The following is a 234,816-nucleotide window of genomic DNA, read 5'->3' as shown; positions in this document are numbered from 1 at the left end:
TAATGACCTGTGGTGAATCTGCTAAAAATGCCAAGGGTTGAATCACTGCAGTAGGAGCAGATTGAGTGGTAGGAATTGGCTGGTTTTGCAGAGATTAAAAAATAATATAAAACATCATGTTGAAAAAGATTTCTTTCAATCAGGCATCTGCAGCACAGACTCAGAAATGTGCGATTTCTCTCAGTTTACACAGTCACCAGTGTTTTATACAAAACATAATCCATGGATTTGATTGTTCAATAAATTACTGAGGTTAAGAATCCAGTAGATTTCAGAAATAAGTGTACATCAATTGTTATGGTCCCTATTTTGAATTGGTTTGTTTGGGCATGTGTAGCCATGCTCTGTGATCTTCTACAAGTAGGATATGCACAACTTAAAAGTACTAAGCAAGTGCTCATTGACTTACACAAAAATAGCTTGGATTTAATGACCTCTTAGGTGAAGGATTAATACACTCACTGCTCCAGATACGGCACCCAGGGTCTTTGCTGCCCAGCTAGGCATCAGTCATGAGGAGGAGGGCAGGGTGGTCCCACAGCTCCCCGCAATGGATGCACAGGGCTGCTGAGCTGCCACCTACCACCAGATCCACTGACACTCATGACACTGGTGACTTGATCCAGTAGCTCCTGACTAGTCCCTGGGCTGACAAGCCTCCCTCTCTTTTTTAGTTTAGGATTATACACTTTTCCATGCTGGTGTTTTCCCTCTTGAGTCCTCGAGCTGCTAACAATCCTGTCTCACCAGTTCTAGCCCTACTTCTAATTTTTATTTTTCTCATCTCTGTACAGACTCACAGCTCATTTTCGGTAGTCTGAGTAGAGGTCGTGTAGCTGTGCCGTCAGAGCTGGCCCGTGGAATCTTGATACACAGACTGCTAAAGCCCTGGTGATGGGGGAAGCTTACAGCAGGGTACAGAAAGAAAGAGGCAGGGTTCATGATACATTATTAAGGTGATGGAAGAGAGTGAATTTGGAAAGGGTGTAAGATGCCATTCTTCAGGGCATGCACCAGCTAAACAGCAAAGTTAGGAAGAAACTGTCCTTATATATCAGTTCTTCCATGGCTGCTTACCTCGTGGATTCTGTGGAAATTTCCTTTTCAGCATCTAGTACCAATCACTATCAGAAACAGATGGCATTAAGTAGATGCTTGGGCTGCTCCTGTATTTGCAGCTCCTGCACTTGGTATAGATGCATGTATATGCAACCAACCCACTTTTACTTCATTTGTAGAAGGATATCTATCTGTTCACATTTCTATATCACAACTGATGTCCTTGGTGATGGTTGCTATGAAAGAATATTGGCACTTTAATCCAATGTCCCACTTATGGGGCTAGTGCACAGTGGTCCTCTTGCTTTAGATTTATATTTTCTACTTTAGGAGCTTTAGATTTCTTTCAGTACCAAGGCTCTTTGCCTAGTGAGTGGTTATCAGTCACCTTAGCATTGGCAGGAGCTAATTTTTATCTTTCTTATTTATTATGCTGACTTTCCCTTTAGAGCTTGTCTCTCTTGTATTTGAAAAATACACAGAACTGATTTCTGTCTTAAAAAATCACATAGCTCAAACTTTTTTTTGTAAAGAAAAATGTCAAGAAAGTATGTTTTTGTTACTTAGAAAAATGATTCAATCATTAAAGGTGTGAATTTGTAATAGTTAAAGCTATCTATAATTTGTATTATTTGCAATAGTTTGTGTTACTTGTAATAGTTAAAGCTACCTTCCAGGTGGAATAACTATGGGTGATGAACAAATTATGCCTATGAGAAGCCCACTGACTGGCTCAAGTTAACTGTGGCTCTCATCCAGGGAACCCCCTTGTTTCTCAAGAAGCGGGTTTCAGAAGTACTCTTTATTTGTAAATGATTTTCACTTTCCTCTTTGCCTCCCTACAAACAGGAGTTATTATTTATTATCATCAGATTGATATAAAAGTAATGAAGGCAATACCTTCATGCAAATCAGGGTAGACTCTCGCTGTGAACCCTGGGAAACTCCAGGCTAGAACAAGCCTCACACAACATTGCTGAGTGTGATTAGGAAGGTGTGGTTTATGTATCATACAGGTGATGCTAAGGACTAAAAATCCTGTGGGCTTTTTTATTTCCTTGAGCACTGCCTTCAGATCAGCAGCCTTTGCACTATGAGGTAGCTGGGACATCTGGATACCTTGGATGAAACTGCTAAATAGATGTGGATAGGCATATTGAGGAAATTAAGAGGATAAGCTCTTTGGAAACTAGGACAAATGGGTATGGTCTGGTAACTAGAACTGAAGATTGTTTGAAGGCGGTGTTTTGGGGCAAGGACTATGAGTAGGCATGGAGGTTCGGGTTGCTGAGGCTCCTAATGTGAACTGAAAATCCAAGGGAGAGAGGGGTTCAGTTGCAGAAGAAGGAACCTGAGACTTCAAGCTTACGTTGCTGCTCCATCTTTCATCTTGCAACTTCATGGCAGGGATCCAGCATGGGAAGCAAGGAGAGAGAAAGCATTTCCCTATTCATAGCAGCTCCACATACCTTGAAAACAGGTAAGTGTATGTAGGAGCTTAACATTTGAAGGATACTCAAGGTACTGCTATCCTCCTCCCTGTGCTGTGCCTGTCACCCAGTTGCACTGGAACAACGGTTTGGTCACAATGTAAACTGGATTATGAACTGAACTACTGTTCAAAAAACACTAAGTTTTTTTTTCCTGAATTCAAATCAGTTCCCTGATGTGCTTCTCGGCATGGTACATCATCACACAGGGGTAAGAGAAAATGCCTATGCTAGCATCACTGCTGAATTTATCATAATATTAAACTATGGTGTGAGAAACCATGTGAGGTATGGAATATGCTATAGAACTGAATTCTGGTAGTCATTGTTTTTAAGGACCTTACAATAAAATACCTTCTTCTGTAAGACATACAAGAGAACTGAGAACACAATATTGTGACCAAAAGTCTTGGTTTTCCCTCATCAGAAACAATGTGCTATAAGTTTGCAAGATGGGCACCATATCACCTGCCAGCATTGTCCCCATTCCATGCAACATTTTGTGGTGAAGACAGAGACTCACTATTTGAGTAGCAAATACTGCCCACACAGCTGATCTCTGCTGACTGCTTTTGCAACCTAATACATTGCAGACTGTTGCTAATGTAATTGCAGAAGAAGTCTCTATTTGAGTTGGCAGCTGGTGATGGTGGTGAATGATTCCTCCTAATAAAAGTAGATTCCAAATACTATAGATAGAAACCAAATAATATAGATAGATAAACATCTCAAAGATGGTAAACATTCAACATGTCTGAAAATTGCCAACTAAGTAAACAAGAGACCTAGATAAATGAGCGTGTTCACCAGAGGCAGAAATCATCTGTCACTTTTGATAGCCACTGCTTAGCTAATCAGCATCCAGGCTATGCTCAGCACATGTACTATCTTCTTCTGGCAGGGAGGAAGAAAGGAAGGACCTAGAAAACAAGAATGGGGAAGAGGGTGAAGTTGTTGTGTGTGAAATGAAGCAGAGGGTTGTAGGCATGCTAGGGGAAAGAAAAGAGTGATCCATAAAAAGCCAAGTTGTTTGTGCTCTCCTAATCATAGAATAAGTGCTGCATTTCTAATGCCATAGAGAATTCAGGAATGACGCCAGGTCCCAGATGCTTCAGGGAGATCTATTTTATTCAATGACCTGTTCCCACAGCCTGTGTGAATCACACTCCGTTCCCAGCTGGAACAAAGCTACTCAGAAATCCAGCTCTCTACACCACAGCAGGCACTGCTAGCTTTATAGCTACACAGAGCTGGAATTAATTGTTTTGCAACATCTGTGTGGAGTAATGGGGGTGGAAAGGAACGGATACCATGGCTTGTTATCTTTTCTCTTCTGTTTTTAGTTTATTTAAATTCTCAAGTGGACCTGAAATTCCAGAAATAGTGTTATTAACGCCTGTAACAAATACAAGATACGCTATCTTGTCAGGTTTGCTCTCCTCAACTTTTGGTCTACTTACCTACATTTATAATTGCAATGAATAAGCCAAAAACTGAGACAAGAAACTGGGCAACCATGTCACACTTTAATGAGCAGAAACTGTTTTAGATACCATATCACTTACAAAACTTCAGCCTGAATATGTGAGTGTTGCCTCAAAATGTTCTTCCAGCTGACTGCCAAAGACTTTTTTGTATTAAATGAGACCCCCAGCGCTTGATTGATTTTTTCATAAATTTCAATCCTGACTTTTTTGTGGTTCATGTAGTATTGCTGTTATCATCCAAGCCTGCGTCTGTAGTCCAAAATAGTCATAGCTTGTCTGTACTATTTCTTTTGTTTTAAATGTTTGTTTTCATGAATCTTATACATGAAAAAAGAAAATTCCTTAATTTTGTTTCTAAACTTTCAGGAATTATTAAAATGCAAAGACATTGAAAAATGTAAATTATTCACAAGTAATTTATTCTTTGTTTTTCTTTCAGTCTTGACAACAAAATTAGGTAACATATCTACTGTAACACTTTGAGGTTCTTGCTGCAATCTGCGAGGAATGTTTCAGTTAGAAGTAACTGTTTTTATTAGTATGGCAAAAGAGATAAAAATGATGGATTTGTAAGAGCTTAGTTTTATAAAATTTGCTTCAAATTCAGTAATTAATTTGCCAATATTCTCTAAAGACATTTAAATGCCTTTTTCCTTAAAATAATGTATTGTTCAAAGGTTAGAATTTCAATTTTGGAGATGTTGATGAAGTAAGCCTCATAATTCAACTCGCTAGTTAAAATAATACCAACCAGGAACTGATGCTGTTCTTCTTAAGCTTCTACCACTGTAAGTATGTGCAATAAGAAATAGCAATGCTTTGCCTCTCAGGGTCAGAATGTAGGTGTTTTTACAATATTAATCACAGAATTTATTGCATATCAAACTGTTATTGGTGCATTTTGAGATGCCACGACATCTTTCAGACATGTTGGTTTGTGCACGTATAATGAATTGCTTGTCCGAGAGCATGGCTCCTACACTCCACTGCAATACTCACAACAATAAGAAGGAAGAAAGATAATTTGCTACCTTTATACAAATGTTCTCAGCTAAAAAAGTATCCAGCATACATAAAGCATATTCCTTTTTTAAAAAAAGCCAGTTTCAGATAGTTGAAGAAATCTGCATAACTCAGCTATAGTCAGGCTTGTGTAGCAAGCGCAGCTGGACTCCAGACACTGACTCATTCTCCCGTTACCACTAACCAGCTTTTTTTCCAACAGGCTCTCTTCTGCCAATAAATCTTCCAGCTTCCCATAATGTACTGTCAGGCTGAGGTCATGTCAATGTAGACATAAAAACTAAATCTATGTCCACGCCCATAAGGAGGAAAATAAGGCAAGAAATTTGGAACTAACTAGCACTAATAAAAGCAAAAAAACAACTGGGAAACATACAGACAACTTTATAACTTCTTTGTACAGATCACAGTGAAAATATCCTGCATCTGTGTTTACCAGACCACCTTCTGTAAGTCTTCTGTATTTCTGTTGCAAGCAGGAGACGAAAGCAATTTATACTTAAGAAAAGCTACCCTTAGTTAAAAGCAACAAGGCAACAAAATTTGACTTTGCAAGATGTTACAGCCAGACTATAGGGAAAAAACCCCTATGTTTTGGTAAATATAAGAAAATAAACAGTGGTTTCTACCAGCCCCAGTCTTACTGTCATATCTGAATAAATAATAATTGATCTGAAGGACTGTTTGCAACATCTTGCTGCAAATTTCTGATACGTTATATGTTCCACATACTTATAACCACAGCATGTGGGCTTTACTAAGTTTTGGCACAACCAGATCTCCCTTTTACTTCAAGTTTACTCCAGAAAATTTGGATTTGAGTTTAACTGAAAGAACCTAAGATCCACTCTTTCCTAAACCAGGTATCTTAGACCAATTTTAGTTGTACAGATCCATATAGTGGATGAAATTCTATGGGCTTGTCGTATGTAGGCAGTTTAAATATATTTCCTTCTGGCTTTAAATCTATTAGAAAACAAAGCAGAAAAAGTGTATCATAGAGCATATTTTATTTTTTCTAATTGTGTGACCAGTCTCTTTCTGTAGGCCACCAGCAAGCACCTTACAGTCAACCCATCATCAGTAGACCACAATTTAAAATAAACAGTTGTTACTGATGGAAAATGATCTGTCAATCACAAAAACAATATAGAAATTGTACTGTTGAATTTCCAGATTTATCTAATTTTCTAAGGAGTTTTTACAGATATCCAAAGATTCTACCCAACTGACTTCTTAGTCCTATGCAGCATGGGAAAGATAATATCCCAAAGTAAAAATGTGGCTGACAAACCAGCTAGTAGAGAGTCCCAACAGCAAAACCAAATTGATATAAAAATTTGGTTGGTTTTGCAAAATCTCAGCGAGGCATTTTTTTCAGTCTTTTTGAAGTTCAAAAATGTCAGAGAAAATGAGTTTCTGACATTTTCTTTGGCTGCTACTGAAAACTCATCTATATTCAGGCTATTACACTTGAACTTTGAAGAGTCTGTCATAGCAACCTTAAAAAAAAGTTAATGAGTCCAACTTTAGCTTAGTGAGGGAGACAGGAACCTTGTAAGTGAATGCAGGTATTTTTATACCAGGCTCTGAGGAAAATGCTCAATAAAAATCAGAGAAGTAAAACACTATGAAGAAGGGTAAATGAAACAGGAAATTATGCTAGTCTTTTGCCTCCGAAGCCAATAATCTGTAAGAGCAAATGTATTTGTAATGATCTGAAATGTCATTACCTCCTCACTCTTCTCTTTATATATCACAGAATTATCAGAAAAGCCCTTTGTCGAATGTGTTCCTTTGAATCTCAGTACTGCACCAGGAGGTGCAGCTGTGCCGCTGTTGCCTACTTGGCCTATGCCTACATTAGGAGGGGCAGAGGGCTGCGAGGTGGGAGCTCTGCTCCTCTTCCCAGGGCAGTCTGAACTCCTTGGATGGCAAGGCTGAGATGGAGCCAGAATGAAGAACAGGGTCTAGATCACTTCAGCTGTGACTGCTGAATGGGGAAATGGCTGGCGATGCAGAATAAGCAGGTTAGTAAGTCTGATGCTGGTGAAAAGAAGTGTGGGAAGAAATGGGGCTGGCTGTGGGGCTGTGAGTGAGGGAAAGAAGTGAACTGTGGTGGCATTATGCAGGACACCAGTCTGGCTGGGGATGAGCTTACTACTATTACTCCAACTACTGAATTACTGCTACCTACAAGTGAGGGATGTCCACAAATCTGGAGCTGGGGAATCTGTGCAGGCAGTACCACAAGTGCTGCCTATTCAGGAGACAGAATGGGGGAAGGAATTACAGGGGGGACAGGGAAAATGAGCATCACGAGTTCCTTGGGCCCAGAAACTGTCAGAGTGGACTGAGATGTTGTAAGTGAACTGGGATAGCAGATGAGGAGACTGAGGAGGTAGGGATGGCAGCCTAACCAGCATCCTGGACACCTCGAACTGTCCCTCCCTTTTTGATACCGCCTGCTCTGTACTCCCCTCCTACAGCTTTGGCCTTCTCAGTGCCCTGTGTAGAATTTGCAGGCTGCTGTGGGCATACAAAGCCAAACCTAGATGTTCCCAGGCCTGTAAATAAATTAACTCTTGGCTCTGTTCCCTGAGAGTGTCAGCTGCTGCCTCCTGCAAGGCAATGAGATCGGTTGGCATTGGACGAAGAGGTGTAGAAAACTGATGTAGAAAATTCTCTGTTTGCCTCTGTGCAAAAGGTCCCTGAGAGATGATACAGTGGACTTTTAAACCCTAAGTGACGGTTACTGTCACAGAAGAGCATATTTCCAATTATCTGATTTTCTCATTGTCCTTCTCATTCCATTAGATCTTCAACTAATTGGACTTTTTAATCAAAACCAAACATGTTTTTTCTTTTATTACTCCTCTGGTATATTTAGCTTTTTCTACTAACAAATACAGTATTATGTAGTACCTACTTGTACACCATACAGGGTTTTGTTCTATGTAGTTTCTTGTACTAGCCTCACCTCTCTACTGTGTGAATAACTTCTACGGATACATGCAATATTATGAATTTGTTCCCCATGGTTGGTTCTTTCTCTCATACCCTTACATGAAGGTGAACTGTATGTGAAGTTTAGTGCTTTGTTGCTGCGTGCTATTGTTTTATTTTAAAAGTATTTACATCTGTTTAAACAATTTGTATTTATGATAGAGAAGGAAGGCAAAGAAATTCTTGCACTTGAAATGAAAGCATGGAAAACTGCCTCCCCAAGCCTCTGTCATCATTCACCTTGTTAGCAAGACGCTTTATTCCCAAGGAACAGAATTCTTGACCTTAATCTTAGGTAGTCCTTTGGCCATGGAAGTGTGTTTGTCATAAAAAGTAAGAGAAAGACTTTGCATTCAATAGAGAGCCAGGAAAGGGAACAAAGAAAAGACAGAAACTTTTTTTTTTAATTAAGAAAATATCAGACAAATTTGTTGGAATACAACAAACAGTTCAAACTAAAGCATGCAGACTAAACCACCCTGAGACCTCTTTGTCCTATGTGACCCCTCAGCTGTGGACTTTGTAGAAAAAATGTCCTGTGTTGCCTTGGCACTTCCAGTCTTCAGAATAGTTGAAAAAAATCTCTGAAGTAGTAGGTGATTGTAAACTACAGCAGCTCTAACACATGTGAATTCTCTTATTCTAAAATAAGTCTTGGCTGGCTCTCTGAAATGGAAAATTCAGTATTTTTGATGTGCAACTGACCATTTTGCTGCAGCTAAACTATGCTCATTTTGGTTTATTTCCCTGACCTCTAGAATCTGCACGTAGGTGCCCACTGCTTGGTAGCTTTCCTCGCAAGGTGAAGGCATACAAGTGTGTGCACTCTCTACTATGCAATCGAAAGAGGGAAGAATCGGGAGAGTATCAGGCTGCCAGAGGACAGCAAGAACAAAGAGCAAAGAGAAATGCTGGTTTTTACCTGTGATGACTGCCATTGTAACCGTTGTACCTGCCTGCCTGATCTTTGCTTTGTTCTACTTTCAAAGTCTACTTTTGCCTGAAGTCTGGTCTTTCTCCCACTAGCATGGAGTATCAAGTTATCACAGAGATCATCATATTCATCATAAATTGGCAAGGCACTCAACACCTCCACATATACTCAATGATCAATATATAATTACATATCTGCCGTCATCTGTACCCATATTTAAGTGTATACAGTTGTCATGGTTTAACCCCAGCCAGCAACTAGGCACTACCCAGCGGCTCACTCACTCCCCCCACAGCAGAATGGGGGAGAGAATTGGAAGAGTAAAAGTGAGAAAGCTCATGGGTTGAGATAAAGATAGTTTAACAGGTAAAGCAAAAGCCACGCAGGCAAGCAAAGCAAAACAAGGAATTCATTCACTGCTTCCCATCGGCAGGCAGGTGTTCAGCCATCTCCAGGAAAGCAGGGCTCCATCACATGCAACAGTTACTTGGGAAGACAAATGCCATAACACCAAACATCCCCCCTTCCTTCTTCTTCCCCCAGCTTTTTATTGCTGAGCATGACATCATATGGTATGGAATATCCCTTTGGTCAGTTGGGGTCAGCTGTCCCGGCTGTGTCCCCTCCCAACTTCTTGTGCACCCCCAGCCCACTCTCTGGCGGGGCGGTGTGAGGAGCAGAAAAAGCCTTGACTCTGTGTAAGCACTGCTCAGCAGTAACTAAAACATCCCTGTATTATCCAAATCCAAAACATAGTCCCATACAAGCTAATACAGAAAAAATTAACTCTACCCCAGCCAAAACCAGCACAACAGTTCATTGAGAAGGCAGAACTGCAAACTGCAGGCACTGAAGTGTGTAGGTGTTTTACACTCTGAGGCTACATTCTGCTTCCAGTGACACCAATGCAGTTCTAGACAAGAGTTGCTGGGGAGAGGAGCCTTTATTTGAACTTCTCACTGTTACTTTTTAATAAACTAGTCGGTGTTGCTTCTTTAGCTCAAATTCCACAAAGCCTCAGCCAAAGGAAATGCTAGAACAAGACAAAAGTAATATAAAGACACAATACTAAGAACTAAGACAAAGTAATATATTTAGTTTCCAGTAGGAAGGTGGCTCAAGAATTAGCTAGTATGTTAATTGTCTTGATCTCCTATGTCTTGCTCAGGCAAATTCCAATTAATTTGGAATTTTGCTTGCATAAGGAATGTAGGGTTTATGTCTAATTCCTTACACTGGTATCAATTCATAATCGGGAACAGGACCTAGTATTACGTACAAGGGAGACTCTTTTCCCCTAACTTGCAAAAATGCTTATGTTTCACTCTTACTTACATTTGAAAAAGACCACAAAACCCAAACCCAGAAAACAAACAAACAAAAACCCAAAACAAACTTGAGGTAAACAAATGTGAAATAAATCAGCTACCCACGCACCTAAATTTAGGCAGGCTGGATGTCCTTTCGGAGGCCAGCAGGATACCTACCTCTTTCCAAGTATTCCATGGGAAACTATTCTTTTAAAAGAAGAGCTTAAAAGGTAGATGCAGGTTTAGTGGCTAGATTAGGCAGACCAGATCCCACTCTGGTGTTTATTTTGGGGGTTTTCACTTGTAATGGTGAAAGTGCTTTTGGTAAGTCTAACACAGAGATTTATGAGCAATTGGAAGGCAGCTGGCCACTTACATTTAGGTTGGAATTTTGCAGACTGTTTTACACAGCGACTGGGTATTTGAAAACTCAGTGTCAGTACTGAACAGGACATTTTTTCATGATCAGTCATAGGCTTAATATGGGAAATCTGCCTGGCCAAGTCTGTATTATTCAACAGCCCTAAATAAACACCAAAAAGGCTGAAGAAAATCCTTAAACTGCAGTGGGTTTCTTTTAATAGAGATAAAATAATATTTTGGAATTTTCAGACAATAAGAGATTCTCCTTGTAAAAAAAAATTTAAATCTTCCTTGCATTATTCTGAATCCTGACAATTAATTTTTTATATGATTAAAATAAAAAGATAAAAAATCCTAGATACATAGCTATGTCTAGTTTTTATGTCGGATAGCAATAATTCTGGGGTTAAAGAAATTTTTCAATTACCTACAGATTACTTGATAAAAAAGGATCCTATCCTTTACTGCTATGCAGGTAGAAATTTGATTAATCTCAAGAGAGTGTTAGAAATGCAGAAAATCTTAAATGTTATATGTAATAAATGCATTTTTTTCTTGTAAATTACTTTAGTGGTAATCATTTCCAAGGAACGAAAACATCAGTATCTATACAGATAAGCAGAGTGAAAAACTTCTTTCTGTGTTTCAGAACCTCAGAATTTAAATATGGTAAAGATAGACATTAGACTAGGAAGAAGAAGGAGATCCTTGTGCAGCAGAATACATTCAGTCTACAAATTAATTCTAATAGTCCTGATGCTCGATAGTTCAAATCTTGCCGTCTGTTTGTTTGGTGAGGGTGGAGCAGTGGCTGAGCTCAAGCTATATTTACGCTGATCAGCCAGGATGTTTGTGTTAACTGGCTGGTTGCTGCTGCTCCACACACAAAAGAGGCTGAGTTCTGCTTTCCCATGGTAGGAATTTGAATCTCTCTTTTTCCTTTACCCAGGCTCTGATTTCTCAAATTTGTGAGTACTTCTTATCTTTGATACTTCAACGCCTCTCTCTAACATTGATTGAATGCTCAAAAGTTATCAGAGGAAGATTAACAAGAGGGAAAAAATAAAAACAGGTCAAAAAATCCCCAAGCCCCAGCATGGCAGGCAAAATTATTTAAAGCACATGGAACACCTTGTAACAGAGTACAAGAGCGGCATCCTTTTGGAGAAGCCTAGCACAGGGACAGAGGCAGATTCTTCCTTGATATGTAGCCTGAAAAATGATGCTAAGGGATCGAAAATATGATATATAACAGAACAAGGATGCAGTAAGCATATTCACTACAGCAGCCTAAGCATACTGAAGAAGATGCACGCAGTGAGAGACAGAGGTGGATGATAGACCTACCTGTCAGGATAAATTTAAGAAGATTGTGAAGAATTTTCTAGATTTCCTCCGCCTGCGTACTAAAGTCTTGGACAGGGGACTTGGGGAATAAGTCCAGGATCCAAAAGCCCTGTACGAGTGGAGTCAGAGAGACTTAGAGTGTCACAACGGATGTGACCGTCGTCATTCCCCACTTAAATAAATGAACACTGAGAGACTGAGAGTGTACTCCAACTAAAATAGCCCCCTGAACCTCTCTTCGCTGCATGATTCACGCTTTACTCACTTCGGAGCCTGTAGGAACTTAAAGGCCAGCTCAGAACATTTACCCTGCTATTTATAGTAAGGACAGAGGTATCTGTGCATCATGGTCAGAAAAAAATCTCAATATAACCTGGATGGCAAATATTTAAAGAAGTAATAAAAAGCATGGTGCGGAGAACTGTAAAACAAACATACAAAGAGAAGTTGGGCTAGCAATGACACAAATATACACTATAAGAAAAGTGTAAACCTGCCAAGATCAAAAGCCAGATCAGTAAAGGAATGGAGTTAAATGATGGCAAAATCTATAAATAAATGTTTTGAATAAACAAAAGTTAAAAAAATCAAGAATATTTTAAGAGGTGAAAACATCAAGAAAGCAAGTTATGAAGACAATATATATAAAGACTGAGTTACACGAGAATTCAATCAGGCTGATGATACATGCAGTAAATAAGATTGTGGGTAAATTAACAATAAGAGCTGAAAGGGAGCTGGAAGCAGAGAAGGGACATTTTGTGCTAATCCCTGCCATCCACAGAGATCCAAACATCCCCAACATGATGGATGAACAGGGTACCTTGAAAGAGAGACTAGATATTGGCACCACTTTGTTTACCCTCCTATTAGCAGTGGTAGTCATGCAAGTAGAGAAGAACTGGGCCCTGACAGATTAGCATCAGGCACTCGGCTAGTTAGTATAACAAAAGTGGGAGCAGAAACTGTGCAATGATACATATTTAATGCAAATAAGGAATTTGGGTTTTGTTAATTAGGTAGCAGAACAGGTGGGGGTATGATGGATTGGACTGTGTTTGGATGGGATGGTGGGGACAGTTTGACAGCTGACCATATGGATGTTGTTGTAAAACATTTGTGAGGTGGGTTGTTGCAACATCAATGATTCTTTAAAAAAATACTTTAAAAATCAGTCCCTACTGGTAATGTTACTGTGGAATTGATGCAAATATACATGGAAAAAAGTAACCAAAATACTTATTGAAAGTATTAATACAGTATTGAAATAGGTTTCAGTAAATAAGTCAGTAAGAAAGTTTGGGTTATGAGATTGTTTGAATTGTGGTTTCGGGAGTTTTCCACTAAGATGATATCTTTTCACTTCTTTATCTGTTTTCTTTTCCCAGTAAAAGGATTTTTGTGTGAAAGGGCTGACAATCCCCTCGTAAGGTTTTGCATTGTAAGATTTATTTGAGTCTAGTAATACAGATGTTAATTTTGCTTCCTCAATTTCTGCTGAAGTAATCATATGACTTTTTGCAATAATGTTAGTGTTAATGGTTAATTGAAATAAAAAACAAAAGAAACAGGTTAGGGCTTCATCTAATTTCAGACAATTTGGGGATCGTTATTCAGCATTAGAGGAAAAGAAACTAGTAGTGAATCAAACAAACAAACAAAAAAGGCAGATGTAGACATAACTGCTGTCCTGTAAAAAATCAGCAGGACATGGTTCAAGAGAAGAAATGGTGATGGGCAGCTAACTGCATACCATGGTTTCTGAAAGTGTGGTACTGCTTATGTGCCAAACCCTAAACATTAATTGAAATGAAATGAAAACTATTGCTGGTTTCTGTGTAGTGCTCCTCAGCACTGTTGCACTTCTCCCCCTCGGGTCCAGGCTGGTACAGCACTCAAAGCAAATGTGCGAGCTCTTACCTTACTCCTTGACCTCCCCTGGACGGTGCACTGACAGGCTCAGTCAGACCTCCTGGGTATTACACTGGTCAGTCAAAGGCAAAAGCTCGGCCTTCTTGCAGCTACTAGGTGGATTTTGGCAGATTCACTCCTACTCCTGAGCAACTCATGTAGCAGCCAGGTAGAGAAGGGAAGAAACTGTGCAGGTATGAGCACAGGCTAGTCAAAGAAAGTTGCTTTGGGTTAAAGTTGCTTTATATATATATATATATATATATAAAGATATAAAGTAGCTTTGGGTTAAATATAAAAATATCATATAAATATAAAAAAAGTTACTGACAGCCTGTTTTTTCCTGGAAAACTACAGAGCAGCCCTGGAGAGTGAAACCTGATTTTCTATCCTGTTAAACTGTTCAAATGGTCCCTCAGCAGAGGTTTGCCCCAGACTGAAGAGCACGCTTCACAGCTGGAGAATTAGCATGAGCATAGGAGTATTCTCCATAGGCAATTTGGCTGTGGCCACCTTGTTTTGAAGGGTTTTGAAGGTTCAATGTCAGCTGAACTCAGACCATGTTTAATCTACTAGTACAAAGGCAGGCTGCATTTTTGGGCTGGCTTCCAGCAGCAGTGTTAAAGCTGCAATCAGATTACTTGGCAATGTTTTAGGTGTTGCCCATGAACATGAGAGTAGTATGTGTCCTGGTCTATGATTGCCTCATTGCTCTTAAGAACTTGCCAGCCTAAGTTACTGATTTTCCTCACTTGGTGGGCATAAACTGTATTTCACTTCTGATTTTCCATCCCTTTACACTCTGAATTTGTTGCAAGATCATTAAAAAACTTTTCTGGTTGGGGAAAATTAGCAAATAAGTGGCATTCTGAGGCAGGGACACAAAACAGACCATACCCTCAGCTGCAGCAAAATGGTCAACCCAGTGGCAAAAATGGCAAATCCTGCAGTTATCTTGGAAAAATGATAAAATTATACAGCTGTAGAAAGGTGCAGAGTTTATGGGATCATGGATTTAAAAGGAAGTTCCTCAGTATTTGAATACCATGCTGAATATCTCACTTTCAAACCAGCTTAACAGCATCGCGAACCTCAGTGATATTGTGATCCTTGGTTTTGGGTACTGGAGTTGTGTAAGATTCAGATGATATTGCTGTCGCTAACGTGAACAGGGGACAACAGTAGAAGATTGATGAAAAACAGTAGTTGTGCCAGTCTTGAGGACAGAGAATTTTGCTGAACAAAACAAAAATAAAATCACTTCCAGTTTAATATCAGGACTGTAGAATATCATGATGAAGATAGTTAACAGATTCAGGCCAGTTTCATAGAAAATGGGAAAAGATAAGGAAGAATGTGGCTGTGGATCCTCAAGCTCTTGAAAATAATGTAGGAAGGGGAGAGCAAGAATGGAGTTTAGAGGTGCTTGTCATTTCACTGACTTTGGTAGGATAGCAGGATAACAAACCATTAGAGAAAACAGGAAAATTGTATATTCTGGAGAAATTAAATTCAGTCGTGTGATAAATGACTCAACCCCAAATAGGATTGCAATTAAAGTTTACAATTTATTAAACGAATAGAGGCAAGCAAACAGCGGTGGGTGCGCCGGGAGTCTCTGCTCCACCAAGACGCACACCGTACAGTTCTTGTTCTCGGTTTATATTTCTCCTGCTGCTACATATTCATAGGAAAGGTTGGTCTTTGTAAATGAATTAGGTCCCCCCCCCCATATGTGACGTGTAGCATGATTTGGGTGGAGAGACGAGTGCTATTGTCATATTTGTTTAGCATGACCTCTATAATCTTCATTAGCATATTCAGGGGTGTGAGTTGTATTATGCATTTCACCGGTAATGAAGCAAAGGTCAGTTATCGGACACAAAGCCTTTTCAAAGAAACAAAGGACCTCTCACATTCCTGTTATTTTACTGTCTTTGCTGACCACAAGCAGGGCTGTCCTGCCTCCACAGGGCCCCCTCCTTATCTGCACCCTGTGTTAGCCGGGTGAGTCTCCACTCCCCCGGGTCGCACAAGAGATAGCAAGGGCAGTCTTAATGGTTCTCTGTGCACAGGAATCCCACCTCATTATCCAAATTCCACATTATCCACCCCGTGACTATAGTCACTCGGATCGAAATCCAAATCACACTCGCATAAAATCGCTTTTGGGGGTATCCCTCACATTAGACTTCTTTTGCTTAATACTATGCGGTTAGCAACAAAACCAGTTTTGGAATATTTGTCAGGCAACCCTTGCAAGATACAAGAACTATATACATTAACCACTCTGTGTTTCTTAGGCTTATGGGAACTATATACATTAACCACTCTGTGTTTCTTAGGCTTATGGGAACTATATACATTAACCACTCTGTGTTTCTTAGGCTTATGGTTAACAAGGGTATGTAGGACAGAAAGTCACATTTCATCATGCGGCCCTAGCATTGTTCCATATTGACACGAATCAGATGAACACATTTCACAAGTCGTGAAATTGGCAAAGACAACAGTAGTGCCTCGGGAATCAGTAAAAAAATTGATCAACTGCATCAAGTCCCATGTTGTGGTAAAACAGAGAGGCCGAGAATCGCTGTCACCTTCCACCGCGTTGGCAGGAAGGGCACAGGCAACACTGGCTGTGTGGGAGGACACCTCGGGTAGACCCTTTGGAGGCAGCGTCGCGGGTGCTCGGCTACACGGGGTTTATGCACCGCGGGTGTGCGGCCAGGCCCTCCGTGGCGGCGGCCACCTGATGCCAGCTGCGGCCCGGTGCTACCGACAGACTTGGCCTGGCACGGCTCTCCCCTCATGGGGGAGCTGCTCATGACTCCGCTTTGGCCCTCGGGGAGCCCCATTACCACAGTGCTGTGAACATGGAAGGTGCCGGGGGGCAGGCAGGTGGTGGAAGCGACCGCCACCCGGACACCCGCAGCCGGAAATTCAAAAACTCTGAATAAAACTCTGAATGTTCTGCTAAGAATGCAGAATAACATCTTGCTTACCTGACTGTTGTCTTTGCCAAGTACTTGGCATCTCAGAGAATCGGGTCTGAAGTAGCTGTGGCGTTTGAGAGTTCTCACGTTTGGTTTTTTTCCCTCTTTTCTTTTCACACTCTTATTAGAACTAAGGACACACTCATTTTGTGGAGGGAGGAGGTGGTTTTGTCAGATTCTTGTCTTTCCCTGCAATATGCTGTATGCTTACCCAGGGAAGTGATGGAGTCACCATCCCTGGAGATATTTAAGACATGTAGACGTGGTGCTTTGGGTCATGGTTTAGTGGTGGACTTGGCAGTGTTAGGTTTACGGTTGGACTCGATGATCTTAAAGGTCTTTTCTAACCTAAATGATTCTATGATTCTATGAAAAAAGAGGAAGGGTATTTGTTTCATTTGGTGGCATTATTGTTAAACATCTTCAGTCATGAAAACGACGAACTGACAGAGAGTTAGTTACAGCATATCAAGCCCTGTCACAAAAAACAGACAAAAAGACCCATTTAACCAGTGTAGGTACCTGTGCACGATGTGCCGTGCACCACTGAGCTCCCTCCGGGGCTGGAGAGGCCGCCCCAACCCGCCCACATGTAGCCGGAGCCGCCATGCTGGTTGTGGGCACCTTTCCCTGGGACTCCGCACTCTTCGCTGTCGGCAGCCAATTGTTGCGCGGGAGGCGTGGCCCAGGTAGGCGGGGCTGGGCGTGAGTCGCGGCGGAGCGGCGGGGCGGGGCGGAAGTGGGCGGGACTGGCTGTGCGCGGGAAGCTGGGGCGCTGGGCCGGAGCGCGGCAGCAGGTGGGGGCTTCCGCGTGATCGCGGCGGGCAGGGGTAGTTGCCATGGGAACCAGGGGGTTGGTCACTCCGGGAGTGGGCCGGAGGCAGCCCCGGGGCGGCTCGGTGGCGGGCGGGCCCTGTCTGTCCCCACGGCCGGTGTCCGCCGCCTTCCCGCCACTCCTTCCGCCCCCCTCCCCCCCCCCCCCCCCCCCGCCTCCCTCGTGGTTGAGCGCCCGTGTCGCCCCCAGGCCCGCCGGCGGGGGAGATGGAGTTCTCCAGCGCCCGAGCGAGGCTGAAGCAGGCGCGGCTGGCGGGGGACCGGCGGGAGCTGTACCCTCACAGCCTGCAGTTCTACCTGGAGCCCCCCACGGAAAACATCTCGCTGGTGGAGTTCGAGAGCTTTGCCATCGACCGCCTGAAGCGTGAGTAGCGTCCCCGGCCGTCCCCGGCCCCCCGAAGCTTTTGATTCTTCCTGTCGTGAACGTGTGCGTTTTTGGCGGGCTGAGGTGCTCTCTTTGCCTGTTACTAATGTGAACTGGCTGCCTGCTCATGCTGAAATGAACCCCCTGTAAAGGAAAAAGTGTTGCTTTAGGTATTTCAGAGAGCTGTGACTGATTTTATAATGAGCGTTTGGTGTATAGCAGCCAGGACTGTATAGTTTTGGCTTACACTGGTGTTTTTTACGAGCATGTTTCACTTTCTGGGTGTTGCGACATATTTGACGTCTCTCAGTATAGCGATTCAGATAGCTGTGGCTGGAAGCAAGGGTGCCCCTGAACTCCTGAAAACCATTGAATCCGAGGCTTCCGTCATGAGGAGCAGCTGAGGGAGCTGGGGTTGTTTAGCCTGGAGAAGAGGAGGCTGAGGGGAGACCTTATCACTCTCTACAACTACCTGAAAGGAGGTTGCAGAGAGGTGGGTGTTGGTCTCTTCTCCCAAGTGACTAGTGACAGGACAAGAGGAAATGGCCTCAAGTTGCGCCAGGGGAGATTCAGACTGGATATTAGGAAAAAGTTCTTTACTGAGAGAGTGGTAACACAGTGGAATAGACTGCCCAGGGAGGTAGTGGAGTCACCCTCCCTGGAGGTATTCAAGGAGCGTGTGGACATGGCATTGTGGGATGTGGCTTGATGGGCATGGTGTTGCGTGGTGTGGGTGGTTTTTTGTGTGGGGTGGTTGTTTTTTGGTTTTGTGGTTTGTGGTGTTTGGTGTTTTTTTTTTTTTTTGGTAATGGTTGGACTTGATGATCTTACAGGTCTTTTCCAACCTTAATGATTCTGTGATTACAGTGGAAACCAGTCATAGAATCATAGAATCGTTTAGGTTGGAAAAGACCTTTAAGATCATTAAGTCCAACCGTTAACCTAACACTGCAAAATCCACCACCAAACCATGTCTCTAAGTGCCTCATCCACACGTCTTTTAAATACCTCCAGGGATGGTAACTCAACCACCTCCCTGGGCAGCCTGTTCCAATGCCTGACAACCCCTTCAGTGAAGAAATTTTTCCTACTATCCAATCTAAACTTCTGCTGTCGCAACTTGAGGCCATTTCCTCTTGTCCTATCACTTGTCACTTGGGAGAAGAGACCAGCACCCACCTCTCTACAACCTCCTTTCCTCCTTTCAGGTAGTTGTAGAGAGTGATAAGGTCTCCCCTGAGCCTCTTCACCAGGCTAAACTGTTCAGGGACCGATCCATCAGAGTTAGCTGTCTCCCTTTCCTTGTTGACTGTATGGATCCCAGAGTTGCACAAACTGTTCCGGACTTGTGGGCCACACCTTATCCTCCATATTTCATACCCCTTTGCTCCCCATACCACTAAAAACAATTCCCGTGGCCTTATCTCAGTTTGTGCATTTCCCAAGACACGATACAGTTAGATTTCTTTTCAATATGTTGTCTCTAACATGGACTTTTTTTTTTTTCCCCCCAGTGCTCAAAGTAGTTGAAAACCTTGGTGTGAGCTATGTAAGAAGTAGTGATTTATACAAAACTAAGCTGGAGGCTGAGTTCCGGAAACTCAAGTTTCCCTACAAAGTGAGTAAAAATGAAAAAAGGGATCTCTCTTGCACTTTATTTTCTTTACAACATTCAAGAATTCTGAAGAAAAGTAGAGGTGATGAAATACTATTCCTAAAACTTAAATTCTGTCGTTTTGTCAAGAGATGTAGTTTTCCTTTGAGAGTATAGGTTTCTTTCTTTAGGACAACCCTCTTCTTTAATAGTCTTGCATTTATTGTCTGAAAGGTGAGTATTAATACACCGTTGAACAGCAATGATAAATTAATTGTGGATTTTTAATCTGGGAGAGACTGTTTCTCTGAAATAGTAATAATATGTTCTGTAGGCTTTGGCTGAGGATGATTATGAGGCAAGAAGAAAAGACCATATCTCTCATTTCATACTACGCCTTGCTTACTGTCAGTCGTAAGTACTTTTTGGATTATGCTGTACTCCTATTATTAATTTTAAATGTATACAGATACTACATTGCTTTATTACAGACATTACAGATATTTTAGAGTTGCATGGCTACTAAATAGAGAGGTAGGCTCAAACAGAGGTTTTTCTTACTAGGAACCTGATTTCAACTGTGATGAAAAGGGATACTCAGGATCAAAGTTAATATCCAGATTTTTTAATAATTAAAAAAAAAGTGTAAACTTTTTGGTTTTATGCACAGAACGTTGCTTTGATTCTCTTCATTTTGACATTTCTTTTGAGATTAAAGCACACCAGTATTGTCAGGCATTCACATTGATTGATAATTTAATTTAGATTAATTTAATTGCTGCATATGCTTAAACTGTTGATTACTGACCAAAGACCTGACTATGTAAATAAGCTTTATATTATTGTCTAAAGAGAGAGCCTTCTTTCTGGCAAACTAAAAATACCATCTGAGTTTGAGGTTTCCTCTGCTGACTCTGCTTTTCTTCCAAATTCATTGCCGAGAATAGTTGCACTGCAATTTTTTTGTTGTGTGACATCTCAAGCACAAAGTTGGTCCTGTCAAGTGTATCCCTTTTTTGCTTCAGCTGTAGTTTTTGGATGAAATTATAGAGGTTGTCAGTGCTTTATGTTTGTTAGCAGCTTTGTTACGCATCCCTGTGAACTCGTGACTCCTTGCCATTGCAGTCTTTTTTAGAATTAAAACTGGCAAATATGAAGTGTGTACGGTTTTGAAGTGTTAATTCAATTGCACTTGAAGTTGACGTATAGTTTGTTCAAATTGGGTGAGTGTGATAGAATACATACTATGATACCGTGATAGCTGACATGACTGAAGTGCTGCTATGGATGGATACAGATTCTTAACTAAAAACAGATTGGGAAGGTGAGTAGGAGGGATTGTGCTCTAGGCTAAGGTACGGAGCTGGAATGGATGGGGCTTTTCCTTGGAATGGGTCATGAGACAGTTGAGAGTTTTGGGACAAGTGTTGGAGAGGAGTCCAAGGTTGCTAACAACATGGTAGGTGCCTGCTGCAGACCATCTGATCAGAATAGGAAGTAGCAGAGGCCTCAAAAGCCTCCAGGTGGAGGAAACCTCACCATGACAGGCCCTGGGTGACTTTAAACACCCTGAAATCTTCTGGATTATTCACATCCCATCATGTTGCCCTTTCACAAGACATCTGGGCTGTGCTGAAGACAGTTTGTTGATGAACGTGATCGATGAGCCAGCTAGATCTGTGATGAATGTCCAATGAGGAACAGGTTGTGGATGTGAAGGTTGATAGCAGCCTTCACTGCAGTGACTCTGATAGTAGAGATTAAAATCCTGAAAGAAGGGAGCAAGTTGAATAACAGAATTACAACTGAAATTCCTTCTACCTTTCTCTCTTCTACGTGTATTATTTGCGATTATGAATAACAAATGTAATATTGGTTTCTTTATAATGCTTATGTTTGCTGTGTATATTTTTGTAAACTCCCTTAGTCATAGTGGTCCTGCTGATTTTTACAAGAAAATATCTTGCTTTACCTATATTGTAAGTTTCTACCAAAAACCCCTAAAAGGAAGTGACCTTAAGTAGCCTGGGACTAAAAAGCCCCTGGAAACTTAATGTTACTTATTTTGCAGTTAGTGGCATTTTGAATAGTCAGTTTGGTTGCCATTATCCTTTTTTGTAAATCTTAAGCATTTAGTAGGCCCTGTAGCCACCCTGCTATCAAAACCTTGCCATGGAAACCCAATACAAGTTATTTAGATGGGACTGTTGCTGTTCTGTGGGAGATGAGACACTTTGAGGGTGTTGGTAGTGACACTTTTGAAGAAAGTTCTGCTGTTCTGGAAGGTAAAATTGTCTGGTGGCAAGAATCTGATCTGGAATTCACGAGGCATCTATTTTTGGTCTGTGGCTTCAGGAAAAATGAGTTTGGGTCAGATTCACAGAGGCAATACAAACCATGTAGCAAAAGCCTGAAGGTTAGGTATTTGGTTCAGGAGTGGAATTCACGAAGCTTTGTCCACTGTGCTGAGAAGGGAGGAAGGCATGTGTGAATGACAGTGGCCAGCATGCTGAGTGAAAGGCTGCCTCAGTCAGAAATAACCAAGCAGGGACTTGGCTAAACATCTGCCTTTGTCACTGATACCTTTCCCCCCCTTCCCTGCATCTCTCTAATGGCTCTGGAGTCTCCTGGAATTAATGATAGATGCAGATAATTGGACTCCTTTCTTTTTCTCTGCAAGCTATCTTTTTAAAAAGAAGATTCTTGTCTTTTGTATGAGAGCTTATTTGACTGCAGTGCCTCCTTAGAAATCAATGGGAGACATGATTCAAACCCCGTGTTTCAGGGAAGTATCTTAAGAATTAGGCTCTAGGCAAGGCAGAGGTGGGCAGCTGCTTGAAGGAGAATCACCATGCAGAAATGAGTACAAGCTATTCTGGGCCACAGAATCAGCAGGAAAGAGCCTGGCTTTGTAGTCTAGGGGGAAAGACCCCTTCTGAGGGAGGAGGGGCCTCGGATAGATCTCCAGGGCACTCTTTAAACTACTTGCAAATGTATTTTTGTGTTCCCATTTATATACAGATAGTTTGATGCAGTGTTTCAATAAAGCAGCTCGATAGTCAGTTTCCGCTTAAACTAGCTTTCTTGTTTCTTTGAAAAGGTGGACTTAGTGCTTACTTGTAAAATGGAAAATAGTATCTTAAGCACTGTGAGGTGACCCTGTACCCAGCATTCTTCATTCTCTCTTGAAAAGCAGCTATTTCAGGGATGAAATATTTCTGTGCTGTAAAACTGGCATGTTCACCAAAAGATAAAATTGGGAGGCAAACAGAATATACTGTTCTCTAAGTTTTTATCATATTAGGTCAGAAAAATAAGCTTGGCACAAATCATTAGGTTAATTGATGAAAGCTATTAAAGTAGGAGTGTTTGAAAAAGTGTACTTAAATAGACATAACTGCAAACTAGGTTGAATTCAGTTCCCTGTGGCCTGCTTGTTTACAGGCTTCCTGTGACACCGCCTTTTTAAGTTTCTAGTTGGCCAGCAGTGCCACCCAGGGGTACGAGTTTGCATCAACATTTTTTTCCTAGTCTGCATCAAACCTCGCTTATAAATTGGATTGTTTTGGTTTGGTTTTTACATGGTCTGAAGAGGCCAGCTCCACCATTCTTGTCAGTTAAATTTGTAATGTAGTCATCATCTCTTGACTGTCTTTATTCTGCCTTCTGAAATCCAAGACTTTAAAGCTTATTCCCATATAATGTTGCTAAGATATGATATGTACAGTCTTGAGTGAACAGTCTCATCCGTACCCTTCTTTCATGCCTCTTGTAATGTCACTTATATCTGTCAAGACCGGGAAGCAGAATGTTGTTGTTTCATTCACTTTCATGGCAAACACAGCTCTAAAGAGAATTTTACTTGCATGTTGGCCATGACCATGCATTTCTGCTTCTGTCTGTTTCATTTCTCTTCACCTTATCAGATTAGCTATGAAGAATCTTGAAAGTCACAGGAGCATAATCTTCACTTTTCTTACTTAAGATGGAAGAAATAAATCCTGCTTCCCCTCTGACAGTGAAAGCCTTTCTTCTATTCAGGAAACTTTCAAACATACTATTGTGCCCCCCCCCTTTTTTTTTTTTTTTGGTCTGTGTCATATATACAAAGACGTAAGTTCTTTATCAAACTTAGCAAGGCCTTTTCTCTACTTCCTGCCATTTTTTTTCTATATGATAAATTAGACTTGTGTGCTGAAATTGCTGCCTCTTACATTGACTAGCATTTGCTTTTGTGTGCTTTCTGTGCCCATGTGCCCTTGCTGTCTACCTTTTGAAACTTAAACTCTGAGGAATCTTCTGGTGTTGGTTGCCTAGTAAAAGAGAGCTCTGGCCCATGCGTAGGCTTTTCACAAGTTAACATTAAGTTGTCAGTAACTGAACTCTCATATTTAATTGTGAAATGTGCCCTACTAGTCTTAGGCTCCAGATTTAGGAGCATTTTCATGTCTTTCTAAAGTACTTCTATGTCAATGCTTCATAACAAATATGCTGGTCTTTCCTACCAGTCCTTGGGGGGTGAAAAGGATTTTGTTTTCGTGGTTTTTTGGTGTTTGTTTTTTGTGGGGTTTTTTGTTTGTTTAGTTTTGTTTTCCCTGAGTGCTGTTCCCTGATATGAAAGAGCCTGTTCTTTCATATTATTTTTCTAGTCTGGAATCTACTGATCTGATTTAAACTGTTAAGTATTCTGCACACAAAAATGTTAAGTGGCAAAAAACAAGGAGATGTTCCTAACATCTACACTTCAACTACCTGCAACTGTCTCATCTTCAGCAGCAGCTTGGTTAGCTATCTAATGACAGTGACATTGCTTTTCAGTTAAGCTTGTGGTCTTGATAATAAGTATTATTACTAATATGTGTCTGGAATGAGAGTTTACAATTTTTAAAAATTATAATAATGAGTATAAGACGTGATGTGTAAAATTTTCCTGAGACATAAAGAAAAAAATGAACATAAATAATGCCCTAATGATGATTTTCCTAGGAAAGTCGGTTTTAAAGTATATGCTAGACATAAACAGTAACGTAAGCCAGCTCATCAGCTAGGTTGTCAACTGTAGGAATAATCTAGGTAGATGTGTGTACTTGATTAGAAATAAAAGTCTTACTTTCTTGTTTTGGTAACTTAAGTGGGTAGGTGGGATTGCAGCCTTTGATCTAGTCTCCTGAAGGAAAGGAAGAACAGGAGACTGGAGACTGGCTTGATTTTTTTTTTTTTTTGCTTAGGGAAACAAATGCGATGTAAAGCTGATGAATTAGGAAGAGAGTAAAGAACAGGAGACTGGCTTGATTTTTTTTTTTTTTTTTTTTTTTTTTTTTTGCTTAGGGAAACAAATGCGATATAAAGCTGATGAATTAGGAAGAGAGTAAATTTGTCACATCCTAGGATTTGTTACTGTCCAAGATGATCACAGAAGAGTTGCAGAAGACCAGTCATAAAGGCATTAACTTCCATTTTAAGTTGCACAGATTATTATTACATCCCAAGCCCTGAAACTGTCCACAGTGTTATACTTTACTAAGCACCTTAACAGAGCCTTTCCACCTGGAATTATAATTTGAATAATAATTACTTTTCCTCAAGCCATATTTCAAGCAGAGGTTTTGTCCACAAAAGCACAAACAACTCTGTTGTAGTTCACTAGTCTCCTCTGGGAAAAGATGCTTAAATATTGTAAGGAGGACTTGTAAGACTATAGTATTTCTGTGCTCTATGAATTGTTATGGCAGTAGCCCCCAGCGTAGCTCTCGTACAACTGTTTAAAAGATGCCCTGTAAGAGCGAGATACAGTATCACCTGCATTCTGTGCTTGTATGTACAGGGTGGCTTGTGTTACTAGTATTCTGGTACCTACTTGCTATAGCTTTGAGTAATGTGCTGGTGCCTGGGAATCTGAGTGCTGGGATGTTAGCAATCCAGTATGCAAAGAGTAATATGAGTACTTAGAGTACTTAAAGACTGATTGCAGTGTTGTTTTTCTTTTGTTTTCTACTCACTTCTGTCCCTGTGTTCTTGTTTATCCTCCTACTTGCTCTCCTGCAGTTGCTAAACCCCTTTTGCTCTTTTGTCAAGTGTTAGATGTTCTATTTGTTTTCCTCACCCAAGTTCATTGTCATGTATTTTCCTTTTGCCTACTTCCAGGCTATTTTTTGCCTAGCATAGAGCACTGTTGTTATAGTATCTGAGATGCATGCATGTTCCTTCAGCTGGAGATACCCCAAAAGTGAGAATTGAAAGAAGTAGGCTTCATAATGTATTTGCCTCATCAGATTAATTGTGACGTTAATTGTACAATGAAGCAATACTGTGCCATACTGAAGAAAAAAAGCTGTCCGTTAAATACTGAAGGAGAATGTTATCTGCAGTTGGTTATTCTTACCTAAAACAAGACAGACATGGTGAGTACCATTTAAAAGAGAGTAACAGCTTTGATACCTACAGAGCAGTTTTTAGTGTTGAGATTGATTACCTCTGTTCTTCCAAAACATCTGCAGTCATGCTTCTTTGTGTATTGTTTCTTCAAAAGTCTTTTCTGATTGAGTGCTCCTTCCTGAAGGTTTCCTACCTTCTCTTCCAAGCTCCTCAGTTTGTGGATCCCATGCCAAAGTCAGCACTAAATTTAATGCTATGTTCACTAGGTTTGACATCTAGTTTATAAAGAAAGAGGGAATGCATAATCAGAAAACTTACTATGTGGGGCTTTTTTATCATTTCTTTGCAGTGAGGATCTCAGGCGTTGGTTTCTTCAACAAGAAATGGATCTCTTGCGATACCGCTTCCATGAACTGACCGACAGTTTAAGGCAGAAATTCCTGGAACATGTTAACTTATCTTTTGAAGCTGTAAGTATGTTACTTTCTGGATTTGTGTTAGCATGCGTCTGATGTTTTTTAAAATTCTTATTAAGATAATTTTAGTACTTCTGTTTAAAAAATGAAAAGTGCCCTTGTGGCTTTAAAAAACAACCACACAGAACTTCTGAACTTGGAGAATACTCATGCCACAGAAATGAGCATTAAGTGATGTCATTTTGTGCTGCAACAAGAGAAGTTCAGTCTGCTTCAGACACTTAACTGAAAAATGTGTAATTACAGAATAAGTTAACAAACAATATCATTCTAGTTCTTTACCAACTTATGAAAAACCTTAAAAATACCAAATCTGTGTAGACAAACAACTGTTGCTTTTGAGATGCTTTGGGGATAATACAAAAGAGTTCCTGCAGTTATATACTGCTTCATTTGTCTGAGTGGGTTAACGGAAAATGTCTATTGCGGTTTCTGCATTAATGATTTCAGTAAAATTTTGCATTGCGGCTATGAACTGTTTTGTTAGAAACGTCCAGCTTTGCCTGTAGCTCTCAGAGTAAACTTAAATTAATAAAAAATAATGTATAATCATCACTCTACTGAAAAAAACTTTCTCTTAAAATACTGCTTAATTAGAAGAACTTAAATATTCTAAAATATGTGGCTGACATGCATTAATTGTTGCTGGATTGGAAGAGCTGGCACCAGTGCATGTTGATGATGAAAGATGACTTGTGCAGTGTTGAGAATTAATTTGTCTAGCTAAAAGTAATGTGGGCTTTCCTGGGTCTTTGAGAGACTATTAGAAATGTCATTCTTTGGTTCAACAGACCTTTCAGCGAATGGTGTGTTTGTGGAGCTGTATTTCTGCTGCTTATTCCCCAGTCTCATATTGTCTTGTCACAGTTTCAGCATTCAGGCTTGTGTGAATGAATTAATGTTTACAGGTTTCTGGAAATACCTAGGAGTATGGCTTCATTCTGTGCTATTGAATGTGCCTTCAATATGTCAAAATGATTAAGAAGGTGTTACTTTTTTATGCTTGTTGAGGCAACAAAGCATCATTTCATTGAAAATCTACTGCCCTGCTTCTACTGTTTTTCCTCTTTCCAATTCTGGTGGGTATTTAAGCAAAGCTGATCCCTCCTTGCACTATCATGTATAAAATATAGGAATATTACTAAGGAATTCCATATGTATCTGAAATAGGTCTAAACTCCATGGTGCTATGTCGGGGGCCACTAAAAAATAAGGCCACTGTAAAAGCAGTATTCTTCTCTCAGTGTTGTATTTGTAAAAGGCTTTAAAAGGGAAACGATTAACTGTGCTATTCATACTTCTCTGTTAGAAATTACGATGTTTTCATGCCTTACTGTGCATAAAACAAGATGGAAATAAAACTTTGTGTTCTGCCTGTTAGAAAAGGGAATGGTCTCCAGGAAAAGGACAGAAGATCTGATATTACAATCCAGTGTCTCCTATTGAATTTTAATTCTTAAGATATCCTAAGAAAGTTAGTTAAATTACTTTAAAAAGAAGACAGGCGCCTTGCATTTTCTAGATAATGGTTCTGCGACTGAGAACTGGAATCTGAGATAGACCAGAGCTGCTGAAGTTCAGAACTTGGTGTACTCTGGTGTAGCTATGTCTCCAGTTAACAATTCTAAGAACCATTGTAAGAAGTGATTCTCAGTATTTAATAAAAGAACCGGTCAACTTTTTTGTGGAGAGGGGGAATAAGTAGATTGTCTTGTACAGTTTTGTCACAGTTGTTTTCATTTACAGCAACAACAAAATGAAGCTAAACACTGAGAATTCAGTAACTGTCACTTCTTTTCATGCTTGCTTACATGCATGGGAAAGTGAGACGTGTATTCTTATAATTTTTTGCATAGTTTTTGCAGACTAATTCCTGAGGGTTTTGTGAATTACGGATTGAGAATTACCGCTTTATAGAGTCAGGAAGTCTTCAGTCCCACTCAGGGATAATATTTAAGCAGCTGTTAAGATCTTCTTTGAAGACTGTAGCACCAAAGATCTTATTTAGCAACTTTTTGCAAAAAATGAAGTTGTTAACAACTCAAAGAAAAAATATCAGACTCTTCAAATTTTTTATATGACAGCTGTGAATAATTTGAAATGATAGTAGTTCTGGTCTCATGATTAAAGAGAATTTTTATCAAAGAACAAGAACTTTCTCAAAATAAAAATGGAAATGAAATTTAATGAAAATGAATGTTTTCACTTTTATAATAGGATTTCTTATGTCCTGTGACTGACATTTATATTGCTAATGGAGCAAAATGCATGGAAGGGGTTTGTTAAGTAAGTATATGCTCTGAGGAGCTGTACCTGATTATAAAGGTGCCCTTCGCTTGTAAAAGGGAGGCTCTAAACTGTTCAAAGTATTGAGATCAAAAATGATGACTTCAGCGTAAGGAATTTGTGTTTGAATATGCATAGGATTATGACCATTCAAAATTTTTGCAATGTTTGTGAAAATAGGCTTCTCTACATTTAGTATAAATTATGGAAGTTTGAAGCTTAGGTAAGTTCTTCCTTGAAATGTTTTTACAAAGCTGTCACTTCACTGAGTTAGTCCATTCTTAGTATTTCTGTGAGAAGCCTCTAGAACCTGGGCTTTCTGAAAAAACTGGAAGTTTGCTTTGAGTTTCTATCTGAGACACTTTTTTTGAACTACTAACAGGTAGATTGCATTTTAATCACTTGTAGGAAATAGCTTTGGCTAATGTGTTTTCTGACAAGTGTGCAAGATGCCTGGACTGGTGCTGCTCAGCCTGCTGGAACGTTGGTTCGGTGCTCAAAATTGTACACTGCTCTGAAATATTAGTGTTTATATTATCCTACCAATTTATGCCAGCATGGGCAAGAGGTAGAGCACGGGGTATTGAATAAAATGTCAAGAAAGGTAGAGGATAGAAGGAAAGCAGGAGTAACAGCAGGGGAGTGGGAACGATGAACCTCATTCTCACTCTCTTTTTTTTTTTGGTGTTGATGAGCTGTTAATTGTAACTGTACCATAGTGTGAAATGGCAGTCTCATTTGGTTCCTTTGTTGCAACTTCTGTACATTTTTAATTATTTACACTTGTATTTTAAACTCCAGTGTAGATGTTCGACTGTTACTGAGATTGGGACCCTACTGGAGCCTTTGACAAATGATATTCTTCCAGTTACTTGTAAATGATAGAAGGGAAAAAAGTTACATAAATGGCAGTGGTGTTTTCCTTTTCTTTAAGCATATGTTAGGTTGGGTAAGAAGAGGTTGTCAGGTCACTGGTGGCAAGGGCTGAGGTTGTGCCCAAGAGACTGATGAGGATTATTTGGAATTTTTCTCTTGTTACTTCTCAGTTTGAAAAACTCAATGGTCTCAACTTCTGAGAGGATGTATTCAACATCCCTGACAATAACTTGCTTCAGCTTTTGATTTTTGGCTACGGTTTGGGTCAGGAGTGAAGCTATTTTCCTTATTCCTTTTGGTTAAAGCATTCTGTGTAGTGTAATGAGTGTTGGGCTCTTAATCAGAATACAGAACCACAACTTTTTTTTTTTGGCAAAAGAAAGTGTTTTAATGAAGTGCTGTTTTGCTTGCAAAGAGTACAAAAATAATACAGGCTAGTGTACTTTGTAGTATCAGGGAGTAGCTGTCTTAATTAGTTCATTCCCATAATTTATTTTCTAATGCAGTCATTCATTTTCTAATGCAATACCAACACCTTTCAACTAAACAGCTTTAAAGCTGTTGGTATTGCATTAGAAAATAAATTATTTAAGATTTGTGCTTTTCAGATACTCTTAAACTTTTTTAGATGTAAGTCTTTTGCTCTTTTTGGTATCTTTTTAAAAATTAGAACAGAATTTTGAAGATGATTTCTATCTTAACAAAACCATTTACACACATTTCGTTCTTCCCCTTCAAAATTATTGTATTGAGAATTTAAACAATTCAGAATTTACCCCATGTTTCCTCAGGAAATAATCTGTAGTTGAGCCATGGTGTCAAAGGTGATGTTTACAATATAGCCTCCTTTCCAGTAAATAGAAAGACACTGAAGAAACTTAACTTTTAAACTTTACCTTTGGTAGTAGTTAGAACTTTTGGGGGCAAATAGAAATGATTTTGTATACACACACACTCACTCAGTCTATGATACATTATTTGGTAGAAGTCCCTTCCATGTGATTTCCTGAGAGTGGTTAGGTTTGACTGTGGAGTGATTAGGCTTGGCCTGGGAGCAGCATTTGTTACGTGACACTTTTACAATAACAACTCTTAGGAAATAGTATTTTGATAAAATATTATTATAGGTATTTACTAGCTCATTTAAGATGTAGTTTTCTTAGAGCAGTGTAATCTAATTGATAGCCAGTTGTGGGGTTGGTTCTCTTGATGTTACTTGTTCCCTGGGAAAATGGCAATTTGAACAGCATTTGCATCATGTTAGTTAAAATCCTGCTGTCTTGCAAAAAGGATCTAGATGTTCAGCGTAGAGCATTGGACTTAAAGGAACACTTTACTAAACTTTCTATTCAGTAATTCTGCAGTTTTCTTGTTCAGTAAAGCTTATGTTTATCCTTATTTGACACTTTAATTTCTGGACCTCATTCTGTAATCTTACCTGTCTTGACTTTTTATGTAATGCTTCATAGGTGGCTTGCTGTCAAGTGTCCACCAAATTTGGGGGAACTGCTTGAGGGAGAAGAGACTGGAAGACTGGTTAATGCATGCCTTACTGTTTGACAGAAATACTCTTGCCTCAAAACTAAGCTTACTTTTTTTAAAACACCACACATGAATCCTTGACTCATTCCTTTTTCACCTGGTCATACAAGTTAATGTTGTTTTAGCAGTATGTGGTTTGTCACCCTTTGAGTATATTCAGATGTGAGAGTTTCCTGCTTTTGATGTTCCCTTGTTGTGAAAGGAGTGCTACACTGCCATTCTTGACACTTTAATATAGGGCATTCAATATGAGAAGAAGATTCTGCTGTGTAATTGTCTCTTTTTTTTTTTTTTAAGCGAATAAGAAATACTTACTAATCTGTTCCCTGTTTCTAGAGCTTGCTTATTTTTAATCTCTACTTTAAGAGTATTTTCCCCTGATATGTTGAATGGTTTTCTATCAGGAACAGAAAATAGAATAATAATAGAAAATAATAAAAATAACAGGAGACTCATGGAATGGTTCTGAAGATCTTTCAGAACATCTATTCTATACTTTATGTACTTAAAAAAAAAAAAAAAAGTTTTTTAAGGGACAGTGCTGGCATCATCCAGATAAATACTGAAACTTTTTACGTATGGCATGTAATTTTCAGCTCCTGATGCACATTAAATAGTCTATGTGCAAAGTCAGTCACATAGGGAGCACAGGAAATCCTTAAGCAGCACTCAAGAGAAGTAAATGCTGACATTTAAGGTGACAGAGCCCATCAAAGAGAATATGCAAACACAGGTGTGCAGTTAAGATTTACATTAATTTAGGAGATTAAAGCATTAAAATCTTACTATAAATGAGTAATTACAGCAATGATACCTGACAGTTTCTGGCACTAAAATCCACTAATATAGATTTTTAAGATATTTAAAGGGAAAAATAGTGAATATTTTAAATATGGTAGTCATTGAAGAAAATATTTTAATCTCAAAGTAAGTTCTTCAGTGTATGAAGGAATTATATAAAGTAAATGGTTTTACAGGTAAGTGGCACTTGGGCTTTCACTAGAAAGTCATTTTTCTTTCTTGCCACAAGCTGTAAGTATCTGATGTTTTCCTGTGTTTAAGTTAGGAGTGCCTGATTTTATTTCTGCCAGATTGTGATACAAGACCTGTTTGGAGTCAGCTGGCATTATGCCCAAGCCACATTTTGTCATGTAACTTTATCAGTGAGATTGGTTGTCTGTGTGGTTTTCCGTATGCCCTGCTACGTATGCACCCCCTCATTCATCCCCCTGTTCCTACCCCAACCTTTTCATTTGTCCTTTTCCCTTTTTTCTTATAGCTGGTTATGCATGCCCATGTCAGAGGGCCTTGAGAAATGACCATACATACACTTTTTTGTTATAATGGTGCTTTTAGGCCTTCATAGTGTGAGGTAAATCCTAGTTTATTGATTGCTGTTCTGATAGCCTTTTTGACATAATCAGAATATTTATGGCAACTACCACAAGTTGTTGAAAAGCTTTCAATGCATCTGTAAGTTTGAGGAAAACTGCAAGATATCGGGGTCATTGGTGTTCCTAGAAATTCCTGAATTAAGGTGTTGAGTTTCCTATTGTTGTCATATTGGTCCTACAGGACCTAACAGTGGGGAAGTAATTAATCATGATGATGATGATAACCTGAAGCCATAAAAATGGAGTAAATTTATTCTTTCCTTCACTCTGTATGCTGGTTATCTTTTTCTTGCCTTTCAAGGCTGTGTCTATGTATGTCATATTGCACAGTAACTCCTAGATCTTAGGCTGGAATTTTTGCATGCTTCTGAAATATAAATAGGCACCTCTAATATATTCTGCTTCTTTTAGCAGTTGTTTGAAGATGACAGTTGTTTCATTTGCCTTGTGCATGAAGACTTCACAGCTTTGCTTGCAAAGTCCCCCACACCTGTACATCATGTCTCACAGTGTTGATCATCATTCTGCTGCTTCATTTTCCTTATAACTTTTTTTTCCTAATGTCAAACCTAACTTTACCTTCCAGTAAGGGTAGAAAGTCTGTTTCTTCTTGTTCTATCCACTAATTGAGAAAGGTGTTTGTTTTTTTTTTCTTCCTCTTTGTATTTGCCTTCTACATATAAGATGACCCTAATTTTGCTTTCTTGCTGTTACTTCTTTTAGCCTTTCTTTGTGTGTAGTGGTTTATTATTTCTGTGGGTGTCCTTTGCTATTTTTTAGTGAGGCAACATCTTTTTTTAGGTGCAGTGTCAGCTGGTCAGAATATTCCAGCTGAACCATTACCAATTCTAAGATGATATGGAAATTAAATTCATGTATTCTTTGCATTTTTCCCTCCCCCTCAATAGCATGATATAGCAACTCCCAAGCTGGAGATGGGGAGGTCTCATAACTGCTTTTCTCAGCGTTCCTGGTTAGTCAGCTCTTCCTCTGTTAGTACAGAACTGGCTTAGATGTAGAACCTTGGAAGTTCTCTGCTGAAATACAGTCTTCAGTTTTAGACCAGATTTTCTTGTCTGAGCCCTTTCTCCAGAGCCCTTGCAGTGTCCCCAGCCTCCTGGCATTTAAATATGTAATCTGCTCCATTTTAATGTACAAGCTAGTAACTAAAATGTTAAATTTTAGTTTAAAATTAGGTAATTATGGAACTTGGCTTAATACTTCCTTCTATTTTTGAGTTAAATTCTTCCATGTATGGCTTTTCCAGTTGGTTTTGCACCCGGGTTATAGGAGACTCAGTGGAACTGTTTGGTCATCTGCTCTTGAAATTGTCTTATGAGAGTGACTTTAAGGGCTTTTGACACAATATGACACCTGCTTTTCTTGCTATCCCTGAGGTCTGTTGCACTGTCATAAAGGCAGTGAGATTGACTTAATACAACTTATTTTTTGACAGACCCATGTGGGCTGTTACTTGTGTCCTGTGGTTTTTCCTAAGTGCTATCAGATGCTTTGTACCTTTCCAGGAACTTACCTTGATATACTGGAGTGTGGAGTGGAATAGAATGTAAAGTTTTATCCTAAATTTATTATTCAGTGGTGGTCTGGTCATCATCTTGACTGTTCTGATGTCCTGTGACCCTTCCTTCGTCTTATCTTCAGACTGTTCCTTGAAATAGACATATTTCCTCTTTGTTGCTTCCACAAGAAATGAAAATTAATAGTTATTATCGCTCTTTATCTGTGGTATGAGGATGATGTATAATTGAATTTAGATTCCCTGCAATGCTTCTGTTCTGTGTTACCTTTCTGCAGTGTGCAGAAGAAATAAACTTCAAAGTGTCGTATATTTCTTCTTGAATACATCTTTCTGTGTTGCTGTTTCCTCTCCACAGAGCATAAAAGATCCTGTTTAAATTACCGTAGAACTTCTTCATCTCTGAAAAGCCTCTTGAAATGTAAAAAATATTACGATTTTTTTTATAACTTCTAGGTTAGATACCTTATTTTGGGGTAACTGCCAGTTGTTGCAAAATTAACCATCTTACTTTTTTTTAATGCTGTTATAAAGCACATTATTTTATAAATAAAATGCTTTGGATCATAGTAATGGGGAAGGAACAGCGGATGGGAATAGTCAGTTGGGGGAGCTAACGCTCTGTAGTGCGTCTGCCAGCATTTGAGAGTAAAGAATAAGAACTGCAAAATAAATGGAAAGATCAAAATGCATTAGTGGAGTTATTTTTTTTTTTTTCCACAGTAGCTCTTTGATGTTGCAGTTGAAGTACTTTTTTAGCAGCTTTAAGCAGTAGAAATTAAACTACTTTAATTTCCATTTTTATGATCAGAGCACTCCTATGAGAGACTTTCTGATATCACTATTACGATTCTTCAAAAGCATTTGTCTCAGTAGTGGGGCAATTGTATAAATATTTGTAGTTTAGCTTCTTGAAAAAATACTTTATGGCTGTCTTTATTGGGTACGGAAGATCCTAAAGTCAGATTTGGATTAATGACAATGGGACTAGTTTGTGTTCTTAGTAAGGACAGATATAGGTGACAGAAAATACTCAATATTGTTTCTAGCCACTAAAAGGCCGTGACTGTAATTATCCATTTTGGTACCAGGTGTATAAACCAAAATGTTTTTCTGATTGGGTTTATGGCTTTGTGTTTCAGAAGCTTCAAATAATATTTCTTCCTTTCCCAAACAGGATAGGGAAAAATCTTTAAAAGTGGAAACTGTCTAGAGCCTAATTTTACTGCGTGGAAACATATGCTAAGCTAAAACAGTAACTATGTCCAAGTAGGCTGCAGTTTGCATTTGTGAAGGAAATGATTCTGAATTTTACCTTAGTTTCCTGCTACTTCAATCTTACATTTGTCGTTTTGCTTGAAAACCAATGATGCTTGTCTTACAGGTGACAGCAAAGGTCAGAAGTAATGGATGTCTAAGTGGGAAATAGTGCCTTATTGCCAAAGTAAGCTAAAAATACGTATTCTGTCACTTAGTTCCATGCTTAAAGTCATAATAGAAACAAAATTGTATGTGGAAAGGCTTAGGAGTAGGTTTTTTTTTTTTTTTTAAATGCTAGAGTTTGTTAAATAAGACAGTGAAACATGTATACCATTAGCACTTCAAAAACATAACAGGTTACTCTCATCCTAAAGTACTTAATTTCAGAGGAAGTAATAAATTTCTCAGTTTAATCATTCAAGTTTCAGAAGATAGATTTAAGTGAAGCCAAGTGGTGGCTTTGTCACAGAATTGACTGTTCCTATTTTAAAATTGTTTTTTGTTTCAGATAAAGGAAAAACCACATCATTGATATCTAGGTTTATGGCTACCTCTTGTAGTTGACTGTAGTTATGTATTAGGGGAATAAAACTGTAGGGAGACCTCTTTCCTCAGAAGTATTAGCAGCGTGGGGATCCAGTTCAACCAGCAGATAGTACGCTTTAGGCTGTTGTGCTGCAGTTCGAGGATTTGGTAGGCCAACTGGCAGGTCTGTTTGCAAAGTAATGTCTTTTGCAAAGTGGTCTTACTAACTGGCTACAACCCAAAATAATTGGGGTGATTGCAAAGCAACCTGAGTATTGTAGTGAGCTAACATTGTGAGGGATGGGTAGATGGGGTGAGGTTTGATTAAAACATTTAGACTTAAAATGTATTGTAGTATTCTCTTATAGACTCTTTTAATAAAGCTTGATTCACCCGAGAATGTAAGTACATCTCATAAATCAAAGAGGGAGGAGTGTTGGCTGGGAAGAGGGGAGAACAATGCACTTGCCATTTTTTTTGTGCACTCTCAGGATGGATGGGGAGGGGTCTTTATTTCCCCTTCTCTAACGGATCCTTGAACTAGAAGCATGACTGTATTATTAGTCATGGAGAAAACTTGCATTTTGCTTCAGAAATTCTGGTCGCATGTATTTATTTGCACATATGGTGTTGGTGATATTCTATAAAATGGAATTAAGTAATAAATGTGATTGAAGAATATATAGCTACTGGGGATGTCCCTTTTCACCTTCGTAAACATAATGAACAACAGTTTGTAAATTATGCAAAAAGCTAATTAAAAGTTTTAATTTGGTAATTATCTCAATTTGATTAGAAACAGATGCTGATTATCTGCAGAAATCTAAGTGGACCCTTAGAAGATAGCTTTTATTGCTTAAAATTGACTTATGAATCTAAAGTAAAACTAAAACACAAACTGTACAGTTGCTTGTGCCCCCTTTAGTGCACTAGAGCACTATGATTCTTATTAAATAGCTTTGTGTGGTTCATTATTTGAGTTAAATAAGACCTTTAGAGTCCACTGTAGGTTGAATCCTTCTGTACTGGGTGCTGTACACACTCTTCTGGTTTGAAGTACATTCTCTTCCTGCTTTGAAAAAGTTACGTGCTTTGAACGTAACACAGCTGAGAGGAAACAGTCCCGGAGGTTCCTGGAGTGTGTGGAAGGTAACTTCCTGACACAGCTGGTGAGTGAGCCTACCAGGGGAGGTGCCCTGCTTGACCTGCTGTTTACAAACAGAGAGGGTCTGGTGGGAAAAGTGATGGTCAGAGGCCATCTTGGGCTTAGCGACCAAGAAATGATAGAATTCTCAATTCTTGGCCAGGTAAGGAGGGGGGTCAGCAAAACCACTACAAAGGACTTCCAGAGGGCAGACTTTGGCCTGTTCAGGACACTGGTTGAGAGGGTCCCCTGGGAGGCAGTCCTGAAGGGCAAAGGGGTCCAGGAAGGCTGGACCTTCTTCAAGAAGGAAATCTTAAAGGCGCAGGAGCAGGCAGTCCCCATGTGCTGTAAGAAGAGCTGGCGGGGAAGACGACCGGCCTGGCTGAACAAGGAGCTTTTGCTGGGACTCAGGGAAAAAAAGGAGAGTTTATCACCTTTGGAAGAAGGGGCAGGCAAGTGAAGAAGAATACAAGGATCTCGTTAGGTCATGCAGAGAGGGAATTAGAAAGGCAGAAGCCCAGCTAGAGCTCAATCTGGCCGTGGTTGTAAGGGATAACAAAAAATGCTTCTATAAATACATTAACAACAAAAAGAGAGCCAAGGAGAATCTCCATCCTTTACTGGATGCGGGAGGGAACATCGTCATGAAGGATGAGGAAAAGGCTGAGGTACTTAATGCCTTCTTTGCCTCAGTCTTTAATAGCCAGACCAGGTATCCTCAGGGTATTCAGCTCCCTGATCTGGAAGACAAGGATGGAGAGCAAAATAAACTCCATGTGATCCAGGAGGAAGCAGTTAACGACCTGCTATGCCACCTGGACACTCACAAGTCTATGGGGCGTGATGCCATCCACCCAAGGGTGCTGAGGGAGCTGGTGGAGGAGCTTACCAAGCTGCTCTCGATCATTTATCAACAGTCCTGGTTAACAGGGGAGGTGTCGGACAACTGGAGGCTTGCCAATGTGACACCTATCTACAAGAAGGGCTGTAAGGAGGATCTGGGGAACTACAGGCCTGTCAGCCTGACCTGCTTGACCAACCTGATTTCCTTCTGTGACCAGGTGACCCGCCTAGTGGATGAGGGAAAGGCTGTGCGTGTTGTCTACCTGGACTTTAGTAAAGCCTTCGACACTGTCTCCCATAGTATTCTCCTGGAGAAGCTGGCGACTCGTGGCTCAGACAGGTGCACTCTTTGCTGGGTAAAAAACTGGCTGGATGGCCGAGCCCAGAGAGTTGTGGTGAATGGAGTGAAATCCAGTTGGCGGCCGGTCACAAGCGGAGTCCCCCAGGGCTCAGTTTTGGGGCTGGTCATGTTTAATATCTTTATCGATGATCTGGATGAGGGGATTGAGGGCTGCCTCGGCAAGTTTGCAGATGACACCAAGTTGGGAGGGAGTGTTGATCTGCTGGAGGGTAGGAAGGCTCTGCAGAGGGATCTGGACAGGCTGGATCGATGGGCCGAGGCCAATTGTATGAGGTTCAACAAGGCCGAGTGCCGGGTCCTGCACTTGGGTCACAACAACCCCATGCAACGCTACAGGCTTGGGGACGAGTGGCTGGAAAGCTCCCCTGCAGAAAAGGACCTGGGGGTGTTGGTCGACAGCCGGCTGAAGATGAGCCAGCAGTGTGCCCAGGTGGCCAAGAAGGCCAACGGCATCCTGGCCTGTATCAGAAATAGTGTGGCCAGCAGGAGTAGGGAGGTGATCGTGCCCCTGTACTCGGCTCTGGTAAGGCCGCACCTCGAATCCTGTGTTCAGTGTTGGGCCCCTCACTACAAGAAGGACATTGAGGTGCTGGAGCGTGTCCAGAGAAGGGCGACGAAGCTGGTGAGGGGTCTGGAGCACAAGTCTTATGAGGAGCGGCTGAGGGAGCTGGGGTTGTTCAGTCTGGAGCAGAGGAGGCTGAGGGGAGACCTTACCTCTCTCTACAATTCCCTGAAAGGGGGTTGCAGAGAGGTGGGTGCTGGTCTCTTCTCCCAAGTGATGAGTGACAGAACAAGAGGAAATGGCCTCAAGTTGCACCAGGGGAGGTTCAGGCTGGATATTAGGGAAAATTTCTTTACTGAGAGAGTGGTGAAGCATTGGAACAGGCTGCCCAGGGAAGTGGTTGAGTCACCATCCCTGGAGTTGTTCAAGGAACGTGTGGACGTGGCATTTTGGGACATGGTTCAGTGGGCATGGTGGTGTTAGTTGATGGTTGGACTTGATGATCTTACAGGTCTTTTCCAACCTTAGTGATTCTGTGAAATAAAAATTGCAAGAAAGGCTGCAATAAAAATGGGATGATGAATAAAAACGTTCTTCCTCCTAATCTAGCTGTAAACAACCAGGCAACATTTGCAATACAGTCTGAATCCTGAAGCAGATGTTCTGCTGTAACCCTGGATTTCTAAAGTAATATTAAATGGCAGCTGTACCAGAAATGCAGTGGAGAATAGATATCTTCTACACCATGTTCTTCAGATTATGGTGGAAGAGATGGGAGGGGTAGCCACACTACTTGTGTGATAATGTGCTCTAGCACTCAGTAGTTGAGCAGGTGACACGTGACTGCCATTTATCTAATGGCTTGGAAATGATGAAAGAATAGCAAGTCCTAACCTGGTCCTTGTAGATCCTCAGTTCTTAGCAATCGGCAATTTGGGATTCCTGGAAGAAACTTAGTATAGACAGGGAGAATGGGGTCATCAAGTGTCCTCTCTTTTTCTATAAATATTTTAGGCATTCTTTTGGGGCATAAGGGAAGAGAAAATTGGGAAATCAACAGTGTATTTTTAAAAATTATATCCGTATGTTATTCAAGAAGAAAATAAATTCTTTGAATAATCAAGGTGCTAAGTTCTTTTATAGTGGTTGAGGTTAAGAATGTTTCCAAAATGAGTTTATTCTATACATAGTGAATGCAGTAACTTTGGAAATGTTTATATTGTTCCTTAGTACAACAGCATAAAAGCTGATAGGATAGTTTGTGCCGGGTGTAATTACACTGCAAGTAGAATTTACTAGCTGCTGTTTTGGACGTAAGCTTCATAAAATGGTCTGTAAACACTGAAATACTCTTCTCTGCTCATCCTGTGATTGAATCTAGAGAAACATTGTTAACAAGTTTCTGTAAAATTGAGTCTGTTGTTAGCATCCTGATTTGTAAATGGAAGAAACTTGTTGCCATTTTTCTCATAAGGATCTTCTGTTAGCTCTTCAGTCATGTGTGACTCCGATACGTATGCGGTGATGGTTTTGGAATAATCTGTAGTAATTGTTTTGTTCAGCTTTCTTGATGTAGGGAAATGTTCATCAAGAATGTAGGAAACTAGACCTGTGTCACCAACTTCCTCTGTTATTAGGGTAACCATGAATTAGCTGCATAGTTGAGGAAGATCCATAAAATGTCCTTTCTGTGCCCACTCCTGATTTAATAAGATAAGAATACTAAGAGATTAATAATAATTCCAAGCGCAGCCCCTTATATTTTTAGGAATGCCAGCAATCTGAACTTGAGCTAAAATAGTAAGTTGTAGTACCATGGGAAACAGAAATTTCTTCTTAATTCGTAGAATCATAGAATCATTTACGTTGGAAAAGACCATTAAGATCAAGTCCAACCGTTAACCTAACACTGCTAAGTCCACCACTAAACCATGTCCCTAAGCACGTCATCCACGTGTCTTTTAAATACCTCCAGGGATGGTAACTCAACCACATCCTTGGGCAGCCTGTTCCAATGTCTGACAACCCTTTCAGTGAAGAAGTTTTTCCTACTATCCAATCTAAACTTCTGCTGGTGCAACTTGAGGCCATTTCCTCTTGTCCTATCACTTGTCACTTGGGAGAAGAGACCAACACCCACCTCTCTACAACCCCCTTTCAGGTGGTTGTAGAGAGTGATAAGGTCTCTCCTGAGCCCCCTCTTCTCCAGGCTAAACAACCCCAGTTCTCTCAGCCGCTCCTCATCAGACTTGTGCTCCAGACCCCTCACCAGCTTCGTCGCCCTTCTCTGGACACGCTCCAGCACCTCAGTGTCTTTCTTGTAGTGAGGGGCTCAAAACCGAACAGAGTATTCGAGGTGCGATCTCAACAGTGCTGAGTGCAGGGGCATGATCACGTCCCTACTCCTGCTGGCCACACTATTTCTGATACAGGCCAGGATGCTGTTGGCCTTCTTGGCCACCTGGGCAAGGTGTGCCTAGTCAAAATGGAATTGATAACCTTAAGAAACATTGTAATCAGATTTGTGAACAACAGATTTATGAGCCTTGAAGGTTTTATTTAAGGCTGTTCATGCTCTTAATTGGTAGCACAGCTGGGAATGATGTCCTTTCCTAATCAACCTAGTATTCATTAACCACTTGAATACGCTTTAAATTTCTAGTCTTAAATTTAATGGTATCTAGGTTAATACTTTTGTATTCTAGTTCTAGCTTAGTTTGTACTGTGCTGTGTGGCAATGGAGAAAAGTGACTATAAAATTATTGTTTTGTCTGTTTGATACTTAAATTTGCAATATAGCGCAGTATTGAGAGACTGACACCATCTCTTTTTGAGGAGGGTGTCGTGCCATTTGAGTACTGGCTGCTCAGTAACTAAAAGCAAGTTTTAAGAAGTTCACTTTCTAGGGACACCAGTGATGTGTGCACGTAAATGCCTGAAGCTGAGTCTTGGAAAGGGAAAGGACTCGTGCATTGAGTTCTTGTTTCTAAGTCTCCCAGTAAGGAACAGCAAAATTAAGTAGTTGTGCATGTATAGCAGTATAATATGTGCATGCATCTTTATCTCTTCATTAAAACAGAGTAGGTATATCAAATTTATTTTGAGGTTTCTGGACTGCCTTACTGCCAGTGTTTGTTTAACCAAGCCTTACATATTAAATTATTCATATTTTAATCTAAATTTATATGTCTTTGTGTTTCCAGGACAATTCTGTGATTAAATTCAATGAATAAACTGCACATAGAAAGCAAGAAAACTAGAAATAATGCAACTTGTCCCAAATCCTTACTGCCTTCCTTTCCTCTCATGCCTTCCCTTTTCATGTCTCGATTTTTCTGTCTCAAAAGCTTACAATGAAGCATTGACTTGTTTCTAGCAACGATACGTGACCCACTGTCACTGGAAAGGGAAGATCCTTTTCCTGGTGTTATTGTTCTTTGCTTGTGCCTTGGACTGACTTAGTGGTAAACAGTTTCAGTTTATTAAACTGGAAACAAACTAACGAGGCAAAACTAGTGAATCGTCTTCTGTGGGCTGAGTTGAATCAGTTCAGTGTGAGTCAGATGAGCACCAGATGACACCCTCAGAAGAATTCTGTGTGTTGTTTTTTTTTTTTTTTAATCTTTTGAACATCACAGTATTTTATGTGGCGAACATCACTGAGTGCTGTAAAAAGTTAAGCAGTCTGTTTATCTTTCCAGTCTTGATTAGAATCCTAGAAGCTGTATTTAATTGTGTCTAATTTTTTAATTATTACCGGAATGTGTTCTTGCGGGTGCCATTTTAGAGATGAAATTATTAAATGTACAAACCATAGTGTTCTTATTAAAATAATAATAAAAAAAAAGTCAGAAAGCTTTTCCAGCTTCCATGAATCAAGAAAAATTGGGATACATGTTTCATGATGCTCTGTATACAGAGGTACAGGCATGACTTAACTGAAAGCTTGAGTCTGAGCTTAGACTATAAGGACCTTATGATTATTGCACTGCATCTTCAGTCAATTTTATGTGAAAATAGTGAAATCCTTAATGCCAATGCAGGGTTATTTTTAATGTTCGAGTCTTTAGGGAAGCAGGTTTTAAATGCGTTCTAGAGTCATCTCCCAGCTTTAGTTAGGGGCTAAGGATATCCTTGTTTCTTTTTCTTCTCTCTCTATTAGCTAAAAACATGAAGGTAATGGGGATTTGGTGAAAAGACAAGGAGCAAAGTGTATGTAGGGCTGCTGAAGGTTTGCCTAACCTATAAGATACTTGAGGCTATAAGAAGTAAATTATTTAACAGCTTTATAAGTATTATTTATTTATATCATAAATATTGTTTTGCAAAAATATTTGTTAAAATACAATTATTAAAAAAAACATTAAAATGCATTAAAAATACAATTGCTGATGAAACTGTATCTTTGGTAACACTGTCCACAGGCTTATCCAAATCTTTAGTCATAGCCCATTAACCTATTTTTCTGGAGGTTTCACCAGGATCACTTTTACCCAAGAGCATTAAATTTTTTGCTAGTGAGATGCAAGAAAATCTAAAATCACTGTGACTTTACGTCTGAACAAAACTGATATAGTCAAATTTCTAGCAAAGAAGTATCTCGACAGCTTGTGAAGTTTGGAGTCGGTCAGTATAATTATTATTATTATTATTATTATAATAATAATTATTATTATTATTAAATGTAATACTGAATAAAATGGTTTTGTTGATGAAAATGAGCTAATTGTTTTTTGAAAAATAAGTAAGCAAGGAAACCTTGCCTTTCCCTCTTCTCATTCTCCCCCCACTATTGCAAGTCTGTCTGTAAAACAATCACTGGACTGTTTTAATGGCCTTCTCTAAAAAAAACAGTTTGACCTTTTTTTAATGAGATATCCTAGAAGAAATAATGCAATTGTAACCACTGTAGATATACAATATGTTGTACTGTTTTTACTTGAAGACAGTTCCACCGAGGGTTTGGAATGACATGGTATACTGGGCTCTAATTTCTATTGAGAAAGCATAAAACTGTTACATTTGAAAAATGGGAGTCACTATTTTGGAATTAAGATTAAAACTTTGGTCTATACTAGGTGAAAGACAAGCTTGCAAGCTGATGTGGTGACTTTATTTCTTGTTTAAATAAGTATAAATTTATCATCTGGAAGGAGTAGCAGGGTTTTGGTAGCACTGTGTGAAGTTTGTATATAGTTCCAGGGTGTCATGTTTGAAAAGCATGTGATAGCCTTTGCTTGGTTCCTGACTAGTCTCTAAAAGCTGTCTTGACTGCAGGCTTATATCACCTCTCCATAAGTATTAGAGGACATGTCCAGTTTATGTTGAGCAGTGTCACACAATGTGTTATACATTGGTGATATCTGTGACCATCTATGTTTTGGGAAGGTATTCTGTGTTCCTTAACATTTAATCCTTTTAGGTCAGGGACTACTTCCATTATACTTACCAAGAACATACTGTGCAAATATTTAAGACTGTTGTTGCATGTAGTTAAGTTACTAGGTATCATTGCTGGATTACTGCCAGCATGTATGATCTGTTTTATCACAGTGGATTATGATTTCAATTTGTTTTATTTACTACTTTTTTCAGGTTTTAAAGCCCGAGCTTAATCATGGTATAAAGCAGAACAATTTGATTTCAAATTTTGTTGTTAATTGTTTTCAGTTGAATAAAACCCCAAAAGGATTTATTGACTAGTAAAATCATTACAATATGCTAATTTTAAGTGTGGCTTTTCTCCTGTATTTGGTGTGTTACTAAGTAGTCAAAAAGCATATTTATGTCTATGTAATATTTAAGTTTTTGTATTACGAAGTGTAACATTGTCCATGATTTTTCAAGCTAGAAATTTTGTCTTAAATACTTCAAGTTGTTAAATTAGAGCATTGCTGCTTAACTTACCTGTTTCAAGAACTGGAAAAGCACTAACGTTTAGAGAACAGTAAGTATATGATTGTTCTTGCGCCTCAAAAAAAAGGAGAGAGAGAGAAATCCATGAATATAAGATGATACGTCATTTTTTTTAAAAGTCTGGATTTAAAAATGAGCTGAAACTGATGTTTTTATTAAAAATCTGACAAAATTGTTTAAGTCCTTACTAATTGCCATTGAGTCATCATGCTTTGTTTTAATGCATACAGTAAATCTAGATATGAGCAGGGATTGTCACAAGTTTTATTTTGGAGAGGTTGACTTTTAAAAAAGCGCGTTTTGTAGTTTTTGTGTTGATTTTTAAAATTATTATATTTTAAAATCTGTACTACTGCTTCAGAAGGAAGGTTATTTAACACTATTGACCACTAGTGTTTTGCTGGTTTCTGCTTAATTAATTATTAGTGATCACTTGCTGAATATGTAATTCTTTTTCCCTTGTCAACTAAAGTGATGATACATTTACAGATTAAGTAATCTTTTAGCTCATGTTGATTTAAAAAAAGCCATATTCTAAAGTATTTCAGCAGTTTTAAAACAAGCTCTTAATTTTAGATTAGTGAAGACGTGAAAAATGAATTGGCAAACGAGCTGTATACATCAACCCCTGGCCTCACTATAGCTAAAGTAAAAGAACAAATGTTCTATAAGGTAAGTAGAAATTGGTGAGTTCCACAGATTCGCATTCATTCTCTTTCAGTTAAACTTGGAGTTACTCATTTCAAGTTTACATAATATTATTGCTAACAGTTAATCAAAGTATCTAAATTAACTGAGACTAATGAGAGTTCCTCTTCGTATAAGGGTAGAGGGAGGGACTGGGAGAATGAAGGGAGCTTAAAACTACTATTAATGTCTTCTGTCCTTTTCTGCCATCCCTTGTCTTTTGCCACAAAAACGGTCTTAAGTTTTAATGTTTCCCAGACAAATGACTTAACTTGCCTGGCTGACAGACCGTTCAGGATGGAGACATCCTCAAACATCTGTTGCTGAAACTAGGTTTGGTCTGATTGTATTAGTCTGAAATTCTTTTTGCAAGAGAGCAAGGGGAGAGGAAAGAAGTATCCCCACTGATTCTTCTTTGGAGCGAAGTTGGTTGGGTTCCAGATCTGTTTCCAAGACCTTTTATATGTAGCTTACATGAATCAAATATTTCAAAACGCCTACAACAGAAGGCCAACAAAAGTCCATTTTCAAATACCAAATCAGTAAGTGATGCAAAGCTACATAATTGGGCTAATAATCATAGATACAAATTTTAAAGTAGCTTATTTTGCCTAGTTGCATGACTTTCTGTTAGTAAACAATATTTTTGTTTTGTTAGTAAACAATATAGTGGTCAGCTATTCAAAAGCCAACATTTAATTTCAAAATCTTTGTGTTTTGCTTAGATAGAGTTTTGTTAAAAGACACAGAATGACTTAAAGCTTTACTGGTCCATCTTGAATCTTAGGGTTGTAAACATTGTTACTGCATTATTTTGCTGTTCCACAGTGTGGGTTTTTCTTCATTCTCAGGTTGGACTTGCAGATGCTGTGGATCTATTTAGAGCCAGAAGAGTGTTTATTAAAGATGGCTTTGCATATGTGCCGTTTAAGGAGATTGATGTGATTGTTTTGAATAACTATAGAACAAAGTTATCTAAAGCACTGGCGGTAAGTCTGATAAAGTCTGATTTTTACAACTTTTATTACGTTGTTTAGTGACACTCTTGGACAGTAGCCTTTTTGATTTTTAAATTTATCTGCTTCTATCTGGAGAATACCAGAAACCCTATCAAAAGTGCTGACAGCACAAAAAAAAGTTCATTATGAGCTGAGAGTTCATTAATTTTAAATGGAATTTAGCATGTGTTGTGCACTGTAAAGAAATTTCTGCTAGAGGATTTTAAAATTGTTTTCCACATAGAGAGTAATGTGACTCTTCATTCAAAATGTTAGCCCCATACAGACAGCTGTTTTTTCTCTTCGTGTCGATCTTTTCTCCCACAATATTTTGCAATAATTTTTTGTTGAAACAAGTAAAATAGTGATTTGTGGTTTTTTTTGTTTGTTTGTTTATTAAAGTTCACCATCTTTTTAGAGTAAGGAATAAAAGAAGATAAGTGATTTCTGTCCTGTTCCAAAGCTCCTGATTGAAGTTGTGGGGTTTTGATTACTAATTTAGTTTGCTAAACCACATTTAATAATCTGTTTCAGCTAATTTTAGCCCTCGCAGTGCACTGCTGAGAGATGCTAGGAATATTATTAGAGTCTTTTGGAGATGAGGGCCAAAAATCCAGCATTTTTTATAGAGGTCAATCTAGCGTTATTCTGTTATACAAAACAGAGGCATAACTGGAGTGTGACACTTGGTAGCTGGATAATTAGTGTAGTTTTCACTGGAACAAAACTATAATAATCAATTACATTTCAGTGAAACTATAAAAATAAACTTTTAACTAAAAGATTGTACAAAAGGAATCTTTTTAACATGTAAAGATGGTAACAGTTGCTGTTCCACAACATAGAAATTAGGAGGATAATCTTTAGCGATTTTCCTCAGCCTTATCTGGAGTGAAGAGGCACATTTCAATAGAAGTTATTACGCAGTAGCACGCTTCCAGTACTGTTTGTGAAAAGTAGTTGTTGAAATGCTGTTTGGCCTAGGCTTAAGTTCTGCAAGTACAGCTGGTTTAGTATTGCTTGCTAATGCTTTTGTAGCACATGGATGTTTGCATGTGTCTGCTGTGTAGGAGAAATCAATCAAGACAAATGTGCTGAATTTCAGGCACTATCATAGTATAGAGGTATTCATGACTTTGCACAGAAGTTATGCATCATGGCCAAACTTAATTAAGAAGTAATAGAGCCTTAAACAGCATCACTGATTTGTTATTTAATTTGTCTCTTAATAAATGTATTTGGTAACATTACTGCTTTGGTAAGCATAACTTATGTGTGCTTTTGGGAGTATGTTTTGGTGTTTTTGCAGCATCTGGCTATTTACGCTTTGTTCTCAGCACTTTCTAATGAGCAATCCTTGTTTTATTAGAATTTGAGTATTACAGATCTTAATGGTGTGATAATCTGAATTTAGGCTTGAATGCTATTTCTAACGAAGGCATTTGTGTCTTCACAGGGTCACAAAATTAGGCTAAATACTTGTATCTTCTATGGGGTAGTTTGACTTTGTTCAATACTTCTGGCTTTGACAAGCTTCTAAGGGACAAAATACCCTGGATATAGATAGTGAAAAGACGGTCTTTGAGGCACATAGTTTTGAGAAATCTTTCTTACAGCTTTCGTTAGTGGTTCCATTCTTCAACGTTAAAGCAGCATGGTTTTCCAAGTGTGTGTTGTTTGTGTGGTGTTATTGATTATTTGTACTGTGATGCATGTTTTGCCTTTCAGAGGTTGTTTGATGCTACTCCAAGCAGTCGCATGCGCAGGTTTTGGAAGGAGTTGTCCCTATACAGAAATGATTTCATGGTGAAGGCCCACCCTGTCTTTTCCAAGGTGCTCTGGAGCTGTTACACTTTATGGGAGTGTGCTTGTGCTAATGCTACTCTTCATAAGTCTCCAAAGCATTGAATAATTTGGGTGGTTGCCTAGCCTTGTTACATTGCTCACTACATTGCAGGCTTATGTCGACACCGTCCTGCATGTTACAGGGTGATTCTAGCTGGGGTTATAAAGGAGGTATATAACAAGAGCGAATTGATGTGTTGATACTGAGCTTTGAGAGAACAGTAAATTATTCATAGTACTGACTTAAAAAAAAAGTTTTATGTTGACACTGGCATAAATTCAGTTTAGTCAGAGTTACGCTTTAATCACTAACTAGTCAAGCCCATGAAGCAGTCATATGTTTTGTTTCACCCTTTAAAAATAAGTTTGCTATCTCGACTGTGGCCATTCCTTGAGGCTCGATAACAGGGGGAGTTAATACTATTCAAGTCTTCTTGACAATTGCAAATGCAACTGAAGAAGTTCATTTTATGTGCAAAATCGATACTTCAAGGACCTTCTTTCTGTATTCTCTGACTCATTCGATAGTAAATAATTTCCTTTGTGCCATTAATGAGGATTAGACTGTAGAAGGCCTAAACATTTTCTGTAATTCATGTAAGTTGTAATATTAGCTCTACAATTGTTTTATAATCTAAAGCAAACTTTTGTTAATTCAAATTGCATTATATTTTATTCATGAGGGTTTCACTGTGTTTATGCTAATACACAAACATTTCTGCAGTAACGCTATGCTGTTTTTTGGTAATTGCAGTTGTAGGCATGTAGTGAACTTAGGTTGTGAAATTATTGGCAGTACTGGATCTCATTTTCTGAGGATAATTGTTTTAATTTTTGATTTCTTGAAATCAGAAGGCTCAGCTTAGTGTCGCAGTTCAGACCCGCAGAGCCACGTCAGAGCTGTGTTATACCCGGTACTGTGCAAAGGGGGATTGCTCCAGAGAAATCTGAAGCGGGACAAAAAGGGGAGAGGACAGAGGAGGCTGACGAATCATGGGCTGGGACTTCCCTTTATCAGCAGTGTCCTCAAATAATTGAGAAAGTGACTTAATATTACATTAGCAGTTGTCTGACTTGTTTGAACAGGAGTTTGCGTTGAACAGCAGTTTGCCTCCACAATTCCTGCCCTGTGTGGTTAACTGCAGCGGGCACAGGGCTGGACGTCTCCCACCTGCTGAAAGTGTTGCAGTGTTCAGTGTGAGCTTCCCTCTAATGTCTGATCCCCAGAAACGACGTAATTTCTGAAGACGCATTCAGGGTTTTTGAACTACGTTTCTCATAGTCCCATTTAGTATTTAGTGTCTGATATAAATACTGTTGTTGTGTGGTTGATCAGAAAATCCTTTATATAGAGATTATGGTTTTAGGTTGAGCACATAAAATTCTCTTCTTATTATTAAAATAAAATAACACCACGAGTCTTGACTAGACCTGTGCTGCAGACCATGTGCTGCATGCAGGTGCCAGGCGCTGGCAGCGGGGGACAGCAGTGCGGCCCCTGTGAGGAGAGGCCGGGGCTGCCCCGTGCCGGACACAGCTGGTTCCAGCCGGCTCCAACCCACCCACCGCAGGGCACGGCTGAGCCCCGCAGCCACGGTGGTGGCACCTCTGGGAAATGTATTTAAGAAAGGGCAAAAACACCCAACAGAGAGAGGAGGAGGGAACCAAAAGGAGTGAGAAGCAGCAGAGGGAACACCAAGGTCAGAGGTGCTGACCATGATGCAGATCTTCATGGCACCCATGAGGACCTCACACTGGAGCAAGTGGAGAGTTCCTGAAAGAACCGCAGCCTATGGAGAGCCCACGCTGAAGCGTATTTTTTTTGCCCTGAAGGACTGCAGCCCATGGGAAAGAGCCCATGCAGAGCAGGGGAAGCACGTGAGCGGGCAGGAGCTGCAGAGAGGAGCTGTTACGGACCAACCATCGCTGCCCCTGCCCTCAGCCCCCTGCGCTGCTCAGGGTGGGAGGTGGAAGAGTCTGGAGTGAAGGAGTAAAGTTCAGCTTGGGAGAGAGGGGAGGAAAGGCATTGTTTTAACATTTTTCTCTTTCTTACTACCTGAGTCTATTTTAATTAACAGTAAATTACATTACTTTTCATCAAGTCGAGTTTGTTTTGCCTGCAGTGGCAACTGGTAAGCAATCTCCCTGTCTCTATCATGAGCTGTGAGCTTTCTCATCCTATTTCCCCCCTGTCCCCTTGGGGAGGGGAAGTGAGCGAGCAGCTGGGTGGGAGTTTTGCCCTTACGTTGTGGTGGCTTAACCTTGGCTGTTCTTTTAATTTTCAGTCAAAAAGTTGTTGGTCTCTTCCCAAGTGACAAGTGACAGGACAAGAGGAAGTGGCCTCAAGTTGTGCCAGGGGAGGTTCAGGCTGGATATTAGGAAAAATTTCTTTACTGAGAGAGTGGTGAAACACTGGAATAAGCTGCCCAGGGAAGTGGTGGAGTCACCCTCACTGGAAGTGTTCAAGGAACATGTGGACGTGGCATTGAGGGACACGGTTTAATGGGCATGGTGGTGTTGGGCTGATGGTTGGACTTGATGATCTTACAGGTCTTTTCCAACCTTAGTGATTCTGTGATTCTGTGTGATTCTGTCTCTAGGCTTGTAGATCTGCTGAGGTTGGATACTGGAGGAAAGGAGGTTCAGCACTCTGGTTCCAGCTCATGCAGTTGTGTTAGCTTCTGTGTTTCCTGGGCTCCTCTGAAACAGCTTTTGGATAAATTCCAGAGGTGGGGGTAATAGATACTGAAGAACCTGACTCTGACTGGCATGCCTCCATTAGTGTCAGGTGTTCGCATCAACTAGATTGTATCATTACGTCATTCTTTTGAACGTTACAGTTCAGAAAATGTTTTGTCCTAAAGTTTTAGTGCTTGTTGAACGTTACATTTTAAAGCTGTAAGCAAATGCTTGAGAATGTGTGTAAATATTCTTGTGTAGCATGAAAGCTGTTATTGTGGGTTTGAAGAGTTTGTAATTACCGATGACAGCAAAACTGAACTTTCGATTCATAGTCTAATGGCGGTTTTCCAGTAGATTTGTCATACTTGTCTTTAAATCCAGACCCTTTTTCCCCCATGTTGAGCCTAGCAATTGAAGTAATAACTTGGCTGGTCTTTGCATTATAACTCTACTGCAAAAGGTGGCTTTTGTGAATATACTTTGTCAGTACATCATATAAGATCTAACTGTCTGCAAATTAAAATACTAACTGAAAATAACACAAGCTGGTACCATAAAAAGTCAAGATTCCAATGTTAATATGTACAATCCTGATCGTACGTGTTTCTTCTTAATTTAATGCCTACACTTTTTTACTTTGTAGTATGATCTTGTGTAATCTGATAAAATGCAAATCAAATTGTTGGGTTTTGAGGACTTAGCACAAAATGAAGATCTCACTGGTGTTTTCTAATTTTTTTGTATTTTTTTGTTTATTCCTTTCTCTATTTGGGATGTAATCTTCAAAATTGTTAGAAATGTGGATCAAGTAAGTTGCTTCTAGCTTTACTAATATTTGTAGTGATTTGTCTTTTGACATTAAATATTAGTCCAATATGCTATTTCAGTTGACTTATGCTGTATGTTCAAAGAACCTGCTAATTTGGGAAAAGTATCAGAATACATAGCACCACCTGCAAAACATTTTCTTCCTAAAACACCTACGTTTTCAAGCAGTGAAGCAGAAGGCTTTATGTAGTGGCATTAATGTTGAGAAAGTATGATTGATGATCGTCTTGTCACTTGAAATTCATTTCAGGTGTTGTGTTCCCAGTGTTAACTTAAAGTAATTCACTGTAACATAAATGGATGATTTTTATAATATGCACATACAAGGTTAGTAAGGTAATAACGTTGGCAGTGCAGGGTAAAATGTGATTACAGTGACTTTGTCCTCTGAATCTGTCAGATGAAAGTTTGCTGTGAGAGTTTTGCAGGGAAAGAGCTGGGCTTCATTTCTGAGTAGTATTACATTGCAAGGTCATTGTCTAAGGCACAGGCCTACTGAATAAAATGGTGGTATTTTGAGTGGGAGAAGCAAAATCAAGGGAAGTGACTTTGCATGCATGTTTGTGTGTCAGAGAGGACTCAAGCCTGTGTGTGGAATGGTTACCTGCAAGACAAGGAAACTCATTGGACTTTTCTTTGTGGGCCTGCCTTTTTGCCATGTCCCCTTAATTGTCCCTATTGACTATTTTCTGTCCCTAAATTGACTATTTTCTGAAATCCACCCTTCAGTGTTTTATCTCCTCTACTAATTGAAGTACATGTGTTTCTTTTAGAGACAACATAGGTTGTTAGCATAAAGTAATTATAAATAATATTAGGAGGCTAAATGAAATTTGACTGTATACAGTGTTTTGTCTTCCTATTTCTTCTATCTGCGTCTTGCATCTACTACAAAGTATAAGATTTTGTTAAGTACTAAATTTGCAGTGTAAACAATAGCTGTGGTCTCTGCATGGTCCTGTTCAGTTTGATTTAGATGGAAATACTTCCATCTTCCAATCAACATAGGTGTTTCATGACAGTAAAACTAACAAAGCAAGATTAACTTTTGACATGTTCCCCAAATTTCATAAAAAATTGGAATAGAATATATTAGCAGGAAGTACAGTTTTATTTCTATGTTGTGTGATAGATGCAATAACCTGGAAATCCGTCAGTTAATATAGCACCTGTTTAATGTCATGTGACAATTTATTAACATGCTGGTAACAGTAATTTGAGAATGATGCATTATAGTCAGTAAGAAAGAACTGTAATGGCATATGTGGTTGGTAAGTAAACAGAAGTCTATATTTCACAATGACACTGTGTTAGAAATTTGAGTTTTATCCTTATTATTTACTTAGGGCTTTCTGTGACCCATAGGCAGTTGCTAAGTGATAGCTCTAGTAGTATCTCTCTGGAGTTGGTTTACACCGGAGTTAATGACAACTTATCTCATCAACCGTGTTCTGGCTTTTTCTTGGAGAAAACTGGTTAAGTTTCTGGAAATTAACTGAAGTGAGCTAGCTGATGTTTACTGTGGACCACCAATGGAGCAGGACTCAGGTGATCCAGGGAGCCATCCAAACTATCAGTGATGATGTACCTAGTGTGTTTCTCAGCCTTCCAGTGTTTCACTGTACAATGAGACTGATTTGTGTATGCAGTTGTTTCCTGGGGTAACATGATTCATATATCTCAATAATGATAGCTGAATCCCTTCTGTGATAGTAGGGATGTGGATTTCCCACCCATCTGTACGTTAATAGAGGTTCATTATTGAGATCCACTTTCTAGTTTTATGTGTGGTTCAAGAGACACAATTAACCTACCACTGCCATGTACAGTAAATCATGAAATTCCCTTGAAATTAATATATTGAATCTTGCCTACAATGTTGCAGGATTCTGTAAAGGAGCATAAATCGTAGATGTGCTTTGTCTAAACCAATTCTTTCAAGTGATGTAGTTGCTTTTACAACAGAACAGTTATTCACTGGGTTTAATGAATGGATTCTTAAATTCATGACTGTTGAAAAGCAACATTACTGCCTCACTGACACATTTGAGCAAACATGGTCAAATGCTGACAGTTACGTTTTTATAACATTTCTAAAGAGCGTGCCCCTTTTATCCTAAGTTTCAAATTGTTTATGACTTAAACTTTGCAAGTATTTATGCTAAATTTGCAATTCCTGCAGAATATAAATAATAAGCATGTTCTTGCTTACCTCTTTGTCTAATTGTTCTGGTAACTCTCTTAATAATTTCTGTTAGAAAAATTAGAATTTCTTCTGTTTGAAACCTCTGCGGAGTACATGCCCTTGCTCAGTTATTAAAATCGGACTTTTTCTTGCTCCAACTCATCCTGTCTGCTAATCTCAAGCCTTGTGTGTTGAAAGAAATGTGTTCGTTCCCCTCCACTGGTGTTTCTTCATTACGCTTTTGAGTGGCCACCTTGCATTTGCTTTTTAAAGTGATTCTTTTCTGGCTTTGCTCCCTTGCTAAAAGCTATTTTGGAAGTAAAGGAGAGAGCAACTTTTTGAGAACTTTGCATTGTAATCCTCAAAAATGCTATATGATGGAAAAATCACAAACAATTCAAGAGTAAGTCCACCTGCATTCATCATGGTGATTTTTTCATCATCTATGTTGTCTGTAACCCTTGCTTCTCATGACCCTTGGTTAGATGTTAAATTCCGGCTAGCATATCACACGTTTTTATAAACCTACCCTACAAATATCCAAAAAGTTGCACCTTGTTTATAAATAGTAAATATTTCATAGCATAGCAAATATGAATGCTCATATGACCTGCTGTTGTGAGTAGTCACAGTGAAATCAGTAAGTCTTGCAGCTGTTGAAAGCAACATGTTCAGCAGTGAGTGTCAGATTAAGCATTCAGGAAAGAACTGGAGTCACGCAAGTTACCAAATTTATTTTGCAAGTTATTTTGGGACCTAAATTAAGCTGTAGTGTCTTAAGTTACAGTTACAGTTTGAATTAACAATTTGGATTACCAGCTAAAAAGGCTGCAACAAATATGGAATGCAGAAGGATTGGAAAAGAACATGTTTTAAAATGTTTAATATAAGTTTATGGAGCAGGTAAAAAGTAATAGGTCGAATTGCTAAAAATTGTGATGACTGCCTTTCCCATTGCATGAATATTTTTTTTTTTGCATACATTTCTCCTTGAGATATGGAGAGTGGCTATTTTTCTGAGTAAAGTTTTATGATACCCTAAGCCAGTGAATGGACATCACATACGTGATGTTAGCATGTTTTTGCCATTTCTACTGATGATAAAGATTAGCTGACTTTGGGGAAGGGCTAAATCTGAAACTCTTTTTTCAATCAGAAGGAAAAATGGATCGAAGTCAGACATGAAATAAATTGAACAACTGATAGTCGTATCAGATGACACTTAGTTAATTAATGTATAGAATCTTTCTAGAGGTTGGAGCACTTCTTTACGCAGCAAGTGTAAGAATAAAGTATGCACAAGTCTTACCTCAGAAATGCCTTTCCCAAGATGGGTTTAAAATAAATTCTGCTGTAAGGCTAATTTAAAAAAACCCCCATGAATTTTACTGATGACACAACTCAAGTGTTTTGAACTCTTTTAAGAAAAACTGTAGCAATATGCTTTTTGAACTTATTGGATATTTATTTTTAAACTCTTTTAAATATAGATAAAGTGAGTATTTTCAGAAATGCTAGTCACTGTCACTGTTGCTGCAGCTGATTTCTGGGTGGTCTCATTGTATGATTTTCCATTTTACTGCATTTTCCCAAAGGGAAGTTCATCTGTTAATGTATTTCTTCTGCTGTTAATTGCTAATCTGCATATTTATGCTAGAGAGGAAGTGGACATTTTTTGTAGTTCTTGTAAATGAAGATTATTTGTCAGAATATTTTTTCCTGGTAATAGGAAAGCAGGGTATATTTCAGAGGCACTATAGTCGAGCAGACTTTTTACAATAAAAACACACCCTGTGTCTTATGGGCCGTCTGTACAGGCTGCCACTGAAATCACTGGAGTGCTATCTTCCTGAAATATTAGAAACATGATTTAATTAGGCTGCAAATATAGAGCCAGGGTAGTTAAAGTTGGATCTGGTAGTATTGGGTCTGTTGGAGTACACTGCCTGGCCCACTCCTTTCCCAACTGTGACTTCATTTTGCAGCTCTGGCTTTTGAAGAAGCAAATCCTTATTCGTACTATTACTTGTCTCTAGGAGAGCATTGTGTGCCTCTGCATTGCCTGTACTCTGCTGCCAGGCTCCTACTGGGTCATCACTCTCTTTCCTGCTAGTGGCCAGCAACATACCTGCCTGAGGAGAGTACTGCTTTATTCCCGCATATCTTGACTCCAGGGATACATTTTGAAGTTGGATAATCGATGTATTACGTTCAACTGATCCCCGCCCCCCAGCTGTTTCCTTGTTAAGTTTCTCTTGTGTACCTGACATGGATTCCGAAAGGCTTTTGTTGGTTGGTTGGTTGGTTTGGGATTTCTTTTGGCTATACCTCCTGCTGGATTATCTCAGGTTATTTTATAGTTCACTCCTAATCTTTTTTTGATAAATTCCTGAGTTAGTGACCTACAGGGAAATACTGACCCACTGATGCAAGCCATCTCTCACTAGGGAGCACACTTTCTAGTTAATTTTTCATTCCTTATTGAGGAGTGTAGCCTTGCATTTCCATGAGAGGTGTACTATGTTATATCTGCATATTCAGTTCTCTCATGTGATCTGTTCAGCCTGAAGAAAGGTATGAATCGGAAGTTGGGTGTGCAAACATTACTGGGTTAGCTTTCCTTAAGAGAGACCTCCACGCTGCTGTGTTCCACCTTTACAGGTCTACCTTAAGCTGTCAGTGTTTCAAGCCTGTCTGGACTTAAAAGCACTGGAGTCCTGAAAGTTGACAGTAGCTTCATGTGGAGCACTTTGACATTGCTATGGACTGAAATTTCTTTGTCTGAAGTGGCTTTCTTTTCTCTTGGGGTATGTAAGGAGGAGGTGGTCTAGTAACAATAATCTCTGCGTTAGTATGCATGTCTGTATGGCCTTACCTGGGTTGGTTTTTGTTATTCCTTGGATATTCTATTACTGTGAAACAGAAAACCAGGAGAGAATTTCCATAGAGTCTACATGGGTTATGTACATTTGGTAGTATGTCAAGTGTATGTATATATGTAAATGTTTTGTATCATCTCATCTGTCTGATGATACCTCATCTGTCTGAGGGAGGAGGCACAAAAATACTGTAATATAGTTGTTTTGTAGTAAAAATGGATTTTGAAAGACAATGATGGATTTATTCAGCATCCAGGGTCACAGGAAAGTCTCTGGGTATAAGAGAAATTTTGTAAAAGCTTGTATGTGCTCTGCAGATTTTGAAAGGACACTGAAATAGCTGTTCAGCGTCTGAGTTGTAGAAAGGCAGAAAATAAGATGAAATATCAGGGAAACAGACCAATGAAGAGGTACAGTTTCAATTTACATGTAGCTTGTGAAAGATCTTTTTAGCTATATTTTTTTCTCTATTTATGTAAACAAATTCCTTTTAATGTAAATACTAGTATTTTTCTGTTTGTAAGGATTGATGTTTAATTTAAATAATCTGTAGTCTTGAACAAATAGCAGAAAGCAAAGGGGTTTTTTTAATCATCTGTCATGAGTTAAGCAAAATGACATGGTTTATTAATGACTACAGCCTTTGTTTATATATGTACATGTGAAAGGAATGGATTAAATTTGGATGTAGTGTTTAGAGCTTCTTAAGTAATAGAAAACCCCATGAGTTTTCCCTCTTGTTTTCCTAGTTATGCTGCCAAAATGAGGTGAAGGTTGTCCTGTTACCAGCTTTGTTAATCCCAAAGGATATGTGTTTCTTTTTACTCCATCCTTTTGCATATAGACAATAAAAATAAATATAAAAAAGTGGAAGTGTCCCGTCCCCGTCCCCCCTTAAAACTGAACTGTGAATTAGAAGAATCTTCTTTTGAGTACGTGAAAATGTTGAATTACTTATTTTAAAAGTGGGAAGAATCCCACCAGTTGTCAAAGTGAATGAATAAATGCATTAATCGGTTCTTATTCCAAATGACAAACTTCTAAAGTAATTTTTGGAGGAGTTAAGTCTGCCAGGCACTGTTGTAGAACACTGGCTGCGTAACACCCTTCGGTGACAGAAAGCAAATACCTGTTTCTCATTAAAAGTTGATGGTATCTCATATTGCATGAACAAATGAGTGAAAGAAATGTAACAGAGGATGTAGGCTAAAGAATAAGAGATATGAATTAGTTTAGAATATATTTAAATTTAAAGTCAGTCTCTTATCTGTCACATACAATAACATTTTGCCTTGTTAGATGTTTTAGTAAGTGGCATTTCAAAGGCAAATTACACTATTTCTTTTAAAACATGCTTCTAGACTTTACTGGAATCGTTTCTCTAGATTGTTTTTACTGAACAAATGAAAATCTTGGGGTTAATCTGCATTTAAATTTGGTATGTTTTCTGATGGTCCTGTATAAGAAACAAAGGGCATTGGAGAGGAGACATCTTGATACTGGTAGTTACTTCCTCTTTCCACGCTTACGGTACTTCATCACTCATAGTACAACTAGCCAATTTTAGAGTAACCAGTTTCAAATAGTAAGGCCAGTTGGACTTTTGATCTGAAGCTATTTTGGGAGGAATAAAGAGGGAAGTGTTGTGGATCATCTGATGATGTGCATTTGCCTAAATTTAGGCTGGGGAGTAACTCCTGATGTTCATTATCAGTACACTTCCTATTGGAAAATTATTAGGCACTTCTGTCCATCTATATATTTTTCTTATGGCGAAGGATAATGCTGGTAAAGCCTGTAATGAAAGCAGGGAGATGACTGAAGTAATAATTAGAGAAGCAATAATAAAAATTTATTCCAAGCTGCGTGCTTTTGAAACTAGTTAGATCTCTGACTTTGGGGAATTTATTATGGCTCAAAGATAATGGTAATTCTTGTGAAGTGAAGTCCACAGCCTGGTACGTGGCTCTTTAAAGAGTGGGATTGTTTCGCAAGCGGGTGTGGGGATACCTCAATTCAATTGATGCAAAGAAGAATACATCAGACAATGCATGAGTGTAAACCTGTGCTCTACTGTCAAGGGATTAAAAAGTAGCTGCGCAGTAGGGGAGAATGAAAGCTCCCGGCCTGCCCTGCGCAGAAGAGGCTTTTGCTTGTGTGTGTGCGTATTGTGTGTGGTGGGGTGTGTGTGTGTGTGTTGTTTTGTTTGGGTTTGTTTTTTTTTTTTTAAAGATTGGTTCATCATAGAAATTTACTACTTTATATAGCAGGTGGTAACATGCTGTCGTCTAACAAGTGATTGCTCCAAGCTTAGGATTAGTTTTTCAACTTGTTTTCCTTACATTTTCTTGTGAATGTTGGGTAGCACTGGTGAAATCTAAGTCATAGTCACCAAGAACTTCCCTGGCCACTGATGCATGTTCCTTCAGGCACTTAAATGGCATATACAGACAAAAGCAACCACAATGGGATTGTGTATCTGAGTTTAATGATATGACTTACATTTATGTGATCCTCTTTCTTAAACTTTTAGTATAAGCATTACAGTTTGGATTTAGTGTAGTTCACATCTAAGCAAACAGTAGGCACACCAGTGGAGCACCCTGACAGCAGAGAAGGTCAACAGTATCTTGGGCTGTATCAACAGAAGTACAGTAGGTAGGTAGAGGGAATGGATTCCCCTTTACTTGACACTCATTAGACCACATCTAGAATACTATGTCCAGTTTTGGGGCTCCCGGTAAAAGAAAGATGTTGATAAACTGGGGCAAGTTTAGTAGAGTTCTACCCTCTACGTTTTCTGCCTGTCTTTACTGATGAAGTTGAGCCTACTGTTTACCAGATCTCCAGGTCTTTTCCAGAAGAGCTGTTCCCCAAGGAGTTGGCCACCATCCTGTACCAATGCAGGGATTTATTTTGTGTTAGGTACAGGACTTTTCAGTTGTGCTTGGTGAATTTCATGAGGTTCTTGTTAGCTCAGTCCCCCACCCTGTTTAGATCCCCCTGAATGGCAGCACTGCTCTTCAGTGCATTGACTGCCTTCCCTGAACTGGTGTCTGTGAACCTGATGAAGATGCATTTTGTCTCCTCTAGGTAATTGGTAAAGATATTAAACAGGATAGCTCTCAGGATAGGTACTTGAGGAACTCCACTTGTAACAGGCCTCCAGGTCGCGTATAAAACATTAACCGCTACCTTTTGAGCCTGATGACTGTTTTATGTCAGGAGCTGCTGGTTTGTTTTGATCTCAGTAAGAAAGGCAGTCAGACTCAGTAAAGTGTTGCTTAAAATGCCATTTGTTGGAGGTGATATGATAAAGAGAGGATAGTACTGATAATCTTACTCTCTTTGGGTGCTGGGAACTCAAAAGTTGTGGGGCATCAAATGAGCCACCAACCAGGGCACGTCTCACTGTGCAGATCCTGTCTGTGAAAGGTTACCCTATTTTGGTCTTTTGAGCTCTTACAGCTCATCGTTTCTACATGTTCACATGAGAATTTGTTGCCACACTTTTAAATAAAGACAAAGACATGCAGGTGGTGCAGTTGCAGGTGGGAGTTGCCCACAAGCTGCTTCATTACAGTTAGCCACCTAAGTTTGTCCTGCAGCCAAGGAATATGTGTGGTACAACACCAGAAGACCAAGTTATACATGCAGTATAGCACAGGCCAGGCCTGCGCCTACTCAGGTATACTGTTAAGGGAATCCCTAACTCCCTGATGTACAATGATGTTCTGGTTAGGGTCACTACCAGCTTTTCACTCATCCAGTAGGTGACTGAACTATAAACTTGCAGCTTAGATACAGGGATATTGTAGAACACTGTAACAAAAGTCTTGTCAAAGCCAAGGCAGATGACATCCACTACTCTTTAGTCACAGATCAACTAATTTTGTCTCAGAAGGCAGCCAGGTTGATTAAAAATAAAATAATAAAAAAGAAAATTGTAGAAAAAGAAAATTGGTAGATCAATGCTGGCTATTCCTGGTGACCTTCTCCATTGTGTGCCCAGAAGTGCATTCCAGGAAGACCTGCTCTGTGACTTTCCCAGGGTCTGAAGTGACACTGACTGGCCTGTTATTCTCCAGTCATCCTTATTGTTCTATCAGAAGATGGGTGCAAGACTAACCTTCTAGTCATCAACAGCCTCTCCTGATCGCAGTGGCCTTTCAGCAATGTTGGAGAGCAGGCTCATAATGTCAGCTCTCTCAGCACTCTCAGGTACCTCCCATGAGGTTCCGTGGACTTGCATGAGAGGAGATTTCTTGGTAGATCCTTACTCAATCCTTGGTAGTTCTTCGCCTCCTTGAATAATCTCTGTAAGGCATAAATGCCTGAAAAACTTTGTCAGTAAAGATGAGCAGAAAATGTGGAGGGTAAAATTGCTGTCTAACTTGCATTTGTATTAAATGATTGTCTCTAGTTTGTAGCAGTACTCTTTGAAGCTAAAATACTTAAGATTTATTTTATTTATATTTACTTTTGGAAATGGAAAAGGAAATATGTCATATTCCTTTTTTGTTTACCGTGCCACTTAGCAAATCTAATTAAACTATGCGGTTTTAGTATTACTTGGAAATGGTACAGCAATTATAGTTCAGTGACTGCATGATTGGACTCAAAGGTTTTCTATATTTGCAGGACTCAAAATACAAAGTGTGGAAACTGCAAATTTAGGTAATTCTGTCAATTTTTAAGTTACCTTTTAAAATATTTTTCTAATTTTTTTTCTCCTGAAGTCTTAATTCAGCTTTTTATTAGCGAGCTCTGTGAAAGCATAATTTTCTATGCTGGGCTTGAATTCAAGAAACCTTTCACTTCCAGAAAAGCAGCTACAAACCCAGACAAAACACTAAAATTTAAATGCTATGTATCAGCCTTCTCTCCAGTGATGCTTACAATGTGTGTGTCCAAATGCTCAGCTGGCCATCAGAGGGCACTGCAAGAGTGCTGAACGAGGTAATGCAGGAACATTGTGCCTGAAATACAGCCTTTCTGTATAGCAATGGTGTTCCTTTAAGGAGGAGATGAAGACATGGGACTGAGTTCTTAATTCTAAAGAAAAATGTGTTGTATTTGCTCTAATGCAGAATGTATGTAAATGAGGTTGATTTTATTCTCTTGGTATACACCAAATGCAAATAAGCATTTCACTAAATGTCATTAATTTTTAGTTCTGTGATTAATTTCCCTGTATCTGTCAGTATGAACTGATAAGCAAAAGTTAAGAGATGATCAACATTTAAAAATTCTAATGATGTTTTAACAGTAGCCTCATGAATCTGCTTGCATATGTCATTCACAGTTACCAGGCTTTCATGTGTTTGTGATGTGTAGCTCATTCTGGTTTTTAATCTAGTGTAGCAGATATCACCTGGTGCATTTGATGTTTTCAGGGTCTGAGGTAATATTAGGTTTTGTCCATGATGTTATGACTATATGGGTTAATCTTTGAGTCATTAGACCTCATTCCATAAGGTTTAGCATCAACTAAACCGAGTATCTGACCATAAGCGAGAAATTATTTTTTTTCTTAATTATTGTCGAGACTGCTTAGCATTGATTTTTATGGGCAATGCCTGTTCTTGTTTTCTCTCCTTAGTGTCTTACTTAATTTTGTTTCTAGTGTCATTGTATTCTTATTAAATGGGCACTAGCTAGCTTTTGAATACCTCCAAGGTGGGAGATTCCACAACCTCTCTGGGCAACCTGTGCTCAGTCACCCTCAGGTATTTATATATATTGGTAAGATCCCTCTGAGCCATGCCTTCTCGAGGCTGGACAGTCCCAGCTCACTCAGCCTTTCCTCACAGGAGAGACGTTCCAGTCCCTTCCTCATTTTAGTGTCCCTTTGCTGGACTTTCTCCAGTATGTCCGTATCTCTCTTGTACTGGGGAGCCCAGAAGTGGCCATGGTACTGCAGGTGTGGCCTCACAGTGCTGAGTAGAGGGGAAGGATCACCTCCTTTGACATGCCAGCAACACTCCTCCCAGTGCAGTCCTATTAGAGCTCTTCGCCACAAGCACACATTGCTAATAACTCGATTTTGCCTAGCTAGAGCTTTAGTAAAGGACAAAAATGAACGTCAACTATTCAGTCTCCATGCCCCCTCTGGACAATAACTAATACAGCTTCACTGACAAAGACAGACTCATTTTCAACCAACATAGGTCTAGAAGAATCAAAAGGTACATAAATACCATGACAACTATTTTGCACATTTTTCCGAGAGAAGATGAGGCTAGAGTGATCCTGCTATTTACACTCATCTTTAAGTGTTAGAATTAATAACTTTTGCCCATCTTACCCAATCTCATGTTTGATAGAGAAAAGAATCTGAAAGACACTAAGTCTTAACAAGTTTCACGGGAAAATACTAGGCGAGAGACACTATTATCTCTCAGAAAGCAAAACACTACAAAAAAAAGAACATATACTGTACAGACCAGCAAAGACTACAAGGAAAATGTGTTATGTGTTAATTACAAGAGAATTTTCAGAGTTTTCCATTTGTTAAACTTTAAAGTATCCAAACAACAAAATAATCACAGGAAACTATCCCCCAGCTCAGATAGCAATGTAATTGAAAAGATTAGCAGACAAATATAGAACAATTAACTAGTAACTGAGGTGCATCTACTACTTTTCAAGGACAGATTTCAAGAACAGGACACTAGCAAAAAGATCAGAGGCCAGTATTTGGACCATGACTCACCAGCCTGTATTTTTTTTTTGACTACTGGTCGTCTGGAATAAAGCCTGAAAGCTGCTCCTACTAGCTAATGCATCTGACTTACTGTGAGACCACTAATGAAATAATTAGACACTGAACAAATAAATGCACATAATGACTGCAGCACAAGGATTGAAAAAGACTGTTGAGTCCACCAACCAAGAGTATACAGGATTGAAAGATGTAAGTGGCTGTTTGAAGCCAGCTCAACATGCAAAAGAAGAATACCCAACCTAAAGAAGTGCCAAACCAGGTATTACCATTGCATTTCAGGAGAGAAGATACTTTACAGTCACGTCCTCAAATAAAGGGGGCATGAAAAAAAGTTTTTATGAAGAACATACTCCCCAAATATTAGTCTTTGAACAGATCCAGTATCTATTTTCTACAGGAAGACCAACATATTGTAAGGCAAAACCTGTGAGTAAATATTCTTTGTGTTCTTTGTATTAGCCTAGCATTCTTCAAACCACAGCTTATGATCCATTGGGAGCCATGAAAATGTACAATGGGTATTGGCCAAGAGTTTGATGGCAACAGACAGCAGAAGTTTGGTTCCTTCTGAATTACAGCAGTTCACCACCCTTGGGACAGAGGAATAGAGGATGTAATTTCTATTGGCATAGGATCAGAGGCTGTAATTATTAGTTCAAGTGTTTATATTAGCCAAGGAACTCCTGCTGCTAGTACCAAATCTGTTTCGCTGTGGCAGCTGAGTAATTGTAAAGCCCTAAAAGATCTAAGTGGCTCATGACAGAAAATAACCTGTGTAGAGGAAGACTACAAAAAGTACATGAACAGCTACTTTCTACATGGTTCATCAAAGCCATTGCTAAATATAGTATAAAAAATAAGGTCTATATACGATTAAAAGTTAGAAGTGACTAGACCCAAATTTAGATCAGTTCTTGTTCTGGGTAGTTTATCAACACAAGAATTGTAAATAATAACAAATAATCACTTGTCAATGAGAGTCAACTTACTAATTCTATTGCAGCTTGGTTTGGCATAACATTTGGACACCAAAAAGGCTCTAGTGATCTCACTAAACTGTGAACAGATGTGTTGAGTGACACTTTTTTTTTAAAGTATCCGTTAAATACTTATTTCCTGAAACGCAATGATGACAAGTCCTACTAAGCATACCTCCTATACCATTCAACATATTCCACCATACCTATGACCATGAAAACCCAGACTCCAAATCTGCGTAGTTCTTAAACTTTAATTTCACTTTTTACAACATTTTCTGTAATGGTTACTGAAAATCATGTGAAATGCCACTCTCCATTTTGCATAAGAAAACTAGCTTTTCACACTAGCTTGTGGCCTCACCAAGACTAAGCCTGTACAGAATATTCAAGCAGGCGAAAAATTATCTGGGACAAGGACAATAAGGTTACCCAGGCTGGGAAAATAAAATTGTTTTCAAATATGTACAAGAGACAATGGAAGAGATTAGGAGAAAACAGAAAACAGCTCCGATAAAATGCCAAAGCAATCACAGTCACAGTCACCCCACAGCCTGTATACGACATTGTTTTAGGAAGCAAGGATTAATGGGAAATTATTTGTCTAAAAGATTATCTCTGCTCTTTAAGGTTAACTCAATAAGTCAAAATGGAAGGGACATGCAACAAAACACTAACTTCTTTTTTTTTTTATTTTGAACTTTCTGTACCTAATGCCTTTAACAAATGACAGATGAAAACAACTGTATATTGTCAGAGCCTGCTTGGAAGTATCACTCAGAAAATAAGACTTTGACTACATTTGTCCAGCTCTAATTCATTAGATGATTCTAGTATACACTGGGAAAATGAGGAAAGCACAGATAATTTTTATGGGGGTAAGCTTGCCCAAAAGACTACATTTGCCTTGCTGTAATGGCTTAGGTATGTACAGGACAAAAAAAAAGAAGCATGGATGAACTCGTAACAGCTTTACATTATTACAACAGAGTTGTGTCAGAAAGCCAAAAGCTGATAGCACCTCAGGTAACAACAGCAAGTGGGCTTAAGATATGGAGAAGGTCAAAGAGATAACATCACCATCCAGACCACTGGCAACTTATGCCAAGTGTCTAAATTAGAAAACAATAAATATGTGGAAAATAATAGCCCTGGTTAGGAGGAGGTGACACATCCATGAACACCCAACGCTGCACAAGGCTGAGCCCAAGGGGGAAGCACTATGTACAGAAGCCAGGCCACCGGCCAAGACCTGAACCCCTTGACCAGCTGCAGTGCCCTGTTCAGAGTCCATGGCACCAGTCACAGCTTGACAGAAGGAGAAGACAACTTGTTTGATGTGACTCTGTATTCTTCACAGAATGTGTGAGTGGGTTATAAAAAAGAAACCCTAAAACAGTTTGGTGGGTTGACCTTGGCTAAGGGCCAAACTCCCACCCAGCCATTCACATATTCCCCCTCCTCAACAGAAAGGTGGGAGAAAATATATGGAAAAGTTCATGGGTCACTTACCAGTTACCATCAGAGGCAAAACAGAAGCAACTTGGGGAAAAGTAATTTAATGTATTGACAGTTAAAATAGATCCGGATGGTGAGAAACAAAGACAAAAACCAAAACAACACCTTCTCCCCACTCCCCTCTTCTTCCCAGGCTCAACTTCACTCCAGTATTCCCAATTTCTTTATCCAACCCTGCCAAGTGGTGCAGGGTGGATGGGGAATGAAGAAAGTAAATCAAAATCAGTGCGCAGTGTTTTATTTTAAAAATTTCAATGTTTTTAACTATGTGCTCAAAAAGACATATTAATGGTATGTTGTCATGCAGGTTTTTTTGTTTTTTTGTTTTTTTTTAAATTTTATCAGTTAATTTATCTTTTACTATACTCTTCAATGAAACAATCTAGATATAAACACAAAGTACAAAAACCTTACTACCAGTGAAGTAGTATTATTCAAGACGGGCAGCTCTTTTGCATCATCTAGCAAGCGGTAGTTTTCTACCATGTAAGGCCCAGTGCACTTTCTTTTCAGAAAGAGGCACTCCAGCCCTATCCCTGCCATCCACCGCCATTTCAGTTGTTTTTCACTGAAAGTCACATCTGTAAAGTACTCCAGATGAAGAAGGTAATGTACACGTGGACCATATACCTGAACAAACAGGTTACTAGTAACTTAGTTTGTCTGAGGCGGTTTGAAACTTGGATAAAAACAAGGATAACAAGTCTTAACCAACCACATTTAGGAGATAATAGTGGAGCAAGCAATGTGAAAGTATGCATCCTGCAGGTGATATAAATGTACCTCCTTTCCTGAACCGCTGGCAGAAACACAGACCGGATCATCTTCCCAAATTAAGTTGTGAATATGAAAGTTCCGTTTGCACAAGTCCAGGGTTAGAAACCAGTCCCCTTTTCTTTTTGACACAAACTGATGTTGTAGGAACATCTGCCTTGCTCTTGAGCTGGCAATCTTTAAAGCACTTTTCAACAGAGTGAACTAACCTGCTGGCTCAAGATCTTTCAAGAATGATGTCACTGTGGTAATATACCTGGAGAGTAAGACATGTCAACCTTGCATCAAACAACAGAGATAACAAAAGCAACGGAACATGCAAGGAAAGTCAAAGAATTTCACTGTACCATCAGGGCTTCTGGGTAGAAACAGACTGGTAATAAAACACAAATTATACAAGCTAATCAGTCAAGTGTAGAGACAACAAAATTAAAAAAAATCCAAGATATTCTTCATAAAACATCGTTGTTCAACTCAAATATTAAATTTCAAAAAACTAGTAAGTGATCAGGCAAGACACCTCAGGGTTTTTTTAAATTAAAATACAGCAAAGATGTTTAAAACAATATGTTTAATTTTTGCATGTTACCAAATACTCAGAAACAAGAATCTGCTAATTCCCAAATTGTTTTCAATAAAAATGCAACTGTTTTTTTACATAGTCCTAATGGTTAACCAAGTACAGTTAAGAAATAAAAAAGCCACACATCCCCCTCAAAAACAAACCAACAAAAAAACTCCACCCAAAACAAAGAAAACAAACAACAAAAAAAAGACCTTTACATGACAGGCTATTATGCTCAAAAGAAACTGGAAATTCTGTGAAAAATCCATGAACTTTAAGTTGTTGGAGATACTCTGTTTGTGTTTTTAATCTTCCTTATGTGTTCCAGAGATTTTTTAATGACTTAGTTGATATAAAGAAGACTGAGTAAATCCTCACCTTTTTGAGACAAGTACTCAGGACTGATAGGTAACTTGAAAAGGTAGAATAAACAAACAGAAAATTAAACCATTCTTACTATTCACCTTGTTCATTAGTGAGGCAAATCTTGTTTTAGGAATGACACATTCAGAACTTCACTATTCAAACACTAAATTAATCTGCCTCCTCCACAATGACTGTCTGTCCACAGCAGTGATACACAGCCTCAACTTTAATTAAATTGATAGTAAATTCAGTGACTACACTGACAGGTCTGTTTCATTTTCCTAAATTAACATATTCTTTTGATTCAAGTTTTAGATAATAAAAAAAAATGCCTGAACATACATATTTAAAATATATATAATTTCTAGTCCTCTTTTAGTTAGTGATTACAAGCATTTAAATGCATTGTAAGGTACATGAAAAATAATGATTAACATTTTGTAAGCAAAAAAAAAAATTATTCGGACTAGCTTGAAAATTTAGAATACCTTCGCTTTAACTCATACGTTGCAGTTCTAGGGTTGATTGAGAATAATTTTGTATGCCAAAGACGTTTCACTTTGTCTTGCAGATAAATGAAATTTATCTTTCCAATAACAAACAATTAAGTAAGCATACCTGACGTGGTCCTTCTTCAACAAAGGCTTGCAGTTTCATGGGTCTATGGCCAGCAAGAGGCATGAAAAAAATCCTTTCAAGTGCTCAAAGTATCTTCAGATATCTGTTTTTTTTAGAAACCATATGGGGCCTTCCAATCTAATGCTGCATAACTGGATCATAACAGAGTTGATTAAACTATATTTTCAATGCAATGCAGTACACAAGTATATACAGCACACTGCTATTCTGGCTCAAACTTCACAAACAAGGCTTATAAATGCAAGTAGCTAACTAAAAAACCACAGGGAAGTCAATTTTTATCACTAAGGTATCACTAATACCTTATGGTTAGGATTTATAAAGTCAGATTTCTATTACTGAGGAAATACTACCAACGTTATTACTTTTATTAGTTCGAGAAAGACTGTTGCAAACTGCAGGACAAACTTCGTTACAGGAGGAAAACAGCAAAACTGAGCTATATAAAAAGTGCTGCTTACACACAAGTTACGTCAGAAAATGTGTCAAATATTTTTCAAGACTATTTTATTGCTTTATCTTGCCACGAGAGCAGACAACTGAAGAAGCAGATAAACACATTCCAAACTGATGTATTTTGTTACTCAAGCCTCTCCTTCTTCATGGGTTTACCAGCTAGAACATCGGCAGTAACAGAATTTCAGCCCGCTCCTGATGTGCAAGACAACCTGAGTTTATATTGCCATTTAAATCGGATAGTCCTGAGCTGAATTAGAAGCAAATCTGAACTGTGTTTGCAGTACATTCAAGTTCACATGCAGTAAAGCCCTAATATGTAGAATCATGTTAAGAACGTAGCTGCTTCCATGTGTGCTAGACACGCACAGCCTTCACTAGAGATACCACAACAAATCCTAAGGATAAAATCATTATATTAGCATGGAACTGTATCTGTTACTACTTTCATCCACTTCTCAGAGTTATCAGTCATAGCATGACATAGTACAGATACGGAGCTGAAGGTAAGAGAGCCACATGTAGCTAATTGTTATCTCTGCAGGAAGCTGCACAGTTACCACCTAAGCGTAACTTTTTTTTTTTTAGGGCTGTGTCTCTGCCAAGAGTGAGCAGTGTGGATCATTGTTTATTTATTTATTTTTATTGTAGACCTCTGTAATAGACTTGTGTTTTGTTTTTTTAAGCTTGCTGCAGAATTGGTTTTGTGGCCAGGCGGGGAACACACAACACAAGATGATAGATCTAACAATGAACAGAATTCAAATAGAACTCAAGTCTGTGGGAAATAAGATTGTAATATTAACACTTTATTTTTATGCTGCCTTGGGTAAACTGATTCCAAATCTTACTATTAGCCCAATGAAAGGAAAAAGATCTGGTGTCACTAATAGATCGAGAGAAGGTGATAGAGTATTTAGATGGCTTAGTTAAAGATGCAGGACATCAATCTCTGACTTCAGCAATGACTTGGAAAACTGAGGATGAGGAAGGCCACTGCAACAAGTAATCTGGCACCTTGGGTTTTCTCCTATGCCTACTGCTAAGAAGACATGGAAGCTGCATGAGGTGATTGAACAAGGAAAGGTTAATAGAAAAGCCAAATAAATTTAAATTAAGTGAATTCAAATAAAACTAACATTGCTCTTGAGTACTACATAGAGATAGTTGTGCTGTATTCTTGCATGTGTGTCCAGATATCAGAGCAAGGAGTGGTGACCATATCAGTATGTGATCATTTTGAACACTGAAATGTATGGTTGCATACAAGTATGTACATGCATATTGAATACTGAAATACATAAACAGATCAGCTCTAATACTGAACTCTCTAAAAAACCCAAAGAAATTAAGTTGAGGGTCATTCAGGGCATTAAGCACACTTGAAATGAATAGACACGTTTAAGGTATTGATTGTAAGGTGTTCAAGTGACAAGGCTTGATTGCAGTCAACTGCCACTGGCATGGCCACATTCATGACTTGAACTGACCCACGACTGTCGAGCTTCTTGACAAGTTTGCTCTGTTCTACATTAAAAGATGAGACTATACAAGACCCCTTTCCAGACTTATCTATAAGGAAACATGTAGTTGACAGGGATGAGAAGGATGCATGAACACCTCCCAGTTGCTGGTTCTGAAAGACATGGATGGGTTTGCATTTGGTAATGAAGATTCCAGCTCCATCAAAACACCAAAACCAAAATCAGTTTGAGAAAGTAAAGCATCTGCAGAGAATAATATCTAGTCTTGAGAAATCTAGATAAGGAGCAAGATCTGTAAATTTCTTTCTCCCTTCAATGAAAACACAGAGCTTAAGGCTATCCCAAACTCTTATAAAACCTCCCAGTTGTCAGCATGACCCAGTATAATGTAGTTAAAATTGAAGACCTTCTGTAAACTCTACATGTGAGATGCTTTCCTCCTTCCCCCATGATGGATTGAACATAGGGGTCTGTGGAGGTCAGGTCAGTGAAAAAAACCTGAATGGCTCAGAACTGGGAGTATGAATGTTACATCCTCTCCTTGAAAAGTTTTAGACATAACCTTGTGATATTAGCTAAAACCTGAAATATGTCGTTTCTGTAAGAAACCTGACATGCAATTTCATAGCTGTGCTGACAAGAATAAAAATGTGGGACTGGAAACAATACCACCATGACTCCAGAGCATCAGGAGTAGTCTGCGCTTTTCATACAATATCGAATGCAGGACATCCTTCTAAATATCCAACTGGTAAAATGGTACCTGCAGAGATCCAACAAGCTACATTTGCAGGGAAAAAAAAATCAAACACACACATAGGGATCTTAAACCATTCAAAGAATGTGTAGAATACTAGTCGGATTAAGGTTGGTTAGGTGTAATGAATATCACCACATCAAGGCCAAGAACTTAAAAAACTAGCTGGACATGGTCCTAGGCAACTGGCTCTAGGTGGCCCTGCTTGATCATGGGGATTGGACCAGATGACTTCTGGAGGAGGTCCCTTCCATCACCTCTGGAGATGTCCCTTCCAACCTCAACAGTTCTGTGATTCTGTGATTAGGTAGAAAAGTAGCAGGAAGAGGTGGCAGAGACAGTCCATTTGACTGAGGGACTAAATCTGCCATTACTATTATAGGTCATAACTTGATGGTGATTTCTACTTTGTCAGCTACGCTGTCATGACTGTACTGATTCAGGCAGTCTTTAGCAGGTGTGCATGGAGTACAATATTTGCCACTTCACAGCATCCTTTGTGTACAAGATCCCTCTTCTATACCAGATGTATTCAGGAAAGAGATTTTGGTGGGATAGCCATTTTTTTTCATAAGTATGTTCCATGTTCTACATTTCATTACAATACCATTGCATGCAGGACTAATTTAAACAAGCCAGGAGAAGTTATTGTCTGCAACTTTTGCTTTTCCAATGTTCATGTCTTATTGTATACATGCTTTAAAATCCAAGATCTTGCCAAACTGCCTGGTGAAGCAGTCTGAGTTTGTGTCCTAATGCTTCAAGAGCTATAATTGAGGTTTTGTATCAATCTGGACTGAGCTGGGCTGTGATTTCTTTCTATTGTGTTTCCTCCTTTACCTCATCTGTAAGTGGTCATCTTTCTTACTGGTTCTGTAAAAAACAATGCTATTGTTATTGGTTGACATCAGGGGGTAAAACACATCTAGTTGTTGACCATGGGAAGTAGTCTTACATTCCACATATGTTTACGCAAGCATATCTGGTTAATGGCTATTCAGCATGAAAAACTACGACAAAAGACAGGACAAGTAATAAATTAAACACCCAGATGATACACAAAGATTCTCTGAAGAATAGGAGATAATTAAGAAGATACCAAAGACCAAAACTATCAGACTATTGATTGATGGACCATTGAAAGAGCAACTCAAAGCCTTGAGGGAAACAAGATTATCATGTGTCTCATGGAAAAGAGCAAACTTATTATGGGATATTTGAGGGGGCTTCTGGGATTGTGTAAAAGTTACTATGGATCATCTAGGGGAAGAGCCAAAGGCAGGAAAAGGGAGTGTAAGAAATCTGCTGATAATTAGGCTTATGCCCAGTGCCTTATCACTGCAGTAATAACTTAATAAGAAAATCTATCTTATTAAACACTATTCCTAATTATTTTCCTGGTTGAGGGTTCTATCTGTTCTCTGTGTGTGTGGTGCTAGTGAACTTCAATCCAGAGTAGCTGGTGAGTAGCTTCAGAGGTCTGAGAGCCAGAGCTCATAGGTCTGGGCGCAGGATACTGGAGGGAGCAGAGGGTTTGGAAGTTGGTGGCTGGAGGGACTGTTGTCCAAGCCAACTTCCAGAAGGAGAGTCAGGGCTTTGAGAGGCAGCCTCTGGGAACACCACAGTTTGTGGCCAGCTATGAGAGGCTCATGTGCATGAGATCAGCCAACATATATGAACAGATCAGACCATTTGTATAGTTTTTTATGCATGTGCTGTTTGTGTGTGTGTGGTGCCTGTTCTTGTGTTCGTGGTGTTCTTCTGGTGGCCAGCGGTGTCTGTACAGTGTGTGTTGTGTATGAGGGGTACATGGTCAGCCTTGCTGCTGGCTGGGGCTAGGGTCAGGGTGTGCTGGGAAGGAGAAGATCCCTGGGCCTTGAAGCCCGCCAGCTTCGGCTTTGCTGTAGCAGTTTGCTGTGTGCAGTTCTGCTTTTACTTAAAAGCACCAAGCCAGAGGCCTTAAAAGGAGGTCAAATGGAAGTCCCACTGCCATAGTTAAGTTCTAAGGCAACAATATTATCTTCTATAATTAAGTAGTTTTTTTGAAGGCTTGGTTTTCTGCTTCATGAACTTGAGTCCTGGGGCAAGTGTTCTTACATCAAAGTGTATTTTTATTCAGAATTGATGTATTTTGTAACAATTGCAAATTTAAATAATCAAGATTTTAAAAAAGGAAATTAAAAAATTGCATGTTGTTTGAGTTGCTGGTGGATTTCCTTAATGCGAATGTCCTTTTCTGTTTTAGAAAGAAAATATTAAAACATTAACTCTTACTCATATTTGGGAAATGTCATTGCTGTTGCTGGCAATTGAGAGTTGAGATTAAGTAAAATATTTGAAAATGATGATAAGTAGGCTCAGATTAATGCTGGTTTTTAGCAGCATGAAATTTGAGTGCCTGTCATGTTTTTAGCTCTATTCACTAAAGATAAGAATGTAATCACTTGTACTTGAACATATGGGAAGCTAGGGCTTAAAACTCTTTCAAAGGTTAGCAAGATTTAATTTTCCTTCTTAAAAAAAATGTAATCAATATTGTAAAATATGCATAACTGAGCAGAAGTATTCCAAATACCTTTTTACTTTTAGAAGATGGATATTTTCTAAGTCTTAGCAACAAACCCCAGTTATTTCCAAGCTGTACCACATACTGAGAGAAGACGACACGACACTGAAATTCAAATGCATTTGCTTGAGGTTTGAAAGTAAGAGGTTGGCATCACAGAGACTGTTGTAATAAAATCTTTCCTATGTTTGTTGTTACTAAAGATCAAGTATGGAATTCTTAAGTATTACTTAAATTTATTTGAAGTTGTATAGTAACTTTCTCAAGGAAGAGAAGTCAGTATATGAATATTTGACAAGCTCATTAAATAGAGAAAATGCTTTGCAATAGGATCTTTTTTCTTTAGATGTGAATGTCTTTACGTTAGTGTTTAAAGACTGAATAGGAACATAGCCTTGGACAGTGTCAACTGTGGTAAATAATTCTGGTCCCTAACAATGAGTGTTTTTAAGATTTTTGTTAATTATTTTTCTCTGCAAGCAATCTAAGAATGTAATGGTCTCATTTCTAAAAAATCACTTAATTTTGTCCTTATAACTCCTGATAAAGCATGTAACAATCTTGTTAGAATTTGTGTCTAATTGCTAATCACTAGTAATTTTGAAAATTTCACTACCTTGCAGATGAAAATGTGGACTTTTGAAGATGGTTAGAGAATGGAAGTTCTTGTATGGAAAACAGGAATGCTAGTAGTTGTTCAGAAGTATTTGGTACTGGAGGTCTGTATTACGTATTATGTATTTGCTTTTAAACAACTGTGATTGTTTTTGAGCATCTTTGATAGCTGGGCAGTTGAGATTAGAAGATTGGTGGAACTTGTCTGATCTCCTGTGGTTTTTCACAGAATGGCTGAGGTTGGAAGGGACCTCTGGAGATCATCTGGTCCAACCCCCCAGATGAAGTAGGGTCATCTAGAGCTGGTTGCCCAGGACTGTCTAGGCAGGTTTTGCATATCATCTCCAAGGGTAGAGACTCTTCGACCTCTCTGGGCAACCTGTGCCAGTGCTCAGTCACCCTCACAGCAAAAAGGTGTTTCCTGATGTTCAGATGGAACGTCCTGTGTTTCAGTTTGTGCCCATTGCCTCTTGTCCTGCCACTGGGCACCCCTGAAAAAAGCCCGGCTCCATTCTCTTGGCACCCTTCCTTCAAGTATTTATATACATTGGTAAGATTCCCCCTAACCCTTCTCTTGTCCAGGCTGAACAGTCCCAGCTGCCTCAGCCTTTCCTTACAGGAGAGACGCTCCAGTCCCTTAATCAACTTAGTGGCCCTATGCTGGTCTCTCTCCAGTATGTCCATCTATCTCTTGTCCTGGGGAGCCCAGAACGGGACTGAGTAATTGATTCCTAGTAGTAAAACCCTGTTAAGAAAATTACATATCTTCTCTGAAGTGCTATTGCAAAACTGATTTATAATAACTGATTTTTATGTGGTGGCAGATGTATTCATTTTCTGTAGTGCCTTCTGAATGGCATAGGGCTTTAGTAATAAGGTTTGTCAAGATTAATAACTACATAACAGCTTTTTAACTCAAGATTTTTTATCATGGTCTACATTGTAGAACAATAGATGAAGCCCTGTAGTAGTAATGATGGCTATGGAAAATGATATTTTAATCAAGTGGATTGGATGGGTATATAGACACTTGTTTATTCTCTTTTTGACTGCATGTTGTCTTCAGCATTGGAGAAGTTTTGCTAACGTGGATATGGTTGTTCTTAAAGTAGTTTTGGAACATAGCATTAGTGCTAGAATGATGAAGGTTGTGATGGGAAAAACCTACCGTGGTTTCTGACAGTGACTTTGAGGGTGCTTAATGAAGTAATAATGAATCTTTCATGCTTTCTAGCTGATTGCTTCTTGTGTGGTATTGGCTAGTAACTTCTACCAAATTATGCAGAGATGTTGGTTTTCTTCATTTCCTTCTCATGAACGAAGGGAAAAGGGCGGGGGGAAACTTTAGAATCAAAACATTAAAACCATGGGGAAATCACTGCTGTCTGAGTGACCTTCTCCCCCTCCAATAGCGCTCCGTTGATGCAAGTTAATTGAAGCAGCAATGTATAGTTGAACTGAAGAACAGATTCCAGGTTACCCTGGAGTACTGGAATCAATATTTAGTCTGTGAACCTGGGAGAAAGACAGCAAAACTGAGAAGCTTCTGTTCATAAATAATGCCAGAAAAAGAAATAAAAGATCGGCATGCAGCCAAATAACAGTAAGCAGGACTGAAGACATGAAGAAATATTTGCAGGTATCAGAAGCTGGTAGTGAAATAAAGTAAATTACTTCATTTTTCCAGGCTTGCTGTGAAGACAAGTGTTCCAGTACACTATCTACTTAGTTTTAAAATTACTAGGTATCTGGAACTAGATACAAAAAAGACTGAGGACTAAATTAAAAGTTGAGAAAGCTATGGGTAAAGGGCAAGTCAGTGGTGAAACAGTTGATAAAATCACTGAAGAACTTTCACAGTTATGGGAAGCAGTATTATTTAACAGATTTGGATTTTGCTGACAAGGTAGCTTTCTAAGTGACTACTTCAATCTACATATAATTAAAGCCTGAAAGATACTATACACTATTGTAAGAAAGATGGAATTAATAATCTTTTTTTGGGGAAAAAATATCTAATTAGCGTCTTGGTAACTGTCAACTTTAGCTTTATGTTAGTCTGCAAAAAAGTACAAGAGATGAGTTCATTTACATACTTTCACCCTAACATGCAAATGAAATGAGTATATCCACAAGTAATAATGATGCAAAGAACAGTAGCAGTTCACTTACCAATTAATTATTGAAAAATTTTGCTTTAAAGACTAAATATTAATCTTCAACCAAGATGTTATTTATACCTCAGTGTGAATATGAAAGGTAGACATTTCCAAATGTTAAAAAGAAATCAATTGCTTTCAGAAGCATATGCCTCAGGAAAACATTAATTATTTTTCTGAATCCATTTGACAAATGCTGAGCTGAAATTAGTGGAGTTTGGTTTCTTCGAAGTTCTTAAAGTATTAGGTAAATATCTAGGACATGCTAGCAAGGAAGTTCTTAACAACTGTTAATTTATTTGTTCTGCCATGGAAGATTTGTCCTTTGGCAGCTTGACTTAACTGACTAAATATAAATATATATTAATTTTCTATATGTGTGTGTATATACACACACACACATATATATAAAATTTATAATAGATATTTTATAATAAAATTTATATTTTTATATATAGCGTTTAAATTGTTAGATATAGCATTTAAGCAACATTGATGATAATTGTTGTGCTCTCCACTTTAGAGTCTAAAAGAAGAAAAATACAGTGCTAAGACTATAACTTGAATTTCTTTGTTTAAATAAGTCATGAGTTTGGTTTGATTTGCTTTCCTTAAGACATAAAAGAACACTTTGCATTCTGTGTGATTTTTTTTGGGCTGATTTGTGTTATTGTGAAGGGGGGTGTGTGTGAGAGAGAGAGAGCAGTGGGGAGTTTTATTTAATTAAAAAAAACCCCAGCTTCAGCCTTGTCTTGGCACTTACATCAACCACTACAGATTCATGAGGGAAATTTTTTCCTGTCCTTTGAAAATGTCACTCAGTTGTTACATTTGTACTAAGAGCCCTGTAATGCCAATCTGTGTTATTTATTTCCTTTCTTCCATACATTTGGTGGTGCTGTATGAAAACAATCTAAAGGCTTTATGTAGTAAGTTATATTGGCCTTTTGCAAAAAACATTTGGTAATGTCGAAAACATTTGTGCTTAAATAGTTTTGTTAGTTTTGAAAAATGTTATCTCTGTTAATATAGATTGTGTGCGAACACTTAACATGGAATAAATATAATATTAATTGTTTGTTTTGTTTTTATCAAGCTTATTTCAGTGTAAGTGCTGCTGAAATAACTTTTAATAGCTGAAAAAGCCTGGGCAGAAATTACTTATTAGTTTTGTACAACACTTGAGATTTGTAACGTGCTGTGAAAGGTTAAAACCCAACTTTTTTTCAAAAGGAAATTGATCAGCGTTAAAATGTCAACTGCCTAGGTACAGCAGCATACTGGCATGCAAACACTGTTCTCTTATTTCAGGTTCCCCAGCTGCATAGCATTTGCATTGTGACATTTTGTTACAACATTAGCAAGATAGCTGATGTTTCAAAATCAATCAGTTTTTGTTGGTATGAGGCAGCCTGCAACTTAGTTGGATGTTGAAGGTGTTTCTCTGAAATGTAACTAAATTGAATTCTTGGGTTCTGGCAATATCTGCATCTCATGACATCTTAGTTGTGGCTGCAAAACTGTACAGTTTTGAAGGCCATGTAAGGTTATATTTCTGAAATAGCTTAAAAACAAAGGCAAAAGAAAGTAATATTAAGGCTTTCTCAGAAGTACAAAACTTTTCTAGGCGTTATATAAATTTGCTTCAAGGCAATTATTTTGGTGCCTGGTGAATTAAAATGCAAGATAGAAAAATAGGCTGCCTTACTGGTGAGTTCATATCCTTTAATACTACTTTTTAGGGAATTGCTAGCTAAAATTCAGGTTTTGTTGAAAATGAAGTTGTTTTAAAGTTTTAGCATTCATATTCATTAACAATGCTTCTAATCAGAGAGAAATGTATTAAGAAACCATTCGTGACTATTACTTTCCCCCTTTAGGCTGTGTTCTGGAATAAAAGGTACATCGAAACTAGTGTTTATCTCTGAAGACAGTCAGATTGCAGTGGGAAAAAGATTTTACCTGAGAGATTTATGTTTGAAATAAGATGTCAGTATATAGTAGAGTCTCCCTTTTTAAAGAAAACCTTGGGCTTGTGCTTGATTATATGCATCAAGAAACACTTGTAGCTGGACTCACCGTAAGGGGAACTGAGACTTAAAGGCCTGTTACTTACTGTAATCATGCTGGATATGTGCATGGTTCATGTTGATCCTAAATAAATATGTAAAGAGTACTTTCATGTGTGTACTGTATCTATAATAATATAGTGAAGGTTATGACACAGTCCTTAAGTAAGTAGAACTAAGATGTTTCTACAGCATTATTTTTAACCTGTTCTGTATCTTAAAATGGGGATGAGAGGAGGAAAGACTCCCAAATGCTTTTGTAGTATCTCCTGGAGATTGTTTGTTCTTTTGATCAAGCAGAGACTCCAGAAGGATAGCTTATCTAGATAGACTAGGGATAAGGAGAAAAATCCTGACTTAAGGTAAAAAACTTTCACAGGAAACATCTTGCTGTCCTCCCTCATATTTCAGATATCACCGGGGAGGGGGGAAAGCTGAGATCTGTATTTCTAACTCTCAGATATGTCGTGGCTACTGTGCTGTCAATAAAAAAATGTGTATGTCTAGTTTTGGTTACATAAAAGCAGATACTCTGTAAGAGTGGTTACATATGGAAAACAACTTAAAACATAGCTGGCCAAACACATCTTTGAATAAAGCTTGTCTAGTATTAAGGAGTTAGTTGGAACAAGTGTAGTGCCTAGTAATGTTAAATAGGTGTCTCCAAATGTAGCCTCTCTTTCAAAAAATTCAAGAGAAAGATGTGAATAGGTAAAGTAGTGTTGGATTACCAGACTAAAACATAATTTCGTTTCATTCCACAAAGATAATTTCTAATTGCATACAGTTACTTTGGATGTGTTACTTCTGCAGGTACTACTACAATGTTGTATTTTACTCATATCTTTGTTTCCATTTTTCTTTTACCTTACCTCCACCTTGCACTTCACTACTGGGCAGGCTTGTACTCAGCGGGGTGATGCATTTAACGGGAACAAATAGACCATAGTCAGAGGTGTAAGAAGGAAGACTTTCTGTTTCTAATAGATGTACAGAATAATGATTTTTAATCGTTATCGAAAAATTCAATGGTTTGAGGAGCAATGCAGTTAATGTCACAGAATCACAGAGTGACAGGGGTTGGAAGGGACCTCTGGAGATCATCTAGTCCAACCCCCCCGCCACAGCAGGTTCACCTAGAGCAGGTTGCACAGGAATGTGTCCAGGTGAGTTTTGAATATCTCCAGAGAAGGAGACTCCACAACCTCTGTGGGCAGCTTGTTCCAGTGCTCTGCCACCCTCAAAGGAAAGAAGTTCTTCCTCATGTTTAGATGGACCTCTGTTTTCTGCCAAAGTTTGTTTGTTACATAAATAGATTTTAAATTCCTGAAAATAGGCTTGATTTTTAGTTTTTGATGGAGATGAATTGTTCAGGACCTTTAACAGCAGGTTTGAAGAATTTCAGGAAAAGCTGTGGTTTGCGTGTGTACTGCAAGTGAAAGGAGTTTCCCCTTCCTCTGTCTTGTTGGTCCCCAGGTTAGATCCTGCTTTGACTCAGATCTAAGCTAAGTTTGTTTCTGACTGATCATAGAAACATTCCTGCAGAAAGCCACTGTTTTAATAAAACTTCCAGCAGGATGCAGTGTTAGCATCTTTCACTATTAAAATTAGGGTGATCTTAACGTGACCTTACAGAAACATGGTGGCATAACGTCACCTTGAGAAGGCTCCTGTAAAGTCTACATCCATACAACCATGTCTCTCTTATTTTTGTCTACTTCATGTATTCATTTTCTAGTCATTTGTTAACACTGATTAAGCTATGGTGTAATTGCTACTGTCTACATAAACAAAGTTGTCCAGTTTATGTTAGCATCAAGGTTTCCACTTTATTTATTTTGTTTCGCAGATCTCTCAGGGGAACATCCAGCAGAGTTGTAAGTTATTGGTATGCTTAAGCCTTCTAGATAATAGTTGGTTTGGGTTTTGGGCTTTTTTTTGTTTTTTTTTAAGTGTCCTTTATGGGCCATTTAGAAATAGCCCACAAGTTTAATATCTTTTTCCCTGTCTGCTCCAACTTCAGTCGAAAAATCTCTCTTGTATAACTTTGGCAATAAGTTTGTAATACTGCAATTCATGCTAATCAAAACCAGTTCTAGCAAACAATCTAAACTTCCATTCCTTTGTTTTCCTTTTAGACAGCAGACCAGGCCACTGTGAGCTTTTGAGCTAAGAACGAATGCTTTTCTGAACCATCACATATGTATTGCGTCCTTTTCAGAGCAGACAGAAAAGAATTATCTAACTAAATGTTTCAGGGCAACAGTGAGTAGGAAACTTCTTTTTTTTTAGGTTTTTAAGATGAGCTAACAAAAAGCAAAGATCAGAATTAAGACACTTTAACCAGAAGGGCACATTCTGTTAAGTGGCATATTAGAAAACAACTGAAATAGAAAACATACACGTTATGGCTTATTCCTTAGACAGCGATGAGAGACTGAAATAGATTCTTTCCTTAAACTTTTAAAATCCTAACCATAATAATTTAATATCTGACCTAAGTTGTTTTTTTCTTTTTTTTTTTTTAAATCCATGCAGCATTATTAAGGAAGCATTTTAGTGATGTGTTCTCTCTGAATATATCGAATTGTTGATCTTACACAGACAATGTTTCTTTCCTCTCTTCATAAAAATATTTGTTAAATTGCATTAAAGCAATAAAGAACCATCTAAAGCTTTCATTTGGAAGGCTGAAATTGAAGTTCTGATGTCCAAACTCATTTTGGTTTTCTGTATGCTCTCTCCTTTCTTATTGTAACAACTGGGAAACAGAAATGCAGGAAGGGGTTGCCCATAGTGCTAAAGGCATTGAAGTGTATCATAGGAAAAAAATAGTTGTTGGTGGGAGAACAGGCTAAAGAGTACAGAGTACAGTAAAAGAATACACAAATCCATGGTTTGTTTCTTTGCTTTCTAAATAGAAACTTCCTCTTTATACTTAACCTTTTATCTACCTAATCCTTCATTTTTCTGTTCATCAATACATATAATGGGAAGACGCAAGAGCCTTCACAGTGTAAATTTAATCCTGAGAAAAATGTTGTCTGTAACCTATGCTGTAAGATTCAAAACACATAGGGTTTTGTTTCCCTTCTAATACTCTTATTTCTAATTTCTGTGTTCTTATTACTTTCTAAAATTTGCTTGCTAGTTATCTAATTGAAATCTAACAAAAACCTAATAACTTTAGTTATTCTACGCTGCATCAAAATCACTGTTAAAGAAATTTGCTGTAGGTGTTTTTCACTAATGCATTAGTGACATTTAGTTGAAGAGTTAGAGCATGGAATATAGGAGTGTTATTTCTAAATTCTTAAAATCAGCATACAATACACTTGTCATGGAGGTTTTTACTTTGCTTAATCTGCTGGTTTTATTACTGCTGCTACAAAGGTGGAAAGATTTGGAATTGAGCAATGAAATTCTATATGGTAAACACTTTCCATATGCCTCTGCTTTTCTTTTTTCATCTGTGAGCTTTGTTGTCACAGTGTCCTGTTACTTCTTGCTACTGTTAATAGTATAATTGCTTCAGGTCTCCTTAATTTTTTTTAAAGTTTCTGTGAGTGGAGAACAGGTCTTATGAACCTTTGTTGACTGGTTTTCCCAAGGCTTAGAATCTGTTATACTAATGGTATAAAACATTTGTGGATAGTATTAAAGACCATGTAATTACCTTGCCAATGTAGCATTTAAAACTAGTTTTGGTACCAATTTGTTTAATTAGAGCAATTAAAAATAAAATGGGAAAGCAACTAACCTGGATGTGATCTCTCCAACTTAAAAGTTGAAGCCCAGTAATAGAGTAGTGAAGTATTAAAGTGGTTGTACAGGAAAATTGTAGGGAGATGTGCAATTGTAGGGAAAAATTAGCTAATGTGGAATACTACACATTGTAAGCACAAAGTCTTCCTGCATTTTTCATTGACCTTTTTGGGAGGGTATAAAAAATGTGCTCTAAATCAGTATAAATTTGATAGTTAAAAATAGTATCATTTATTAGTACCATTTCAAATGGATATGGTGAGTATAACTTACTTTTGGAGGTGGCTTCTTCAGGTCAGGTCTCTAGATTACTGGGGAAGCAGTTAGGAGTGGGGGTTGAAGTTCATTTTTTTTTCCGTGTAGATGGGATCAACTTTCTCTTTTTTAAAGGGATATATAAGACTTCATTTTTACCAGATTTTGACCCTTTATATCTTAGTTTCTAGTTAGACACATGTAGTATCTTTTCCCCAACCTCCCCCCCCCCAAGTTGGAATATAATTTTTCATTTTTTTTAAAATTTGCCTCTGTTAATAGGGAAGACTTGCTGTTGAGTGTAAAAGGTAAAAGGAGGTGGTACAGAACCACATTCAGTAGATTTTGTACAAACCAGTAGCAGCTCTTTTTGCATTCCTGTAAGACAGACAACTAAACTTTTAAAATTCTGTGAAATCTATACTTAAGCTCAAATTTATCAGCTTCTTATTCATGTGAAATGAATTTATACATGTATGTGGTGGATTGAACCTGGCTGGCAGGAAAGCCCCCGCCATCCTTCTCCAAGGGATGGGGGAGAGATTCAGGATGGGCAAAAATAAGTAAACTCATGGACTGAGGTAAAGACAGTTTATTAAGAGAAAGGGGGGGAAAGGGAAAAAAACACAAGTGATACTCACCACCAGCAGACTGATGCCCAGCCAGGCCCTGAGCAATGGCTACTTTGGAAAAACTGACCCTCAGTTTTATTACTGAGCATGATGTTATATGGTCACAGGTGATGGTAGACTTTTGCAGATGGCAAAGGTAACTTGCTTTTTTCTGTTCATTGTTTTTGGGTGTTTTTGTTAAAGCCTTTTGTTTTTATGGCTGCCTTGATCAAGCCCTACTTTAACCTTATGTCATCTTTGCATTTGGCTTAGAGCCATTTCATCACGCCCTTTGTCAGTGGTGTAACTATTGTAGCAGAAATAAACAGAAAAAAACATTCTAGGAAAGTATTTTCATCTATGCCGCAGAAGGCTCCCAAATCTATGCCTGGTCTTAATCTGGACCTTGTTACACTGAGTAGTGGAGCACATATTGAGGTGATGTTTGTTCTGGAACTGCCAGTGGAGATATAGGTTAAATAATTCAGGTAGCTCCTCTAGAGAAGTGCCTGTATTTCCAAGAACTGCAGAGTGCCTGCTGGAAACTGTGGGCTCTACTATGTATTTTGGAGGTGCATTTAGCACTTCATAGAACAGTCCTCTGTTCAAAGTCTCTGCAAGCCTCCTTCAAGTAAATTTTGTTATAAAGCTTGGAGTTATGAAGGAAGAATTTCTTGTGGGAAAAAGCAAGGTAACTTTCCAGGGACTGAGCATTCTTTGAGATACCCTAGACATATTCACAGTGCAGTCACCCTCCCTTTTAAATACTAGTCCCGTATGATGTAATCCTGCCTGTCTGGGTTTTAAAAGAACTGAGGAGGCAAAAGCATGCTAAGCCTGCTTGTACAGTGTTTGTTAAAATATGAAAGAAGTAGCATGAATGCCAGCACAGGTAGTTCTAGGATATTAAAAAAAAGTTGGGCTTGACAAATTGTGTAGAGGCAAATCACAGGCTGTGGATGTGCATGTATGTGGACAGCATGCCTTCAGACACTCCTTGTTGTTTTAGGAATACTTAGCACTTGATAAGGAAATATTTTTGGTAATACTTTACATTTTAGGTTCTCTAATGCACCCTCCTAAAGGAACTTTTTTTTTTCCCCTGGTAAATTGTAGAAAAAGCCTGGAGTAATTCAGTAGCCTGCCACAGCTAAAAGTAACCTTTGCCACAAACCCCTTCTTTCTGTGCTTTCTTCCTATGCCTTCCATGTCATTTTTCTCAAAGACATCCAACTTAATGTGATTTTTTTTTTAACAAAAAATACTCATTAAATGGTCTGACAGCATATTAAAATTTTCTTGTGCAATACAGCTAATTAGGACATCCCATTTAGAAAGTAAACTCTTTGTGAAAGTAAAGATTCTCTTGTCTTTTTTTGTGCAGAAAAACACTTAAAAGAGCAAATAGCTCTCACCTGATAACCTCAAAATCAAGAAATTCAGACACTCCTAAAAAATTGGGACAAGTTAATTGAGGCATGATAATCGTGTTCTTAAATGTCATTGCCCTCCTGATAGTATGTAGAGCTGCTACTTAACTTCAGGCTTTGTGTCAAGTTAATTTTTTTTAAGGTTTATAGTAAATCTTTGATAACTTGCAATTTCATGTGCTGGTCTCATGTTTGGATGGGGGGAAGAAAAACAGACCAGTTCTTAGACATCAGCCTATAAGTTGTAATCCTTTTACCTTCATTATTACTTGAAGTACCACTGCCAAATCTTAAATAATTCTAATGTTCATGTAGTTTTCCAATCATCACGTGTTTTCGATGTTCTCAAATGGTTACCTTCTTCATGCCATATAAAAATGTCCTGTTTATTTGCCAGAAATGCAGCATAGTGAACACTAGAGATGTGATTGTTGCATAGAGCTCAACAGAAAAGAAGAACTCAGCTTCTTGCTCTTCTACTACATTTCAGAAAAATATTACTGAATTTTATCCAAACTTTAGAAAGCTTGCTTTTGGAAATTCTGGTTACTTCAAATGTATGAAGATTCTGGTTTGATTTTTCCCTTTTTTTTTCTTTTTCTTTTTTCTTTCTGTTGGTAATCTGAACCGCAGCAAAGACAGCTGGTGACTCTGGTACTAAAGCTAGTATGAAGTTGGACTGAAGTTGTCGTCTCAGCTTTCGGTTTATTCATTCCTTTTTCTCATATTGTTAAGTATTTTTCCTCCTTTCTCAGTTTTAAATGTTGTGTGATACTGATGACATGGTGCTTTATTTGCCTTAATGATCTACATCACTCATCCCAGCTTTCACCAGCTCAGCTCAACTCTGAGGTATGCTCATGTTCTGTCTGCAGCTCACTCTGCCCGCTCCTCTGATCATCCGGGCCTTGGGACTGGAAATACGTTGAGTCTGCAGTGCTTTATGTTCTCTGTAAATTAAACCGCTTCAGCATGATTAGAGTTTGGAGCTATGCTCCTGACTTGACAACATTTTGATGTCTTTCATGTATCTAAAATACTGAATAGCATGTTTTTGGGTTTTTTTTCTGGTAAGATGATCTTTGTGTTGAGTACCATATAGAGATGAAGGCAGGGCTGTGCTTGCAGGAATTTGTCTAAATTTTGTTTCAGAGTGATGGGAAAAAGTCTGCAGAATCTCAGTTTGGATTCTGTAATTGGGATTATCTTTTTCTTTTAGAAAATACTTTTGAAAAAGGACATAGAATTCTTAGCTGTTTGAAAACACTAGCATTAATTTACCACCACCTTTGTAAAAGCTCATTTTATTTACAGTGTGGCTCAGTTAGAAAAAAATACAGTTGTGAGGCAAGACTTTATACATCAAAATTTTACCTTTTGTTTTTATAATCCAGGTAAGTTAAAGAAAAATTTGCTCTTTCAATTAATATTGTTCAAATATTTTGATAGGCTCTCCTGAACTGTGTTGAGGTCTCCTTAACTGTGTTTAAGGAAAACTATCCTTAGTTTTAGATAGATAGAAAAGAACAGTGTCATGAGGATCCCACATCTTCCTGAAAATAAACATTTGAACTAACCTAAGCGGTGTTTGTTGTAAGAGTTGAAAGGCGTATGATCTTATTTTTACAAGAGCATATTCTGTAGAGAACTTAATCTTGTCCTTACAGGCAACATAATGGAGGAAAATGGGGATTCATTTTGCTCCTAAAATTTGCAGATTCTGTAATTGTTGGTGGAACGCAAGACAGTAAGAAAAAAAATTAAGAAAAACATTGGCCACGTGGATTTTCCTGTGACTTCAAGGGATTATGTTTGTTTCTTCTTTAATGGTGGTGCCCAAAACAGCCAGCATAGCCCACTTCTTCCATGTTCTTTCATTGCAACATGAAGAAAAAACTTGGTTAAACCTCAATTCCTACAAGTGTCTCAAATTAGTTTTAAAACAGGATTTCTGTTCATTGATAATGTTTAGATAACGTAGTTTATTGTATATATAACTTTGACAATAATGTCAATACTTTTGCAAGTTTTGAATTTTACTGTTTTTTGCTTCTTATACCACTGTCCAGTTGGACTTTCATAAAAAATGTCTTGTTGTAAATGCATTGTTTACAATGAGGAAAAAATTGGTTTTCTTCTGATTAAATGTAATATTTTAAGTACTGTATAGAGAAAAATACTCTATGCTTGTCTCATGTGAAAACATACATATGTATGTGAGTATGCACACAAATTTTGTTTTCTATATCAGTTAAGTTATTAATAGAAAGAGAAGCAAGTGGCATTTCAGGTAATTTGGTCTCTGTTCTGATTTTAGCCAAGTGGAATAACTTGGCCGGTATTTAGAGGGCTTCCAAGTTATCTTCAGAAATAATTTCTGGTTTTCTGATTGTGTTTAAAACAAAAATACGTGGCCTTTAATAGTCAGTGGTAAGAAAATGAGTTTTTTATCAAAAGAAACTTCTGAATAAATACAGAGCTTAACATATTTCTGGTATACCATATGCATCTCAGTCTAGCTCCATAAAATAAGGGAATGTGGATAATGCTTTAATTGCCAAGATACCAGCTTTTTTTTAAAAAAAAAAGAAAGATGAATGGATTGCTGAGACTGCCTGAGTTACCTGTACTGCAGCAGTCAGATCGGATGAGTAGACTTGGGTTACCTGAGACTGAGAAGAGCTGCATTTTGAAGCCATCATTACTGCAGGCCAGGACTGGCTTAACAGCTGAAATGGCCTGTTCCTCCTTCCTCTCTGTCTTGGTGTTCAGTAGCTTCAACTTTCACTTGACAGACAGCTGTTTTGAACAACTTCTTATTTACCTGGTTGTTGGGATTGCTAGCTTGAGGCACAAGTTTAAAATTTGGCCCCAGTCTGACTTCTGCCTAGCAGCAAAGTGTATGAAATGGATGTGATGAATGCGTGATCTTTCAGGAAAATATTACTCCTTCATATTCACATGGTCTACCTATGAGCTGATGGAATTTGGCATGGAGTTTCTTACAGTTACAAATAAACGCCCTGTACCCAAACGCTGAACACAGCTTTTTCCGAGGTATATTTATTTGTGGGTTACAAACAGAAGTTGCAGGCTGCTAGTTAGTCCTACTTCAGTGCTTGCCTTTACTTGTGTGTTGGAGCCAGCAAGGTGAAGCTACACTGTTGGTGCTAAAAGGTTTTTTGTTTGTTTTTTTTTAATAAGATTTTTAAAGAGTATGTATAACAGTATGCATGCTATTTTAAGTTACCTGTAAAATACTTAAAAACTTGATGGTGATTTATACAATGTGAAATATGTTGAAATTTTAAATTTGTATGAAGGTAGTTTTCAAAATAGAGCCTAACTTGGCAGCAATAGAATAATGAAATGCATGTTATATTAAATATTTTATATTAGATGTATGTCAGCAGTATCAGAACTGCTATGGCTCTAACTTTTCTAGGTGAAGATAGACACTTATGTACTGATATTAAGCAAATTTAATACATATATTTTTCCAATTATTATAGTTAATACACCACTTAACTGGTATTCTGCAATAGCGTGACATGTACTTGTTGATTTATAGACTACTAGGTTTATTTACTCCAAAAAAGTTTAATGTTTTAACTAGTCATGTGAAACAGTTACAAGAAAAAAGTATGTATTTAGTTTAGAACCATCAAATTACAAAATACAGGTTTTGCCTATTCAAAAAACCCAGCATACACAGAGGCATGTCTATATAAAAGTCGTATAGTGCCAAATATTATATAAATTTTTCTATACAAATGTAAAATGTATATAATATGGCTTAATGGGCTATATTTATGTTATGTGACTGCTAGAAGGCTGTCTAGGTAGAACATAACTTCTAGTTCAACTGTGTTTGGAAAAAAGTATACCACTTTCAATGACGTCTTGCTATTTAATTCAAATAACATTGTAATTGTAGAAAAATTATTTTTCACTGTTTGACTTAATTAACTTGTAAATATTTCTGCTAACTTCAGATTCTGAAAGGTTGTGCTTAGTTATTTTTGATAGGAGAAAGTATGTCTTATCCAATGTTGTGTGAAGTTGTAGCAACAGGATGATTTGTTACATCATTCTTGCTTTGTGCTATCAATTCTTTTGAAGCTAATATTTTATTAATTAGACTTCTGTTTTCTTCTAGCTGACAGCACGATCGCTGCCTTCCATACAGTCTGACGAGAGACTACAACCTCTGCTTAATCATCTCAGGTAGCATAAACTGAAAGCATGAGTGTATTCTTTCATACAGACTAAAATAATTGTATTAGTAGAATGTTTTAGCTACATTTTGTTTTTCAGACACCTCATCTGTGATTGGCTTTGAATGGAAAAAAAACCCTGAAAGTATCCTTTCAACTTAACAAAAGCTTTATAGATGACATGAAACACAATTTTCAGAGCTGGTGTTGGTTCTAAGTAACAAGAAAATATTTGTAGCTTTTATAAAAACTTTTTTGTATAGTAGGTGCAAAATTGTTAAGCTTGTTTATGAACATAACAGATTCCAAATTACACAGCTCAGAGTATGGGCCTTCCTTGTTGCAAATATTTTATGCTTTATGATCTTTTTGGAAGATTTCTCCATCACTGTCACTGATGAATGGAGTCCTATTTTCTTCTTTTAATGGACCTAAGGAGAGAGCTGAAAATGTGAACCATTAAGAGTGCTCTACAACACAGCTGAAATAGTCTGCCTCTTTCTTAGCAGTGTACAGTATATAGAAGCTTTCTACTTTCTTTGAATGTGTTTGGGGATGAAGAGTAGGAAAAAATACTTTTCTGTTGCTCTTCAGGTTAAGCATAGATCTGGTCTCTTATATACATGATTGCTTTTTACCACTTTATATTGTCTGGGAGAGTTTTCCTACTACAGTAGTATGCAGGAGGACAAAGACCATACAATTAGAGGGAGATGCATTGGCTTAGAATCACTGAATAATTTAGCTTGGAGTGAACCTCTGGAGATCGCCTAATCTAGCCCATGCTCAATGCAGATCCAGTTAGATTGGGTTGCTCAAGTATTTATTCAGTTGAATTTTTAATATCTCTAAGGGAATAAATTTACTTAAATATTGAATGTCAGTAATGAAAGCTCTGTTTTTGAAGACATACAGCTTTGCATTAAGATCACTGAAATGATGTTGGATGAATTAGAAATGGAAGCGGTGAGGTTCCATCATGATAGCACTGCACCAGAATTAGGATGCAGATCTAGTTAGCATGCTCTTTATTTCCTATGGTGCTCTACTGCTTGAGGAATCTGTACCCAAAATGTGACATTTTATTTTTATTTAAAAAAAAAAATTCTCGTAATTTTTATTACATAGGAACAGTTTCATGTTTTATTGCTTTTAGTGTAAATCAGAATAGGAAAAATAGCTTTCATTGTATCTCTGCTTATTTACATATTGTACTTTGATCAATTTACGTATTGAACTTTGTTCAAGAGCAATGAATGAAATAAATATTGCAGTGTAACTCCTACGTAGCTGGTTAGGGAATACTTCTGAATGCCAGTAACCTTCCATGTTTTTATTACCATACATCTTACTGAGATTTTAAAAAATATGTCTCAGTGGCATACCTTTCTCCATTTGAAGCTAAAGAGCAATTAGGTTAGCTTGTTATAAATTGTGCTCTCTAGAAGTAATTACTGAGAAATTTGGAATTTCTTTTAATATATGCTATGCATCTATTCAGTATCTCAGGAATTACAATCCTCTCTGCACTTTTTTTTTAAGTATGGGAAAAGGAAAGGTTGCAAAAACAGCTAGTTTAACTTCAGCTACTTTAACAGGGATAATTTGTTTATCCAAAAAGTTATGTTTTGCACATTCTTATGTTAACTTGGGTATGTATATTTAGTGACTGGTAAGTTGCTTCCATTTTGCTTTTGTGAAAATCACAGAATCATAGAAACATTAAGGTTGGAAAAGACCTGTAAGATCATCGAGTCCAACCATTAGCTAACACCACCATGCCCACCAAACCATGTCCCTCAATGCCATGTCTACACGTTTTTTGAACACCTCCAGTGATGGTGACCCCACCACCTCCCTGGGCAGCCTGTTCCAATGTTTCACCACTCTCTTGGTAAAGAAATTTTTCCTAATATCCAGCCTGAACCTCCTCTGGTGCAACTTGAGGCCATTTCCTCTTGTCCTGTCACTAGTCACTTGGGAGAAGAGACCAACACCTACCTTGCTACAACCTCCTTTCAAGTAGTTGTAGAGAGTGATAAGGTCTCCCCTCAGCCTCCTCTTCCCCAGACTGAACAACCCCAGTTCCCTCAGCCGCTCCTCATAAGACTTGTGCTCCAGACCCCTCACCAGCTTCGTCGCCCTTCTCTGGACACGCTCCAGCACCTCAATGTCCTTCTTGTAGTGAGGGGCCCAACACTGAACACAGTATTCGAGGTGCGGCCTCACCAGAGCCGAGTACAGGGGCACGATCACCTCCCTGCTCCTGCTGGCCACACCATTTCTGATACAGGCCAGGATGCCATTGGCCTTCTTGGCCACCTGGGCACACTGCTGGCTCATCTTCAGCCGGCTGTCAATCAACACCCCCAGGTCCTTTTCCATCGGGCAGCTTTCCAGCCACTCGTCCCTAAGCCTGTAGCGTTGCATGTGGTTGTTGTGACCCAAGTGCAGGACCCGGCACTTGGCCTTGTTGAACCTCATACAATTGGCCTGGGCCCATCAACCCAGCCTGTCCAGATCCCTCTGCAGAGCCTTCCGACCCTCGAGCAGATCAACACTCCCTCCCAACTTGGTGTCATCTGCAAACTTATTGAGGGATCACTCAATCCCCTCATCTAAATGGAGGGGCTGTTCCCGGTACATTTTGTCACCAATAGAAAAAACTATGCAAATGCTTCCAAGTTGCTTTTTTGGAAATTCCTTTAAAATAGACAAAATACATCAAACCTTACAACTTGAAAAACAAGCTCTGGCAGTGAATCTGTGATTTGGTTTTGCTTCATCTTGCTCATAAGAAAGGGCAATGTTAGTTAGGTGTAGCCTTTCCTCTACCTTCATTGTGTGAATTCTTACAGCAGTTTTTTATTTTTGGCATATGTCAATAGAGCTTTATCAGGGGAGCAAAAGCTTAGATAGAAATGTGTGAAAAGAGCCTACAATTGAAGGTTACAGAGCATTTTTTGGTTGTTAATGCTCCACACATTTTTTGGCAGCTATTCATATCTGCTTGTGACTTTTAAATTATCTAGTCCTCAGAAAAGGTAATTTTACTGTAGATTATGTCTGCATACATATTTTAATCCATGCCCATTTTTTTTTAAATGGACATAACATGTATTTTGTAATTGGACTGTTCTGGACTAAATATTTATTTTATCTGTGATTTCAGTCCTCTTTTTGTCCTATTCTGTTTCATTGGTGTTTTCTAATATTAATTGTACTAGACCAAAAAAAAGAGAACATTTTTAGTTAAAATTTCACTTGCTCACAGTAGGCTACAAGGAGATTTAAACTGCTAAAACTTTAGCAATTTAATAGAAATTGAAACTTTGTGTCTAAATGCATGAGAAGAACATTTCTGCAACTCCTGCTTTCAAAGGAGTTTATATGGGTTTTCTGATGAAATTACAGGGTTGTAACACTCTACTATTTAAAATCTTCAGCAGGAATAATTTTAAAGATAGCCAAAACCTGTTGTGTGTAATCCCATCAAACTACTATAGAACCGTGCCTGTACATGAATTATAAGGAGAAGCTGAGTTGACTTTGTTTAGTCCAGTGAAGAGGAGGCTTAGGGATGATCAAATACCAGCCTACAACTGTTTGAAGGACAAACATCATGGCATTGGAATTTTTGATGGTGCCAGAGGATGTAACAAATGACAGTGGTCACATGTAGCAGCTTGGGAGGTTTAGATAGGACATTAGGAAAAATGTCTATGCTAGAATGATAGTGCAGCAGGTTGCCCAGAAATGTGGAATCTTGGTTCACGGAGATTTTTAGGATTCAGTTAGAAAAAGCCATGGCTCACCTGACCAGTGTTGGCAGTAGTCCCACTTAAAGTGGGGTGTGGGACTAAATGGTCTTCTAACATCCTTTACAACCAACATTCATATGATTCTATTAATTCTGTCTTCAAATGATAGTTCATAAGGTTGATATAGAAACCAAGCTTTTTGCAAGACTGGATGTTTTTAATAGGTAACACAATACTCATGCAGACATGTTCACCCTCCTTCTCGCTTATGCTCATCTCACAAGCAAGTAAAGAAGAATGCACACCTTAATAGACTGGTGTCATTTACTATCCTCAACATCTACAAAGAGCCCTTTCATATCCTCACTAAATATCATGGTATACTAACACATCTGTGAATAATACAATATTTATCAGAATGCTTCTACAGCTGTTTATTTGAAAGACATAGATCCCATTCTTGGAAACATTGATGTAGTGGAGGTTTCTTCTTGGTCAACAGTGGTGTGAATGTATGTATTGATCTTTAGTTGCAAGATATGTTTAGAAAACTTGTGGTAACTAAGATTTTGGATTTTAGAAAAACAGGTTTTGAGTGATTGAGTCAGGCTGAATGGAGAGAGACAGGAATTTATATATGGAGGTAAAATAAAACTGGGTTTTAAGTGAAAAGTTAAGACATTGGTGTTTGCATTCCAGTAAAACAGAAAAAGAAATTATGAAGAACTATAGATATTTCTAGGTGAGTAAGACGCTTGGTCAGGAAGTAACCTCAGAAGCTATGTGGAATAAAAGAAAGGATGAGTCCAAAATAAGACCGAAAACTGGAAGCAAAAAATGGGAGAAGAAAGCAAGGGTGATCACAAGCCTGGTTGGTTTGTGTTGTAATGTGTTTTCAAACCAGCCAGTAGGAAGCTGTTTGGCAATGTTTAATGATGTGAAAAAATGAGGACCATTGTTCATAAAACAAAGGATAGTCTTAATTTTTTTTTTTGCAAGGTTGTTGAGATTTTTTAATAGAAATGTAGAAAAAATAATGGCAATCTGTGAAGAAAGCGGTGTGATTTTCTTGTGATGAAATCAAGGGACCTGGGGAATCTCTACTATAGAAAATCAGAAGACCTGGCACCTAAAAATTGCAAACCCAAAAGCTCTAGTCCCTTGAGCTCCTTGGGCCAGGAATACAACAGCTTAGCTGCCAAAGGCCACATGATTAGTGGTGGCCCCTTTATGCCCAGCTCCAATCTACCACATATTCGGGATGGATAAAGCATACTCTTTTTCAGAGCAGCACCTTTGAAGGCAGTTTGTAGGGTTCAGCTCTTTGGTGAGTGGTGTCAGGTATCAAGAAACTTTGACCTTGCAAAGGTCATATGCTACTTTTTAATACAAAAATAAGGAAACATTCATGAAAAACTTTTCCTGTCTGCTGAGAATGTTTGACCTTTACCGAGTCTGAAAAACAGAATTTCTTCTTATCCCCCAGCATTGAGTTTTCTGTCCTTTTAGTTATGTTTTCTACCAAGTCCAGATGTAATGGTCAGCAAGATTCAGAGAGTATGTCCTCTTTTTAGCAGTAACTTCTGAAGTCTTATTTTGTTCATTTATTGTATAGGAAAACTTTTATGTCTTCTCTTTGGACCTCTTCCTGCCAGGCCAATCCTTTCTACAGATGCTAGGACGAAGTGGTTTCCTTTAGCTTAGCAATTTTTTTCAGTATCGGTATGATTCTAATACATACTGTAGGATACAAGCAGATGATCTAAAGTGTAATTATGGTACAGCAGCTTAAGAAGTTACCAGCACACATCTTGGGATGTGATAACTGACTGAATGGTCATTTTCCTAATTGGTGGTTTTACAAAAAAAAAAAAAAAAAAAAGAAAGAAAAAAGTTGCCTAAGCAACAGCTGTTTTCTGTTGTTCTATGCTTCAATTTTTGGGACTGTGATTTTTGTTTTGTTTGTAGTTTGCCTAGGTAGAGTGATGCAGATCTGGTTCTACAAGAAAATTTACATGCTTCTTTAGTAGAATCAGTAATAATAAACATACAGAGCTCAAATACTTTTAATTATTTATCCATTGTCGTGTAATGAAAAAATTCTATTAAGTACAGTAAGCTTGCCTAGTGCTCCAGCGTGTGCCAGAAATAAGACTAAAGAACGAATGAACGCATGTATAATTAAACAAACTATTTGTACTGTAGTAAAATCAACTCTTAGCTATATGCTTTTCACACTTTACAGTATTGAAATGTCACAAAAGAATCTGTAGCACTTAGTATCATCATTTAGCTAAATTCCTTTTTTCTGGGGTCAACCTCCATATGCCTTCAAAAGATTTAAGAAATGGTCTTTGTAAGTTAGTTGCAAAATCCCTCTTGCACAAAGAAATTTGTTCTTACCCAGACTTTGCAACCTGATTTTTGGACCAATATGCTGTATCCAAAGCCCCTGTTTGCTTTATTTCCTGCTGTACCGTCAACTCTTGAGTTTGGTTGGATTCTGCTGTAAGCATTTCTCTTGGCCTGTTCTGCAGCCCTGCATATATCCTCATTCAAGAAGTCTATATATTTAAAAGTAAAAGCTGGGCATTAGATGCTTGTATTTGATTTGAAATTACTTTGGTGACAATGTCTACATGACTGTCTCTGCTGTAGTGTAGGGTTACCTGAACTTAGCTCAGGTATCAGAAGTAGCTTTGTTGCAGTATGAATGAAAGATGAGGCAACACATGCAAAGTCCTGTGCTATTTTGGCTAGACGGCTACTGTCAGGAGTTAATGTGTTCGTATGTCAGTACTGCAGTAAAAGCCTTCCCAGCTTTTTATTGGTACACTTAAGTAGTTTTTGAGTTTTTACTTTTCCCCCACATTAGATGTAGTGATACATCAGGTTTTTTGTTTGTTTGTTTGTTTGTTTGTTTTAAAATGGTACACAAATAGCAAAGTAGAAGAGGTTCTTGATTACTGGAAGAAAGCAAAAGTGAACTCTGCCTTCACAAAGGCAGGAGAAGGATCTGTGGAACTATAGGCTGGTCAGCCTCATTTCAGTTCCAGATATATGAAGGACAAGAAGGTGATCATGAGTGGTCAGCGTGGATTTGTGAATGGGAAATTATGCTTGACTAACCTCATAGCTGGTCGTTTTATCATAGAAGGCTCAATAGATTGGGGGGAAAAGCAGTGAATGTTGTTTATCTCACTTTTAGCAAGGTTTTTGATGCTGTCTCTTATAACTTCCTCATCGGCAACTGATGAAGCATGGACTAGGTAAACGGGCGGTAAAGTAGACTGAAAACTGGTTGAAGTGCTGTGCTCAAAAGGTTTATGATCGGAGGCATTAAGAACAGCTGGAGGCCAATCACTAGTGGAGTACCTCAGGGATCGGTACTGCGTCCTATATTATTTAGCTTCTTTCATGTCCTAGGTGACGGGACAGAATGCACACTCAGCAAGTCTCAGATGATACAAAACCGTGAGGAATGGTTTGCACCAGATGGGTGTGCTGCCTTTCAGGTGGACTTGGACAGACTGGAAAAAGGGGCTGACAGGAACCCTATGAACTTCAACAAAGGGAAATACCAAGTCCTGCATCTGGGAAGGAATAACCCCATGTACCAATACAGGCTGAGGGCTGAACAGCTGTGAAACAGGGTTGCAGAAGAGGACCTTGGGGTCCTGGTGGACAAGAAGCTGACTATGAGCCACCAGTGTACCCCTGAAGCAAAGAAAGCTAACAGTGTCTTGGGCGGCATTAGGAAGAGCAGTCCCAGCAGGTCAAGGGAGGTGATCCTTCCCCTCTACTCAGCACTGCTTTGGCCACATCTGGAGGGCTGTGTCTGGTCCTGAGCTCCCCAGTACATATAAGGAGAGGCTGAGTGAGCTGAGATTGTTCAGCCTGAAGGAGACAAATTTCAGGAGGGGGTGTATGTGAGTCTTACCAGTGCGTATAAATAAGTGTCTGATAAGGCGGAGTAAAGAAGGCTGAGCGAGACCCTTCTCAGTGGTATCCACTGATAGGCCAGGAAACAATGGGCACAAACTGATATACAGGAAATTCCACTTAAACATAAGAAAACACTTTTTTACTGCCAGAGTGGTCAAACACTGGTCAAACGTAGGTTGCTCAGAAGGTTATGGGGTCTCTGTCCTTGGAAATGCTCAAAACCCAGCTGGATGAGGGTTAACCTGCTGTAGTTAACTCTGTTTTGAGCAGGGGGTTGGACTAGGTGATCTTCAGAGGTATCTCTCAACCTCAACAGTAGTGTGATCCTGTGATCTGAATTCTGAATCACCCCTCACCACTCCTTTCAGATAAAGGGAGGGGAGGATTTCTTTACAATGTTGACTCTAATGTTGGGTTTATAAATCTTAATTACTCGCATTAACTGTCCAATGCTGTTTTCTTGGTTTTGCCTGATATAAAATATTTGCAGCCCTTAATTGGTAAAATAATTTCTTTCTAAATTTGTAAACTTAAAAAAAAACGTTTTTTGAACAGTTTTGAATGATGCTGTACTGTTTGCTTTGGTTTTCAGCCATTCTTACGTTGGCCCAGACTATAGTGTGCAAAAGAACACTGGAAAAATTTCTCTAGAACAGATCGATGCTGTAAGTCTTCTGTGTTTATTGAGTTATGTTGTATGTTGATACGTAACTTTTTAAATTTAAGTACTCTATGTACAGAGAACATATAAAGCGTTTATCATTTTTTGATTAGTATTTGCTTTGTAAGTCTTGAGAACTTGAATGAAATTGTGGTAAAGTTTAAAATGGAGCAGAATTAACTGAAAATGCATCTAATCAGGATTTAGACTGGAGCTATAATGAATTGCTTAATTTGCTGCTTAATTTTGTGTACTTTCACAAATACCTAACATAATTACAAACAGAATTTAACAAAATTTTCTTATTTAATAGTTTTGCAACACATGATGTTTAGTTTATGGTTATTGCATTGCAATATTAGTCTTTTCAACGCTCTTTTCTGGACTTTTCACTTCCAGAAGGGTTTTTCAAAACAAGGAGGTAAATAAAATGGATTGTAAAACCACATCAACGGTGCAGAGACAATTAAAACCACATTACAACTCCTTTATCTGAACTTTAGAAATCGTCGTGTTTTCAGTGTCCATCTTAACCATAACTGTTCCTTTGGTAGTGAATTCCATGGCATGACTCAGATGTTTAAAAAAAAATGCAAAGCCCAAGTAAACTTGAATGTTACATTTTTTAATCTCTAAGATCTTGCTTTATAAGAAATAGTATTCTTCAGGGAAAAAACCTGCAGATCAGTTGCAATGGATTTTACTCCTGCTTGTAGTTTTTCAAAGATGTTTAAAAAAACCCATCCCCTCCTCCAACCCCCAAAAACTCTAACAGAGGTCAGCTTGCTATTCCAGAAGCTAAAATAAGGAAGAAGCAAGAAACATTGTAATGGAACCGTGGATGTATTTTTTCTGACAGCAATTAAACCTGTGTTACTTTCACAGAATCACAGAATCACTACGGTTGGAAAAGACCTGTAAGATCATCAAGTCCAACCATCAACCCAACACCACCATGCCCATTAGACCATGTCCCACAACGCCTCGTCCACACATTCCTTGAACACCTCCAGTGAGGGTGACTCTACCACCTCCCTGAGCAGCCTGTTCCAGTGTCTCACCACTCTCTCAGTAAAGAAATTTTTCCTAATATCCAGTCTAAACCTCCCCTGGCGCAACTTGAGGCCATTTCCTTTTGTCCTGTCGCTAGTCACTTGGGAGAAGAGACCAACACCCACCTCTCTGCAACCCCCTTTCAGGTAATTGTAGAGAGCGATGAGGTCTCCCCTCAGCCTCCTCTTCTCCAGACTGAACAACCCCAGTTCCCTCAGCCGCTCCTCATAAGGCTTGTGCTCCAGACCCCTCACCAGCTTTGTCGCCCTTCTCTGGACACGCTCCAGCACCTCAGTGTCCTTCTTGTAGTGAGGGGCCCACAACTGAACACAGTATTTGAGGTGCTTTGTAGCTGAAGATAGTGTGATACTACCACCTGTATTAGCCTGTCGTTTGGATTTTGTTCTTGAGATGGTTATTGGATTTGATGGCTTACAGACACACTTGTGTTATCATCAGTCCCAAGGCGCTCTGCACATGCATATCTTTTCTTCCAGCCATTGGAATTTTCAAGTGGAGCTAATTAATAATCACAATAAGCATATATCCTACAAATTAAATGATCAGCCTGCCTTAAACACAGATTTTTCTCTTGACAGCTTTCTGTGAAATCATTCCCTCTTTGCATGCGCCAGTTGCACAAAGCCCTACGGGATAACCATCATCTCCGTCACGGAGGCCGTATGCAGTATGGGCTATTCTTAAAAGGCATCGGCTTGACTCTGGAACAGGCACTGGAGTTTTGGAAGAAAGAATTTATCAGAGGAAAAGTGGATGCAGACAAGGTAATTCAACAAATGAAAAATATAAATGCGTGAATGTAAGGATGTAGTTAATGTGACATTGTGCTATGTATTTGGATAAATGCTTGTTAAAGTATATAATTGGGCAAAAGGCACAGTAATGTTTTTTAAAGGTGGGTTTTTTGCCCTCTCTTTGCTTATGATTTTATTAATTTTGTTGGTCATTCTCCTGAAGCATAGGGAAAAAAGGCAAGCCACAAAGAGGCTTTTTATAGATGAGGACTAGAAAAATCTTACATCTTTACCACTAAATCACTAGGAAACCAATGCTGTTTATGAAATACAGGACGTCTGTGACTAAATTAATTCACCAAGCAGGTAAGTGACAACAAACAGTACTATCTGAAAGGCAAGGTTAGCCTTTTTTGTTGGTTAATTAAAAAAAAATTTAAAATTGGACAGCTGTGTGTGAGGTGAGCTTGCCTTAGCCAATTTACAGTCTAAGAATAAAAGAAGAAACTAGAGGTGAGCGAAGACAGAAGAATATGTTCAGGAACATAGTGAGAAAATGTTGTTCAGTGCAGTGGGCAGTATTACTGACATATTAGTCATTGGACTAACCCTTACTAATATTTTTGAGAGTATTGTGAGTGAGGAAAGTGTAACACACATGTGCTGTCTCTTTGAGAGCATGAAAAATGTATGCTAATTTTTGGAGGTTTGTGACCTGCTCCTTACTTTGAACAGCCTAGGTAGAATCAAGCAGACTTCCTTTCTCATCCGTCTCTGCCTGGCCTGTGGTATGTGTTAGAGCAGATGTTTCAGACCTTATGTCAGTTTTGTTTGGACTGTGATACTTTGCATCTCATATTGTGAGATCTCAGCTTTCCAGAGTACTATGAAGTATTTTGGAGTGTTTGGTAGACAATCTTTTGTTAGCTTAGGTTCTCTGGGACATGGCTATTTATACAAGGTACGGGGCAAAAAGTAATGCTGGATACAAGGAATTATGGTTCATATTTCTCTTTCAACTCCTGGAGGATAGACCAACTGGTCTACAGATTTTTGCGAAGAGGAAAGGGATTTGAAGGTATGATTTGAATGAGTACCTAAACCTCTCTAAATCTAGCTCCTTAAATGGGATATGATTTAAGAGGAGATATGTATTTTGTTAAAAAAGAAATCCAAAATGCATTCCCTTACAAAGGTTTCAAGAAAGTATTTGAAGAGAGGTAATAAATTTTGCAGTTGAATGCCAGTTAATTACTAGTCGAATTCAGGAAAATACAGACTTTTCAGTTGCAATTTCCTGTGCTTAAAGGAAAATTGAAAGAATAAAAACAAGCTATCAGAAACAATAACAATGTAAATACATATACTTATTATTTCTGTTTTAAAAAAATATGTCAATAGGTCCGATTCCACATACTTGTGCTTTGACCCTAGGTGCGTATGCACATGTATGAAGACATATATGCACCTTGGATCCTGTTTTCAGTCACAGGGTTATGACTTTCTACTATAGCATCCGTCTTGATAGGCCCTAGAAATAAATGAACTTTTATGACCCTATGTTTAGCTTTGAACGTTAGAAAGCATATTGTGAATGAAGCAAGGGGTTGTAGTTACCGCATTTTTCACAAGCAGTCTGCTATTTCCATGTAATTTTCATTCTTCTTCTCAAGTTCTAGATAACCAAATTCAGACTAGGGTAAAAAAAAAAGCTGACTTTTCACACCTGTAACTGAAGTCAGCTGTGTGTGGTTTTTCGCAGTAAAATGTCATATAATTTTTAATGTCCTGAAAAAATGAAGATTTATACGATTCTTATTGGTACTTTTCTTCTTTTGACATTTTCATTTTCTGACAGTCATGCCATTGTTCCTTTCCTGTAGAGTGGAGATAATTACAATGTTTTGTATTACTGGAGCATTGTGAAGATACAGGCATGATACTTGCTAAAGACTGAGGTTAATTATTTGTTACTGACTGGTGTATTGCAGATACAGAGTGTTCAATCCATTGCAAATGGTTATGGTTTCAAAATAGTGCGTTCACATTCGTCTTTAATGGCTGCAACAGTTATACCAGTTCTCAATCCTAAGAATTCTTGGCACAAAATGTCAGTCTTCAGCAGGTAGTAAGTTACCTTGAACACATCAGTGGCGCACTGGAGTGCCTACCACCAGGCTAAGCGTAGGCACAAGGAAAATTTGCACCAAAAAGAAGTCCTTTGCTCTGAATCACTGATGTGGACATACCCCAGGGCTCACTGGTAAAAACACTGTAGAAAACTTTGTAAGAAACAATATTTTATCTTTAGAGAGGAATCTGTAAAGTATATTGTAAATGAAGTGTGAAACCATGTGTTCAGTGGGGAAAAAAAAAAGTAGTGCCTACAAAGAAAACACTGAAACTGGTAGAGATGCTTGGGGGGGCGGGGGGGAATAATCATGTACTGGCGTGTTCACAGCAGAGACAAATGCAGAGGGCAAAATAAAATGTTTTTTTTTCTTTAGGCACTATAATTAAAATTACTCTGCAAATTGCTAGGCTAAGAGTGCCTGAATGGTAAATTATTGTTGTTCAGATAATAGGATCAACTGTCAAATGGTGGTAGATGTGTTATTTCTGACTGAACAGTTATGCCAGGTGACTTCATAACCTCAGTGTTATTTTAAGGCTGGTTTGTTTTTTCTATGAAATGTAATCTTACTCTAAACAGATATTAATTCCCATAGATTCTTTCAGATCCTGTTCTTGTTGCTTAAAAAAATAACTGCCCGCCCCACCCACCCCCCCGGCCCCGACCCAAAAAAGAGGGGTAACTCCAATGTGCTTTTAAAATAATTGAAACAAGAAAGTAATAAGATGAATCAAGATGAATTAAATACTTTCAGTACAGTTGTATAAATGCTCTGATAGTTGCAAATAAAATCCTCTTATAGCCGTGATAGTTATTTGGCTGTTGTTTTCAGATCTATGTGTATGATTAGTCTGTGAATGTGAAATAGGAGACTTGAAAGATGGTGTGGTGCTTAGAACAAAGGAAAGAATGAAAGCTGGATCAATTTCTTTAAGGCATTACTCAGTTACTTCTTTAGCTAATAGCCTGGAATCAAGGTTTTGATACAGATGGATGACTTCAAGGCAACCCATCACTTTCTGCTTTCCTTTGCTATGTATATACTTGTGATACATATTCTTTTTCTTAGCAGTATTTGGTGCACAGTGGTACGAAATGCTCTATTCTAGTATTCTGGTTATTTACCACTTTTTACAGAAGAGACAGTTGCTAGTTCTTCACTTCTGTGTTGAAAAGTAATTCCTTTGATACTGCAATTTGATATTGCACTGATTTTTATTATTGTTGCATATGCTACTGAAGTACTTCTGATAATTGTACAAGAGTTTGGTTTTTTAAAAAATTTTAATAAATCTCCAAAACTTAAGTGTTACTATATTTACAAAATTATTCTGATGACAGAACAGCTTTCTTGTCCTCGTGACTTCTTACTGAGAACAAGATATGGCTCTTTAGCCCCTGTGTTCTAGGACACTTCCCTGAGGGATGTGGTGGCATTCAGGCTAGTGAAGCCTCTTATTCTTCCTGACTTAATTTTCCAGATCATCTTACTGCAGTTTCATATGGCTTATTGTTTTCTGTAGCAGTTGATCACAAATGGCAATGAGCAGGTTGTTTTCTAGTTGTCAGAGGTTCCTGTCTGAGGTATGACTCTTCATCCCTTCCTGCTAGTGAAGGTCCTCATGACAGACATTTTCCTGGAAGAAGGAAGAGGAAACTTTACTCAGACTTAACCTTGCTCAGGGTCTGTGATTGGTAAAGAAGCAAACCCTTCACAGTGAAGCTTTTGAGCTTCAGTTGATTATTAATATATTCTAGATGTTTCTTCAACACATGATGATCATGTATGAAACTGAGGACAGACAGCTTGCCAGCCGTATACTGCATCAATATGCAAAGGAATATGTCTTCTACTCTGTTAAGAAGTGATGAAACTTTGGGATGAAGATACATCCCAATGAGATAGTTCCAGTGATTTGATTTTCCTGGCTCTTCCATTTCTCTTCCAGAAGATCTTAGGAGGTCCTTGAATCTGAATTCAGGAGTGAGGCTTTACCTTGATTGCAGACAGCTGGTGGTGAATATTTCTATCAGGGCCAACCAGAAATTCCATGAGGGGGAGTTTGGACTAGAGACCTCCTGAGGTCCTTTCCAGCCTGAATTATCCTGTGATTCTGCATACAGTTCTGAATACAGGTAGAAGTACCTTTTTGTGAGGGCCAGCCACTAGAGGGAGGCAAGATCATAAGGAATAAACAAATGTATAGATGTAAATTAGAACTGCTTATGCTATAATGCTTTGTAGGTCTATACAATTATATTATAAAAACCCCCCATGTATTTAAATGAAAATAGAAATAGGCATTTGATAATTTGCAGGGCAGTGATTTTAAGCACGCACAACTATCCCCAGTGCCATTTATAATGCATGATGATGTGGTGGTTCTTTAAGACAACTTCCACCTCCTTAAATCCCCAGGAATATTGTCTTTATCAGTCAGTTGCTTACATTTGGTTTTGGTATTTTACTTTCTCATCTGTTTGAGATTTGGGGTTTGATTTGCATCTAAATTATTTTTTTACTTGCCCCCTTTATATTGGGTAATGGTGCCTACTATTTTGGGAACATATTTTGATTCATAAATCAGAAAAGGATCTTTATTCTGTCACATTTTTAATTATAATTCCCTAATTGAATCTCATTTGCTACTTTTATTCTTGAATTATTTAAACTTTAAAAATCTGCGGCCTAGAGTGACATGTTGAACAGCAAGCCACAATATTTGACACCTAAGAGATAAAGATATAAATATAATTGAAATTCCTCTATACAGATTAAAATCAGATGTTTTTTTAATTGTACATCAGTAGTACTGTAACACAAATAGATGGTTAGGTTTGAATTCTCCTGAGATGTGTAAAAGCTACTGTAAAACTTTAAGGAAATGTTTGCTGTCTTCTAGGATATAAAGAAATGTAATAAAACTGCAGCATATATTACCTGTAAAATCTTATTCCCCTGAAATCTGTGGAAGTGGAAGAGTATGTCAGGGTAACAAAGCATGACTGTAGTTAAGCATATTGCCCTTGCTTTCACTGGTTATTAGGGGACTAGATAGTCAAATTCTTGATTAAATTGTATTTTTGTTTTAAACTTATCATAAAATGAAATAATTTTTTTTTCCTTCCACCAATGACTGTAAAAGTTAGCTTCAGTAGAACCACTCACTATCTGCATTTCTCTTTCATTATTTGGAAGTTATCAATTCATAGTCTAATTGTAGTGAGATAGAACAAGTGAATTTTAAAGATTCATTTTTATGAATGAAGTGAATAATTTTTGTTCTGTATTGGCAAAATGACATCCTATTAATAACTTTATTATATGTTGAATGGCTATGCTTACCTAGTATAACTGAGCATAAAGAAAGTCAAAATACTTTTATGATATGTTTCCAAATGTTTTTTGTATTCTACAAAGTTAGCTCTTGAAATTGCTTTAATAGCAGGCTAAAAGGGATTTAATTGTCAGAAGAAACATGAAAATGCATTTTCATTTATATGACTCATTTTGATTCCCAAGCTTACTATTGAATTTACATTAAACCGTTTTTTTAAATGCAAGTTTGAAGAAAAAACAGTAATGTGCAAGTGTTATGGGGGCTTCAAGACAGTAGGTGGTCCAAGTGCATCCTAGGCATGTAGGCTTGAAGTAAAAATTTTTTTTTTTTTGTTTGGTTTGGTTTGTTTTTTGTGGGTTTTTTTAAAGTATAGTTCTTTGTGGCATTCTTCTGAACAGCCAGGTCTATGCAATCAGGGAATTTGGGCAAAACTGTGAAGTGACTCGACCAAGATGCCAGTTGTTAGGAGCTGAACAGCCTTTGTCACAGTGATACATTGAACACCAAGTTAAAAATGTCCATGGCCTGAACTGCATAGTCATGTTAGTCTTCAGAAATCAGCTTTATGGCAGTGAATCAGTCATCAGGAGATCTGCTCCTTTCATATAGCTTCCTTAATGGTTTTTTTGCATATAATTTGAAGCCTGGAGGTTAACAGGTGCATTGTTCAAATGGGGCATAGCTGTTGTTGACGGTGATATTCATGTGAAGAGAGATGGCTGCTGAGAATGATTAGCTGGCGTGATCTTGGCTGAAGAGGGTAGTCTGGAGTTTGGTTTATATTTTCATAAACAATATGCAGGAGAGGTGTTTTGAGTGAATTTGTTTTATAGTCAAGATTTATACAGCTAGGCATGAGTATTAAAAGCATGACTTGAAGCTGTTAATGCATGGATTGCTGTTGTTGCATCTGAGTCAAGGTGAATTAGTAAAACTTTCTTTTTGGTTGTAGCTGGAAAAAGATTTTGTCTTCGTTCCTTTGGCTGTGGTAATTCGCTAATAAGAAGCAGTGAGGAGTTGGACCCAAATAACTGAAACTCCTGAGGACTTACATTGTGGACAGCTATTATTCTTCCCCCTTCTCATGGTTCCATATGAATGGTTAGAGCTGAGACTGAAAACTAGGAATTCCTTGCAAAACCTCTGTGGTCTGGCCATGGAGTTTAGTCCAAGGAATAATAATATCCTTCTTTAGCTGAATGGAATAAGCTTCAATTGACGTTAAAATTGGGTTATTTTTGGCAATAAGTGTATCACAGTAAGTATATTGAATCTATGCAAGATTCTTGCTATCATATATTATAATTTTTATTTAAAGTTGTGTTTTATAGATGGGAATTTGTCCTTTGTGTCCTGTGTGCATTCATTTATGCTAGGTAGTATTCTGTTCCCTTCTTTTGTGGAGCCCTTCAGAATTTTGAAACACTCAGATGAGTACTGTTGGCATATTACTGACATACTGGTCTGCATGGTTTGATTTCTTCCATTTGTTTTGTATACCTATTGACCAAAGCAGTAGGAAAGAGATCTGTAATGGATTCTGGAAGTGAGAAGACTGAGAAAGCATGCTCACAGGGGTTGCATTTGATTGTATTCCAAGAAGAACAATCAAACGTGAATAACTCTTGCAGAGTCCTCTTAAATCTGCTAAGTCATAGGAAGGAGCTGGGAGAGGATTCCTTGCTGACTGTATCAAATGTAAAGGATATTAGCAATGCCTATAAACATATAACCCTGGCCCATGGTTAGAGGGAAGTCACTATCAGTGTTCACAGAATTACAGAATCACAGGGGTTGGAAGGGACCTCTGGACATCATTTAGTTCGACCCCCCCGCCAGAGCAGGTTCACCTAGAGCAGATTGCACAGGGATGCGTCCAGGCGAGTTTTGAATATCTCCAGAGAAGGAGAATCCACAGCCTCTCTGGGCAGTCTGTTCCAGTGCTCTGCCACCCTCAAAGGAAAGAAGTTCCTCCTCATGTTTAGATGGAACTTGCGATGACCAAGTTTGTGCCCGTTACCTCTTGTCCTGTCACTGGGCACCACTGAAATAAGACTGGTCCCATTCTCCTGGCACCCACCCCTCAAGTATTTATAAGCCTTAGTAAGATCCCCCTTCAGTCTTCTCTTCTCTAGACTAAAAAGACCCACGTCCCTCAGCCTTTCCTCATGAAAAAGATGTTCCAGTCCCCTAAAGATCTTTGTAGCCCTTTGCTGTACCCTCTCCAGCAGCTCCCTGTCCTTCTTGAACCGGGGAGCCCAGAACTGGACACAGTACTCCAGATGCGGCCTCACCAGGGCAGAGTAGAGGGGGAGGACAACCTCCCTTGACCTGCTTGCCACACTCTTCTTCATGGACCCCAGGATGCCATTGGCCTTCTTGGCCACAAGGGCACACTGCTGGCTCATGGTCACCCTGTTGTCCACCAGGACTCCCAGGTCCCTTTCCACAGAGCTGCTCTCCAGCAGGTCAGCCCCTAACCTGTACTGATGCATGGGGTTATTCCTCCCCAGGTGCAGTACCCTACACTTGCCTTTGTTGAATTTCATGAGGTTCCTCTCTGCCCAGCCCTCCAGCCTGTCCAGGTCATGGAATGGCAGCGCAGCCTTCCGGTGTGTCAGCCACTCCTCCCAGTTTTGTGTCATCAGCAAACTTGCTGAGGGCACACTCTATCCCTTCATCCAGGTCATTGATGAATATGTTGAACAGGACTGGACCCAGTACTGACCCCTGGGAAAAACCACTTGCTACAGACCTCCAACTAGACTCTGTGCCACTAATCACAACCCTCTGAGCTCTGCCTATCAGCCACTTTTCAATCCACCCCACTGGCCATTCATCTAACGCACACTTCCTAAGCTTGCCTATGAGGATGGTGTGGGAGACGGTGTCGAAAGCCTTGCTGAAGTCAAGGTAGACTTCCCTCCCCTCATCTGTCCATCCAGTCATGCCATCGTAGGAGGTTATCAGATTGGTCAGACATGACTTCTGCTTGGTGAATCCATGTTGACTACTTCTGATAACCTTCTTTTCCTCCAGGTGCTTTGAGATGACACCCAGAATGAGCTGTTCCACCATCTTTCCAGGGATGGAGGTGAGGCTGACTGGCCTGTAGTTTCCTGGGTCTTCCTTCTTGCCCTTTTTGAAGACTGGAGTGACATTGGCTTTCCTCCAGTCCTCAGGCACCTCACCTGTTCTCCAGGACCTTTCAAAGACGATGGAGAGTGGCCCAGCAAGGACTTCTGCCAGCTCCCTCAGCACTCATGGGTGCATCCCATCAGGACCCATGGACTTGTGGATGTCCAGTTTACTTAATTGGTCTCTAACTTGATCCTCCTCAACCAAGGGAGAGCGTTCCTTCCTCCAGACTTTCTCTGTTACCTCCAAAGTCTGGGACTCCCGAGGGATGGCCAGAGCAGTAAAGACTGAAGCAAAGAAGGCATTCAGTAACTCCACCTTCTCTGCATCACCTGTCACCATGGCACCTGTCTCATTCAACAGCGGGCCCACATTTTCTCTAGTTTTCCTTTTGCCTCCGATGTACTTGAAGAAACCCTTCCTGTTGACCTTGACATCCCTTGCCAGGTTTAATTCCAAGGAGGCCTTGGCTTTCCTCATTTCATCCCTGCATACTCTGACAGCATTCTTGTAATCTTAGTTTTAAAGTGGTTTTAAATAGTTTAAGGTTGTTTGCATCAGATGGTGATTTTTATTAGGACTTACAGTTAAATAGTAGTATGGAATTGCTGTCATCAAAATAACATGCCATGTTATTGCATGGTATGATTAGTAATACAAGTTTTGCAAAGCAGTTGATATTTCTACTTTCCTGACAAATAGGAAATCCTCAGTTTGCTGCAAAGGGATTTAGTAGTAACATCTACATTGTTCGCAATACTCACACAAATGTGTGCAAGTTTGTAGGTATCGCTGCTCTGACCTCTTTATTAAATGAAGAATACAGATGTGTTCCGTGGCTGTTTCGCTCATAGTCCATTTTACTTTTTTTTTTCACATTAGGCAAGTAAATGAAGCACATCATAGCTCCAGTTGACATATAAGAAGTCAGATGATGAGAAATCAGATGTGAATATAAGATTAGATGTTTGTGATACATGGTAGAAATGTCCTATCAGTTACTTCAGCAAAATAAGATGAAAGTAATAAATTTTTCACCATTTCTGCCCATATGCAATGTATATAATCATCACTGAAAAGATACTGTTTACTTACAAGTTTCATTCATTTATATATTTTTATATATAATATATATAATATATATATATAGTGTGTGTGTGTGTATATAAATATATAGCCTGCACATGACTGTATTCAGAAGTTTAAAAGATTGGAGTAAGAATTGTTGTACATTGTAAGTGGTGCATAATGTTGTGCTGTTGAATTCAACTAGTTAACTTGGGTGGTATTTAAATTTATAGGTAGAATATTCACTGTTAAAATTTTGGATGGTCTTTTAGCCTGTGGCATGTCTTAGGGACAGAGAAGAGCTCTAACTACACAATCTGTCTTCCAGGACATTAATTACAGTGCTGGCATAATTTTAGTCATGTTTTTTAATTGTACTAGCTACCATAAAAAGAAATAGGATCAGTTTCCATAGTTGTTACATATTAGGCACTGAAATCTGTATTTAGTAATCTAGTGTATGAGCAGGTTAGTGATTAGGTTCTTGCACTGACAAGAATGAAGGCAATAAATATCTTTCCTGTACTAAAACTAATTTAGATCAGAATCTGCTCTCTTATGACTTGTTTTATTCCCAGCAACACACGTTTTCTTTCGTTTTCTTTCCATACTGTAGTATCTTTTTAGAATTGTATGTAGAAAAATGGATGTTAAAGCCAGACCTTTAATTTTCTAAGATTCCTTTTGTAGTCTTGAACCACTTGTCAGACTTGCACTTTATTATCGCTGTAGAAAGACTGTGTACTTGTCAGAAGAGGTTTCTGTCTTATTAACCATCACAGCAGCAGCAAGTAAGTCCATGACATTTTAAGAAAAGTAATAGGTGGATTTGTCTATCTGGTTGCCAAATTTCTAAGTTCAGCGATTGTGAAGTATCTGAGTGTCACTAAGGATGGTCTTTAGCAGGCTCTGTCGAATACCTTCTTAACCAACCATACAGCTCTCTCTTTATAGCCATCTGCTGTGAAAAATACTTGCTGTGCATTGCCACACACACCACCAGTAATGTATTTAAGCTCTTCGGCTGTTTACCCCAAGTTCTGAGATAGGGGTTAACTGGTTTTGAGATGCAAACCTATTCATCTGTATCTTTTTATTACCTTCCAGGACAAACTGAATGACATAGCAGATCTCTTCCAGTTGTGTTCCTGTGCTTTTTGAACAGAAAAGTTTTGACAGAATAGTTTATTAATCTTGATATAATTGTTTGAAAGAATATTTTAAAATTACTTCATTAAAAGTTCAGACTGCCTGTAACCATATAAACTGACTTCCAAAACAAAACCCAGAATCTCGTGTACTTGGCCTTCCCTTTTGATAATGTCCATGTAATTGTTGTAACATCATATAGCTGTCATATTCCATCCGTCTATATTCAGCCAGCAAATCATGGCTATATTTCATATTCTGTCGTCCAGAAAAGCAGCATGTTGTATCAAATGTGCACTCTGCTGATATACCACATGGGCATGTTGTGAATAAAAATGTATTTTTACTTTCAGAATTGATTTAACATTCTGCCGCATGTCTTTGAAATCTGTTGAATCTCATGAATAAAGACAGGACAGCTCTGTTATACATTATTTGTGCTATGCACAATTTATATTTCAGAAATTTAATATATTGATTTAGGAAAGTTAAATTACTTTGATAGGGCTTAAGTATTTCAACATTATAGACGTTACTACTTCTTGAAAAAAGGTTAGGTTCTGATTTTATATTGAAATGTACAATGCTATTTAGCTGTGAAACTGAATTCTGCATAATGTGGTGTGCACTGAGCTTTTCCTGTTCTGTGTGCCCCATCTTAAGTCCACTCATACAAGGAGAAAAACGAAATGTCCCTCAAATACTTTCCCCCCCCCCCCCTTCTGCTATACATGGGGGAGCAGAAGCTAGTGGTCTTTATGGCAAGTTTCGTTGTTTAAATCCTTTTTTTTATTTTTATTTTTTTCTTTCCAATTCATCTACTTAATGGAGTTCGGTTCGGGACATGAGAACAGGGGCAATACCAGTGAAACTCTGAGGAAATACTTTTTTTTTTTAAAAAGAAAGATTGTGCTTTTTGGCTGAATTACAGTAGTTGAGCTCTTTCTTGTACATTGTTACCGGAGTTATTTCCCCCTTTTTAGAACCTTACAGCAGGCACCAAAAAATGGGGTGTATGTTACTTCTCCTCAGACAGTTCAGAGCAGTCTGGCAGTGGAGCTTCTTTATTTTTCTGTTTGCATTTTTCCTGCAGTCAATTAATATTTTAATTGATGATGAATAAACAAAAGTAAAAGTAAAAAAAAAAATAAAGATGGGAAGGTAGTCTTGTACATTTTAAAACAAGCTTTCTTCTGTCGTTGAATGCAAAAAGACTCTTGTCATACTTGCAGTCTGGAGTTCAAATATGTCTTAATTACAGTGCACTTTGTGCATAAGATAGAATATAAAAGGATCTTTATATGTAAGCAGTTCTACTTATTATGACAGCAAGGGCTAATATCTGCTTTTCTGCACTTCTGTTTCCTTTGATCATGATCTTAAAATGTCATTTTGTCTTTTATTGTGCTGTTAATAAAGAAAAAAATCTGTTTTTATGGAAAGAATGCCAGTGTTCTTGAGCCAAACTGTACTGTTTGGAGAGCTCCAATACCAAGTTTACTCTATGTTCAAAAGGGTTGACAAACATCAAATCTCTGTCTACGTTTTTGTGTTTTAGTGCCTTGTTTTTGTCATTATTTTATGACTGCATCAGAAAAGTTAAATCTACGTGTTTCAAGAGTAGACATAAGGAATACTTAGCAGTCTGAGGAGAAGTATTCATTACTCAGCCTCCTTGTAGTTTTATTTTAAGAATTATTTGATTTTTTCCAATGACCAATTTATTCAGAATTTTTTTTTCTAATCTGCACTTATACTGGGGATTTGCTGGTGTCTTGAGACATTACGTGACTGGGCACTTAATATCCTTCTGTTCTGACGCTGATCCTTGTCCAAGAGGTTTAACCATATCTCAGTAAAAGGCAAGTTTTTTGGCACAGTTATATCACATTCTGATAACTTTATCACTTGGATTGGTTGAAAGGATATTCTCCAGCCCAAGTCACTGGATCTCTTTGAGTGATGCTGCCACTTCTGCAAATCTGAGGCTTCGGGTAAAATTGAATCTGTTGGGCTTTACTGTATCTCATTACAGACTAGACTGGGTCAGTTATAGATTTCTAATGAATGCGGACTGCTTTGCTGGTGGACTGTTATAACCTGGTGGTAACAGCAATTTAGCACTTGATCTCATGATCAGCGAAGAAGGCCTGCCTTCGTTTCTTTAACTCACCTTGCTTCTTGCGTGCCTTTTGTCATCTAATGCTGAACTTGACTTCAGATTTCATTCTGATCGGTGTATAGATTGAGGAATAACAATCTATAAAGGATTCCTAATAACATTGCTACACTGCAAGGGTGCTTGTAAGGGGATGCAGTGATAAATTAATGAAGTAATTCAATATCTAATCAGTCAAGATAGGGAGCTTACTCAGGTGAACTCCCTACGCAAGATACATGGTTTTAAAAGGGAAGAACAATTCTGTGATTTAAGTCCAAAAAGTGTGCAAAACCTTCCAGTCTCTGCTTCAAAGATTGCGTATTTAGGGAATGCTATGTAGTTCAACCAGCTTGTAAAATACAAACAATTCAGTGAGCGAATGATGTCTTCCACTGTGTCAGGAGATGGGTGCTCTTTAGAAATGATGCATAGACAGAGAATTTCAACTGTTGTGGTGAACTTGCACAGATCTTTTGACACTCTGGCAGATGTATTAAGTGGAACTGGAATATTGGATAATGAGCCAGACTTCCTTGGATTAATTCCAGTATCCTGTAGAGGTCTTTGAAATTGGGAACACCCTAGCACAGGTGAATTGCAGCCTGTGCCAGCAGCAGCGCTCTTCAAGAGCAGATCAATATGCACTGTTCCTTTGGACTCATTTCCAGTGCTGTGGCTGAAGTAGTGTCTGTTGTTTTAATGCCAAGAGTCCTGTTCAAAATGAGGCAGGCCCTGCTGATTCGGATTGCCTGAAATAGCTAAGACAATTTTTCCTCAGACCTTCTGTCATTTGTGAGTTTCTGTTCTGCTATCCCAGCAACCTGTCACACCCTGCTAAAGTTCCAGTTTGTAGTATAGCTGCTTGGATAGCTTTGCTTTCTGGTATGCTCTTTCTCCTTCCTTATAAGAAAAATTATTATTACTAGAATGAAGGAGCCTGCCATGCCAGACTATTGAGTTAAATAATAACAATTATCTAATATATCCACATTGGACTATTTTCCATGAAGCAGAAGATATCCCAAATACCTAGGGTACGAGCTGGAGCCGAGAGTAGTGGCTCTCCTCTAAATCTCTTTTGAAGTCCATTTGACTGCCACTTTGGCCTGTTGGAGTCTGGTCTGCTGAATGCCTCTGTCTTCTCATCCACAGCTTTAAGATGTTGTGACAGGCTAGTGAGAACAAACCCTCTGCTGGCACGCAGTCTAAACCTCATGTCCCAGTCGTGCATTTTATTGCTGGTTTGTCTTATAACCAGAGTCCAGTTGAATACATTTCAGGATTCTTCACAAAGTGACATGTCTCCATGCTGACATCAGTTTTTGTTCCTATTTCTTTCCTATACGTTTAGGTTTTTATTATATATGCTGATCTAGGTTACAGTATATGCTACAGTATAATAGATCATGAGCTACATGAGACTGCAAATGCATTACATGTTCACTGTGCTCAAATAAAACTGGAAAACATCATATGAGAGCACTCTTGTTTAGAGCATTGATAGAGCTTGGATAAGCAGTAGGAGTTTTGGTTTTGGACTTTGCAGGGGTCCCTGGCCAGTCTTCATCCATCTTCTCTGAAAACCTGTAATACGTGCTACAGTGGTATACATATAAGTATGGATTTTGCCCAGTTCTGATACAGGCTTACTGAATTTCTTTTCTCCTTGGTATACATATTCTTTACATTGGGATCCTAAGCTGCCGTTACGATCAATAGAGATCTAGCCTATACAGTCAATAGTGTCTAGAGAGTGATTTATTTAATAAGCCTCTAGGTGCTGCCAGTAGGGTAAATTGAATTGCTCCCCAGGCTCCTCTGATTGCATTGACCTCCATTGACAATAATAGGAGACGTCTGGATTTAGATGTCTGGAGCTGAATCTTATTCCTATAGATGCACATAGTTATTATTCTACTTCTGTTTAACTTTCTTAGTCGCTTTTTATTGTACCACATGCCAAATTTCTGTCTGCTTTGCAATGTGTTGACACTCTTACATCTCTTTCAGTGATAATGCTTTCTGTGTTCTCCTTTGCTATTGAATGTTTTCGGGACTCTTATTTGCTCTCTGCCACTTCTGATGAAATGAATAACCCCGTTAATTTACTGCTAACCTTCCGCTGAAAGATACACTTCCAAGTTACGTTAGTTAACTTCTCTGACTATTGAAATGTGAGAAACACTGATTGAAAAACATCAGCAGAAAAATCTCAAAGGCCTTGGTGTGCTTGTAATTCATACCAGAAGTGTGCTGTGGGGTTTTTTCCTAACTGAATGAGATTTCTTGGTTTAGAAATTGATTATTGGATTTTTTTTTCCCTATCTCATATTAAACTTTCTAAATGAGTGTATTACGGAGTAAATATTTAGTAAAGGATTCAAGATTGTTCTCTGATATTAGAAAGACTTTTTTTAAGGGTTCCTAAAAACCGTAGAGAATGGTCTGCAGAAATCTGTTGGAAAATAAAACATGTTTACAGTAATCGGGTTTATTGAGTGTTCATTTGTTATTTGAAGGAAAGTACCAATGTATTTTTATAGATACTTAAGAAAAACACAGTATCTCTTATGGTGCTGTCAAATATAAATGCATTTTAATGCAGCAGTTTAATTCTTGTTTAAAATAAGATTTAATATTTTCTTCTATTTAAAAACAAAGCAACAGAAGTTCTCATCACCTGTTCAGTGTTAGTTACCATCTAAATATTTATTTTCTTGCTACAATTTCCAATTTCCTTATAATTCTTGATTAGAATTCATAAGTGTGACTATTTCTTTGTGTAGTTGTTTCATTTGAAATGGCAAGGAATTTACACCTCTATCTTCAGTAACACTCTGAACTGCCAGCATGAAACTTTCAATATTTTCAATAAGATAGTGTATTAATTTGTTAGGGGAATTCTGATATGGGTCACCCACAAACTGATTTTTGCCTTAAAACAGCTGTTCTTTCTCTCAGATTTTTCTCTTTTTTTGGTAGTGTTGCTCACTGAAAATTTTGCAGTAGGTTAAGCAAATATTTAGGAAAATTAATGATTCTTGTGAATATCAAAACAGTGATATTCATAGTTACATAGCATTTTCATCTTTTTCTAAGTTTGTAATTTTTGGAAATATTAACGATATTAGAGAAAATGACTAGTATAATTATCAGAGTACTACATGAAATGACTTAGGCATTGTAATCCCGTAAAGAATTAGGAGATCAGTGCAGTGTAATACGGAAAAGATTTATTTCTTTCAGATATATTTATCTTTTTATCCAAGAAAAATGCTATGTATAGGTGATATTATGCCAAGAAAATAGGACATTATGCTAAGGGAATCATACCATGTTCTGTAGAAATAATCGTTAAACAAAGACTGCTGTATAATTATGTAATCACAAAGACATTTCAGTTTAACAGAAGTAGAAATGAATCAAGTATTATAATAAAAATCCCTTAGTATTTTTTTTTCTACTCTTAACTGGTGAGCATTAAAATGAATTCACAATTTTACATGCTCTTAATTGTTGTTTAAAGTACTTCTTAGTGTGTTTACCTTTATGACCTCCACAAGCTGTTATACCCATGGAAACTTTGTTTTAGTGGCAGTCTACAAAAGAAGTGTCTTCCCTGTGCCAGTTTCTTGTTCACAGGCTTCGGTTTGTTTGAAAGCAACTCCTTCACTGTTTGCTCCAGACAATCAAATCTGAATTGAAATGTCACTTCTTTGACCATATGTTTTGAAATGCATCTTCTGTATCTGAATTTTTTCAATATAATGTATGTGAAACATGAACAGACTAAAAAAAAAGAAGTATTGATAACTTAGATACAGAAAGAAATATTGCAGTATCTTGAAGTAGCTAACAAAATCTGTATAGATGACCAAGTGTGTGCCTAAGAAAAATCATGTTGTTATAGGAGATGGCTTTAAGATGTGTTGTGCTGATAATTTGATGCAGCATCTTAAGGCAGAAGACAGTCTGCTGTGGTTTATTTTATACTTTTTCTGGTTCAAAGTCTTGGTCCATGTAGATGTGTGGAGAAAGAGTGTACATAAATTGTATGTTTAGCAAAGTTATATTAAGGCAAGCTTATACTCCTGTAAATAAAAGCCTACATTGTCATATTTTTGCATGAGTGTCCTGGCATAGCCCAAAAACTAGTTCGCTAGCCACGCAGTTTACACTCATGTGGGTAGTATACAAGGAATTTGACTGACCAAAACTTTTCTGATTTCCTTGTGGTAAATGGAGTAATCTCCAGGGCAAAGCCATTCTTGCCTCATGTGGTTTGGAAAACGTGAAATTGCAGTGGAAGCAGTTTTTTGTACTTGATGTGAATTGGTCTGTAATGACTGCTGCACAGCGTATTAGAATTTTGCAGCTCAATTTTAGCTGATGTCTCTGATCTGTACATTAAAGCATAGAAATCGTGCTACAGGTTGAGAATTTAGGATAAACTGAAACTTTTTGTTATTGGCAGATGGAGAAGCATTTATTTGTGCTCCTAAATGACAATTGTGCTTGGGAAAAGATAACCTCAAGTTGAGGTTATTTTAAGCGTGAACTTAAAAAAAAAATAAATAGTTGCTTGAAGAAAGATATGCCAACTAAGCAATGTCAACAGTAATGATTGGAGTGACTGCCTAGGAAATGGTTGAAAAAGTGAACCAATTTTTTCAGAACATACACAACTTTGTGCGATAAATTTATGAATTTGAAGCTGTTATCCATACAGGCTCAACAATTTTAGACAGGAAGTTACCCAATGGCTGTTTAAAAAAAGGTGTTAAAGCATTACTTCTTTGAATTTTGCAGAGTTGAAACTAATCTGGTGGTCAGCCAAGAAGCTAGACAAAATTACTGCAGTCATTTTGCTTGGCTGTTAGACTTTAAATAAATAAATCTCCCAGTACTGTAAGGAATAGATGCAGAAAAAGTTACATAAGTGTGTAAAAGTAGTTAAACTGAAACATGAGAGTTTTGCCTAAGTGTGAACCTGAGCACGCAGGGCTTGGAAGACCTGTCAACAAATTATTTTCCATCCTAATACGCATGTTGAATATCAGAATTGATAACAAAATTTATGGACAACCTAGTTCTATTTCCAGATACTAATCTGCAATTATGGCAAGTGATATAAGGAAAGTAACTCTCAGTGATGAGATGTTACTTATTCTGCAGTGGCTGGAATGGCTCGGGAATGTCGTTTGTAATTGTTCTCTTTTGAAATTGTATTCTGTTGTATTGAATCGATCATTATGAGGCACACGTGACCAATACTTCCCTGCTTTGTTCAATGAAAGCTTTTCTTCAAAGGAGAGCGTATACCTGCCAAATGGCCCATTTGATGTACATCCTCATTCCATATCCAAAGATCTTGTGTGCATTTATGTGATCAGAATTTATTGAAAATAGCATTTCCTTAAATTCCCATCTAGAACATAGTAATCTGGTATTAGGCTATACCAGCTGCAAATTTATAGCTTATATATCTTTTTTTTAAATACCTTTTTATTTAGACCTTACTTACACCTTAATTTATAACTTGTATGTCTTCTAGTGAAGGCGGTCTAACACAGTATGTGTGTAACTAACAGTTATAAGGCAAATTAATCTGCATTAGTCTGTGAATATACCACATAAAAGCAAAATGTAAGCTCCTTGCTACAGTACATTCATCTATACCCAGTGAACTGTCCTGCAGCCTCCTTGATTCTGGCTTTGGACTACTGGTTTAATCCCACTAATCGGTGCTGAGAGCTTAGTTTCTTATAGGGAGAAGGCTAAGAAAGCTTCAGTGTCACCTGTTCCAGGATACCCAAGATCATCCTTAGTACATTCAGTACCATGCACTGGACACTGCAGTTCATTACAACAAATACTGATGCATAAAAACTCAAAAAACTACCCACTTGTCACCAGCAGTGCCCTTCAGACCAGGCATCACATGCATCCTACAGCCATGCCTGGAGGAAAGAGGAGTCCTCAAAATACTTTTTATCTTCAGGGATCAAGTTAAAGCTCAGACAGTTGACTTGCAGTCTTTTAAAACAAAAATTCACACTGCTGCTAATCCCAAGATTTGCACATTCGAACATCAAAGTGACAAATTTTGATGTTGCTAGATGTTGCTAGAGGGTTGTCGTTGCCTCAGCTTCTTGGCTTCAATGTGAACCAGTTCATTGCTTAAATGAGACGTGTTTCTTCATCCCTTTCTCCCTCACCAAAGCCATGGCCCATACACCCTGCACATAAATTACAAATGCCTTGCAGATTTTGGAAAGCTCAGAGTGATAAATAGAGGAAAAATAACTGAGATAGTTGAGATGTGGGCCATACTGTTAAAGAGTTGCAGAGAATTCCTGCTCTCAAGTCTTACCAGCAGTAGGTGATCTGGTGCATGTAGATACTCAATAGTATAATGATGTTGCTTTAACATTGCTGTTTTATTGTAACTTTGGCACTAAGTTTCCGTTGATACTTAGCATAGACTATGGCGGGATGTATGTGCATACACGGTTTTTCTATGATAATAGAATAATGTTTTGCCTTTGTGTTCTTGAGTTTCAATGGAAACTGTCAGGCAGAATACAAGGTAAATGCATCCACTCGTGCAGCATGTTTGTGGTTGAGCAAGTTCATATGAGGCCTCAATAGAAACCCCAAAAGTTCTTTATAGGGCCATCACCAAAAAAGTGTTTTTTGAAAACTTGAATTACGTGTTTTGACCTTTTACAGTGTTTTGCCATCATGACCTTATAGTAGATTGCAGTTAGAATATAGTGTAACAGTAGTTTCACAGATTTTTAAACTGTTTCTACAAATTTTTAAACTGTTTCTCTGAAATAGTTTAAAACCATGCAGTTTATAAGCAATTAGAATGACCCTGCAAACACCTACATGCATGATGTGTGCTGCACATAATTTATTTTACTTTGTTCAAGGAACTATGAAAATCCTACCACCATTATGGTGGTCATAATGGATGCATCTGGTTGTGATGGCTGCATCTGGCTCAGAGTGCATAAGGGGGAGATGGATAACAACACAGTGGCCATCTAACCACAGCACTGGTCAATGTTCAACTCAAGACAAACTTGAAAGAAACTAAAATCTGTAGTCAGTATGTAAATATGACTATGAGTCAGTCATCTTACCCCCATGAATAGTGAGTAGCCCAAGAGCCCTTTGAGCTCTCCTGCACGGCAGCAGGCTGCACACCAGTGTCTCCCCTTGACTAGGGACGCTTCTTAAGGTTAATTCTTGAGGTTGAGAGATTCCTTGCCGCAACAGATTCTTGGTAAGTGACTAATAGCATGATGAAACTTTGAGACCTTAGCTAAGTGATATAAAGGATTGATTGCACATATATAATCCTTTAGACATAAACCATTGACCAAGTCTGGGACTAGGATTAGATCCAACCGCACCTAGACTCCTCTCTGAGAAGGAGTTTAGAAAGCAAGGGGGTCCTTCCTGAACCTCACGACTCAATGGAAGGGTCTCCCTGACAGTTTTGTCTGACCCTGTCCTCTATGCAGTAAATAATCAAGTGTACCTTGCCATCGAATCTGGTTAAAATACTATCACATTTACCATCAAACTTTGTTATATTACATATCAATAAAATATATTGTTGCTTCTCTCTTATGAGTGAAGTGCATTCTCTAACACTCCCATCCGTGACAGTCTGATCATTGAGTTCATCCCCCAATGTACAGAGGGGGCTGTTCCGCAGGATGTGTGTTCTGAAATTAAATACCACAATCCGTGGTTTCTTCCCACTGAGGATGACCGCACAGCCCGTTGGATATTGGCCCTGCTAAAATCCTGTTTCCTTAATCAATGATAAAAAATGCTGAAGCACAAGGATGAGAGAGCTCTTAGTGAAGCATGTAACTGCACGTGTGCTAACTTGTACCACATAGCTGTGTTATTCTTCTCTGCCATCTGCCACTGTGAAAACTCTGAGATCCAAACAGGGTTACAAGAAAGCAATGAGAAAATATCAAACCTGTCCCAAGGCCATGTTGTGTTAATATGTAGCTGTTTTTTCTATTTACTGCAAGAGCAGCTTCTCAGCATAAAATAATGAGTTAGGTAGTAAAAGTAATTTCTGTGGGCATTAAGGCAAGTGATGTGAAAAGTACAGCTCAAGATTTTAGTATACAGAACTGTTAAAGAGGGGTGTTAATTTTCTGGCAAACTAAGCAATACATCCTGAAGCATTCAAGATTTGCTTTTCCCTTGCAAAAAACTAATTTAATCTAATTTAACTGCTTGCTCAAATATCCTTTGTTAAGCAAATGAAATATGCATTCATTCATCTTATGCAAAGGAGGAAAGGTTCCAGAGCTTCTGGATGGAAGAATAGGTGGTGGTAGGATCACAGACTCCATCCTCAGTTTAACAGATTCACTGAGAGGTTGGGAATTAAAATACACACATCTTTGTATTTGATGTTCGCTGTTTTTCAGGAATAAATACACCGTTTGCAGCTCCCGCAGGAGCAGCAGCAGGACTCAGCCAGCAGCTGCTGCTTGCCCTGCTAAGGGGAAGGTACCTGTTTCCCCAGCCCTTCCCGAGTACGTGCACACACCTATAGCAGATCCTCGTACAGTCTTACTCTGCTTTCTAATGAAGAGTTGGTAAGCCCAACTCTCTGTTGTGAGCAAAAATAGTGTTGGTTTACTATTCAACCAACCAGTTCTTTTCTCTCCTGGGCAAAAGGGTTGACTCAATAGGTATATTCCTATGTGCTGGATCCTGCCTGTGGCTATGCTGAAAGATGCAATGCTATCTTGTTTTCTCTCTCCCTTTTCTTTTCTTTTCTTTTCTTTTCTTTTCTTTTCTTTTCTTTTCTTTTCTTTTCTTTTCTTTTCTTTTCTTTTCTTTTCTTTTCTTTTCTTTTCTTTTCTTTTCTTTTCTCTTCTCTTCTCTTCTCTTCTCTTCTCTTCTCTTCTCTTCTCTTCTTTATCTTTTAACATAGACTAACATCACTTTGTCAAATGCACAGTAAGGATTAATTAGTCAATGTTTGTTCAGGGCTTTGGACGTCTTAAACGTTATTTGGAAGGAGTGCTGAATATTACTTTTCTTGATACATTGACTTGATTATGACCAGCATTTTGATAGAGAAGTTTCTTTTTTACCCTTCCAGAATCAGGTGCAATTTAGGATTTTATTCTCAAAGGTTGTGTATATTTTTATATACATTTATTATGTATTTGCATATTATGTTATAGGTTTTCAATTATTTATATTTTTCAAAAACATTGAAGTGTTTGATATCAAGAAAAATACACTTATTTTTCTATTTTATTTTAGACATGTTTTAGCAGGTCAAGGTTTTTCATAGGTACATGAATATTCTGAATTACTGTTTGGAAGTCCACAGGCCAAACAGGGAACTACTTTTATCGGTAGAAATGAGAGTATTCTTGAAGTAGTAGAGTTACCAGTTGTATGCTTGAATGATTTTTCTCAGTATATTACGGTCTTCTATTAGTAAAATATCAGAGTAAAAAAACTATTTTAAAGTGTTTTTTGAGAAGGCAACATAAATTCTTACGGGAGTTGTTTATATTTAATTCAGACACAGAGCTTTACATAAGGTTAATGCTAAAATTTTTAATTGAGCAAGAGCACAGTTGTTCTATTATGTATTGTCATAGCTTTTTTGAGGAGAAGAGAGACTGAGGATGTGTAATTCTAAATATGATGCTTCGTTATTTTATCTTGTTTGGTTTTTTTAGAACTGTAAGTATGGTATTTGAACAAATGTTCCTTGATGTCTTATAGTAGCTAATGCAACTTAACGAATCCGTATGTTAAATTATCTGATTCTACTACAGATTGCCACCTATAAAATAACATGAACTCATGTCATTGAATGTTCTCCACAGGACTTATCTAAAATGAGATATTGATAGTGCTGTACTCAGCTGCCAAGATAAATGTTTGTTTACATCTGTATTACTTTAGAAGATTTCATTTTGTTGGAGGAGTTGGTAGTCTATCAGTAGACAAAAGAGATTTGCTAAAATCTTTCTCTTTTGTGCAAGCGAAGTATACTTCATTTTAGAATTTAATGAATTGAACTTCAGTGCTGAAACAAAGTATAGGTGAAGCATTATTCTTTGGGAGAATAAGAATGTGAACCTGAGTAAAGAAAACTATATTTCTGGTTTTTGCCCTGATGAAGCAATCAATTTATGGACATTTATGAAAGATTTTAAATTACTATGTTTTCTCCATTTACCAACATTGTGGCGTTCAAAATTTTGATCTTTAAATCATCTTATCTTTAAAGCGATTACCGCATTAGCTGAAAAGACCTTAAATCAATGCAGGTATACACACGTGTCTTGTGATGTGTCTGTAAAACACGTATATGTGCATATACAAGTCCATGTAATATAAAAATCAAAGTGAACAGCAAGCAGCTCGATTTTTATTTTTCTCAGTTTGAATATGTTTGGAAGATTTATTTTGTGGTACAATATTTCTATTTGCAGAGCAGGTAGAATCACTGGCACAGTATGTAAGAATTTATTTTTTTGTTTTGTTTAGTTTGACAAAGGATATGCTTACAGCATTCGCCACAACTATGGGAAAGAAGGAAAGAGAACTGATTATACCCCATACAGCTGCATGAAGATTATCATGTCCAATCCACCAAGTCAAGGGGATTATCATGGTGAGTTCCTTAAAAAAAAAAAAAAAAAAAGTTTAAAAACAGCAGAAACCCTTGGCTAGGGAAGTTAATCCCTCCTGTAGTCTCTCAAATTATGTATTTAATTTTAAGGCCACACAGTGGTCTTGCACTGTTCTCTTTAGATAGCACTTGACAGCTTCTGGTTTTATATACATTGTGTCATGCAGTGCAAGGAGACTGTAAATGTATAGATGCTTTAAACGGTGACCAATTAGAGATGTTCTGAGATCTGAATTCAGTCGTACAGCAATTCTGAAGTTTGCTAGGGTACTTTAAAACCTCCTACCTTTGTGTGGCTAAATATGGAAAACCTGCACTGGCTTCACCATTGTTATTCTAGTACTAAGTCGTTCATTCAGTTGTATCTCAAAACTAATTCTGGGAAAAAAACCCCCACTCTTATTTAAGGTGGTGGAACTTTCTCAGGTATTTCTAAAGTAATATTTTTACAAAGGACTGTGCTTTAAAGACCAGTGGCTCTCATTACTTGTCTTTTCCTGTTTTTTTTTCACAGCTATTAAATGCACCAGCGCTATTGTTGTTAGTAAGGAACTAACTAAAACTTTTCCTGTCAGTGAATGAGAATTGTGGCCTGTTTATGTTGGGGTATTTTATGTAACTCTTGAGTCTCTGGTGCCCTGATAACCATGCAGTGAAGTAATTATTTAAAAAAAAAAAAAAAAAAGAAAAAAGTGAGCAATTGTACACATGGGCAATTAACTTTCTTATTAATAAGCTGTTAGACCATTAGGAAGAGCTTAGCTGGTCTCTTGAGTGCTTTACTGTGTTAACTCCTGGGTAAACAGCCTTGTTTGTGAGCTTGCTTGTTTTTTACTGTCAGGGTGCCCATTCCGCCACAGTGATCCTGAGCTATTGAAGCAGAAGCTGCAGTCATATAAGATCCCTCCCAGTGGAATAACTCAGGTAAGGCATATTTTGTTTGGGGCTTTCATTAATAAGGCACTGCTTTTCAATTTTACTTTCTCTTTGTGTAGGAATGCTATATGCAATTTGTCAGTATGTATTGTGAAGTATCTCTACTTCTAAAAGATTTAAACCAGGATCTTGGCTTTCTGGCTTGAGTGCTCTCACTGGTGTGTTGATTATTGTCATCACCTTTTATTGTTTAATATTATGAGTTGGTTTATTACTACAGTGGATACAATGCAGAATTTTGTTTTACTTCTTTTTACTGCACTGTGGTAAAAAAAATAATTTAAATGAATCTGGCAATATTTTAGAGAACTTATTTTTTATTCTTGCAGTGACTTGTGGAAGACTCTACTGTGTAGTCAGTAGACATAAGTAATTGTTTTCTGTAATAAACTTCTAGAAAACATACATTCTTAATCATCCATTACGCTAACTTCCCTAAACAACAAAAGGACATGAAATGCCTAGTGCAATTAAGCAGAGATTTTTAGCAGCTTTTTAGAAGGTAACATTAAATTGAAAACCTATCTTATATAGCAAGGGCAATGCAGAAATACATGTGTACTGAAGGACTGTGACTCCCTTTGCTTGCCTTAGCAAGAGGTTAAGGCTATAAAAGGATGCCATAATCTTCACTGGAGGAGGATGTGCATGTTAGAGTCAAGCTGAGACAGTTCAGCAAAAAGTTGTGTATAGTAACTGCCTGAAACCTGCTTTAGGTCCATAGGAAAAACCTGCTTTAAGTTGTCATCTTTAGATCATGCAGAGTGTCACCATTGCTTGTCAGGCATCAACAGTGTTGAACTAGATAGAAAAGAATGTGAAAGTTCCACTTAAAGTATTCTCCCTTGGAAGGAATAATTAAGATACAAATGAAAAGAGAATAGTTTTAAAGTGTTTATCATTCACTCGTAGTCATTCTTGACAAATTCTTGAAATACCCAGACTTTCTTCTAGGAATGTGGTGGGTTTTTTTGTTTTTTTCTTCTTTTCTCCTGGTTCATATAAGTAAGCATTTGACTGTCTTCCATATATCTGACAGGCACCAGAGATACTTTCTTTTGGCTTTTTTTCTTTTAATATGCATCAAAAATTGATGCTGCTCTGCAATTTTTATCCTGATAATCATTGAAAAGATTGGTGAGGATTTACTGGTTTAAGCTGCCTTGCTATGTGTGGGTAGGATTTAGTAGAGGTTATTTCTTCGGTGAATTTGCACAGTGGGGCAGTATCTTTATATTTAACATAGTCATTACTTGATTTGAATTGGGTTTTAGTTTTTGTGTGTGTGTGTGGTTTTGTTCTTTTTTCCCTTGTAAAGTATGATTGGGATTCACTAGGAGTCTTAAATTTTCTTGTCAAAAGTAACTAAGAAAAACTACCTTCATCAGTGTCTGCTTTGCCTGGAAATGGACACTGTGCTGTCCATCAATTTTGTGGTGTTCGTTTTAAGTGCAGTCAGGGTACAGGGCTCTGCAGTGGCCACTCCTACTGATAAACCAAAACAAACCCAAATCAAAACACCCTCCACCCAAAACCTAGTAATAATAAAAAAAATAAAGAAGTTGGTTGTGGCTGGGTTTTCAGAAATTGATCTTATACAGCAGACAGTCTTTGAGATATTCAGTAGTACGAGGAAGAAGACTGGTTCACATCTGCCTCCAAGATCTTGAACAGATTTTATCGCTACCACTCCTTGTTGCTACATTTGTGTGGTCCAATAACATTTGCATGACTAATAACACTTCAGGATCCTTCAGTCTAGACTCTGGCTTTTTAGAGTCTTCTCTGATGCTGGTGATAGTGGCTGAGTATCAGAAATGCTGTTTTCCCTTTAGCTCAGTGAATGGTTATTAAGGGTGGATGGTTTGTCAGTTTTTCAAAGCTTCTGATACAGTTGCTTTTCTAGTATCTGGGCATCAAGACTGACATTCACTCAAACTGTACCCTTTGATTCTGTTAGACCTCCCGTCAGCTCCAGATCAAATGAGAGCTTCCTTGCAACCTGACAGATTCCTATTTTTAATGAATGATTCAGAGCTTGACCTTTCAGCTATGTATTTTAATAAATGGTATGTCTTTCCTGCAGCTCAGGGCCTCTTACACTTGTTCCTTGCTTTATTCCAAAATTGTTTTGCTGTGTTCAAATGTGACTTCGTTTTAGTGTTTTCTCTCGCTCTATATGCTCTAGACAAGCAGGTTGTTACATAGAGAAAAATTCCCTTCTGTGTTGTCAAAACCAGGTCAATGTATGTACCTAAATGGTTTTTCAGTTCTGTCTGCCTGCATTATGGTAGAGATACATGTGTTGTATCTGAGGATACAACACTGAGGGACTGAGGGACACTCAAGTGGCCACGTGCACAGGACAGCAAACTCAAAAGGAGCAAGAGTTTTACATCTGAGCTGTCTGCAATGAGTGGAAGTCTCAAATCCAGTTGGTGAAAGACAGTGTACAAAGTAGTTGAATCATCAACAAATGTGTGTGATGGTGTCATAGGTGAGACAGTAAATGACAGCCTGTAGTGGATCTGGATACTGGTTTGTTTTTTGGAGGTGTTTTTTTTATTTTTTTAAGAATCAAGGAGATTAGAACTATACCTCTGCTTGATTATCTCACACAGTCCCTCACTTGCTTCCCACCCTGGTGTTGTGTTTACTGAGGTCTCAACTTTCCTTCCCAGCGAGGGAATCACTGCTGGTCTGGGAGGATGGAGCAGAAAGTCATGTCAATACCTGCTTTGCAGCTGCTTGCTGTTAACAGTCTCAGGCATTACAGGGTGTGGTCCCAGGGCATTCCCCGGCATTCATCTTCATGCATCTCTGATCTCCAGGATCATCCTCAACTTCCCAGGATCTTCATCCTCTTCTTTCTGGGCTCCCAAGCCCCCATTTTTCTTCATCTAAGTAGTCTATCTGCAAAACCGGTGATGAGCCTCCTAACTGGTAGTTCTGTGTCATGTCTCTTTAACTGGAAGATCAGAACATGTCACTCTTGTTGAGTCCAAATGTTATCAAAACTTACAACCAGCCCATATCAGTTGCGGCTAGCTAACAGGTTCATGCCTGACAGTTTGAAAATACGGTTTGTTGTTGTTTTACAAGCCTCTACATGAAATATTTGCAAAAGTAACTTGAACCAACCGTTACTTGCTCAACTGTTTCCCAGCTGACTTCTTGATGGTGATACTGAGGGAGTTATGAGACTCCCTGCAGTGGTAACAGGTGTCAGATCATGTGAACAGCAGACTTCTGCTTTCCAGGTTAGCAGTGATGCATGCTTCTCTCTGTGGCTAAGGAGTTGCTTTAAGGAATTCAAATGAAAGCTCAAGACTTGCAGTCCCTGTTGAGTGCCAGTTACAGCATTCTAGAAATCAGGGTGAAAGGTAACACACCAGGCCTTCTGTTCCTGAATCAATTCATCCTTTCAGCCTCCCTGTTTACAGCAGATATAATATCACTACCATGTTCTGTATCAGCAAAATAAAATACAAGATCTGTGAAAGTAATGCACTTGATCACTGAAACCAAACATACATATGAGTACATAGACTTACAGATTTAATAGTTTGCAGGCAGTGTTGAATGGTGTCTTAGAAGTCACCTCTTATGAATGGGGCACTCCAGAATTGAACTGCCCATCTTGGAATTTAACAAGAAGTGCCAGTATTTTTGTTCCTGGTTTGGACAGGTTGTGGGACTGCTGTGAGCTTCCCCAGTTGGGGAAGCTGTTCTAGACTTTTCATCTACTCTTCAGCAAGAATGATCCTGCTGCACAAAAAAAAAATCCAAGATGGTTTTAGTATCAGGCCACTTCAGTGTAGAATCACTAAGCTGAGTGTCACGTTAAAAGGAATGTAGTTCTGAAATTTGTCTGTCAGAGTCCCAGGACTTTCACTGATTCATTTATCAGAGCCCCAGCAAAAAGGACTTGCACTGAGCAGATGCGCAAAAATCAAAATTAGTTACTTTATTGAGAGCGACAGAAACAGATTCGAGATTGCCGTTGATAAATTCACTAACTACAATAGTGCTACTCATTGAGGTTAATATTGCTAGCAAACTTGATGATAGTAATACAACAACCCGGGGATAACTGTCACCCAGAGGGTGAGAGGTGCAGCGCTTCCCCAGAGAGGCGTCCCTGCCTGGGGTGGAGGAAGAGAACACAGCCCGTCAACTGGTCTTCAGGTATCGAGGTTCTTCTCTCCCACTTTAACAATCATTTTCTCTGTCTTTTATCCCCAAAATTACGAGGTTCAACTCCCCCCCCCCCCCCCCCCAATATGTGACGTGTAGCATGATTTGGGTGGAGAGACGAGTGCTATAGTCATATATGTTTAGCATGACCTCTATAATCTTCATTAGCATATGCAGGGGTGTGAGTTGTAATATGCATTTCACCGGTAATGAGGCAAAGGTCAGTTACCGGACATGAAGCCTTTCGAAGAAACAAAGGACCTCTCACATTCCTGTTATTTCACTGTCTTTGCTGACCATAAGCAGGGCTGTCCTGCCTCCACAGGGCCCCCTCCTTATCTGCAGCCTGTGTTAGCCAGGCAGGTCTCCACTCCCCCGGGTCGCACAAGAGATAGCAAGGGCAGTCTTAATGGTTCTTTGTGCACAGGAATCCCACCTCATTATCCAAATTCCACACCGAGACCTTCTAATTTTAGAATCTGGTCAGGTTTGCTGTCCAAATCCCAATCCTGTTTGAACTACCTCATGTTTGACTTTAAAAAATAGAATATTCCTGCTCATTTCTTAAGAGGTTGTCTTTGATTAACATCAGGAAACATTCTGCTGGGCATAAATTGTGGCCTGGGGTACCACTTTTTTACATGGTGTATGTCAAGGGTACTATCCTCCTAATAGGTGATTTTAATCTATAATATATAGTAATTTACTGAACTTGAGAAGATACGACTTTCTGAACCGACTCAACCAACAACTGGCTACATAGAATTCCTTCACCTTCAGACATAAATGTTTGTTTTTATTGTTTTTTTCCAAAGGTTTAGCTATGGCATTTCCTCTGTGAGAACCCAGTCTCCCAGCAGCATCTCAACTTAGCTGTTCATTATTTTTTTTGAACTAACGGGCACTTACTTCCTTTTTTGCCTTTCTAGGAATATGACCTTCAGCTGACAGCAGTTGCAACAGAACAGTAGAATCCTTTTTTTTTTTTTTTTAAATTCACCAATTCTATCCATTTTGAGATAATATTCTCAAAATGAACTGGAGGGTTTTGCTGGAGGGTTTTGTCTGAATTTTTAAGACATTAATATTTGTTTTATTTAGTAATATATTTTTCACCTAAACTAAACATTTTCAGGGCTACAGATTACTTATATGCTATAAGCGTAAGGCATGCTTCTTTTCAATAATGTGCCAATATCTATACCCAGGAGACCCCTTGGCTGGATGTTTTCTGCCCTAAAATTTTTCCTATGTTTATCTGACAGTGTGCAAATCCGTATGTAGTCATTGTCATGGAAACAAATGAGATTTTTAAAAGATATCTTCATGCTAGCTCTCAAGGAGTAAATCTGTGCTCAAGGTCATGAGGTCTTCAGAGCTCACACAGTTCTGTTCACGTGCTCACCAAGTGTTTTGTTCTTGTTGAAACTTCTGTACAGTACCATAGCTTTTGTTGAACTAGATACTTCAGGGCACTCTTCTGGGCAAATGGTATTTGTGAGAGGAGTACATCACGCTTCTTTCTTCAGATGAGCAGTAATAAGTGTTTCTCTCCTAAGCTAAGAAGTTCACTTTAAGGGGTTAAAGGTCAACAATTTCTGTTCCCTACTGAGATGAAATTCTCATTCTGAAACAGAGGTTGACTGGAAACTCATCAGGCCTTCCAGAAGCATCAATCAGGATGTTGCTGCTGTCCTGGCCAGAGGGGCTGGAGAAGCCATGACAGCTCAGGCCATGCACAAAGGATTTTACATTGGTCGCTACTTTGTACTCAGAATGAAACAGAGCTGGTGTCTTAACCTTAATTTGTGCAAGTGTGAATACAGATATTCAAGTCTGGTTTGACAGAGACTTAGCACATGCCTTTATCAGCAGTGCCTGGAGGCTTGCATTTCTTGTTATTACCTCCAGTTCATACGCAGTGATCTGGATCAGAACTATTACTGTTTGATGGTGTTTCCTTTCCATTTGTTCACAACATTTTTTAATATTCATCAAGGTCCTGCTGAGAAACTAATCTTGAGGACTCTTTTTTTTGTTTTTTTCTGATGAGAGTCCCGGGGGTTGTCATAGGACAATGCTCGTTTGATGTTTTATGTGTTTCTCTTCAATGACCTTTGTGCTGTCTATCAGCACAAAAAGCATGGCTTATTCCTCAGTATATTGTGTTCATCAAGGGAATATAGGCTCGTGAATGCTGGTGGTTTATTTTCCATGAAGTTAGTTCACAGTGCTTTAGACCATCAGAAGATTTGGGTTTGGAGTAGATCAGCGACCACATAAGTTGTTCTTTTTCCTAGTTCTCCCATAACTTTCACAGGTTATCTCAGGAGGTCCTTGAATCATGAAATCCAGGCCACTGTCTTAGTTGATTTTAAGTTGATTGGCAGTTGCTTCAGGTGGGTTTGGTTGTTTAGGAGAAAATCGCTAGCAGCAACCCTCTGGTTTGGATGCATTTCCCTTACTGTGTTTGGTGTTTATGCTGTCTGTTTCCATGGGTTCTTTCCAAATCACCTGTGCTCCGCCTTGATTTCAGTTCTGGTTCCAGGGCTTTCCCTGTCTGTCCATTCAGAACCTGAGGCCTTTGCCTATTCCTGCAATTTATTGTTAGGACTTTGATCAAGTGCTTCAGTTGTCCTTGAGGCTCTCTGTTTTCCAGTGTAGATGGTAGTTCGTTCTCTGCGGTAAACTGCATTCTTCTCTGGTCAAGGGTTTTGTATTTTTTTCAACATCAAGAGTGTATACTTCAATCTGACACTGTCAGAATATGCTTATTAATGTTATTTTCAATCTTTTTCAGTGGTTTTATCTTGCTTATTTTGGGATATTTCTTGGATTTGAAGAATGTGGAGCTTTTCTTTAGCTTCTCAAGTACTGCCCTTCTCTGCTCAAAATTTTTAATTTATCAGACGTGTCCATTTTTATGTGAATGATGCATAGTTTTCCAAACATCTATTTTGGATTTAGCTACATGGTCATGAATTGGGATTTTAATCTGTTTTAGAGTACTCACATGTCTTCCCTTTAAGCCCGTGAACAAGCCCCTTTCTTGCTTATGAAGCTTGTTCCTCATGGCTATTACAGGAGCCAGAACGTGGGCTAGTGTCCAGTCCATATGGTTGCGGTTTTATCCAAGACGGTTGGTTTTCCAGCGCTGTTCTCAGTCTTCTATTTCTAGGGCTGTCCTTCATACCCTTGAGATAAGGAGTACACTTTTTCCTTTTAGGTTCATAAGACCAGGAAGCTCCTGAGTTTTTTCATACACATAAAGCATTTGGCTGGTCTGTGGTAGAAAACAAACTGCAACCTCACAGTGCTTTTCCAAAGGGCTCTCTGTGCATGGGCTAGGTGTGAAAAAGGAAAGCTGGACCTTGGGATGATGGTGCAGAGCAAATACTGCCAGACCTTGCATGACTTCAGTAATCAGTCTGAGCACTGAACTGCTTTCATTGCAGTCATTTTGCAGTACCGTCAGTAATGAAAAAAGTGATCAAAACGTCTGAATATGTGAATCTGCTTGCTGTGATATATCTAGATCCAGCCTGCTATCCCATTGTATCTGCTGAAGTCATCTTCTCAAGGTAATATAACAGATGACTTTCAGATCTTGCCTGGTTATTATATAGCCTGAAGCAGAAAGCATTAATCCTGATGTTTATTCCAATAACTGAATTATTTAACTCGTATTTATTTCACATTTTCCGTAGGTTAGGCTATTTCTTTATTTGTGATAGTAGCTTTTTTGGTTTGTTTTAAAAATGCTTCTTGGAGAAGTAATATAGTTAGTTGAGCATCTAATACGTGAATGTGTGATTGTATAGCATTTGAATTTATAGTATATTTCGGATCACATTTCATTTCTGTCTTTGGTATTCTGCTGATCAGATAAAATCTTTATGAAACCAGATTTGACAATAGCTAATCAATTTGAAGAATATAAAGACTAAAGCATATGTTAAGATAAATACATCTGTTGTGGTGCTGTACTAAATGCACTGTAATGTGTTGCCTACATATCTCAAATAGAAGAATGAATATGATTGACTTTGAATTAGAGTTATTTCAAAATATCTATTATTTGTTTCTGAAAGCTTCCTTCACGAAATTACCTTTTTCCCAATTCACTTCTATCTCAATAGCAAAAGCAAAAGGTAGTAAACATTTCTGGTTCTACAGTCAGGAGAAATAGAGGGCCTAGACTCATCCTTTTTGCTTTTGCTCTAACTACCGTTTTTTCTTTAGGGAAAAATGCTTATGTAAATGAACATTAGATAACTTTAGAAGAAAGAATGTTCTTTCTAGTAGAATTGTTCTTTTAATTTCAAAAGCTGCTTTTTTCCATAATTGGATTAAATTGAAGATTTTGATTGAGTCATTGAATTTTGGCCAATGTTATCTAACAAATTTAGTGGTTTGGGGGATTGGAGAGTCTTCACAGAGATGGAAATAAATAAGCAAATCTGTGCCTAGGCCTCTGATATGGCTATATGCTTTCATGAATGAAAAAAAACCCCAAACAAAACACCAAGCAAAAAACTCCCAAACCAGCAAAAAAACTCGCCCAAAGCCCACCACAGTGGGAAAAAAATAAAAACCATACTGTCCTTTCTGATGATCTAATATTAGAAAAGTTTTAGATCACTGTTGGCTGTAAAAATATTTTCCCTTACAGCTAAAGAATTTTGCCCTAACATTAGTCATCTTCATGGTAGTGCTTTTGTAAGTTCTGATTAAGTAAGAGCAAATACTGTTTAAGTAAGAGAACTTTTATTAAGTGATTAAATAAGAGATCTTTTATTAAGTCAGTATTTATTGTGGAAATATATAAATCAGAAACAAAAATACAAGAACAATTGATGATATGGACAAACCTTATGTGATGCCCATTTTATAGTTACAGTGAAATTTGGTACATCAAAGTTCCTTAAAATTTCTTTCAGCAATTCCAATTTTAAGTCTCATCTTTTTTGACTTGTGACTATAATAAATATTTAATTGATGAAGATATCATATGGCACTTCATATTTATTAGTTTACCTCTTCTCATAAAATTCACATTTTTACTTGGAACACAGATTTTGTGAGCTTTTACTAGGGAAAGAATCCCACCACAAATTAACTAGTTAAAACTCAAATTATAAAACAGGATACCCTTACACATTTGCTGCTAAGAATTTTTTAGAAGCATTAGACCTTGAATCCAGAAATTGTACATCATTCAGATTTCTCAACTGCTGGCTAAGACCCCTTGTTCACTGTCCAAAATCTCTCAGATAGTTATTGTCTTTACTACATCAAAACCTGTAAATACTTTAAAATGATTAAACCTTTCAAAGTGGACAGTGTTAAAGTCTCAAAAGTAAGATTATTCAAGGAAACTTCATAGTGAAAATAAATCTTTGCAGCACTCTGGTGTAGATTTGTGTGCTGAAAGTTTCCACATATTTTCTATAGATGGGGAACATTTATTGATAGGAGACAGCACTCAGCCTTCGCATTATTTTGAGAATAATAGTTGTTTGTTAGGAGTATATCTTCCCCGTTTTATCTGAGATTATACTTTCTCTGACTTACTCTGTAGACCCTGTATTTTGACACTACACTTCTGTGGTTTCTCAGCTAAAATGTGTGCCTTGTTTAATTGTCTTGTATTTGGTTTATTTTTTAAGCATGAACATGCTTATTGATTTCCCTAGGAGTACTTTTGCATATAAGCTGAATGAATACAATTACAAATTTAACCAGCCAATACTAAGCCTTCTTTTCTGATATTAAAACTCCCACCTATTCTGATCACTGATATAATATCACTTGATCAACCCCAGTGACTTTTTTGGTGGGTGTTTATTAGTGCTGTGGTGTTACTATTACTGACACCGTCAATGCGTAGAATACTGTAGAATATTAACATGACGTGGCTTAACATCTTAAGATGACATGATATCTTAATATGACATGGTTTAAAACTAATTAGTTTAAAAATTTGAATTACAGTATTTCAGACTTGAGAGAATGCAAGACAGATGCAGAAACACAAGAAAATATATTTCTTAAAGTTTGGATTTGATATTCTAACCAACCACCAAAAGGACGTAATAAAAATGTACTGCTGGGTGCTATTGACACTGTTTCTCACAGTCTGGTTGAGGTTGGAAGGTGCACCTGGAGGTTACATTGTCCAACCCCCTGGCTCAAGAAGGGTCGTCTAGAGCCAGGTGCCGAGGACCATCTCCTGGGTTTTGACCGTCTCTGAGGATGGAGACTCCACAGCCTCCCTGGGCAACCTGTGCCAGTGCTCAGTCAAATATGCATTTTAGAACAAATAATATGAAAAGTAGAGTTAACATGCATATTTTTTTACTGTTGTTAAAGAGATGAATGGCATTCATTTCAGTGTGTCCAATTTAGGAGTATTTAAATTCATTAGTCAAATCTTAGACTTCAGTTCCCTGAGCAGTTAGCCTAAATGTGCCCTGCTGGTGTGGAAGGCAGTTCTACTCTGTTGATCCCTGCCTGTTGAGTTTCCATTCCTTTCCTTATGCTGGCCTTAAGACTACATGGTAAAATAGATTAAAAAAATTATCCAACTATAGGCTTACCTGGGGAAGGTGAGGAGGAATGAGGTTCATTTTCAGATGGCAGGAATGGGTGGACAGAATTAGGGACTGTGTCTTCACACTTCAGAAGTTTCAATTTATGGTGTATTAAACTACTCATGAAATTTTTATTTAGAAGAGAAAAAAGGAAAAAAGAAGCATGCAAAAAAAGTCAAAGGGATAAACACACAGTTCAGGATGAGAAAACAGGAAAACAAAGAACGAACATATGAAATAAAAATGTTTCAGCTCATTGTTCTTGAAACTGTTATATTGCAAATACTTCAAGTTTTTTTATTTTGTAACTTTTTTTTTATTTTTAAATGTTTCAGAAGCTTGCTTTCATACTTGATAACAGTTCAGGCTTTGACTCAGCATTGCAACAGAGGAATGTGGGTTATCTATCATACCTAAAACCAGGCACGACTGTTTTTTAAAATAGGTGGCTGTAAACTCATGCAGGATTTGTCAGTTAAATGAAAATGTGTCACTAAAAAATAGCCAAAATCATGAAATCATTTAAATGTACATTTAATCATAAAATGTACATTTTTATAGTGTTATTTTAAAACTATGTGAAATCAAAGAAATTAAATACTCAGGTGCATTAACCCTTCCTGTGTTTGATGTTCACACCATTGACTTTCAGGAGATGACTGTATAAAACTTTGAAAAATAGCCCCCAAGCAAGCAAACAAAACCAACTAACATTAGAGCTGTTTCCTTTTAAAATGACCATCTCAGTTTAAATTAATGTCTGTCTTCATTTAATAAGCTGCCTAGGGGTTGCTGAGCAAATATGGGCACATATTGACATATTCTTTTCATTTAGACGTTCACTTACTCTTTTGTTAAGTATTTAATGAGTTCCTTACTGACATACATGAAATAAGAACTTCAGGCTAGAAAACCTATACTTTAAAGATGGAGGAAAAAATACAGGTGTTTTTTAAGAGACATTAATAAAATACCTTCTTCTGTATCATGACTGCCTCTTTCTTTTATAGCATTATAAAGTGTGCTAGAATACAATTAGGTTTTGTTGTTTGACAGTTGTGAGTAAATTGCAGGGGAGAAATTGATCTGTTATGGTGCCCTAAGTATTACCATGCGCAATGCTGAACACTGGGCGGGCAAGTACTCTTCACTACAAAAGACAAGTCAAAGAGTATTAAAGGAACAGGAGCTCTGGCAAAGCTGTAACAATGATTTTCTAGCCTGTAAGTGAGTCCCTGAGGGAAAACAGAGCTTAAATCTGAGAACATTGTACTATACATGTATGTATTAGAAACATGAAACTTTCAAAATCAGTTTAAAATATAAAAGGAGTATCCAAAAGCAGCAAAAAGGACAGGTGCCTGTACTGACCAGGAAGCAAAGGGCATTGGGGAGTCCTGGTGCAGGACTTAATGCTGAGGTGGTGACAAACTGGCCCAAAACAGAAGAAAACTGGAATGTGGTCAGATACACTCCAGCAGTTGCACCCAATCATATCTTCAGTCACCTTTGAAATAAAAAGAAAGTTAGAAATCAGTTATACTTAAATGAATCTGTAGTAGAAAGATTTTTCATTTTGAAAATATAAGGTAATTCTGCAATTTTCAGATAAAACAAACTAAATTTGAGTAAGTGAAAATAACAATGGATAATTACAGAGCCCAAACTATCCTGCTATCTAACATCTTAGCTTTGAATGCTGAGGATCTATAAAGCAGGTGGTTGCATACAGCTGCCAAACATCATCTTAACCTCATTAGTAGTCAGTAAAGCAACATCAGAAAAACAAGTTGCAGATGACAGTGAAAGAAAAGGCACATAAGAACTAACAAAAAGAATCCTTGAGTATATACCTTTACTTGCAAAATAAAGTAATTTAGTGTGAATGTCTTAATATATGTAGAGGCAAAAGATTGCTGCTGTGAATTAACATAGTTTTGAGTGGAGGTCAGTTTCTGGGTAACACTACCAAAAACCAGCTGCAAGTTTGCTTTCAGTATGCGCACAAATGTGATGGGAAAGGTAATATTTATAATGAATTATAATTCAGTTTTATTTAAATAGAGGATTGTGAGTTTCTGTCACACAGAGGACTCTTTTCTAGCTGGACTCCATCCTATTGCAATTTTTAACCTTCTTTTGTCTCTTCTCTTAGCAATTTATTCCCTATTAAAGCCAGTTAATCTACTAAACCTGTTATTCTTTAGATATGTTTAATGTGCCCCTTATTCCTCAACCCCATCATATATGCAGAAGGTGAATCTGGTCTGCCATGATGTGGCCAGTTCAAAGTTACATATGTGCTAGTTTGGCTGCCTTCTGACTGCCTCTTAGAATGGGTAGGAGCTGAATTATAACTGCTTTACCCTGAATGAGCCACAAATGTTGGTCTGGCTTTTCTACCCAACCACAAATTGTAATCAACATGTAGGAATTGTACAGCTTTGTCATCTCCACCAGTCAAAGTTGGGAAGGTGATGTGGTGGAGAGGGTAAAGGAGCAGGAGTAAGATGATGACTTCCAGTGCAATCATGTACACTAATAAATTTAACAAACTGGATGGAAGTCTCTGGTCTGTTCTGGTGGGCGTTCTGTTCTATGGAGCACTCTATCAATGTCAAGGAAGAGAAGTGCTGTGAAGACCTAATTACCAAACTTCACTGGAGAGTGCTGGTAGAGTTTCCGCTAACAGCTGTTCTCCAAGATGTATGTCTTCATAGTAGTACAGCAGAAAAATCTGTTTGGTGACCTAACAGCAGCCTCTGAAAGGTCTGAGAAGGAGTCTAGAGGGAGTGGACAGTAGTTCCTTGGTGAAAACTGCATTGTAGCTGGGCAATAAAGATCAAGCTGCTGCAAAATAACATGGTTTCTCTTTAAGGATGTAAAGTCCCTCAAGGCCAGCTCTGATAACATGACCATTATAGCTTTCACATATCAGCAGTATTGATTCAATTAAGTCCTCTTCTCCACCTTACAGGTGGGTCAGGATTTTCTCAAGGATGGGTCAAGGGCTTAAATGTGCATGGTTTCAGAATAGTTTGATCAGAATAATCTGTCTTACAAAACTGTAATTTACTTATAAGTGTCCCTTCATTCTGTCATCATCTGTGCTGTGTCAGTCAGGGATCCCTCTTCTGATATCTGTCACTTGAGTTACCATTTTTATGCTGAACTGTCAGAGAAGACAACAACAGCTTCATCTCACGTCCTGTGAATCATTGTGAGTTAGTAGATCAAATGCTAGCTTTGATAATCCTTGTCTTTTCTGCTCTTCAGGATAGTTGGATAATGGCATCATTGATACAAAAAGCAGCTATAACTTTGTGGTCTGTGAAAAGTTAAACGAACTGCAGAATGACTAGCCTTTTAACTGATCAACTATTTTGAAAAGTTCTCTTAAATTACAAGAGTAATTGGGTTTATACTCAGAATTTGTCCATACTTAAGTTTTTGTTTGCTCACTTAAGTTTCTGAGACTTAAAGTGTATTTACACCTGAATTTAGAGAACTTTTTATTTATATAATTTATATTAGGTGTAATCTTGATTAAATGAAGAATAATTTTGAGAAAACCTAAGGTGTTTATGAACTAGATTAAATTAGTTGACTTATTTCAGCTGGAAAATTCAGGTTAGAAAAGTCTGAAAGCTAAAGAACATTATGAATGTTTCTTTCAACTAACCAACATACAAATAGGTCTTCTGATCATTACTCCAAATTATGTGAAAAATACTTTTCTAAAAGTACATGCATACAATATGGTTAGAGGCAGCTCTTTTGCATGGTGTAGATTTTATAGTGAGGAACAAACAGAGGAAAACATAAGGTAATATGTAACTGAAGTGTTTAGAATAAATGAGTTTTCTTCAATCCTAATGTACTTAATGTGACACTAATTTTTTCAGTCAATTTCAAAGGAAGGAGGAGTTAAAAAAGAAATAAATACACACACACACACACACAGATAGTGCCAGATTTTAGACTTCATTGCCTAGTTGGCCTTGGCCTTGATCTTCTACAGAAGATTTAACAGGAGGTGGCGAGAGGGATAGAAATGTAATCAGTTGGGCTAGTACAGAAAAACAACGCGGCTAAGTACTTTCCTGGCAATGTGTTGCTTTTTTTATCCATTCAGCAAATGTAATTTATTTATACATCTGTCAATAAATACAAGGTGGTATCCAATAATGAGTACAGCAGGGACTTAAGCTGGAGTGTATTGCTGGGTTTGACATAAAGGTCAACCTTGGGAAAGGAGCTTGAAATTAACATTTCTTGAAAACTATTTTTCCTTCCACTGAGGCTATCTCTTAATTCCAGCAATTTTCTCTGTTTGATAAGCAGAGAGAGCATACATTTTGATTATATAAAGGAGGGAGGAGGTGATGAAACTTTAAAAAATTTCAACCAGCATTGCATTCTGGTGATAAGGATGGGATTTTATGCAGCACAGAAGAGATTACCTGTAGTAGAATTGGGAAGCAAATTGTATTTACAAAAGATGGCATGATTTTCCTAATAGATGTTCAAAACAGGCTATTCACTCACACACTCTGCTGAGCTTGACTAGAAATAACTTCGTTTCAAAAAGGACAAATCTGATTGAAGGTAAAAGCATTCCCCTCTCGCAGATACTTGTCTAAAGGATTTGCATTAAATTTTCTTGATGGGAGCACAGTAGTATTTTATTCTGCATCTGCATGAACTGGTAATGTGGAAAATAAAAATACAAATCGTGTCCTTGATTGCTTCATGCTTCAACCACTTGAATGACTAGATTTATGTCTGCAATTATGGAAGAGGTGTTGCAATATGATAGTTTGACAATAACTGTCACAATTATATTACCTAAATACAGGTTCAGCTTATTCTTGAAGTTAAGAGTATTGAAATTACATTTTAAGGATCAGGTGGAGCTTCCTGGAGTTTTATCTTGTTTTTAATATATCCAGGGTATTTTTAAAGAACTATAGTATGTATAAATGTTGTCAGTAGGATACACACATGTCAAAGATGTCATGTGCTGCAAAGTTCCATGAGGTATATACAAGGCTGTTGCGAAATACTTTGTCATGGTAAGTATCAACAGGATGTATGTGTGCTACTTCTGAATCCGTTACGTTTTTCTCCCTCTGTATAGATCCTGGAATTGGTGAAGGGCATGCATTACCAGCTGGCCTGTCAGAAGTACTTTGAGTTGACACATGATGTAAGTAGCTACTAATTTTTGTTAAACTATAATCACTGTCTTTGTCTCGAGGAAGGCCTTGGCAATCATGCATGAAGTCTAGAGTCTATTTGCAGTTTTCACATCCATCATTAGCTGTCTTGCCTTGTTAGTTTTCATTTTAATAATTTAAAATATACTTCAAATCTTCTTTGGTAATTTTCTGCATTTATGTATTGGTGTTATTAATACCCTGAACATGACAAGATATAGTAAAAGGTTATGCTTTCTTCCTGAAAATGCCAATATTGTTGAATTCTGTCTATTTCAAGCCATTTAACATTTTCAATATCCCATTTTTAAACAAATGGTGGTTCTTAACCCATTATGCAAGTTTGTTATTTCGAGATATATCTTAAAAAATAAACAAAATGGGTCTAACAAGTTTAACTAAAACTCTAATCTTCCAGCACTTACATAGTTAATATTGTTAATTTTCGCTTGATATTTTTTCCTGTCTTTGGTCGTGTGATTAGGTTTAAATCAAGATGAACATTCTCCGAACTTTCCCATTTGCTTAATCATAAGCTTCTGTAACATATTACAGTAAGATCCTCCACAAAATTGTAAGATAGTGAATGGCTGCGGTCCATCGCCTATGTAATTTCTTGATTCAAAGAACAGTTTTTGCATTGGTTCTAGATTCTTTCTTGTCAAGAAAAAACAGTGGAGTGTGGCCTATCTTATACCTTTGTTATCTCTACAACTCAAAAAATTGAAACATCCCTTTCAAACGTCAGAATATAGAACAACCTTGCTAAAGATATGGATGAGGATTAGATGACCCACTCAGAAACATTTGCCATTGACTTTTTTGTTCTTGATGGTTTTCACATTTGATTTAAATGGATGTGTTTGTCTCCCTAAATTTCCAGCAATCGTATGTGTGAATGTATAGTAAAGGTATACTCTGAACATGTATCCAATGTTGTTTTGGCAGCTGTGATTTGAGAGGAACACTTTCTCTTACAGTCTTAGAAAAGGATAAAACAGGAATTTCAAAATTATATATAATTTGAAATTTAGGTAACACATGCCCAATGTAAGGCTAAGTCAGTAGAAATAATATTTTCCTAAGATGACTATAGACCCCAAGGTCAACATTCACCAAAGGTTAAATCAGCACAGCGCCGAAGGTCTGTTGTGTTTTAGGAAAGCTGTCTTTCCATTCTTCTATGGCAAATTACAGAAGAGCATTTTTTTTTTTCAGTCTTTTTGTAATATAAATATCTGTCTTTGCTGCTTGCATTAAGAGTCATCTTTCTGCTTTGCTGTTGATAAGTCTCTTACTTCAGTGAGAGAAAGCGGAATGCACAGAAAGGCACTTTCTGTAGTTTGAATGAAACATGCTTATGAGGGCAGCTTTTTTAGAGAATTTAGCTGCTAAACTTGTTACCAGCCTGCTTGGAATGATTTTTCTGTCCTACAACTATATGCTTTAGTAATATTTTTTTTTTTCCTGGGGTGGTCAAAAGATGTGTCTCTGAAGCTGGTGGCACCTAATCAGGTAGTCAAACCTTTGCTTTCCTGTATATCACTAGCAGAGCTTTTCAGTGAAGGGAATTTCTGAAGAATCAATCAGCATAACATTGATTGTTATTGTTTCTTCAAATAGGTGAACAATCTTAAGTAACATTTTCCTAGAAATAATGGACTGGCTCACATGGAGAATTTCAGCTTCAATTATATAAAAATTTTACCAAGAAAGTGTTTGATGTATGTTGGGCAGAGCTGTTAGTGTTACCTATAATTCTTGAAAGTTACAGTGCGTATGTGGGTTAGATCTAGTATGAATGACTTTGTAGTGGAGACTTGTTTAAGATTATGATATTTTTCTAAGTTCACAGGGTCAGTTGCACACTATGTCTACTTCAGGATTCTATTTGCATTTCCTTCCCATCATCCTCCCTCAAGTTTCTCCTGCATCTTATGCTGGCAGCAGCTTTGCTGTTGGCTTCAGTAGTCTAGTGCTTGGCACTAAGACTATGCTAATAATTTCATCTGGACTAGAATGAGAATGTTTAGAACCTTTTTTGGGGGGAGGGATGTGGGGTGGGAGTAGGGGGTGTGCCTTTGCACCTCAGTGCTACTGGTTCAAATAGCACAGGTTACCTAAAAGCTGCTTCTCTGCGTATTTGCTGTAAACTGGGCTTATTAACTTTAATGCTACACCTCTCCTGAACTTCCATTTCACTATCTCACAACAACAGAACAAAAGCAGCCATCATTTGTGTGGTTCAGTGCATTGTCTTCAGGCAGGAACTAATGAGTTAGGGAAGTGTATGCATATGCAATTTTTTAAGTCTTTCGGTAAGAGTGGGAAAGGAAAGCGCTACATATAGTGCATGAATGGTTTTACCATATTTTTCAAGTTCTGGGATATTAGGGCACACTCCTTTTTGGGAATGTTATTTTCTGAATAATAACACCGTAATTTGATCAAGACAAGCTGTCCTATATATGTGAAGCAAAGAAGCTCTTTTGACTTGATAGAAGTATGACTGAATGGCCTGTAGGGTAGATATTTTCAAACATTATCATATTTTAATAAGAATAAAAAATAAACTATGTTTATGTGGTGACTAGAGTAAGCATTCAATCAAACACTACCAAAATACTAAAGTATCTTTCTTGATTGTAAAATTTGGATTTTAAGCCATATGGAAAGCATCATAACTGTTTGAAGTTCTAATATTTGTAGTTGAGTTCATAATAAACTATTTCATGTTGATTATCTCTTTTAGATAAGTTTTTATTTTGTACTAAAGAGAGGACAGAAGGCAACTTACATAAAGTGGAAATGAGACACCCTGAAAATACAAACAGTGTGACCATAAACCAAAGTAAATAGTCACAGTAATGAGGAATGCCTTTCACGGTCACAATAGCAGCAAGATTTTATTTTACTTTAGTTGGTAGAATTGGATGGCAACTCAAAATAGACAAAAATATTTCCAGTCCAAACAGTTTGGAGATCTTGGCTACGTATATGCAGTCAAGTAAAAGAGAGTGATGATATCAGCTCTGAACTACTAGTTGTTTAAATAAATGTTCTTGTGACAGTAGAAATAATTAGTGCTTTAAAATCTGATTGTGTATAAACCCACTATTTTAAGAGCCTGAGCAAAACAAGAAAGCCTAACTGGCTAATGCCTGTGTTACTAAGTTATAATCCAAAGGAACTAATGATGTTCATGTTGTTCATTGCTGTATTAGTTACTTGTTACAGTTACAGCTGTAACAGCTGATTGTTTATATATTAATATTTATCTCTAAACATTTTATTCTTGAGTACTGTTATTTTACAATCTCTGTGTATTTTTAAGAAGTAAATTAAATCTGACACATAGCAAACTTCCTGGTACAGAAGAATCACTTTTGAATAGTTTATTTAAAAACACATGCAAAACCCATTTTTCTTAGTCCTTTGTGATGTGGACAATTGATATAATTTACTGTAACACCATGATTGCTCCACATGGTTTTTCTGTAATATCAGCTGTAGCATTATCAGCTGTCATTTTAAAAGTTCTTGGTTAAAATCCAGAGATATTATAGCTACAAAATGATTGCTTCAGGTTTTTCAAAACAATATTTGCTGTAGCAGGAATACAAAACTAGAGTTTGTATGAAAGCCAGTATGGGCAAAATGTGTTGAATCCAAAAAAAAAAAAGTCTTGTGTTGGCTTCACCTGCTAGATGGAATTAACAGTTCTGTCCGAAGTCACAGGCCTTTTCACTTGGGTCAATACATGTTATAAGCTTAAATTTTTGACTGGACAGAACATACATTTTTCTTTGGGCATAGTGGATTCCAGATGGATTTACAGGTGTGAATGGATAATGCTGGTAGAGAAATCTAGTTTCCCTGTTTCTGGTAGCAAGTTTCAGGTAACTTGCAGTTAAGTTAATGATGAGGCTTTTAAAATTGATGTGCTTTGATCTATATTACCTCAAAACATTGTAAAACTTACATAAAGTAACAAGAGCAGTCTTAACATAAAATAGCCAGGAAATCTTTCTATGATTCCCCTCCATTTTTGTGGTCAAATTTCTTGAGTATTTCCAGCCAGAGCAGAATATTTTTGTTCACAGAAATGCTCAGAATTGTTTATGTATCACTATATCACAAGTGAAGATGATGATTACAAACAAAACTGCCCCTTTCTGTCTTCAGGGTCTCAAAAAAAGGTCATAGTATGAATGGGCAGAATTCTTTTAATTAAAATAGAATCGGCTAAGCTTCATCCAGTAGAGCTTTGTTTTAGTAGCATTCGGGTTTGAAAAGGAGAAATGGAATCATACTACAATTTTAACCAACAACCTGTAAATAGCTTTTAGCCAAATACCATCAATCACCTCTGAAAATGTGGTTGAAGGCTCCATTCATACAATAAGCTGTTTCTACAGCTTAATCCAATTTGTTGGGGAGAGTTTAGAACAAAATTAAGAGTTACAACGCGACTCTTAAATTGGTCTGAAGAAAACTGAGATTTTAAGGTTAAAAACCCCAAAACTAATTAAGAGCTTATTCTAGGAAAGCCAGCTTTTCACTTCTTTTTAAGCCTTTTTGGTGTAAAGAAGTAATTTAGTTCCCACATAATGGAAATTGGAGCATGGATGAAAGCTGGCTGGATGAAACTCATCCAGATAAGACTGAAGTGAAATTCAGTGGTGGCTTTGGTGTGGGTTTTTTTGGGGGTTTTTTGTTTGGATTTTTTTGGGGGGGGGGGTGTTGTTTGTTTGTTTGTTGGCTTTTTGTTTGTTTTTTTTTTTTTTTTTTTGCTTTGTGCCTATTTTTTGAGTACCAAATTAGTGTGCTAGGCCTTTCACTTATTTTTAAGATTTTTCAAGCAAGGTCACTTACTACAGTTGCTAATGTCTTCTTCATGTCTGAATTAGATTCTGTTATACATGTCGCCATTTTCTGATGGAGCTAAGCTAGGCAGTGGTAATGCATTTAATCAGGGTTCCATTTAGAGTACACACTGATCCTCTGCTTTTTTGGCATATTAAATCAGCCACACTGTATGTCCTCATGAGACAAGGTATGTGTGCAAAGTTGCTTATTATGCTTGAATTGTCCCCACCCTCTGGGAAAAAGGGAAGATAGCAGGAGCAGAAAATTACCAGTATATGGCTCTTAGTCTTCCTTGGTTTCTTGTATCCCAAGTTTGGGAAGTTTTCCAAGGTTTTTTAAGAGCAGTATTTTTCTTAAAATGTTCTTAGTATTCACATGAGCTGACGGGCAGGTAAAAGGTGCACATTGCCTGAACAGGAGGTGGAAGCACCTTTTAAAGTAGGCATTTCCAACTTCTGAGTCTCCGAAAAGAGGTGCAAAGATTATATCTGAGATTTGTGGTGAATATGTCAGAAAAGCTTCTTTTTAAACCTGAAAGCTTTGTTGATTTGAAATATTTGATGAGTGTCAATTGAATGTTCATTTATCAAATAATTATGGAGTTGGAAGAATGCACCTGCTAAGTAGAAAGGAACAATAAAAATATGCTGCACCTTATGCTAGTTTTCTGTGTTCTTTTCCACTGAGGACTAAACGTTCTTTGGTATTGGTTGTGCATCTAGTTTCAGGATGCTGATGTTGGCACTGATGGAGCAGAGATAAGCTTGATCTATTGGGCTTCTGTCTTAGCCTGCTGCCTTGTAAACATTGCTTTTGTGGCTATTGGAGAAAACAGGGAAAGAGGTGCAGCTACCTGTTTCCATTTAGTTTCACACTGATACTTAAGATCTAGATTTATATGCAGTTGTTACAACTTTTAGTAGTATTCTCTACTGCCATTTGCACTCTAGACTTGTCTCAGTCCATCTTTTAGGTAGGGAAATGCTATTTTAAGGTGTAGGTTCAATACCTGACCATCTGTAAAGGTATGCTATTTTACATATATTGTTTTATATGTTTTGGGGTGTTTTTTTTCTTTACAACAGCAAAGACAGTGTGAAATATTGTTTGAATATGCCAAAGCAGTTGTTTTATTTCTAACATGAAGGAAGAAATTTTATGATGAAAGTAAACCTGTGTCATGCTAATAGTTACTGGGATGGTATTTCCAAACTGATGCCTTTTTCTTCACCAAAATTGGAACTTATTACATTGCTAATTAATTAGTTTTTGAATGTGAAAAAGATGACTTTTTGAAATAAATATAATAACTCAATGTTCCTTTCCTTTTATGTGCAGATTGATGACGTTGGGTTTTCTTTGAATCATCCTAATCAGTATTTTACAGAGAGTCAAAAGCTATTAAATGGTGGTAGAGAACTGAAGAAGGAACTAAGTAATTCAGGAAACTCTCAACAAAAAAGTAATAGTCAGGAAAGCATGACTTCGAATTCTACTCCCACCTCTTCAAATACGACAGCTGATGGAGAACTGGAGGGACTGGAGGCATACTTCACTGAAGACTAAGCAGCTGTGTTATTCGGGTTTTTTGTTTGGTTTAGTTTGGTTTTCTTTCATTCTTTCATTCTTTCCCTTCTCTAGCTGTATTTGTCTCTGTACTAAGGAATATGCACTTCGCTACCTGGAAGACACAGGCATTTAGTGCTTTGAATAGGATGAAGAAAAGATAGATACTGAAGCTGTAATTGCATCCAGTACTTATTCTCGCTGCTTTAGGATACTGTTTTATATGGCATGTTGAAGTATGGGAAATATATATGGCATGTTGAAGGAAGGAAAGTTCCTTCTCAATTATTAGGTGATTTTTGTCTGACTTACCTTTTTTGGTTTTCTTCAAAATATTTAAATATTTTTATCCCATTTTGTGGTCACTTTTATATGTTTCTTCCTAATAAATAAATTGCAAAGCAAAAGTTTATGGTATTTTCTTTTTAGCTGTACTTGCATGGTAATTAAGTAGGAGTTCTTATGATCAAAATTACCCGGTCTCTTTTCTACATGAGGAGCTGAGGGAAATCAGCTTCCTAATTTGTATACCTTGACACTAAATTTAGAGAGCTGGTTTTGGTGCTTGAAACAGAACATAAGCAGCGTTTAGACACCTGTATGCAAAAAGGTAATCCAAAAAGCTGACACTCCACCAGCTGACTCATCTTGAATAAACTAAAAATTATCAGCGTATATTCCTTTTCGATTTTAAAGTTTCCTCAGTGTCTGAGGTGGCTGAAGCCTCCTGTGTCCTGCTAAGCTAAGCAGCCATCTGAATGCAGGTTTGGGTCATCTAAGTTCCTCCCACTCCCCCAAAGTCCAAGTCACCTCACACATGAATGGCATTCAATCGAGCAGCGGCCACTGTGCGGTGTGTGAAAGCTCTAAGTAAAGCTGGTATTTTATATCATGCTGTTAGAGTATTCTCCCAGGGATTTGAAAGGCCTGAATTTTATTTTATCTGATGTTTAAGGAGTTTCATGACAACATTTCCCCTTCTTGGAAGAGTGACCTAGCTACTCGTATAGCCATGTAACCACATAAACACAGTATTGTCATTGCTAGTAGCTGGTATTAACTCTGCAAGTCCTTAGCATGAAGACTCACCGAGCTTGATTTATCTGGGCTTATCTTGCTGTACCTGAAGCTTTGTTTTAGCCTTAACAGCAACTGTCAAATGACAGCCTAGCTTTGTACTGTTGTGTGATATACTGCCTATGTTTGTAGGCAGTATTTTGATACAGCAGTAAATTTTGATACATTTCTGTAGCTAATGGCTAGTAATAAGTAGTTATTTTGTGTAGAATCAATTAATCTATGATCTTAGGTGCCAGAGGCCCCATGGATATAAACAAATCACCCATGGCCAAGTGCTGATCCTTAAAGAAATGTAACCTAAAGAGTTGTGCAAAACAAGTTTTAAGGGATAAGAGAAGAAAGAACAAATATGCAACGTGAGTAAACCACACTATATATAATTATTTGGCTGTAATGTGGAATTGCCAGACCAATGAAAAAAGAACAGTGGGTAGAACATTTTTGGCAATGTGTAATATTATGCCAGGTGGACTCGAGAGAGAAGAACGAACAATCCCCACCGTCAGCATCCTACTACTGATGAACACCGTGGGACCCTGACCATGTGCTGTTGATCCCAGGACCCCAAGGGACAGTGGAAAGATGTGTGCAACACTAGAGAAAGGCATAGATACAAGGGAGTGTGTGAGTATGTAGCATTTGCTAGTTGTATTATGCTAGAGGCTTTATCTTCTCTACAATAATTGACTGATTTAGACTATTAATATTGTGACTGGACTACTGACTATTTGATTACTGTTAAGACTTTGGGCTAACTGTGAATCTTTGGCTTCTCGTATGTAGAGCGTTCCTTTAAGGGCACATAACTCGCACAGCGTTAGTGCAACACCAGGCTTTAAAAACAAAACATGTCATTTGTTGTTAGATCTGCCAGGATTCACTGTTCCCATTCTCTTCCTTGAATTTTTCCTTAATTTGTTTAGCCACTGCTTTGTGTAAATTACCAAACTCCTTACTCCTTTGGATACCACATATTCAAAGGAGTTGTAGAAATCCACCCTGAGCAAAGGTTCTGCACCTGGATCCTGCAGGGCGGTGGTTGTTCTGGGCCCAAGAAGCAAGGAGTTACGAACAGCCTGATGTGTGGAAGTCCTCTGATTGATTGTATTAGATTTTTAAGAAACTTGACCTTGGGGTTTTGAAGTGTCCTTGCAAGTGGTAGCTGTCCTCTAATACTGCGTTACTGAATACCTGAGTTGGCAGTGCCTTAGTGGATATTGTGGATCCTTTTAATGGAAATGAAACTGTTTCAGACCTGCAATGAGATTTATGTTCCTAAGTGAAACAGCTGGGAGAAGAATGAGTTGGTCGAGACGCTGAATGCAGGTAGTGTTTCCCAGCCAAGGCCCACAAATTGTAATTTATTACTCAGTAGAAACGTTTCTGTTATGCCCTAACCCTACTCATGTAGACATTGTCACTTGCTGTGTAAATAAAACTCCTGGTGCTTCATTTCTGAGCTTTACGTGTACTTCGAAATCTGTTATGTTGGGAATGGGTAGCTTGTTCACATATTCTACATTGCGTTGCTACATTAGCAGAATAAAGTTATTTTTAGGAATTCAAGCATAAAATTTAAAAATAAGTTCTATTACAAGGAAGAGAATATAACCTCACAATATAACCTCTGAATGAAAAATATTAATCTGAAATGCAACAAACATAACTGTATGTGACAAAGCCTTTGTCCTTCATTGGTTTACTTCATTATTGTGAGTTTACATCCCTTGATTACTAGTACTACAAATTGCTTTAAACTATATTTTCTTCCCTTTTATTACCTGTCAGGTGGACTACAATAAAATGTGTAACAGAAAAATGTACAAATTACAGTATACAGTTACAAGTAACTAGCAAAGGGTTGAAATCAATGCTTTTGTTGCTATTTGAAGAAATTGGCATTTTATTTTCATAATTCATAATTTGACAGTTTTGATTTTTCTTTGAAAGCAGAATATTTTGAATTTGATAATGTAGAGAAATCCAAAATGAGAATCCTCCTTTTGAGCATTTGGACACCAAGGAATTGTTTGTCTTCTAGAACTTTAAGTTCATGCTGCTTTGTAATTTCAATAAAAATCACTTGTTCCTTGATTATAGAGCTGTTAGCAATTGTGCCTTTCCAGTCTCAAAGAATATGTAAATCATTCACTTGAGCATTTCCTGCGTTGTAGTAGTGCTATAAAAATTATACTTGGTCAGAAGATAAGGATTCTGAAAACCGAGTGACCCTGATAGGGTTATGCAGTAGTCAAAAATAACAACAAAACCAAACAAAAACCTCCAAATCCCAAACTCTACTCTTACAAGTTGAAAAGAAAATGTGTTTCTACAGTAAAGCACCGCAGGTGGATTTGCAAGCATCAGCTCTCCTTCTAAGTGTCTCTTTACAGTAAACTTTGGGCGTATTTTGCAACTTGAAAAAAAACAGGAGACACGCAAAAGTTTGAAACTGTTCTGGACCAAGACACTCTGCATTCTGGGTCATTAAATGAGATATTAAGATAATATTTGGTTGCATTTCTGAGGGGATGCACAGAACTGTGCCTGTTGCCATAAGAGAGCCCTGTGCAGCCGTGGTGCTCGTGCGGGAAGTACTCTCCTTTACAACGTCTGATCTTGAATGTACCACAGTTAAATTTAGAGGAGGATGTTTCAAAAGCCAATCCATATCTTGTAATCTTTTGAAGTGCTAGCATCAAAGACAATAAAACAGTCTCTGACTTCAAAGTCTTTCAGGATCTAATGGAGAAGAGGACTTTATTATTGGGTGTTCTGCAGAAGGAAGGGTGAGGAGCTCACAAGTTGTGCCCTGCTGAGATGTGGAGCGCTGCCCCAGGAAGGGCAATGGCGAGAGCAGCCAGTACCACGGCATGATAGGAATGGATCTGTGGAGCAAAACCGTAGATACTGAGCGCGCGGCATTCCTTCTGGGCTTATTGTGGGGGTTTTACTTTGGACTAGTTTTACAGTATGGCTGGAGCTGTCATTAGCAGATAGAGGAGCGTTGCAGAGTGTGCCTTTTGGCTGAATTTCTTCCAAAAGGAATCCAGTTTGCACGCTCTCAGACCAATCGGCAGTGTGAGCCAAAGCAGAGTAAGTGGAGATGACTGAGAGATTCCCTTCAAGATGGTGAATCAGTCTCAAGCCCATGTAATTGGAAGACACATGCTAGCAAGAATATATTTAGAGGATGAGATAGGGGAATGTCTTTGTGATGCAGATGCTCAATCTGTGGTGCTGTTATTTTCACATGGTTGTGAAATGTGAAATTTCTTGTGGTTTCTACTATCAAAATACTTACGGAAGCTTAATATGTCAAAGATTTTACTATTTGAAAGACCTATTTTTCCCACAAATCTGCTAATATGCTAAATACAATAAAAGGATTCCAGAAACCCAGGGTTAGCTCCCTGGGATTTTTTTTGCTGTAACTAAGGAAGGAAAACACTTAAAATCTTGCACCTATGGCAAGAATTTTTTAGTTTTACTTAGACATGTTGGCCTGTCAAAGACATTTATGTTACCTGGGTTGCTATCATCTTCTGGCTTCCCGGGCCAGATTTGTTGCAAGGATGTAAAGCTTAAAGAGTTCATTTATGCTTTTTGTTCTTCCCTAAACCATTAAGGCAGGGCAGCCGTAATCCAGAGATTTTGGGCAAGCTTATCCCAATATAATTACTGATGCTTTCCTTGTTTTCCCAAGTGCGTATCAGAAACATCTAATGAATTACAGCTGGACAGATGTAGTCAAGGCCTCAATATGAGTGGTTCTTTTGGGTAGACTTCACATCATGATACTTAAGATTTTTAATTTTTTTTAAAGCATATATAGCATATTCTGAAATCTGTGTCTATTTCAAGTGTCTTAAAAATCCACAAAAGAATCACTTTGTTCTTTTAGGTCATTGTATGGGTGGGTTTTTGTGGTTTTTTTTGTGTTTCCTCTTTTTACTACACTGTAAGTCTGCTGAATAACTGTCATCTTTTAACTAACTTCTGCTGTTCACAGTCTCCTTATTTCACCATCCTGTGTATTCCTCCTTATCCACTACATAATAGATTTTACTGGTGATGTTTTTTAGAACTTGTATGAAGTCCACTACTTCGTTCACATTAGCAGAGTAACCCATCCTTGCTGCCGGGCTTGCTAATCACTGCCTTTCATGTTTTATTTTCCCTTCCATGTTTGTTACCCCAGGAGATGGTACAAAACATCATCATCCTTCACTGGCCCTTCTGAATCAGAAGCCTAGTTCATGTCAGTGGATCCATGATTTTAACAGATTCTTTTGAGAGTACAAATCTTTCTTTCCACGTTGATCTGTACTCTTAATACTGTTAGCAAAAGTACTACTTCTCAACATCAAAACTTCTACCTTTGGTATCTAGTTCCCAAAGAGAAAAATAAAGACTTTCACCCATTAGCTCACTTATTTGCTAAGATTTGTTTAAATCCCTCAAATGCTGAAGGATCTAAGGCATTTGAATTGAACAAAGGTTCTGATCAATGGGTGCAATTCAATCCCCCAAGGAACCTGAAGCATTTATGTAGTAGGTAAATTGATTGGAAAACAGGTATAAAAATGGTTGGAATAATGTCAAGAGTGAATTGTAACTGGGAAATACATAGAAACACATACCTAAATACTAACTTGTTAACAGAAGAAGCACTGGAAGACTTTGGAAGTGGGTTTAGGGTAGGTGAAAAGTACATCAATAGCTGGAGACAGGAAGGTGATATTGACGTAGATCTGTTGAGGGAGAGCAGGACTTGGTGATTAGGCTGCAAACAGCACAAAGGTGTATGAACTCTCAATATTTGTTAGAACAAAAATGGTAACCACAATGAAAGCATCACAAGATGCTGTGTTTCTGTCTGAAATGCAAGTTCTCAGCCAAGTTGAAGATGTTTTGTCATATAATCATAAACCTTAATTAAGATGGTTCACGAACATGGGATAATGAAAAGGACATTAGTATAGCAGAAGCAGATATGGCATAACCTTAATATTTATTTTTCAGAAGAACATTATGTTCTACTCAGGATCAGTACCATGGGAGGTGTTACGCAAACAGAAAGTGTGTGCCATGCTTAATGGCAGCACTTACTTACAAAAATTTCAGTAAAAATCAAGTTAGACCAGAAGAAGTGTCTTTGCTGAACCTGAACTAGTCAAGTTGATGCATTAACTACTGGATGAAATGTAATGGTCTGTGTTGTACTGTTCAAAGTAGATGATCCGACTGGCCCTTTTGGCCATTAAAGTCTATGACAGTAGGATTTATTTTTACGTTTGATAAGAATCTAATCCTCCAAGCTGCGGAGTGTCCTTGGTTCAGACAGCTGCTCTAGTGCTTTTGGGTAGAATATAGAGGCAATCTAAGTAGACAGACCTAAGAGTTAGAAACATGGGATTCAGGTGTGCAATGTTGAGGTCTTTGCAGTGTCAGTGGTTTGGCCAACTACAGTTTTCAGAGAAATGTTTGACTGTAGAAAAATACCAGGAAACCTGCTGAATGACATAATTTCTATTCAGATCTCTGGTGTTAGAGCATAATTAAAAATAGGTAAAATTCTTAACAGGTTGTAGGTAAAGAATAGTGATAATTGCTGCTGCTATATGATTTTGAATGGAAAAAGGGAGAATCATTGACACTAGGACTTAGAAAGGAGTTTAGAGGTTTCTTAGACTGTCTCTCTGTTAAATCAGGAGGCGCTGTTGAAGGTAAGTCTTACCTACAACTAATCATGTTTTTCTCTTTAGTTTATTATGTCCTAAGCGATTGTGAAACTGCACTTTTCAGGATCTAGTATTAATAGAAATATAATTTTTGACCGTTCAGGAAACTTTTCACTTGGATTTAGATATTCACCTAAGGTCTTGCTTCTCACAATTTCATGACTTAGAGCATATCAAGAATAGCAAGTACAAATATCTGAATCAACATAAAAGTAGGAAAAGTAAGTTGTATTATTTAAATATATGTTTCAAACCAGTTGTAAGGTGTGTAATAAGAGGTATAATAGTTGAATATGTTGGTAGTGCAGCTATAGTAATGTGCTGAGTGTAGGCATATATGAAATAAGTGCAGTACTCCTTCCCCTGCCTATTTCTACTCAGTTTGTTTAGAAATGATCCTTGAAAAAATATTTCTCACCTTTTTAACATTCATTTAAAGAATTTTAGAATTTTGTTTTGTAAAAATGTCAAATGTATTATGCAGTGGAAATGCACATTTGAATGTCCTCTTTAATTTAATCACTGATATTTGTGGACTTTCTGTCTTTTGCCTGTGTATTTTGGCTTAAACTGACTTGTATGAGATATGTAAGGCCTTACCTTGAAACCTCAGGATTTTGCAACTTTGGATTAAAGAATGCCACTTCATTCATTTTCTCTTCAAGCATCAGCAAGAAAAAAATCCCTACACAATAAAAATTTGAAAAACCTTCATAGGCCATATGAAATTAACTCCTCCCTTTGCCCTTCTAAAGTTCCCACCAAATGAAATGATGAGTACACATAGATAAAAAAATCTGAGTAACTTTTCTTCTAAACACATTTAACCAACCTTCTGTAGAAGTTCTCCTATTACACCCAGGAGGCCTCATGACAATATATTTATGCCAGTTCTAGATGCAATGTTTTTCTTTTGATCTCCAGATTGTTTTGGAGCATATGTAAACCGGACTTCACTTCTGCGGGAAAACCAAACCAGCCTCGCTATCCTTATCAGAAATAAAAATAGTAGAATATTCAGCCTGCTTAATTGCTTCCAAACTGAAGGCCAAAGCTAATCTTAAGCACAGCCACCAAGCTGGCATATCCACATTGTTTATCATGCAGATTTGATGGGCTATTCGCTCTTTCTAACTGCAATGTGGGCTCCCAGCACATATGAAGTTACATCGCGGAGAAGAGCCACTTGTTTCCTGTCGGTAGCTGAGAACTATTTTAAAGAAGTCCACCACGCGACACTTACTTAAGGTGCTTAATACAGATCTGTGAGGGAAAAATCATATCTCTGTATACCATATAGCTGTATAATTGCTAAAGTGCTTTCGATAAATGGTTTTTATGTCTGAAAAAACAATAGCTGTAGCGGTAACAGACCTTTCATATTTTTGCAAGCAGCGTTCTTGCTACATGATTATTTCATTACACGATAGGTTCAATATTCATTAAATTGTCTGTTGTGCAGAATTGAAAACACACTAAGCCCAGTTCTCCAGGAATGCTGCTAAAATCTCTGCAGTAATCCCAACCGCCAACACTCTTGGTTCTCAGTTCAGATCCAGTTTCTCAAAAGGCCAGTTAGTAGTTGATCTTATGTTTGAACATGCAGCAAACTCTAGAAATGCTTTTTTTCTTGTTAGAATTTAGTGTTGTTTCAAAAATTTTACTTCCAATTTTCAGCTGTATTCAGTATTTCTGGGTAATGTTAAAAAAACCCAATTTTTAAAAAATTCTCTTAATTACATTTAAACTGCTTGGAAAAATGCTGCATTTCTTAACTACAGTTTCTTATAAAAGTTTCTTAAAGTCAGTTGGAGCTTATTGCCAGTGATTAAGTTTGTTTCCAATAAGTTACTTTTTTTCCCCTTCATGTTAATAGACCTAAACATGTCTGAGTCACTGTCCTTCCCCATTGAGAATGGCTGCAAGGACCATTTTCTCTAACAAAAATTACCTGAGGAGTGTTTTTGTAACCTGCAAGAGCAAAATCTTAAAACAGAAAAGAAAGTGTTACTCCTTTATATAGTGTTGTTCGTTCAGTTGTCACCTCCTTAATCATCATAACTATAGAGAACATTTAATTACTACGACCTGATGTTGTCCATAAGCCTGGAACAAATGTCTAAATGAGTGCATCCCACGCTTTAGTAAAGACCATTTTTTAACAGACATTGTTAAACTGACATTATAAAGAGGTGAACAGACCCCTTCTACTTACTGAGCAAGATTTATACTGCAATTGGTATCAAATGATGTCTTAACAGAGTTGTGATTCATAGTAGCAGACTAAAGTGTTTGTGACTTTTTTCAGCTGAGGATGAGAAATGCAGCTCTGCCAGGCAGGTGGACTGTGCAGGGTACCTTGGCCAGCTGCTTGGAAAACCCAGAGATCTTACATCAAGTTGAATGCACACAAGAAGATAATCGAGTTCATTTGGACTAATGTTTTTAATCGTGTGAACTAAAATTAAGTGGTAGGAATATACTAGAAGTATCTTATTTCCTCTCTACCAGTAAGTTGAAGGTTGTTGGCATTCCCTTCAAATCCAGATGTCCAAATATTTTAATTAAAACCAAACATACATCACCACCACATGCTATTCCTGTGTACTTTTGAAGAGTTTTAATTTTCAACTGTCGCTGAATGATTCTTTCAGGAATGAAAAGTGGGCTGTTCTCTGTCCTCTAAATAAATAAATGCATTCGGCATATCTTTTCAATGTATCATGGTGTTAATGTCTTCATGGTTCACTGTGGTGAGAGTCTTGCATGCAAAGTCTTGAATGATGCTTAACCTGAATCTACACTCTGGAAGTGTTTTTTTTTTTGCTTGTGTGGATAATTTGCAGTGCTTCGCTGAGCAGAATCTACAGCATGAATTAGCTGTATGGCTGAATTGTGCCTGTGGAGGGAAAATGATTAAAGGCATGGGTTACTCTGCATCTGTTTGTTCTGCCAGGTGGAAGACTGGAGTCTAATAAATGTATACTTCTAAACCAGTCTCTGTGGGACATTTGTAAGTGACTGGTAAAATCTGAACTTCCCCGGGATGAAGAAAGGAGCGTGAGGTTTCTGTTGGCGATCGCTCCTACTGTTGCTCATCATTCAAAGCAGTTGTTAGCACTGAAAGGAGTCTGGCCTGGTCCTCAGGGTCACAGGGTGGCTTTGGAATAGGGAAGGGAGGGATAAAAGCATCAATATGTTTATTTTCTGCATGGATGAATTGGTTGGGGACTAGTGAGCTAAGTGGTATGTGAGCTGTTGGCTGCATAAGTCAAAAAGAGCCATCAGATCCCTAGAAAAACAGGAGGTCTTTATGGGTGACATCTAGGGGACTTTGTTTATAACTCATGTTTATCTAAATATCTGTAATAATATATCTATATTCTAATATCTAATATCTATATTCTATAATATCTATAATATCTAATATTCTAATATCTAATATCTATAAATATCTAAAAAAATTTTTCCTGTTCAGATTTTCATTTCTATGAATGCACAGAATCACACTATCAAAAGGATTGTGATGTTAAATCTGTTTTTTAGTGTTAAAAAAAAAAAAAATTAAGAACACCCTTGCCAATAAGCAAAATAGTATGAAGCGATCATTTCAGGGCATAGTACTCATGATCACAGACTGCTGTTACTATTCACAGCTACTAATGGATGGGTGATTCAGCCCCAAGAGCTTTTTTTCTTTGGCAGGCAGCAGGCCTTTCCATTTGTGCGTGCTCTCTCTGAGCAGGGTTTCAGTGGAAAATACTCCCTAGATGGGTTTTTTGATGTCAGGTTTGCTCTTCAAAAGAGGTTTGGCTGAATGGAGACATTCAGATGAACTTCATGTTGTCATTGTCTCATTTTGTGTGTTCTGTGTTCAGGGAATAGGGGAGGGAAAATATGCACCAGGAACATGTGGAGACCCGTCTGCTTCCTTCATCGGTCTGCGGGAAGGTTGCTTAAATGATGACTACTCTCTCGAGTTGCAACATTTTGGTCAGTAGACATATGAAAGATCGTGGTTTTTTCCCAAAGAACACCACAACTTCCATTTCTGATCTCCAGCACTATACTGAGATGCTGTGTACTGCGGATTGCCGTCCTGTGACTTTGGAGCATCGACAGACTGGAGCGTGACAGAAACAAGGCGTCTTTCCCTGAAGGACAAAAACTGTCTGGATTCATTTAATCTGCTGCCGCTACAACACACTTTTCTCTGTGGAAGATGCATGCTGTAAGGAGCACAAGTTGCAAAGTGCATAGAACTGCAGCACTTGGCATCTTACTCACATTTGAATTCAAATCATACAGCAGCTTCCACTGCTCTGCTTACAAAATACAGGAAAAAAATATACTTTGAAGTGATAAGGAAATGGTTGGAAGGTTATAATAATATTATTATATGTATTAATTTCCACAGGAGCTACTGTGGCAGGGTCTCATTGTTCATGGCCTCATTGCACAAGAATAGAGCAAGACAGAATATTTTTTGTCCTCAACTGCTTACAATTTAAATTAAGAGTTGTTGTGATGGGTGAATGTAACAAATATGAAGGGCAGATGATGAAAAAAAATGGGAAGGACTGTGACCAGAAGATGTTTTTACATAGATGTGTTGTTGTGTAAATTGAAGGTTTGAGGTTGGTTGTTAAAGTAGACATGTTAATTATGTCCATAGTCTCAGCTGGCCACTTGCCTATCCAATATGAGCTGGCAATTTACCATAGCTACTGTGGCAGAGATGGGTACTGAGGAAGGATTTGAAATCAATGAATACAAAGCAGGAAAACACATGAAATCAAATTACATGCTAAATAACCCTGAGCTGAAGTCTGTGTTTCCCTTACTGTCTGAGTTCTTTTGCTGTTCACAAACTTTTCAGGATCTTTGACAATGCAGAAGCTCTTGTTTGAATAGGGGCCCTCACTTTCTGGCTCTTCGTTTTGCGTTATCGATGTGACATTGCAGTGCTAACAAAAGGCACAGGAATCCTAGCTGTTCCTTGAAACCAGCTGGGCATTTCTGAATTTTAGGCAGGTGTGCAGGCTGAATTGCAAACTGTTTGCACCTTTCCAGCTGGTGGTAACAACCTTAAGGACATTCATTTTAAGGTTTCACCGATGCACATGAATGAAAACAGATCTAAGAGCTTGGGTCTGTTGTGCAAAGTTTCATTTCATAGACTTGATTTCAACCAGCAACATCCAAGCAATGGCTAAAGAAGAGTGACTGTTGTCCCTGTTGCTGATCCGGTCCGTCATTATGTTGAATGTAGAAGCCTGTGAATGACAGCAGTTCAAATCCCAATGCCTGGGAAGGCTGTACAAACATTTCTCTATCTGCAGAAACAGATTCAGGGATACCTGCATGAAGAAAGGAGATAGCAGGATTTTAAGATGGTTAGCTGAGAAGGAGGTAGAGCCAGCAGCAACTATTGACCACTGATGGAACAGAAGGTAGAACCAGGTGAGAATTCCTTTTTTTTTTCCCCACGAACATTCCCAAACATACTACTCCACCCACTGCACTGCTGTTTCACATATACCTGCATGAGAAGGATGCTTTGGTGTCTGACAAGACCTCCATTCATGATGTTGCTCTTGTCAGAGTTCGGAAAGCTCTACCTGTTCCCTTGCCTGGGACTTCTGGAGAGCGAACAGCTAGTTATTTGTTTTACTGTTGTCCAAGTCTCCTTCACTCACCTTTGTCATCTTTTTGTCAGCATATGAAAGACCTTTGTATTAGCCTTTATATTTTGTTTTCCAAAGACACACTTCCGTCATGTGAGCATTTTGACACACAGCAGCCCTGCTCCCATGTCCAACGTTAATGGCACATGCAGATGGTTTATGGATTGCTCCAAAAGAAATGCTTTAGAGTCAGGTTTCTTTTTGCAGAGCTTTCAGCTCTACCTTGTTCAAGGAAAAAAATCCACAGTAGCTGGCAATTCTAATTTGATATGAGTAAAAATGCATTGGCTTTGAGTGACACTGGGCTAACGCACATCATGAGATGACATTTCTAATTTGTCATTTCAGTTGTGTTAGCTTTTAGATGTCACTTCATAATTATTTATAAAGTTTATTTTAACTAAATTGCATTTATGAGTGATGGCAAGGTCATCTAAAGCCTGGATTTCTTTGCTTGTTTCAATACAAATAAAAATAAGTAAATATTACGCACACCAACAAGTCATGATCCTTCTGTTTTGAAAGACCTTCCGTTTGAAAGAAGCTCTGTAATTCAGGTAAGAAATAGTGGAGCTGCTTGCAATCTCTCGATCCCAGCTGTAATTCTCATAGCATAGAATGGCAATAACAAGCCTGATATATACTTATTGCCTATTCAGTATATTATTTATTCTGATGGGAAAATCTTAAATTTTCATTGTTATTGCTGCTGCTTTGAACTCCCTGAACATTTTGAATTGAGATGAGTGCTTTCTACCTAATGAAGCTAAGTGAGTGAGTCCTATAGTGTCCTAGTCCATACCTCATCCCTGGCAGCTGTAACTGGCCAGATGCTTTGGAAAAGGAAGAGGACAAGTGGGCAGTCATCCTTCTCTGGGCAGTCCATGAATTTTTAAAACAGTTTTTGAAGTAATTTATATTTTTTACCTTCTCATGCTTGTGTAGCAATAGTTCCCATGACGTGATTATGTATTATGTGAAAAAACACTTCCGTTTTGTTATTTTAAACTCGGTGTCTGATCGTATCATTATGTTGTATGATGAGAAACAGCAACTAACTGTTCTTTTCACCCTCTCAATATAACAGGTCCTAGCTGTCATTCCTCAGTTGTTGCTTTCCTGAACTGGAGAGTCCTCCTGTGTTTAATATTTCTGCATATGGATGTTCTTCTATACACCTGATATTTCTTCTTCCTATGTCTTTTTTGTATCTATGTCTCTACCCGAGTTGTGTTTTCAGTCCCGGTGCTCCAGACTTGCTCCGTCACTGTTAGAGTGCGGCTAATGAGGCTCACTACACACCCAGAGGCAGCAGTTCACATCTCACGTGGAACCTGCATGAAGGCTGCTGCCAGCTAACTCGTCTGTAATTGGGTACCTGGTAATTTCGGCTGGGGGTAACCAAAGGTGGCTGGACACGATGCAGAGAAAATGACTTTCTTGTGGTTTTTTGGCTCCAGAAACTGAGATGCCTCAAACGTATCTACCTGATAAGGATCTGTGCTTGAGACTGACCTGCATGAATATTTATTAGGGTAGATATATCAGTGAATTACCTAGGCAATGCAGTGGAAGCAAGTAATTCTGTAACTAAGAGTTTGCAACAGCACATACTTTTTCTAATTTAATCTCTCACGTTGTTCTAATATTTACCAACAAAGAAAACAAACATGTCTTGTAACTAGAATATATATGTAGAAGGAGGTAGTAAATTAAACGGTTCTAATAGGTGGGATTTTTCTTTATATTGTTTTTCATAACAAAACTAAGGCATTTTAAACTTTGTCATACTTAATGATGAATGTTGCGATTTATGTAATAACTTCATTTATAAGAAGTATAATCTAGGCCACTCCATGGAGCCCAGAGTGCTCTGTTTCAAACACTTCAAACATCTTCTGCCTCAAGCAAAAGCTTCAGCTGTAGCAAGAAATCTACCAATATAAAAAAGGGGTCTATTAAAAAAAGATGCTTATTGAAAAAAAAAAAAAGGGAGGGATGGATTCTGTCTTCACTTCTAGCTCTCAGAGAAAGGATAAATATAGGGCGTTTGAGGTTCTGTAAATTGTTACGTCTTTTGTTTTCAGAAAATTGGTTGTAGGTGTGACAAACACGATTTGTCGTCCCTTTGGACTGCATACAGATACTTGATTGATTTCAGTGTTGTGAAAGCCAAAGAAAACCCCATGTTTTATCACCATAATCCTCTATGAGAGATCTTGAAGATGAGATGAAGTGCCCCAAATATAAACTATTTTTACAATTACTGATCGACCAAAGAGTAGGATTGCGTACACTTTGTAAACACTGGCTCTTGTTCTGCGTATCACAGATCTCATAGTCTTGAAACACAGGTATTTAATGTTCATAAATGTCTGTGTATTTAAATGCTGTGTTTTGTATTCTAGTCTTGTGATTTTACAGCCAGAGGAAAACTCTGGCTTCAGCAAATTTCATACACTAGCTTATGTGCTGCAGCAAAAGATTTTGGATTGATGCCATAAAACTGGTCTATTTCATATTTTAATGATTATTTTATAACCAAAAGTAACTATTCACAATTTGTAATATGCAAATTATTACACCACCAAACAAAACAACAAAAATATCTTTTGGTTGGCAGATTTGATTGACTAAGGAATAAGAAAATTCCTGTTCCTGTTAACAGTTTAAATGCAAACTAATCATTTATGACAAACAATTTTTGGATACTTGGATACTGATTAATTTCTGACATGATGGCTTAACTATCTTTTGCTCTCTAGATATGTTCCCCGAGTATGTTAGGGTTAAAGAGACATGCCTGGAGCTAAGCAAGAAACATATTCTGTGTCCCATTCAGCTCTTCCTAGCCATAGAAGTTTTTATTTTACAGACCTGTCAGTTGAATATGTTCAATATATTTCATGAGCACTGAAAACATGCTCAAAACAGTACTCTGGTCTCTTTACTAATTTCTTTCTGTGATTCCAGAATTTGCTTTAAAGGAGAGCATTTTTATTGTTTTTTAATTTTAGTAGTACTTTCAGGAACAGAAGCTTGTTAGAAGAATGGAGTTGCATAAGGAAAGTTATGATCCTTGAGCACGCTCCCAGTTGTTTGGCCTTTACCTTGTGTTTCTGATTTGGAATGGGTGATTGAAGTGTTGCTTTGTGTTTCTCCCCAGGTAGTTCAGTAAGCAAATGCTTTTGTTCCTGACAAAAGACTGGAGAAGAATAAAAATTCAGTTTCCTGTAGTTGCTTTTTGAGCTTTCAGTTCCAAAGACACAGCATCAAAGAGCCTAAAAAGATGCCAAACAAAAAAGTCAAAAGGCAAAATATTTTTTTGACCTTACTCCCTTAAATAACGCCTGATGTCTGTACTGGAGGGAAGGCATTTCCCCTATCCAGGAACCCCAGCCTTTGTGGGAGACAGTGCTTCCTCTGCCTGTGGAACAGCATCCAGGCTGGGGATGCTCTTGTATGCAGAGTCAGTCACTTGCTTCTCCTTTTCAGAGTAGGCATATATTCTTATAGGCTTTCCTGATTTGGAAGAAGTGAATTTTCTGTTTCCAGAACATGTTTTATTTGCTCTCCACTGCTGATTAGCATACAAAATACACTGTTCTCTGCCAGATGTTCTGTCTTTTGCCTCATCCCTTGAATTTTAGTTGTAGGGAGAGGTGCACATTTGGGAGCTATTCCATAGTAATTTCTTTTTCTTAAATGATAGGGTAAAAAGCTGTACTAACGAGGATTGCTCAGGAGGTCACATCACCAGCGGCAGCTGTCAGGTTGCAGAGTGAGCCACAGATGGTGGCTGAATAAAGTCAGAAATAAATGTTTTGTCACAATGGACTGGGGGCAAAACTTTACTACCTCTGTGGTCTGACATATATATTTCTCATTAATGTGCCAAAAAATGACATATCTTAGGCATAAGTGTAGGCAAAAGCAGTCACTAAACATGACTTTTTATTTGTTTTACTCAATATTTAAAAAATGAAAATACTCTAGGGCCTGGAGGGGGAAAACAGTTTTATCTACCTCCGTTACAAAAGGATACAGAATGGTTTGCAAAGAGAATAAGGAAAATCTGCGGAGTCACATGTCCAGGCTGTGTAAGCAGCTACAGTATTCAGCTTGCATGATAAAGTATGGTAAAAGGGGGCTAGGTGAGTAATCCTGCCAAGAAAAGAAGGTTCACGTCCCTTCAGAGGCAGGTGGAATAGGGTTTTGCCTTGGTGAACTGGGAGATGATGGGAAGAGCATTAAGATACGATGAGAAAAACATTGCCTTGCCTGCTTACCAGAAACTGCCAGAGTTTAATGCCTAAGACCAAATATTTCCAGAACTTTGACCTGATTGCAAACCCCTCTATCCATTTACAGTTAAGTTTTGGCTGGGCTGAGCCTACATCTAGACTTTTCTGGTCATACCTCTAAAATAGTGTGTTCTTTCTGGGAAGTTGTGGGGAAAGGGTGCAGATACACAATTTGCTCTCTAAAGCTCTGAAGTGGTGCAGCTGCAGTAACAGGTTTTGCTGTTGACACCAGCTTTTCCTGCTCCACTAATCTCTTTGTCTCTCCATGATGCTTTGAGAAAACACACAGCTCTCCTCTTGATGAGCTTGACCGTGGAGGCAGGGCTGCACAACTGCCCGCATCGTGCTGGTGGTGGGCAGGGGACAGCTTCTGACACAAGCACTCATGTTTCACTTTCATTTCCTCCCAAACTTGAATTACATGGTATTTTCTGCATAACAGGAGCAAGCAAAAAATGAAGGCCTCTGATTGCTGAAGCCCGGGGTGAGGTCGAAAAGCTCGTGGCTTTGGTTGCGTGTGGAAAGCTGCTAACTTCACAACGCTTTTGCATACGCTTGTTTTTCATCTGAAGTGACAAATTTTAGGAAGAGCTTGACATTAGCACAAATAAAGGATAGTTGCTTGCAGGGCTGTTCAAAGGGAGAGGAAAACACCTCCCTAAGAGGTGGGGGAATGGGCTGTGCCTAATGGAGCCGTGAGCTCCCGTGAGCCAGCAGCGGGCAGAGAAGCCCTGGTGCAGGGACGCGCTGGAAATGTTGGGACAAGAGTGAGTGAAATGCATTCATTTTCTCTTCTTAATAAACGTACCAGATCCATGCTGGCTTAGCAGGCCCAACCCCATTGCTGCTGTTAGTGCTGACCCACTGAATATCACCTTTCTTGCCACTCAAAGACCATGCTGCAGAGCCTGGGAGAGTTTGTGTTCCGGTTGGGTTCAGGTTCAGGTGTGGCCATGGACTTCCCTGGTGACCTCTGGCAAATTGCCTACCTGCCTCACCTGCAAGGTGGAGGGAACCATCCCTCCTTAACCCCTGCTCTGGACCATTTGCATCAGTCTATACCATGTGGATTGTATCTCCTACCTTGTGTAGTGTATATTGAGAGGATTGTCTCAGCTGGATTCTCCAAGCTTGCCTGCAATGACAATGAGCAATGATAAAAGTTCTCTTTCAGGCACTTGATATGTAAAGATGTAGTTTACTCGAGCAATAGCTTTGAATTATAATAGAAACACATATTCCAGTGGCCTCCTCCAGCATCCTGATGCTAGAAGTTATGGATGTTTGGGGCATTCCTAGTTGCTAATTCTGTAATGTTTTGGATTTCACAGTGGTCCGTGGATGCTAGATTTCCATCTGCCATTTGATATTACCTTCAAATCTCCTGAGCTTCCAGCAGCTCACCTGGAACTGTTCCCACTCCCCTATCACAACGTATCCTCTGCTTTTCTCCGAAGGGCCGAGTACTGTCTGTGTGTCAGGGCTGCAACACGCTGTACGTGGAGTAGGAAATGAAAACTTCCTTCTGACTGCAGGGATGGTGCAGGCTGCTCTTGCCTTGAGTTCACTCTTCTGCTCCGTTGTTCGGTTTAATAGTCGGTTCAGACGCAGCCACGAAAAATCTGTCATGAAGAGCTCCATCCCACTTTTTCAGAGTGTGAAAGCACCTATTTAAGTCATTTGCAGTGTTGTGGGTATCTAATTATTTTGAATGTTCTGTTTATGTGTGCTTGTGTTCCCTCCCAGCGCAGCCGGCATGAATGTGCCTGAAGCCTAGGGAAGAGGATCCCAGCTGGATGCTTTTGACCGGCTCAGCTGTTCTGTTTATTTCTGTTTCCAACACAAAAAGTCTGGAAGTTGTACTTCATGAACTTCTTTCCTGCCCTAGCGAGATGATGCAGGGACATGCAGGTCAAAACAAGAGCTAGGCTCGGTGCTAACCTACCAGCTAGGTTTGAGGGGATTCGCAAGGCGGAAAGGAAGACTGGTTTTGTATGGACTAGAAAAATTATAGTGAAGAAGGGCCCCAGAAGGAGAAGTGCAATAATCAAACTGGACATGACTGCCTCCAAGGAGGAAAAGAAAAATAATAGATCTTAACAGATTTGACTGACACAGGCTGTAAGAGAGGGAAGGGGGAACTGGAGATGACCCTTGAGATATGGGGCCAAAAATATAGCGTTGTGGATGTGACATTTCTAACAAAGAACTGGGGGAGAAAGCAGAGGATGAATTAAGGTTTTGATTTTATTTGCACTAAGCTTGGGATGTCAGGGAACCTTTCAGAGGGAGCTGCCGGTGAGACAGCACAACCTGCAAGTGTGGAAGGAATTCAGTGTTTTAATGACTGGAAGATTTTGAAGCCTTAGTGAGACGGCAGCAAGGGTGTTATTTATGATGTCTCTGGTGCATAGTTCAAAAGAAACTGGAACACAGCTATGAATTCACTGCACTTAGAGGGAAAAAAGCTAAAAAAAAAAAAAAGCAGCCATATAGCTTCCTAAAATGATGCCCTGGGGCCTGTTGGCATAGCTTGTAACTCGTGATCCTGCATTTTGCCTATTTTGTTAGGAAACATTGAGATTGGTTGTCATCCTTCAGACTGCATGATATACCCAAACTCAGCTTTGGCCAGTCTTGCTTTCCCTTGCTCAACGAGCACTCGGTACATTTTAGAGGTTTAATTGGGTTTGCATTTCTCTTTGGTGGCTCCTGAACACTGTAGATACGGCATCAATTTCTCCTTTTTCTCCAGTCCTGCTTGACATCTGTTCTGCTCAGTGGGACAACAGGAGGTTTAAAATGGATTAAAATTGGGTAAAGTGCCCAGGCACCAACAATAAATACAGGAAAGAACAAAACTTTCAGATATAACTCATGAAAAGTTGGGGTGGGGAGGAGGGAAACACAGCTCTATTTTTGGATGGAAATCCTGACAGGTCTATCAGTCTGGATGAAATCTCACATTATACAATGTTTGTAGTCCAGAAAGTCTCCTAATTGTTTTGCTGAAAACCTTAGAAATTGATTTGCAGATTACAGTGAAATAATTTCTCTCTCTACAGAAATGTCATTTTTGCTAATAATGGACATTTTGAAACAGGAAATGAATAATGTGCAATCCATTTTAAATTTTAAAGGTGAGTTCATGGAGGCAGAACGTAATCTGCCAAGCAGAAGCAAGAGTGTTACCTGCACTCCTCTGATAAATGTTGCAGGGTGTTTAGTAACCGTGGGAGGGTGGGTCTGTGTGGTGAACTCATCCTTGTGGATTCAAATCGATTTTGAGGTATTTACACCAGCATTTGTCATATTGCACGTTGAAATTCATTGCTCTGCAGTCTTTGGGCTGGCTTTCCTCATCCCTGTCAGGGTTTACTACCATCAGGCTAATTGCTTTCTTGCTGCCGGAATGGGGAGAATGATGTTTTTTAGATGTTTTTACACAGCTTCCTGGAGCACGACCTGCTGTGCGGGGTCTGGAGGGACCCGCTGCTCTCTGACCTCCACCAAAAGCTCTTCAGAGAAGTCCGATGGGAAGTAAACACGGTCAGTTATGATGTTAAAAGGTCCAAACATCCAAATCTTTTTACACAGCATGTGTACTGAACTATTGGCACCTATTGAAAATGCGCTACTTTATAAAATGCATTTCAGGAGACCAAACTTTTTTTTCACAATTTCCGGTAAATAATTACAAAATTACGTAAACAACTTAACTAGGCTACAAAGTGTTTCAACTTTAATGAAATGGAGGTGTAAAAGCCTCAGATACTGCTTACATTAAAGAGATGGGCTGTTGAGCTTTTCAATAACAGCAGCATCAACAAGACTCAAAATATAAACAATTAGTTGAATTTGCAGACACTTGGCTGAACTGCAAATTTAATATAATTTCATTGATTGTCCCCATAGTTAATACACATTTATATTTATTTGAACAGAGAAGGGGGAGAGAACAGAGCTGAGAAGCCCTTACGTTAAAGTAAATCAGATTGATTTTTACTTAACTTTCTCAAAGAATGCTGAATAGTTTAACAGGAATTGTACCCCAGTGATTATGATGAGAAAATAATTGCACTATTAAAAATAATCACCGCCTGGGATTTATATCTGAGCGTTTGCCTTAAGTGTGCATATAAAATGTTCTGAACAATAGAAACCAACATGTAACTATAGGTATTTAAGCGCTGTTATAATGAAACAATTGCTTAAATGTGAAAGCAGACTTTACAATGTTTAAAAAGAATATATATTTATTCTCATAATAATTTATGATAATTCTATTTGGTTATAAACTCTCACTACACTGAGGCTTTTTTCAATTTTCCAGCTGAATTGTTCATTCTAAGCTTACAAAACGCAAGGGTTGAAGTGCTTCGTGCAAACTGCGTATGCGTGTGTTTATTACAGGTGATTGGAAAGTTTTTGATGTAGGGAAATTCCTATCTGTCAAAATGAAAAGTTTTGGGCAAATGTTTCAAGGAGATGTCTGGTACAAAGGCTCCTCAGGTTCTGGCTTTGCGTGTGCAGCAAAAAGATTTGGAGAGCCCTTGATGGCAGTGGCGCTTGCGCTGGTTTTATGAGACCACAGGTCAAGCTTCATGATTTTGGTGGTTACCACTCCCGTTAGCCTGTTTAAAACTTAATTTAGAGAATTTCAGTTTCTAGCGATTTATGGACACCAAAAAACTCTCCATCCAACCATATGTAGAGTATAGGAGCCTGCTTTTGAAATCCCCTTTCTTGGACAACTTAAAATCACTCCATGTCATCCTTAGGGGTCTAGAGGCTGCAAATTGGAAGCCAGTCATTTCATTTATATGTGCTGGGGGGGACTATTGATTGCACAGTATTGTGGCTGGGGAACTGCTGGGAAATCAGACCTCTCAAGGTATGGTGATTTAACACTGGATATCTGCAGCAATTATCTTGCCGCTGTGTTTTTCTCCTGTCCCTTCCCAAAGCCCCACAGAGTTGTTCCAGCTCATCCTTCTAACAGGCAAAACTCAGTGGTGAAATATGAACCATTTTGTTAAGCAGAGTTTTTCTTTTCTGGCCAGCCTCATTGTAAATGTAAGATGGGGCGTGTGATGCACCCAGTAACAGGTACATAAGAACAGGCGACCACTCATAAACAGATGTGTTTATTTTCATGGCATTGCAGCTGGGACACTAACACTGCTTGTTTTCTGGATGACACCTGGGTCACAATTCTAGCCTAAGGGATATTATTACTTACTTGCTGATATTTTTTTACTGAAAAGGATTGCAACATGAACCCAGAATGACAGAGGAAATTGTTTATATATAAAATTGTTCACATTAGTGTTTGGAAATTAGCATAACAGATATGAAACTCCTGCTTGAATTTCAAAAGACAGCTTCCTTTTACAGCCCCCTATGGATCACATGTGAGGTCGTTAAGTCATTAGTAGGCAGCAGAGAAATTGTAATTTTGCTTTTCTTCAACCTAACTACTCCTCTGTGCAGCCCCTTATCTCTACTCATGTTGCCACTTCTACTTGAGTTGATTACTAACACGATCTCTGAATAAACCTACTGGTTATAGAAGAAAAGATGAGAATCTGAGTAAAGCTGTTAAATCTACGTTTATAAAATTATCTCCCTGGACTTAATTATTGCTATTCGGCTGGATGCTTTGATTCTACACTTGCTTATACCTTGACTTTGTTCTCTTGTTTGATAATACAACTTCTCATAATCCATGTAAGCCTTGCAATATATTTCACTCACTTGCTGACATTTCACTTTATTGTTGATATTTATCACTAGGTATCTCAAAAGTGCCTGTCAATTAATCAGTCATCAGTCTGCAGAGTGTTATTAGAGCCAGGGACTAAGCACCAGGCTTTCAAATGAGGCAACATTTATCAATTCGTGTGACTCTTACTATGAAAAAATAGAAATTGTACTATGCTGTTGCCAGCACCCTTTAGGATGGTTAGAGTACAAGACAAATTTTGGACTAAATCCAGAGCTGGAGCTTTTGGAGGTATCTTTCAACTTCAGTGGGTTTTGGCTCCTTCTAGCCCTATCTGTTGTGCTCCACCAATTATTCTGTCTCATGTTTAAAATAAAAAAGTCTGGAATCCTGTGTGGCTTTTAAATGCTGTTTTGAAAATTACAATTTCAAGGAATTTTAAGAATGTGATCTGCCTGAAGCAACTGCAGAAATATTATATATTAACTTTTCTTCAGACTTTGGAAGAAATCGATAGCTGAAAAGCCACTTTTTGGTAATCCTCCTCCCGCTTTTCCATGCACAATTATCCTCCTCCCGCTTTTCCATGCACAATTTCATGCTTTCCATCTGTTCTACACATTTGAGGATTTTTTAAATGGGAGCAGCCTACTTCTGCAAGAATGAGCAGGCTTCTGAAAACCAACAGCAACAAACAACAAACCCTGGGTGGAGTGTGAGCTGCATGGCACAGCGCAACACCTGGGGCAGCGTCCTTCCTCTGCTGGTTCCTCCCACCAGACTTAGCTGTGTCCAAGGAGAAGCCAGGAAAGCATTTCTCCCTTCTGTAAGAAATATTGGTACATGCTGCTTAACAGAGAGCATCTTCCCAGACAGCGGGTTACTTTCCAATTCCACTCTTCACTCATCCATTTGCTATCAAAGCCCCAAGCTCAGGAGTACTTGAGAAATGATTGGCTTTAACTGAACAAGGTTGTCCATGTGTAGTAAACATGTTTTTGTTAGTCATGTAAGCATTGACGTTCTCTGTCCATGTTTATGAGCAGTGTCATAATTAGTGCTGATATATTTGCTTCACCAAAATGCATTCCCAACTGTGCTCCATCCAAGGAGTCTTATGGCTCTGTATAACATGTAGTCAATTAAAGAAAGGCTTGGCTAGGTCTGTCCAAACATAAGGTAGAGTTTAAGGGATACTGAGAGTTATATAGGCCCTCAGATTTGTGAACCCTGGGTAGACTGTAAAGCTTTTGCTGGAGCCAGTAGCTTGTGGTGTCTAAGAAGGTGGAGTGACATATGTGCAAATACTCTGCAGATGTTTCCTCATTGCTCTTCAGCGTACACAGGGCCCGCGTACATGCTGCTAACGTAACAAGTAGGAGAAATATCTCCGGTTTCTTGTTAATTACTGTTTCAGCGAAGCTCCCTGGGAGACTCGAGCTCTGCCTGGCCGGTAAGGATGACTGAGCCAACATAACCCCAGAGCTGGCTCAGAGCTGCTCTGCACCAAAAGCTGACGATCTGGGGAGGAATTGTCAGATCCTGACTCCAGGGAAGCTGCAAGTGGCATGGGAGGGGAGTTGAGAAAGCCGAAGAGATTCATTCTTGTGCTGCTGTTTGGGAGACAGGAATAGGCGGGTTTTTGGACATGCCGCTTCACCAGAGGATCTTCTCCTTCCCTCAGCCACAGCAGCTGCCTGCCCGACACCCGGGGCGTGAGCACAGGCAGGTGATGAAATGGTCGGCTCTACCTGCACCCAGGGCTGGCTCTGCTTTCAACCAAAGATTATTTTAAATATACATTTTTCTAACCTAAATGTGAGTTGCTATCATTTGCCTCCTCGTCTGATAGTCCGGAGCAGAATTTTTGTCAGAGGCAAGTTAAAGAGGCTGCGGAATGTTTTTTTTTTACTTATTTATGAAACATGTTTCTCAGAGGGAATGGGTTTCGAAGGGAAGTTCCTGGCCTGAAAGAGGCAGAGAGGGCATTGAATTCCCATCTTTCTCATTTGGGATACATGTTCTGATTGGTATAGTAGTAAATGTTGAGACATATATATGACCTCTAATTTTTTTCAAATCTCTTTTCATCATGATGCAAGGAAAAAAAACCCCAAAACATCTGAAAATTTTTTGCAAGACAGGAAAGTCATCCCATCCAGACTTATTTGGCTATTCCACAATATCCCTCGAAGGTCTGTAATAAACTTTCATTGAGCCTTCTTCAGCCCTTGTTTTTGACAACACGAAACAGTTACTCTCTACGGTGTTTGATGAGTAATGATATTCGATGAGTACTTGAGCACTGGTTACTGTAGAGATGGCAGCTCAGTGCAGAAATCAGGTGCAAACAAATGCCAGTCATAAAGTTGTCAGAGTGAGGAAAACTCGATGTGCAATTAGCAGAGATGTAATTCAGATCCCTGCTAAATCTTCAGTGCTGAAGTGTCAAATTTTTATGTGCATAATAACTTTTTATCCATTTTGTACTTTGTTGATCTGGTTTTAGGCAAGCCAGAAGTGCAGAGTGAAGGGAGGCGGCAGCGGGCAGTGGAGTGACTGTCACCACTGCCAGGAGCTGCTGGGGACCGCGTGTGCCCCAGAAGTGGTCAAAGGCCATGGCCATGGCTGGAACCGGGACTTAAGAGTCAGGATATGTACATACAGACATATATTATCTATACGTAGGTACACACATGCATACAACTTGTGTCAGAGGGGATTTATGCTGGAAGCAGTGCAGCTGCAGCAGCTGTGCTGACATTGCGTGTCTGCTGAGCCCTGCAGTAAAGATGCAGATATGGATGCCGCTTTTGTTACGCTATTTCCTCAAACAGCCCAACTAAGCTGATAAAAACCTCTCTGTGCCTAATCTAGGGGTTCCCCTGGCAGAGCTAAGCTGGCTTTGAGGTACGATTTCTATTTGTTTATTTATTTAACATTCATAACCAGCATAGCTGTTCCAGCAAAGCGTTACAGGGTAGTCTTAACCTTGATAAAATGACCACTGTACCGCTAACCTTTGCACAGTGCCATATTTTAGGCAGGGCTCACGCCATTTTTAATGGGATGTTCAATGTAATGTAGTACTGCAATCTGTCAGTCAATAAAAATGCTATTTTCTCCCCAGGCTACATGTGTGCTCACCTGTTACGGTGATATTGAAACGATGCCAGTTGCGTTGTGTTTGTAAACAGTGCCAGATTGGGACTGCATGCTCCATTCTGTAGGATCATGTCTGTTGAGGGATGCGGGCATCACTCAATTAATCAGCTCCCTTTGTTTTCCATGGATTTCTCCTTGGCATTTGCTCCTGGGGAGGCAGATCCTGCAGGCAGCTTTATTTGCGGCTCAGGAAAAAGACACACTTTAATATGCTCACACCGTATTTATCATCATCTTGGCCGCCTTGAGAAGGAAGCTGCCGACGTGATGGATGGAGGACGACTCGACCAATTTTGCTGTGGTTTCTGTAAGTGGCGTTCTCCATCTTTGGACAGAGAGACATGGTGTAATTTCTCGTGGCTGTGCCGCACAGCGGAGCTCTGATCTCTCACTCTTTACTGTCTGCAAATAACCATTGCCTTTTAAAGGAGGTTTTGCCTGATCAAGTACTGAAGTTGCTGTACCGTGGTGTTCAGAAGAGAGCCTGCGCCTCACCCCTCCCATCCTGGTTCTCTGGGGGTAAAAGTACTGCAGCATCAGGCCGGGGTTGTTTATAGCATAAACCCCCCAAATAATTTAGTGACAAATCAGATGTACACATCCAGGGAAGAGGATACTAATGAATTCACAGTGATAGAGAGCTTTGTCATTTAAACTGAGCTCTGGTAACAGCTACCCCTTATTTATGTTAATATGATTTTGAATTGTTTCCAGTGTATTATCACTAAAGAGACATATTGTTAGATAAGAATATTAACGTGCTCCCTGAAGAACAGAGTACAGTATTATCTTCTTATTTGTTATCCCACTTTGCTTCTCACTGCAGATTTATTCTGTCCCCATCCGACTCGCGTTCCTTTTAAACAAAGCTCCGAATAAATGACTCCAGATAGGTGTAATTTTCCTCCGGCTTGTCCGTGGTGACGTTTCATCCATGCCTGTAGCAAGGAGGACTTTCTCAGCCCCTTGCTGCCTCCTGGCTCTGTGGGAGCAGCGCTCGCCATGGGGTCAGGGGAGCTGGCCCTGGCTGGATCCTGCTCTGGGGGTCGTGGCACCATGCATCCCGGGGTGCAGTGATGCAGGGCCATGCCATGCATCTCCCCACTTGAAGGGCTGTGCAGAGACTGGGGGAGGGCAGTTATGGGCCTGATGACTCAGACCACGGTAATTTGGCTAATCCCCCTGCTGAATGAGTGGCACTAGGAAGTGACTTTTTCTCCTTAATCAGATGAATGAACCCAAAATGTGACTGTTCCCTGCTGGCTATGTTGTATTAAGTGCTGAAAAAACCCCAGACATTAAATAACAACTCCAGAAATCAATCTCACTAGCTACTTATTGGGTTTTTTTGCCCTTCTAATATGCAGTGAAGATATAAAAGTCTAAAACTGCAGTAAAAACCACTCAGAAGATGAATACTCTGCTTTCAGACATCGACTTTCATTACTTTTTTTAGAAGAAGGAAATTTCTGTATGTTGTTTAGAGAACTGTGTATTAGAAAATGACAATGAAGTAACTTTGGCAGTAGAAAAATAACTGGTGAGCGTTTTATTTGTTCTCTACTATTCTTGGTTAGGGAATGAATCTCCTCTTTGCACCATGAGGCTCAGCCATAGGTTTAAACAAAAGTAATTTGGGATCAGCTCAGAAACAGCTATGTCTGCTTGCAGTGAAGAAATATCTCCTAATCAAGAGAGAACCACGGAGGAAATCCTGGCCTTTCTCAGCTAGCAGCTTTAGAAAACTTGCCTTTCAAGATCTTTGCTAAAATAGGTAAGCCTACACAATTAGCTAAAGAAGATTATAGATTTTGAGTTAGAATAGCTTCTAAGATTGGTCTAACCTGCATCAGAACTGGGCAAAGCCCCTTTTTTCTCCAAAGAGGGCTGCATAGTCAGGCTGTGAGAATCTTCATGCTCCAGTGTGCCAGGCAGATCAAGTCTGATGGAGAAAATCAAAGCCAAGCTTTCTCCCATCACTTTTGAAAGGTTACTGCCCCCCCCTGCCCCTGCTAAACATTTGCCAGATGTGACTGGTGGCTGTTAATTAGGAATTATTTTTACTTCCCACCCCCTCAAAAAAAAATCAACAAAACCTCAGGCTTATTTAAAGAAAAGCAGAAAAATGTCAGTCTTATTGTGCAGAGTGTAATGCTGGAGAGATGCACTGCTTGGTCGATTTGTCCCACTGTGTACAGTCGGGTTTGTAGCTACATGCAGGCGCTGGACTCATCCAGGCGGATATCCATTAGGTTCATCTGTTTCATGTTGACATAAACTCAAGTGCTCTCAACAGGGGCTTGTTGTGCTGAGGCTGTCACCTTGAGTAATGGCTGCTCATGTGATAACTCGATGTAACTATAGGATAGCGAGAGACTTACTGAGGCTTTTTGTCGAACCACTGTACAGCACAAATTCATGTTTTTATAAATGGGGACCAGTGCCTGTTACAATAAATCAGAGTATTTGTTGCTCCCTGTACTTCCAGCATTTTTAATTTATACCCATAATCAGACAAACTCATTGTGATTACAGACTTATTTTTGGTGTTGAAGGTGGCGGTGGTGAAATGCACCTCCAATGACCTTGCTTTCAAACCCTCCAGAGTTCTTCCCAGCTGTCCCAGGAGAAGCCAGTTGGCCAGCATGCTGCAGGGCACGGGCTCAGCCCCGCTGTCCTCAGTAACAACATACCCACCAGTGTGGAAGGACTGCCACATTATTATCACAGTTAAGGAATGAATCTTGCCTTGCAGGGGTATGCCCTTTGCACAATGTAAAGCAATAGGTTGTGCTGCTGATTTTGATTTCTCCCTGAATGATGGCCTTTGGGACCCGAAAAAGCAATGAGGAGAGACTTGCAATGAAGAGAGGTGGGAAACAGAGCAGGTTCATGGTCACAGAGGGACGGAGTGGGTTTGGGGAGTGACAAGACTGAGGCCTCCAAGCAATTCTGTGTCTCTGGTCCTAATTTCTGAGAAAGGGTTATTGCTCTGGTACAGTCAGTAGTGTTAAACGAACATTTTGTTGCACAGCTTTTTCTTTTTGGGAAGTAATATGGTTCCTTTTTTCTAGTTTTAGTAATGTGGGCTGGATACATTTCTTTAATAACAATGAGAATATGTGGGTTTGCTTTCTCCCTTCAGCTATGGCCTTCTTGTGGGATTCCCTAATCTGGTCTGGAGGGAATTTGCAGAGAGCATTGTACAAGGCATTCACATAGCGCAGTCTTCTTGTGCTTGTGGCTGGCAAATCCGACTTGCATGGAGAGTGATAAAATAGCTCTGGTGTCTCTGTCATGCTGGCAATGGTGGAGTCCCCAAAAATGAGTAAGAAACCTAGGTGCTGACTGCCTTGTTTTTTTCTAGAGAGGACCGCCATGTAAGTTAATTTGTAGCCTTAGGCATTAATTTTGCCACAAACTGTGCTAACAGCGAATGATGGTGTCTCCCATGTTTCTAGGCTAGTGGGATACTGAGTTGGGCGTGCTGGAAGCAGCCTCTCACTCCTAACGATGCGTTTGGGGAGTATTTGCTCAGTAGGGATTTTGAGAAAAGACGCCTGGATAGCCTGATGTGCAGGGCTGCCATCGACTCATGGGATCATGTTTTTGCCCCACGTGCTTGCTCCGACTCCATCGAAATGACCCTGCACACTGGCAACAGAGTGGGTTAGGCAGAAGAGGGGATGAATGTCTGGTCTTTGAAATTATTCTATATTTAACTCTAAAGGCTTCTAAGAGCATTTGCTTCCTCCAGGCTTCTTCTCTTGCTTCACTTCTGTTGCGATGAGGGAAAAAGACTGATTTTTTTTCTTTTTTTTTCTGACTTACAGTGGGAAATAACTTGGTTATAGTTTAGTGTTACTTCTCACATCTCGTATCATAGTGTTTAGCAGAGGAACACTTACCTCAGCACCCTAATTCTCACTGCACAGTCCACAGACCCCGAATCTGGAAATTTCAGCAGCTTTAGATGAAATGCATTTTCTTCCCACCCACATAGTCTTTCTGCATTAAACTTCACCCATTTTGCTCCAGTGTGGATACTAGGATGGTTGGTGCTTCACAGGTGTAAGGCACCGGTTCACTGCAGCTCCACCTGAGAGGATTCATGCGGAGAAGTGTTTTTGGTACCCAGTACAAAGTATGAAGTCTGCATGTAAAGTTCATTGATGTTTCTGAGACTTATTGATGACCTCCTGATTCCCAGCCATTTGTTTGACACAGGTAGCATGGGGTGAATAACAGCACAAAAGACTGTAAACCAGTTTTCATATTTTAGTCTGGCTCTTCTACAAGGGGAGGGAGATTGTTTCCTGGCATTCCTCCACAGCTCTGCACAGCCTAAAATGAAATTGCTAGAATGCAGCCCTAAGAGATTTTAATTTACATTTCAATTGTCCAAAGTAGCAGTTAGTAAATCTTCTTGTTGGAGTAAGCTTTGGGTTCTGGTTAATCACTAAAGGTTTTGATTTTGGGGAGAAATAGGTGTTCAGCTTTGAGGGTTAAGGTATAATTTCCTTTGCTGTGGAAGGGTATAAGCACAGGAACTCTTCCCCTCTGTTAGAAGGGTTTTAAAAGTATCAACCCACAGCTTTTAATTACTACCGCCTCAGCTGAGGAGTGGCACAGGAGGAGCAGACTTGTGTAAACCAAAGCTGCTCAGCCTTTGTGCAGAAGAGCACTGAAGTCCCTCCTCCCCTCCCACCCCTACCCCACCTCGTGTGATTTATTAAGTCACTGGAGCCAAAAAAAGGGGCCAAAAAAGGTCAAGAAGTGTAGTTTTGTGCATAGACAGAGGAGGAAGGTGCCTAGGAAATTAGGGATATGCCCATGACCTTGCTGCCAAGCTCTGTCCCTGGCAGAGTCCTGGAGAGCTGCTGCAGCGGCTTGTGGGCTGTGTGTGAGAGGGGCAACCCTGGCTGGTCCTTCCTCTCCCTACGACTCCCTTGTCCTCCATCCCTCTGCTGAGGGCATAGGAAGCTCTCAGCAGAGCTGCTGCCATGTCAGCCCTCCATCCCATCGCCAGTCTCTTTCCATCCTCCTGCCCTGTCCCTAATTAGTCCTCTATCCTATAAGACCGGTTTGCCTGCATGGCCGAGAGGCAGCAAGACAGCTCCCCATGCAATATGTTTCTGATGGTTTGGACAGCCTTGAACAGCATATTTTATTCTGAGGTTAGTGCAAGAGAAGATGTTGTAGCAGTTGGCAGAAAATACTGAGACATGTTTGCAGCATGGGCAGCACAGAATCACAGAATCACTAAGGTTGGAAAAGACCTGTAAGATCATCAAGACCAACCATCAACCCAACACCACCATGCCCATTAAACCATGTCCCACAATGCCACATCCACACGTTCCTTGAACACCTCCAGTGATGGTGACTCTACCACCTCCCTGGGCAGCCTGTTCCAATGCTTCACCACTCTCTCAGTAAAGAAATTTTCCCTAATATCCAGTCTGAACCTCCCCTGGTGCAACTTGAGGCCACTTCCTCTTGTTCTGTCACTCATCACTTGGGAGAAGAGACCAGCACCCACCTCTCTGCAACCTCCTTTCAGGTAACTGTAGAGAGCGATAAGGTCTCCCCTCAGCCTCCTCTTCTCCAGACTGAACAACCCCAGTTCCCTCAGCCGCTCCTCATAAGACTTGTGCTCCGGAACTCTCACCAGCTTTGTCGCCCTTCTCTGGACACGCTCCAGCACCTCAATGTCCTTCTTGTAGTGAGGGGCCCAAAACTGAACACAGTATTCGAGGTGCGGCCTCACCAGCGCCGAGTACAGGGGCACGATCACCTCCCTACTCCTGCTGGCCACACTATTTCTGATACAGGCCAGGATGCCATTGGCCTTCTTGGCCACCTGGGCACACTGCTGGCTCATCTTCAGCCGGCTGTCAATCAACATCCTCAGGTCCTTTTCTGCGGGGGAGCTTTCCAGCCACTCGTCCCCAAGCCTGTAGCGTTGCCTGGGGTTGTTGTGACCCAAGTGCAGGACGTGGCACTTGGCCTTGTTGAACCTCATACAATTGGCCTGGGCCCATCGATCCAGCCTGTCCAGATCCCTCTGCAGAGCCTTCCGACCCTCGAGCAGATCAACACTCCCGCCCAACTCGGTGTCAACTGCAAACTTGCTGAGGGAGCACTCAATCCCCTCATCCAGATCATCAATAAAGATATTAAACAAGACTGGCCCCAAAACTGAGCCCTGGAGGACTCCGCTTGTGACCGGCCGCCAACTGGATTTCACTCCATTCACCACAACTCTCTGGGCTCGGCCATCCAGCCAGTTTTTTACCCAGCGAAGAGTGCACCTGTCTGAGCCACGAAAGGCATCCTGTCCTGCCTGCTGCCCGGGCAGCTGCGAGAGATGATGCTGCAGCCAGGAAATGGGTCTGTCAGACAGAGTGAAAAAACAAATTACAGTAATGGGGAAGGAAATCTGTTCCTGGCTTACTGATGCTTAAAAGAAGCCAGACTGCTGGTTTCTGTTGATCCTTTTCTTCTTTCATCTTCTTCCCTTTCACAAGGGAAGGTTTCCCGCACTACCCAGACCTCCCCGGCACAAGCAGGATGCTGTGCGGAGTTACGTTCTGACCTGGCAGTGGCTTTTCCAACCCGTGCCTGTAGTGTCAATGCCAAGGGAGAAGAAAACATGTAGGTGGCCCTGACAACAGCTGATGAGGGCACCCTAGGCTGTAGGGCAATGCTCTGGTGTATGAAAACACTGCGCCTTTATCTTTAAAAGTCTCCTCATTGTACTGTGGCACATTTGGGACTTGCTCCTGCAGACTGTAGGTGCAATGGATACCCGTCCTGTTGCGATGCTGTTATCTACAGGTGGACCAAAATAACCTTAAAAATAAGGGGGAGGATATCCCAGTACAAAAATCCTTTTAATATGAATGTTAATCTGAAGAATCCACTGCACAGCCCTTCTGTGGAGTTACTCTCTTTCTTCCTTTGGTGCATTTTTTTTCCTTTGGTAGGAAAAACATATTGCAATTGTGGAAAAAAACACACCTTCCAATAAAGTAATGCTAAGCAACTCTCATCTGGCATCAAAATTACTTTTGATACAAGCAGTTGAAATGTTAAAAGTGCATGTTGGATGGGAGAATATTCATCTGAGCATGAGCACAGCTTCCTGAAGCAGAAACAAAAAGGTAAGCTCCAAGCATCCATCTGATTAGAAGCTAAAAGGATTTGATTTTGTCACTGAGCATGCTGTGGGGTGGACTTTCAGGGTGTTCTCTTCACCCTTTCCCTTCACCTCCCTTTATACTTTCTTTCTTGTGCTCTGTTGTCCTTCCTTAAGACGTTTTCTGTGTCTCTTCTGGAAAATAAAAGCCCCAGCCTCATTTCCCAGACCCCCATGTACACCACCTGCTCTGTGAATCCCACAAGGTGTTTCTATGTGTGTTGGAAAAATCAGCTAAGCTGACAGATACAGCTGCAGTATGTTTACCTTAAACCTAAAACACAGAGCCCCCAAACCTAAGCACCTGCTCCCTCAGCAGGACTATTATTCCTTGAGGGTCACCTCCCAGATTACCCTGGGAGCAGCTACAGATGTTGACAGATGCCATTAGAAGAAATGGAGCCAGGTACCATGCGTGGGTTACTGTAAAGAAGTGCCTTGGATGCTTAAAAAAATAATTTTATAGCAAATGAATGTATGAGGCAGTTGGTGACCTCTGGTAGTGTGGATCTGATTCACTTAATGCTTGACAAATGTGTTAAGCTCAGTGGCTGGCTTTGGAGGAATGGAGCATGCACTCAGCCCAAACGTAAGCACTTTTTCCAGAATAACACAGAAGCTAATGTGCTACAATAAAAGCAGCTGCTTTATTTAATGACCCATTTCATCATGTAATTCCTGTCTTTAGCTATGAAATGCCAGCAGTTTTCAAGAAGTCTGGGAGTGTCCCAGCAATGATGTGCCTATTATCTTATTTATGAGGGAAGGGAAGAAGCAAACGAGAGCTGTAAACAATTTCCATCAATGCTGGAGGTGTCCTCTGCTGATTGGGCCTGGCACAGCAGCCCTTGGGTCATCTCTATCTCATGCCAGGCAGAAGCCTCTTCCTTGCCCCTTTCCCTGCTCCCTGCTGCTCAAAACCATCATGTGATTACAGGTAATGTGCAAAAAATGTTTTAGAACAGTTCTGGTGCTGGACTGCAGACTCTGCAGGGCGGCGCTGGAGTTTCTTGTGCAAAACAGATGGGGGGGTCACTCAGCGATGCTGCTCTAACACTTCCCACTCCCCTTTTCTTCACCCTCTACTGCTGCGGAAGGAAAATGAGGAGCTCTGCTCTTACTGTCCAGTAACTAATCTGGTAAATAATAAAATGGTGATCATAAATTATGCTCCTTTCTGAAAAAATGGAGCAGACGTGGTTGCTTGCCTACAATCATGCATGCTCCTTATTCCTCCAGAAAAAGGATATTAAAAGAATGAGATACAATAAAATATAATTATTCAGCAAGTGTTACTAACTGGAAGATAATGCAATGCAGTTGTATCTTTTGTATTTAAAAATGAGAACAGTTCTGCTTGTTCTTATTCGAAATCATCAAGTGAATTAAGCTTTTAATTAAGCTTGATCAAGTGAATTAAGCTTTTAGTTTAGGAATGTTTCTAATTTGCACATAAAGTTATTTTTTCAGTCTTGGGGTGATCAGCACTTCATATACTTCACTAGCTTGTTCTTCATAGCTGATTCCTTCAGACACTGCTTTATGGTCCTGGGCTCAGTTCAAAATGGCCATGGCAGAATTCCCAGCAGGTCCAGAAAAAAATGTGAAATGTGCAAACCTACATAAAAAGCATAAAATCTGCAAAGTTAGTTTCCAAACTGTACCATTCCTAAGCAGTCATTACAGCTATAGCTAGGAAAAAAAATAGAGAAAAAAAAGTTTTAAACAGTCAATTGGAAGTAAAGCTTGTGGCCTGTCAGGTAGCTTGTCTGGGAGGGTTATTTCAGTCCGGACCATTTCAGTAGTCCATTTTCTGCAGCGCCACGAGTGTCGGTGCTGCGCAGGTGGGGGGGCAGGAGCAATGGAAAGAAGGGATGGCCTTCACCTCCCAGTGTCACCAGAGGTGCTGTGCTGAGTGACCCGGGTGTCAGAGGCTCCCCAGCCGATGGGAACCCCTGGGGACCCACTGGCAGTGGGAAGTGATCCTCAGCTGATCCTTGAAGTCATTGTAAGTGGTCAAACCCGTATTTTTCCTAGGTGACTGTACTTCTAAAGCTATGTGTTAATATGTGAGATAAGATGAAGGTTGGCTAAAAACATAGTAACCTCTAACCTAGTTAAACATACAACTTTCTTATCTGATACACTTTTTACAGTTTAACATTTACTCTGGTAGTTTTTATGATGTTCTGCCTTTACACTCTGAGGAACTGAACTTCATTTTTTTCTCCATTAATGCATTTCTATCAAACAGGCAAATATTTTTTCCTGTATGCTTTTCTTCCATATAATGTCTTTTTTTTTTTTTGTCTTCCAGCTTGCTGCAGTCCCCATGAGAGTCTCTTCTGACCATTGCATTGGATCAAAGTTCAGAGTTGGTTGCTTTCCACCAGAGACATCCCTTAGCCTCTTGTTCATATGGCCACTTCTCTACATTAAGTAGATAAGAGCTCTTTTTCTTGAGTCATTGTTTATCTGTTTCCCAGTTTACCAGAGATTGGTAATAAAATTGTATAAGGTTACTCTTTGTTTGTAAGTAACAACATGCCCTTTTCTGCAGTGACTGGAGGTGGAATAGCCTCAGGATAAAGGAAAACAAAAATACAAAGCATCCCTATTATGGTGACGTGACCTTAAAGGGGATCCCCTTTATCACAAACTCTCTCTGCCCCTTGTGTATGGGTAGGGCTACTAGGGACAGTAGAAGCAGTGTGTTTATTTTCTGAGCCCAAGGTGTGTAATTGGAATTTCATTCTCTCATTGCTTAGCCATGATGTCCAGAATTCACATCTTAAAGGGCAGTTTATCTCTGGAGAGCTAATATAGAAAAGTGGTACATTCTTATGGGGCAATTTCATTTCCTGAGTGTATACAGCTTTGGATTTAGTTTTTCTCATTGCAGATGAATTTCCTACATTTTTTCTGTGTATTTTCTTCTTGCTCTTGGCCCTGCAGATGCACCTGGAAAGGACTGAAATGGATTTTCTTCTGACTTTCCCAACACAAGAGAACCATTGAATAAGTTCTGGTTTGTGGTGCCAAGTTGAGCCCCCACTTACATCTGTGGGAGGACACTAAAGGCAGAGAAAGGGCGTAGCCTGTGAAAACTTCTGGGATGGAGGTTATGTATGACTCAGGAATAACACAGAAGGAGCTCTGGATTAGTTGGAGTCAGAAATACTGTCTCCTTATTTGTGAAATGAACAACTCTTGCATAAATCATGAAGACATGACAAACCCTTTGATGCTGTTTGTGCAGAATTGGTTTGTAAAGTTGAGTTGTTTTTGAAATGAAGTTTTGTTAGAGACATACCACTGAGACCCTGTCTTGAAGACGAATAAAACTTTTGGGCATGTGGAGGACACTGTTTCATGTATGACCATTTCCTCTGCAGCATGCAGTAATGTTTCATTGGAGAAGTTAGGGTCAGTCTGAAATGTTTTTTAACTATGTTGTGAATAGCATCCATCAGTAAGAGGAAACAGGGGGCACAGCACATTTCCCTTTGATCCCAGCTCTCATGGTCACAGGTCCAGAGCTTCTGGGTAAGAGGTGTGAAGGCAAAGACAGTGAGTGTTTCTTTGTACACACCAAATACCCTTTTCTTTTAATGGTAAGGTTTAATATCATCCATGTCAATGTAATGCCCTTATTCCAATGGGCAAAGATGAGCCTCCATTGCTGTAGTTTCACTCCTACAGGGACTGAAACAGTAAAGCAGCACTATCACCATAAAGTAGACCTCTGGTCTTCACACAAAGTTTGGTGGTATGCAGGGAACACTACGGAAAAGGAATTATTGGGCAAGGTTAGTGAGAAAGAAAACTAAATCTGCGTAAGCCTCTAGAGTTTTGGTTTATTTTAGATTTTTGAACACCACTGACTTACTAGGAAGTCTTGTTAGTGTCTAATGCCCTCAGCAAGCAACCAGTTTGTGCCACAGCATCAGAAATCAGGTATGCAAAATACCAACAAACGTGAATTTTGTTAGCCAGGAGAGTGTATGTTCAGGCATATTTAAATGTCCCTTAAAAAATATAAAGCATGTTGTTTAAGCTCCCGTACAAAATCATATCCGACTGCAGGTATTGGAACTGAAAAATGGGAATTTGTAAACCTTTCCAGGCTTACCTACAAGCTCTCAAAACATCCATGAGATGAGCAAAATTCCTGTGTTTTTGATAGAGAAATTTACTTATGAAAATTACTTACAAAAAAGTTTATATCAGAGAACTGAAATGCTTGTAGCAGACTCCTGTGCCTGGGGGAAATACTGGCTTCTCAGGGCCCCACGTTATTCTAGCAATAAACATCCTCCACCCAGCAGGCCAGGCTCATTAATTCAGATGGGCACAGGGGAGCCTCAGGTGCACTTTTGCTCAGCTGCCAGCTGCACCCCAGCAAAGCTGTTCCTCCCTGGTCCCACTCTAATCCACCCCAGACAGGCTGCAGAGCATGGAGAGCAACTTATGGAGAAACTGCAGGCTGATCTTCTAGCAAAATGAACCTTTAATAACAGAAAGTGTAGCGGAAAGAAAGGAGGAGTGAAGGTAGGAGAGGACTCTGTGCATCCCGTCTCCATCAGGCTGGGATTTGGGGCTGCCCTGCCTACCCCGGTGGGACAGAAGGCACCCGCTCCTCCTCCTGCCAGGGGACATAGAGTGGTTTTGGGTGCGTACTCAATAACTGTATTTCTGGCAGGACATGCTGAAGTTCTCATAACTGTTTCTCAAGATGAGAAAAACTAGTGCATGGATTAATTTTCCTCATCCTGCCAAGTTAAACTTGGCAAACCTGTGTGCAAAGCATTGCAGCTTCATGGACATTTTCAGGCACAAGTTTTGTGAAGTAAATATAAAGCCCTTCTTTGAAAATTACAATCCTAACCCATCTTTCTTCAGCACAATGCCTGCTTTAATAATGACTATCCTCTCATCGATTTTCATCTATGGAGAACTGAAGTAGATAAATCTATATTTATCTGTATTAACTACAAATTGGCTACAAGTTACCACTACAACTTCATTAGAAGAAGATTTTAATTTTTTTTAAATTTAAGCTACATGAACCTTACCTTGTTGAAAAGAAGTGGTAGACACTGTTCTGGTTATTCTTGTCCATATGGATATTATACTACTGCACTGCCTGGTAGCACTGCTATAGATAAGGTTTTCTTGACATTTCCTTTCTCATTTGTATTCAGGTACATTGTGCATAGTTAATGATGGCTGGCACTTTGCTGCTTCAAAAACAAAATGAGAAGCTAAAATCTTAAATTTTCCATGTCTATTTCCAGTGATTGAAATGGCAACGACAAAAATTGCCCTCATGCTGTGGACAGTGGTTGCATCAAATAATTAACAGAACTTTCGGTGCTTAGTTTATTGGATCTTCTGAAAATGCTTGTTAGTTATAGTGGCTCAATAATGATGGATGTGACAGATGAAACCCCACCAAATCACTAAATATATATTTCTCAGACAAAATTGCAGTGCTAAAGGACAATTCTGAGCTGGGGTCTCTGTTCCATGTCTTATTGCAAAGAATGCATAGGCTTTCTGTCAAGCACTAGGTTGTGTAGACGTTTGAGACCATCAGTTAAGGAACAAAGGAAAAAAGTAATGTAATTTTTAGTTTAAATGTTGTATATACTCCCTGAACCAGCTGATCATGATATAATGTCACTCACCAAATGCTAAAAGACAGAACTAGGTTCTGAGAGTGTCCTGTACCTGCGCTATATTTAGGGGGATAATTTGTGTTCAATAAAGGCTACGGGTGGGTGCATGTGTTCATATATTCATGATGACTTGCATAAAGGTGTTTTTGGGTGTGGGTTTTTTTAAGTAAGAAAGAAGTTTACCTGTCACTGCTTTTTCTAACAGCATATTCCAGAAGAGAGCCCTTGCCTGTCCAGGGCAAAACTCATCCCCAGGAGCTAACCACAATTTCAAACAACAGAGGAGTTTCAATACATTACAGAGTCCTGTATATTGGCTGGCTGCTTCTCAAGTTAAAGAATTATAATATATTTAATATGGATGAAAACTGGAACCATGAGTTGTAAACTATTAATGGAAGAGTGGTAGACTTGTGCAGTCAGGTAAGGTCACTTGCTATGCACCATCGGGAAAGAATAGATTCGGTATCATTCAGATCAATGCGCTTCAGTACATTCTCTTAAAACATCCCAGTTTCCAGGCAGCCTGTAAGCTCTAACCATTTCCTGAAGCAATTAACGAAGTATAACGCAAAAGCAAAGCAAAGCAGAGATGAAAACAAAAATGAAATATCATCTGTAAAACATGGAGTAAACCTCATGTCACTTCTCGCTTAGTCATAGCTAAGTGCTGTTAATCATCTACTCTTTGTAGCAATGTCAGGTGAACGTCTGAGATTTTAGGTGATTTATATGCCTGTTGTTCACTTTGCAATGCAAATGACTGGAAGTGCATGTGTTCTGTTGCCAAATGTCAGCTGGGAAGAGGTAACCTGCAGCTTTTTGTGCTCTGGGAGTACCTCGAGCTCCTCTTGAGTCATTCCCACAGGATGTATAACCTTTTTCTAATTTGATCATAAACATCTGGTTGTGTAAGTACAACCATACTATCGGAATATCTCATCTTCCCAAAACCTGTAGCATAACTCTTTGTACTGTAAATATTTACAATAACATACGACCAAGCTCTGGAGTCATGCATCTGGTGGTATTGCTATCGACACTTAGAGACCAAGGGCTGAACATAAGTGTTTTGTACAGCTAAATTAAAATGTGTTTGTTTTGGAAGGAATAGATCTAAAAGAAGAATAAAAAGTAGACCATGACTTTTGTGTGGACAGACAGGATAATAGAGAATGCTTTTGAAAAGGAAAAGACAGTTTCAGTTCTTTCCTTTTTCTTGGACAGCACTAATTAAACGTGTTGGGCCAAATGATTCCCTCTCTGACTCTTCCAAGGGCAGCAAGTACCCTAAAGATCATCTCTCTGTTTCAGAAGTATCTATAGCAAAGCTCAAAGCAATGCCCGGGTTGAAATGTAGATGCTTTATATATGTTTATAAGCTGCTGATCATTAGATGTAAGTTCAGACTCCATGCTAGTAAAAGGAGCTTGGCCTTCATACTGCCATGGAGCAGAAAATCCCTGAAGCTGCTGGGCTCAAGCCTCAAACTACAATCCTCTGGTGCCACAGAAATGGCTTTAAAATGATTTTTTCTTCAAGAAGCTAAAAACCTATGTGACATTAAAAAAAAATAAAGGTGAAACCTTTAAGCTGTCATTATTCTTTAGGTATTTTCCCTTGAACTTATGTCCCAAACTTGTGTAAAACCCCAGTCCTCTCAATACCTTTAATGTTGATTCAGTTATTTCTGAGTAGCTAAGGACAAAATTTGTGAATTACAATAATGCCAAGAAATACCTACTTGTTTCTCACCAGCTTTTCTAGCATTGTGCTCTCGTCAAGCTTAGAAAAATCTAGCACTCCCTTAGGTAAGAGGTAGCAGTTTATGAAACTTTTTGCAGAAGGGAGATTTGTGCATGGCTCAGCTGTCTGATTCAGTTTGGCACTTCACAATACGTTGTCTTTTAAGAGAAGAATAGTACTTTTTGGCAGTTGCTTTAATGGGGGAATGCTGAGCTGTTGTTGGATAGAGCTATGTATTTTCTGTTCTCCCAGGGTAGTGTTGTCTTGCTATCACTATTTACTTTCTGGGTTGCATGAAGCTATTTGTTAAAGGCACTAAACTCTTTGTTCGGCTGGGATGGGTAGTTCACTAATTGGCTTTGTCTGAAAATAGATGTAATGCTATGAAATCCGAAATCTCTTGCTGTCTGGAACTGTGATCATCCACAGAAGATGAGATGTGCTCTAAATATCACCTTTTTACAGTTAAAGTAGAAAAGATAGTATAATTTAATTCTGGAAAAATGCATATTCACATCCTATCGTGCAGCCTGCAAATCTCCATGCTTTTATGAAGATTCCTGACAAACTGCAGCTTACCTTTCTGGATTTTCAATTTTTTGAGCAACCAGCGTGTACAGACTTGTAAGTCTCTTGGAGTGAGAGTGTCAATGACTCGAGAAATGTAACTTCCTGCATGCCTGCAGAGTTCTCTATATCTTTTCAGATCTTTTTCCCCTATCCTGAAGCTTTGTCAAACCTTTTTTTGCTAATCTGTAGTAGTTTTTCTACATTCTTTAATGTTTTATATCTATTCAATCAGTTCATTATACAGCAGTATAAAAGTCACTTAAATGATATGTTCTCCAGTAGTCATAACTTGGCTCAACACCAACAGGATAAACAGCTCCATAGATCTTTCTACATTACCACATATCTACTCTTTTCTCAGACTTGTTTTATGGGATAGACTTTATTTATTTCTCTATATCTGAGGAGTGATACCATGTACTCCACCTGGTTAAGAAGTCTGTGTGACTGCAGAGGTCTTCAGTCATGCTTTGATTACATTTATCTTCAAGTTTTTCACTTCACATTATCTTATTATACACATTAAAGGTGGATCTAGAGACCATTGAGGTAAATATGAGGCTTTTCACTGACTTTAGTGAGCCTCAATTTTGTTCCCATGGGAACACCCAAACTTTTATATGACAAAGATAAGTTTGAAATACCTTTGTCTGTTATCTGTTAAGTAAATTCATAATTAGCATTTATTATTTAAAGTAAAAGCATGTCAACCTGACATCTAGTGAATACTATGTCCTAACAACAGAACCTTTTATTAAGCTGACTCTTGCCATTCAGAAAAGCTGTCTTAAACTTTTAAATTGTTTCTAAGTCTCCATGCAGCTTCCTGAATTTTTAGTAATATATTTTATGAAAGTCTGTTTTCTTCACCATTGACTGCTGGGATTCAATACAGTAACATTAACCCGTCACTACACATTTCAAAACCTGACAAATTCATGTACCATTTGAAAGGAGACTTTCCCAAGTTTGTTTATATAGAAGGAGTTCATATTTGTTCTGCAAGTCATTTCTCACTTCTGAAATTCATTCCCTGCTATGTGCAAACGTTGTATAGGTTTCTGCATGTTGTTTCAGATTTATGGCTGCAGTGGTATTGCTAATCACAGGAGGCAAGTAGGAGATGGAAAAAGGAGTTAGGAATAGTTGGCAGTTCCCTGAGAAGCTATATTAAATGTTCAGGTATGAATCATTTCAATGAGGAGGAAGAATAGGAAGTGCTATAAGAAAAAGGTTAGCTAAAAGCAAATTCTAAGTTTAAAAAGAGCGGATGTGGAGATTTGGTCAAGTTACTAAGGATAAATTGTGAAGAATGAAATAGGAATGAGAGAAAAAAATTCAGAAAACCAAGACATACAAAGATAAGCAAACCAAGAACACACAGTTGAAAATACATCATTATGTAAGTGGAACAGCAGGAAGAAAAACCTTCCACTCAGTGAAGAGGGAAAGTTGTGGACAGATGAAACCTAAAATACAAAAACATTTAAAGCTTTCTTAGCTTTATTCCTCAGATTATCCCTTGGTAAACTGCTATTTAGACTGGCAATAAGTGGATGAAAGCTCAGGTTAGACCGGTGGAAAGACAGATCGGAGAACACTTAAAGCAGTTTAACAAATTATCTGGATCATGACATCTGTGCCAGGATATTGGAAGAACTGGCTGAATCAATCATGAGTCATTATTAATCTTTGGGAATTTGTGGAGGGTAAGTGACACTCTGAAGGAATGAAAACTTGGTACCTCTCTTTATCTTCTCAGGGAGAGAAGGTTTTTATTCTTCATTCTGAATAAGAGAAAACCAATCCCTCCAAGTATTAATTTTTGTTCTCTCTGGATAGGACAAAAAGAAATGGACTTTCAGTGCAGCAAGGAAAGCTTGGATGAGACAATAAAACATGAAAAAATCCCCTAAACCTTTCTAATATTAAAGGGGTACTTATTTGTGGAAACAGGTTGCTTAGAGAGGTTTTGAGAGCACCATCCTGGTGCACTGTTAAGATTAGGTTAGACAAGCATCTGCCAGGAATCGTGTAGGTACGTTTAATCCTATTTAAAGGTAAGAAATGGATTGTATTGTCTCTCAAGGATCCTTTCAGGTTAGATGCCTGTTTTTTATGTCATTATTAAAAATATTTATTTTGAGTGTCCCTGTTATCTTCTGTTATGTACCAATATATAGAAATTGTTGCAGCTGAACTCTGATGTGTTTTCATATCTGATATTACCTATTTGAAAACCAGCTCTTTTTAAAATGACCATTTACTGTTTTTCCCTGAATTGTATGAAAACATACCAAAACACTGGGAAAGCCTCCTCTGAACAACTAAAAATAAGCAACATTAAAAAAAGTCTATGAAGAAGTACCCAAAACATACAGGGGAAAAAACCCCATAGAAATGTGTTACTAGGTTTATAAAACAGATTACAGAAACAAGAACAATCAGTAGTGAAAGCAGGCCAACAATTAAAGGCATGTTTCCAATCAATATGTAGCTAGCACTTTTACCTTGTATAGTATCTCTGCCTGAGTCTGTATAATGAACACAGACAGTATGAATGCCCAGTGTGTCAGGAAGGGCGAGCTGGCAAGACCCTGACCTGCTCTGCTCAATGACTTTCCAAGAGCTGCATTTCTTAAAACGAGAGAAAGTCGGTGAAATATAAGAGGGTGCACAACCATCTCTTCTCTTTCCCCTCTCTTAAGCCCTTGATACATCCTAAGTGCTAGTCGAAACACCTGCTCTGCCGAGAAAACTATCTTCAGTGTACGTTCAGTTAGACAAATTGTATAATGTCTCCAATTATAGGCATGCAAACACCTCCCCCCCCCCCCGGAGATTACGCAAATTATGAAGACCTGAGGCAGAGCTCTTAATCCAATCTGTGTGCTGTCACCTGCGGGACACACCTCTGCTGCCTGCAGGGAGAAAGTGGCAGCAGGCAGCATCCCCCAGCAAGGTGACTGGAGCTCATAGGACCTCCTTCACTCCTCAGCTTCCTAACAAGGCACAGACATGCGCTGTGCATAAAGGCACAGTCTCTCTCCTTTGCTGATTATTGCAAAATGATGCAAGACTGGTAGGTCTCATCTTTTTTCAATGTATTAATGCTTCAGCACTTTCCAGGAGAGCTATGGATTACTGCGTAGTCTATTTATTATTCTGTTTATAACAGAATGGTGGTTTTAGTTACTTTTTGTGGACCTGGAAATATGATTTTCCTGGGAGTCTGTAGACCATAGGAGGAAAATCACTGTGTTAACCACACAGTGTAAATGACGACTGCAGAGTGCGGTACAATTTCTGCGATTGATAATGGACCCTGTGTTGCGGCAGACCTGAATCAGAAATCATTGTTCCATTCTGCTAACTACAGGATTACCAAATCTTCATGTAAAAGATGGTCTAATTTCTGAAGGGTTTATAATCTATGTTTTACACCAGTGGAAGGACTTGACAAGCAGGTGGTGGGCAGAGTAGAACAGATGATTTTGTGCAATTAACCTGACAGCGGTGGTCACAGACCATGTTCTGCCCTCTCAGCTTCTCCTTAACCTTGGGCTACAGCTGCTTTTAACAACGGTTCTCAGGTGTTCTTATCCCTCAGGCCTTCCCCTTTCTTCAGAGGCATCTTCATAGCCATTAATTTCCTTTCTGGACCTTTCCATTTCTTCCTAAATCATAACTTCATACCTCCCTGCGGCCTTTTTACTATTTTCCTCTGTTATTCATATGCTTCTTAGTTTTGGTTTACCAAAGTAAAATACCTTGCATTTCAAACATCAGTTATAGGAAATAATCACTGTTAACCTTTCATTGTGCCCCATCTATTTTTTTGTTTGTAACATCTTTCCTTGGCTGCCTGTTATCTCTTTTAGTTTATGATTCTTGTGGCAGAGATTGGGACTTTTTGCAGCATCTGCTACAATAGGTTTTAAATGTGTTGGCACCTAGATGCCTGTTATAGTCCTTTGTCAAATAGTATTAAAAATAGAATCACTAGAAAGCTTTTGGTTTTGTATACAAAAAAACAAACTGAAAACTTGCTGCAAAAGAATATGGGGTTTTCTTGAGTGGGGGATAGTAAAAGAACTATTCTAATTTTGCTGGATCTTGGATAGAAATTCAGAGAGTTTTCCTCATTATTCCAAACCATTATATTAGATTTGACTATGCAAAAAGATCGATCAATAATTTTAGCTTCATTTACAATAGCAATGTCCTAAGAATGGCTAGAGTGCATTCCAGTTTGAGTTGCATTGATAGAAGTAAGACTGGCCTAAAACTTTTCTGAATGTTGAATTTAATTCACCTTGAGTGAGTCTTACACAAACAACACTTAAAGGATTGATGCCATGCAGTTCAGGCAATATATTTTGGCTAAGTCGAAGGTGTACGTATGTGAAAGAATAGATACGTGAAGACTTCTTTTTCTTCTTTGGTTTAACTTCTATCTCAGCAACACCTAACTAAAACCAAAAACTATGTCTTAGAAACATCCTTACATGCCTGGAAACACTGCTGCAGTTGCACTGTTGTTATCATCCAAAAGATCAAACCTTTCAGGACAGAAAAAAATCAGTAAGGGCCTTTGTACAAGTTTTGGTAATGTCATTCTGTCTTTTATTTAGAGGCTGGGCCAACCTACCTACCTATCTACCTACCTTCCTTCCTTCCTTCCTTCCTTCCTTCCTGTTAAATTAGTTTATTATTCACATATTTCTCACTGTGAGCTTATTAAATATAACACAGGGATGATCAAAGCATCTGAAGTTTAGATACTGCATTTCCTTGCCAACAATTTATAGCAAAGCAGATGTGCATGCATATCACACCTATCTTAATTCCAGAGATCACTATCTCAGTCAATTACTTTAAAATAACTTATATCTTTGAAACATAAAAGGTGATAAAGAAGCTTTAATCTTGGATAAGGAAGGTGTCAGTAACTACCCAACCAAGGGCAAGACTGAAACATATGGCCACATTTTCCAGGCTTTCATTGACCTCACGGGAGCTCTCAGTAACAAATCAATGACAAGGTCTTCTACGTGTAAGAGTAAGAATTGTGTCCATGTGTGTCAGTGGTAATAAGACACGTGTCTTGTATTACAGATGATTTGCTTTTTGGGCAGATACATTCTGAAGAGCTTGAAAACCAGTGTTTTCTCTACCTGAAAAAAGCAGTGACATTTTAACTGAAAATGCATCAAAAGAAAAAAACCCACAAGCTTCTACACAGAAAAGCACAGACTGAAGCAACAAAGTCCATGATACTTCGTACAATTGATTTTTCCCCTTTCCTTTGCTCACTTACGCCAATTTTATTGCAGCGCTGTCTCTGTAGAAGCCCCTTGTATTCTTGTACTCGCACTTCTGCCTTCTTCAAAAGTTAGTGCAACCTCCATTACTCTCAAGAGACAGTCTCTCCTAAAAAGACCTGTCAGAAAAGGCACTGAGCAGTTCTGACAAATAACTGCCAAGGCTTTGATTTCACAGAGTGGAATAATTTGTAGTCTTAGCCTTTCATTCAGCAAGTCCTGTTGCCTAAGCCCTTCTGTCCACAGTTGTCAAGCACGTATATTTAACCCATGATTCCTCATGTGGCAGATGGTATGATTAAAACCATGCTGAGCACTAGCTGCTTTTAGAGATCCCAGAAATGTTTGCAGTCTTCCAGTATCTTTACCTTCTTCTGAGGGACAGAGAAGTTCTGCAACTAGCACCATTGACTGAGAAGCAGTACTAGACTATTCCCAGCAAAATGAACCTTTTCACATACTGGGCAGGAAGAATTCAGTAAGAGCAGGATGATTTTGCTGTGAGAACAGCTATGTTTGTGTAAGAGCAAGTCTCCTTGCGTGGACCTATACACTGAGTACTCTGGCTGCTGGTGCAATGTAGATGCATTACAAACCTAACAGAGTTCCATTTTTTTTCTTTTTTTTTTTTTTTTTTAAGTCCCTAGTTTCTATGTCCTTTTAATTTGCTACTGTCTTTTCCCTGTCTTCTCCCTTTTTTGGTTATCATAATTACACCTGGTTCAACAAAACCAAGATTTTTAACATCTTTCCTTTCTGCTGGACATTGAAAGTATTGATTTAACACGTGCCTTGTGTGTGTTTTTTTCCTTGTTCCAGGGTTTACTGGAAGACAGATTGGTGGTTAAGAGATGCATTTTTTTTGTTCTATGTATGAGAGACCCTGATAGGACACATAAACAACTGCTGCTCTGTTTCTACTGAAAACAAAACAAAAAAATGTTGCAAAGTCATATTCTGGTTATATCTCTGCCACTGAATACAATAACCTTCCTCAAGCATTTCTATTTTTTGGCAAGATGCTGTGAGTAGGAAGCATTTTCCCCCCATCATTTCTTCATGTCTTCTCTTTTCATTTGCTGAGTTTTATTTGCAAGCACTTTGACGGAATTTTCTCACAGAACCAGGAATATTGTTGTTACACTGCTGCTTTTAAAAACCACCAGGTTCTCATGAGAAAGAGATACATTTAGAAGCCCAGTCTGGTGTCCACAGTGGGTCTTTCCACTGGTTCCACAATGGACAAAAAGGCTCCCAGGAAAAGGTTTTTGAATAGGAAAAATCCTGTATATATGTTTAATCGAAAACACTTCTGAGTAGTAAAAACACAGTGCCTGGTGATATACACATCGTGTATCTCCCTTGGAGAGAGTATAAACAGAATTATTCCTTTATAGCATTAAACAAACCAGTAAAAAGAACAGTTTCTGTTCGCTATGGTATATATACATCCTGCCAGTGTACCTGTACCTCTGCTGTTTATCTTTGTTTTTTTTCCTCATCCTGTTGTTCTCCGGTGAATTTATGCATGTGCTCAGGCATCGTCATAATGGCTTTGTCTTGCCCACTCTGTTTTGTTCTCACATCTTGTATGTCTGAAATGAGTTAAATATAAAAGGAAAGAGAAAACCTCTGTGGCAGATTTTCCTTCACATTATCTCAGAAGAGAGTACTTCATCACTATGCTAATGGGGAGCACGTGGCACAGGGTAATTGTTACAAAATATTCCTTGCTGACATCTATCATCTTTTATTGTCGAACACTAAATATTCTGCTACCAGTAAGGATGTAATTCACTCTGGGCAGTAAGACACCAAGCTGCACGCTACTCTAATTGCTACAAACCTCTGCAGTGTTTAGCCATGGTGGTGCATGAATAGAGTCCACTCTCAATAAACCACTGTGCTGCAGGGTGGATCCTGGCAATAACATGTACTCAGCTGAGAAAGGCCAACTGTCAAATGAATTTATAAGAGAGATTGACAGGTCACAAAGACTCCTATTTGAGTCTAACAGGACTGATTTACTTAGACTGTGTTTATGGCATATGTTTATAGAGTGTACAATGTGTGTAGTAAGGGTATGGATATAATACTGCTCTACAGAACTGGAAAATTTCTATATTCCAGCCAGAAAGAACATTCTTGTACTATGTACAATCCATGAAGTCAGACTAGATGATCATAGTCATTCCTCATGGCCTTAAAATTTATGAGTAAAAGCAGAGTGGTCCACAAAAGCTACTAACAACTTAGCAAGTGTCGTGAATGAGTGGTTTAGGCCACTTCAAGAATCACCATCAAGGATATTGGCAAAAGGGATTTTAACAGAAGTTTATAAAAATGCGACAACAGAATACGATGGCAAGGTTCACCCTAGTACTTACTAAAACATACAAAGGAAAATCAAATTAGAATTTAATCAGAATGATTTACACAGAGAGACCAGAGAAACTAAAGGGTAAAGAGGACCCTCCTGTTGAGTCACGAGGTTCAGAATGGACACCCTTGCTTTCTGAAGTTCTCAGAGAGGAGTTTAGGTGCAGCTGAACCCAGACTTAGTCTCAGGCTTGGTCAATGGTTCATGTCTAAAGGAAAGGAAGGGTACAAGGGACAAAAAAATCCTCCTGTTGAGTCACAAGGTTCAGAGAAGACCGTCTGGGTCCACTACTAGTCCCAGACTTGGACAATGGTTTATGTCTGGTGCAAGAGATACAGAGAGTAGGGAAGACCCTCCTGTTGAGTCATGAGGTTCAGAATAGACCCCCTTGCTTTCTAAACTCCTTCTCAGAGAGGAGTCCAGGTGCAGCTAGGTCTAATCCTAGTCTCAGACTTGGTCAACGGCTTATATCTAAAGGATTATATGTATTTTAGCAGCAATCTAAGGTTTATTCACAGTTTAAGGTAAATTATAAAATCTTAGCAGCACTTAATCATGGATTAGTTTAACGTTTGCAAAGTGAGTTGATAGAATTTACTACAATCACAGCAGTGGCTTGATTATAGATTTGGAATGATGATATTATACTTGCTATTGAGTACATAAATTGATTCACACACACACAGAGACACAAAGTGATAGACATATATATTTAAAAAATATATATAAAACAGGTATACCTGTTAAAAATTCCCCTCGAGTTCCGTGAAATATTCACTTCAAATGTCTCAGCATTTCTCAATGGCTGAGAGTTGAGCCTCGAGGAGGAGAGGGTTTCAGCCTAGGTCCCGTCGCCAGCTTTCAGTGGCGGTCCTCCAAATTTCACAAACTGAAGAGTTCGTGAAACTCTGAGAGGCGTCCCACTCAGAGGGAGATGCTGGTCGCAGCCCGCTGCAGTCCAGGGGAGCTCAAAGGGTCTCACCTGCGACCGCTGTTTATAGGTTCACAAGATGATCAGCTTTAGTCATCAGCCAGTTACTGGAAAGTTACTGGAATTCCTGTGACACTGGTACGGTTCCACTCGGGCTACAGTCCAGGTAAGGGATGTTCCAGGGCTGTCAGGGAATGACTGACTATTCCTGCTCTCATTACATGTCTTGAGTTGAGTAACAGGAGTGCCTGGTAGAGTCAGTGCTACTCCCCACCTTCGCCATGCAAGAGTTCCTGGTATGGTCAAGGGATGCTTAACCACGCAACTCATTGCGCAAAGGCCAAGGCCTAGCTGGAATTCCTGAGAGCAGCCCAGGAAAAAGAGGGGGGGAAGGAATGCACCACCACGGGGAGGCAGACCTGGTTTTCCTTGCGAACATTTAGATGAAGCAGTAATGGTTGCTATTGAAAAAAAAAAAGTAAAAAGACCTCTTGAAGCTCCTTTGTAAAATGAAGGAATAATAATCATTCTGAACTACCCAAGGGTGTTTTGTGGCTTATATAGTGCTTTCACTGCACGTTCAAGATTCTCCTATTAAAGGCACTGCTACATGCAAGTGCTGAGTATTGCTATTATTAATAAAGGACCATAATGGTTCTAAATTTAGAGTTATAGTTAAATATAGAGTATAAGCTCTTTGCCTGGATTACAGCCACGAGGGTCTGCAAGTAAGCAGTCCCTGTCAATTACTGATAATGACATATGTAAGATAGTGCCTGCTTGTGTCTCATTATTTTGATTTGAAGGCACCTTAGCAGGAACATTCAGAATGCTAAAACCCCAAGAGAAGACGAACATGCTGATAACATGAGCATAAAGCTGTCAAAGGCAGAAAACCTTGAGTTTGCCTCCAAGCAGGGCTTTTGCCAAACCACAAGCTGAATGTGCCCTTTGAACACTGTAGCATATATTGTACTCTACATCTTAAACATACACGTGCTAGAAAAAAACCCCCATCACCCTAAGAAAATGCTAAAAATAAGGCTTTCTGTTGTATTTTTGTATGCTGTATGTTTAGAATAGCCATTGTTTGAAAAATGTAAAGGTTACCTTACCTATGTCGGCATTTAAGGCTCTCTGGAAATCTAAAGGCAGCATTAGGGATTTTCGTTAGTTTGTAATGGGCTATTAGTATTTATTAGGCCAGATGTGATCATTGCTTGTTTGGTCTTAACTCCAATGTACACAGCCACTGGTACTGATTTGGAGCATGAAATTCCCTTAGGGTGTGGAGAGGTGAGAAGGCCCTTGAGAAACACAGGCAGCGGGCAGGCAGTGGTGGCACAGTGATCAGGAGGGAACAAGAGCAGCAGGAAGGGGACACAGGCCCCACGGCTGCCACCACCTCATCCAGTGTGGTGGCCCCACTGCTCTCCTTGGTGAGAAGAAGGATGCGTTCAGGGGAAGTCTGCCTGGTGGGTGTAATTCTGTACAGCAATTCCTGCCCTGCAAGGGCAAGAGTTAAAGGACCTCGTATTCAACACAAGCTGAGGGATGTCTCAGGATCTCTTCCAGTTGTATTTTCTGCAGATTTACTCTAGAGTAGCTCGTATGGATTTGGAAGGCTAATCAGAGAAATCTTGAATATATGGTTAGTGCTGATGGGTTGTCACCAGCGTTTCTCCGCCAAGTACTTTCAAGTCAATCTACTTAGGGGGGAACTAAAATCACCCTTCCATGTGTTTATGAGGAATATTTTGTTTGACGGGGGCTAACATACACCAGATGTAAAACATACTGCAAGTACAGCTTCTCCTGGGAAAACAATCAATGAGTCCCTGTTTAGTGGTTAAATTCTTTTTGTGTTGCATCAAGCTCTTGCATAAGAAGAGATACCTGCCCTTCTGTCCTCTAATTTATTAGAGGTAAAGAAAAGAAAAAAGTATTTGAATAGCACAGATAGATACCCTTCCTTAGTAAAGGTTAGACATGCTGTTAACTCACTTATGATGTCCTCAAAAATAAGTACATGTATTTGACAACCACTATTTTTCCCCATAAAAGAAACATTTGTGCTTTTATTTTTGGAATTCACGCTTTGACTTACTCAGTAAAATATAAAGAGGCACTAGTGTAGAACACACTCACAGCAAGAACAAAATGCTGTCACAAAAGTGATCTACCACACAGCAGTTACCATTTCTTTACTCTGCAGGCTTATGCTGCTGAAAAAAACGTGACTCAAGCCTAACTCTTTGCAATCAGAAAATAAGATGGTTGAATTATTTTACATACGAGAGACCAAAGAGAAATGAATGCAAAAGGCCAGCAAGTAAGATCAATTACAGTGTTGAGGATTGTCAAGAGTTTCTAGTCTCTAGAGACATTTATAAATCCTGTATCCATGAAAGTGTTATAGTGTTTATCCAGACCAGGCTACCAAATAAAATATATATTTATATATCTTCCATTACAGGCTAAGTTTCCTGTCAAAAATGTCATCAGGAAATAGGAACAAATACATGGTGACAGTACGCATTATCTTTGTGGTTACATTAAGTTTTCCAGTTAAGGCAGTTCATTTTCCATATCTAGGTATGCCCACTTGTGTACCTCATTTTCAGGCACATGTAACTGTCTCTGCTGAGGTGTGTGGCTGAACTCATCTTCAGTCTGAAGACGCTGGAGTTTTGATAAAAGGCTCTTTCAATCCAGGCAACTCTCATTTTCTGGATGCTTCCTGCACTCCATGATTTCTTCACACTCAGACATAACAAACACCAGCCTTTGCAAGGGCTCCTGCCTGCAGGGTGGCAGGCAGCAGAGTGATTCAGGAGAGAATTTCAGGGTGCTAATAGAATGAAATATGTATTTGTTTTTATATATTATATTTTTATATATTTTATTTTTTGTATATATTTGGGTTTGCGTGGCAAGTTTTTAGTAACAGGGGGGCTCAGGAGTGGCTTCTGTGAGAAGATGCTAGAAGCTTCCCCCATGTCCGATAAATCCAATGCCAGCCGGCTCTAAGACGGACCTGCCGCTGGCCAAGGCTGAGCCCATCAGCGATGGTGGTAGCGCCTCTGGGATAACATACTTAAGAAGGGGAAAAATAACTGCACAATGGCAGCCGGAGAAGAGAGGAGTGAGAATATGTGAGAGAAACAACTCTGCAGACACCAAGGTCAGTGAAGAAGGAGGTGCTCCAGGCACCAGAGCAGAGATTCCCCTGCAGCCCGTGGTGAAGACCATGGTGAGGCAGGCTGTGCCCCTGCAGCCCGTGGGGGTCCACGATGGAGCAGATATCCACCTGCAGCCCATGGAGGACCCCACGCAGAGCAGGTGGATGCCCCTAAAGGAGTCCATGACCCCATGGGAAGCCCACGCTGGAGCAGGCTCCTGGCAGGACCTGTGGACCCGTGGAGAGAGGAGCCCACGCTGGAGCAGGTTTGCTGGCAGGACTTGTGACCCTGTGGGGGACCCACGCTGGAGCAGTCTGTTCCTGAAGGACTGCACCCCATGGAAAGGACCCATGCTGGAGCAGTTCATGAAGAACTGCAGCCTGTGGGAAGGATTCAGGTTGGAGAAGTTCATGGAGGACCGTCTCCGTGGGAGGGACCTCACGCTGGAGCAGGGGAAGAGCATGAGGAGTCCTCCTCCTGAGGAGGAAGGAGTGGCAGAAACAATGCGTGATGAACTGACTGCAACCCTCATTCCCCATCTCCCTGCAATGTCTGGGGGGAAGAGGTAGACAAATCAGGAGTGAAGTTGAGCCTGGGAAAAAGGGAGGGGTGGGGGAAAAGTGATTTAAGATTTGGTTTCTGTTTCTCATTACGCTACTCTGATTTGAGTGGTAATAAATTAAAGTAATTTCCCCAAGTCGAGTCTGTTTTCCCCATGACAGTAATTAGTGAGTGATCTCCCTGTCCTTATCTCGACCCACGAGCCTTTCATTCCATTTTCTCTCCCCTGCCCAGCTTAGGAGGGAAGTGATAGAGCAGCTTTGGTGGGCACCTGGCATCCAGCCAAGGTCAACACCACAATATTACATTAAAACTAATGTCTCTAATGGGGGGAAAAATTGTTTTTTTGGTGTTGGACTAGGCCAGAGGCAGAAAAAGACAGTCCTGCCAAGAGGTGGACTGCCCTATTCCTTAAAGAAACAAAGCATGTGATTTTCTGCTGATCTTGATCCCTCTCTTGACAGCCTTCTCTGTCTCCCTATTTTCTCTAGAATTTGATCAACTTTCCAGCGTGCTTTTTCTCTGTTAGGATGAAGATGGTAAACACCTTTGAAATTGCTATAAAACCTCCGCTCTCTATGCAGAGCAAATAAACTTTGGCTGTTTGATGACCCTCCAGAGGTCAGCTGCAGCAGTCCTAAAGCAATCAGGAGTGCCTTTGCATGTAATAACAGTGAAGCAGCCTTCGAATTCTGCTCTCATACCTTTGTTATGCACACGCATGGTCTACATCCTAAGGGTCATTGAGCTGCAGAATCACCTAAAAATAGGAAATGCCAAAAAGGAAGCTGAGAGAACTGTAAATTAGGGAAAAGACAAATTCTTAGGTGAGGGAATACTACTGCCCTGGAGGGAGAGTCTTTTCTGGCCTTTGCCACAAAACTCCTGGCCATTGCTTGCTCACTGCCTTTTCTCACATGGTCATTTTCTGGAAAGGTCTCATCTTTTAGTACCTGACTGAATACATCTAAGTCCAATGCTCAAAATTGCTGAGCACTCAACAACTGCCACTGAAGGTATTAAAAGCCATGCTTAAGATATGCATATGGACTCTGGAAAAAAAAAAAGGCTGTAAATATGGGATTTATCCAACTAGGTGTTGATCTTTGCACCTTGGCTTCTTTTGAAGGTGAGAAGCAGGCACTTGTAGGACACGATTTATCATAAAGCAGGTGTTTCAACTGGGTCTCAAGAATTGCTTCTTAAAACTGCCTGTATCCTCTTCATTGCTTTATAGAGAAGATGGGTGGCCAGCTCAGGAGTGGATGTCTACAATGAGGGCATTGAAACCTAGATAAGTCCCAGCCTCCTGGTGTTTGTTGGTAAAAAATATTGCAGCATGAAAGGCCTGGGGCATCACACTGAACATTGAAACCAAGATGTGTTCATTTAGTTGAGCACTGTTTATTTTATTCACTAAATGATGTGGGAGAGCCTATAAAGACATGATGTCATATGACCCTGTAGTTATTAACTGTGTCATAGTGAATTTGCACAAAGTGATGCTGTTTGTAAAAACTTAATTCTACCATTTGTTAACTTTTAAATCCTTGACTTTGCAACCTTACTGATTCTTCAGAAGAAATGCCTATGTATTCTTAGGTTTTTAGAAGACAGACTGAAAAACCAGAAATTTTCTCAGGAGAAACTTTCTATTGACAGAATTGGACCCTTCTATCGCACAGATCTTTGCCACTTCAGCAGCAGAATAACTGATAGCGGTATCAGACTGTCATCGCTTGTGTTTACCAGCAGTAAAGGAGAATGAAAAGTGCCCTTTCCAAGGTGCTTTATAGCCCATGGCTGATATGAGGGGAGTGGCGAGGTTTAGAAAATTAGAGTTGTGCTCTGCATTTTGAAGAGGAAGTTCCTTTGGTGGTTGGAGATCCTTCTTGACTGCATCTATCATGGTCTCTTCCTCAGTCCTCTGAAGTCAGTCCTTTTTCTGAGCTAATCTCAGTTTTACCAGCTTCTCCTGGATCTTTAGCCATTACTTGTCCTAACCTAGTCCTTCCATTGTTTCCTTCTTGTCCCCTGTTTTTGCATCAGGTGGCAGTCTTCTCCTTGTTGCCAGGGTGCCAGAGCTGGGAATGTTTGAGACTGCCGAAGGCCATGTCCTGACTTATTGTTCTTGTTAAAAAAAATTCAGTATGGTTTTATAAGAAAAGCAAGACAGTCTACTATCTTTGCATATGCCTTGCAGCTTATAATGCTACCATGGAAGCAGTTTTTGCCCCTTTCCATCGAGCTGTGTCTGTCTGTGTGGTCTCTGTAAGGATGGAGCATCTGGCATAGCAGCCAAAATCTGTGAGAAAACATAGTATGTTTGGGGGCTCATGTCTTAAAATTTGTTTAGATGTCAAGCTGTTCAAATCAACTAAGAAATAGAGCTGGTTTGCCCTGCTACTGGCTTTCCTGAGCATCCTAATCTGCTGCAGCACTGTGGAAGGAAAGTCAATGCAGCGAAGGGAAGCGCTCACAGTCCTGTTCCAAAATAAGGGACAGGAAACCTCAGATTGTGCTAGACCACCCCAAAGGAGTAATTCCTGAAAGCTTTGCTTTGAATGTTTCTTGTGCTGTGCTGCAAAAAGCAGCTGCCAAAGCATCGGCAGGCTTGGTGTCGAACAGTGAACTTAAGCTGGCAAGGGGCAGATCATTTAATAGTGACACCACATAATTTGTTGTTACTGAAGTCCATATTTATCCTATTAATAAAGAGTTTGGCATTAACATTTTCTGTAAATGAGGATAATTTATTAAGTGGAAAAAAAAGAAACCAAGGAAAACAGATTGCTCCAGAGAGCAAAGAAATTTATCACTGCAAACATATATAATGAATGCAATTTATAAAGCACTTTAATTAAAAGTTTCTAACTTGAATTATCTCATTTGGTTGCAAAACGTGAGCATGTTTTAATAAGCCAAACTTCTCAGCTGATCTTTAGGCCCCTTTTAAGAGAAAATAACTATTATGTTTATATCTGTCTGTTTGTCATTAAGGAATTGTTTATTTATAATTTACCAAATTGTTGTAAGCACAGCATTTGGGGGCTGTGCTTTTTTTGTTCATCAGTGTTTTCCCTGACTTCATGTCCAGCTACCTAGGCCTTTTAACAGTGATAACTATTCTTCTTTATAGGACTGATGAATAATACCAATACTTGCATCTTGCTTTTTAGAACAGACTTGAATAACTATCCCCTAGCTTGGGAACACGAATGCTTACTGTCCCACTTTTCAAACATATGCTATACATTATCATATGTTTAAATACACACATAGAAAAGATGCATCTGCTACGATGAGGTGTCTGGTGTCTTCAGATGGTTGTTTGCTTTGAGCATATTAGTGAAGAAGTTTGTCTCACCTCTGTCCCACAAAACCTCCTGTTTTATATAAGAACTTGTTGCACAGACTGAAGCAAAACTGCATTCCCAGCTTTTGAAAACATTGAACAACTGGAGAGGAAGTTGGGTACAAATAGCAAAGACAAATGTTTTCTACCTTACAGTCTTGGCTGCTGCCAACAATGTGTATTCACCTGAGATGGAGCCATGGACAGTTCTGGAAATGATTCATCCCCTCGTCCTTAATTTTAAGGTTCAGTATTAACAATTCAGGGAAGTCTGGAGTTTGAAACAGGGGTTAGATGTCCAGTCAGGCAATTGACTTGATATTGCTTTGAGATATTAAGCTGTAATGGAAGGTAAAAAAATACTGTACTTAAGCAGAGGTTGACCTACTTATCTGGCTTTTTTTCATGTACGTGTGCTGTGTAGACTTTCCCCATGGTTCTTCCTGACCAGTAAAACAGATTTGTTCAGTTGATTTTTTGGGTAAAGATGGTTTACCTTGTATTTAGTATGCTTGGGAATTGGTAGGTGAGACATAGAACTTGTGACACATCTCATTTACTAATTTTCCCTCCTTCTAATTCCAAGCAGATTTAGATATTGATTTACTCCCTGATCAGCTTAATTTTTGGAGTAGGATCTGTGAGATTTAGCTTTGAATCAGGGAAAAATTTCTCTACCCAGGTTTAATGGAACATAACGTGCTTCCCTATCGCAGCACCACAGTGAGATTTGCCCAGGTGACTCTTCTTCAAAGGCTGAAGAGCAGAGGGACTGAGTCTGTCCTTGGAGTGTCATTCCATACTCCCACAGAAGCCAAGTTCACTTGTGACACTTTTTTTAGTGAATAAGCAGAATTTATCTTTAAATAACCTTTAAAAATTACTAATAAATTAAGTCATTATAAAAATAAAGGCCTTGCACCTGTGTCAGGAAAAAAAAAGGTGCTAGCCCTTGCTAATACCTGCAAATAACTTTTCTATTACAGAATCACAGAATCACTAAGGTTGGAAAAGACCTGTAAGATCATCAAGTCCAACCATTACAAAAAACAAACAAACAAAAAAACCCCAAAAAAAACCAAAACAAAAAACCCCCTCAAAACACCAAACCACCCACACACAAAAACCACCACAAAAAACCACCCACACCACACAGCACCATGCCCATCAAGCCATGTCCCACAATGCCACGTCCACATGCTCCTTGAATACCTCCACGGAGGGTGACTCCACCACCTCCCTGGGTCCCTGGGCAGTCTATTCCAGTGTGTTACCACTCTCTTGGTAAAGAAATTTTTCCTAATATCCAGCCTCTATCTCCCCTGGCGCAACTTGAGGCCATTTCCTCTTGTCCTATCACTCATCACTTGGGAGAAGAGGCCAACACCCACCTCTCTGCAACCCCCTTTAAGGTAATTGTAGAGAGCGATGTATATTAGAAGTTTTATTTGGCCACAAGAAAGTGAAGGGAGCTATATAAACCAGAAGAAGAAAAAGGCTCTTGAGAATCTTTTCACTGAAGTTTGGGAGTGAGAAAATTAATTTTTTAACCTTCAAATTAGAAGCCCTCTGTGCAGATCCTGAGAGTTCGCTGTTCAGCTTTCCTGAAATGCTGACATTTGCAGCTTCTTTCTGAGACATTAAAGTTAGGATGTGTCCTAAATTCCTTTTTTTTTAGTATTAGTTAGGTTTATTTTCCCTCTGTTTTAGGACCTTAATCTTTCCCTCAGGCTTAAACAGGTTTCAGTTTGCCAGTTAGCCTTCCTCCTGCTTACCAGCAGTTCTGCTTGAGTAATCTCACAGCTTGAAAAACTGGCAAAAGTATAATATAATTTCATGTGGTATTGCAAGAGTTTCTTTCCTTTTTTCTCAATGTAAGTTTTGAGAGTCAGGGAGCATTTTATAGTCAGTGATTTCCCTCCTGTATCATCATTTTGCACTGTCAAGTGTGCAAAGAAAGATCTAGGAAGCTGTCTTGGTCCTTTTCTTAGTGCTGATAATCAACGTGCTGCCCTTTGCGAGGCCATCACATTCAAGTACAGGATCCAACACCTTCTGAAGGAAACTACCAGCACTTATCTTTGAATTGCTTTTTCTCTGCTCCAGACAAGTGTTGTCATTGCTTTTCTGGCTTTTGTAAGGAGACCACAGTCTTGGCTACACTGATCTGAGGAGCAAGCAAAACATGGATGTACTCAGATTTTCTTACTGCAAAGACTGCTTATACACATTTCAAAACCTCTCTCAGGCCACTGCATTAAAGTTTGAGAGTGCTTTGATTTTCAAATGACAACATGTGATGTGGGGAGAGCTTTTGGGCTTACTTCACCCTAGTCCTTACATGTCAAGGATGCAGTCTTGGTGTGTTCATGTCTCATCCTGCTCCCTACCATGGTGCCCTGCATTCATTCAAGGCATTGACTACCGTTTAGACCATCGCTCCCAAAGAGCAGGGACATATCCTGGTACCAAAAGACTATTACAGGAATTGGTAATACTATCATTAGTGCATGGACAGCATGATTTTACTGTTTTTCCCACACGGAGATCAGGTTTTTTTCTCTGCTGCTGTTCTTTATTTCATAAACCTCTGGAGTTAGGCAGCTGCCAGGAGGTGGTGCTGATGTACTCCTCTTGTTCAGGAGCTGTGTGACGCCTCTGAGCACACTGGAGTGAGAGACAGTTTGATTTTGGCAGGGACGCACAAGCTAACAGTATTCAGTTACATTTTTTGCGTCAGTTAAATTTCGTGTCACCGAAGCTACGTGCAAATATTATGCTGCTGTATTGACTCTGCTGTGAGGCAGAGCTGGACTTTGGTCTGTCTTCTGCTTCTAAAACACATTGCACAGCCTTACAGGTACCAGGTTCAGATCAGGCAATAAAGATATGAACTGCAAGTGTGGGTTGCTCGTTTTGTAAAAGGAAATGGTTTGGGAGAGGGGTTCAGAGTGATATACATCAGTGTGAATTGCATTGCATGGGAAAGGTGGTGATTTTTCCTTTGTACCTCCCTGTGCTGGCGTGTTCCCATGGGACATGGAAGCTCTGTGGAGCCCATTTCACCTGGTGAAGCAGGCAGTGTTTCAAGTCGATGTAATCAGGACCAGCATGATATTTTACTCACTTCAACAGTCCAAACGCAAGCCTGTTACAGACTTGCCCTGGAAGAGTTAAAGTCCATTTTCTCCATGACCATCTCACAGCTCCTTGGCTCTCGCTGGGCTGCTGCTCTGGGCTGAGCTAGTCTGTTGCAGCACCTTAATTTGCTGCTGTGGCTCCAGACAGTATCTGCCTCACCTTGGACTTCTGGGTGATGATCAGGCTTTTGAAGCTCTTTTTGTTTTTTCTGCACACTCAGCATGGCCCAGAGCACCAGGGTCCTACCCCTGTGGCTCCCAGGAGCTCCTGCTTGTCCTACTACCCTGAACATCTTTCCTACTGCTCGGCTGCTGCTCTCCTCTTTGCTGCCCTTTTCTTTCTTTGATAACTAATATACATGTATATATATAAAAAAACCCAGCTACTTTTAGTGCTTATTCTACAGAAATCTGGCCAAGAACCTAAAGTCATGCTAGCAGGTACAAGCTGAAGAGAACTGATATTGAAGAGCCAGTGACTGTCCGGTGTATCAGAACTTCGGGTTCTCCTTAGGTGATCTTCAAGTAGATCCAGCTTGCATTTCTTGGTGTACAGTTAAATCCTGGTTGTTTCTTCCTGTGGCTTTCCTTCTGTCTGTGGTTTAATGTCTGACATACAACAATTCTTCATCTAAGTATGTTTTCTTGTGCATCTTTTCCTATAGGCAGAACTCATCTCCTGGCTGAAGGTCTGCTTCACAGTCATGCTCTGAGGCTTGTTGTCTGTCTTCAAAATGGCATAATCTGTAACAAATGTACCATGTAAGTAAGTTAAAAATACATTGATCTTTATTCCTACTCTGTCTGTGAATGCTTGATAGGCAAAGAAATGTCCAGGAAGCCAGCGTCATAAAACTCCTGTGAGCACGAAAACTAAACCCCTACTGTTAAGCCACTGGTATAAAAGACTTGACCCCATAAGGACAGATAAATCTGTGTATCACATAAATTCTGGACACTAATGTTCAGATTCACTGCTTCCCAGTACTTCAGAATCTCACATATGTATTTTTTTCTTTCACAAAAAGATGTCTCGGCATGCCATCATGGCATTTATGCCTTCTCTCTGTTGCAAATCTGTACTAAAGTTAACTCTAAATGCAGTTTTGTAACTAAATTTAACTTGCAGAAGAATACATACTCTTCAAGGAAGTTTATGGCATTTTCCGAGGTTTCATTCTCTTTCAAATGGCTTCATTTAGAATACTAGACTATAAGGCAGTCTTGAGCAGTGAAACTCATAACCTTTCATGTTTCTGCATGGACGGAAAGAAGCTGATCCTCTGATTGGTTTCCTACACAGTCTCTGGAGAGATAAATGCAGCAAGGGAAATAGTGAAGACCTTGCTGTACAATAATCTGTTTCAGTAAAGTCTGCTTTATAAGAAGGATTAAAGAACTGTGACGAGGATCAAGTAAAATGTGAGCATGATTGATAGATAGGAGAGGGGCAAAATTGCTATGACCGGTATTCTGCTGAAGTCTAGAAGAATTCACAATATCCTCTGGGGCTTCTGTTGCAATGACCAAACAAATGCCTTTGTGGTTTTTTTTTTTTAACCCTATTAATTAGCTTGACCTGGTGGTTATCCCCCTGTGCCTCCTCCAGCCCCCTTTCTCCAGTAGCATTAAAGCTTTTTTCATAAAGATAGTTTTCAATGAGATTTGGTTGAATAAGTGCAAATAGCTTCATTTCTTTTGGGTCTGACTCACTATTTCCAAATAGTTATGTCAGGAGATATTTCCATTAAAACAGACTTACTTTCTCTTGTCACAGATCATCACCAGACCAAGTTTTCCAAGTAATCTCAGGTTGTCTCTGACCCTACCATGTAAGATTGCTACAAGTTACTCACTTGTATCTCAGCATCACCCTAAAAAGAGGTGTTTCCAAGCATCTTTCTCATTAAGAAACAGCGAAGCTTTTTATCCTTGCTTTCTTGCTGGATTATGTTTGACAGTCCTATTTGAAAAGTATAAGTCTTAAATTGCTTAGGGTCAGGCTTTATCTTGGAGTATGACAGGAACACGAAACAGGATCTCTCTGGAACTAGTAACTTATGCCATGATTTTCTTTCTGCCTAGTAACTTATGCCGTGGTTTGCTTTCTGCTGAGAGACCAGAATAAATTAGTCTAATTTACATCAAAAGAATATTTAGTTTAGATATTAGTAAAAGCTTTCTCTCTAGGGTAAATGCAGCATGCACAGTTATAGAGTGTCTTGGGTTGAGTTAAGTTGGATATGTAGGGGTCTGGAGACAGGGGACTGTGTCTTGGTACCAGGGGGGATAGGGTAGATGAGAAGTTTTCTATCTGGTGTCTGTCTCTGCCTTACCCAAAAGCTCATTCATGCGGGTGACATTCTGGTGCAGCAGTGGTCTGCTCTGGGGCAAAATCTTCCTCAGCTCACCCTTACCACACAGGCCCAGGGCTGCTGTAGGGGCAGAAGGAACATGCTGGGTAGGTGCAGCTCATCCTGCGCTCTGACGAACTGGGCTTTCTGCACCCGCAGCCTCAGTCCCCAGACACCAGGGAGGGGCGGCAGGACGCCAAACCCCCCCGTCCTTGGAGGAAGAAGTTAAACGTCTCACTGAGGGCTGTCCTACGTGACCCCCTGAGCACCTTCTGGTTCTGTATTTCAATGATTCCATTACACAATAAGTCAGGAAAAAATAAAACTCCATAAATACATCACCTATGACCCTGAAAATGGTAGTTTTGCAGAACTGCTTTCCTGTGTTTTTCATTCAAGGCGTATTGTGGTGTTCATTACAGTATGTCAGTGTGACAGTAGCATTATTCTCTTATTTACAGTTCTTCCTTTCTCTTCAGTGGTGAAAATGAAAAGGAAATCAATGCCATTAAAGAGAATAATGACAAACTCACCTCCTGCAAGGTCCGTGCTCATATATTTATTTTTTTCTGAATTCTCATCTCTGAATGTACTTGTACAGATGTGATGGAAGAACGGAGGCAAACTCCAGGAAAGCACAACTGCAAAAGGGAGAAATACTGTGGTAGGCCACTGCATTTGCAAAAGGTTGAGAACAATCTGGTGTCCTGCATCCCCCTCCACCCCCTTGGCCTTTACAAAAATCTGCTGTATGATTAGAAATGTCAGGGAAGAAGCTCAAGAAAGATCAAATTAAATGACACAGGAGACAAGGGGAGCTAGTACAATTCTGTATCAATCAAACAACACTCAAACTTCAGTAACATCATTGTGTCTTTCAGTCAATCTGTGCATCACACTGTGAAGCCTCAGATCAAAGAGCTGTTAAAAATCCACCGAGGAAGTTCTCCACCAGGCAAGAGCCTGTGGTCTCTCACAATTTATTAAGTCAGAGCAGCACCTAACACTGAACTGTGCCAGCAGGGCAGTATTTCATTGCCCTTTCTGTGCAATTCTGAACTAAAACCCTTTTACGAATTTCCAGGTTGTGAGCAGACTGTACAAGGAAAGGCACAAGGTTTGGAAACCACTTGGGCTTTCAGCAGTGAGAAGGCTGCAGCGTGACTCTGTATTCTCTGCAAGAGCCTCGTTCCTCTGTGCTGTGTCACTCAGTGAACTATATTGACTGCTCAGTTCTTCCCGAGCTTGAGTTTTACTGAGGAACGAAGCAATAGGGGTAGAGGGCAGTGTGTATATCCAGCACGATGCCTTTGTTCTAATGAGTGGGGCAGCCATACAGCATTTTGAATTGCTGACTATAAAGGATGAAACAAATCCCATTTGCATACTACTCTCAGGGAGGGTTTTTCATTAGTGAGTTTCCCCTCTTTGTACTGTACCAGTTACTACCTCTGAAACAACCCTGCTGGGCTGATGGGAAGCAATTTAGATGGGTTCAAAAACGGTTCAGTAAGACAAAAATTTTCAGTAGATAATTACTGGGCCAATATTTCACAGGTCTCACTGCTTGCTAATTAACATACCTTGCCTAGATCTGCCTGCAGCCAGAGTAGAGCCCATTAAGGAGCGAGCTACCAAATTATGTAGTAAATATTATGAGGTAACTTCATCCAAAGACAGGCTGCCTATGTGTGATATGGCTTGGAGGTGCTATATTTTGGCTGGATGAAAGGAATTCTAAACTAAGCTGAAAAGAAGGAAGGTGCAGAAGGCGGCTGTGAGGATAATCAGGGAGCTGAATGCTGATCACAGGGGAGGAGAACAACATCAGGGCAGACATGATGGGTATGGGCTGTAATTTGAGGTTAAACATGGAGAAGAGCACCTAGAGCAAATGACAGACTGGCACAGGAAAAGAAAGAGATCGGTTTTGGCACGGTTCATAACCATTACAGTAATGAAGCTGCACAGCAGGCTCCTGGCCAGCTGCATGCGCCTGAGGAGTCAGGACATCTATAGTCCCCAAAGGAAAGAAGAGCATATAAAGGGCTGTTGTCTGCAAAGTGTGTATGTGTTTGTGTGAGACAGAGGGAAAAAGGGCTTATAGAATCACAGAATGATTTGGGTTGGAAGGCACCTTAAAGATCATCTTGTTCCAGCCCCCCGCCATGGGCAGGGACACCTTCCACTAGACCAGGTTTCTCAAAGCCCCATCCAACCTGGCCTTGAACACTTCCAGGGTTGGGGCATCCACAACTTCTCTAGGCAACGTGTCCCAATGCCTCACCACCCTCACAGTAAAGAATTTCTTCCATATATCTAATCTAAATCTACCCTCTTTCAGTTTAAAGCCATTACCCCTTGTCCTATCACTGCATGCCCTTGTAAAAAGTCCCTCTCCAGCTTTCTTGTAGGCCCCCTTCAGGTACTGGAAGGCTGCTCTAAGGTGTCCCCGGAGCCTTCTCTTCTCCAGGCTGAACAACCTCAACTCTCTCAGCCTGTCCTCATAGGAGAGGTGCTCCAGCCCTCTGATCATCTTTGTGGCCCTCCTCTGGACCCGCTCCAACAGCTTCATGTCCTTCTTATGTTAGGGGCCTCGGAGCTGAATGCTGTACTCCAGGTGGGGTCTCACGAGAGCAGAGTAGAGGGGGAGAATCACCTCCCTCGGCCTGCTGGTCACGCTTCTTTTGAAGCAGCCCAGGATACAGTTGGCTTTCTGGGCTGCAAGCGCATACTGCCGGCTCATGTTGAGCTTCTTGCCAACCAACACCCCCAAGTCCTTCTCCTCAGGGCTGCTCAATCCGTTCTCCGGACAGCATTGGATCCCAGTACTGATCTCTGAGGAACACCACTCATCACTGGTCATGACTTGAATATCAAGCCGTAGACGGCAATTCTTGAGTGCTACTATCCAGCCAATTCCTTATCCACCGAGTGGTCCATCCATCAAATCCATGTCTCTCCAATTTAGAGACAAGGATGTCATGCGGGACAATGTCAAATGCTTTGCACAAGTCCAGGTAGATGATGTCAGTTGCTCTTCCCTTATCCACCAACCCCATTGTAGAAGGCCACCAAATTTGTCAGGCACAATTTGCCCATAGTGAAGCCATGCTAGTCTCTCTTGCTGAGAAGGAAAATTGTTGTTGGCTGTTGAAAGAACAGAGTCTGCAATTGTAAGTGCAATCATTTCATTAGCGCATGTTCAGGTACCTGGTGGTGATGCTCCTGATGTACAGAGATTACACACGTTGCAAGGAAATTTGTTGAGACTTTCCTAGTAAGCACTGCATCCTGTATCATCAGCACATTTCATACATCATGGTTTCCTCTGGGACAAAATATTTCTGTTTCAGCTGCATTACCCAAGAAATACACCTGCTCCTTTATGTAATCAGCACCATCTCTACAGAAGAGTAAATAGCTACACATTTACCTGACATGGCAGATGTTAAACATGCTTGTAAAATGGCAAGTAACTATTGAGAATTAGCTTTTCAAAACCATCCATAAAAGTTATAAATAAATAAAATAGGTAAACCCCACAGCTTTGTGCAGTTTTCTCCATTCATTTGCATTTGTTCTGCTTATGAGTAGCAGAGTCCTAGATAATCTGTGCACATGTGGAAGTGTATATGTTTTTACATGCTTTTAACCATTTTTCCTAAACTCCTGTAGAACCACTCTGTGTTGGGTATGTATGTACGTATTCATAAATATAAGGGGAGATAGTCTGCATGTATGTATGACTGTGTGGTGTGTAATATTGTCAAAGGAGGAGGAGAGAAAGTAGATTCACTGCCACTTTACTGCTGCTCTTGAAACATTTTATCCGGGGAACTACAGGCTTGTCAGCCTGACCTCGGTGCCGGGGAAGATTGTGGAGAGGTTCATCCTGAGGGCATTCACGGGGCACGTGCAGGACAACCAAGGGATCAGGCCCAGCCAGCACGGGTTCATGAAAGGCAGGTCCTGCTTGACCAACCTGATCTCCTGCTATGACCAGGTGACCCGCCTAGGGGATGAGGGGAAGGCTGTGAATGTTGTCTACCTGGACTTTAGTAAAGCCTTCGACACTGTCTCCCATAGTATTCTCCTGGAGAAGCTGGCAACTCGTGGCTCAGACAGGTGCACTCTTCACTGGGTTAAAAACTGGCTGGATGGCTGAGCCCAGAGAGTCGTGGTGAATGGAGCGAAATCCAGCTGGCGGCCGGTCACAAGCGGAGTCCCCCAGGGCTCAGTTTTGGGGCCGGTCTTGTTTAATGTCTTTATTGATGATCTGGATGAGGGGATTGAGTGCACCCTCAGTAAGTTTGCAGATGACACCAAGTTGGGAGGGAGTGTTGATCTGCTCCAGGGTAGGAAGGCTCTGCAGAGGGATCTGGACAGGCTGGATCGATGGGCCCAGGCCAATTGTATGAGGTTCAACAAGGCCAAGTGCCACGTCCTGCACTTGGGTCACAACAACCCCATGCAACGCTACAGGCTTGGGGACGAGTGGCTGGAAAGCTGCCCTGCAGAAAAGGACCTGGGGGTGTTGGTTGACAGCCGGCTGAAGATGAGCCAGCAGTGTGCCCAGGTGGCCAAGAAGGCCAACAGCATCCTGGCCTGTATCAGAAATGGTGTGGCCAGCAGGAGTAGGGAGGTGATAGTGCCCCTGTACTCGGCACTGGTGAGGCCGCACCTCGAATCCTGTGTTCAGTGTTGGGCCCCTCATTACAAGCAGGACATTGAGGTGCTGGAGTGTGTCCAGAGAAGGGCGACGAAGCTGGTGATGGGTCTGGAGCACAAGTCTTATGAGGAGCGGCTGAGGGAACTGGGGTTGTTCAGTCTGGAGAAGAGGAGGCTGAGGGGAGACCTCAACTCTCTCTACAATTACCTGAAAGGGCGTTGCAGAGAAGTGGGTGTTGGCCTCTTCTCCCAAGTGATGACTGACAGGACAAGAGGAAACAGCCTCAAGTTGTGTCAGGGGAGTTCAGGCTGGATATTAGGAAAAATTTCTTTACCAAGAGAGTGGTAACACACTGGAATAGACTGCCCAGGGACCCAGGGAGGTGGTGGAGTCACCCTCCCTGGAGGTATTCAAGGAGCGTGTGGACATGGCATTGTGGGAGGTGGCTTGATGGGCATGGTGCTGTGTGGCGTGGTTTTTTCTTTGTGTGTTTTTTTGTGTAGTTTTTTTTTGGTGGGTTGGTTTTTTTTTTTTTTTTTTTTTTTAGGTTGGACTTGATGATCTTACAGGTCTTTTCCAACCTTAGTGATTCTGTGATTCTGTGATTTCCATGGCTACCGTCAAAATGCTGCCAGTTCTTCAATTTGATGGAGGCCTTTGCTGATGTGCTGGTTTCAGCTGGGGTAGAGTAGTAGCTAGTATGGGGCCATATTTTGGATTTGGGCTGAAAACAGTGTTGATAAAGCAGGGATGTTTTAGTTACTGCTGAGCAGTGCTTACACAGAGTCAAGGCTTTTTCTGCTTCTCACACCACCCCACCAGCGAGTAGGCTGAGGGTGCACGAGGAGTTGGGAGGGGACACAGCCGGGACAGCTGACCCCAACTGACCAAAGGGATATTCCATACCATATGATGTCATGCTCAGTATATAAACTAGGGGGAAAGCTGGCCGGGGGACCGCTGCTTGGGCTGGGCATCAGTTGGAGGGTGGTGAGCAATTGTTTTCATTTGCATCACTTGCCTTTCTTGTTTGTTGTTGTTGTTGTTATTTTCCTTTTCATTACAGTTTTTATTATAATTATAATTATTATATTTTATTTTATTTTACTTATTAAACTGTTCTTATCTCAACCCACGAGCTTTCTCACTTTTACTTTTCCGATTCTTTCCCTCATCCCATCCCCCATCTCTCCTGGCTCGCAGTATCTGAGCTCAGCAGTCACTGGCAGCTGGAGGAAAAAGTATACCCTTGCCTTCTTCATAGCCTTGCAAACTTGTGTCTTGCATGCAAGTGTGTGATCATACCATACTCCCCAGTTTCCCCCACTACCTCAAATGTTCTCCATGTGGACAGAGGAGAGATGTGCTTAAGGACCTTAGCTGTAATTTCCCTGGAAACAAGCTGTTCTCTTCTCACAGAATAACACATTCATATTACAGAGAATGTATATATATATATGCTGTGTGTGATTTTATATGTATAGTATATATACACGTGATCTTTTAGATATATGGACATGGGCTCACATTTGTGTGCATACCTGCATAATTTTCTACAGACTGGACACATATAATTTTAAAATAAAAAACTATAAATATTTTGTATTTAAATAATACAAAAAGTATTTCTGTTCCTTAGCATATAATGTTGATATGGATGATTCCAAAGGACTTTAGAGGTATATGTGTTGTGATACCTCTTGTAAACAAACTTACCATATATAAGGCACTATCACATTTTTGTATGTGTGTATAACATAATTCTGTAATGCAGGTGTATATATACATTTATTACTTTTAGACTAACACCACCAGACATCAGGCTAAGTTCTTTTCAAGCAGTTGGATGCTAATTTTAAAGCTAAGGCACCGCATGTGCTGTTTATGCAAGACAGCTACTATAGAAAAGAGAGATGATGTTTAAAAACTGTAAAAAGATGTTTCAGCAGCTGTGCTATCAGCCACCAAGTGTGGCATTCCCTTGCTGCTCCCTTCAGCCATAGAAGACCATAATTCAATAGCATGTGAATCCTTTGCTGCCTGAAGCAGCCAGGCAGCAGGCCCAGAGGTCCTTTCAAATCAGGGTTTTTACAATTCTTCCTAAGCCACAGGAGCTGCTGGTGCTCTTCTGCTTTGTGAAGACAAGCAAAACTGCTGCAACACAACATTGTGGGAGGAACAGCTCAGGAAGAAGCTCAGCACAGCAGAGAAAGTGGGACAAAAAATCTGCCCGTTACATTACTATATAGTATCACAAGTAATACGACAGTCATGGAGAGTCTCACCCTTTCTTTACTATAGTGGCGTTACTGGCCATCCTCACACATGATCCTGCATCAGCCCTTCCAGGAAAAAAGGGGGTTAATACCCTTTTCTGCCATCTCTGCCCTCAGACATGTATTTATCTGTGTCTTGTCCAGGGATAGTGCTGGTCACTCAGCTCCCCTGCGGTTGAGGAACGGTGGGAACCTCTTGGTACAAGACGTCCTCAAGGAGAACCTCACCTTCATACAGGGGCAGGAGGGAGCAGCCCTGTCGAGGCAGCATTGTCGAAACTCCTTTCCACCTCCAGGCTGCTTATCGGAAAGAAGCAACCTCTGTTAAGGGTTACCCTGCTGTAGCTGCCCATGTCTGACTGTTGCGGCCCCTTTCAGACTGGAGAGTTGCAGGGAGCTGTTTCCTACCCACATCTGCTGTTCTTCAAGGGAGATTAATAAAACTTTTCTCATCATTGCCAGGGACCTCTAAGCGAGGTGACTCTCCAAGTGACCACGTGTTCAGACAGGCATGTTCCAAATTAATTTGCCTCCTCCCTGTTTCCTACAGGTTAAACTCCCATTACTAATGAAATGAGCTTTTCTGCCAGCTTGACTGAACCTTCAGTTTGCGCTCTGTTTACTTAAAGAAGAGGTTAAAATGGTTATCTAATAGAAAATACTGTATTTTCCTTTGTCTTGTATGGCAAGTTATTATTTAGGGCCCAATCCAGCAAAGCAGATACTCTTGCTACCCCATTGGGAAGTTAAAAGTAACATTACACTGCTTGTGTGTGGAAGGTTGTATGTGTTCCTAAATGATCTGCCTGGATAGGTACCTCACTGGTGTCACTGGGAAGTGGATGAAAAACACTGTTTTTGCTTGGCTGCATTATATTTTGTAAGTATGTAAAAGATTGTGGGATGCAGAGCAGTTTGGAGTCAGAGCCATTCTGCTTTGTTTTTCAAAATCTTTTCTGTGTTTGAACTGGAAGCTATGATGCTCTAGCACTTGCATAAAATCTGCAAAGAGTACGGTCTTGTGAGTCATATTTGTGTTTCAGCATGATTTAAAATCTCTCCTTTACCAACCGGTTGAATAACTGGTGCCATCCATTAGCTGAACTTAAGTATGGGATGATCAATAAAACATGAAATTCTGTAAGTACCTCATGCTCAGAGCATGTAAGGACGTAGCAGAGGAAGCACCTCTGATAAAAGACTGTGTTCTTATGATAAGAGTTTTCCAATTCCTTCCTTTCCTGATTCCTTCACTCTCCTCCTAAGAGCTGGTGACTGCTGGATACAAGGCTCTTAAGCCTTTATGGTGATTTCTTTTTTGGTTTTGGTCATAATTTCTTGCAACGCACTGAGATAATCGCATTCTGGTCTCCCCACCCACAGCAGCTTTATGAAAGAGGGGCGGGAGGGCTGAGCTGGGCCGAGTGCAGAGTGATCCATCCACCATTCACCAGCACAGCACAAAGCAGCCTGGAGGGTCTCCTTCTGCATTGCTCAGGGGCTCAGCCACACTGCTGTTAGACAAATAACAATAAATAAGGCCCAAAGAGAAACATATTTTCTAGGTTCTCTCATGCTCTCCCCCATGCTCCTCCTAATGCTGGCAGAAAAAAACTTCTCTTTCCTGGTTTTCTAGGGAGGTTTTGTTGGGTATGACAGTGGTGTAACTGGTTCTTGTAGATAATAGTTTTAGATGTGCAGTAAGCTTTGTATTGCTGCAATGTGCTCCAATCCTGTACTTCACAGAGCGATTTTAAAGATGCACCTCAACTCATTTACTCCACTGGATGATCATAGACTTAAGAATACAAAAAGGATTTTCGAACGTTGATGCTTTGCTCTGTTAGATATTGCCTGAATAGATATTGCCTGTTTCTTCTCCTCTGTGATAGGATTTCTTTGTTACTTTAGCATTTGGATTGTGTACTGTTTTGAGTTTGGACTTGCAGGACTCTTCAACAGCAAAATCAAAATACCTAGTGGCTCTTCTGCCTGAGTAAAGAGCCACCATGAATACAATTCTAATTCTTCAGTTAAAAGTCTGCATTTTCACTAGTATGCAGGTATATCTTATAAGCTAGTCCAAAAACACTTCTGAAGATCTCTGGTTGGATACTGACTTTCTAGACCATTTCTCAGACTCACGAATGTGCCAGTGTACACCAACATCTTGTTCTGATAGTTTGTGGCTTCTTTGAATAGACAACAACAAATTGCCTTTTGTTGTACTGGGACAGAGCTTTGCTGTGCCACCTGCTGGGACGTATCCTACCCCTCAGCTCTTCTCCTGACCTCACCTTTGCAGTGTAAGAGCTTGGCAGCTGCCCTGCAGCAGGAGGGAAATGCCAGATGGAGAAGAGCTCCCTGCTCCTCCCCACTCTCCATTAGCTGTGGGTACTGCCTGCTGAGTTGCAACAGCATTGAGAGGTACCTGGTGATAAAATTACCAACTACTGTGGACTGTAGAGCTAAAAATAAGGCAGACACAATTTTCTTCAGCTCTCACCAGAGCATGCAAGCTCTACCAGCAGGTGTTGGCTACTTGATATTTCCAGCCTCTCTGAGCTGGAGAATGAGTTTTCAAAGACTTGTCTGAGTGTTGCTAGCTCTGCTCCAGGTGAGGAAGAGTGCCTTCAGTTTTTAGGCAAGCCTTCAGTTTAATCTGAAAGGCCCAACAAGCTATTGCAATGTCATTTCTTCAAAAGTCACCCCCAGCCATGCTTCCAGCTTCTCCTAGAATACAAACACTTCCTCTATTTTCCAGGGGAAAGGAAAGCAAATCTGTCTTTTTTTTGTCTTAAACAAACTGACTGGCAGATAAACCTAAAAAACGAGGGTGGCTTTGAAAAGCATTAATTCACCACTTTCATTTTGTGTTTGGGATACTGCACAGGCCCATCAGTAAACAATATCTCTCTGATTTCAATTTCTGTTTTATTCAACTGCACAGGTTTTATGAAAGTCACACAGAGCTACATGTACAACAAGATGCCTCCACGACAGAAAATATGAAGAATCAGAAAGATTAATGTAATGGTAAAATATAATACAGTGCCAAAAATAACAGTTCTTTGAATGTACTTTTAACAGATTAGTTGCTCATTCTACAGTAGTTGACAGTATAAGGCTATTTATGCATAAATCACTTAGTTCAGCCTGACTTCTGCATTGATGGGACGTAATTGATCTTTAAAAGTTTTATGAAAGAATCACAGACTGTGAAATTAAAGGAGTTTCTGTTGTGTAACTTTGCATTTCTATCAACTGCCAGAAATATCACAACAGTAGAAAAATACCTGTTTTCTCCTCAGAAATAACATTTTTGAGATAGCATTAAATCTGTAATTATATTAATTTCTTACTGGAAAATATTTAGTACCATGATATTTTTCACTTTGTATCTGCAATTTCTGGAATAAAAGTCAACAACGTTGTGATAAATTGATTCACTTTCAGGAGGAATGATGGTAATATTTCATCAACCTCATACCTGAAATGTAAGGCTCTTCTTTCAGAACAGCATTAGACAACACAGGCATTGGAGAGATCTGGGTCTTGTGCCTATGGGCTACCTGCCTTGCAGGCTTCCTATGGTGTTATTTAGGAAATTGGGTCTGGTCAGGTTGAGATAAATGGGAAAACATTTTGCTTGTTCCCATCATTTATGAGCAAATGGACAAGTAAGAGGAATGGGTAGACACACACTACTCTTCCACTGGCTAACATGGGTGTGATAATTTAGCACAAATACACTCCACCAGTGAATCCCTTTTCTCTGGAGCTAGGAAGGAACAATGGTGTCCTGAACCACAGCATCCATACCATAGTATTCATGCTGATACAGCAGCACCTTGCTGTTGACTGTGTCCTTGTGACCAAATGAAGCCATTAGCTGTTGCTGTACTAGAGATCATGATTAAGGTGCTGACAACAGCCTGCTGCTACCTGCATAGTTTTAATGAATGCACCAGTTTTCTCACCTCCTTTTGTATGTCAGTTTTGAAATAACTACTCAACAACTTAATCTTCTTTGTTTTCTAGGCTTTTTGTAGGAGGGACTGTAATGAGTAGTCCCTGCACACCCACACCTTTATTCCTCCAGCTGTTTATTTTTGAATATGTGTCAAATACTTCTTCTGCACATTTTTCCAAGATGGTTAATGCTTTGAAACTGGAAAAACAGGCAGAGAGCTGGGAGCCAGCCTGGCAATAGCTTTAGCTGTGTATTATGTACTTTAACGTGTATCAGGGCTGAACAGAAGTGTAGAGGGGGATGGAAATTATTCCTCAGGCCCATGTACTTTCATGGCCATGAAAAATAAATTTCTTAACCTTTTAGAAGAGCCTCGCGTGCTGCAGTGGCTTGCCTCAGACCCCATTTGCAAGATGAAGGAGCTCTTCCTGTGGATTGAGACTGTTGGGTTTGCAACGGCTATGCACAAAGGCCTCCAAATCACAGAATCACAGAATCACTAAGGTTGGAAAAGACCTGTAAGATCATCAAGTCCAATCATCAGCCCAACACCACCATGCCCACTAAACCATGTCCCACAATGCCATGTCCACATGTTCCTTGAACACCTCCAGTGATGGTGACTCCACCACCTCCCTGGGCAGCCTGTTCCAATGCTTGACCACTCTCTCAGTGAAGAAATTTTTCCTAATATCCAGTCTGAACCTCCCCTGGTGCAACTTGAGGCCATTTCCTCTTGTCCTGTCACTTGTCACTTGGGAGAAGAGACCAACACCCACCTCACCACAACCCCCCCGTTCTTATCCACTTCTGTGATACTCCCAAATCCCTCTGGTCCCTCCTTGTGGCCGATGTCCTGGTGACCTGCTGGTTCATCCTTAGTCCTCCATGTAGGGATTGGAAAGTCAAGGTTGAGGACTCTAAGGAGGATTTGCTGTGCAGCTGAAAGGGAGTGATCTGGGGCCAAATGTCCTGCAAATGGATCTTGAAGGCACTGCATACAATTACTATAAATTATTGACACAGAATGGGAAAAACTACACTTAATGTATCAAATAGAATGAAAATAGCTATCTCCTCCCCTCACACTTTCTCTCTTATTCCTGTCACAATCTAACATGGAGTTCCCACTGCGGGCAAAACCATAGCAGAAGGGCTATTTAAACTAGACAGGGGTTTGTGTAAGCAAACACCGCAGTGTGTGATTCAGTGTGATCCATTGTAATGCAGATAGTTCTGTCTCTGGTTAAACCTTTATGCTGTGGATCGTATTTCCCTACTTTGCATGGTAATTGTCTTCTAATGTTGTTAGGTGGCTGCAATGCCCAGTCAGAGAGCTGTGTGATTCAGGACACTTGCTATGCTGTTCTCTGCTGCAAGAAAGAAATTTGAATTTGGTAGAGTTTCTGCAAAGGCTTATTCTGTGCAATGATCTAACCAGGCATATGAGGAGCACGAAACTGGAAAAAATTTGAAACCACCTGATTCTCCCAACGGATCAGTGTTGGTTGAAAGAAAAATCAGAGGGTATTCCATATATCTCCAGAGAAAGCCACAACAGACCTCCTCTTGAAATTCATACAACAGGTAGAAATGTCAGCAAGAGAGTTCAAAGAAACCTGAAGTGTCACTGTATTGGGACTGGTGACTCAGCTATGGAAAATAAAAAGATGATGACTCTGTAAATAGATGGGATAAATTATACTGAAGGCAGGAACACGGGCTGTAGATGTACTGGCAGATTAATAGGTATAATTATCATAATTCTGTGGGAATCAGTTGAGTAATGACAGTATCTGTCAGGAAAGTGCAGAAGATCATTCCTAAGCCATTGACAGGGATCCAAGTAGCCTGTAAAGAATTGTCCAAAAAAGGAGGAAAATGGATTGGATCAAAGAGAAGTTTCAGTAAAATTACACTCAATTAAGTGCATGGTTATGTGTAAAACGTTTGTCTGAAAATCTTCCTTCCTCCTTTGATTAAATCCGGTGGCTGTACAAACTGTGGACTAGCTGTTTGGAATAATTCACCACAATGCATTTCAGCATTCCCTCCAATAACCGGCAGAAAAATAAGTGGCCTGTTAGTTTTTAATTTTATAAGATCAGGCCACTAAAGACAGGGGAATGGCCAAAATAGGCGGCAATGCTCAGGCTGCCCACCTTGCTCTTAGGTCCGTGATGCTTCCTAGTAAGAGCAGGGTGTAACACACTGATGTTGCTGTTTCAGAACCATTTCTCAACATGGACAGGTGGTGTTTAAGGAAGCAAATGAGAGGATTGACGTGACAGAGAATGGCAGAGTGAGAAGACATATCACAGGTGTCCTGTCGCATAGGGACAGAGAATGGGACAGACATGTCCAATTACTGCCCAATATTGCGGCTGTAGGAATACCTTCTCACCAGCCACATGCTCCAAGCAATGATCATGTACACCCTTCATCTGTTCAAGTGGGTGCTTTAGCATGGTGAAGGCTGAGCTTTATCTTGTAAATGCATCTTCCTTCAGTTGCTGGCGTTGGCACATTTTGTTGTTTGCTGTGTTAAAACATGACAGGCTTTGATAGACTGCCTCAATTGTTGTTTTTTTCTTTTCTTGATAATACCTATAGCGTTTTGCCATACTCTATAAAAATGAAGACTGCTTGGTGATAGTATGAACCAGTCAGAAGAGAAACATGACATACACAGAAAATGGATATTGTTTATGGATTTGATAATGTTGGCTCAAATGTCTGCATAAAAAGTTGCCTTTTGATTTTTGTCAGAAACACAGTCACATCAAATGGCTTTCAAGTTCCACCTCAGGTAAATTATTCACCTCATGGACTTTGCAGAAACTTTTAAACAGGCGTAGAAAAAGCAGAATTTATGATCCGCCAGAGGAGGCTCAGTAAATCCCACAGGACCCAGTGCCTCTTTCAAAGCAATGCCTTTTCAGCCTCTGTTTTCCAGGTTCTGCTTTCTACTTTCTAATTTGGTAATTTCCTCTACACATTTCTGTTTTCGCTCCGCTGAGCCTGCACCCTGGGAATGAACTGGCTTTGCTTTCTGCGCAGGCAGGCTGAAGTTGCCTTGGAAAGCGCGGCTGGGAGGCACTGACATCACGGCAGCCTGCGGTCACAGCATCCCCACAAAGTGCATATTGCTGGTCTCACTTTACAGATGGGGAAACGAAAGCAGGGGAAGTGAAGGGATTTGCCTAAGGCCACATAATGAATCAGTTGCTTGTGACGGATTAATTACAGCTCAGGACTTCCCTGCTGCCGACCCTGTGCTCACTCCAGCAGACCATACCGTTTCCAGTACCACAGGGAGACACAGGATCATTTTTACCCCACTAGATTAGAGGGCATGCAGGTGGTCTTTTGCATACTCAAGATCAAAAATAATCCTGCTGCCAATTGTTTTAGGAGACTTTGCTCTCTTAACACAAGGCAGCAGCTCTGGAGCAAACGGTTTCTGCTTGCATGGTTCTTGACACTGAACTTTGTGTCATTGAACAGAAGTTTTCATATCTTAATGATGTTTTTCTGATAATATAGTATGGGTTGACAAAAATGTGCTACATTAAGCCATGGAAGTCTGGATTTCTTTCCATATTCTTTATTCAGACACAAAAAATAGAAGCACATGTGTCTTGACACACAAACCAAAAGCTAGGGCAAAAGTAGACCTGCCCACCATACAACACAAGATAGTTAGCCATATCGTGTAACTTTACTGAAGAGGACTGACACAGAGCAGGGCAATCATCCTACAAATGCTTCCTCCTGGACACCTGCCCCCTTAGAATCATAGAATAGTTTGGGTTGGAAGGGGCCTTTAAAGGTCATCTAGTTCAACCCCCTGCAATGAGCAGAGACTTCTCTGTCTTTGGTGGGCTGACAAAGAGCAGTAAATAGTACAGTCAGCAGCGAGCATTTGGAGCACCGTGCTCCCAAGCGCTTCTGTCTCCACCAGGACAGCTGTGTGTTTGCTCTAGCAGCTGCAAGGGTTGCAGGAAAGGGTATATCTAGGCACTTGAACATGGGAGCACTGCTGTGCTTAGACAAAAACAACAGAAAATGTGAAATGCACATGTTTTGACAAGAAAACCAATAGCTAGAGTGTGAGCAGAGCTGCCCAGGACATGCACTGGAACATATATCTAAATAGAGCACATTTCAGGAATAAGGGGGTAGCAGAGAGAAGCCACAGAGGCAGCAGAGAATTTCTGAAAGGCAGAGACAAAAGGCAAGCAGAAGAAGGAAAGGATTTGCTCCTCCTGCAAGGTGCTGAGCACCCTTAATGCCCACTGAGTTCGGGGAAAGAAGGAAAAATTCTGCAGTCATGTCTACGTCAAGTCTGAATTGTTTTAAGTACTCCTGAAATTTTCTTTTTATAGTTACTGCTATTTCACTGCAAGCGTCCTAATGTGAGCAGATCCACCACACTTTGTTTTCATCTGGTCTTTGCAATGCTAAATTGTTTTACCATTCTGATCATGTGTTCTGACAAAGCTCATCCAGGAGTGTACAACAAAAAAGGTGACTTTTGCTGCTGTCATTTTTATTGCCTCAGTGAATAATATGTGAGAGAATTTTCCATCCCTGGAACCCTGTTTTAAGGTGGCCCACATAGTAATGTCAGCTTTATAATGTTTTACTCCCTAAGAATGACATTATTAAAATACTCAGTGGCTTAGGTAGGATTCTCTCCATAGTAAGTATGCTCTGATAAAACACCTCTCTTTAAAAGTGTTCGTCTTCAGGTCCATACAAATATTTATTATTCTTTGTACACATGAAAAACACAACTACTCAGACTGCATGTAATTTTGTATCCAGGACATAAAAGATTGAGTGCTTACCTATGTCCATTAAGAGTGAAATCAGCTTCCCTTTAGGCTCTTTCTCACCTCCGTTTCAGTCAGTGGGATATGAGCAGAGAGGGTGGGATCAAGCCCTACAATAGCCAGAGGAATGGCACTGCCACATGCAGAAATTTCATTTATGTTGTTCCCAGCTGGAATGGCGTGTGTTCCTCTGTGCCAGCAAATGAGTGGTCACCCTGAAATTGCCTTGCTACATGTGGCTTTTTTCATAGGAGTGAGACAACTCAGAGCTCTGCATGAAAAGCAGCACTCCATCACACCTGTATGGACATGTGACACTATCAGGATGGTTTTTGTCTGTCAAGCAGTCAGCGCGTTGCATGGAGGCAAAGATACGTCATTTCTGGCAGATGCAATCTTGCTCTGCAGTCCTGTTTTACACAGAAACAAAAAAAGTCTTCATTTCCATTACGACACTGTTATGAAGCATCTGAAAAAAGCACAAACCAACCAAACAGATGAATACTCCATGTGCACAGTGTTTGAAAAGAGAACATTACAGAATCACAGAATCACTAAGGTTGGAAAAGACCTGTAAGATCATCAAGTCCAACCATCAACCCAATACCACCATGCCCACTAAACCAGGTCCCACAATGCCACGTCCACACGTTACTTGAACACCTCCAGTGAGGGTGAATCCACCACCTCCCTGGGCAGCCTGTTCCAGTGTTTCACCACTCTCTCAGTAAAGAACTTTTTCCTAATATCCAGCCTAAACCTCCCCTGGTGCAACTTGAGGCCATTTCCTCTTGTCCTGTCACTAGTCACTTGGGAGAAGAGACCAACACCCACCTCTCTGCAACCCCCTTTCAGGTAGTTGTAGAGAGCGATGAGGTCTCTCCTCAGCCTCCTGTTCTCCAGGCTGAACAACCCCAGTTCCCTCAGCTGCTCCTCATAAGACTTGTGCTCCAGACCCCTCACCAGGTGTTTTTCTTTTGCAGGGTAGAGTATGATTAGCTGTACAATAATGTAAGTTATTTATTCAATAGGGGATTGAAGGGCTGTTTCTTCTAGTCTCCCTTTATGTGCACTGATTTTGCATAGCTGGACTGCAATGCATTGTTGGCTGCCACTGCTCTGACACGGCGCAAGTTGTTAATCACAGCTACTTCCATGGGACAGGTTCTCTGTAATCTGGAGACATGACTTCTTCAGCAGACGATCTGCTGCCATTAAATATATGAGATCAGCTGACACAAATCCTTTTGAGTAAAATGTCTTCTACTGCATAAACCTGAGGTGCATCATACATAAGTGCAAGTAGATATATATAAAAAAATATATATGTATATGCAGCTGTGAAATGCAGTGTTTGGAAGTAATGTAGTTATTATGCTGCTATGTTAAAAGTTAAGCAACTTTAGAACTTTACTGTAAAAAAGTAATTATGACTTCAATATTACATCAATTAGATATTTTTTTTGTTATATATTATTGTCTCTGTATTGGATATGAGACATTTTTATGAAATGTTGCTAATTTGTTTTGGGTCAATTCAGTCTATACCTGAGGCACTATTTTAGCACAATGCCTGCTTCAGATAGTGGTATTTATTCTTTAGAAGGAATTTCTAGGGATCCCACTGTATGTTTTTTGTGCTTTTTTAAAAAATGAAATTTCTTCACAATTTCTTTTTTTGTAAAAGTGTGAAATCAGCATTTGAGCATAGGCCACCTTCTAGCCCCAAAGTGACCATGGCTTTCTAAAATATGATGCTATGAACCTCTCCCATTGCCAAGTCTCAACACAAAATTAATGTTGAGGGTTGAATGCAGGCAGCCTTCTGGCCATGCACTGAGCTGCTGACATGTTCAGATAAGCCCTTTTTTTTCCCTCAGGGATGCAGCATTGTCTTTCACTTACTTGCAGAAAACGCTATGTTTTCCTTGGTGGCTCACTGCTGGGCTACAGTTTCAGGATGTCAAAGAAGGGAGGTTGGAAAAGCAGCTGAAAAAGTGAGCTTGTCTTAGAACCCAGAGAAGCCCTTTCATTTATGGGAGCATCACACATCTCTCCGTTGTTATTATTATTAGCAGCAGCCCCACAGAAATCTGAGGTACGTACCAATGCACTCAGTGCTGTACTTTCAGAAGTATTAATACTTTTTTTTTTTGTCGGAGACACTTCTGACAATATAATTTTCCTCATGGTGGTGAACAAGCTGCAGTCAATACATCTTGAATACTGGATCCACTGAAAAAACAAATTAAAGGAAAAAAGGAATAATTTTTGTAGGTGGAATGAAGAACAGATCTTAAAATTGCACAGACAAGCTAAACTGAAAGGAGCAAAACAGAGCAGAACAGAACAGAACGAAATGGAATGGAATAGAAAAGAGTAGAATACAATAGAATAGAAAATAGTAGAATAGAATAGAATAGGTGAGTGAACATCATCCACATATTGTTTTAATACCATATCCACCTGAAGACATGCAGACAAGTACCTATATGCTCAGTTTTTTTTTTTTTTTTAAATAATACTGTTGCTGCATTGGTGCTATATGCAGCCATGGTAGCTTGGGGTTATAAGAAACCTGAACTCTAGCTACTCTGTGGCAGAGAAATAATTTTTTTGGAGTTTTGGAGACATAACATGAGTTTGGCGGGTTGCTGAAGACGAAAGTTGTTGTCTATGGCCTTTTCCTGTAAGAAGCAGGGTCTGAGCTGGGTGATATGGGAGAAGTAATGCCCAGTAAAGTAAACTTCAGTTTTATAGCAGGGCTATTGCTAATATTTTGAAGAGAAAGTTAGGGGTTAAGAAACAGGAGGTATTGAGTGGTAAGCACCCCTTGGTAGTATTTAGGGAGTATCAGGTGGCTTGATACTCAAAGACACTGAGTGTTGAGAGTGGGGAAATGCATGGGATCCGGAGCAAGCAAGAAATACATAAAATGAGTCATGTGTTGTCTGTTAACATTTATTTCTAGATTTTGTATGGTTAATGCAGAATACTATTTCCTATTCTGCTCACAATTTGTATGTGTTAGGTCTAATGTTGTAAGCACATAGGGAAACTTGTAAGTATAACCGTTTCCTATCAATGGTTTTTTATTTGCCCATGTGTGTGATCTTCTGCGGAAATAATTGCTTGAGAGCATTTTTATAGGAATGTTTTTGTCTTATTCAGTACTAAAGTAATTATGATTATTGCTGTAAACTTCCTAACAATTGATTTATTTAAAAGTAATGCATTGCCCTTGATGGGATTCTACACAGGCTCTGAGAGATATAAATGAACCTTGACAGCAGCAAGTGAAAAAACTCGATCTGCATTCCTGCAATTTCCAGCTACTTGTAGTGGACTGTTTGCACTGGTGTAATAAGCATATCCCTGTCATAGGACAGAGTCCCAGATAATACATGTTGGGTACATGTTCAAACCACTTTACATGCCCAACAGTCTATTTAGGCACCCCCTTCTGAAGAAATAACCGTTATTGAACTCTCAGCCTTATTCCAAATGTGTCATGCAACCCGGAGCCCTGGAAACTTTCTTGTATAAATGGTGTTATACAAAGGTATTACAGAAATGTTAAGGCTGGGAATGTCTGGGTGTGGAAACACTGAGGGGAAGTCAAGAGAAGGGCTGTGAGAACGGCGTGTGTTGATGGCCTGCAAGATCCTAGCACACATCTACCTGCAGTGTCCCACCAAGACTGGGAGAAAAAGGGCAATGAGCAAAACCTGATGGAGGTGGAGATGGGGATGGAGAAACAGACAGTTCCTAATGGATACAAAAAGGTGTATCTAAAGCCAGCACATGGTCACCAGCATAAATGGAAGCCAGATGTGAGAAGGACTCAACAGCTGGTGTCCCTTGTCTCCCGCGTTATTGCAAGGATACCTAGACACAGCACCTGCATATCCACGGCCTCTTGCCTGGATGCGGGACAGATGACTTGGGCTAACACATTTTGGTGTTGTGAGTATGTGGATATGAGAAGGTGAGTATGAATGAATGAAACTGGTTTTCTTGAAAAATAAAATCACTTCCCCCTCCTGTAAGGTCCTGCATTGTGATATCCTATGTGGCTGCTACAATATTGCGACATTATTTTCTACAGTGCTGCCTGCTGTTCTATGGATTTAATGTATTGTGTAGATGAGAAGAAAATCAGGCTCTATATTTAAGACAATGCACTTATCGTGCCTCTTCTTGCAAATTATATATTGCAGTAAATGTGCAGTTCTTTTTTTTTTTTTTAATTTTGGATTGTATGTATAGACAGCTCTGGAGGAAGCCATAACGAGTGGGGGGGGATCCTGTAGGAGTTGAACTGAGTACATCTGGTTGTGGAAGGTGATGGCAATATTCTTCAGTACAAAGATACAGCGACGGTGGTAGTGCCTCTGTGATAACATATTTAAGAAGGGGGGAAAAACTACTGCACCATGCAGCCAGAAAAGAGGAGTGAGAATATGTGAGAGAAACAACTCTGCAGACACCAATGTCAGTGAAGAAGGAGGGCGAGGAGGTGCTCCAGGTGCCAGAGCAGAGATTCCCCTGCAGCCCGTGGTGAAGACCATGGTGAGGCAGGCTGTGCCCCTGCAGCCCATGGGGGTCCATGGTGGAGCAGATATCCACCTGCAGCCCATGGAAGACCCCATGCCAAAGCAGGTGGATGTGCCCGAAGGAGGCTGTGACCCCGTGGGAAGCCCATGCTGGAGCAGGCTTCTGGCAGGACCTGTGGACCCGTGGGGGACCCACGCTGGAGCAGTCTGTTCCTGAAGGACTTCCCCCCACGGAAAGGACCCATGCTGGAGCAGTTCGTGAAGAACTGCAGCCTGTGGGAAGGATTCAGGTTGGAGAAGTTTGTGGAGGACTGTCTCCCTTTGGAGGGACCCCACGCTGGAGCAGGGGAAGAGTATGAGGAGTGGTCCTCCTGAGGAGGAAGGAGCAGCAGAAACAACATGTGATGAACTGACTGCAACCCCCATTCCCCATCCCCCTGTGCCACTAGGAGGGGAGGAGGTAGAGAATTTGGGAGTGAAGTTGAGCCCAGGAAGAAGGAAGGGGTGGGGGGAAGGTGTTTTTAAGATTTGGTTTTATTTCTCATTATCCTACTCTGATTTGATCGGTAATAAATAAACTAATTTCCCCAAGTTGAGTCTGTTTTGCTCGTGATGGTAATCAGTGAGTGATCTCCCTGTCCTTATCTCGACCCACGAGTCTTTCATTCTATTTTCTCTCCCCTGTCCAGCTGAGGAGGGGAGTCATAGGGTAGCTTTGGTAGGCATGTGGTGTCCAGCCGGGGTCAACCCACCACTATGGTTGTCTGCCAAGGAGTGACACAGAGTGTGGCTGGGTTAATGATGGGGAAGACCATGTAGAGAACTGTTTGTCCAAGGGATGGTAAGAATATACCACGCTTGTAGGGGCAGTAGTATTTTACTGTATAGAGGAGGGACAGGAGGATACATGTCAGGAATGACTGAAATGGATCAAATGGACTGAACTGGAGAGAAACCATGGCTTGGAGAAAGGAGGGGATCAGACAGCTTTGCAGAATCTCTTTTCTGTGGTTCTGTGAAATAAACCTCCCTTGGTTTTGGGTAGGAGTGGATAGGACACACATATGAACAGAAAGAGGCATAGTAAGTTTTCTGGTCCCAAGAAAAACATCCAGGAGAACTAAAGACCACTGAAAGAACAATCATTTCTTTAGAGAAGAAATGAATGAAGGGGTAAGTCACCTTTTAATGTAGAACCTGGTTATAGGATTGGGTGTAATATGAGGCAATAATGCCTTACACAGATTGCATTGTAGAAATATCAGCCAGTTTCTGTGTCATGGTTTAGTCTCAGCCGGCAACTAAGCACCACACAGCCGCTCGCTCACTCCCCCCAGGTGGGATGGGGGAGAGAATCGGAAGAGTTAAAGTGAGAAAACTCGTGGGTTGAGATAAAGACAGTTTAATGGGTAGAGCAAAAGCCGCGCAGGCAAGCAAAGCAAAAGAAGGAATTCATTCACCACTTCCCATCGGCAGGCAGGTGTTCAGCCATCTCCAGGAATGCAGGGCTCCATCACGCTTAATGGTTACTTGGGAAGACAAAGGCCATTACTCCGAATGTCCCCACCTTCCTTCTTCTTCCCCCAGCTTTATATGCTGAGCATGACATCATATGGTATGGAATATCCCTTTGGTCAGTTGGGGTCAGCTGTCCCGGCTGTGTCCCCTCCCAACTTCTTGTGCACCCCCAGCCTACTCACTGGTGGGGTGGTGTGAGGAGCAGAAAGGGCCTTGACTCTGTGTAAGCACTGCTCAGCAGTAACTAAAACATCCCTGTGAATCAACACTGTTTCCAGCACAAATCCAAAACACAGCCCCATACTAGCTGCTATGAAGAAAGTTAACTCTATCCCAGACAAAACCAGCACATTCTCCACCCCTTATTGCATACCATTTCACTTGGGAGAAGAGACCAACACCCACCTCTCTGCAACCCCCTTTCAGGTAGTTGTAGAGAGCGATGAGGTCTCCCCTCAGCCTCCTCTTCTCCAGACTGAACAACCCCAGCTCCCTCAGCCGCTCCTCATAAGGCTTGTGCTCCAGACCCATCACCAGCTTCGTCGCCCTTCTCTGGACACGCTCCAGCACCTCAATGTCCTTCTTGTAGTGAGGGGCCCAAAACTGAACACAGGATTTGAGGTGCGGCCTCACCAGCGCCGAGTACAGGGGCACGATCACCTCCCTGCTCCTGCTGGCCACACTATTTCTGATACAGACCAGGATGCCGTTGGCCTTCTTGGCCAACTTGGCACACTGCTGGCCCATCTTCAGCCGGCTGTCAATCAACACCCCCAGGTCCTTTTCTGCGGGGGAGCTTTCCAGCCACTCCTCCCCAAGCCTGTAGCGTTGCATGGGGTTGTTGTGACCCAAGTGCAGGACCGGGCACTTGGCCTTGTTGAACCTCATACAATTGGCCTGGGCCCATTGATCCAGCCTGTCCAGATCCCTTTGCAGAGCCTTCCTACCCTGGAGCAGATCAACACTCCCTCCCAACTTGGTGTCATCTGCAAACTTGCTGAGGGAGCACTCAATCCCCTCATCCAGATCATTGATAAATACATTAAACAAGACTGGACCCAAACTGAGCCCTGGGAAACACCACTTGTGACCGGCCACCAACTGGATTTCACTCCATTCACCATGACTCTCTGTGCTCGGCCATCCAGCCAGTTTTTTACCCAGCGAAATGTATACACCTGTCCAAACCACGAGTTGCCAGCTTCTCCAGGAGAATACTGTGGGAGACAGTGTCGAAGGCTTTACTAAAGTCCAGGTAGACAACATCAACAGCCTTTCCCTCATCCACTAGGCGGGTCACCTGGTCATAGAAGGAGATCAGGTTGGTCAAGCAGGACCTGCCTTTCATGAACCCGTGCTGGCTGGGCCTGATCCCTTGGTTGTCCTGCATGTGCCCTCTGAATGCCCTCAAGATGAACCTCAAGATCTGTACACTCATTTTGTGATGACAGAAGATTTTATTTTTCAGTGGTGTGCCAGGAAGAATTAAAATAGAATCAGTGTAAGAAAACCTGCAAAGCTTCCTATAATCATTATTCTGGATGATATGGATACATAAATTAAAAATAATGTATCTTGGATTTCTGTTTTTTTGAGTTACTGCTGGCTTATACTTAGAATCATAGGAAGGACTGAATAATCAGCAAAAATATTAAAATGTCGATTTTCAAATCTCCTGGTAGATATGATCAATCTGGAAAGGAAGATGCAGGTCATTTACTTTACCCAAGGCAATCTGATAATTTCTGCTTTTGATTTTTGCCATCTAGGACAGTGTGGGAGAAACAAGCTGGCAGATGAGTGTGTTGGACGGGCTGCGAACCACATGTGATAAGCAGGTTTTGTGAATCCGTCTGGCTGTGTTAAAATTTCCCCGTAGGAAGAAATGTGCCCTTCCATAGCTACGAACAAATAATTCAGGAATCTGCTTTCCAGTGACACACTGTTTCTATTACTAATCTGGCTCTGCCTGGCACCGTGGTATATGAACAGCATGGAAATTTTACATCAAGAAAAATCTGACACCAGGCCAATACTGAATCTTATCTGGTCTGGGCAAAATACAAAGGGAGGGCTTGAGAATTTCATCTGTTGTTGACAACAGAGAGAATTCTCAGAATGCCTTACATTTAAACCAAAATCAGAAACATAAATTCAAGCTATAATCTGCTTTTTGCTCAGTTTTTTAAATTGCAATTTATGTATCTTTTTTATTTTATTAGTATTTTTCAAAAAGTCTATGTATTTCCTGCTTTTATGGGAAGTCTTGACATTTGGAAAGATATTTTGTGAGCAGATCCTAGTGCTGGTGAAAATTTTCCTGAGTGTAGGAGTCTATTCATACAGTCCAGAGCTTATTAGTATTTTGTGTCAACTGGCAGCTCTGGACAGGATACAAACCCAGTCTGAAACTACTGAGATTTTCCCTTGAGGGTCTCCTTTTTCTGGGGGTTACTGTAATGTCAAATATCAGAAGAAAGCACAGCAAGACTTCTTCTTCCATGCTTCCCACATCTCTCCTGAGAACATCTGACTGCTCTTTAGAAGAACACTCCAAAAGTTACAAAATCAGGATATGGAATACCAGGGATATGGTTACCCATACAACTTTTGGTCTCCTTCTATACGCAGTGATGTGATCTTTAATTACATAACCATTGATTAATGCTTAAGGGTGTAGAGTGCTCTTTTGGAAAACTGGGCTTTATTCCTGCCTCTACCAGAGAGCTGCTGTGTGGCACTGGGTAAGTCAGTTAAATGGTTAGGCTGTGAATGTGTTCCCAGTGTGTTACACCAAGGGACAAATTTGCTAAAGCGGATAATGCTTAACATGCACAGCTATGCCTGCTGGAACTGTGCTTTGAGCTTGCATAAAATATGAAGGATCGCCCTCCTATTTGGTTGAACTTGGGAATCAGGAATTAATGAATGCTTTTAACAGTTTTAACTTGAATATCTGTGCCTCAGGTTCCCAACTATTCTGTGAAAAAAGAATAGCATTTTTCTCACAACAGCTGTATTGTGGAGAGAAATTAATTAATGCTTCTAAAATGCTCAAATGCAGTGCATCTTAAAGGAAAAACCCAGGAGGAAATAAATAATTTTGTGATCTATGCCAAGCTTTTGTATATGTGTTTAATAAAAAAAGGAAAAGAAGAAAAAACCTGAATCACAAGATGAACAAGAAGGTTAAAACAAAATACTGAATAACAACTCCTGTATTGAATGAAGTTGTGATCCCATGGAGAAAATGCAAAGTGATAATGTAATTAAGGATTAGAAAAGAAGGTCAAAGGAGAGCATGCTAAAGGTTTTTAGATATGTAAAAGACTGTTGTAAAAACCTGTTCTTCATGTTGGGATTACACAACAAGAAAAAAATACAAAAGTGCAGCAAGGGAGATCAAGATTGCTATGGACAACCTCCAGGCAAGGTAAACTTTCAAAACACAAACATGGGGGATATACAGACTCCCATTCTCCACCTTCTTTGCTAGTTTCATCCTCAATATGTTGAAATCTGTCTTCCTAAATGTCGCTGGTTTTATTTGCCTGTTCTTCTTTCTTCTAAACATGTCATTTCGCTCTTGCTTTTTTCCAGATGCTTTTTCCCTTGGTATTTGCAACAATTCTCCCCCATTGGTTGGAAAGTCCTAATAGTTTTCTGTGCTATTTAATTTCAGAACAATTGTCAAAAGAACAATCATAATGTAAATTTTCAAAAGAAATTATCTACTAGTTCCTCCTGGCTTGGCTCTGTAGGGAAAGCTCCACTGTTACAGCATCAGTGGTCTTTTGTCCTTTGAGTGACACTTTCCAATAGGTCAGTTTTGTTAGTGGACTAGAGACCTAGCATAAGCTCCTTAACATCTTCCTCAATGACAAGAAAACATCTTTGCTGTGGTTTAAGCCCAACTGGCAACTAAGAACCACACAGCCACTCGCTCACTCCCCCCGGGTGGGATGGGGGAGAGAATTGGAAGTGTAAGAAAACTCATGGGTTGAGACAAAGACAGTTTAATAGCGAAAGCAAAAGCCACGCAGGCAAGCAAAGCAAAACAAGGAATTCATTCACCACTTCCCATCGGCAGGCAGGTGTTCAGCCATCTCCAGGAAAGCAGGGCTCCATCGCGCATAACGGTTACTTGGGAAGATAACGCCATTACTCCGAATGTCCCCACCTTCCTTCTTCTTCCCCCAGCTCTATATGCTGAGCATGATGTCATATGGTATGGAATATCCCTTTGGTCAGTTGGGGTCAGCTGTCCCGGCTGTGTCCCCTCCCAACTTCCCGTGCACCCCCAGCCTACTCGCTGGTGGGGCGGTGTGAGGAGCAGAAAAGGCCTTGACTCTGTGTAAGCACTGCTCAGCAGTAACTGAAACATCCCTGCTTTATCAACACTGTTTCCAGCACAAATCCAAAACAGAGCCCCATACTAGCTGCTATGAAGAAAGTTAACTCTATCCCAGCCAAAACCAGCACATTCTCCACCCCTTATTCCATATCATTTACGTCATGCTCAGGTCTCACACTATCCAAAACATTCTCATTTCCTACCATCACCCTTCCCATCCTTTGATATAGTACACAGATCTCATTCCCTTAGTCTATGGATCTTCCCTGTGAAATTTCTGTAAAATGTCCACAAATATCCACAAATGTGCACAAAATGTCCATTGAGTTCATTTAGTCCATGACTTTGGGCTCCATCTGTTATGGTGGTCATTCAGGACAGGAGAGGTGGTGTATTGCACGGAGATATTGGGTACCAAAGCCGGCTCCGGTA

The 234,816-nt window shown here is 39.5% G+C and overlaps 1 protein-coding gene across 1 annotated transcript; it reads left to right on the top strand.

Annotated features, from left to right (window-relative positions):
- Window positions 1–17,968: 17,968 nt before the first annotated feature.
- Window positions 17,969–146,408, top strand: PRIM2 (DNA primase subunit 2). Its single transcript, XM_059835519.1, has 13 exons — window positions 17,969–18,125; window positions 19,640–19,743; window positions 20,054–20,133; window positions 26,444–26,564; window positions 45,333–45,428; window positions 46,295–46,432; window positions 88,753–88,820; window positions 97,109–97,181; window positions 98,830–99,015; window positions 122,543–122,669; window positions 123,529–123,611; window positions 139,554–139,622; window positions 145,840–146,408. The coding sequence occupies exons 1-13, from the start codon at window positions 17,969–17,971 to the stop codon at window positions 146,065–146,067; spliced, it is 1,530 nt and encodes a 509-aa protein (XP_059691502.1). The 3' UTR covers window positions 146,068–146,408.
- The last annotated feature ends 88,408 nt before the right edge of the window (window positions 146,409–234,816 follow it).

The sequence above is a fragment of the Gavia stellata genome, chromosome 2 (genome assembly GCF_030936135.1).
Source record: "Gavia stellata isolate bGavSte3 chromosome 2, bGavSte3.hap2, whole genome shotgun sequence".
NCBI lineage: Eukaryota > Metazoa > Chordata > Aves > Gaviiformes > Gaviidae > Gavia > Gavia stellata.
The sequence above is the reverse complement of the archived record's forward strand: the minus strand, read 5'-3'. Positions and strand labels throughout refer to the sequence as shown.

What these genes read in the sequence shown, in the direction of transcription:
- PRIM2 (XM_059835519.1), top strand. Translation starts at nt 17,969, where the DNA reads ATGGAGTTCTCCAGCGCCCGAGCGAGGCTGAAGCAGGCGCGGCTGGCG. An exon ending in AAGAACAAATGTTCTATAAG is followed by an intron (nt 45,429 to 46,294) that starts GTAAGTAGAAAT and finishes CTTCATTCTCAG; the next exon opens with GTTGGACTTGCAGATGCTGT. An exon ending in GAAAAGTGGATGCAGACAAG is followed by an intron (nt 99,016 to 122,542) that starts GTAATTCAACAA and finishes TGTTTTGTTTAG; the next exon opens with TTTGACAAAGGATATGCTTA.